A 232,204-nucleotide genomic window follows, 5' to 3' on the forward strand; every position below is an offset into this window, starting at 1 on the left:
CAAAGGACTCACGAATTAACAATGAACAGTTGGGGAGTCCAAATCTCAGACGAAGGGCAATAGACGTGGGCCACATCCGGGTACTTGGCCTTTGACCATCTCAGCCTGTCATCCACCCATTTCTGAAGGAAATTATTTCTTGTTTTTAATTGTGTGTAATAAGAAGCAACCGAAGTAGTAATAACAGGATATTGAAATAGCAATAACACCTGTCACATGGTCAAAACAGTTCATTCTTATGTTCATACATTCAATACAAATAATCTTTTCCATAAAAAAGACCACATTTTGTAAATATAAGCAAAAAACCTTTAATGATAGTTTTCCTAATTATTCATTGCTTTAAAAGCTAAAATCTTCTCTATTTTTTGTTTTTAAAAATGTTTTCGGTGTTTTAAAATGCTTTCTATTCATAAAAATTACTCTCCATAAATCAAATCCACAAAGACCTTAATGCAGTCTCCTTAATCTCCTTAAGTATAGGATTATTGATCATTTTTTTGTTATCCCTTTTAAAATTGAATACTGATATACATGTACTTCCTAATACAATAGTATTTAATATATGATAAAGAATTGTTAAGTTATATTTTACGATTGTGAGCCAGCCAGTTGTTGAAAACCGTTGTGTCTTTACGTCCTGCAAAAAAAAACCCAGTTTCCATTTAGGTTCATTTTGTACAATTTCTTGATTGAAGGATAAAGCGTTGATGTTTTATAAGTAGTCCCCTGGCGTAATAATTCATTGTTAAATATGGTAATTAATATCAATCTCACTCCCTTACACAGAAATTAATGATCAGTTAAATAATTAACAGTTGCATTTTGTTTGACACAAGTGGCAATTACTAGCTTAAGATACCCAACTTTATCTTTTGTTTACTGGAAGAAGTATATAGAACCGTTTTAACAAGAGCTTGGAGTTTCGGTGGGATGTTTCTGTCTAGATTGCTCATCAACCATGCTGTCAAATATTGGCCTCCTTTCTTTTATTTCGTTAGATTAAGCTCATTAATATTCATAGACTGTCAAAACTTGAAAAGCTGTTTGCCAAGATCCTATTTGAACATATTTAAACAATAAAATGCTTTCTATTCGGGATATGAAGGTAGCGACATTGCATTGGTCCTGTCACTTTCTTTTCAGTTTCAGCCGCTGTAGATTTCGACCAATCAATAAACGGGGCGTGTAGATTTCAATCTGGCTGTTTCTATAGAGCTATGAATTAACTATGTTTCCGTAAGAAATAGAGGGAATAATACTTGGTCGATGTAAATATTTTATTATGCAAATATACATTTACATAAATGGATTAGGCAAAATGCAATGGCTATGTAAGCCTTCTCCATAGAGAGATCTCTGCTCTGCTGTGTGAGATCGACGCTGAAATATACATCCCTTGTGAAGACGGAGTGTGTCATTGCGTTCAATGTATTGAAATCTATTAGACAGTGACTAGAGGCTTAACCATGAATAGAGCCCCACCTTCATCAAATCGAAATTTGTCATGTGCTGTCCAAGCTCTTTTTTAAACGGTTCTTAAGGAGGCTGGGGGTCAAAATATAATATAATATAAAACCATCAGATTTATTTGAAAATTTTATATGCGATTTCTGAAGCTATCAACTACTTTTTGGTACAGAAAAATTTCATATATTTTCATATGAAATTTTATCATTTTCTATATTTTTTATATGGAGCTCTTCTTTTGAAGGAGATAAATATTGTCTAAAATGGCAGCCACCCCCCAGCTCCCTTAATTCAATTTATCAAGTCGCTGAAGAAGTGTATCGTATGAATAATAAATTTCGTCGTTGTCCTTGAATACTGTTGTGATTTTAACTACTTATATTGGTGAGATACATAAATTACATGTACTAACTTGTCGATTTAAACAAAGTAACAATTCAATTTGCCATAAACATTCTATTGTATAAATAATTGTTATTTCACATACAACACTGAAATGAATGTTGCCTAAAAGATGTCTCATAAAATGACACTTATTCAACTTCTTTCTTGTTGTTTGTTGAAGTTAATGTAATATTTATTAACTAGTTGACAGTAAGATTAAGTGAATCTGTAATAATAACTTGTTGACTAAAACAATAACATTTGTTTTACTTACTTTTTCGTTGACAGTAATCTAGTGTTATCTTACTTATTCGTTGGTCAATACAGTAATATCCATTCCATTAACCAAGTTCCACTAACTTGATGGCCATGTGTCATTAAATCATCATAATTTCCACTAACTAATTTGTTGCCCGTATTACGTGATATCAGTTTTTTTTATTAGCCCATGCAATCAATAATTTCAACTAACTAACCTGTACCCCGAATTACGTGATATCAGTTCTTTTTACTAGCCCATGCAATCAATTATTTCCACTAACTAACTAGTTGTCCGTTTAAAGTGATATCAGTTCTTCTAACTAGTTCATGCAATCGGTCATATAGTTTCCACTTACTAGCTCGTTGATAGTAAGAAGACTGAGGGACACGTTGACCGTTGTCCTCCGAGATGGTCGGACATATGGATGTGAGGAGGACAGTATGGTTCTCCTGACCTCCTGGGCATCGCTCGTGTTCCATGCTGCGGAGGCTCCCGATGTTACTTTAAACAGACAAGGACATGAACGAGTATAAGAATTGCATCATGGTTTCAAAAGGCATAATTTGATAAAACTAAGCAGTTATTTGTAAGAAATGATGAATGAGAGTAATTCATCTAAGGAAGAGTATCTTTTTGCAAATATGTATTTAACCTTAATATGTTTATGTGTAGGTTAAACACATATCATAGGTAACATATGTCTAAATGAAAAAAATAACAATAACAAACTGTCAACCATCTCAAAAATCCATAAGGCGAAATACAAAGTCAAAGAAGAGCAACGTGGACCTCTAAAAAGATAGAGGTAGGATCAGGTACCTGGGAGGAGTAAGCATCCCCTGCCGACTGGTCGCACCCACCGTGTGCTCATTATCAACGTCATGAGAAACGGAAGAAATCGTAGTTAGTCCGGTGTATAAATAATGATCTAACAAGTATGAAAAACGTTAGTCAGCATGTGTGGCATAATGAAACATGGTACTTGCTGACAGGGTCATCGTATCGACCATAGAAACTTGCATAAAGATGATTTTAGTCAAGGTTCTTGATATTCTTGTTCCAACAACTTGTTCGTTAGTAGATTGCCTCGTTTAAGAATGTGTTGGTATGTAGAGCATGCTCTTGCATAACGAATTGGCTGAGAGACATAAACCCCATAAGCAGGTGATGATGGTATATTGTTACATAAGTATAGGAAGTTGACGTAGAAAAATTAAAACCATCACGTGTATCATATAGTTTTGTTGTTAAGTTACCATAAAGGTCTTTTTCTATTAAAATATCCAAATATGAAACACAGACTTTGTGGTATATTTTATTTTAAGCTCACTGTGATATACTGAGTTAACAAAAGAGTGACAGTAACTGTTGTTTATGGATAAAACATCATTAGTATATATATCCAAATGTCGACTTAAAGGCCACAGCAAGTGTTTAATTTTTTTTGATTTCACAAGATTTTGAAAAAAATTCTAGATCTGCTTCATATGAAAATAGAAATAAGTCTTAATCAATGTAAAGATTGCATCACGTGTTCGTTATAACCGGTAGTATACAATCAGATACCATTAGTACCTGTCAAGACTTGATGCAAAAACATTGTTTTAAAGCCTACATTACAGGTAAAAGTTAATTAGTAGAAATAATGCATTAATCAATTTTTGTCAAATATGCCGGTTTACAAAGTTTAAATTATTATTTAACAATGTCTTCAAACTCTTGCTGCTCAACTTTGTTGATTTCTTTTTTGATCAAAAGTAAAGCTTACTAAAAGCATTGACTGACTTCAGACTCCAAGAAGACTGTAATTATCATGGCAACTTTCACATGTGTGAAAAATTAGCTGTTCTTTCTATTTGACTTTTTAATCCTGCACGGATACATGGGAGATGTTTGGACTGACTATTCCGTGAAATTTGCAAGGAGGACATTGACAAGTAAACTTCTAATAAATAGATGGACAACGAATACTTTTGGGAAACACGGACAGCATTAGAAAAAAGCAGTTATTCTAGCCCCCCCCCCCCCTACCCCAACCCGCCCCACAATCTTGCCACACACTTAACCAAACATACATACATCCACATTTTGGCTAGCAACATTTTTTACTTCCAAGAAAGATATAAAAATATTTTTACCTTGAAGAAAAATTTTCAACTCAAAAGGGTTTTTTGGGGGAAGGGGGGGGGGGGGTTACAGGGAAAGAGTGGACCTCCACTCCACCCCTAAAAAATTCTTGGATCCGCGCTTGGCGATATTCATATACATTGCAGCTCATATACAACAAAATACTTACAAAGTAGGCAAAGAAGTAATTGAAGTACTCCTGATCCGTAAATACATGTATATCTAGGCATTGTCAGCGTTCAGACAATAAATGTACACGCCATGTAAGGTCAAAGACATGTACACGCGATGTAAGGTCAACGTGGTCCGTCATATCCCTCCCGTCTTTAATAATTATATTTCGGAAATCCTGTTATCACATACTTGTGTTAATGAAATTGTATGTATAATCAAGTTGTGCTAAGAGCTATTAAAATTTCCGATCATGGAAGAGTTAATCGAAGCTAATGATAAAAAAAAATTACTCAATTTCAACGTGTGTGAAATTAAAAGTTTACCAAATTCAATGAGTACTGAATAATGGTTGATTCATAACCGTGCTTAAAGTAATCTTTCTGCCATGTTCGAAACAGAAACTGTTTTTCACACATCCAAATGTATGATTTCTAATTCATTTCTCTTTGTAAGAGTTATATTCTACGAAAGCCTAGTGAGGTCAAATATGAATGTTAAAAAAAATAATAAAATGTCGTTATAACGAGATAAAAGTCGTTATAACGAGATAAAAAGTCGTTATAACGAGTTAAAAAGTCGTTATAACGAGATAAAAAGTCGTTATTACGACTTTTTAAAGTCGTTATAACGAGATAAAAAGTCGTATTAACGAGATAAAAAGTCGTTATTACGACTTTTTTAAGTCGTTTTAACGAGATAAAAAGTCGTTATAACGAGATAAAAGGTCGTTATAACGAGATAAAAAGTCGTTATTACGACTTTTTTAAGTCGTTATTACGAGATAAAAAGTCGTTATAACGAGATAAAAAGTCGTTATTACGACTTTTAAAAGTCGTTATAACGAGTTTAAAAGTCGTTATAACGAGATAAAAAGTCGTTATTACGACTTTTTTAAGTCGTTATAACGAGATAAAAAGTCGTTATAACGAGATAAAATGTCGTTATAACGAGATAAAAAGTCATTATTACGAGATAAAAAGTCGTTATAACGAGATAAAAAATGTCGTTATAACGAGATAAAAAGTCGTTATTACGACTTTTAAAAGTCGTTATAACGAGTTTAAAAGTCGTTATAACGAGATAAAAAGTCGTTATTACGACTTTTTTAAGTCGTTATAACGAGATAAAAAGTCGTTATAACGAGATAAAATGTCGTTATAACGAGATAAAAAGTCATTATTACGAGATAAAAAGTCGTTATAACGAGATAAAAAGTCGTTATTACGACTTTTAAAAGTCGTTTTAACGAGATAAAAGTCGTTATTACGACTTTTAAAAGTCGTATTAACGAGATAAAAAGTCGTTATTACGAGAAATTGCTATATATATACCGTTATACATCTTTAAGGTAAAGGAAATACCAATGGAATATTAAAGGTGTGATAATGGAAACTGAAGAACTAGTAAAACGGTATTTTTACCTTGGTTTGTCAAATGCGGAAATTCTAGCCTTTCTTGCCTTAACTCATCATATTGTCATTAGCGTTTCAACCTTAAAGCGCATCCTACGGCGTTTAAATATGAGAAGAAGAAAAGATTATAGTGATCTATTGGATGTTGCGATATTCATTGCCCAGCAGCAGCAGACTGCTGGAAAACTACATGGTTACCGTTGGATGCATCTCAAATGCTTGCAAAATAATCTACGTGTTCCAAGAGACAGTGTATATGAAATAATGAAGTTACTAGACCCGGGCGGGATGGCAGCTCGAAGAAGGCAACGTTTAAAAAGACGCCAATACGTTAGTAAGGGACCAGACTTTGTATGGCACATTGATTCATATGACAAATTAAAGCCATATGGCATAGCTATTAACGGATGCATCGACGGATTTTCGCGAAATATAATGTGGCTAGAAGCTAGTACAACAAACAGTGATCCTAAAGTAATCGCTTACTACTTTATTCAAGCAGTTCGACGGAAGAAAGGTGTTCCAAAACGAATTCGAACAGACATGGGAACAGAAAACACCCATGTTGAACAGATGCAAGTTTTTCTTAGACGTAACCATCAGGATGAATTATCAGGACAAAAAAGCTTTCTTTATGGAAAAAGCACACATAATCAGAGAATAGAGTGGTTTTGGGGATGTTTGAGAAAAAAAGTAGGACAATTTTGGATGGATCTTTTCCAAAACCTATCCAGTGATAATGAAAGTACGTCATTTTGTGGTACCTTTCTCGACAAAAGCTTAATACAGTTCTGTTTCATCAAGCTAATTCAGGTAAAATTTAAATATCTCTCTTTTCCTCTCTCTCTCTCTCTCTCTCTCTCTCTCTCTCTCTCTCTCTCTCTCTCTCTCTGAGTGTTTGTTGAATTATTAAGTTATACAACTAAAAGGGATCAAACTCGTAAGTGGGCGGTTAGTTTCTGAGTTTTGTAGGCCTAGGCTAGCACTTCTTAATTTTTTTTTGACAGAAAGACCTGGACGAGTTGGCAGCAATGTGGAATACCCACACTATTTCGTCGAGTGTTAACAGGCTTCGCGAAGGAAATCGTCCACTGATGATGTATACTTTGCCTGAGCTGTTCGGTTGTGAGAACTAACTTTGCCCTGTTAATACACACGAAGTTAACTTGTGTGAAGAAGAAACAACCCCAAAACCAGAACACCCATGTGATGACACTGTTAAAGAACTCTGTTTCGATATAATGGAGGAAACTGGAGATGTCATGCCAGACAATGCATTTAGTGCCAAAGAGTTGTACTTAAGTCTTAGAGATGCGATTCTTGAACAGCTATGAACTATTGTGACTTAATGATTGTCTATTACAATGACAAACGGAATTTACTTTACTGGCTCGATAGAACTATTTAGAATGACATAATTGCAGAATATGAGGAGTTTATATAAAACATTTAAATAAAATGGCTGACAATTCACATATTTCAATTGCCTAATGAATTTCATATTAACGTAAAACTTTTTTGTCTGTAAAGGTTTGGGTATTGTTAACATATAATTTTTCTTTAATATATTAAATTCATATAGTATGGCGTTTTAAAGCTAATTAAGAAATGAACTCAATTTCTACCCAAGTTATACGAGTATTTACGCTTTATAATCCGCGAAGCGGATAATAAAAAAGCGTAAATTGCTCCAACCCAGGTAAACTCGTATAACTTGGGTAGATAATGAGTTCATTCCTTATAATTTAATTTTCTGTAATTAATTATACGAATTGAGTGCGTTTTACTTTTTAAAATGATAATTACCTCTTCAAAATTCAAACGTAACGTCAAGCGGATTAGTACGTTTTTGACGTTGGTACATTGTGACGTGTCTTGTGACAAGCAAACCAGGTTATACAAATTTAACAAAAATTTTCTATCCAATCAAATGCTTCGTTACAACCAGAATTTATATATATATTAATTCTAGTTGTAACGCGCTTTCTGATTGGCTAAACACACAGAAAAAAAATAATTTATTTTGTATAACCTGGTTAGCTATGTAGCCACCCCTCTTGACAACCCCATTTTCACGCGCGTGTTACAGTTTTTATTTAAATTCAAATTTTAAATAATTTCTATCTTTTACAATTAATATTTTTTTAATCTATTCGCGGATTATAAAAAAGCGTGCACTGCCTCAAACCAGGTTATATCGGATAATCTGGGCAAAAATTAAAATTATTCCTTAAATAATTGTTACTTTGACTGTTGCTGTAATAATAACTGGTATATAGCACCCCCCCCCCCCGCCCCATTTTCTATAACGATTATCACGTTGTTCTATACTTTTGATTTTTTTTCCTTTTTCAGCATTGTCAAAATGATATATTCACTCCTTTTTGCACATTGATATTTAGTTGATATTATGCATGCCCTCTCTGTAAGGAGGAACAAAATATTGAATGAGAAATTCGAAAACTGGTCATACACATTTTGTTCTGTAATTTACATACATGTATAATATATGAATTATAAAATAAGCACACAAGAACAATCTTTTACATTTTGCTTTAATGAACAAACCAATACAAAATATCATCAGCTTCCCGACAAAGATATTTGAATGTTAAAGAACATCAAACAACACATAATCAATGTGAAAGGTTCTGATGTACACTTATTATGAAATGACATCATAATCTACGTACTAGTAGTTTTTAAGTGTGTCTTATAATTTGCAAACTTTAGATCTATTAATAATTATTGGCTGTATTTCTTATATCAATACACAATTCCCCTGTTCCCTACTTATATACATGTACACATGTACAAGAAAAATATAGAATTACATTTTTATGAAATTAATGCTGATATCATAAAAAATCTAAACAAAAACTTTGTTACAAAAAGAATTTAAAAAGAAACAAAACTGAAATTAAGGCTTCTTAAAACTGAGCATACAAGTATTTCCTTTCATGCTTCTTTTCATAAAACACATAAAAAATTAAAGATCAAAGTTAAAAGATTTACGATCTGTTTCGCTTTTAGCAACACATATTCGCCAGTGTAAATATGTACTGCGCATGTATTGAGGCATTTCAAATAATGTCCATTACCCATACATTTGCATTTAGAACTGCCAAAAATTCCGTCCTAAAACCTGGAAAATTTTCGTATGTTTTCGGAATTTCAAGCAAACACGAGCAAGTATGAGCAACAGGGCGGCGCGCCAAACCTTGAACGTTCACAAATGACACTTCAATTTTGTCTTTAAGCAGCAAGTCAGACCCGGTGCAGAATCTCATGAATTTTTTCAAGGTAAAAATGTCAAGCTCTCTGACAAATCGACGTACATGATTTGACACAATTATTTCCTCCTGAGACATGGTTTCGGGGAACTTCAACAACGCTAAAACTTTCCTGGTTGTTGGAAAAAGACTTTCGTACATTGATTTCAGCTTATCTTCTGGAATGCCAAGTTTCTTAAGATAAGGACTGATACAGTCTATGACAAACATAGAAGATTGAATCAGTTCTTTATGTGCAATTTCTTCCAAAATCTTGAGAATGGTATCTTGTTTAGGAACTCTTTTTATTTCGTGTTGATCTAAAATTTCAAGAAACTCATCCATATCAACTGATTCAATGTCTTCTAAGGCAGATTTAAGACACTGCGCATCACTTTCCGGAATAAACTTTAAAAATTCATCAAGTATGTTGCTTTTAACTGTGTTATATAGACATTGCTCTAAAAAAGCAATCGAAAGCTGTATAGGGAAGTGTCCAACACTCTTCCATCCAAAAACAATAATTTTCCCTACGGAATGCCACTCAGACTCTCCAAAATCATGTCTCAGGCATGGTACTTTGAATGCGCTTCCTAAAGTACACTCTTCAAAAAATGAGTTCCAGAACTCGCAAAGGATGTCCCTAGTAACACCCCCTCCATCTTCGGCAGTTTCGGACATCCCATTAGGAAGTATCACGTCCAGAGTACAGAGATCTTTAAAAGGGTCAACATCCTTAAACTCCTGGATCATTTCTTTCAGAACATGTCCTCTATGTACTGTTATTTTCCGTTCCGTAAGCGTTTTCGGAGGAGGGGTTTCATCTAAAACATTGTCATCTATTTCCTCATCTATTCCCGCCAGCTGTATTGCTTGCTTCAAAATGTCATGTTCCGGAGATGCTGTTCTCCTGTGACGTAAGGTTACGTGTAGATCAGGAAGTTCGTCTTCGTCGTCTGACTTATTATCATCTTGCGATATTTCATTTGCGTCCATCTCATTGTTTTCATCCTTTTCAGCATTTTTGAGTTCATTTTTTTCCTTTGTTGTAAAATAGAAACGCAATAGGGAAAGTTTTGTTTCATCATATATTTCTTTAACAGTCATCTCATTTCGAACACTCCTACCACTGAAATCTCTCAGGTCAGTCACAAAGTCTGTAATTGGTCCTTTTGGTGATTCTCCATTAGGAAAATCAATCTTATTCCTTCTTTTATTAAGTCATCTTTTGTTGCATTTTTTTTAATACTAACTTTTCTGGTACCTCCCCCCTTTTTGAGTCTTACTTGGACTCCTCCATGCATCCACCCTAACTCAATTTTTCTGGTTTGTTTTTCTGCGTTTTTGTTTCCTATCTGCCTAGGTCGCATATCTTCAAGTTGCTGCTCTTCTTCTTCTTCAGACAAATCATTAAATTTGCGCTTTTGTCGCGGGTCTTCAATTTTTTTTCTTAACACCGCAAGAAGATTCTCTCTTTTCGAATTCTGTTTTTGTTTCTTTTGTCTTTGTTCTAAAAAGCGCTTGACTCTTATTCTATCTCCATGCAAAGGGATGTATACTGAGAGCTCCTGATCGCTCATTGACGTTATAAGTTCAGGGTCTATCTAAATAACAAAGAGATCGAACATTATACTTAAGAGGACCTCAAATTATTGATTGTTTCTTAAATTCAACATAAGTACACTTTTACCAATATGCACTAACAGGTATTATTATAGTTTTAAAAAAGAAGAAACCAGAAGAGAGCAATTTAAAATAATCCAAATATTAGTACACTTAAAGGAAAAATCCGAAATTTTAATAAGTAAAAACGTAACTTTGCAAATATTAGTACACTTAAAGGAAAAATCCGAAATTTTAGTAAGTACAAACGTAACTTTGCAAGGACTTTTATAATTCTTGACACATTGCAATTGGGTAAATGCAATTTTATATAAAAATGTGAGGTATAATATTTAAATATATTTTCTGATTCTTTTAATAGCTTTTCTATATGTCAAAAATGGCAAAAGCATTTGTACTGATTTTCATTTTGCTGTGATGTTATTTTATTGTTAACCTTTTGCATAACAAGTAAAGAAGTTGAAATCAGGCAAGCTAAGGCGGAGGGGGGGGGGGGGGTGTGTGCCAAAAAATTAAATTTTAATTAACCATTCGATTTTCATGTACCTGAATATTTTTAGAAATGATTATTGAAGCTATCTACAATTATTTGGTAAAGAAAAAAATCATATATTTTGACTTAAATTTTTATCATTTTTTATATCTTTATATGGAGTTTTTCTTTTCAAGGAGGCCAAACTGATATAAAAGGACATCGACCCAAGCCCTCTTAACACACACACACACACACACACACACACACACACACAGAGAGAGAGAGAGAGAGAGCACGTTAAATAATGAATGCAGATCACTTTTTCTTGAAATTGAATGGTTTACATTACCACTAAATTTGCATAGCCCTGACTTTTTACCTCAGAATTTAAAGGGTTCATACTTCTAAAATATTTATGATCTATATTAATGAAGATTGCATGTATAGTATCAGGCATTTGGCGAAATCTACTTTTTGCGCACACATTAAGCCTCGCACTATTAACTATGTAAACTATGCAGTGACAGCTTCGTGAAAATTAATTTCATATTTTGATGCATTTTACTTGATATTTAAACTTTTATACAGTGACATAATTATTCAATCATCTATTTATATACGGTCACATACTTATTCAATCATACTTAAATGCTTAAAAAAATTTTAATCGGGAAGTACTCTAGCCTCGCCTACTATAAAAGTAAAGTTAATTAAGCTACATGTGTATTCGGAAAACAACAAAACATCGCGATTTATGTTATTTGATGCATGTTGTAGTTTCGGCATAACATTAACTTATTCCATGATACTGACAGTTCATATCACATGCCGATCATTTTTTTTTTAAAGGAATACTTTGTTTCTGTACTGTTTACCGACAACTTTACAATTACTTATGTGTACATATGGCATGGAATCCCGATCCCGATTCAGATTAACGTGTGCTACCCTGGTTCCCTGAGCTACCCATTACGCACAAGAACCATGCTAGCTCATGCGCAAGCTGAATTTTCCCCATAGCATCCGGTTTAACCTCGCTTATATATTTTCTGCGTGGACCTCAGGGTCCACGCAATTAGCAGATCAGATACGAATGGGAATCAAGTGAATTGTTCAAACATGTATTAACAATGTTTGTTTTATAAACATGAATGAAATAGGTGTTAAAAATGTCCGCGGCGAGGCAAGAGAAAATTGCTGAATTTAATAATATGATTTTGAGTTCAGATACGGTCGGTTAAAAAATAAACTGTTGATTTGTATTAAAAGTGTTTGTTTTCTAAATATACGGTATTCATGTAAATAGTTAGTGTTATTATTGTGAAAATGTCAGCGATAAGGTTTTACCACGTAATGACGTTTTCCAACAATTTTAAAAAAATTATAAACAATTGCATGCACAATGCATTGTTATGTGTTCGTACTTATTTGTAAATATAATAGATACTATAAAAACACCAAATCAATTACTTTATCTATCATTTTGAAACATTATGCTAAATATCAAGTATATAATTAAAATAAAATCCAATAATTGTTTTAATAAGGTATTTGATGTTGGCAAATTCATAAGTCTCTATTCAAAGGTCACCTCTGTTAAGAGGTCACTTTGGGTGCCTCCCGCAGGTGACTGCTTAATACAAGTTTGACTGTATATACCTTTTCATCTTTCATTTTTCTCACACATTCTACCGGAATGCAATCCCAAATATCTTCCATCGCGATCGATACTTTATAAAGAGGATAAAATACACAAATTGTCATATTATATACAAAAAAAGTCGTTATTACGACTTTTTAACTCGTTATTACGACTTTTCAAAGTCGTAATAACGACTTTTAATCTTGTTATAACGACATTTTATCTCGTTATAACGACTTTTTATCTCGTTATAACGACTTTTTATCTCGTAATAACGACTTTTTAACTCGTTATAACGACTTTTAAAAGTCGTAATAACGACTTTTTATCTCGTTAATACGACTTTTTATCTCGTTATAACGACTTTTTATCTCGTTATAACGACTTAAAAAAAGTCGTAATAACGACTTTTTATCTCGTTAATACGACTTTTTATCTCGTTATAACGATTTTAAAAAGTCGTAATAACGACTTTTTATCTCGTTATAACGACTTTTTATCTCGTAATAACGACTTTTTAACTCGTTATAACGACTTTTAAAAGTCGTAATAACGACTTTTTATCTCGTTAATACGACTTTTTATCTCGTTATAACGACTTAAAAAAGTCGTAATAACGACTTTTTATCTCGTTATAACGACTTTTTATCTCGTTATAACGACATTTTATCTCGTAATAACGACTTTTTATCTCGTTATAACGACTTTTTATCTCGTTATAACGACATTTTATTATTTTTTTTAACATTCATATTTGACCTCACTAGGCTTTCTAATATTCTACAATGCCTTTGTCACAGTAATTCTTCACTTAAAAGATCAATAAAATTTAATTATTAAATACAAACACCTCATTGTTTGCCCCGTATTAGCAAGATATTGCTTGTTACTTTTCATTAATTCAATAAAAAGAAATGAATTTTATGTATAAAAGAAATAATTAATTACAAGTAATACAAGAATTAGTTCGTCACGCATATTTCAAGCAAAGATTGTTTGTCAGAGGGTAATGCATGTATATAGTAGAAGAACTCTAATGTATTTTTACAGTCTCAACTTTAATTAATTTTAAGTAATCTATACTTATGAATGAAGACATTTTGCCAGTAAATATTGGATGCTGTACCAGACCAACTGCTTACACCTTTGATGTTTCAACTCGTGTAAGATAATGTCTCTAAACTATAATTGAATTTTACCTGATCAGTAATTGAAACTGAACTTTTTTTTATTTATAACGATTGATAAGCAAGGTCTTAAACTTATATTAATATCTCTCGTTGTCACGCATGTTAGCGCGAGGGGGCCATTGGTGTGGGAGGACGCCGGAGTACCCGGAGAGAACCCACGTGTCCAAGCGGGCGACCACCATACCCTATCACATATCACATATCAGTAATTATCGTGATGTTAATCCAAAACCGACGTTTTAATAAGCTACTCCGAAATACAATGTAGCAAAATAAAAGTAAGTTGATTGACAAGCTTTGGCGAATATAAGTCAGCAGGAGTTTTTATCAAAATATATATTTGCTTTGATATCATATTAAGTAATAACGTAAAAAGGGTGAATATATTTACAAACTTAAGTTGCAGTCGAGATTCGTCATCCAATTATACCAAACATTGATCATCCAGAATAGGTATCCTTTCATATAAGAACCAATGCCAAAATATGGCTTTATTTTAATTATTTTCAGAAAGTTAAAAATAATGACATATTAGATAAAAAAAAGAATTTAATGCGCAAAATTCTTGGATATTTTTATGGTCATGATTTGTTATGCTGTACTGGTTTAGTAATGTTTGTTAAGCACAAAATGTTCCAAACCAGGGGAGGGACGCTTTCTTTGCATGTTCCTCTAAATGTTACGTATACACATATTTGTACGCCCCTTTGGTCTCCAGTCTTATCTTTAAAATGTATATCAGAAATAGTGTTGTTCACTGTCTGACAAAATATAAATTGTCTGCAATTGAACAAGGTCGTTATAACCAAACTGTACATTCGCACTGCATTTGTAGATTTTGTGTCTTTAATAGGATTGAAGATGAATATCACTTCATCCTAGAATGTCCAAAGTACAGTCATTTTCAAAAATTAAAACTGATCAAAGCCTTCTTGTTTCAAGCTTATTCAGTTGCTTACCGTATTTTAAGAAATAAGAAACAAAAACTAGTAAATAAACTATGTATTTTTCTTCAGAAAGCAATTGAGTATAAAGATAATTTGTTTTAATTAAATTAGAGATGTGATAACGATACAAAGAGAATTTGTAATGTTTAGTCCAATACATTTCATCAGTCACTATTGAGTGGTGGTGAGATTGGTGTACAGAAGAGAACAAGAAAAATTAATTACTGGTTTAGATTGATAAGAAGTGAAGTAATGAAATTCTATATGATACTCCAATGAGGGATTAATTTAATAATCTGCATTATTATTAATTTATTTTAACCATTGATTCAATAAAAAAGTATTATTAAGTCATCTGTATTAATAGAATATTTAATAAATATAAATTTAATAACTGATTTCTTTTTCGCAAATCTTTAAATAAATCTGAAAGGCCAAAGAAATGTGTATTATCCATTTCAAACTTATTTCAATGACAATCTATCGATGTAGAATTGATATCTAAATCAATTGAATAAATCAAACCTAAACAGTCTGTCAAAGTTATTGTTTTTTAACATGAACATATACTGATGAAATTTCTGCAGAAAAGTCATCTTCTTGTTCGCTATTATCAACAATATTGGTTTTGTATAATATATAAAGATTGAGTAAGTACTTGTGCCTTAACTTGATAGAATAAAATATGTAAAGCGTTTACAAAAAGAAAAGTAGAGGAGTGGGTTTTTTTTAAAAAGAGATTACTAAGTATTTCTAAGTTTACGATATAGTAGACTGTAGCATTGGGCATATATAACGGACATAAGTTATAATTTAACCTAGTAACTGGAATCAAAAATGTATCTCTATTACCTCTATTATATTTTATTACACTAAGTATTACTCGTAAATATTCTAGTACAATCCTTAATACCGGTAATAAATTGACAACTGCATTGGAAGACCAGTTACTAGCCTATAAACGGTCGATTTCAATTCGAATATTTAAATATTGAACAGCCCCACAAACAACTGAAGCGTATTTAAAGTGTAGTTCCAAAATTGTTTAAAATTAAGGAAGAATTGTCCTTTTTCCCCCTTTTCAACATAATTTGGTATCTTCTACATTTTTTACACGACTGAAGTACAGTTTAAAAATGTTTTCGTGTCGTTTCTGTTTAATACAACTTTAATGCAAAATACGGCCTGGAAAAAAGTATCTTCATTTTATTTATTCATATTATGCGTTAAAATAATTTTTACAATAACAGGTAAGACCACGTAAGCCTATAAAAAAAACTTTACACAGGTGACCACTCAGGTATGAAATTAACAACGTTCGCTAGATGGTTTAATTTAGCGGAGTTATGGGCAACAGGGAAAACACCATATAATTATCAATTTTGATTGAACGTTATTAAAGAGTTATATTAATATCTAAGTCAAACTTTCATTATAATTGTACTTTTAACTTATAAAATATGTATTGATCAAACTGCGAAATGATATGCTTTTCCCAAACACTTTAATCGCTTATAAATTATTTTTGTGTCTTGAAGTTTGCTTGTCTGGCTACATGTATCTGCATCTAACATCCTTTATGAGTCACCAACACTAATGGCTTTGAATGCTTTGTTGTTTAATTGTTTTCATTATGTTTCTGGCTTATGCTGGGTAGTACATTCCTATGGTGTTCCGATGGGGCCACTTCGACCTTCGCACTTTCGCCTTTAGTTCGAGGTGTGAGAGTGCGAAGTTGCGAAGGCGAAAGTGCGAAGGTGCGACGGCGAAGGAGCGAAAGTGCGAAGATGCGACAGCCAAGCGCGAAGATGCGAAGGCGAAAGTGCGAAGTTGCGAAGGCGAAGAAGCGATACTACTATCGCACCTTCGCCATCGCAACTTCGCACTCTCGCCTTCGCGTCTTCGCACTTTCGCCTTCGCCTTTTTATAATTGTGGAGCTCTCTATCGTTTAAAGACAATTTTAGCTGTATAAAAGGACATCTGAGGCAGACAAAACTTTTTAGAATTTATTTTCAACAGCCTGCGCAGATCCATAACTTTTTATTTTTTTTGGGGGGGGGGAGGGGTGGGGGTGGATGGATAATTATATTTGTCGGGGGTGGGGGAGGGTTCCGAGACAAGTTTTGGAGATTTTATTATTAATGAGATCCGGACCCTCCCTCCCCCTTTACTGCATGTGTGAAGTTTTAATGTTGAATTTTCCGGGGGGATGCCCTCTTCCCCTCTAGATCCATACATGAGCAAGGAGTGTCGCATTATGAAATTAGAATGTTACTCAGTTTGATCCACGGTAAACAGACAGCTGGTAAGTGACAGGAGCCTGGAAGTGCATATGTATACATTATGGCGGACATTACATTTTATATGGAGTATATAATGATTAGACATAGCCAGCACTGGTAAATATATATGTCACTGTTGTCACATATACACATTAAAATATTTATAAACATTCATAGTAAGCACAATGGCCTAGCGCATGCGTACCAATGATATCATGGATTAATCGGTACGGTGCCTGCATCAAATTCTATGTAATCGACCGAGACTTTCTGAATGCTATCAAAAAAGGCGAAGGCGAAAGTGCGAAGTTGCGAAGGCGAGAGTGCGAAGTTGCACTTTCGCCACCGCATCCTCGCGCTTCGCCGTCGCATCTTCGCACTTTCGCTCCTTCGCCGTCGCACTCTCGCACTTTCGCCTTCGCAACTTCGCACTCTCGCATCTTCGACCTAAAGGCGAAATGCGAAGGTCGAAGTGGCCCCATCGGAACACCATACATTCCTGCATTGAGATGTCTATCATCGGATGTATTTCGGGTGCCAATTTTTGACATCCTGAAACTGTGTCTACAGTTTTGATGTGTTCTCCGTGGTATGCGGCCTCTGCGCAGTGGCGTGTTTGGTAATGTTTCGGTGTCAATTCCAAAATGACGCTTGTTCTGTCTCCTCACCATGCAACATGTTTGCCATTTCTTACCTGTGTATGACAATGAAACTCATAAAGGTCTCCGTCTATATTTGCACTGATTGTGTAGAGAATCTAATATTCAACGTGCATTGTTTTATAGTATCCAAAGGGGAAACGTATTAGAAACAAAATCATGGAATTTCCCTTTACCAAATCAGGGTTTTTATATACCAAACGTCTTTTTGTGGCAACATATTTCATAAACACGAATAAGAAGATTGGTGAATTAGATAGCGCAAATGCCTTGGCCCATTTGGTTTGGTCGTAATATACAATTTCCAAATTTATTCATTTTTTGATATTTGAAAAAAAAAGATAAGAAAAATAAAAATAAAAATTGGTGGTATCGAAGCTTTATAGTCGTTTAAGATTACTTAACGTCTCTAACCACTGAGCCATTTCAGTTACAACATAGAGTGTTGTTTAAATGCTATATGCGATTTTGGTTAAAATTTACGGACTTTTTATCGTTTTTCTAAAATGTTCAATTGTTGAGATACAAAATTATATTTTAAATATATGGTGAGTCATTTTTCCAAGTATTTGTTGATTGTTTTCCATTAGACCTTATTTAGACAATGACAAAAAATATGGAGCACATACCTACTTTATGAAAGAAAAGACATTAAAAAAATACACTGTTTAGATACGCATATGGCAGTTTAAATCATCATATTCCAAATATTTAACGTCTTTAAGAGCTAAAAATCGATGTTGTGTTAAATTTACATTGTTTTGAATGATTTATCAAAAATGATCAGATTTGTTATTTCAATTTTACATTATTTTATCCGTCCTTTTATAGCCTAGGCATTTTACACGCCTAATCCACCCATCTTTTTACAAAGTTGTCTAAATTTCAAAACATGAATCAATCATAACATAGTTATCATGAATAAATACAGTATATGAAAAAAGATAATGTATAATATAACATCACAAACTAATGCATTGAATTTGCCTCCCTATACAGATCATAGGCATATCACATAAGCGCCAATAAATAACAACAACTGGCCAGTCAGAGGTCTACTAACAGCATCACACACATGCCGATTACAGTCAGGACAAACACGTAGTTGCTTAACATCAAAGCACTGGCTCCGCTATCTCCTCCACTTCCCGGCGCAGTACTTGCAGTAACAACCGTCGTACTAGAAGGAGCAATCGACGCACTAGTCGACTCAGCCGGTGCACTGGTAGATATAATAGGCGAACTAGAGGCTACCGTTAGACTGCTAGTGGTAGCAACTGGTTCACTCGTTGTAATAACTGGCATTCTGGTGGTAGCAACTGGCGCACTCGTGGTAATAACTGGCATACCGGTGGTAGCAACTGGTTCACTCGTTGTAATAACTGGCATTCTGGTGGTAGCAACTGGCGCACTCGTGGTAATAACTGGCATACCGGTGGTAGCAACTGGTTCACTCGTTGTAATAACTGGCATTCTGGTGGTAGCAACTGGTGCACTCGTGGTAATAACCGGCATACCGGTGGTGGCAACTGATGCACTCGTGAAAATAACTGGCATACTTGTGGTGGCAACTGGTGCACTCGTAAAAATATCTGGCATACTTGTGGTGGCAACTGGTGCACTCGTGAAAATATCTGGCATACTTGTGGTGGCAACTGGTGCACTCGTGAAAATAGCTGGCATACTGGTGGTAGCAACAGGTGCACTCGTGAAAATAAATGGCATACTGGTGGTAGCAACTAGTGAACTAGTGGAAATGATCGGCGAACTGGAGGCAGCAACTGGAGTGCTTGTTGTTGAAACTGGTGCACTCATAATAACAGTTGATCCAACAGAACTTAAACTCAAAGAAGAATCTGTAGAAGAGTTTGTCAAACAACGATAATTAATATCTTATTAACATTCACGAAAACAGGCTTTTGCGAATAACATATTTACCGTAAATATGATTTACTAAAAATTATGATAGATACATGTATCGAAGGCTTCGGTTGTCTTTGTCAAATTAACTTAATTTTTATTTAATTAGAATTTGGAAATAAAAAATCTTATTCATGTTATGTTTTTGTCATGAAAAATATCTATGATTTTTACCTTGCGCATTGACAATTGCCAGCAAAATGAAAGAAACGTACACATTCATCTGAAAATATATAAAGAACCATGAAATATAACCGTTATTGAAATATAATGATTTTGAAATGATTTGTTGCACTTTTAGTTTATTTTGATCTTGTTTTATTATTTCATGATTTTGAACCGGAGCTGTTACCAATTACTGTCACGTATATGTGTTAAGAAATTTATGATTTGTCAAAATAGCGTCGAAATTATTTAGCCAGTAATTAAAACGCCATTTTTCGTTTAACCTTGTATAAGTCCGCAAATCCATTCATAGAAACTATTTAAAAAAAATCGCCCGTCAACAAGGTTATATGCCCTAAATGCCCCCTCCCCCTTTGAAGAGGAAAACCTACGAAGATAACGTGGCATGTTTGCGTCATGTCTCATCCTACCGTTATCAATCTTTATATTTGCAGTCAAAATAGCTGATATCTTGACAAACAAAATCAACGAAATGTGGATGGTTTCATAACTTTCTCATTTTTGTCAAAAACTTATTTGACATTACTTGTATACTTACACTAGTTTGTTTCATTGTATGCAGAGTGTGAATGGTGTTATTTTTTATTTCAAAATTTAACATTTGAATTTGAATATGCTTTGAAAGCGAAGTAGTTCAGAATATGAAATTCCTCTGGAAAAAAAAGAAATTAAACTAATACTAGTAACTAGGATTATATTTATACAATGACGGATCGAACAATTACCATAGAATTTAATGACAGTGGCTCGGACATGAAGTTGATTCAAGGAAATAGTGAAAATAAATCATAACTATTTCAGGTATCGTTGTCGTGAATATTGCGGAACAAAGAAATTAAATAAAACGCAGCTCATTGAACCTTTAAAAGCAATAACCATAAGCAGGAACGTATATACTAACGGAATAGACAACTTCTACATTCGCCATGTTTACTTCCCATGCTATCACGCGAGCCTTGACAAGTTTGTAGAACTATGTTCAATCCCTGTAAAATATATAGGTTTTTTAAGCGATCTGGTTATACCATCGTTGGTGAGGCACTGTACTCAAGAACTTGTGTCTCAACTTGTTAAAAGCACCGAATGTTTTACCAAAGATCACACGTGTTTTCTTTTAAAGTTTATATTTACAAGCACTGTGATTGGATCGACTACTCGCAGCTGCAGCCAATCATTAAACGGAGCGTGTCACCAAGTTTTCGTAATGAAATCCGCCAAGGGTTTATGGGGAGCAAAGTGGACCGAAAACCCTTGGCTAGCGAAGATGAAGATTTCTTTGCATGAAAAAAAACAAGTTTAATATAGTGCAAAAATCCATATTAAAATAAATCTTAAGCGTATCCATATCCACTTGACATCTTTTCCAACAAATTGAAATGTGCTACTTAACAAATTCTGAAAGTTTTTATTGCAAGAAATATTCAGAATCTATAGCAGCATGCATAGATGCACATGTGATTTTAATCGGCTTTGTTACCTTGTATTGTCGGTGTTCAAAGAACTCTTTTTAGTAAAGGGTTGGAATAACTTATGGGTGTCATCATATGCATGATGTTGTTTTTTCCTTATATATACCATTTTCAGAACATTAAAAGTTTGAACTTGAGATAAAAAAAATTTCATATCTTTTAATACTAGTATTTTCGATAAAAAAATGTTCATAAATGGGTTTAAACTGTCTAACTGGATAGTTTCAGTTAAACCTGTGAAAATCCAATCAGCCAACGGCATGTCAATACGAAGTTTGGTAGAGGTTTATCAAATACATAAAATATTGAAAGAGTATGGGGGAATAAGATTGCGTAAATGCACATTCGGTTTAGTCGTAAAATACAATTTTGAATTTATTTTTTACCCAATTAAATCTATTCAAATATATTATAATACATGTTTGCAAAAGCACACTAAAGTCTTTCTAAATATATTCAGTTTTTAATATATTTAACAAAAGATAAGAATTCAAATATAGCCTGAAATTTTGGTGGTATCGAACCCATAACATAAAAAACCCTAGATATATAAGGTTAGCTTATGTCAGGTACTCTAACCACTGAGCCATTTTAGACACTACAACGTAGGCTGTTTAAATATTTTTGTGACTTTGGCCACGAATTTACGGACTTGTATTATATTTTTCAAAACGTTCAATTGTTGGATACAAAATGATATTTTTAATATATAGTGGGTCATCTCTCCATGTTTTTGTTGATTGAAATTGGCTTGTTTTCCATTAGACCTTATTTAGACTATAAAAAAATATGGAGTACAGACCCACTCAATAAAAGAAAATGCCTAGAAATAAAAAAAATGACAGTATTTGCAGGTTTTGATACGTATAGGCATGCTTGAGTCAACATGTTCCAAGTATTGATCATATTTATAGATTAAAAATCAATGGTATGTTTAATATATATTATTTTGAATGATTTTTTAAAACAATATCAGATTTATTGATATTTTATTTTTTCAGTAGCTTGTCCGACCGTGTATGGGCATTTTACACGCCTAATCGACCTAATCTTCTTTGAATACTTCTAAGCAGATTTATAATTTTATATACAAAAATGAGTGAGATTTTTTTAAATGTAACACATTGTGTCTGTATTCTGTTTAACGTTAAACTGTCTCCGCTCTATTAATGTTATCGTTTCGTGCCTTGTATAGATGAATAAGAGCGGAGAAGTTAAGAAAAACTCAAATTCAAATCAACGCTTAATTGTTGAGTAATGAATTTCCGCCAAATACCGCGTATGCATGCACTAAATATAAAACGTAATTTAAAGAACTTAATGATGCAAACAAAAATTCGATAAAATTGGAATCCCTTTAAAATATTAATGTACTAATTTCAAATTCCCCCACGGACACATTTTAAAAAAAAATCACCGATCATAAATGAAGTTTAATTCAAAACTAGGTAACTGATTACCTTTACCTATTTTGCATAACCTGTTTACAATTTATTTCTTCTTTGTAAATGATCAATTTATAGCAACAGGTGCCAAATGTTGAGAATGAAGAAGTTTTCATGCGAAACCAACACGAGATGAGAGTTTGGAGTGTTTCCATATGCTTGTATGTTTCATGAATAAATCAAAATTGGTAGTAGCAACAAAAGTTGTTATCTTGTCACTACATGTAGGTAAGGGAACACTTCAATTTTCCCTTAGACTCGTTACCTAGTTTGCATAAAATGCAATAACGTGCCATGTAGCAACCTCTAATGATACACCGTCCACTAATGATATAATGTTGCATTAGTGGTCAGGATGTTGACCACAAATTATATGATTTTATCCCGGTCAATTTTCAACCCGAGTCATCATTCTTTGTTACACCGACATGATCACTATTGTTTATGTAGTTTTAATTCAACGAACTTTAATTGATATTCTTTGTTGTTCTAATCTATAATTAACAAACCCACATATTCAACAACAGATAAGTGATTCAGTTGTACTACAGACCACAATAGCAAATAATCTTATCCATTGGACTTTTTGTGTTTAAAAATAATTTTTTCAATATCGTAAAATTGCTTTTCTTCAAATTTTTCATCAACTAAAAATATCTAGCACAACTCATTTTTTGTTTAATGATGATTAATTTGTAAACAAACGAAGTCATAAATTGTATGTATTTTGTCTGTATGCGACTATTAATTTCATTTCAAGTAAAACGGTAAAATGTCAGGGGCAATGTCAGAATGGTGTATATTACAATATATATATGATCAAATAACTGCCCCCCCCCCTAAATTTAACCAATTCTTTTGCAGTATCGTATCAAAATCAAATCTTTATCCAACATTATACACAGGTTGTCTAACATATTAAACTCAACATTAGTCACCATTGTCCATGACCTGTCCATCTATATATGACGTCACTTAAGTAGATTTTGTTTGCAAATGTAAATGTCGTCATTTTTTCCTTCATAGTATAGAGCGCAGGTATATTATATTATATCATATCATATCAATTATCATTAAAGGTTGCAAATCCATCCACTAATGCAATTGAAAATGTGTGCAAATGTATATCATAAGTGGTCAAGGTAGTACTTATTTTACCATTTTTTTTTCATATAATTAGAGGTTACGATTTTTGACTGCCAATGATATAAATCTAAAATTATATCATTAGCGGACAGTTAGGTTGTTTGTTCATGATAAAATCATATCATTAGTTGTCAACATCCTGACCACTAATGCAACATTATATCATTAGTGGACGGTGTATCATTAAAGGTTGCTACAGTGCCATTTTGGGTTAAACGTATACAGATTTACTACGTTTTGAAGCCAAAGTTATTATTCCTATTCTTATTCCCCAGATACCACTACTGCTGGTGAAACCACATGTTTTCCTAAATCTTACCTTAGCCTTTACTTTCATATTTTATTTTTTAAATTATTTTATTCATATAATATATACCATGTTGATGGTTTCATCACTTAAGCATCTTAAGTGTTATCCCTCCAGGTTTATCAAGGTTTATGATGCAATGAATAACTTGTCAACATTAGAATTTAAATGAAAAAAAATTATTTCCGATTCAAACTAACATATCTTGGTAATAGGTTTATGGCTTATACTCATTACTTGGATAATGTAACTATATGTTGTTATAATTGTAACTATATTTTTTTCTCAAACCGACCGTATTAGACTGGAATTAGATTTGGTTGCATCAATGTTATATACACGGATATAGTTCCACGGTTTTTCATTCTAGTAGCGGTAAGGTTGTCTATGTTTTGAAGTACGAAAAAATATGCCGCTGCAATCTTATCGTGCTAAAATAAATTAAAAAAAATACTTACGATGTTTGTATATGTAATAATCAACTGTTGCTCTTTGGATTTTTACTCCTTTTGTTGCTTTAAAATAAAATATGTAAAATAGCTATATCTAGAATTGTCAGTCAGATTTGAACTATTTATACTAAATTGGAATCATTTTTTTTAGGTGCGCGATATATCTGCGCAAAGTAAATTAAGCCGTCGTCCTTAACATTCAGTAATAATAATCATTCAAATTTACAGTATTTTAATTTATGATCAGACCTGTATGCTTCAGTGACGGAATTTAAATTGATGATTTATCCTTGGTCTACAATTTTAATCGACAGTTGTATCTGGAAATACGGTGATGTTCACAGTCAAGAATTGTAAAGTCTTTCCAACTTCTGGCAACAGTTCACTTGTCACTTAAGATGATTTGGTCCCCTCTGTTTATCATATTATTTTCATAGCATGTTCTAATTTTTTCTACTGCTAGATGTTATGTAACAGGAATAAGTTTAGTTTTGGTTAGGTCAGGTTTAGTGATTGAAGTGGTTTTTCTTCTTATTTTTCCCCTTTTTCAGGAATGGAAGACAGTGATAATACCTCGAAAGATTTTTTTCCATTTATTAAAAAAAAAAAACCGTCGTCCGTTTCCTATCCCGCGAAGAAAAGCTTGACACCTCGAGATCTCAGAAACGATAAAGACTTTAACGTCTAAACTTCGTGGGATGATACACCTAAAGTTGTAGATGTGTTCACATTATTTTTTGTTCAGTGTTTCTTCTAATCGTCACTGGAAGTACTTAAAAACTATTTTAAAGGTATTTAATGTAATTTACATCTAATGAATTTATACGTATGAATCCTAACATACATCATATATGCAATGCTAAATAAACAAACAAAGTTTACTTCTTAATTATCTCAGGTAGCTTTTTAAAAGAAATATTGAACCCGCAAGATCTCAGAAACTGTAAGCACTTCTGGTGATGACCAGAAGTTACGACAAATAAAAAAAAATAATTTAACACATGTGCATACACAGGTAAAAAAATTAGTGTAACACATGTACATGCACAGGTCAATTATCCCTCAAAGTTTGGATGTTCAACTCTTTAGCGTTTTTTAGGGACAGAAAAAGAACAAACGGAAGTCATCAATGAAAATAAACGTTTGTATTTCTTGAAAATTTTCCTATCGTATATTATTGTTGGTCTAGCTAACTAATCCTGTCAGAGAAAAACATTTAAATTCATAAACAGCTCGATTTGTTTGAACCTTTTTGGTTACGACCGGAAGTGACTGTCGACAAAATTCTGAACCCACGAGATATCAGACACGGTATGTGATTAAGGCCTGTAAATTACACGGATGATAGATATTAATTGAAGATGTGTTTAACTGATTTTATTTTATCGGAAGGTTTCAAATAAATCATGTTTCTAAAAAGTTTTACTTATTTTTTGGGCTGTTTCATTTAACCTGATAAAGAGTAGTGTACACTAGGCAAATGTACAAGAAATACCGGCTTTTATTTTCACAAAGTACATGTACTTCTGTTTCCGGTGTTATATAGTGCCTTTTCCCCCTAGCCATCTTTCCCCCCGGAAAAATGGCTATATAGCAGTTCTTCCCCCCGGAAAAATGGCTATATAGCAGTTTTCCCCCCACGGAAAGCTGACTATATAGTGGGCTTTCCCCCTTTTTATAGCCAGATTACCCCCAAGGAAAACCTACTATGTAGTGGATTTTCCCCCATTTTTACTTCCCGGCCATGTTTATTGCGGACCACTCGTGACAATAATTTGCAATAACTGATATGATATTAATTTCTCACAAAAAAGGATAATTATGGCATTTATTAATACATAGAATAAAATACATGGTTTTTCAACCCCAAATATGAACTAAGGCATGCGCCTTCATAACATGCATGTGTCATCATCGTTTATTTCACCTGTTCTCACCCCTTTTTGGAACACCTTTTACACGGATTTCGGAATACCTCGAATCTTTTTTCATCTAATCGATGCTTATCCACAGTTTTGACTTCGACGTTTATGAATACGCTAGTTTGGAAATTTAATTTTCCAATGTATTACCATCAATGTATAAGCTTCTCCCAGGGAACTAACTGACCAATCTTGACTTAATTTTGTAGAGGAAGGGAATAAAAAGTGGAAATGTATTACTCCCTTCGTCCAAAAGGTTATCAATTTTAAATTAATACCGTTAGAATTGACGATCTTAAAAACAAATATATATTTCTTCTGCTAAATATCAAACGGGAGACAGGATGCAATGATATGATGAGAAACTGAAATGTTTTAGTTTTACCTTGATTGATGGGGTTCTAAATCATGGGTAAGGGGTATTTTAATTATGTATTAAAGGCATATGTGAAGTTAGTGTTTACCATTTCGTTTTAAAGTTACGCATATTCATATTTTAAAGCACATTTCTACTAAACGCGAGATATGATTTAAACATTTTAAAAAACAATGAAATGTCTTCACAACCAGAACAATGTCGGTATCTTTGCTGGTTACTTTGGAAAATGTGAAATGGAGCCTGAACTAACTTTCTGTTTATATTGTCACTCACTATTTGCTAATTTTTTCACTTTTAAGTTTGCAACGTGATTTATAAATATACAATTTTGAAAACGATGCCACATAAATCAAGATGTACGATTCCATTACCTAAAAATTTATACTATTTGTTTCATATTTTTGCAATAAAGATTTACTTGTGTACCATATTATTTCTTCGAACAATTAAACAAGGGTAATTAAAAATACAAAACAAAAAAAACCCTCAAAAAACAACCAACACATATATTGTGATGGGCTGATTTTTTTAAAATATAAGCTTGTTTTTCTAATCAACTAACAAGTAAAAAAGTCATATATGCGCCTAGGTTATTTATTTTTGATTTTCGGTTTCTTCTTTTATGAATAAATGTTCATTGATTTATATCATTAGTCATCTTATGAATTGATTAAATGTTTTGAAGAATAATGAATTTTACCCACGTACCTTTTTAAAAAATTTTGTTTGTAAATTTAAAAAGAAAGCAGCAAGATTAAAGTAATTTTCAATCATTTTGATAAAGAAATATATGAGTGGTTGTGTATTTTTAAATGATGGTTTTACTTTTAAATGACCGTAAAAATATGTTCATGTGATCATCTATAGTTTTTGAGATATGGGGCCCTAAAAATACATATTCTTTATAATTGGATTTCAAACATCGGGCTCGAAAACAACAAAGGCTCCTACCCTGCATGGGGGCTTAAATTTTTGGTGTCATCTACTAGTGGTATACCACTATCACTGTGAAAATATGGTTAATTGGTCATCTCTAGAATTTGAGATTCGGGTCACCACTCATAGAACACTATTCAATCATTATAATGGGGTTTTAAACATCGGGCCCTGAAACATTAAGGGCCCCTACCCTGAGGGCTGAAATTTTCAGAGTCATCTTCAAGTGATAAACATTTGCCACTATAAAAAATATGGTGATATGGTCATCTCTAGTTTATGAGACATTGGACCCTAAAGAATATGCACTATAAATATTATAATAGGATTTTAAAAATCGGGCTCTGAAACATCAGAAACAAAATTTCTCTAAAACAGAGGTTTAGCCTGGATGAAATTTTCACAAACAGTCTGATCGATTTATCAAGAAATTCTTAAAACATTCTCGTTTAATACAATTTCAGAACACAGAATTATGAATATAAGTGTTTAACTTGTAAAACTTTTTTCAATAAATTACCTAAATTAAGTTTTATGTGTAATTCCATTACACACATGTTCAACTTTCAGCATCGTCTATAAAGATAATAAATCGACAAAACGAAACTTAACTTGTACAGATGAATGCAGATATACATGTATGCAACATGGGAGTGTAGAAACATTGATTTTAATCCTTACTGGATTTCCATAAATATTTTTTATAAAATCTGAACCAAAAACGTGCGGGAGAAATCCTACTATGGGGGAAAAGCTACTATATAGTAGCTTTCCCCCCCGGGGGGAAAGGCTACTATATAGTAGGTTTTCCGGGGGGAAAAGCTACTATGGGGGAAAAACTGCTATACAACACCGGTCCCGAGACAAAAACATTTTCTCACCGAAATCTCAGATTCTGCAGAGACATGAACAACCAAACTCTAATAATGAAAGATAGACATCTTTTTTTTAGAAATGTTTAACATATATTGTTTGAATTGGCATAACTTCCTTTCGTCACAGAAAGTACTTCAAAAATTGAATCTTTTTTTGTTTTACATGGAAGTCTGGAAACTTCATTCACAGAAATTCATTTTTCAACGTGAAAGAAGCAATGTCTTACAATTAAATCCATACATGTAAGAATGGAATACCTTTTTATTGCTCTTATTTTACAAGAGTTTAGTTAACGTTGTTTGAATCTTTGCTGCAGAGGTTCGTTCCTCTGTTTTTATAAAACCAATTTATTTCACCCCTAGTCTAAATATTCTGAATCATGTATTAATTCTCAACTCATATATTTATATTCTAGATTGTATTCGGTCCTACATTCATCAGTTATACAATTATGATCTAGTCAAGAGGGTTACAAAAAACCGATAGTTTAAATGGCGATGTAAGGTAAGAAAGAATAATCAGATAATAAAAGGCTTCTAGGACGTAAACAACCACAACGCAATTTAATAGCAGATCCAGTTCTAAAACCTCGTTTCCTTCAAGTTTTGAATGACATTAAAATAATTTCATAAAATATTTAATCATCCACTTATTTGAAAAAAGTATTTACATTTCAAAATTAACATAACGTTCGCCTACATTACTAATTTTAATTTGATTTTTCAACATTTAAATGCCAATTAAATTTTTTTATAAAACTTTGAAGATACTCTTTTTGGTAAAAAAAATTATCTACATTTAATAAAATGAACATTATACGCACTCATTACTGAGAAAACTTACTTTTAATTCCATGGTTCACAAAGTGTACAGGCGTTTTAAGCAATCAAAATAAATCTAATGTTAGCAACGAAATTCGGTGGCCTTGCATAGTCACCGATTTTCCTCATACTTTGCATATTGATCAATTTTGATCAGTAAAAAAATCCTAGCACCATTTATTTGTTACGATGTGGCCATTTTAATATGGTAACATAGGGTAAACATGTCAGAATGGCCTTAAAGCTTATTTGACAATATCATGTGACAAATGGCAACAATTTGGGGTTTCCAAGGAAAAAAGTTCTCATTTTTCAATAGGAAGAAAAATTATGGAAAATGCAAAATGTTAAAGTGTTTCCAGTAATCACTGAACAGAAATTTCGCAAATTGATATCTTCATTTTATTTAAAATTAAACTACCAATCATGAATATTTGACACACAATCATAAATAAAAATGCTGTGGTAGCGAGTTGAAAAGAAATGAAACAAATTTTTTAGCATTTTTGAATTAGTATCAATCATATGTAAAATATGAATTTTATATTATGAAGAAAAATATCCCGTAGGTCCTGAACATCTTTATTTTGCTAAAAACAATTGCCATTGCTATGGACTTCAAAAAGTAGGATTTTCTGTGTGATTTTCTATTCAAATTTAATTTCCATAGCATCAACATCTTTGTTGCCTTTTGTGGTATATTTAATAGATGAATGCAGATTTCAACAAGTACATACATGTAGCAATAGGTATCCTGAGTGACTCAGGTGGCCTTAAAACCCATACACTAATGGTGGTAATAAAAAACCCATTAATGTTTATTTTCTTTGCATACATCAAGCACGTAACATCGTCTTAAAAAGTGGGGGGCCAGACTCATCCAAAAAAATCTTGACAAGCAAAAAAAAAAACATTCCAAAATCTTCAAAATCCTAATCATTGGGGGCGGGAGCTGGCGTAGTATCTATAACTTCAATTTCACTCTTCATTTCCCTATTTTCAATCCATTTTTACTACTCCTAAAAAAGTGTGGGGGGGGGGGGGGGGTGCAACTCCATGATAATTTAATTTCTTATATGTAAATTTTAGAAAACTTGTTGCTGTGAGAAAAAGTGAGGGGGCCAGCCCCCCCCCCCCCTCTTTCATGCTACGTGCCTGTACCTCCTTTATTGCAAGTACTCTTGTGTCATCCTTTAAGTCTCGATTTCGGAGTTTTTTCAACCGCGCGGGTTTGTTAGATTTTACGCATTATCTTGTCATCTCTACGAAAGCCGAGAAGGATCATTCGAGATTCGAGATTCAAAATACGAGATTCAAGATTCGAAATTCGAGATTCAATATCTAAATTAACCAACCAAATCAAGGATCTGAAAATATGTATCCTAGCGACATCAAACTGTTCTAAATAAAAATCATCCGTACATGCTCTTATATACAAATAAATGCTATGTTCACTTCTCCCTACCTAACTAAATAATTATTTGTATTTACTTTTACACAGAATATCTAAGTAGACTAGTAATAATGCAGTGTGCTTCGCGGATCTAAGTGATTTTGTTTGCCCTGGTGCATTTCCACCTGATGCGTTTGAACCCTGGGGTATTTCACCAACAGTAATAGTTTAAAACCCGGGTTTATTCACCCCTTTTGTGTAAAAATGCGGTTATGGTAGAGAAATTCATAAGCGTAGCTAATTTTTTCTGTAGGGGGTCCTAGGCCAATTTTAAATAATTTTACTATGTAAATTTAATAAGCTCCAATTTTCCCGAGCAGGGGGTCCAGATCCCCTGACCCCCTCCTTTCTAGATCCGCGCATGAAGAGTAGTACATGTATCTAAATAATCTAAATATAAATAATCAGTCCGGTTTCACCAATAAATATAAGCATTACTTATCGTTTTTATGTATGCATACAGTCATACACTAGTACTATGATTATAAACAAATCATTGAGATATTATCACATCATACGGAATTATTAATTAATACAATTTTTTTCCTTTTCCTCAGTAAACAACTTATTATGAGTCTTACTTTTGGAATTGTTTTCAATATAGAAGGATATCTACTCTCTACAATTAAAGGTAGGGATGATAGGGTGCCAATTTGTTCACATTGCCGATTTCTTGTGCAGAGAACAATAAAACTTTTTAAAAAGTTGATTGTGCATGAATATTTCAAAATTAATTGTTGTACATGTTTTTGTTATAATTCATTCATTGATATACCAACAAGAAAGAAAAGAAGGTATAGACAGGCATATGTATCACAGCCAAGTTAAGTTTCTCTGTAGTTTCCTACCCACCCACCCCCCACCCCGCACCAAAATTGGCAATAATTACATATAAATCATAAAAATGTTTACTTCGTAAGTAAATCTCTAAAGGTGTAAATAAGCACTGCAAACAAAGATGTGTGTATTTAATATACTACTACATTACACGTAGCCAGATAAAATGTAATCAGGGCGAAGCTACAAGGGGCGAGTGGTGCAAATTTACCAATTTGTCGCCATACACAGAACACCAAATAAAGAAACTGTGAGTGGTGTGTGGAATGAATAAAATATGGCGGCAAATTATCTCAAATAATCAGTGCAAAAACCAACAAATAGGCCGTTATTTGTTACCCATCCTGCAAAAACATTGATAAAAAATGTTATCGTCACATAACATAGCCGATTAAGTTAATGTGTACATATGGTTAACGTACATGTAATTCTAATATACAAGAAGGCGGACGTATCAGGCGGGATCCAGAAAATTAAATTTCAAAAATGATCGGTTGCTTTGAAAAGTGTTTTAAACTATTGCACGGGTCAAAATGCATGATAGAAGCTATGTACATTGTAATTGGAAACTTTCATCTTATATCAATATGTAGTATTACCTATTATAACAAATGAGAGTATAGCACAACTGCCACAAGCAATATATGTCCTTTACCGGTGTTATATAGTGCATTTTCCCCCTAGCCATCTTTCCCCCCGGAAAAATGGCTATATAGCAGTTTTCCCCCCACGGAAAGCTGACTATATAGTGGGCTTTCCCCCTTTTTATAGCCAGATTACCCCCACGGAAAACCTACTATATAGTAGATTTTCCCCCATTTTTACTTTCCGGCCATGTTTATTGGGGACCATTCGTGACAATAATTTGCAATAACTGATATGATATTAATTTCTCACAAAAAAGGATAATTATGGCATTTATTAATACATAGAATAAAATACATGGTTTTTCAACCCCAAATATGAACTAAGGCATGCGCCTTCATAACATGCATGTGTCATCATCGTTTATTTCACCTGTTCTCACCCCTTTTTGGAACACCGTTTACACGGATTTCGGAATACCTCGAATCTTTTTCATCTAATCGATGCTTATCTACAGTTTTGACTTCGACGTTATGAACACGGGAGAACGCATTTGAGTGAAAATTCGCCGGTTTGGAAATTTAATTTTCCAATGTATTACCATCAATGTATAAGATTCTCCCAGGGAACTAACTGACCAATCTTGACTTAATTTTGTAGAGGAAGGGAATAAAAAGTGGAAATGTATTTCTCCCTTCGTCCAAAAGGCTTTCAATTTTAAATTAATACTGTTAGAAATGACGATCTTAAAAACAATTATATATTTCTTCTTCTAAATATCAAACGGGAGATAGGGTGCAATGATATGATGAGAAACTGAAATGTTTTAGTTTTACTTTGATTGATGGGGTTCTAATTCATGGTTAAGGGGTACTAACTTTAGGTTTATATTGTCACTCACTATTTGCTAATTTTTCCACTTTTAAGTTTGCAACGTGATTTATAAATATACAATTTGGAAAAAAAAATGCTATATAAATCAAGATATACGATTCAATTACCTTTAACCAATTACCTAAAACATTTATACTATTTGTTTCATATTTTTGTAATAAAGACTTACTTCCCAATGTGTACCATATTATTTCTTCGAACAATTAAACAAGGGTAATTAAAAAAACAAAACAAAAACAAAAAACAACCAACACATATATTGTGATGAGCTGACTTTTTTTTAAATACAAGCTAATCTTCTAATCAACTAACAAGTGAAAAAGTCGTATATGCGCTTAGGTTGGTTATTATTATTTTTTTCGGTTTCTCCTTTTATGAATAAAAGTTCATTGATTTATTTATCTTATTATTTATTATATCATTAGTCATCTTATGAATTGATTAAATGTTTGGAAGAATAATGAATTTTACCCGCGTACCTTTTTAAAAAATTTTGTTCGTAAACTAAAAAAAAAAGCAGCAGAATTAAACGCAATTTTCAATCATTTTGATAAAGAAATATATGAGTGATTGTGTATTTTTAAATAATGTTTTACTTTTAAATGACCGTAAAAATATGTTCATGTGTTCATCTATAGTTTTTTAGATATGGGGCCCTAAAAATACATATTCTTTATAATTGGATTTCAAACATCGGCCTCGAAAACAACTAAGGCTCCTACCCTGCATGGGGGCTTAAATTTTCGGTGTCATCTACTAGCGGTGTACCTCTAGCACTGTGAAAATATGGTTAATTGGTCATCTCTAGAATTTGAGATTCGGGTCCCCACCTGGTAAACCACTGCCACTATAAAAATATGGTGATATGGTCATCTCTAGTTTATGAGACATTGGACCCTAAAGAATATGCACTATAATTATTATGATAGGATTTTAAAAATTGGGCACTGAAACGTCGGAAACAAAATTTCTCTAAAACAGAGGTTTAGCCTTGATGAAGTTTTCAAAAACAGACAAACAGTCTAATAAATTTATCAAGAAATTCTTAAAACATTCTCGTTTGATACAATTTCAGAACACATAATTATGCATATAAGTGTATAGCTTGTAAAACTTTTATTACTTTTCTTAAATTACCTAAATTAAGTTCTATGTGTAATTCCATTACACACATGTTCAACTTTCAGCATTGTCTATAAAAATAATAAATGGGCAAAACGAAACTTAACCTGTACAGATGAATGCAGATATACATGGTTTATTCCCACTTAGCCAACATTCTGAAATTCTCAATTCCCACTTGGCCAACATTTTGATTTTTCACACCTGAGTGATCAGGAGGCTATAGTCAGTTTTCACATGTTAATGTATTTGTTATCAATTACCTGAGAATAATTTGTTGAAACCAAATTAAAAAAAAGCATTTAATTTTGCCTATAACATGATAATCAGAATAAATAAATAAAAATCAACACATTTATTTTTGAATATAGATAAGCAATTTTCTGCAAAATCATTGCACTAAACATTTTATATGTTGAAACCAATATGGGCACTTGCATCATTAAAAGGTTTATGTAAATAATTTTATAAACTGTTTAAATATTAGATGTATATAATATATATACATATAAGATTGATCAGCCGTTTTTAAAGAATAGACTAGAAACATGTGTTACTATGTTGTAATATAATGTTATATTTAATAAGACCATTGACATTACAATTTCATGCAAATAACACAATTTTGTACCTCATGTTCATGTGTATTTTAATGGTTTGAGAGAATAAACAAATTGAAATTGAAAAGCATTATTATGGCCATTAATTTACAGAACCGAAAGCATGAAAATCATGAGTTTTTAATTGTTTTCAACTGCTAGTTGAAAGACATAAATAACCAAAATGCATAATCTTTAGGTGCAGATCAACTTTATAGAAAATGACAACGGAGGATTTTATCTTCATAACTATTATTGATCATCATACAATGAATCTTATTAAATGTGAAGTATACACCATTAAAAATATAAGCTCTTTACTCTAGCGTTTTTGTGTTTTGTTAATTTCATATTCTATAGATTGGAATTAATCAAAATAAACCAAAGAAAATTGAAAAAAAATTGAAATATGACCCATATGATGTATAGTTAAAATTTCAAACGTGATTCTTAAAATTACATTATTTTTTCAATGCCAAGTTTAAGTTAAATCAGCTTATATAATTACAAACTATGATATTTGTACCCTAATTAAGGGCATGAATTATTGGGGAATATGTAACAGTTCATTTTCAAAAATTACATTTTTATCTGAATTTATCAAATGAAATAAAGTACTGGGACAGAAGCTCAATTTATATGTATTTTTCTGTAGGCTAACAAATATATATTATTTCTTCTACTTTCATCTGAAAACAGACTATAGCTTACCTGTAATTAAATCCTTTTGTTCTCCATCTGCACCCCATTCCCACTTAGCCAACACAAATTTACCTGTATTTTCCTGTATTTTTTCAAAATGTTGGCTAAGTGGGAAGACACCCTATACATGTATGCAACCTGGGAGTGTAGAAACATTGATTTTAATTCTTACTGGATTTCCATAATTTTTTTTTTATAAAATCTGAACCAAAAACGTGAGGGAGAAACCCTACTATGGGGGAAAAGCTACTATATAGTAGCTTTTCCCCCCAGGGGGAAAGGCTACTATATAGTAGGTTTTCCGGGGGGGAAAGCTACTATGGGGGAAAAACTGCTATACAACACCGGCACCACCTCCCTCCCAATAAAAAATGAAACAATTGTCGTTTTTTATTTGCTAAAATCTGTGTGGTTCAAGATATTTCTAAAGGACATACCCGATTAGAATTGAAAAAAGAGTCGTACGTTTAAAACTAATTTTGTCAAAATTTTTAGATTCATTTGGTTATATTTTGGTCCATTTGGGTAAATAGATGCACCAGCGCAGCTCTAATTTATATATAATCAGGCCATAAATTCTAAATATTTTCAAATATAATAGCTTTAAATCCAGTGGATAAATCAAAGGCCGGAACGGCCACAAAGGCGTCGAACTGACTTTTTCTTTTATATAGAATGATATCAATAATTTGAATTTCTGTTAATTTAATAGTTGTATATCAAATAATTTTAGACATAGAATAGAGAAGTATATGAATTATGTTTTGTGCTGCTTTAAAAACAAAAATAAGTTTATTTTCTTATAAAATAGGTATTGGTGCTTTTACAATTCAATAACTCATTATGGTTACAAAATTTGAAGAAATGTCAAAGTTTAAAAATAAATTATTTTCTTTAAACAATTTTCACAGGTTCGTGATTTGAATACATTAACAGTATGTCCCTAATTATAATAATAAAACATACTTTTATTTATTTCAATTCCCGTTTGAAACAAGTCTCCCTATGGTACTGTTGTTTACAAACAAATCCACAACACGTGCTATCTAAAATGCTCGACCAGATCAACTGCATTATCGTGTTTATTTTTATCAACAAAATCACTAGATACGTTTATCGCTTACATTTATTTTGGAGACCGTGCCCGATAACAAATAAATTTACATCGCAAATTTTATTTCTTTCGGGCACGCTCTCCAATTAAAATGTAAGCGATAAACTAAAAAAATATTTAGTGAATGTTTACACCTGATTGTATTCATCCGCCATTTCTTGATTAAGCAAATTTATACTTATGTCAATAACCAGGTAGGCAAAGTTTGTTTTTTGTACACAATTTAGTTTAATAAATGGAATAAAAATCTTGTAATACGTTTAATACTTTAAGGAACTTATTTCTTATGCGCATTTTAAAAGAGGTGCAGTGCATGAATTTGGACGATTGCCAATCCAGACGATCGCTAGAAAGCTGTCGAGCATTAGCTCGACGCCTTAAAAATGGAAAGCAAGTCGAACTCGATGAGTGCTAATACCTGTGTTGAATGAATGGTACATTAGGATATGCGCAAAAAAGTCCCGTCTACTCTTTCCTATCCTATATATATTGGAATATTAAATCCGATTATAAGAGTCAAATTAAAAATCAAGTACGGATATGTACCTGTTTATCAAAAGTAAAACTACTCATAATTTATCTACAGTGCATCGTTATGGAGCTACACAGAAAGTTTTATATTAATTTGCCAAGCCAAATAAAAAAACCCTGGAAAACGAAGAGGAAACAAAGTGGGGACAGAATAACTGAAAAATTAATTAGGACTATATAGCCCCCCCCCCCCCTATTGAAATGTATATACTGAAAACAGATTATTGAGTATAAATCCGCACACAATTTAAAGAAAATTTCATGTTTTTTCTATCATTTTCGCTAGCTAATGTAATACATCACAAATACCCCAAACCCCCTCACGGAAAAGGAAATGCTAGGTGATGAGAGAGAGAGAGAATGAGAGAGAGAGAGAGTCGATGTAAATCACAGGTGCGCTAACACCGTTAAAATTATTAAAGCCTGCTAGTTTGTCTGCCCTACCCTACCTACCTCCTCTCTTTTCTCCTTTTAGAGGCTTAATTATTGTCTATATATGCTCGTATAAAATCAAATCAATTTCAAATTCTAATTTTAAAATCAAAATTGAATTTGACACTACAAATTAAAACTCTCTCTCTCTCTCTTTCTCTCTTTCTCTCTCTCTCTCTCTCTCTCTCTCTCTCTCTCTCTCTCTCTCTCTCTCTCTCTCTCTCTCTCATATCGACAATGGCATCGATACTCTACAATACACAATTCTTATCTGGATTATTGTCGTTGAGGTTGTAAATCATGATATCATCTGTGGTTTAAAATTTTATCATAACCTATATTTTGACATGTCGATTATTTCATTGAGTTTCGTTTCATAGCTAAAACCACACTCAGTTTTAATTATTTAGACTAAACAGATCTTTCTTCGCGAGCCGATTTTTAAACAGTTGGGGCGAATACACTTCGGGTTAAAATTGTTCGGGGGGGGGGGGGGGGGGGGGGGAAATACATACAGGGCAAACAAAACCACTTAGATTCGCAAAACCAACAGTGTTATCACTAATTTAATTGTTTATACTGTGTGGGGTTAATTCATCAATGTTAATTTAACCATTTTATTACCACTATATAAGAGCTATTAAGACATTTATTGGTAGGAAAGAGCATGTACGAATGATCTTTATTTAGAACAGTTTGATGTTGCTAGGATACAGGTTTCAGATCCATGATTTGATTGGTTAATTTAGATATTGAATCTCGAATTTCGAATCTTGAATCTCGTATATCGAATCTCGTATTTTGAATCTCGAATCTCAAATGATCCTTCTCGGCTTTCGTACATCTCTGTCCATACGCAATAGCACATTTTTCTGAAATGATATGTTACGTAATTTTTAATGTTTAAGGGAAAGAAAATGTTTTCATTAAGTACGTATATGTGTAATATGATCAAGGTATTTTAATATGATATTAACGTCATGGTAATTTTCAGTTTTGCTTTGATCTTCAAAGAAACATGTAAAACAGTTGAATTGAATTGAATTGAACATATTTTATTGAATAAATCAAAAGGATAAGACACAAGTTCTAAAACTTAGATAGTCCTCTCCTAGTAATGAAATTTTATAAATATTGTCATACATTGAATATATTGAAATACTGAATATATTGAATACACATAAATATACATGAATAAACAATCTACTGCATACATAATATCACCTTATAATTTAAACATGTTTTGAAAAACGACCACATTCACTCAAAAAAATTTGTACTGTCTTGAAAATTTCAGTGTTTTGTATATTTGTCAACGAATCATCCCCCCATAATAATAAATGTGCATCTATAATGTGTACGTAACTTAATGTCAATAGCTTATTCATTAGAGAATTCCGAGCTCTTGTATACTTTTTACAGACAAAAAACAAATGGTATGTATGGAACGCTATAGCTGCCTTATGTGCCTATTTCATGTGAAGATGGTGCTTTATTATATTATGCTGTGGTTATATCATGTGAAGATGGTGCTTTATTATATGAAGGTGGTGCTTTATTATATGAAGATGGTGCTTTATTATATGAAGATGATGCTTTATTATATGAAGATGGTGCTTTATTATATGAAGGTGGTGCTTTATTATATGAAGGTGGTGCTTTTCTATATGAAGATGGTGCTTTATTATATGAAGGTGGAGCTTTATTATATGAAGATGGTGCTTTATTATATGAAGATGGTGCTTTTTTATGTGATGATGCTTTTTTATGTGAAGGTGCTTTTTTATGTGAAGATGGTGCTTTATTATATGATGGTGCTTTTTTATATGATGGTGCTTTTTAATGTGAAGGTGGTCACTCGGAACTCCTCTTATTTTTGAATACTGAGTTAACCATTTATGTATTCCTATGCCAGAGTTCAATATAGTATCGTTCAACTCGACGCTCGGCTGTCTCCGTAAATCTCCGACAAGCAGAGAGTCGGAGATTTACGGTGTCAGCCGAGCGTTTGGTTGAACGAGACTATGGAGTTCAATATTGCTTGGATCCATACAATTTTCGAGAAATATTTCTATTACTGATACATAGTTTGATTAAATTAATTTTATCTTTAAATATTATTTAAGATGATTCATATGGGGGTTTCTCGACATTCTTGTCGAAAAAGTCCAAAAATTCATATGATAAAAATGTGCGTAATTCAAATACAAATTAGAAACTATATGTACTTGTCATGCAAAATAACATATCATTGATTTTAAAATAAATAAACATCGACAAAATCAACTCCCGTCAGTTTTTCAGTACTTTGATTTTGTTATTGTCATCGCCCAGTCGGTCTTCGTCATTGATGACCGTTCCTCTTTAACCTAAGTGGTGAGTTTGAGGAAGAGCTCACATTCTGAGTGTTTCAAAACAAAACATCATAAAAAACCAAAAACAAATAAAGGAACGGATTGCGGATCTGATTTTAAACAGACTGATGCCCTAGCTATAGGATTTGACTTGAAGAGAAAGTAAGGGAAATTAAGTCACAGGGAAAGGTCTACTATAATATAATATAGCTCAAAGAAAGCCCTTTTATAAGTGGTAAAGGCAAAAGTAAAATGTCAAGAAATACTGACAAAATATTGTATTATTCAATTAATCATATTTGTCAATTCAGTTGAGATTAAGTCGTACAGTTCATCTCGTAACATAAATACTTATTATGCTAAAAAAGAGAAACTAGCAATTGTGTATTAAATGGATTTTAACTGTATCAATTTTGTTCTAGTTTCAAAATTTCGAGATAATAAATGTTTAACTCAGTTTTAAAAATAAAGTTCCGAGTGACCATCTTCACATTAAAAAGCACCATCACATAAAAAAACACCATCTTCATATAATAAAGCACCATCTTCATATAACAAAGCACCATCATCACATAAAAAAGCACCATCTTCATATAATAAGGCACCACCTTCATATAATAAAGCACCATCTTCATATAATAAAGCACCATCTTCACATAAAAAAGCACCATCTTCATATAATAAAGCACCATCTTCATATAATAAAGCACCATCTTCACATGAAATAACCACAGCATAATATAATAAAACACCATCTACATATAAAATAGCCACATAAGTCAGCTATGGCGTTCCATAGGTATGCATCTTCTGATAAGCCACACGAACAGTTTGGACTGGCTATTAAGTTACAGTGGAATAAGTCAGAATTTAAAATACAGTTGTGTCTCAAACGTGTATGTGTTTTGTTTAAAAATCTTTTTCCAAATGAAAGATGTTTCTGAGGCTTTACCGTATCATTGTACATAAACATTTTTTGAATATTTTAATAGAGGTTGCCTCCCTTGTATTAAGACTTGGGGCATTCCATCTTCTGACAGTATCAGGAATAAATGATTTATCAAATAGTTCTAATCTAAATTTTGGAACAGAATAATCAAGAGAGTTTCTAGTTGTGTACCTTGAAACACTGCCTCTTGTATATGGTACAATGTTTTGTATGTAAGTAGGTACTAAGTTATTGTGCATTTTGTACATAGTTATTAATTTAGCTCTATTTCTTCTGTGTTCCAAAGGTTCCCAACCTGTTTCAAAATAAATTGAGTTTCTTGAAGCAAAACTTGTGAGCCCAGTTACTATTCTTGCGGCATTTAATTGAACCTTTTCCAATTGTTCTATGTCCATCTGTGTGCAACCAGCCCAAACTTCGGCAGCATATTCCAATTGTGGTCTAATAAAAGATACATACATTTGTGATAGAATATCCCTTGAAACAGAAAATTTTAGCTTTTTAAGTAACCCCAGTTTTTTGTAAGCTTTTTAAACAATGTTATCAATATGTTCTGACCAACTTAAGTTTGAAGATAACTGTATACCAAGATGTTTGTGTTCAGTAACATATTCCAACTGACAATTTTCAAAAAATAAATTAGGAAAATGATGTACATTTTTCAAATGGAAAAATACAGCTTTGGTTTTCTGTGGATTGAATTTCAACAACCATTTTTTTGACCATTCATCTAATATTCTGAGGTCATGATCAAGATTTTGTTCAATAACATTAATATTATCTGAACATTGTTGTAAAGAGTTGTCATCAGCATATAATCTACATACAGATATCATATTTTCAGCTACATCATTTACATACAATAAAAATAATAATGGCCCAAGTACTGAGCCCTGAGGAATACCAGCTTTAACATGGCCTACGGAAGAAAAAATATTTCTATACATAACTTTTTGTGTTCTGTTGCTTAAATAACTCTTAAACCAATCCAGCATGTTTCCACTAATTCCATACATATTTAATTTGTAAATTAGACCTTTGTGCCATACTCGATCAAACGCTTTTGAAAGATCACAAAACACCATACAACAAAATTTGCCTTCATCAATACTTTTAACAATCGAGTGGTATATTTCTAATAGTTGATACATTGTAGAATGACCTGGTAAAAAACCTGCTTGATATTTGTAAAAGAGATTCTGTGAATGTAAATGATTGTATACATAATAATTCTTTCAAAAATTTTGCTTATACAGTGTAAAACAGTTCACAAACCTGTAATGATTTTTAGATATCTACATTTCGATGCATGTATCCGATGAGCTATTTGAACTATACGAGTTATGTAGTATGATTTATATTTAAAAATGACGGATCATGATGTGGACGTGAATGTACCCACTTTACATTACGGGGCTGGTGAGGGTGTTGAAGATTCAGCAAGTTAACAACAGCCAATAACAATGGTAATATGTCCGGAAAATTGTGTGCATTGTTTCCGCGGAAAAAAACATTATACAATTTAAATTAAAGAAATGTATGAATCACTAATACATGTATGTTCAAATGACAAGATCTACCTTTATATTATTTATTTAATGCATATAAAATCTACTATTAGTGTAAAGTAATTGCAACAATTCAATATAATGCTTAAATAAGGAAGTATGGTTAAAGTGCTGCATGAAAGGATGGCCATTAAAGCAGAGCGGTGTAACAGTGATTTCTAAGTAAATTGGGGACATTTTAAGAAACACTTTATGCTAGTCTATTCAAAATTCATTAATGCTTAAGGATGCGTAAGTAGATACTTAAGCAGAACAATATAGATGACCAGAAAACAATTGTTTATATCAAAGAGTTGTCTTGTTATATAGACAAAGTTTAAATCTACATCACATTTTTAAAAAAGGACACAGAGGTGATGATACGCGTTAGGATGTCGCCTGTTGTGTTTAATTTACATTTGTTCTACTTAAACGTTTTGTATTTATTCTCTGGGAATATACTGGTATTAAATGCCTATGGTAAGTTCAACAATGTTTAGGATTCCTTGAACCCGATTATCTATTTTTCGACGTTATACGACAAAATAATTTTCTAACAAGTAAAACACAATAAAACAAAGTGAGTCTTGCACACTTTTATATACCATTTGCACGACATACATTCGTATATATTATTGATAAGAACAGTTTGTATTTTTAAAAAAGATTTGATTATAATGAGCATTGTCTAAACATATTCATTTTTTGTAATCTATATCTATAATTGAAATTTATTTAATTGGTTTGATCATTAGAGAAAAGCATTATCGCGCGTGTTTGTAATTTCTAACATTTGGCATCTCTCTCCTCGACACACACTGACAATGTATGCTATTTGCTCACTTTTATTATCTGTTACATGGTCGGACCTTATACTGGTGTCCCTTTGGTTTTGTTATGCTTACTCCCGCGGTGTCTTTTTCTGTAAATTAATATTATTGAGCTTTCCCTAATTTTTTCCACTGTCTTTAAACTTGTTTCATCAGTTCATCTATTTACATTGTAGAATTGAAAATTGTAAATGTTATTGAAATTCGTTCAAAAACTGTTCAAATACTTTTTTTTTTCTTTCTTTTTTTTTTTTTTTTACAAAATTAAAGACCTTCTTTGATATTTAAAATTCCTCTTTTCTCGATTTTTCTAACGAAACCTATAGAACATTACTAGTATACCATATGCTACATAAATGTGAAATTTTGAATAAAAAGTTAAAAACTATGCCGTTAAAACCAATCAGTTCATTATCATAAACATAAATGAAATTGTTAATGATTTTTAAAAAAACCCGTTAATTTAAATCGCAACATGAATTTTCTTTTGGGCCGTGGACACACACACAATCAATGATATATCCCCTTCGCAACAAGTATCAAGAGGGGATAGTAAATTAACCGATATACACTATGTGAATTTTTAAAAACTGTTTTATCAACAGTCAATATCGCACTCAACAAGCCAGCACACCAACTGTATCCTATACTGGGTAACGACACGTTCGACGCCAGTAACGCTGTAGACGGCCGGAAGTCTGACCTGTTGTATAATGGAGGTCAGTGTGCAGTATCACATAACAATGAAGCCGCCACCTGGTGGGTAGACCTGAACGATGTATACAGTATCCATCACATCACCATCTACTTCAAGACGGACAATGTACGATGGGGTATGTTTCGCTTTATTTGTACGCTGCGTATTTAATTAAACGTACTGCTCCTGATAATTGACCGTAGTTTTATTCATGATAAGTTTTATTTCGCCGAAAAAATGATTAATCGCGAACACTGTGAAATTAAAACTACCGTGATTATTTCCCAATCTTTAGTAAATAAGAAGTTTTCTTCAAAACTATACGGGTTTGTTCGGCACTTTTAAATCATCAGATGGAGAAACAGCCTGCCATTTTATCATATTTCTTTTGCGTACTACATGTAGTATTTTGTAAATGGTTTATTAAAATTAATCATGCACATGTAAAGTGGGATTCAAAAGCAAAATGATATTTTTACAAATTATTTTCCTGACCCTTGTAAACTACTGATGTTAATGACAGGGTACCATGTTGCCGTACACTTGTATAACATTAATAAGAGACTAAATTGTTTACAGATTCCTATCACGAAAAAGTTGGCTATCTTGGATTCTTTCTATATGTCTCCAATACAACAGACAGGCTACAAGGAACACTGTGTTACAAGGACGACAACTTTACACTAGACACCATACCTGCTGTCTTCACCACCACCTGTCGTGTACATGGACAATACGTCATCTACTACAACGAGAGACTACCAGGAGTTACCTACCCTAACTATTACTCTAATGACGTTCACAGTGATCTTTGTGAAGTTGAGGTGTATGGTGAGTGATTTTTAAAGCTAAATTTGTTGTTTGGTTTTTTTTTATTGAATTAAAAATATATATAAATGTTATTTTTATTTTTTTAAACCAATATGTTGGATTTTAAAAAACATTATTAATTTGTTTCTTAGGTAATGTAATTGATGAGATTAATGTATATGTTATTCAACAAATATTGAATATTTATATGTGCGTTAAATTCAACTTTTATAATACTCGCACTTAATCAATTTTATGAATTTCTTATTACCAACATTAATTCAAAAACATGGATACATTTATTTTCCAAAAATTATTATTAAAGTGTTATGCTTATGATTTAATCGTCAAATAAAAAATCTGGTTATTTTTTTAATTTATAATATTTAAATAAAAAGTTAGGCGACATATCTTTAACGAAATTACAAAACTGCAAATGCTACTTATTCTTAAAAAAAAGTATAAAAACTTAATTATGAGGAAAATACAAGTGCATATGCTTTGAAAAAAACACAAAAATTGATAATGCGTCGTATGTAAATAGCAATTTGTTTCGTCAAATTGCGAAATACGCAAAACCAAATATTATCAATGAGGAATTTATGAGTAGTTGATGCTTATTTCAACGTGTATGTTAGAATTCCACACAGTAAGTTATTAAAGCGGATGTTTTGTATAAAGTTACACCGATTTCTTTCCTATTATACTTACATCCAGGGTGTCCAACATCGGGTTATTATAACGGGTCAGACTGTTGTCCTGATGTCAACTGTCAATACTGTCACATAGAGACGGGCACCTGTCAGGGGTGTGGGCCGGGCTACAGAGGACGTCGATGTGAGCTAGGTATCACAAAAGCCTTACGTATTGGTACCTGTAACATTTTTACTGTATGTGTTGGGTTAGTACATTTTATTCTGTGTTGAACGTACTTTATATGGCATGTTTTACATTTTTACCACCGAAACATTTTAAAATATTGAATAAATTTGCAGTTAATAAATGTATGAATCAAATAACCCAATGCTCAAAATAATTTTACAACTGCGTGGTAAGAAAGCGTCTTGAGCCAGGTTCATTTACTTGTGATGTTCATATAACAAAAACAGACTGACAAATACATGGAAACAATGCAAGTTGCAGTTACCCGAGGTTGTGAAAACATTAAGTATGTTTTATTACAGAATGCGAGCAAGGTCTTTATGGTATTGGATGCAGTGAAACATGTGGACATTGTCGTGACGTAGACCAGTGTTTCCATGTCAACGGGACGTGTTTAACTGGATGTGATACTGGTTACCAGGACGATGCATGTAAAACACGTGAGTGCTGTTCGGTGTTCTCAGCTTTAGAGATTAAGTAAGAATGTCTTTAATGTGATTAAATTCTGATATACATGTAAGTGTTCGATAATGCAATGACTTTTCTCGTGGTTTGAACGTTAAATCCATTTTTTAAGGAACCGTTGTTTTTGTTTTTATTTTTAAAGCTTGCGACAGAGGGCTATATGGTATGGGCTGCATCAATACCTGTGGACATTGCCTTGACGTATACCTGTGCTCGTATATTGATGGGACGTGTCTAACGGGGTGTGCTGTAGATTATCAGGGAGAACTGTGTAATACAGGTAACTGATAGAAAAGTATCCAGGGCCAAAGTCGGTCATTATGTATATTATTAATATGTGGTAACATAATTTTATATGTTTATATAACTGTAAATTTAAAAAAAGCAGTTTTCCATGTTCATGAAATGTATTCATATTTCATAAATGTCAGATTACTATAGTATTATTGTAGTCATCAAAACATCACATATATATATATATATATATATATATATATATATATATATATATATATATATATATATATATATATATATATATATATATATATATATAACGCATGATAATCTATTTATATTACATCTAAACGTGTACTTTCTTTCACATTGAAAGACAAGTATCAAAATACTGATTGACTGAAATATGATCTCTTTGTTCTCATTACATAATTAACAAACATAAGAAATTAAATAAATTGTCCAAAATAAGAGTAGAAATAAAAAATAAGTATTAAAGAGCAGAAAACCCGAAAAAAACCAGAGTACGCGATATGTCACGTAACTGTTTTAAAGCGAAGTTGAGAGGACAGTGAAACAGGACTGTACATGTAAGTATGTATTTACTGAGGCTTTGTTGTATTAATCACGATTACTTTAGTTTTTAGTTACGTGTAGAAAAGATTTCACTTTTCAAGTTGTTGTACGATCATATTCACAACATGTACAGAATGCATTTTACATCATCACATGTGTTGCAGTCAAAATGGTGGCACCACCGAAATTGAAATCTTCCTTCATAAAAACATGCTGCTCAGATAGATCTAATTAACTTGTTTTAAAGTATAAAAATATCTATTTAGAATTTATCTTAACTTCACTTTTAAGCTTTGTGTCTCCCATTTGTTTTCCAGGTAGATGGTATATAAATTTGAATCTGTGCGGATTTGACAAAGTCTACTTATGGAGTGCAGCAGGCTATCTTATTAAACTTTCAAACTTGCTGTGATCAAGCCACCTTTTGAGGAAATGTTTGCAACTTTTTAAGTATTATATAAAAACTATTTTTTTTTATAGTATGATAAAGTGTCCTTATAGAGGGCTAAAGTTTATGATTTTTAAACTGTTATTAGGGTGAAACTGGAAACAGTTTCGATAATATATGTGCATTATATGTTTTGTAATTTTGCGAGTTATTTATACTCAAATACATTAAAATATAGTGCTTATATTTATTTTATCTTACATGTTTTTTTCACACCCGTCTATAGATTCTTTCAAAAGCATGACATGCGACATAATTTGATATTTCAAACTTGGAAACAAAAACGAAAAATAAAAACCCTTTTTGGGTTTACCAATTTTATGAAGAAAACTGACGTTTTATTTCACTAGTAACTTTAAGTTTTTTTTATAGATCTAGTGAGGTTTAACGTGATGTTGTGATTATTCCGGTAGGGTGCCACTCGGATTTCTACTTAGATACTACCCAACTTTCAGGAAACGTATCATGTATTTGATTTGTATTGGTAACTGTAAATTGTTATGTAAAAGTTCCTAAATATCCACATGGTGATTTCAGGGGGAAAGTTCAATTTGTTACAATTGCTCGAGTTTACGCTGAATAAAAATTCCAAATAAAACAAAAGTTTAGCAAGTTGTGAAATAACGGTACATTTGTTAACGTTCAAAATAGTTGGTAAATGGTCTACGTTTTGAGTAAAACGCCAACTAGTATTTTTTTGAAAAATTAAAAAAAAATCCTTTAAAATTTTACACTATGATCGAGATTTCCTTAATTGTGAAAATATTACGGATTATTATTATTAAAAAGTATTCAAGTTTTTAAAATTTGAAATACTGTTTATGAACATTGGGTTTTCAGTAACATTTTAAATCAAAAGAAAGACAAAATTCATGTTGCGTTTTTCCACTAAGTTACAAAAGTTACTCACTTTCTGCAAATTATACAGATTAAATCAAAGAAATTTAAAAATAATGAAATATAGATTCTAATTTATTTATTTATGACCGGATCAGTCAGTATATGCCCAACTTTGAAATATTCATAAGCACGTGATGTGACAAGCTAATTTTAGAACCTATACAAGATGTCGATGCGAAAACGCGGTCGGTCCGTTGTCGGTGCAATAACGCGTTCCAAGAGAAAAAGAAAGATGAAACAGTTTGACAGAGAACGTTGTAAAATGGGAATCTATATTGGAGACCACTTTGAGCGGTGAGCACGTGGTAGAAACTTCATGTTTAACTATGGGCTGGTCGGCTTCATGCTATAGACAGGTGGGTACACAGCGGTGTGTTTTCTTTGTTAATTGCGTGGACCTTGAGGTCCACGCAGAAAATATATAAGCGAGGTTAAACCGGATGCTATGGGGAAAAATTAGCCTGCGCATGAGCTAGCCTGGTTCCTGTGCGTAATGGGTAGCTCAGGGAACCAGGCTAGCACACGTTTATCTGAATCGGGATCGGGATTCCATGCCATATGCACGGCGCTGTATACTCTGTCCCGAGTTTTTGCTTCCACCACTTTTTGCTTGATATTTCAATAATAGTAAATACCTTTGTGCTCAAACTACGTTCATCCACTAATATAAAAAATGTCCAGATTATCTGTTTTGAAACGCCCCCTCTACCGCTTCAGGTTTCAATACACATCCCGAAATTGAAAGTCAACGGAGATTTTGCATTGCAACAGCCATTAATAAGCCCGGATGATAATGTTAAAAAATTGCGCGATGTATTCCGAGTGTATTCCGAATGGAGAAAAGATGTAAACATTCCCCATTATAAATCTCCGTAAGGAATCTGTTTTCGTTCCTGTGAATTTTTCTAAGTGGAAAGGGATAATTGTTCAATGAAGATATGTTGGATATATTCCCTTTTAATGATTTCAACTGTATTTCTTTCACAGGTATATGTAATTTTATTAAAAATCATCAAAAAGCGATGGAAGCAATAACTTGGGACAGACTATAATTGTAAAGTTGTCGGTAAACAGTACAGAAACAAAGTATTCCTTTTAAAGTGATATGAACTATCAGTATTATGAAATAAGTTTATGTTATGCCGAAACTACAACATGCATCAAATAGAATAATTTGCAATGTTTTGTTGTTTTCCGAATACACATGTAACTTAACTTTACTTTGATATAGTAGGCAAGGCTAGAGAACTTCCCGATTAAATTTTTTTAGGCATTTAAGTATGATTGAATAATAATGTCACTGTATAAAAGTTTAAATCTCAAGAAAAATGCATCAAAATATGAAATTTTTAATTTACACAAAACTGTCACTGCATAACGTTAGTTAACAAAGTAGTGCGAATCTTAATGTGTGCGCAAATAGTAGAATTCACCGAGTGCCTGATACTATACATGTATGCAAACTTCATTCATAGATAGATCATAATTATTTTAGAAGTATGAACCCTTTAAATTCTGAGATAAAAAGTCAGGGCTATACATACATGTATACGTAATATAACGTACAAATTTAGTGGTTAAAAGTAGAGGGCTAGAGTCGGTGGAATCTCTGATAATCTTAAGGCTTTCACGTTTTCGTTGGAAACACATGCAAATGGTCCACGTATTGTAGTCCTTTTTTAAAGGACAGCAACTTGTATTTACTCATAAAGGAAAAAAATCTAATGTGTATGGTACGATATCCATTTTCTGAATATGATAAAACTTGTATAGCTGAGGGGACCTAGAAGGATAATTATGACGTTCTATTTTAAAATTATTAGATGATATCCCGCGCAAGCGCGGGAATTAACACTTTACACATTGATATGATTACAAACTTTTTTAACTATTCTTTAGAATTGAAATAAAAAAGCTAACTGGAATTCAATATTCCAAAAATGCCTTTAAAAACACCATATATGCCTTTAAGGTCAATCATTACACAGATATACAGCCAATTATTTTTTTAAAGCAAGTGTTGCTTTTGACCTGGGTGTTAAACCTCTCTGCCAAGCTCTCATCCTCCTCCTGGGGTGGACCACTATAGACGGGATCGAGGTAAGAACTTTTAGATGTCTCACCCCAGTGAGGAGGGGACAATTATTTAATAAGGAATTAGAAAGCGGCCATGTACATGTAGTTTTGCTTTATACATAATTAAATGCTACATGATGGACTATTGTTGTTATTATAATCAAAGGTGACCTATGCATGTAGGTCCAATTGACCGTGTGCCTAATATGAACGTACAATTAATCGATTGAATTTTTTATTGTACATATTGTTCACTTATCACTATAATGAATAATTAATTTATTTACGAATACTTGTAACTTACACGTATATAGTGGAATGCTCAGTGTAATTAAATTTCCAATCCGGATTAGCTGATAACATCAAAGAAATTGACAGGTGAAAAATCAAAAGTTTACCAAAATCAATGAGTAAAAATGTTAATGTTCACATTTACACAAGGTTTGAGATTTCAAATTTTAATATTTTTACAAAGTTCAATACCTGAAGTCAATCTGGTGTGTATTTGAGGAATATGCGATATGACAAAGGTATAGAATTATTCTGAAACAGAGAAAATCTGGACTAAATTTTATATTTGTTTTTTGTTTTGTCGCATCGTTTTACTTACTTACTAGTATTTCATGATTGTATAATCTTGTGTAAAATTTCAGATTGCTGACTGGCACCTAATAGAAAAATCCAAAATGCATAAAATCACTTCAAGGTACTTGTAGCATATCTCAAAAACTTGATCATCTGCCTTTTTTTTTTTAATTTCAATACCAACAAATATAGACTTTAAAAGTAATTTACGGTCAAAATTCAAATATCACTAACATGAAAAGTAGGTCTTTTTGATCTAGTTATTTGAATTTAAAATTTAGTACTAATATAGTAGAACTACAAAGTACAAGTAGTTGTTTTTTCGTTCCTATCTGTGTGTATCCGCCCCTGAGTAAACGCGATCCTTATTTAATTTTCTTTTCTATAATTTTCGCAACATTAACTCCCCTCTGAATATTTTTCACCCATTTTCTAATTTATTCTTCCCTTTATTTTGTGAGAGTTTAAAAATCCTACTATGCCTTTGTCACAGTAACACTTAATGTTAAAAGATCAATAAAACTTTACTAAAACAGAATCTTAATTATTTACTGTTTAATAAATACAGTCTCAATTTTAATCTATTTGATAATAATTTGATACGAATACATTAAATAAGAAACAGCAATTCATATATCATATCTATGACTCAGTTCATGGTAATATTTAAACAATAAAATGCTCAAGCGGGTTATGTATTTTTTTTCTGTAATGATCGTTACCTTCATAAACCTGCATGAATCATTACAGAAAGCTATTTATTGTTTGTATTTACATCTTTCTTCAAACCAATTGATAAATTGATTATGAATAGTTAAATTCACTAATTACTGTAAATGTACATAAGTACGTTAGCTAAAAGAAACAGCCAACTTATCTCCTGTGAGACTTTGAGTCTGACATCATCATGATTATTTCGTGCAGTCCGTGATTTCTGGTCGCTGTAGGTTTGGATAAATCGATAAATGGGGCATATAGATTTCAGTCTGGCTGTTTCTATAGAGCTATGAATTAATTATAAGTTTCCGTAAGAAATAGAGGGAATAATACTTGGTATATGTAAATATTAGTTTATTAATCACTTTGTGTGGTTTTTTATACACTGATTGGACAGTCGTTTGCAGTACGCATCTCCCTGCGCAATGACAACAATATCCATATAAGGTTGTTTCCTCCGACCTGTTAAAGCATAAGTGTAGCTAATGAATAAATAAACTGCTCCTACAAATTCATATAATCAGCGCCATGCTCATCCTAACGTTAAGATGATACGCTTCTCTAGATTTTTTAAATAAATATTCTGGTAATAACTAAAAAAAAATGAAATCGAAAGACAAGTTAAACTATCATGCATAACATGTACTTACATTAGTACACCCACCTTATATACGTTATAAATGTAAATACACCAACAAATAATAATAAATCGCAAATCCTTAAAACAATTAACAGGCAAATATTTTGAGGAAAAGATTAACGACGGTCATCCTAATTGTATTTTTTATCAAATCATTTTGTAAATTAATGAGTTGCAATAATGAATAGTTTAACCATAAAATCAACGAACAATTTAGGCACACACGATTGAAATTGCATTTCAAATACAAATGTCCCCCGATAATTATCATATCCTGTACGAGATCAATGTTTTCTTGCCATGTACATGTTCTATTTCGAATTCCTGAGGTAATTACATGTAAATACATGTATATAATTTCTTCTCTTTCTTTTCTTTTTTCTTTTTGGAAGGTTTGTGGCGGAAATGGGGAGGGTTTATTATCTTCTTGATCAACAAGAGCCTGAAATTGTACAATTTTCCTAAAATATATAACCTTCTTGACCTAGCTATATACAAAAGAGAAACCAATGAATAAAAAAACCCAGAAAATGAATCCTGCACTAATTGATTATTTTTTATAAGAAAGTAAATTTGTGCCATGTTACATTTAATTGTGTCAGTCTCGCTAACTGTTACGTTTATTGTGCATAATGGTGTTTAGTAAGAACGAACAGACTGTCTCAGCAATGTCAAGATTGTAAACAATTTGTTTTTCAGCATTAAAAAAATTATTATGGCTAGTTTTCTTTTGGATGAGTGAAATAAATTACCAGTGTCCGTTGAATGTTGGTGTTGGATTTGACCAGGGGCTAGCGAGGCCAACGAAAAAAACATGTCCGTAACAAGTAGGCGCCTGTCATTCTGCTCCGGACGCGAGAGAAGGGGGGTGGGGTGGCAGCTTAACACACCGTGGCGAAATCTCTGAAGCGTGTCAGCAGCAAGAAAAATGTGTATCTACGGCAGAATGTCATATAGGAGGTGTTAGAAAACCCATGAACATGTAACTTCATTATAGGACCTGGCTCGAGACGTTTTCATTCGGTGCTTGGACAAAGATGAGACTGTACCTTCTCCTTGGAATAGTGATGGCAGGCTATATTGTAAAATTGAATGGTAAGAGTTTTCTTAATTATGTTTTACTTAACAGAACGCTGATTAAGTTTTGTTTTGTGAACTTCGTCTTTTCATTATTTATTTATTTATTTTTATTATTTTTTTTTTTTTTTTGGCGTGCTGAAAGTTTTCCCTCTAAGATAGATAATATAAACATCACTATAAATTGTGAATCTCTGTGAAGTTTGTCAAAATGTTTTATATTAGATAGGTTTGCGACTTCTTGATGACATGAAATTTAGCGATATAGTATCGATGTATTGTGATGCCGAGGAGGTCGATATAACACATCGATTCATAAAATAAAGAATCGGTAACTTTGATAATTTCCGAAAGATTATAATGCGCGTGATTTGAGTTAATAATTGGGGGTTTAGATACTGAACAACGTTAAGAGTATTTTTGTAAAATTAAATATGTATCTTAATATAGCTTGATTTCCGCTGGACTTTAACATGTGTGGGGAAAATGCTCTAATAATTTACTCTAGCACTTGCACTTTGCATGTAAATCAAAACTCGAAATATAATAATGGAAAATGTATTCAATATAAAAACTTCATATATAGATCATGATATATCAATATTTTTTTTAATGAATATCGTAATGTATCGCCTCGTTTTCTCGTGGCGATACACAGTTCTAGTGTTCATTCTATTTTGAAATGATCATATTAATGTTGAACGCACAAACTGATTGTACATACTTGTGCATTGTACTATATATATAACACCATTCTTTTAAATTGTTTCTCTATTTTTTGACATTTAATAAATGGGATTCAAAATTGCGTCTTTGGAAATATCACGAAACGAATAACTCACTAAAAATGCCAGAACAGTATAAGAATAGATCTTCTATTGAACCGATATAGCAAGATGTCATTAAGTCACTTATATTTAAATGTGTAATTGTGTATTTAAAGACAATACATGTACAACCATTTACATGTAATTCCTTAGTTAAAATCATGGAAAATTGGAACATCTTTATTTTGTAGCGAACTTTCGTTTTCATAACTCAAATTTAACGATTTTATCCCCCCCCCCAAAAAAAGTGTTGTTAAATAAAAACATAGTTCCTTAAAACATTCATTATTTAATGCGTCAGTTGAATATCCGTATTCGGCAAGTCGAGTCAGAGACTTCCAAGGTATTAAACACTTTCTCATTTTTATTTTTGAAAAACAAAATGAATTGTATTACTTTACGGCCAAATCCTAGTTTGTTAGTTTATTAAAAAGTAATTGTTACATTAAAAGTTTTGGATTCAAACTGTAATTCATAAATTTATATCGATAAACTTTACGCTTTGCATGTAATCTATAAAGACTGTACACGATGTAACGTCATCGCTATAGTAACGTAATAAACTGTGTTACAGGTGAGAGATGCTCGGACTGCGTGCACCTGGACTACACGATGAGGGGCCTCCGGACCATCTCTCGCTCCCTGCTGGATTCCCTCCTACTAGTGCGCAACCTGAACTGTCTCCAGGACAGTCCGGATACACAGATCACGTGTCCTCAGGACAACTCGGGTATGGTGGTCAAGTGCAAGAAGACCCATGTTGTGGTCCAGGCTCACGGAATCTTGGGAGTAGAACCTGGTAATTATAACGCTCATTACTGCCTTATCACAATGTAGGATAGCGTAAATACATAGTTCGAGAGTACTAGTATTTACATTTCAAGCTCTTCTTTTCAAAATAATCTTCGTTACATTGTCTCATAGTAATACATGAAGATGTGCTTCAAGCTGAAACAAAAGACAATTCTCTTTGTATCTACTAATATTTAGAGCATGCAATAATGACATTTCAATGTGCATCGCTTCAACAGCAAATTATGACACGGATTGTTTATATCTCCAAACAGACGCCGAGGTCATTTTATTGGCGGTAGAACGTCGCTGCGCCCTGGTGGATCCCGCACACGGTAACAAGTGCATCAGCCACATGGAGGATACGTCAGTGTCCTCGTATATCTCCAAGACTCTCACCCATCTGACAAACACATGGAGCACCGTCAATTATACTGGCGCCAACTGCTACTTTGATCCTCATTATGACGTCACAACACATGCAAGAGAGGAAATGACAAACGTTGAAACATCGACGCAAGCAGTGACAAAAATATCTCCGCAAGCTGTATCAGTCGCAGACAATTCAACAGACCTCGTTGCTGAATCCAATGCGCTTGAAAATAGTCTGAATATCAATACTACTTCAGAGCTTGCTACCAATACATCTGAGCCCTCAAGTTTAACCAGAAAGACTGAATTAGTAGAGAGGAAAGAACTGAGGGAGAAAGTGAGAAAGTTTGTTCATTTGATCAGGAATTACAATGATGCCACCAATGTCAAATTGAGTGCGCTAGTAGTAATAATGTCCTTTGTTACTCTCTACTTGTTGAAAACACACCTCACATGTTGAACTATGTCTGAAGGACAATTTCATCCATCATAAACATCATCAGGCAACTGTTGGTTTTTATCCATTAGGAGTTTAATTTGTTGACACAATCATGCTTTTGTTTGATAATGATTCTTCATTTTGTTTTATATCATTTTTTAATAAAAAATATGAACTAAAAAACTTATTAGAATCATTTATCAATTTTAGTAAGGCCTTGATTTCTACTAATATTCTACACCTCCGCTCCGTATGGTTAACTAGCTATGTAGTATCACATATTTGTCATTGTACACGTAAAAGCAAGCTGCGCGTGGACATGTACCTGTGTTTTCCTGCACAGGTAGAGTGTACCTGTTTTTCACCTGGACATTGCCTCCTGTGGGGGTCCGGTTGATTTAGTGGTCTATGTTGATGGGGATAATGGACATCCCATACTCTCGTCGCCAACAGCTCTATAAAACACGTCACCAATGAAACCTTTAGCAGTCCCGGCCAAGTGTTAACGAGTCTCCTGTCATTGGTCATAACACAACAACCGTCCAAACAGGCGCACCGAACAAAACGGAGTTTCAAATTCTTAATTAGAAAAGCTCTGTCCAAACTCGAACTTATGATTATTATATTTAAGTGGACTGCACTTGGAACTCCTTGAAATATCAATTTTAATAAAATCGTATTCGAAATATAGTCACCTTTTTAAAAATTTCACTTGGCACAATGTTTGACCAGGAATGTACACCACGATATATGTCCCTGGTATGACTATAAAATGATTTAAAAAATTTTGTCAGGGTAAAAATGTGAATCAAAACCAAATAAGTTTTCGAACTCATTTTTTTGAAACTATAGAGACTGATAATATCAATATCATGCTTGAGCCACTATGGTACAATAATAAAGTAAAGATTCAAAATAAATATGTATTTTGTAAGATTTCTTTATGAGAAAGGATTTCATATTGTTCATGATTTATTTGATACTCAAGGTGAATTCATTAGTTATGAGTAATAATCAAACCATACCAACCTGAATCTATCAAAATACTTTGCTTGTGTAAAAAAGGAGCACGGAATATCTATGATCACTTGATGGTAAAATCTAATCATAAACCTATTTGTGAAAACAAATGGGCCTTCAATTTAAATTTACCTCTAGATTTTAACTGGAAACAGGCTTATTAAAGCCCTAGATCTGCCACAAAAGATTCAGGACTGATATGGTTTAACTATAGAATTATCCACAGAATATTAGGTACTAACAAAATACTACACATGTGTAAAATTAAAAATTCCCCACTATGTTCAATATGTTTTTTAGAACCAGAAACAATTACACATCTCTTCTTTTACTGTCCATCTATTTTTCGGATATGGTTATTAATGTCTGATTGGATTTTTAGAAAGTCTGGTGAAAGAATTGTATTTGATGCCAAAACAGTTATTTTTGGTGTTCCAGAAAAGAAATACTTAGCTAAAAACCTAATTATCATGTTAGTTAAGAGACATATCTTTAGTCAATCCAGAAAATCTGCTAATATTGCATTTGAGAATATTGTGAAATATTTACAAAATTACTATTTTTTAGAGAAACTAATGTTGGAAAATAGATTTTACCAAAAGAAATGGTCAAGATGGGTATGCCTCTTTGACGTGGCATAATGTGTAGTAAGACCCTATCATTATTGTATTATTATTATTTTTATATTTACTTTCCCAATCTGTGTGGGAGTGGTGTGGTGTGAATGATGGTATAGATGTATTTGTATTGAAAATGAATAAAAAAAAAAAAAAAAAAATAAATTTTCGAACTCATGATTTGAAGATCCGAAGCTTTCACCTCATGCGCTACGCTGTTAGACATCATTATAGTGCCATGTTGTAAATCCGACAATAGAGAAAGATGTACAAATTGTTTGTTAAAAAATTATTCGAAATAAAGTACCTCTTATTATGGAGAAGTCCATGACACCATTAATTAAGAAACGCTGTCATCAGAAAGAAGCATGATAATTTCTAATTTTATTTCTCCTTTAATATGGAATATGATTGGTCAATGCAAGATATATTAAAATTGTACACAATGATAAAGCCAACCCATTTTAACATTCTTGTTTTATGAGTATTATAGATTTAACAGTTTCTGTATGATTTCTTTTGTCATAAACCAATAAAAGTAAAGATAATTTTATAATATTTTGCTTTAAGATTTGAATAATTGCTTGCTATATAAACCCCAATACAAAAGCGGCTCACTCTTTTAAAGCTGACATGAATTCATAAAAGCATTTGGTCGCCATATTAGTTTCGAACGCTCCTCTACTGCCACTGGGGTATATATACCGGTTCAGAAAGTTACGGTCGGTTGCTTTCCGATCGAGGCATTCAGGTTGCACGGACTTCTAAATGCATGAATTACATATCGTAGTAAAATGGTTGTAGCAAAGAATAAAGAAAACAACAATCAATGAAATACAAAATATATTTATTCTGTGAATAGATTTCCCAGATATCTTAATCATTTTGCACAGACAGTGCTGCCTTACTTCGCATTCACATCGAACACGTGTGGCGTTCATACAGAGTGAATATCGTCTGCGTCTTTTTGAAAACCCCGGCGGCACTACATCCAACACAGTCAATAAATGATAGTAAATCCAAGAAAGTAACAACGTAACATCGTTTCCATCCGTTCCTACAAAAACGCTCCGTTTCTAAAAACCCATGCGATCATTGACATTACTCGATCTGCAACAGTGTGTTGTTTGCGTATGTGCGATGTTGGAACATACACTGGAAAACGGTCCACTATTATCGAGGAATTTTATAAGTATCTGCGCCTGGATTTCAGTCTGTCTTGTTTCGTCTTTTATTTGATATATCTTGCCAGTGCAGTGGTTGTCATTTTATTTTTCTTCAAAACGCGTTTCTACACGTCTTTTCGTCCAAGGTAACGTGTTCGGGTGTATGAAATTCCTGAACGCGGTGAAGCATGAATAGTGCTCTCGGTCTTAAATAGGGGTGTGTATCCATGAGCAGAACAATATAAATCGACAACTAATATGGCGGTAGTCGAAGATAAAAGGGAAATAATGCGTATTTATGAATTCATGTCATCTTTAAGGAAATTAATAATTACAATAATCTAAAGCGGCAACAAAAATCTAAAGCGGGAACAACAATCCAGAAGTCACATTCATTAATTATAATATTTACAAAGTTCTAGTGATTTATTTAAACAATAAAATGCTTTCCTTGGCGATTCATCCGGAATATGAAGGTAGCGACATTGCAGGAAAAATACATAACCCGCTACGGGTTATGTTAATTTTTCCTGCAATGATCGCTACCTTCATAACCCGCATGAATCATCAACGAAAGCATTTTATTGTTTATATTAACATCTTTCTTTAACTATTTAATAATAAAATTGATTATGAAAAGTTAGTAAAATTCACTAAATTACTGTTAATGTACATAGTACGTTAGCTAAAAGAAACAGCCAAATCGTCTCTTGTGAGACTTTGAGTCTGGCATCATCATGTTTATTTCATTCAGTCCGTGAGCTGTAGATTCAGACCAATCGATAAACAGGGCGCGTCAATTTCAGCCCTCTTAGTTTCAGTCGATGTAGATTTCCACCAATCGATAAATGGGGCGAGTAAATTTCAGTTTAGCTGTTTCTATAGAGCTATGAATTGACTTTATTGTTCCGTAAGAAAAAGAGGAAATTATACATGGTAGATGTAAATATAGTTTTGTTTAGAATTGTCCTAAATTCTTGAATTTCATATAAATTGAAAAACTCCATAAAGATTAAAAAGTAAACTTTATTAACAATATTGTACAAATATAACATGGAAAATGGCGATTTCTTGAACACAAACTGTTTTGATCATTGTTGAGTACACGAGTATATGATATCTAATAACATTCTAAAAGCGAATACAAAATCAAAGGCTTACAAACAGCCAATCAAACAAAATAACTCTGGAATTATTCATGATGGTGGGACATCTTGTAAAGTTTGTATGACATATATTTCTGTTTTTCCCCAATCTCTCCATAAAACAACTAACAGACGGGGTAAAACACGAGAACACAATAACAATGCCTCAGTCATCAACAACAACAATGTGGCACTCTTTAACATTGTAAAACACTTTTTAAAAACCCAATAATAAAGCATATTCGCAAGCCAATGGTTTTCGGTCCACTTTGCTTCCCATTGGCATATATGGGAATTATAGAAAGCAGGGTGGACCGTAAACCTTTGGCTTGCGAGGATGTTAAAATTAAGTTCTTGTAATTATTCTTTTAAAATTCGTTGTTTACGAGGGTTTGACAATACCGATAGTGAAGTTTTTATTTTCTACACAATCTAGACAGCAGTGTGTAGTCAACAGTTATAAGAGGATAAATCTAAAATATGCCATATAAAATATAAGATATATATGAAATATGGTAATATATGAAATACATGAATATATGTACAGAATGATATCTTCCATGAATTATGTATGGCTCATCGAATCTAATGAAGCTTAACCTTCTTTAAATCTAGGTTTCCGACAAACATTAAAAAACACTTGTAACCAAAATACCAAAAATTACTTCTTAAGAAATTAGTAGAATGTACAGAGAATTCATATATATTGACTTTAAAATGTTTTACTAACACAGTGTAATATAGATACACTTTGCTTATAAGTACATACAGTCATATAATTCCGAAACGTATATCATGCAAGATATAAAGAGCGCTAAAAAGGTTACGTACAGGTAAGTCTACCGGTGTCAACTACATAATGGTTGTTCAACAAGGAATAACTGTTAAAACTCAACAGTTCAGCACCATCAGTCTATAGGCTATGTTCGCACAAACCTGAGCTCAGATACCAGTTCTTGATTAAGCACCGTTTACTATATACCCACTCTATTGCACAACTTACATTTCATTCAGACAAATCTAGGACAACTAAAACTTTATCAAGTTGTGTTAAAAACAAGACTTTTAGACTTTTCATTCACACAGTCCTTGCCATTCAATGTTTAATATTTCGTCCTGTCACATTTCTGTCCGACCATTTTCTGTAATAGAACGTTTTCTACTCTAGACTACTAATCAACTACTGTAATGTTAGTACATGCATAAAATATATATACATTTCCTGTATATATAACTGTCCTTGTCAGTATATCAATGATTACGCAATACTTTGTTACATGTTAAGGGAAGTAATAACTTGTCACATTCCCGCCTTAATTGTTTATATGTATAAGAAGACATTTCACAAACATTCTCATAAACCATGTAAGAGGCACTCATTGTAAAAATAAAAACACCTGGATTACTTGGCATCACTGGCATGTAGTAATTAACAAACATGTCTATTCTAACAAATGATTAACTTTGGTCAAAACCTTCTGTGAACACATTCCTCAATGGGCCAGTCATCTTCACAAGCCATGGTGTAGAGTACAGGCTTGCAAAGATGCGGACCAGTAAACAATTATACATTACAACCTCTTACACTTAAAAGATAAACCCATAAAGACATTACAAATCATGTTACATACATGACTGTTCTTTGTTCAACCCTCAAGACTCTAGGGGATTATTAATTGACTGTGTTAGCCTTACTGAGCTAACATAACATGTTTGAAACAGGACTTTCCTCCAAATACATTTTCACTCTCAGTTCTACAACTAAACCTTGAAACAATGTGAGGGTGTTCTGTTATTAACAAACAATTATAAAAACATCTCTTTAGTTCAAAACCCCCAATACATACGTAAACAATTCTAGATATTTATCATTTGTCATGTACCAGTCACAAAAAATTAATACATCACCACATAGAGAAGAAAAAGAAAGATGGTGTCCATCAAAAAATTTAACACCTTAATAAATTGTAATTACGCTCTGGCATAAAAAGACACTCGTTCTATATGACAAACTCTGGGCCAATATTCATGACAGAGTCTTTATTCAGACTATTTTTTTTTACCTTAGGTCTCACATGTAAAATTTCCAGTATTCCTCCACATAAAATATTATATCTTTGTTAATTGATTGCTATGAATGACAAATCTTGGTTGGTACAAGGTAGTGCAGCAGTAAGTACAGCACCAGCTGCAGTTCTTTATCTCTCTGTGTGAAAAAATTTGGTTTGATAACCAATCTAAACTTTTATGCCCAGATCCTACAGAGCAGCTAATACAACACTCCCTTGTGAACAAGGGCAGTAAAAATGCATGTATGTATATGCAAAGACAAAGCCATCAAAGAGAATGCAATACATACAACTATTTATTGCCAAATGCATCTTGTGTGTCGAATATTTATATAAAGCCTTTAACTTTTATCTTTTATAGATAAAAAAAGTTCTTTTTTTTTCAAGAGTCCCAGCTTTTCTGCCATATATGCCATCAGGAAGAAGGTACATAGGGTAATTTACAAGGTAACACCAGGAGGACAAAAATGATGTAATGCTATATATACATGTACATTATAATCTACACATACATCACAATCATTAAATGTTTTAAAAACTTCTCCAATTGGGTAAATGTGAAAAAGTCTTCTTGACTTTCTTTTAAAACTCTTCTAAAAATGCTGTTTAAAACATAAAATATGAATCACAAGAAAGTAGACCCTATAAGTTATATAAATACCAGGTACATGTATTTTTGTTTTACTATTAATAATATAATTTAGCTCATAACATCTAAAACCTAGTGCCAAACAGAATTTTAAAAGAGCTTTTAAAAGTTTAAAACCATTATTATAAACAATGAAAAGAAATATAATTATGCTGACATACAATCGATTTCAAACAGGTGGTAAAATTTCTCTTCTGGATGAAAAGGTTTACGCCTGTCATTGAACAATAGCATTGCAAAAGGTAATGCCCACCGATCCCGAAGAAAGCAAAACCGATTGACTGTATACACCCACTTGAACGTGTTCAATACACAAACTCCTGTAATACATTTTCACACACACACACACACACACACACACACACACACACACACACACACACACGCACGCATGTGCGTTCATCTGTGTGTGTTAAAGACAATTCTCAAAAACATGAACAAGTGCAAGTTTTCGAAGTTAATGAATAAATTGATAATAACAAGTACAAATAAACAATTCTTAGGTTTCATTTTTATTTTCAGTGCACTTTTATGAAAAATATTGATATACATGTACCGATATACCTGACTGTACATGTACACGAATTACACAATCAAATTGCATTGTCATACATTGAGATATCCTGTTTGGCGGTAAAACTGCCTGATATCATTCGATGAAATTTCCTTCAAGGCTTGTGTTATGGCAAATTATAGATTTAAGTGTAAATATGGTAAATATATTTCTTGCGATAATATTTTTTTAAGTTTAAGAAAACAATTTTCAACTGGGTTAAAATCAGGCGAATATACAGGTAGAAATCCGTACTGCACACCCTGCATTCCGAAATAAAGACGAAGAACTCTTTCTGAATTGTTTCTGTGTATCGGACAATTATCGACGACAACAAAATCTCCTGGAATGAGAACTGCTCTGCCATACTCGTCTTGATTCTGAGCCGCTTCTTCCCAAAAATTTGAATATGTATACATATTTGAAGAGCCACCGACAAAATTGTAATAAAGCACGCAGTCTTTCCCTATTGATAAATTTAGCGTTAAGTTTCTGTCTTTTACAAACCTGCCTATTTCAACACACGCCCCCCCCCCCTCCGAGAGTGACCGTATGTGCGATTTGCGTTTGTAAGTTTGAAACCACTTTCGTACATAAATTTAATTTGTTTTGTGTTTTTTGTTTGGCAAAAGTCAATGTAAGCTTGACTATAAATCATGTTATCATTTGTAAACCTTTCACTGCGAGAGTACTTTAGCCTTTTGTATGTGAATTTTAGGTTTTTCAATATACAACGGTTAATAGTTGGTAGAGATACCTCTCCAGACACGGGGGAATATCTTCTTAGTTTTTCTTGAATTTCTTTGCATGACATGGACGGAGTTTCTCGCTTTAAACATTCAATAAATCTATGTCTGGTTCCGTAAGTTTACGTGGTCCGCTTATGTTTCGCATTTTTTCGGTGCATGTTCCGTGCTCAACAAAACTTTGCCAGATTTTATTTACCGTTTTCACCGAAACTTTAATTTTTTTTTTTATACACTGAGTGGACTAGAAGACGTCATCAGTTCCTTATACGTTCCAGTGGGTGAATCGTTTTTGCTTTCTTCGGGATCGGTGGGCGTTACCTTTTGCAATGCTATTGTTCAATGACAGGCGTAAAACTTTTCATCCAGAAGAGAAATTTTACCACCTGTTTGAAATCGATTGTAAAAAAGAAATTTTACTTTAATAATTAGTATACTAATGTAGTAAAAATAATAGCATACATGTACATACTATCATTTATTCACTTTATATCTTGTAACTATTGTGAAAACATTAAAATATTAAATAATTCTTACCAGTATTTTTTTTTTAAGTAAAAAAGAAACCCATCAGAGAGGATAACAGTATAACACAGACTAATGAAGCTCAGAGGGACTATTGAAATATTTTTAAATATCAAAACTCTTGACTCTGACTTCATTTAAAAAAAACGTTCTATATTTGATGACATCCTGTTTTTGACTGTTTAAAAGTATGTGAACTTTTATACATCAACATAACAATATTTTAAAATTTTCCCAACAGGACTACATCGACATTCAGCTCTTTCTTTAAATCTCTTAAAAATCACAATCTTCTTTATTGTTTAGCTGCAAAATCTGGATGCTTCTGTGAAATCACCTTCGGAGATATTACTTCAAAGTCTTCCTCAGTGAATCAAGGCCTCGTCCCCGCCCAAGTTTAACTGCAAGATATATTACATTGCTCTAGCTTAAAAATTTAGCACAGCATTAGTTATCCCCTTCATAAAATGTACACACTTGACATAATTCCATTGAAATTAAAAGTCAATGCTAAATACATGTACATATTAGGTGGAACTTTTAATATGTTGATATTCAAAGAAAACCCCTACCTGTCTCCGAGTTCCTCTGGCATTCTTCAAATGACACACCTTTAGGAAGGTGTTTCTGAGGTGCATCTATTTTTGCATGAAGACAGAGTTGATTCTCAACAGGCAGTTCCCATTTCTTGCCATTGCATGATCTAAACATATCATTCAAGCACAATTGTTTGGTGTTCACTCCTTGCTTTTTACCGTTACAAGACACAAACAACTCTGAAAGATCAAGTCTTTGAAAAGCCTCCAACTCTGGATTTCTGGAAGTCTTGGATGTCCCATCATCTGGGGGAGACCTTGTGTAGTTTTGAAGACTGGTAACACAGGAATCAGAGATACTCTTGTGAAAAACTGGACGCCGAATGGAGGTACTGGTTTGAACATCTCTACTCTCTTGGTTGACAGAAATCTCTGAGGAATCTGTTTTTGAGACAAAGTCATTAATAGGTGGTGCTGAATTAACATGATGATTAGGGACATTTGGTGGGGACAGTTCATGCTTTTCATTCAACAAAACTGAGGTGGATGATTCATCTTCATACAAGGGATTGATGAGTGGTGATGAACTGGTGACGGGTGATGTATCTACATAAAACGACTCAGTGATTGGTGACGAGATGGCATTGGGTAATCTGTCTACAATAGGCTCAACGATAGGTATGGATTTTGGACGACAAGTAACTAATGTATTGTTGCTGCATTGAACACCTGAGTATGGCTTAGATGGTTTGGAATGAAGAGCTGAAGAAATGATTGAAAGGTCTGGTGCTACAGGAGACAATGGTCTGTAGTAATTGGACCTTTGTAACTTTGTGCTTTGAGATGAGCCTGTGGAAGATGACAAGCCACTGACTGAAGACACAGCGTTTTCTTCTTCAACTCGAATATCTGCTTGTTTCACCATAGGAGTATCTGTGTCCAATACATCATAAGGTTTGTTTGCTTTTTCCTTTTTCAGAATACTGTCAGCTCTTAATTGTACACCATGCAATTCTGGGTTTACCATTTCTTTCACTTTTTCAATACTATTCTGCTTCATTGGTATAAGTTCTACCAGTGATTTAAATGTCTTCTGTTCTGGTTCTTCCAGCACCCAGTCAGATCTTCTTTCTCCTGACTTCTGTGTATCATCTTCAAATTGTTTAAGATCTTCCATGCTTTCAGGTTCAGAGGATGAACATTTACTGCTCTGGGATTGGATAATCTCCTTTTGAAGATGTGGACTAGATTTTGGGCCTTCCTGATTGGGAGATGTTAGATTATCAAATACTGGACACAGCTCTGATTCCGAGCTCTCTGGTTCTCTGGGCTTGGTTTCTAGCTCAGACTCAAATCCAGAGTCCCTGTACGCCTTCCTCTGGCTGTGTGATGAACTACTCCCACTGGAAGACTCCTCTTCATACTTCTCCTCTTCTTCCTCCTCTTCATTCTGCTCCTCCCTGTTGCACAGGTCAAACATTTCCCCAGCTTCAGAAGACAGCAGTTCATGGTCCTTCAGAAAAGAAGCCACATTTCCCATCACCACTCTCAGTGCTGACAGGAACTGATTCGATCTCTGCATCCCAAATGCTGGATCCATGTCATCACTGAAACATTGAATTTATTTACCAAATATTTTACAAAACTTTTAGAGAAATAATCATTAAGTAGTTCATTTCATAAATATTAACAATTGTATAATGAACTAGCTGTACCAGTCAACGTAGAATGACTAAAATAACTCGGCATATTAACGTAAACATATCACTATCCAAGTAGATTACTGGACAGTCACTCCATAAAATGTTACCTATTGAGCAGTGCCTGATACACAGAGTCTGGGGTGACATCACTGTGAATTTTTCCCTCATAACAATCTGATTTTATTCCATTACTCTGCTCAACATCCTCCATGAAAGTCTCTATGTCCGTGACACTTAATGACTTGTGGCCAGAAACTACAAAGTACAATGACAAAATGGAATCATCTCCTGAATCGAGAATTACGGCATATTCACATACATGCATAACTTGTACAAATTCTTGAGACCTTTTTTTGGCAAAGAAATAAATGGTTATTGAAATGGCCGTAGCGAATTGTCTGTAAATGTGGATTTTTCCCCCCTATTTCTTATCGATTACACAATTCTAGGTTAATGAAAAAATTCTAAGTAATAAATCTTGGATATAAAATGTCTTTGCAAAGACAATTGAAACTTTCAATGTTAGCGGTGTCTGACTATGCATTGCATTTCTAGATTAAAATGAAATGATACTGCAATCTTATTGGTAAATAAATATGGGGTACCCCAAAGGGAAATTAACAATGTACAGAGAAACCCCACTAATTGGAATGCTCCGCAAATTTTGTACATAAAATAATTTAACGTACCGGTACCATTAAATGTTAAGAAGTAATAAATCTTGTATTTAAAACTTTCAATGTTAACGGTGTCTGAATATGCATTGCATTTCTAGATTAAAATGAAATGATACATCAGACTTACAGGCCCCAGTATGCTGTTTTGCTTCCACTGACAAGGAGGCATAAGTTTCCTTGAGTCTCCCTAACTGTACGACATCCTGGATAATGCTGGACTTGGTCCCCGTGTAAAGACGATCCCTCACCAGAGGGGCACTCAGTGATGAACTCGATGACAACTTGTCTATATTAATTTTAACTTCCCCTTCTGCAAAAAGGAGAGAGTAAAGTAAAAGTAAATTAAAGGATAAAATGAAATAGTACCAGATATACCATAAAAATATGGTTCATGACATATGTATTTAAAAGTCTGGTAAATGCAATATTCAATCAATGTTCATTTATAGTAAATATATTTGTAGAAAGTAGAGTCAGTTTGGTGATATTATATTGTCATTCTTCTGATTTGTTTGCATACACTGCATCTAAAAAGATTATTTATTAAGTCTTTTCAAAATGAAATATTCCACTCCATCTCAAAGTAAGACCAATTATGAATATCTCACCTTTCTTTATTCCTTCTTCCGTATCTTTATCGATATATTTACAATACCTCACCTTTTTTTATTTTGTCTCCTGTATCTTTAGCAATATCCACCACAAGTTTAACTCCCTTCAGAGGCCATCTGTGTAGAGTTTTCACTGCTTTGTAGACAGACTCAACTTCCCTAAAGCGTACAAACCTGCAGCAAAAAAGAGCATTTTCTGAAACCCTTATAAAAGGCAAAGGCTCGCCTACAGTACTGAACATATCTCTCAAAGAGCAAGGATTCTTAGATCAATACGAAAAACACATTCCCATTGTAAAAGCTCACCAATATTCATACACTGTCAAAATTGAAAAGTTTTTTCGAAATCTGCTCTATCAACTGAAATTGACCGTGTTTTAATTAACAGTAAAATGTACTGCTCTGACCAAAAACAGTCGGACAAGAGTCAATGTGTTTAATGTTTTCATATTTATTGGCCAATGACTGGACAGTTAACAATGAGTAGACCCCACCTTCATCAAATTTAACTTTGACACGTACTGCCCAAAGTCTGTGCATGCTCTAGATAAATGGCTCTAAAAGGGTAGTACAGTACAGAGCTATACACAAATCTGTAAGTTGTTTCAATCTGTACATTAATGAGGCTGGGTCTAATTTTTTCTGCTCTAGATTTTTGAATAAAATTTTTTACATCAATTTCTACTGATATAATTATATTTTAAGATAAACTAGAACTGTCCTAATGGGACTAATACCCCCGCTAGGCTAATTTCAAATGGGACAAATAATTGAATTGAATAATAATTAAGGTTTGGAACACATACAAAAAAAAAATTCTAGAATTGTAAAAAAAAAAAAAATAGTTAACAAAGAAAAATTAAAATCAAAATTGTCAGAATTTCACTGTAAATACATATCTATAACAGTAATACATTTACAAATGTATGTATTTGATGATATATTTTTTTAATTTAATTAATTTAAAGAAAAACCAACAAAATGACAATAACCCCTCCCTTTGCAGTGAATAGAAATACTGGTAGCCAAGCAATGCTCTTCTGTTGATAAAACTTTCAATATCTTTTTAATAAGAGTCTTGACAGATGCAATTAGTTGTTTCAAATTTTCCTCACTTTCTCCTATGGCACAATTGAACTCCATATCAGAAAACTGATCCCATAGGACTATGATTTTCTTTGATGAGCTTGTTAAATTTAATAAACTCCCAAAACATTACCATAATTACCATACTATGTAAAAATATGTAAAAAAGAAAATTTAATATTACAAACAATTTTAAAATTGCCAAAACACTACAATCATATCAGTAATTTTGAATTTCATTTAAATTAATGCCCAATAGGGTCACTTCATCAAATTACTTGACAAATAAATTTAAACAACCTCTAAAAATAGTTTAACTTCTTTATTAATAATTATAGTATTTATTTCCTTATAATGATAGACCTTTTGGTTTACATGAAACAGTTTTAAAATAGCCCCAAAACCATCACCCATTTTACAGATTATCAATTTCCCCATAACACATGCTCCATCTGAGCCATGGCTCAGATAATGGCTCCCTTGGGACAAATGAATTCAGCCACACTTGTCTTTGATGTTCTCATTAGCTCCTAAGAATTTATCATTGACAAACAAAAACTTTGCATTGTCAGTTGATAGAATACTTATAAAAAATAATTTTTTTTTATTAATTAAGACATAAAGACAAAAAACTCCATCTGGATGTATTTATATAAATATATTTTAGAGTGTTTTCTATTAATTAATTAATAAAATCTGTAAGGATTACCTCCCTTACTTTTCAACATTAGTGTACAATATATAGAATAAGGAAAATGAATACTGTCATAAAATCATTAAATCTTGTCTGATCTTGAAAAAAAATGGCAGGTGCACATCTTCAGATGGTGTTCAACATATGTACAAATTTTCAAACTGTTCCATGCAGTAATAAAAAATTCTATAGGGGGGACAAAGTTGCGTCTACAGACAGACGGACAGGGTGAAACCAATATACCCCCCTAAACTTCGTTTGCGGGGGTATAAAAATAAAGACATTTACCACACCGTTTGTTTAAGGGGTAATCTCAAAGTTTGTTAATTTTTAACATAGGACCCCATGGGATTTTGCTTGAAATGTATCAATTTTTTAAATTTTTTTTAAACTCCTGCCCTAGGGATTTCATATATTAAAGTTATTGCTAAAAGGCATCAAATGGTCAAATAAAAAAACCCTTTTACCTCCTGGTTTGTTCCAGGGGTCTTTTCAAAGTTGTTTTTGTATGCCCGATTTGTCAGATAATGGCTATTTTTTATTTGACAAAGACGGAAATGATGATCTTTATAGTAGTATTAAAACATTCAGACATATTTAAGTAATAAATAAATATATAACATCACATATTAAGGGTCATTAATATAAAATACATAGTTACTGTCTTGAAATATATGAATTAAGCTATATTTAGGCGGGTTAAGAAAACGTGAGAGGGCTAGGCTTGCTGAACCCTCTTCATTTTTTCGACACGAGCCCAAATATAGCTTATACTTTGAGATACTTATGTTTATTCTACAATATAAAATCAATTTTACGCATCAAACAAGCTATTTTCAACAAATTTTGCTGAATATCTGCAGTTGAAACTATCACGCCATGTCGTCAACAATGCAAAAAGATGACGTCACAATACAAATGAAACAATGCGCAAAAGTGTGCGTACTCGTTCTGTACTCGGCCTCGTTAAATTCACTCACCTGTAAGAGTACACTGAATTCACTCATCCGTAAGAGTACATTGAATTCACTCACCCGTAAGAGTACTGTGATGAGCCACTGTCACCTATAAAAACATCCTCTACTTCTCCACACCCAGAGAAGAGCTCGAACAACTCGGCCTGTAAAACATACTCATTTTAGTACATTGTACTGATATAACTGTACCATCATCTCAACATATTTCTATCCTAATCAGTCACTTAGAATTTATGTTCTAGTATACTGAAGCCAAAGTAAATACTGTACAGAGGCAAATTTTTATCCCTGATTTCAATCCCATCACTGACAACTGGGCAAAGTGGGCAAAATTTAAAACAAGGCTAAAGGAAACCTATAAATTACTTTACTATGCTGGAGCAAACTCAAACAGCCTTAATACATTGGAGTGTATTCACTTACTTATTCAGAATTTTACAGTAAAATTCATCGAGTGGGGGGTGTTAAGAATCATGGAAATTGGGTGTGCTCAATAGCGAGTACAGAATACATCCTCATTTGATAGGATAAGAAGAAAACTAAGCATATTTTCAAATATATATTTTTTAATTCTGGTATATTCATTTTTTTAAATGTCAAACAAGTTTTTAAAAAATTGTATACCTCAACCCACCTTTCATTTCCTGGAAACCAGCTTTATAAATTATTTTCATACAATTTATACAAACTAAAGATACCTGAGGAATGTGATTTTTAGATTAAATAATGAAATTAAGTTATCAATTATGTGTGTATATTTCAATCTACATTTTGACAGGTATGTAAATATACATTTAGTTCGTCTACTTCAGATTGAAACACTGGCTTGCATAGGTATACACAAGGGCAAAATAAAGGGACATGTACATGAATATATAGATAAGCAGTAATACCAGGTAGGGAAATGGTAAGTTAATTCATATAGTTACATATATAATTTAACTTTATTTATATTACACATCACATACCGGGTATACCATTATAGACATGCAGCAAATAATCAGGTTAGATAGTATTAATTTTATGGAGCAACTTGTTATGTTAAGTAATGTTTCAAAGATTTTATGTTTCCTTGGTTCTAAAAGGTGTGGTGATACTGAAACATGGTACATGTATAAAGACAATAAAGCCTTGATGAGTTTTGTAAAATAGGATTTCAGGCAAAAACTGATTAAATCTGAAATCCTGAAAAATTTGTATAAATATTCAATTTTATGGGTATGTCTCCCTCTTTGATTAATTTCTCTCTCTCCCATCCATCCATATTCAGACCAGGAGTTATTGTCCTGCAGCTAGTTCTAAACTTAACAATGGTTCATTTATAATGAAAATTGATGTAATAAATATATAAACTCATTAAAATCATTTGTTGGCTCAGTAATCTAATACTGGTAGCAAAAAAGGATAATCTTTATGTAAATACATCTACTATTAATCTGGTAACCATGCTAGCTTTTTTTCTTTCCTAATTTCATCAAAGTACAGAAGTATGCTGAAGCCCTTAGCTAGCTTTTGCATTTTCAAAGCTAGCAATTTTTATTTATGTAAAATGTTAAGCATCACACCTATAAATTACATAAGGAATGTACAAATACAATAAAACAAAATACTGAAAAAACCTTACATGTGTACATAGATATAGACTTACCTTTGACACTGACATAGACAGATGTCCCACAAAAACTGAATATAGGTTATAGGCCTCTCTTCTGGGCATCATGGAGTAGCTTTGTCACTTTCTGTGTTTCAACATTTACCCTGCAAAATGCAACAGTACAAGTCATTCTTTTGTTTCAATCCAAGATCAATAACCTTTATCATTGAGTTGTTTGCATACATAAGATGAAATTACCAATATAATTATCTATAAAGTTGTAACTTAAAGCCCAGAGGGAATAATAGGTAAGTTCAATCAGCCTTTATTTCCCCTTGCAGAAATTTCATGTCACATATACAAATTACATATAATTAGAAAGCATAAGCTGTTCAAAGAACATAGAACTACACGCAAAAGTAAGCAAAAGATATATATATATATATACATGTAGCAATAGGCGTAAGTTATATAAACTTTTTTTTTCATTAGGGCCCCCCTCTGCAGGTGCCCTATGGACTGCAGGCACCCTATAGTTATCAGAGTGGCCATCAATCCATTCTTCCATCCGTCCTTCCATTAGAGATCACTTGTCATAAATTTCATGTCACATATACAAATTACATATAATTAGAAAGCATAAGCTGTTCAAAGAACATAGAACTACACGCAAAAGTAAGCAAAAGATAAATATATCAAGGACTAACCTAGGGGGCGACTTGGGCGAAATAGTCGCTTTTTGATCGGTAACTTCGCCGGAATTTCCTCCGAAAGAGAAGTTGAAGTCGCCCTGTATTATGAGTTCACAATCGTGTAAATTAACCCCAAAGGCAATAAAATGATAATTAACTAATTCTAAAGACATTTTCACAGTCTCAGTTAACCCCTGTTGTGATTTATTACTCAAGGCTGTCTTATCTTTATAGGGGGTTATAAATACGGGTGATGCAACCACATACTGTGCAACCGATGTTTATTTCTTTTAGTGTTGATGTTACAATTAGTTGGTAACTTGTAATTAGTTAATAACTCTGCCAAAGTAATGCTAAAACAATCATAAAACCGTTTGTTTACAGTTATCTTTAAAAATAAGATCATCTACATAACGGTTGTAATTGGGTCAAAGGGTTAGACTAATACCTCCAAAATACACAGAAATACAGAGACTGATTTTATTTGTCATTTAGCTAACACAATTACAACACATTTCATCTATAAAATGTATGAATACATCAAATAAATTAAATTTAATAAATTGGATAATTTTTTTTTAATTTTTAGAAGTTGTTTTATTTTTTATTGACTTCTAATCTAATTTAATTAAATTATTAAAAGTTGAGTCATAAGCATTATGCTGTTGTCAAGTAATGGAAGTCTCCCTGATTTCTCAAACTTCTCTCTATTTTTCTGTTAGGGAGAAGTGAAGTCTCCCTAAAATTTTGCTCTAGGTTGGTCCCTGTATATATATATACATGTAGCAATAGGCGTAAGTTATATAAACTTTTTTTTTCATTAGGGCCCCCCTCTGCAGGTGCCCTATGGACTGCAGGCACCCTATAGTTATCAGAGTGGCCATCAATCCATTCTTCCATCCGTCCTTCCATTAGAGATCACTTGTCCTGGGCATATCTTCTCTCCCTTTGGCCTAATCTGCCTCATATCTAACCTACTGACTGCCTTTGAATTAAGGGTGTACAGTGACCTTGAACCAATTTCTAGGTCTAAGATTAAGGTCATAGCAGAATTATCTGAAAAATCCTTGCCTGAATCATATTTTTTTCTCCATCTTTTCTCCCCTTGGCCACATTTAGCTCACACTTCACCTACAGAGTGCCTTTGGGTAAAAGGTGTGCAGTGACCTTGAACCAAGTTTCTAGGTCTAAGGTTAAGGTCATAACAGAATTATCTGCAAAATCTTTTTCCGGATCATATGTTCTCTCCCATTGGTCCAATCTGGCTAATATTTCATCCACAGAGTGCTTTTGATCAAAATGTGTGCAGTGATCTTGAATTACCTCCCTAGGTCAAGGGTCAAGGTCATATCAGATCATGCCAAAAAAAATTTCAGATCATATTTTATCTTCCCTTAGACGTATCTGGCTCATACTTCACACAAAGAGCTTTTGGGTAAAGAATGTGCAGTGACCTTAAATAAAGTTTCAAGTTTAAATGTGAAGGTCATAGCCAATCTCTTTAGTTTTAGACCACAAATTATTTCCCATTGGCTTAATCTTGGCAGTTGCTCATATTAAACCCCAAATAGCCTGGCAGTAAGGTCAATGAGCTTGACTGGAGTTCTATGCCAACCTGGAAATTTCTAAGTCATAGGTCAATGCAATGTCAAAACAAAAGAAGAAGATTTTTGAAAAATACCAACAAATTTTCAATATATCTTAATCATCTCCCCTTGAAAGAGGGTGTGGCCCTTCATTTGAACAAACTTGAATCCCCTTCACCTAGTGATGCTTTGTGCCAAGTTTGGTTGAAATCTGCCCAGTGGTTCTTGATCAGAAGATGAAAATGTGAAAAGTTTACAACCACACCAACTGACAACGCGGACAAATTTTGATCAGAAAAGCTCACTTGATCTTTCAGCTCAGGTGAGCTAAAAAGTAGATGGGCACCCAAACACAGCATTCTGAAACTGATTGAAAGAGTTTTTAGGTTTGCTCATATGCTAGACATGCTCAAGTCTATACGTTAATGTCAAACATAGAGACTTGTAATCCTTGCAAAATCACCCAAGATTACTGTTGGTAAGGGGGTCATATTACAGCTCTGCAGTGTTGTGCTGCATAATCGTTGATAAGTTGACAGTATGACTAAGGGAATTTTCAAACTATTAAAAAGTTGAACAATTAATTTAAACATAGAAAAGTAATAGAAGCTTATTTAATATATTTAATATTTAATATAATTAATAATATTTCATATTTAATAATAATGTAAAAGCATTCCGAATTTGGAGACAATTTCTTTATAATTTATTCATTCTAGGGTATACATTGTGATTTAATATGTACCATAACCCAAATATAAGTTAATAATTGATACACCATGTATAACGCGTGATGAACTATAATTGTTAATATTACCAAGGTGACTTATAGGCCCAATGGGCCGGGTGCCCAATATTCATGTACAAGTAGTTGTTATAAAATTTGTATCATACAGCACAATTGTACATAATATGCACATGTCACTATAATAAATAATTTACTTACTTACTTAATACAGAAATATGATGTTTTTTAAATTTTCTATTTTTTGTTCACTTTAAGTGGAAGTGGTAGACCCTGGCTTTTTTTGTTCCAAGCATTACATTCAAACCATAAAAAAAACAGTGTGCTGGTCATTTCCCCGATTGAACTCTGTTATAATTAAGACTGAGTAAAATTTAAACATGACAAAAAGGATTTTTTTTAGTGAATAACAAGACTTTTCTGATGCAACAGTTATCTTTGCAAGTCCAGAAACCATCTTAGGAACTCCAAAAAAAGCGACAAATGATCGAGCAAAAAAAAAAAGATAGGAATTTTAATGAGGTAAGAGAATGGATACACTAGGAAGGAGGCAATTTTATTCGGGGAAAGTCATAAAACCTACGTCAGGGGGATGCATGATGACAGAATTAATTAGGAGGTTGATAAGCCCTGTGCAGGGTTTACAAGTCACTCAAAATTTGCTTGATAACATTTATGCCCAATTTACACATGCAATTTTTCAAATCTGACTTTGCCACATCCTGTGTATAAGAAAATATAGACAGATATGAACAGATGGAATACTCATACGCTCTATTCTGTCTGGCAAGTCAGAAGGTTTTGACCAATCATTAACAAGGTCAGAAAGATCATCTAATTACAGTACAATTAAAGTGTGGACATTTCCCAAACCTTTGCAACTGATTAATTTAGATGGGGAAAATGTGTAACTTTTTAATTTCTTTCAGACATTTCTTGTGATTTTTAATGTTTCTTATAGCAAAAAATACTGGATAAAATTTCTGTGTATTGATTATTTTGCAATGTAAAAGTGGACATGAAACAATTAAGCGAAAAATAGATCATCACAAAAATTGCTAGATATATGATAAGATATCAATAGCATTCTTCTGATGTTATATTGTAAACAACAAAACATTGGAGGGAAATATTTATGAATTACATGTCTGGCAAATCATATCCTGTAAATGAAACACTGAAATCAAATGTGAAATCTAATCTGATTAAAATTTGAACTTCGTATAAGATCTCTTCTATTTAGTATTCTCTTTCGTATCGTAAAACCAGGGACCAGGAAACAAGTTCTAATTTTAATTTGATTGATGTGAAATGATGTATGAAGGCAGATCTATAAAATCGCATCGTGTAAACTAAGAGCAGATATTAAAATTTCTGAAACACAGAATAATTTGCAAGAAAATATAAAAACATCAAAACAACAGAGAGGTTTGAGCAAGTCTAAGAGGAAACTAGCTGTAATTAACTTATGACACTTTACACTCCTAAGATAATTGCATGAATTGCACATATTATTTCACAAATTTCCACCAATTTTTAACATTAAGAGACATATTAAAATTGACTATATCCAACAGGGAAATTGAACACAAGGGAAATAACTCAATACGCTGCATCTATAAGTACAGGCCATACATCTGGATACATGCAGTCAATTATCTATAGACATTAGACACAACTGTTCCGTTCAATCTGTTAAAGCTTTCCAATACAATTTCAGATGCACAATCTAGAGCATTTCAAATACTGACGAAGCTACACAACAATGTCATTATGATACCGTAAACATTTGACATGCATCGTGCACCATACTGTGTAAACAGTATGGACGCTTTTCCCGCGATTGTCTACTGGACAAGCGTGGGCTTACTTACGTATTGCAACTAACACTGGTGAAATCGAATTATAATACTCACATAAAATCCTGTTTGTTGTAAATGCACTTTTTACCAACTTATTAGGGCATACCATTTACCATGTTTACCGTGACGGACATTCATTATTACCGATCTCATGCTTTTTTCACGCGAAAATATCAACTTCGGAACAACTCGTGGCTCGTGTTGTCGAAACACAAGTAGACGTTCGGAATCTTATTCGCAGAGTTACTCTTCTTTGAACATAATAAAAAACAGAAAAACATTTTGCAAAATGACCATACAAAAAAAAAAAATGAAAAAAAAAAATGGTTTTAAATTTCAATCAGAGAAATTTTATCAGTGAAATTCACTGATTTGAAAACTAGCCTGAGTTAGGTCTGTGGTAGGTCTTTGGACGAAGTACGTACTTTGCTATGTATAGTATTGAGTAGGACCCCCTTTGTTTATGGAACGCCAAATTAACATATATTCAAATATTTGTACCTATCTTCAAATAATTGTACTTATCTTCAATTAATTGTACCTATCTTCAAATCATTTATAGATAGGTACAATTGAATTAAAGATAGGTACAATTATTTGAAGAAAGGTACAATTGAATTAAAGATAGGTGTAAATAATTATACCTATCTCTAAATAATTATACCCAGGTACAAATGAATTATACCTAGGTACAAATGAATTATACCTATCTTTAATTCAATTAAAGATAGGTTCAATTGAATTATACCTATCTCTAATTTATTTGAAGATAGGTAAAATTCATTTAAAGATAGGTACAATTGATTTGAAGATAGGTTCAATTCAGACATATCTACAAAGGATTTGAAGATAGGTACAATTCAATTATACCTAGGTTCAATTCGTTTTGTGTATTGTTGAAAATAATGAACGCTCCCTTGAAGACATTTCAACAGGGAGGGAAACGAGGGAATTGCTGAAGGAATTTATGTACAGAGGAAAAGAGTTCATGAGACCCTTTCATCTTTAACAGATAGAATCGAAAAGAAGAAATCCATATCCAGAATATTAATGGTATACAAAGTACCAACTCCCAATAGTTTATGGCACATGGATGGTCATATGAACTTGGCCAGGTAGATACATGATGATAATGTATTGTGCAAACATTTTACTCCCATGTCAAATCTCTTAAAATAGGTCGATCTTTCCAGTAAATTTAAATCAGAAATTGACAAAAAAGGTGAGATTAATATTACTGAAAAAGTTTGTCAAAAAAATAAAAATCAAAGTACAAATAGTATGTTACATTTTTAGGTGTAATTTCGTTTCGAGCTTTATTGGGTTTGACCACGCCCCGACCAAAATAATCAACTCATGATATTCGATCAAAGAATGATTCCTTATTTGTTAAATAATCAATTTCTGATCAATTATATACTTATACATTTGTATACCATTTAATCAGAGGAAAAAACATGCTTGTCTAAAGAAATGAACTTAGTCATCCAGTTTTAGTTCCCTTCGAACATGTGGAAGCATGGTTTCATCACATTTATAAAAATGTCGAACAGGAAGGAATTCATCGTCTGTACATTATGTTCTTTTTACCTGACTTAAAATACATCTTTTGCATGCTGTGTAATTGAATGACCCAATATTTTTTTAAAAAGATGTATCTTCGGTTGCACACCGATAAAATGCAAATTGCTCTCTTTATGTCTAAAATATCAAAAATGCTATAACTTTAAATCATTCAAACCGTACCATTTGCACAATTTATATACTTTAGCATCCAAACCGGAATAATTTATTCATCCAAACCGTACTACTTCTTTAGCAGGTGCATGAAGTTATTGCTATTTTTATACATATTAATGTATTTAAAAAAATCGGTTTGATTTTATTTGGTTAACTTAATGTTTTAAATAAATTTTGGCTGCTTCAGATTTTTAGTATGTGTTATATTATCTACGTAATCTAGAAATAGTTCTTGGTTATAGCGTTAAAATGACACGTTAACGATTGATTTTTCTACAAATAAGTCGTTTTTATTAACGATGAACAAAAATAACGCACACTCTTTTCAACTGCAAAACCTTCAGAAAAATATAAACGACTATTACGATATTTTAATTAATATTTACCTCATTGACGATAGAAAAAAGGATACAACACTCATTGTTTTTGCAATGGATACGCCATTTCCACGTTATCCAAACATGTCACTACCGGCGCGGATACACGACAGTGATAAGACGACCTTAAATTCAACGTCCATTGGATAACAAGGGTGTATAAAAATGTGGTGGGCTCAGTGGGGAGGGGATAAGAATAGTCTGTACTTGACGTTAAACTTTACAGAATAAGAAAAATAACTCCAGGCAGGGGGTTCCTTCATCTTCTCAAAGAAGACTTCGTTTTAGCATTTGAACCCGATAGACCATAAATAATAGCTCCGTAAAAAATAATAATAAAGATAATAAAGATAGAAAAAAGATCTCTGTTTTTATAGACCCGAATAAGTATATATTGCCCGATGTTGATGTTCTTTCATCATGTCTATATATAAACATGCACATGCGTCGGAACCGGGGGGAGGGGGCTAGGCTTAATTAGCACCCCCCCCCCCACTTACTTGGAAATAACTGTTCATAGCCATAAGCCTTTTTTTCAATTTGCTCCCGACGCCACTGACATGTATTGACCGATATCAAGAGGCTATAATTTTTTTATTATTATAAGTCAAAAAATATTCTTTTCAAGACTTTTTAGCATTTGAATATTTAAATAATATGTTTTACGGAGCTACCGTTGTGGCGAGCGCAGCAAGAATTACTAAAACCTTGCATCAATGTCAACTAAGTATTACACGTATGAATATTTTTATAAACTAGATCTAAATGAACTGGTTCGCGGCGACTAATTTCCGCGACTTAACCTTATCCACGCCTGTTTCTTTTATTACAACTATATGGTAAATACTGGTCCGCAGCGAGAAACATTCGCGACAATGATGCCCCCGCGAACCTCGCGAAAATTTCTCGCACGCGAATAAAAGTTGGTTTACAGTATATTGCTGAAAATTAAAAAATAATTTTTTTTTTTAAAAACGCCAAACAGAGATAAGTATTAGTATCTCAGTAAGGGGAGTTAACCTACGCAACGGCTGTTCTTATTTAGAGCAATAGTACGCTTTATTGATATCGATCAGCGTTTAAATTATGCAGGATATAGAAAAGGATTAAAATTGGAAATTACACACCTTCAAACAGGGACCGGGGACATGGATATAACGTATCATTTAGAATACAAAAATAAACATACTTTTTAAAAATCATGAGCCAGGAAAAAAAAATACTAGTAATAAATAAAAGTCATATAACAACAAGATACGAAAGAAAAATAATATTCATCCTTTACACTTTTGATCAAATAAAACACAATTTGCATTTTACAGAATGATCAATTCTCCTAAAAAGTAAAGATTGGTTTTAGGGGGAAGCAAAAATTATTTGATGTTAGTTGATAACCAAATGTAATGCTTTATATCATTTATTACTTATTCTATCTTAATTTCACAAACTAGCCCTTATATAAACAGAGGTTCATGTATTTGGGAATTTACAATTTTAAATTTGGGAGCAATACACCCCCTTGAAGATGGGTCCGAAGATGGACTAAGACAGAGAAATGTCGCCGGTAGAGGGCGATACAGCACTAGCTTCCGGTTGCTGTCTCATCTAGTCCAAAACACATGTACCAGGGCTGGTAAACTACTAGGTATATGATATAAAGCATATGGGATGCTGCTAATTTTCTTTAGTTTATCTCGTTCTTTTTCCCGCGCACTGGTTTTTAAGAGAAATTGAGAGACGTGGTAAAAATATCATGGTTAGAGTCTTTGTAGAAACAGAAAAGCCGTATGGAGACGTTCGGATTATAGACTATTATATACACACTATGCATATAAAACTTTTGACAAAGTATTAGTACATGTTTAATGAATTCAGTAAGTTTAATTTGCTTTGGCTTAAGGTATGTATGTACCTCACTACATCAAGACCTATACTTTTTTTTAGACACCTCGTCACAAGATGGCAATTTGAATGTTTTGTTAAACTATTTGTACATGTATCAATCAATTTATTTAAATACATGCATCTTCATAGTTCAGTGGTTAAAGTATCGGGTTTGTGAGCAACAGGCATTGGGCTTTTGTTAATATTTTCTGACTAAAAATCAGTTTTGAAATCCAAAATAGCATTTTTTTTGCCCTTTTTAACTTTTAAAAATCATGCTCTCTATCATAATCAAGTACTTAACTGTCTTCTGATTTGAAAAACTATTACAAGATGTAGTTAACAACCTTAATCAAAACTGCTCTAAAGAGAACTAGTAGTGAGATACGATATTAAATCGTCAAAATGAGAGCTCTCGCCATTCATAAACGGGCGATGTTCAAGCGCTCAACTTGATCTGGTGTTAGTAGTAGCCTAATTACATGTATATTCAACGAAATTATAATAGTTATTAGAGTCTGAAAATACGATTACATATACTCTATACACCAGTCGTAAAGGAAAACGATTACTGGCATGGAGACACACATATATCTATGAGATAAAATTTAGTATACATTGATTATTACGTTAATGAGTGCCATTGTCTCATAAATCAACTTAAAACTTAGAAAGATAAAAGTAAAATGATTGAGAGGCTGAAAATAATTGAATTGAAATTCTATATTAAAGAAAATACATCACGGAGCTTGCTTAATGAAGTTTTGTCTTTTCAAGTCTCTACATTTTTTGAGTCAAACAAAGCACATCGCCTTTCAAATTACGTTTTGGGTCACCATTCAGGGCGGCCGCTAATTTTTGGAAATTCAATAAAGCCCATTTTAAATGAATAGACATTTTAAAAACATCTAATCATATAACCAATACAGTGCATGTACGTATGTATGTCTTGCAGTAAAATATTATTTCAGTATTACAATACACGCATATACCGGCGCATTTCTCCGTGGTATACATCTAGCTAAAGGACATATGGTCACGTTTTTTGTCGAAGATTAGTTTTCTTATTTTAATGTTTACAATGCTTCAGTAAGGCATTGTTAATTTTCAGCCAAAATTTGAGTGTCAGTAGTCAAGTTATAGTAAGTAAATAATTTATTATAGTGACATGTGTATATAGCATCATTGCAAAATTCCTTTTACAAATATAACATCAATACACCCGGCCCAACGGACCTATAAGTCACTTTCAAACTGTTACAATGTGAATAAATTTTTTATGTTCTAGGAGCAAGATAGCTTTGTCAAGTGTTTCTGTCTTAAATTGTATAATTTATTAATAAAATAAGATTTGGCATGTACATGTTATATGCGAGATACAAACTTCACAATTATTTGTTTTGTAAACAAAGATCTTGTTTACATTTTGACTGTTGATAAGAACATTCCGGGTTTAGACCTAAAATGAATGTGACAAACGCTAGGAGCTATGTTTTTGTTTAAAACGAATTCGCAGATAGAAAAAAAAATCCGCTTGAAGAAGTGATTTTACCGGTATATTGAACCAATGTAAATAAAAACATGGCACCAGCCTTGTTTACATAACAAAGAATTGTGAGCTCAGTATATTGCTTATAACTGGGTATACTAGTAGTCCACTATAATGCATTTTCCATAGGCGGTAATGTTAACGGGCAAATTAAACGTTATGGTACATAGCTCCGGCCCTAATTTTCGTTCAGCAACGAGGGACCTCTTGAATGAAAGCTCATCAAATTGTATCTTTCCTGTTAAAATTTCGTGGTGTGAAGTCAGATTCGTTTTCCGGCAAAATGCGTCTGTATTGGAAAACTCTGAAAGTAAAAGTAGGGAATTTCACAGTTTGGGAAAGGGTGTACATCAAACAATTTCAATTCTTTTCTTCAAATGATAATTCAATTTTGACACTTGCTTTTAAAATTGCAAATCCTCTTTTCTGACATGTGTCAAGCATTTTGATTTAAAATGTCCCAATAAATGTATATACACTCTGCAAGTATAGGAACTATTTTACTTAAAGGCACTACTTTGTTGTCCTACCGATTCAATAAATAGTTAGAGGGTCCTACCGATTCTAAAAATAGTTAGAGGGATATACCCTACTCTATGACTGGCATATGGCAACGCACTTTCAAAAAAAAAAAAAAAATTACGCACTTAAAAAAAATTCAAAGTGCGTTAAATTTGGGACCAAGTTAACGCACTTTGAAAAAGATTGGAATTGAATTTCTAAACTGTTGATTGTGTAATGATTTGTTAACACTTGTGAATCTCATTTACTGTTTTTGAGAATGGGGACGGTATAGGGGTTTATCAATGATACAGGTCAATTTCCAGTACATCATTTAGTTGATTGCAGGAAGAAGATTCCCTACCCCTCATCTTTCCTTCCAAAACATGATATTCAGCAACTTGGAGATACATGTAACTTTTAAGAATGGACGATGAAATACGCTTTCTTGTAAATTAAATACAGTGATATTGAAAAAAACCCTGACAAAACAATTGCAATATTTTTCTAATGGTATGTTAAAGAATCTGTAAGTGTTTCAACATGAACCCTCCTTTCAAATTCTAATCAAATAAATCACTGCATAATTAAAATAAAGATACATTGAAAAACATTGAATTATCAACTAAAAATAAGCATAAGGGTATAGTTTTTTTTTCTTGCACTGATATTCTAAAAGATCATATTGTTTTTGATAAACCTAACTAACGTACGCTTTTTTCATACCTTGTTTGTTTATAAGCAATTGAAATATGTTATATGCATTGATCTCAGAAATTAATATAGGCCTTTATCAATCGTTTTCATTTCTGGCATAGCACAATATACCAGATAAGAAGTAAATTTGATGCATACACAAGAAGGGAAGAGGCATTTACAAAGCGACACAGTTTATGTCATATTTGGATAATTCAAATCTCCCGAGTTGTTTTTATGTGTAAATTGTCAAACTACGTAAGCTTATGGGAAAAGAAAAAAAATCTAATCGAAAAACTGTTTATCATGTTAGCTGAGGATGCATTGAGTTCTTTTTTAAATATACCACATTGAGCTAAACAAGTTGAGACAATCATTGACTGTATATAAAAGTATTAGATATTTAGACCAAATCATGAACAATTGTTTTTCAAAGTGAGTTGAACTGGTCCCAAAATTAACGCACTTTGGAAAAAAATTTCAAAGTGCGACGTAACACTGGCGCTCAAATTTTGATAGTTCATTAGAAATGCATTACTAAAGCATTTTAGACAATAAAAATAGAAATATAAAATTTGACCAAAACCATGACCATGTCCCTTAAATTAACTTTGTAGTTTAAGACTGATTCAAGCCAGTGCATGTTTTTAAAAAAAAAAGCTTACAAAGTCGGTCACCGTTTGAGAGTGAGTTAATTTTCCAATCACGTGGGCTTTTATATAGTAAATAGTTTTGCACATGTATAAGTAATTGCTTACGACGAGAATGATTTTGATGGAACCCAGTTTACTCTGACTGCAATCGGGTTCTTCGAAATATCAATTTAACTTTCATTCACTGCTTCCATGGGAATGGTTGATTAATTTTTAATTTCTTATGAATTGTATATTGCGCCGTGTGCATCTTTTTCGATCAACCATAGATTAAGGAGTGATGTTCATGTACCATCTCGGCGAAGAAGCGAATGTTGGCGGAATTTTCACCAGTTGATTTCTACATACTTCACGAATCACAGGAATATTTTGTGATAAGCTAATACATAATACAACACTCGGGACCGTCACATATTTCCAAGATCTTATCTCAAATTTTACCAAGCTTGACTTGGTATTATTATTTCACTCTCGTGTTTGTTTTTTATTTGCTTCATTCGTTAATTAAAACAGAAACAACTGTCTTGCAAATTCATGTATGCTTTTTTTTAACTGTGAAATTTTACTTTAATATGTATATACATGTACAGGTATATCATATCTGCTAAAATGGTATCCATAATATGAAATAAGCGCTTGTTCTTGTAGGGTCTGTTTACGTATATAAGCATTTTGCAATAATAAGATACTCTGACATGGTTCCTTTCATAAACAGGCTGGACTGTATATATGTCCATTCGATACACATATTTACATTATACCTTTAAAATATTTTCTTAGATAATCCTACTGGCGAACAAATATGTTCATTCTCGAGGGTCAAGAGGCAATCATCTTGTCGCATCATTGACGTTGTTTAGATCCTTTTGGAGAATAAACATCAGACTGGTTTACTGTAAATTTGGAGTAAAACAGGGTTGTTAGATGTCAGGATTCTTATTCATACTGGTACCGGTGATCGAGAGGATCATGAAAAGTACAACAAGATACAGAAAATATTATAGTGGGTCTTTACATCAGAAATTGTATGACATTTGTCATGATGTAAATTTTGTATCTACACCCACCCATTGTTTTTTTTATAACACGACACATTGATTACATACAATGTGGATGATATTGTCATCATAATTGTCAAATTGAAATAGTCGAACTGATATATTCAGATGATATTGTCAAGTTGTGAAAACCATACACAACAACAACAACAAAAGCTAGAGCGTTTAGTACTATACACGTATCTAGATCAACAGGAATGAACATTGACTCGGCTGTATAAAATGAAGATGGTGAGGTCAGCAACATAAAGAACTCCGAAATAATGATCGAGCAATAGAAAAGGAATCGGAGTAGTTGACACTGTTGTTTTCTAGGTGCGGCTTTGATAAAAGAAGGATCAGAAGGAGTTACAATTTTGTTTCCTTGTGAACGTTATTTGATGTATTCGATCATTTTATAACACTATTGTAAGATCGGGGGACTGCAAATGATTTCGACGTGAATAAAATAGAATAGTGTTTGCTCTAAGGTAAGCGGGTTTTACTGTTCCAAGAACTGTAAAGTCATGCTCATAAACTTTCGAAGAGTATCCGAATTTGAAGAAATTCCAGTTGGAAATTATCAAGAATATGAATCAAACGCAATGTATGTTTTTGTCTAAGGTTTCTCACCCACCCATCAATGTGGTTGTATCAAGAAGTTACTGAGAAGCATATCACTGAAATCTATAGAAAAAACATAATTTTAAAATACAAAGAAAAAGAGGGAGAAGGGTCGGATTTAGGGCGAGTTTTATTTCTTCTTCATGTATTTAAAATGCCGATTCTATTCTGACTCTATTTGATGCCTGCATTTTTAACTACGAGGAATAATTACATGTACACCAAATACTGTTTTAAATTATGCACAGCGATCAGGTTAAACATGGTGAATAAGAAAAAAATTGTATAAAGCTGCATGATTTTTAACATTACCTTCTAATATATAATAAAAGCATTCTGAACATTATCAAGATTTTGATGAATCTAATACAGTTTGACCATAGATATGTTCTCAATATTTAACTTAATAACACACCATGTGTGATTTTTTAGATAAAGGAATTCAATGGTAAACGTCTTGCAAAATGTGGCGGAAGAAATTTTATATATATATTTCCATGCATTTACGTTGATAGTCTATCAAACTCTTAAAAGTTATTTCTAAATGTAAAAAAAGGCCTACAGAATATATTTCAAACATGCAAAGGATATTAACTGTTTGGTGCCAGTTTGAATCTTTTGAGAAATCCTTGGGGCTTTACAAATTTTATTACGTGACAAAACAAATCTTTAATGCATATTGATAGCCATGAGTCATAACAAATTTTAAAAAAAGAATTTTTAAAAGTTTCTAGGTAGGATGTTGTATAAATTTTACATATTCGAACGACCGCGGTTTCTGAGGAACATTAAATTGTTTATAGCAAAGATCTGTGCGTCTAGGCATACACTCTTCTATAATTGTGATTTATGTTTTGAGAAGTAATTTAAATTGTATTGCATTGTGTTATTACCTAAGCCTGTACAAATACTTTTTTTGCTATAAAACCACAAATACTAGATTAGATTTTCAGTTTAGGGTGCATGGTTTAATCTTCTTCTTTTTTTACTACAGGATTGTTTTGCCCATGGCAATAAGAGGATCAGAAGTGTGTTAGCAATACTAGAAAAGAAAAGGCTAGAAATTCGAATCTTATAACCCAAGACGGTTTCTCAAAAATCAATTCTAATTTTGTATCTGTCAAATCTACTCACAGATATCATTCTGTAGCAATTTATCGCCAAATGTAACATTAATAACAGTCTTTGTCGACCGAATCCCACTTGGGTCAGACTAAATGCCGCGAACACTCAAATTACCGTCAAAGAAAACAATAAAATCTAATTAATCCCGAATCAGAATCCGCGTTATGAAGGTTGGCTGTCGTTAATCTGGTTACAAAAACTGAGTAATCAACAGTGTCTTTTGCTCAGTGGTCACCTGATTTGTGAATACAGACACATCTTGGTCGTCACCTGTTTGCCATGTACTGTAAATACAACTTGGTTTTACTCCCTGGTGCCGCATTCATATGCTTCTGATTAATTGATATTGAAATTTGAAACTGAATTTCAGAAATATTTTCCCAAAATTTATATTTTATGTTGTAAAATTGTAATGACGATAAATATCAAATCACATCGTAATTTTCAACGAGAAAATTGTAAATGTCATCAATAAGCGCATGTATTTGCCATCGGTAATTTCATTGAAAAATATACATGTTCCCAAAAACTGAAAAGTTACATGCAGTAAATATGCTATAAAGGTGTTAAAATTTTCATTGCATAAACTAACAAATCTATTTTCGATATTTTCAATTCTGCATGCTTGCAACAAAATGTTCAATGAATTAGTAGAATGTAAAAAAAAGAAGATCTGATTAATTATTTGGCGAATTTTCCTTTGACATGGATTTTTCTTTTAACAGGACACAATTTTCAGACAGACTTTTCCCTGTTTGTTGTATACAGATCTGGAAGTCCCCTTTCTGTGGTATCAGGTGGCATCTTGAGGCTCTCATCAATGTACTCACCGCTTCTTTCATGATGTCTGACAAACCGCTGTTGGGAGTACAATCAGAATGTTTTCCGAATGTGATTGATTAAAAGAAATATTTGTTAGTTTCTTTATCTATGCATAAAGCCTGTACATTAATATATGATATCATTGTCGACTTATCTAGTTAACCTTGGGATGCCGATTCAGCCTGCAATCAATCATGGCGCGATTTCATTAGCCGAAAGCAACATTAGTCAACGGATTGATCGCCCGCCTTGTTCTACCATCAAATCGATGGCCCAGGTTTCCCCAGGAACAAACGGCTCCTGCAACATGCATTTCCACCCAATTTTGACAAAGTCATGCATGTCCCTAAAACTATTTGGTAATAAAACAAATGATTTATGTATAAGACGGAATCCCCATGCATCACTTTCCCGTGAACCAAATCGTTGTTTGAATCATTTAGAGCATAGTGATTTTATCAGAGTCAATTGTGATTTTAATGGGTGTCTGCAACAAATTTTTCTAAAAAGAAATGGTATTGATTTTTAATCGAAGTTCTATATAAGGTAATTTTCAGGAACATATTATCGAAGTCCTGTCCAAAAAAAAAATCAAATAATTTTATCAATGATATTAAATCGTGTAATTCTTAATTTTTTTAAACTGTCAATGTGATTTACTGCAACACTTCAATGTGAAATAACTGGTATTGTTGTTGTTTTGTTATGTTGTTTGTTTTGTTTATAGTGTGCAAGGTGTTCAAAGCTATAGATATGTGTGAATCCATGTCGTGCTAACGCCTACATTGTACTGAGCTCAACACAAGGCAGCGGTCACTCTGGTCTAGTTTGTTGCGGCCTAGACTCGAACCTGTACATTAGACTACATATAAGCATTGGTATTCAACCACGTACAGAAGTGAACACGATGTAAACTGAAATCAGAGCAACAATCCTATTGGAGATCGAGATTTTATACAATATAACTATTACATGTATTTATTATAAATTAAACTGCTTGAATTTTGAAAATTCATATTTGACACAATTTAAAAAACATTTTTTTCGATGAAGGAGGTTAAAAATTATTAAATGAAAACTGATGAAAATATTGACTTAAAATTGTGTCTCTCTACACATTTTAACCAATACATAATGATGATATTTTTGGTGTTCGTTTGATTTTGTTTTTTTGCTTTAATATTGCGTGAAATCTGCGTTATCAAAATAAAAAAAAAGATAGATGGAATAAAGTTTGCACATTACATGGATTATGTTTTATGAGCATATACTGGAAACAGAAAATGATGGATAAAACTGTATCCAAAAACAAACGTTATCACTTGTTAAAAACTCAATTTGTATCTATAATAACAAACAGCAATTTTTCTTTGAAGGAACGTGTTTCAATTAAAAAGGTATTTCGTCTTACTTTAGACGCTTGGAAAAGAATATTACATTCGTTGTGGAGTGCTCTTTCATGAGTAATCTCTTTGACCATTCCAGAAACGTGCGGAATCAGACTCAGGAAAGGAAGAAGTACATTTGTCCCCTGAAATTCTTTACTCTGGAAGTACAAATAAAAAGTTGATAATAATACCAAGTGTCAGTTTCTGACGTGGTTTCCATTTCTTTCGGACGCGAAGACGTTCTCATTTCCGCTTCTCGTAATGTATCTTTGTTTTTCCTATGATCTTCTCAACCAATTAGAAGCTGTTAGAACCCTTCGGTGGTTTCCGGAGCCAAGACCTTATTGTTAGTCGAAAAAGCGGGTGACGATCGCGCCTCAGTCTTCTAGGAAGACAGCGGTACTTAAATGTCGGCTCTGGTTTAGGAGTCAGGAAAAAGCATTTATACGCGACGTTAAAATCATAATTAAAAGAAGCCATACTTTCTCCAGTGTCAATTAAAGCAAGGAATCTGGAAACATCCTTGATAAGGTCTTATGTGCTCGGAAAATATCCGCTGTCATTTCATTGAGACGGGCCGCCAGTGTGTAAATATTTCTAATCAATCATACATGCCCCTCTACTTCAGAGAACATTCTTTTACTCATAGAGTAGAAAAATATATCAACAAAACACAAATTACATTGGCTTGTTTCTTGAATGTGATTCCCATTTTGATGCTTTGTAATTGAAAATATATAACGGGCCTCAGATTTTTTTGTGGCAGCAATTGTATCAATGGGAAACCCAACTGATTTAAATAACACTACATGTATGTCAGAAAAGCAACTTCCCAGCTGATTAAGATAACACCATGCCAGAAATGCTAGTTTGTTTCTTCTAGACTTACACTTTGCCACCTTTAGTTAGAATTTTCCTTGAACGCGCAGGCGTTTAGTAAAGCGAATATTTAGTTAAGTAACGCGTCATAGAAACGTAATTCCAGTTAACTCCCATTTCAGTTTTGAGTTCTTAACATTTATTTTACAAAAATTGACATTCTTTAATTCTGCATTTGTTAGCTCTAAACATACATGTATCTACTACTGTGCTATTTTATCAGAATCCTCTGATACTGAGTAGTAGATCAATGCACTCATTTCAAATGTTATGATATGAAAAAATGAAATCGATTTGTTAATGTTTGAGAAAAAAAAGAACCCCCGGTTGCAAAATACCCTGTAATATCCTAGTTTATTAGGATTCAGTCTGTGATATTGTTTACTTTGGTGAAATTTAATTACGAGTGATTAAAGGTATTGTGCTGCTTTGTGCTGCTCACCCAAAGCGGTTCCCATCTGTTCGCTCCCAAACCTTTCGAAATTAATTACCGACTAATTTTAATCTATTATCTTTAACAAGGGGAAAAAGCTTCACACTCGTGACAGGTTCGAGGGAAGAATATATCATTTTTGTTGAAATTTGAACCGATATGCCAATAACTAAATTAAAATAAAGGCGACGATTAGAAAGTGTGTTGTTTAAATAGAGTGAGATTACAGTTGCCGGCATTCGGTGTTCCCCATTGATTCCGTCTGGAAACAATGCCTGTCAGTAGGGTTGTCATCGCAGTGCACGGTCTAGGACATAGAAACAACAATAGTTTACAGCCTAGGCTTGGCAATTAATGCAATATGGTTATATTAAGTGTAAGCAATAGTGCTAACAAAATAGCCCTGTCGCCAGAGATCGGGAACATTAGTCATCTTACAGCCAGTCAATAGTGTTCAATTTCAAAAGCCAATGCGTAGAACGGCATGTATGCTAGCTGGACAATTTTGTTCTTGCATTGCTTTCATACTGAGTGTAGAAATAAGTTATCAAGTACAAGTCGTGGAAGTCTTTTTAAAAGGCCAGTTGTCTATCTATTTAGTTTATAATACAGAACACCTATTATTGACATCAGAACAAGAGTTTTGCAGTGATTACGAGTGTTTTGTTGTTTTTCCTGTTTTGGTCTAAGGATTGACGGAAAATACACCATTTCAACCATATTTTCGAACTATACAATCAGATATTCAAATTGAAAAATGGAAATTTGTGAAAAATTCATAAACCAAAAACATTCTTTATTAAATTCCACAATATGCTGGGTTAAAAAAAAAGAATTTAGATACATTTGCACATTTTAAAAAATACATGTACTTGTAAATGTACATGTACTAAGTTCAATAAATAATTGACAAACGGAGGAATAGACCACCCAGCAGCAGTTTATCCACGCTATAGCTGTACCTGCTTCAGGCGTACCAGTTAAAAGAACTGATAATAGTGACAATAATCAAGATAAGGTCAGGCTTAATTTACATCTTTTCATTAATTACACGTATTTTTGAGATATCCATTTTACCAAAGAATACTGAGATCAGCGTACTGGTACGTCATTCTGATGTTTAACGCGATCAAATCCTTCCCTCGTACTAGTTAAAAATTGGAGTAAAATTGATTAAATTGTAGATTTGAAATTATCTTGAACCATAACTGTGCTTACTATAAAATCTGAAGTTAATAAAACAGAGAGTGTCGAACTGAATTATACTGTAAGTCTGAAATCTATATTCTCGTTAGCTCACGGTAACACTAAACGTGTCCCTGACGTTTTAGCGTCATCACCTCGGCAACCATTAGGTGTCATTAGCCAGCAGTGATGTATGAGTCCATTGCAATACCTTCCTCCATATATCTGGTGTCCGTCATGGAATTTCCCTTCGAGCTCAGAAGCCAGCTACATGCTAGTGTGACAGTAGGGGTGAGAGCGGAATATCATGGCCGCGAAACCAGCCGAACCATTAGTGGCAGGAACCGGCGGATGCAAATGAAGCAAGAATCACAGCAACAGACACAGATCGGGGTAAATTGGAGTGATCGAAGTTTGTCATCGTAGAAGTATGTTAATAAACAGTGGACTCTCATTTTACCGAGTCTGCACCTCAAACTATTGTACATGAATCCTTGTTTACAGAACTCTTAAATTTAAATTTTCAGTATATCAAATACTGATTACAATGTTATTGCATTTGTTTGTTGTATTTATTTTTAATGCATACAACTTTCGCGAATTGGCTGACTTTTACAATAAGAGTTCATTATTTGAGGACTTTCATTTTGCAAGTGGCGAGTATAGCAAAACATTGTCTAATTTGTCTGATATTGCATTTCGATAGTAACTGACAGATATTTTCATACAAAATAATCACTGGTTATAAATAAAAACAAAAAACCAATAAAAACAGTTTCATTACGAAATAATAATTTAAAAATAGGATGATATGAAATGGAAAAATCTGGGCGATGCATCAGATGAAAATATCATTGCAAAAACTTCACACCCTTATAGAATTGAGAATCGACGAGGAAATTCACTTGTTTGTTTTTAGTCACTCTCTATTACTTTTTTCTTCATTTCAATCCAATAATTTTTGATGGAAACCAGGGTTTGGCGGATCTGACACTGTAATTAAATTTCATGTTTGAAAAATGGATTTTAATCACGACTTTACATCATCAAAGACGCGAGAAATGAGAGGGAAGTTAATTTCACCACTACATGTGATTTTGAAATAGGCTTTAAATTACTCTTCGAAAAAAAAAAGTAAAGATAATATTGATTGATAGGCAATGAGGTTCCACTATCAAATTATAGGAAGTCGAAAATCAATTCCGAAGATGAAAACAAGAAGAAGGTCATTTGGAAGGGTGTGAGCACGTTGACAGGAGTAAATCATTGTTACCATAGAGTGTCTACGGCTGAAAATGGTTTAAACGCAAAATAAAAATTATCTCGCTGTAAATAAACCAGTTGGTGGGCTGTTTTACACAAATAGCTATGGCGAATAAACATTGCACTCTTTATTAAAAAGGGGTTTCCGTATACCCAAAAACTGAGATACTCAACTGTTACTTGATAATGATACGTGATATAACACATGAACTTTTATAGTCATTTTCAACAATCGGTATTATAAAAAAAATGCCCTTCATCGTTTAAAACAATGTGGATGGAACATTTGTAACACTTGAATCCGCTTCCTGAAATAGCATTACCTGGGAAGAAGATTATGAACCATGGTCACGTACACTTAATAGATTAGCTTCAAACCCTAGGCGAACTATTATCATTCAGTTCTTGATCTATAATTATTGAATGTAAATGTCATGTTAAGGTCACACAACCCCCGGGTTTTGGCGTGCGAGTTCCTAATGTATAAGTAGGATTACACATTTTAATACGTAATAAAAATTATTAACAATTGTTTTCGATTTTTTCTATCTTAGAAAAAAATTCGACCGATTGTTTCTGGAGGTGTACAACCTTAAGCATTAAGTTTATATACATGCAGTTGTCAAATACAGTGTGGACGAAGGCCAACGCTATCATTCATGTCTCTTCTCAGTACATTATCTTTTGTTGCAGACATCCAAATGATACGAGGCAATAAGGGAACAGTGTTTAATATATATGTCATAGCATAAAGACATGAATATTGTTGTCATAAAAATTATCATTATCCCCCTGATTGTAAAATCAAGATTCCATTTAGTTTTAGACAGAAAAAATCTCTTATCACGACGAATAATGTTCACCATAATGTAAAACACTTAGAAACTACAATACTGCAATAACTTACAAACTAAAAACTGAAGGATATCAAACTCGAATGCAGCAAAGCAGAGGTTTTTGTGCCATATTTCGATAATTTAACGCAAAAAACTATCTTTAGTCAAGGCACATGGCAATTATAAAAAGCATATAAAATTGATAATATCTGATACATTAAACTTTCATTCCGAAATGGATGAAAAAAAAAACTTTAAAAAAGAAGAATCAATGATAGCTGTAATCTTCAATGTTTACGACAGGTTTAAAGCATTTCCAAATGATGTTACATATTTTCAACTTTTTACTCGGGCGAAATAAACCCCGCCCCCTGAGTTATTCAACATCGACCCCGAAAGTAGGACTATAAAGGCTCACTTTGATGAAGCCTTCACTTCAGTCGATCTTTCTCCCGTAAGCTCTGCTGACGTAAAAGTATCCGAAAAAGCACGCGACACCAAATATACAGACACATGTGACCGGAACTGACCGGGTGTAAATAGTATCTGAACCTCACTGGAAATGTAAAGTTTATCGACAGAAGATATGCGTTTGACGTGCAACTACTAATCAACCTGGGACAAGACAGAAATAATTCATTATATATTCATTGTTTAAAAATTAATGCCTAAATTCCCTTCCAGTAATTATCAGCTTCCTAACAGAGAACAGAAAGGGGACGTTTGTCAAACCGCTGTCTAAGAAGTGGATTAACTTCACCTTAAGCACGAACAGAGTTCCAAATGCATTTACTCTAATGTCTTAAGGATAACAGTTCTGATAAACTGATTGTGACGATACCATGTATAGCCATATAGTGTGTGCCTTACTCTGTCTCCTACCGAATATAACGGGTATGTACACATTTATCTATTTCATGTTTCACAAAAGTAAAAAAAAGAACTCCTTTTTTAAAAGAAAAAAAATTTAGAAGACAAATAATTTTTATTTGTCATTGAATGGACCTTATATACCATCCAATGTTTTGGTTGTCGTTGGCTCTATAACAGTGCATGTCTTGTTAATAGGTCGTCATTCAATAAGTAGTATTGGCGGCTATGTAAAGATTTGTGTTGTAACACAATAGAAACACCTTCGTCTTCCACCTCTTTGGCAAACCATCTTTTTAGAAATGTTAGATTCACACTGTGAGCCGCCAGAATAGAACTTGTAAAACACCTCTACTTAACAATGGCTCAATGGCTCTATAACTTAAAAGCTTTTAACTTAAGTGATATTTGTTAACCTCATCCCATGTTAAAAGAGGAAAAAAACCCAGACATTAGCAGTTTTTATGCTCTTAAAACTGCTGAGCTTTAAATTTACAAAGATTTTCATTCCATTGAAATTGAATGCATATCTGCTGCAACAAATGCACTTCTCCTGTTGGCGGGACTTTGTGGTTTGTGGTCATTGTCTTCTTTTTCATCAGTCGCATTCACACAAGAACGTTTTTCCAATTTTAAAACACTGATTGAATAGCTAGACCGCGCCTTGATTGTCGGCACAGTACTAGATTGTCGGTGTCTGAGATTTTTTTATTTTGTGCTACGAGATCAATTCTTAATAAAAATCCGTTATAACTCACATAGGTCCACCTCACCAATGCCAACAACCATCTGTTTCAGGGCGACTCGAGTTTCCTCTGATTATCAGCGTCAGTTTGTGTTTTACAGGGTCAATAACACGGTAATTAGGACATTGTGTTACCATTGATCGCTCGTCTTGATTTCAGATGAACTTATGTTACACCATCCTTCTACATTTTCTAATTCAATAGAAGAAACTGTTCTGGTCTAGAGCGGAGACACATAAACAAGAAGTCGGGTTTATTACAATCAAGAATATGCCAAACTAGTATCGTTTTGTGACAATTAATATAAATTTATTCTCCCAATTGACTTGTTGATGTATATCGCGTACAGGAAGACTTTGTTAAAAATGATTTTTTTCGGCATCGATAGATATTTTGTAAGGTAATTCTGGCATCTCCTCCGTGATTATCTCTGCGAGCCAAATAAAAAGAAAACGAGAAAATTGTATACTAGTAAATGAAATGTCATTCATTGAAGATATAAATTCTTAACACAACTCGTGAAACAGATAGCATTCCCTTTTATTAATACCATTTTGAAGATGGGCATCATTTTTGGAAATCTCGTTGGTTGGAAATGGTCAAGAAGATTTAAAAGAAGGTGATTTTTGGAAAAAAAAGAAGAAAAAGAATATTTATTTTTAATCAGAAAAGCTGTTCAAAAGATTTGTTGGGATTTTTGATTTTGTTAAAATGTTGATTTTGTTACTTAACACGACTGTAATTTGTCTCTGTGTCACTAGTGCCACATTTATACACCGGTTACTTACACCATCCAATTAAGTCTACATCTGATCATTATCATTTGTTAAATAAATAGTACTCCAAAGCCTCATTCCGGTGTAGCGATCTTGTTCATAATGGGTCGTCCATTACGGATTAGGATATGAAGAAATCTCGCGGGAAATTCGCCGTACTGTCGGCGCATTGCTCGAGACGACAGCGCCATCAAAGAGACCTTTTACTGGATTGGTCAGCAAAAGTGTTGATGACGGGGAGCATACACTGTTACTCTGCGAGAGTTTAGCATGACGAGGTGATATTAAAAAAGATGCCCCAAAACCTTTGTAACCCAAATCAAGGGGTAGAATAAATTTTATTACTTGTTCTTTGGGCTGTATGAGCACGAAATCAAAATCTGATCAATTATTCAGTAATTCTTGCGTCTTATCGAGAAGATAACGTTTTAATTTATTTTCTATCACCCTGACGCTATTTTGAAATTGATCTGTTTTATCTCGCACAAGGGATTTTGGTCATATCTCAAGACGGGTTATTGATGGAATATTTTGTTTAAAAAAAACCAATGAATTATTACTAACGCGATGAAATCAAATTCACCGCCGGGCTACAAAACCCGGAAAACCCAGATTAATGAAGCGAGGTATGATCAAACGTGAATAGTTTTAAACTTCTAATCGTCATACTCATGTCCATTCGAATGTGTTTTTTCATCTACTAATGGTCTTGCTCTCTTTAATATAACACTTGGCTGTGTATATTACCGTTTTATTTTGCTTATTATCAAAAATGCAATTCAGACTTGCGCCATAAAATATTTTGCGATGTATTGTACCAAAGTGACAGTATCTTTAAAAAAAATAATGATTTAGATTTCCAATTTACGCTGACGTATGCAATGCCGCATTTCATCAAATAAACACCGAATATGTCGGCACATTTATGATTCGCGCGATTGTTATATGCATTTAACGTGGTCAGCAAGAACATCTACTTTAATCACGGGAATAGCTACCAATGGACATTAAAGGACAAATTGCAACCAGGCTTGTTCTAACGAACAGAAACCAATTCTTTGAAGTCAAGACTATCGAAAGCAAGGCATCGGTCTGCTACCTTTAATTGGGACCAATTCAAACTAAAACCAAGAAACTGCACGACAATACCACATAAACAAAGGTTTACAGCGCTAGAGTCTGTCATCCTGTGGTCATGGTCCGCCTGTATCGACTTCTGGGGGCCTCTGCCTCCAGGAGCCGTGTAATTGAACCCAGTCCTGCTGCTCTGTTGCCATATTAATGACCACGACGCATGTCGAGCGCCATCGAAATTTTTACAGTTTGAGAATTTGTCTTTACTTAATGACTTGGAAGTTGAGGTATTGACTTTCTAGGCGAAGATGTTGTATTGATATTGTAGGTTAGTGAATTATATAAGTCAGGGTGACAGATGTTCAATTAGTTTGATACACAGTTCTTTACATATCACGCTGTATTCTCAATCCCTATAGATTCACCGTATCGACATCTAGAAAGCTTTGATGTTTGCATCCATTTTTATCTTACATGTACAATGGTATTAAAAGATTGTAAATGTTCGTAAAATTTCAGCAGTCATTCGTCCATTTTCAGGTACAAGAACTTTTTATCTGTATTCGAAGTTTTCTTACATGTTTTATGTACCTCTGGGACTCATCAGTTGTTATCCCTTAACTCAAAACGACTGGAGTGCTGAGGTGTAAAATAAGAGATCCTTTCATTTTTTTCTGTAAAGAACAGAAGAAAAAAAAGTTTGGTCAGTTAAATCCAGAAGGTTCCTGTTTAGCTGTAATAGAGATATTGATTACGGGGAACAACAAAAGGAACAATTAAATAACAACAAAAGACGTAGTTGAGCATGCAGAGATATTTATGGTTAATAAACCTTTGGGCAAATATTTTGTAACTTGTTTCCGATAATCATATGATAAGCAATTAGAGTGAAGTATATGAGCTATTAGAATAGGCAGGTCTTTGAAGAGAAACTGTTTTACAAAATTAGCAAAAATCAATAATGTCGGGTAACTTTTCCTAATTGCTCGAAAGGTTCCACTGCTAATGATTATCAAAGTAATCAATAGAATTTCCTAATTTTTTGCTATATTAAAAGAAAAAGAAATCAGGCATTCAAATGAAGAAATGTACATTTGTAGTTTGTCGTAAATATAACAGGGAAATTTTTAAAATTCTTCACCAAGGGAATTTGTGGGATAAATTTTTGTAGATACTTTTATTTGTTAGTCACTTTGGGACACTTAATTTCGTAGATTCATAATAAAATATAAAAGACTGCAATTTATTAGTCATTTGAGAATGTATATTTTTGGAATAGGCCGGTGTACCCACGAGTTTTGACAAAGTCTGAATTTGGGGAGAATTACAGTTTTGTTTGCCTCTTAAGATCAATCTGACCAGATTCTGTCGCCATCGCGAGATATGACGGGAAAGGAAAAAGCACCATCAAGATAGATTCGTCCCAGGCATGTACATGGATGAAAACAGAGCGCTATGTAAACCAGTATAAGAGTTAGTTTTTGAACAGGGATACATGTTTATAGTAGCATGCAGTAGCTTGAGAGTATGTACAATTACTGAGCGCATTGACCAATCAACTTTTAATACAAAATCTGCAAATGCGCATACCAATTTGCAGTTCATTTTTACTCATTCAAAGTCATCCTAAATTCTCAGTAGATTTAGATTTAATCCGTAATAGATACTTGTAAATAAAGACCTAAAGGGTAACCAAAAATGGGTAGCATCCATACAGCATTAATGAAGTAACTACTGTATTTGTTAAACAACCACTTTATATCATGATTTACATGAAGCTATGAAATAAACTTAGAACACAATTCACTTTTCAATCCAATATCACTGTTAAACGCCGAGATTGTCAGTTTTCCAGAATATTAGCAACAGTCTTAGAATGGTTATCAAAAGGAGAGGATTATTTTGACAATATTGAATACAGTAACGTGATATTGGAGATTTAATAGCTTGAATAATTCTGAATTTTGTTCCAAATGATCAAGTGAGGGGACTACAAATTACATAATCTGTCTAAAGTAATCAAACGCCTACATGTCACGTGACTCTGTTCTTCACCATCACGCTATCATTAATGAATTCAGTCCCATCGTTACGAAAAAGTGCATAAAAACAAAGCTCGGCTGTTAAATATATACATTGTTTGTAAGGATATGGCTTACAGACTTATTCTTTTGTCTTTTAAACTTTTCTCAACAACAAAAAAGATGTTTTTATACTTTGCTTAACATAAAATTAAAACATGCTATATAGTTTGAAATTAAACATGGATATTGTTTCCTTATAGAAATTGAAGTCTAGAAGTAACAAAGTATGGATTTTGTATGAAGTAGTTTTGGTGTGCACGTCACATATTTACTCGTGTATCATGACAAATCGAACGATTGTCTAGAAAAAACTCATTTTCTTGCTTGAGTTAACCAAAATGAGACATTAAAGTGTGAAAAACCGATTTTACGTCAATTTATCGAGGTATGTTATTGTTCAACCACAACGAAGCGCAAGAATATACATAATCCTTGTGGATTACATAATTGATAGTAAACATGAAAATAAAAATGGATGGACTTTGTCTTTTCATTTGGTACTACAAATAAAACTATTGATCCATGAGAAAGGGAAAATTGACAAAAAGCAAAATTACTTTCTGGGCAATTAAACGTGCATTTACTTTGATCGTTCGATTCTCAATTTGTTGAAAATTTACGTAATAAGAACGACTTGCAGCGTTCGATTAAACATTTAATGTCTTTCAAAGAACGTTTTCATTGCATTTTGGATTAGCCGAAAACTGCAAGAGTAGTCGATTGCACATAAACATTATCCGGTGTAGAAAGATGTTTGGAAAGAATAAGTGGCGGAGCTTTAAGCCAGCAGTCTGCTCCCTCTTCTGTCGTGATAGCTCTTAATACCCGCTGTTAATACGTCGTTAGTGATTGATGGATGAAACTATCAATTAATGTTGACCGCTCTTGAGAACGAATTCTGACCCAGTTAATTAAAATTTACATTTTGGGGTTAATTTCTCAATTGAAATTCAATTCTCCTTATTCTCAAAACCATATCAATGGTACAAGATGAATAAAAGATACATAAAAGACACAGAGGCATGCGTATATAAATAGGAAGCACAGGAATAAAAGTTTATATGAATAGAAAGGTGATGGTTGGATATAATTCACTAAGTTAATTAGCAATTCAAGCATATCGAAGTGATCCCATATATAATTACCAATATAAATATGTACAACCTTATACATATAACAATATTAAAATTAAGCCAAAGAAATACAAGATATAGTTCCTTTTGTAAGGCAATCTAAAGGACCTTTGTAATCCCTTTTGTTATAGAATCTGTTATTATGAACAAACGAGTTTATTCGATTTTGGTCTGATGACCAAGGTCTGTGTAATTGCTTGTACGTGTACAATGTTACTCTGGCCACTGTGACATCTTAAATGTAGATATGAATTGTATTCATTCAATATATGATGAAAGCTATCATGTGTGAGGCTACACGAATGTGAACACAAATTCTATGAACTTAAAAGACATAAGTTGAATCAGTTGAAAGACTCAATTGTGATATATGATTATACCCCAGGCATTTATAACTCATCATTCGGGAGAACTATTTTTTTGTGTTTCTCTGTGACTACCAATCAACACCAAACACCAAACTGTGTTATCTTGTTTAAGCATACTTTATTCTGCAATCAGAACTTAATACATGTAGATCCATTAATGTTCAAAACGTTTGAAATATGACACATTTATACCATGATAACTTGTGCTAAGCATGGAGTATATTGATATATGTATAAGTTTACGAAATCCGATGCAATCGTGAAATCTTAACCGAGCCTTCGATTTGGTTAAGTGCAGAAAGTTGTTACCTTCGGCTATCTTTGCAAAAGGTCCTGGTGTTAAACTTCCAGATAAAAGCCATGAAAAATATTTCTATTATCAATGCATTTAGGCGAGCTATGTCGGCGATCAGCACAATGTAATAAATTGTTTTACAACTTTCCGATTACGTTCGTGTTCGATATATGTTACGACGCTTGAATTTCTTCTTTCTGTTTAATTCCTCTTTATCGTTTCTCGATTCCGAAGAGTAAAATATGATTATATTAATGAAACAAGAGACCACAGCTAAGAGATACAACATCGACCCTCAGCTTATTGAAGTGAAGGGGACGGTGGCGTCAACAGAGTCTCCATATAAACTTAACTTGTTCTGAATTACTTGTAGTTTTTAGAACATGTTTTTGAGTGTCACGACGAATTTTTATCATTACGTCAACACGTTTCTTTAAATTAGATATTTTAAGTACTCTTTTGTCGACACAGAGTAAAGAAAAACAATTCCAAAGACAAAACGTACAGTGTAGTTCAGTTTTATTTGCAGTTGCAAAATTTTGTCCATCAAAACTCATTTAAAATTCCCAGAGAAGTCATATTGATATCTCTTATAAAGCTTTATCACCCCACAATATTTGATTTATTGTCAGTATCTTACAATCGGATTAAGGCGCTTTTGTTTCGACACATACCCTTCATATTTTCGAAATAATAAACCCATCATGCTCTTTCTAATCACCATTTTTTTCTGTCTCATTGTAGTCATCCTTTCCATGTGGGATGAATGGTGGACGTATGATGGTATTTCTGGTGAGTATTTTTTACTTTGCCATAGCTGAAGGCCATCGAACTCTATTAAACAAGTGTGTACACAGTCTGCCTTCGACACCCTCGCTTCGTCTGATGGTCGGCTGTTACTGTCATCACATAACCCCTCTCCTCCCGTATTCCCTTTGAAGGTGAAAAATTGAAGATAATTGACCTGCGATAATAGAATGGATCACTACTGTATTTATGGGCCTTTTTTCTTCGCCGCAGGACACAAGCTTTCCTAATTAATTCGGTTCATGTCAGGAATTTCGAAAACCCTTTTTTTCACCGTTACCTTCACCTGCGTAATTTGCAGAAAAAACGTTTAACATCGAATATTTATCTCGATGACTTGCAAATCACTTCGGATTATTTGATGAATCACGAACTTAGACTAAAGCAGTGGCATTACGTGTTGAATAAACTCGATAGCGGTAAAAAAATGTCAAAAAGTTTTTTTTAATGATGGTGGCTTTTTTGAAGACTTGAAGAATTGTTTAAAGGATTTTACTCGTAAAACTGTTCATAGAGTGGAAACTGTCCTTCAATGAAGTTTTGCAAAGCTGTAATATTTTTGCCAATATCGAAGACCTTTGCTATCCTTAGAGGTCACTTGATTATAGGGTATATGAGGTGCACACGTTAGTTCTACGTTAATGTCAATTTCTTCATTTCTTATTTATACGACTATTTTTGTGGAGATGTATTTCTGGGTTTGTTGTTTTATACAAATGGACGTAACTGTCTTGATTCTTAGTCTGAGAAATTGAGTTGATTTTTATTTGTCCAATTTATTTGATGTTGTGGTGACTTTGATTGAGGAGAGGTCCCTTAGTTCATTTTATTTTAACCGAAAAATTTGGCAATATTAATATCCGTAAGCGGTTTTTATCATTACTGTATCAATGTTTCTTATAATGAATCCCCGGTTCACGAAGTTCGGATATCCCATGGGTCTGTAATACATCCAGCACTTTGCAATTGTTTTACGACAAAAATAATCTTCCTGCTGAAGTTTTTAATTTCTATATTATTTCAAATCCAGGAAAAAACAGGGTTTTTTTTCCAACAGCATATCATCGTTACGTTAAGTTTTGTAGCTATGCTAAATCAAAATTGTTAAACATCTTTAACGCAAACTAAAAACTCTTGTTTGAGCAATTCCGAATTCCAAATACAAGTGAAATTAAGATGAAAAAAGAATAAATATCACGTCTCCGGCACTGTTTCGGACGTAAATAACTTGAACTTTTACGAAATCGGTAACTTTGGTAAGCTGTCATTTTCTGCAATATCTAGATAAATTCTTGCATCCAGTACCTATAGTATATCTGTCGAGAACCTATAAAATTGAAACTGTTGGTCTCGTGTGGGACATGAAGAATGCCAACAGTTCCTGATTTACTGTGTCTGAGAAAAGATTCTATGATCCAAAGCGGACTGGATCCTGACAATCCTGATTGCTGCTTCCAAAATCGAATGTCCAATTTTCAAGAGAACTTTGTGATGTATGATCAGCTCAAGAGAAGTTGTCTTCAGATTTTTTTTATCTTTCAGTCGATCCTGAAATAAAAATTTCCTTTTCAAATTGGTCCGTAAAACTGTTACAAAATGGTGGGTGACGGTGGTTAAATATTTATGTTTGCACAGCAGACTCTTAATCTTACCAGATTTCCTAGAACTATTTCTAGTGGAGACGTTTGCTTAAGCTTGTGTAGTTGCACCTGTCAGAATAAGGTTAATTTTTTCTTTGTATGTGTCCCATGGGCAAACGCACTGTCGACATAATTACAATGTATGGTGACGAAAAGTCGAAGAAAATCAGTACGAAGGAGGATCCCAATTCGTAAATACTGGATGGGTCTTGCACACAAGGAACCTACTTAATCGTCACTGGCCCGTCAGATACTTCTATAGTTATCATAGCGATGCTAGAAGCTAACAGACGCGTGCCTTGATGGGCTATCTCTGTAATATTAGGAGACAATTAGGTAAAGCAATTGATTTTGGTAATGAGATTGTCTCCCTTGACCTGCTAGGAGAGAGTAGAGAGGCGAGTAATGATCAATATAAACTTATACTTCCAATGATTCTGCTTACAGAGACGGAAAACGGATTTGGTTCCGTGTAATAGAGTTGTTCTTTTGATGCGGAAAATAGACAGCTATGAGCTATGTTGACTGATGATAGCAAAATAAGTCTTGTTAAATGTCTTCAAGGAAGATCATCACAAGTTGTATATGATAATTCGGAGAAAGCACAAAATGCTGAGATTTTTAAATGTCAATTACTAGCTCTTAGATTTTACAGTATTGTTGCATCAGAATACGACATGGGTCACGATTAATAACACATGTATGCCTAATTAGAACTGTTCAAAAGTATAATGGGGTTGGAGAATACCCCAGCTGATTGTTGAGCACGAATAAAAGGATCAAAGTTGAATAAAGGGGAGAAATTCAGATTTAATTAGCTGCTTGAGTTGTATTAATTGATAGATTATTATTTGCATTCATAATAATAAATTTAGACTTATTTACTACACATAATATATGTGTGTGTAATTCTGTTTTGTACATTTGATTATAATTGCAGCCATTGACGACTATTCGAGAGTAGAATCGCATGAATGTACATTTAATCAATGGAATCAATTGCATCTGAAAGTGCATCAAATAAACGCGGGAACAGAGAACACTCGTGTCTTTCCCTAACCATTTGGTTAGCTGGTTCTTTGTTGTGGTTAAAGGTACACGTGTTTGTCACGTGTGTAAACAATATGGTTCGCGGTACAAACAGTTCTAAATTAGTCAGTTGTCAGATCCCCGATTTGACAGAAATGTTTCGATATCTGATATCCTTCAAGAGTTATATAATTGACAGATATAACAGGCGATAATATAATCTACTCTTTACGATTTTATCTTCCAAATTATATAATGATTTCCGACATTCATTTTTTAACTGATTTGAATTGATACAGTCTTAGTTCAATGCAGATTGATCATATAATAAGTTTGTTAATCAGTATGTGAATTTTCTGTTTTCAATCCAATTAGGTTATTTAACATAAATCTGAAGGGATTCAGTCTGAGCCATGATATACAATGTAATTGCATTAAAACAGAACCCACTTACGACGATGTATTTTTTTAATTCATGTTCTTAAAATACATGTTTATTTAAATTCTCATTCTCTCTCTGTCTGTCTGTCTGTCTCTCTCGTTCTCTCTCTCTCTCTCTCTCTCTTTCTCTCTCTCTCATGAATCTCTACTCTCAGTTTGTTAAAACTATTTCCAAAGTCTGCAGACAGCATGAGATAAGGAACAAAACCAAGGGACAACATAATTGAATTTTCGGTGTGCAATAAGATCAGCAAAATGAAAAGGATACTATTGGAGGTTGATGGTTAGGTTTTGACTGACTATTGGAGAGCACAAAAGTCAATACAATCACCACTGTCTGATCTTGTCAACAGGAGTAGTTTGTTGATAGAATCAAGTCTTTAGGATAGTTTCATTTCATTCATTGCTCTACATGAAACTTCGTATTTACAGTCATCCAGAATAGTTTCATTAATAGAATTGGTTTTTCAACTGAGGAAGAGTAATCTTTTTGTTATTATAATTTTTTATTTTTTTGCTTTGCTTACAGAATATATAAGATTGAATCTTGTCTTTGATTGTTCAATTAGAAAATAGAAATTTTCCTTCAAATGTTTGTGGCAGGTAGTTCATTTTATATTTTATTGATTTGGTTTGTTGAACTGCTTTATAATGGAAAAATTACTAGCATAAAATACTTAAAGGCCACTGAAAGAACTTTGTTATCTAGAAACTAAGTGAAATGAAATCGGTAAACACAGTCGGTAAGTATGTAGATATCTCATTGGCGTTGGACTCACACCGGCACGGTAGTACTTTGAAGAAAAAAATGATAGGATGCCTAACTTGTCTGCATCATTAGAATTCGTCAATTTTTGTGGATAAGTATAATTGTATATATCTGGCCGAGTGGTAAGCGCGGTGGCCGCTTACTGCTAGGAGAGTTGGTTCAACAGGTCGTGAGTTCAAGACCCGGCCGGGGCGTAGGGGTAGCTCCAATATAGTGAATTTCCTCGTGCTATTTGTATATCTATATCCTTCTACATGGGCAGGTATATGTCAAATTGATATATATATATATATATATATATATATATATATAATATATATATATATATATATATATATATATATATATATATATATATATATATATATATATATATATATATCTATCTCTCAGACCATACCTTATTGAGCTATACACTGTAAAATATCTTATAAGCCAGTGTATTTGGTATATATATTCTATCATCTTAATAATAAATTTCTTCAAATTATTAGTCTTTGAGATCGATATAATCGGAATCGGTTCATCACAGTCGCTTGACGCACGATAAATCAATTCCAGTGATATTATGATAGATCATTGATATCTGTATCGGATAATATTATGAAATACGAATCATTATATCTGATACGTACAAGTCTATCAATTTATTCCATAAATGATGCCATTTATCGTAAGCGAATTTCCCGCTAATTACACCTTTCAGTTGAACGTTATACTTGGGAATGGGGTGATTATTACAAGAACTGTGATACCGTCTTAATACAAGTTGCTCACGGAACACTTTATCAGTAATTTGGAACCATTTGTTGAAGTGATAGGATCATTTTTCACAGGAAGTTTAGTTATAGATATTGTAATTAAATGACTTCATTGCTGGTTTGAATGTGAAAATTATAACGGGTTTCATGACAAAATGAGCTGAAATTAGCCATTTTTATTCTAATATTATGTTATGTAAGCAGAGGCGATCGCCAAACTTTGAATACAAATAGATCATTTTTTTTTCATAATGATTGCATACAGTATGACTCAAGGCTATGCCGTCAACTTGTTCTCTTCTTGATAGTTTGTGAATGAGTGTTAAACTCAATTTATATTACAAATGAACTGTAACTGAATGTCGCAAAATGCATAATTATCCTTCCTGAGCTTTTGTACAGGAAGGAGTTAACATGTTTATCTAATATTACATGCATAATAATATTCTTTTACTTAAAGATACAATTCTTTAAAATATTCTCTGCAATAACCATTTATATGACTGAACTGATTTTCAATCTTAACGTTAAAAAAGAACAATTCAGTTATAATTTAGAAATATCTAATTCAAAATTGAACGTGATTAATGTCTTAGACATATTATCATTATAGTAAGTTATATATTAAATTCTCTTGGTAAAAACAAACTTTAATTTAGAATTGTTTTTATATCTGCCATTAGCAGGAATGAGATGGTCGATAAATGGGAAAAGGTATTAAGTCTGAAGTCAAATCTCGAACCATTGCATATCTTTGTTTCCCTGTGAAATATCTTTATTGCACCGACACATTAAACTGCAATAAAGATCAATTCACACTGTTTTGGGTATCATCGGCTTCACACAAGGACTGTGAAAACCAAGTCCTATTTGATAACTTCATTTATTGGATGGGTCGGTAACAAGCGATAACAACTCGACACTCTAGAAGTATTCGAGTGTGCTCCATCGATTACACCTCAAACAAACTACGCAGCAATGGGGTAATATGATAGTGGGATCAAAATCGTAAAGAATATCACATCCTTTATGGTTTTCATAGGTTACTTTTCAATGACCATGACAAACGCTGAGCAAAAAACAAAGACAAATTAATGTGTAAAGTCTGAGGGTCAATATCGTTAAAACGACACTGTCAGGTTCCTTTTAATAATGGCTTCTCCGTAATTTGTAACGTTTGTACTCTGTATTCTGACGATTTAGTTCATTTGATGTATGGATTTCAACTTTATTAAAACATTCCTGGAAAGTACATTTAATTTATTTTCATCATAAACACAAGATAGATCAATGTATTTTACGGGAGTAAATCTTCCCATTAGCACGTAATATTCAATTCTTTTCTATTGTTAATATCATAAAAAACTTAGATGAAAAATGCATGTCGATGATTTTTTTTTTATCAAACACGTAAAATGATTGAATGATAAAAACCATAACTTATTCCAACATTGGTAAAGTGATTTGAATAAAATGAAAACAAATCAATTTTAGTGATGTCTTTTCTCTCTCCATGTTATCCTATGCATCAAAATGATGCGTGGGATGAAAACCATGAACTATTTAAATATATAATGCTTTAAAAGAAAAAAAAATCTATTTATGATGTGATGATGAAAGATATGCATGTATTTTTCTCCGTGTAAATCAGAAATTAATAAAGATTCAATACTGAGAGTTGTGCTACTCATGTTGGTACCTTTTAACTATAAAGGATGATGGTTACTGCCTCGTTTAATTCTAGTGGAAAATTAGTTTTGTTGGAAAACTACGACTTTGTCAGTTTCATTTTGTGTGTTCTAATCAATTCATAATTTTATTGTAAGTATGTGATTACTTCATTAACTTCACGATATTGTTTATTTACTTTATCAATTTATCAAAGAAACTTATTCTTTGATTTTCAAAAAATAAATACTCATAAAACCACACGACGTCGACGCATTATACAAATTTATGATAAATAGTTGGTTAAAAAGACCTTTCTAAACGGTTTTTGTTTAATTAACATGTCTGTATGTTAATGGATATTTGAAAATTCGTCTCCACTAATGATCCGACCATAATTCCAAAGAAGTTCAATAATTTGTGTTTAGTTAGTTGTCGTGACATTTCATCACTGTAATGGTTTCTCTTTCTGCTGTCTCTGATTACAGGTCCGTCACGCTGGGGGTCCTACAACACGGAGTGGGAGCTGTGCGACAAAGGGCGATTCCAGTCCCCCATAGACATTAACCCGGCCAGGATGATATTTGATCCGAACCTGCAACCCTTGAACATTACAAACGAAAAGGTAAATACGCCATCATAGAGAGCTAGCAAACATTTGGTTTTACTCAGGGTTGTACTGAAATATTACTGCATTTTAAGTTCAGTTCAAAACCTTTAATTAATCATTTAGCAAAACGATTTTTTAAATTGATAATGCAATTAGAAAAATAACACATACACATAGAAAAAAGCTATAGCTTCAAAGTAAGCGAATGATAGGCATGAAATGCAAATATTTAATGTTGGTTTTATTTAACCCAAGACAAATAATCGTATGATTTTTTAATGGCAAAAATTGATTGTTTTTAGCATTGAAAATGTTCAATCCTATTGTTTTATTTCAAAATAAGGTTATTTTGCATGTAGATTGATGGAGTCTTGATGAACACAGGCCATGATATAAGGATTTCATTGAATAAATCCCACGGATCTCAAATAAATATCACCGGTGGACCCCTGTCTTATAAATATACAATTTATCAAATAAAGCTTCATCTGGGAACAGAAAACGACAAAGGATCGGAGCACAAAGTCGCGGGAAAAGCTTTCCCTGCGGAGGTAAGGTAATATCTTTTATATGACGTCATCTTTGGAGCAGTCCATTATTATATTTTCTCTGATTTTCTAACTGTTTGTGTGTTTTGTAGATCCAGCTGTTAGCCTATAATTCAGAACTTTATGCAAACGTTACACATGCCAAAAAGTCACCCTACGGGATTGCAGTCGTGGCCATTCTAGCGGCGGTGGGTATACCATCCAACTTTCATTCAAAAGCTGTGTTAATTTGTGGACGCAGATAGAGGTTTTTATTGCATGGCAGCGCCCTGTTTAATTTTCAGTGTCATTTTAATTCCCAAAACGCTCGTAATGCTATACATACCTTCTAATTTAACTGCTTTGGGATATAAAGAAAAGCAAAGATTGCTAAACACTTGAATTAAACACTTATTCGAAATGAAAATCACTTTGGGTATATATAAACCCTCAATATTTCACATTCAAAATTTTTATCTATAACATATCTTGCTGTTTTACAAAGGAAAGCGATAAAAACATAGATAAAAGATTTCAATAAGCCGACACCTTAGAAACCAAGTTTAGTGTATCATTCTTATCACTGATAATATTTTTGTATAAATCTTTTTGAAAGGGTAAGCTAGTTATAAAGTGAATTGAGTTCACCTGTCAAATGCTAATTTGGACTTTAATTTATTTTGTTTTAGCTTAAAGATCTAGGAAACCAGCATTTTAGTGTTCTAGTTAGAGCTGCAGAAAAGTTAAAAGAAAAAGGTAGGTCACAATTCAGTCCATGTTAAAGGACACTGGCATTATTTTTTTTCTTTTTTTTATACTCAGAAAAAAACTGAAATGAATAATGTTTGAATTGAAAAATTGATAAATAATAAAAAAAAAAATTAGAAAAATTCAATCATAATACACAAATTTAAAAATTATTTTCAAATTAAAAATTAATGAAAACTTCAAAATTATAAAATGACTTCTTTTTTCATTATATCAAATGAGGAGGATTAATAAGAAGATGGGGGAATAAGATGGCGCAAATGCCCATTCGGTTTAGCAATGAAATACAATTTTGAATTCTTTTTACCCAATTAAATCTATTTTTGATACATTATAATACAAGTTTGCAAAAGCACAATTTCTAACTATATTCAGTTTTTGAAATAGTTAACAAAAGATAAGAAAAAAATGTTGGTGGAATCGAACCCATAACATAAAAACCCTAAATACATAAGGTTAGCTTGTGTCAGGTACCCTAACCACTAAGCCATTTAGACACAACAAAGTAGGCTGTTTAAACCTTATGGGTGACTTTGACCACGAATTTACGGACTTGTATTATTTTTTCAAAACGTTCAACTGTTGGGATACAAAATGATATATTTTTAATGTATAGTGGGTCATCTCTCCACGTTTTTGTTGATTGAAATCCGTTTGTTTTCCAATAGACCTTATTTAGACTATGAGAAAAATATGTAGCACAGGCCCACTTTATAAAAGAAATGCCTAAGTTCTAAAAAATGGCAGTATTTGCAGGTTTTGATACGTATACGCCTGTTTGAGTCAACATATTCCAAGTATTGAACATATTTATAGGTTTAAAATCAATGATATATTAAATATACATTGTTTTGAATGATTTTTGTTTTAAAAAATCAGATTTATCTATCTTATTTTTTCAGTACCTTGTCCGACCGTGTATGGGCATTTTACACGCCGTATCCACCCATCTTCTTTTATCAAATTTTACGACATTTTAACAATGCAAAAACAAATGAATGAAGAATATATCCACTAATAACCAATCATTTGTTTATTTTTTGCAGGACTCTTTACAGACCTATATAAGTTTTCTTTGTCCGAAATTTTACCCACAACCTTATCTTACATCACCTATGAAGGTTCGCTGACACAGCCAGGTTGCCAAGAGACTGCCACGTGGGTCATACTGAACAGACCAATGTATATATCAAATTACCAGGTATCCAATTGTTCAGACTCAGTTATAATTGCGCAGTCGTTAAATTGAACAATTTGTATTTTGTGTCAAAATGTCATGGGGGGGGGGGGGATTCGGGAAATTGCTCTATAAGTTTACATATTATGTAAACATGAATGATAATTTGTATTGGTATGAAACACAGCTAGTTTAAAATGTTGAACTTTTACAAAACTATTATACTATATCGCTGTATTTTTTCATAAAGAACAATAAACAGTGTTCTAATTGAGAAATGCATCGAACTAGTTCTTAATGATACCATACGTAAAATGAATATTGTTTTCCTGTACATTGGCTTAAATATTTTGAATCTTGATTTAAATAATGGCTAAGTAAACAGATTTAAAAGTATAACTAAAAATAATGTAAATGTTCCGCATGTGTACATTTCTTTTAAATATTTTTATTTATTGTTACGTGACGTTAAATGTTTTCTTTCTGTATGAATGAATGAATACAAATATTGACCTACATGCACTCTTACATACTTGACCCCGAAAAGTTTTTTATGCGGTCATTCATCTCGTATACAAATATCTAAAAGTGCAAATAGAACATGATTTAATATCAATCGTCAAATGATATACGAGTATTAAAAACATTTAAAATAAAGATAAACAGAATTTTCAAGGATTGTGGATTTTCATTTATGTAATTGTAAAATATGTGGTTTTTATTTTGACATGAACTTGGTGGTTTTTTTTATGAAGTTAATTACGTTGAAATTGTTTTCTAAATGAATAGTTGGAGAAACTTCGGGGTCTGACTAGAGGAAATGGAATAGGAGATCCTCTGATGGAAAACAATTTCAGGCCGGTTCAGCCGGACAACAGGCGATTAGTGAGGACCAACATTCCAGTGAAAGAGGTGGGCTTTGGTTAAAATACCATAATCAGTAACTTGAACCTTCATAATAAAAAAACGCCCGAATGTCGTATAACTATATCTCAAGTGATTAATCATTTTATTGTATGCCTCGTTCGTTGTTCATTTCAGGAACCAGATTGTGATATCAAGAAAACAACTAGTTATACTGGTAGGTGATCTTTAATATTCAAGTCCTTGATTTTATATCTGATAGACTAAACACACAATAATACAAGCTGATGTGCTATTCATAATGTTGTTCTTTTACTTTCAGTAAATAATAAGTTAAAGCCAAGTTAATAATCAATGTAAGTATAAATCATTGTCATTGCTCTTTCTCTTAACCAATTATTACTTTTAATACTTTGGTTTTCATCAATGTTTAAGAAACTTGTATAACCGTGTAAAAAGCAGTCGGAAAATGGGTGAATAACTGTTACTAAAGAAATACGTCCTCTTTACAACCATCTTTTGATATTTAATTTTACGTTTCAGTAGTTTAATTTCCATACATTAAATCCAAATCTATATATTCTTAAGGAAAAAAAATAAATAAAGATTTGAGATTAATACATTTAAAAATAGTTGCTTAAATGTATTAAGATCAATGTACATTAGAATTTCAAATTAATGTGATACAATGATTAAAGCGAAATGGCTTTCATAGTTTCGAACGGTTTGAACACCGAAATTGTGTCTGTAGTTTATATTTTTATTTTTTGTTTTCAGAGGTGTGCTGCTACAATTGACGGGCTTCCATATATATATATTTGTATTATTCTTATTACATTAGCTAGTCTTCCAGAGTATTTATGTGCTTCAAAGTGTCGTCTATGCCATCAGCTCGAGAAATCATATTGATTTTAATGCGAGTCCGAGAGGTTTGTCACTTTTCCTGGTAATGGCCAGGCTGTACACTTCAACCAAGGACTCTCCATGAACCAGACCATCATTTTTCCTGCATGGATGAAACAAAGCTTTAGCCGTATTTGTTTTGTTTGTGTGTGCCATCTTGACATAATAAAGTCATATCCCTTGTGTGGTGTTTTTATTCAATGATATTCTTTATTATATCGTGTATTGGAAGCATCGGGTTCAGATCTTTGCAGTGACTGGGTTTTACGATCTCTGATCCTCAGTAATGTCTGATAACTCTAAATTATCCGGATTTATTTTATTCGTTCCATATAGACAAATTTATAAATTTGGTCTTCTAATGGAAATAGCTTGAATAGTTACTTGAATAGTTACGAGGGTTGTTCGAAAATTATTGAGACAATACGGATATTTCCCTTCCTAAGTGACGAATTAGGTTGAAAATTGGCATGAACATTTAAGAAACCTTAACAAATAATTAAACAAAAATATTTTTAATATGTTCAATATTTTGTTTACATCGGTAGATAAACAAATCGGTGGTCGGGGTACCCGGCGCAAGAATAAACTCGGAGAATAATAAAACTAAAACATTGTCTATCTAAGTGTCCGCAAAGTAACAGTTTATAATAAAAGAAATCAGATTTTATATGTTCATTTTGCTATTTATTGTGACGAACTTTTGATCAATTTTCACTTCTGTTCGAGTTGAAATACGGATATGGTACAGATATATTTACCAAGCAATAGAAATCTGACAACGACGGTATTTTGACGTCAAGGCGGCGCAGCAAATATACATCAAATTGGTGGAGATTTCGGAAAAACCTTTTCAGGGCACCCAATTGCTTTAACAAAAAATAAACGATGGTAAGGGATAGAGGGCTTCAGTTTATCGTCTTCTTTTACTAATTGTTTAGCTATAATTCAGACACAAAGTAACTAAATTTCAAGTACTTTTTGCACACTAAATGATGTCAACAGTTCTAAAATATGTACACAGAATGACTGTAGGAGACATTTCACAATTATTTGACTTTCTGTTAGAAATAACCCGATTTTTTCCCAAAAATCAAGAATGGAGAGAATATCTTGTAATGTAAACAAAAGATGAGAAATGAAGAATTAATTCTAATTTCCCTTTGTTTGTTTGGTGTTTAAAACATAGGATCAATGAGAGGCGTTAAAATGACGTTGCGGTAAGTTTGCGGTTGCGCCAGGTCAATGGACGAAGGCAAGATGGTCCGTTTACCAGGAATGATCTAATCATGCTATGGACACGAAACTTATCACATTGATAAACTCTATCCTGGTGTACGTTTTTGGTGAAATTTCAAGGGTTTCTTTTTTTACCCAAGGAAATAAGATTAAATGTCTCAATAATTTCCGAACAACCCTCGTATTCAACGAAATATTTGGCTCGGTGGGACCACGGAAATATATAGCTTGTAACTACTTAAGGTAAAGGGGTTCGTGCACTGATGCACCTGTATAAACATTTTTTAAAAAATTTGATCTCAGCCTGTATGTTTATTCCATTATTCATTAAGGGCAAACATGTAATAAAACTGTTTAATGCATGGACACCATCAATAAAATTCTTTTTATTTCATTTCGTTTATAAATTTTGAAGGACATATACCATTTTCAAGAAGAAAAAATATTTTGACGCAATACTCGGTAACAAGCCGTAGAATGAGCACGGAACATGGACATTGCTTAGAATTCCATTCTGTTTAGAATTGATTGTTCATAATAACAATCTTCCTGTTAACACAGAGGGTTCACCAAAACGTCTCGTGTTTGGAAATCCATATTTGGAAATATACACAACATTTTATTTATCTATCTAATAATTAAACTTACTGGTATCTACATATCTTTCCTTTTCAAATAATCTGAAGTCCTGGTATCGTTTCTTTCATTAAGATTCATCAATGAAAGATACATGATTGTTTAGCAGATATGAGAATAAAAAGATAAACAATAATTTCATAATCTTTGAATTAGTCAAAAAATTAAATAGATTATCAAACTCTTACGGGAGGGAGGGGTGCAGACCAAACTCTGTTGGTAAAAACAAGAAAGATAACCGTTTGTAAGTTGTAGTTTATTCATCATGTCATTGTACAAATAAATTTCAGACAGTTTATTTAAAAATAGTTACCAGAAAGAATCCATATGAGAATCCTTTTGAAGAAATGATCACCAAGCTCCCTAAAACAAATGCAATTATAATTAGTGTTTTTTCTAAAAAAAAAAAAAAAAATCCCTACATGCAATGCTTGAAAGTAGACCTTATAAGATTACAACCTCGAAACAATTTGATATCAACATTATAAAAACACTTCTATGTAACACAATAAAACACTATCAATTTGCTTAGGAATATTAAAAATGTCATCTAATTTTGTCATCTACGATGAAGCGAATTTAATCACTTTTAACATTTGAAACTAAATGTCTGGGCTAGAAAAAGTCTTTCACTTGTCTTTTTCAACCCTTTAGCAGAGAAAAACAGTATTACAAACAAAAGAAGTGAAAATTGTTTTAATTTGTCAATAGATTTTGTCGTTACAATTCAAGAAACGTCAAGTCCAATGACTCTCAAAAAATGTGATTTAAAAAAATGCTCTCCATAATTTCTTTTTAAAATTTAGTCAAAGCATTCATAAAAAAGTGAATTCTCCATAATCATTTTAATTACAAACGTTATCTTGAAGCGTGTTTTGCTTTAAAAAAATAAAATGCTAATCAACGAAATAAAAAATGCTGATTTTCGTGATGAAAAAGCGATATTTTAATTTTTTTATAAAAAGGAAAAAAGAAAGAATGAACAAAGAAATGTTGATAACACAGGTCAAATTATACATAAATTTTCCATTTTAATACAAAGGAATTGTATAGTTTTTGTCAAATAATTGATAGATACGAAGAATTTTAGTGAGGTTTTATCTATGTTGAGACATACAAAAATACAAAGAATAGTTTTTTTTTATTTCCTCAATTTAGATTTTAAAAAACAAGTTCCCAAGCATATATTAATTGATGTATACATGTATATTTGCAAATTGATACGATTTCATTAAAATGTCACAATGATAGTAAAACTTTAAAAACTTATTGACATCACATGATTGTATATGTAATTAAAATCCAAATACAATAACATAACTCATTTGGATTAAAGGGGCATGGTCACGATTTTACTTAAATTCTATTTTTCTGGTTTTATTACTTACAATGCTTTAGGAATGCATTTCTAATGATCAATGAAATTTGAGAGTCAGTTTCAGAGTTATAAGCAAGATACAGGGGCACATAATTCTTTCTCATGTAAACAAGGATCGTGTCCTGTTGTTGTTATCATAGTTTCAATATACCAGTAGTAAAAATCTTGTTCAAGCTGATTTGTCATTTTCTTATTTTAAGCATAAATAAACAATACTTAACGTTTAAACATTCATTTGAGGTTAAACTGGAATTGAACATTCAAAATGTAAACAAAATCATTGTTTACATAGCAAAGAATTGTAAGCCCTGTAACTCGCTTATAACTCAACAAATGACACTAAAATCTTGATTGCCTATTAAAAATGCCTTACTGAAGCAATGTGAACATTAAAATCGGGAAATTTTTTTTTACCAAAATCGTGATCATGCCTTTTTAAAAATAGATTAACAAAATTCTTTGTAGAAACATGAAGCGGTATTCAAGGTCTTTCTGTTTAAAACAAAGTAAAAATCATAGCAATATTTATGTAGTTATTAGTATTAAACAGTATTATTATTATCATTAGAATTTATAAATTGCACAAATTTATAAATAAAATGTTATCAATGGCGCTGAAACAGTAAGGTATGATTTGTTGAAAGTTTTAAAAATACTAATTCTGGTAGGTATTACTGTATATTAAATATATAATTGATTATTCGGGCTATCTAAAATAAATCTCTATTTGTCTTTACAAAGACTGAAGATTGTTTTCACTTAACCACACTTTACTCTGCAGATACCATTTTATTATTTTGCAAAACTTTCCACATCTCTTTTCTTATCTTATAACATAACAAGGTTTAATGTTCGTCTGTTGTCAACATTTAAGATGCAGATCGGTTGAGATTTATAAAAGATGAACTTTCATTGATTTTAAAAACAATATTAACATTAAACGTATGAAATACATAAAATATACAAATTCATTATTTTATCAATGTGATATTTATAATATTTTGATGACATACCTCATGATATTTTGCAATACCATTACTTTGCACAATGTTCTTCCTGTGTGTCTTTACACTCTGAATCAAAGATACTGCAAAGGATAGGAGAGCGTCATATTTAAGAAAAAAAAAACCATGAATATTTACCTTGATATTGGCTTAATAATTATGCAACAATTTTTTGGGGAAAAACACTTTAAAAAGGTTGGAGAAAAAAATATCTTCATTTATGTTAAGAACATCAGAAGAAAAAGAATCCTTATCATTGTTTTTAAATGCAATGCAACTTTTTGTTTATGTTTATGTATTTATCTTATATATAAAACAATTCAGCTAAAGAAAATAATTTTATTAGAAGACAATAATCTTAAAAACAATTATTAAAAGCACAGTCTCAAATCGCTATTGCAAATTTACACGTGCAAGAAGGATTTGGTTTTTGCTAGTTGTAGGAAAAGTCTTTTGTGTCTCCCTAAGATATTTTGTATAAATACATGTATACATTAGGACTTTATTCACTACCGATGCTTAACGGAGCTTTCAAATTGAGGAGACAATTTCAATTGCCCAATCCTCCAGCTGATTTCAATACCAAAGACATAGAGGCTGTCATCTTTGATTCAATCCAAAGAAACATTCTAGTGATTAGGAATTTCCTTTTTTTTTTGGCAGCTCACCTTAGTTGAACGGTCAAGTGAGCTTCTCTGATTACTTTCTGTCCGTAGTCCGTTTGTTAGTTTTATACTACGTAGGTTATCACAACTTCTGGTTCAAAATCATACTCTTCAAAGAAGAGATGATTAGGGGGGAAAAGTGTGACTGTGTTTAAAACGTCCATAAAAGGAACAGAACGAAAAAAATATTTTAATGATGAAAATGAAGAAACTAGCTATTTACAAGATCTCAAAACTTAACTCTCATTATTACAAATAGTTATGGGGGTTGGGTTGAAGTGGGGATGAAGGTCAGCATTTGCCTCATGGTCCCTTTTTTTGTGTACACTGCTTATTGAGGTGTTTTTAAAGCTCTGTTAAAATTTGAACTTTAGTTGTCTACATGCAGTACTCACATATTTTAGATCTGTATAGGTCTTGTGCCAAGTTTCTGTTTGCAAACATTGGTATTATATACTGAAAAAAAAGGTTTATATAAAGTAGAGTTTCATCTTGTATGTACTGATAATATATTGCTCATAACATGCACGTATGGTATATACAAAGTGATATGTCCTTCACACTAAATTAAACATTTCAAAGCCTAACAACTCATTTTAGATATATGTGAAATAAATGTACCTATATATTGGTGAACTCATCCTTATAATTCATAGTTTCATACTGTATACAAGGCTACAAAATTATAACCCCTTTTCGTCTCAAATTAAGGAAGTTTGCACCTGAAATACTAGTAATGTCAATCATCCAAAAACCATTTGGATATAAAGATGGGGACTCAAAATGTTTATTTATTTTATTTGTGACCATGTCACATGCCATGTTTTGGAAAATAATATGGGGTCCAAAACAGAAATGATAATTTTCCTGAAATTTTTGCTAAAAGTTGGCATGGAAATTGATTATTTAAAAATCAAACAAATATTTTAAGTTTTAACTACTAGTATTACTGAATTATGATTTTAATACAGTATGAAGTAAAACACATGTAATGACTTTAAAAGTAATATCTAAGTCAAAGCTTAAAAAATGACAGTACATAATTAACACAACAACAGACATTAAGATTGTTGCAAAATTTTAGAGTAATCAAATTATAATTCAAATAAGAAAAACATACGTTTAATGTTTCATGTAAAAGTAAAAAAAAGTAGGGGTCACATATCAAATATTTGATATATAGCATGAAATAAGCTAATTTTAGGTCAAAATTGGAGTTATTTTTTTATTAATTTCTCTGAAATATAAGTTAAATATAAGCTAAAATATATTGATAGAAATATCAAAATATTGTTTAAATATGTCTTTCAGAATATAATGAATATATCGTAATACAAAAACTATCTAGCAGTTTGGTCTGCGATGAACATTATGAAGCTTAAGTTACAGTACTCCAAAACTGTTCATTTTCTTCTTGAAAACCTTCCGCCACAAAATGTAGTTCCTTATTAAACTCTGTAAAAATTTATTTTTTTAAAACAATTTATTCATTAAAGTCTATTTGGCATTGTAAAATATAAATATACTACTAGAATTGATATGTGGTGCAAAATTTCAGACAAGAGGTGACCCAAAGTGGCTACCTAAACCTGAGGAGCGAACCTCTTAAAGGGATAGATTAAGCAATGTGCTGTATCCCATTTGTGTCCATAGTGATTATAGACATCGTGATGCAATGTCATTATTGTTAAAAAAAACTCTTTTTCTACATTCATTTTGGCTTTTTTCTGATAAAAAAGATGGTAAGCAATTATAGTTTATTTTGCTATTGATATGTATTATTGATGACACAATAATTAGAGGGGGAAGAAGGTGCATAAAAATAACGTTTATGATTGGCTGAAAAAAAAAATAACCTATGAAAAAAAAATAGATAGGTTTAAACCAGTTTAATGCCTAGTGTGCACTGAAATTGTTTTTCAGTAACATATCAATGACATGATCGGTTGTTTGGGTTAACTAGAAATAAATATTCCTTTTTAGTAAAGATACCCTGACAATTATTTCATATTCACTTAATTTTACTTTCCATTTGCATGGACAAGTTTAACCATATTTCAAATTCTCTTAATCCTCACACACAATTACATTTATGTTTCATTACACTAAGCAAACTTTGTTGTTTTTTAAGCAATTAATTCTAGGATTTTGGGGTAAAACGTTCACATATTTAAAAAAAAAACAACCGTTTAAACAGGATTGCAAAAGCAAACCCCGATAACAATATACAACAACTCTATTATCATTTTAGTTATATCTTCCAGTCCACCAAATATGAAATGAAATGTGATGATAACGAACAGTTTTTAGCCGTTCAGAATCAAAAGTCTCAAGGAAAAATACAAAACAAGAGTGGAGCAAACATGGACCCTACTAAAATTAGAGGTAGGATCAGGTGCCATGGAGGAGTGATCACTGCAATTCTTTAACTTTAAAAGTCAGCTGATTGCCATGGTCAATTGATTACTGTTTGCATCTGGTCAGTTTCCTAGAGTTACATTAAGTGCATACAAGAAGACAATTTTAGATCGTAGAATTTGTGAATTCAAAACAGGATATTTATCCGTAAATGCTAGGTTAATTGTTCAGTGAAGAACAATCCTTTCAAATATTGGACTTTGTTTTCGTCATAACAAATCATATTACTAAATTAACATGTTCCACTAGACTTCTCTTAATTTTGCTGGTAAATAACAATTGACATTTAGTAAATTATCATCTATTTTCAAGAAAAATAAACATAATTTCGTTCAGAAAAATAAAACATTTTTGAAAGCATTTACTTCGTTTCTACCGGAAGTCCTTGTCACACAGAAGGAGAGAGCTACGCCATATTTGCTGGCAAAGAAGCATCGATTACAGCCTGGTTTTGTTGATGTTTCTCACACTGAGACAAGAAAATACAAACAGAAGTCATCATATCAGGTGTTTTTGGTTAAATCTGGTATTATTAGCTTATATAGATATATAGTTATTGACATATTTCAATGCTGACCTTGTTGTTGTCATTGATGATGCTTGCAAACGTCTTTTATAATTGTCTCTTTGTACATGTACTCTATAATTAAATGAAAATGCACAGCATTCATTCACTTTGTAAGATTAATATGTCTTAATTGTGAAGACATCCTGCAGTTGCAGAAACAATAAACTTTTTGTTACTTTATGTCATATTGTTATTTTTTTTTAAAATCTGGGTGGATGTAAATATACAAAACATACTATAACATATGGCAGTATAAGTATATCCAACCACCCAAAAAATTAAAAAAAAAAATACAATATCACATAGAACACTGTTTTGTGATAAAGTAAATGCCTTCCTGTTGAGTTTTGCATAGATTGTGAAAGCACCAGTGGGTTCCTGTGAAGATTCCATGTAGAAATGGTACGCCTACAGCCAGAAGAAGCGAAAGATGAGAAAACTGCGTATGTATGAACTCTTATAACTTTAATGCACTAACTATAAAACAACAACGCACTTTCCATTTATGGAGACGTAGAAATGTTGTCAATGTCGTAATCGATACCGTGGTAAACTCACTGCCATGTCACCTCTTCATCTCAACATATTAACTTAATGTCATCAAACACAAATGGTTTGATATGAAGAATTACTTCAACGTTAAAAATTTCTCAATCACTTATGTGATATTGGGTATTGGTGTGTAAACTGGATAAATTATAAGCAAAGATTGATCAATTTATTTGAAAACTGCACCAATAATGAAGTTTTCAAATAATAAAGATATGTTTACAAAGTGAACGGTTTGCCTAAGAAAGTGTTTAGTAATATACTTATAATCTAACTATAAATGTTTATTCATTTAACAATACGGGGAGGGGGTGGGGGTTTGCGTTTGTGCACTGCCCTTCCACAAAAATTTATGCTTTAAATAGTTTTTTATCTCTAGCTTAAATCCTTATTGTTGTGTGTAACCTATTGCTTTGTTTGGTGGGTTTCCGTTCCCCTCGATTGTCAAATTAATGCGTATATTCCGTATCAGCGGTCAAGTAAATTAAACGGTATAAACAACGCAGTCATGCATATCAATTTGAAAAAACAAAACAAAACAAAGCCCAAAATTAAATAAGCCCCCCCCCCCCAAAAAAAAAAAACCCCAAAAAAACAACAAAAACAAAACAAAAAACAAAATCAACCCCTTGTTTAATATTTTAGAGCATTAATTTTATAAAATAATGAGCCCATTTTTAACTACTACTGAAGGATACACTCATTAAAATCTTTTTAAAAGGACCTTTATTCTGTAATCTTACCTATAGATCTAGAAATAATATTCCTGTTTTCCGAAAAAAAAAGTTATGTCTGTATCAGAACTAGCATATAGTTTACACGATTGAACCAGCTAGTGCAGCTCCACGTTTTTGAACATTATAAACTACTCTCATTAAATGAGACTGATTTTGTACTACGACTTGTGACATTACTACGCATCGAGAAAAATTGTATTGTTCCTTAACAATTTTTTTCATCGCATCAATTTTTTGTTCTGCGTCTTTACTCTTATTTCGATTCGCAGAAGTGGTCATGGAAAGAGCTAGAAAGTACATGAACAATCGTTAAAAGTTCTATAAAAATTTAGAAAAATCACGGTCCTCAATGAATCTATAAATGTATTTTATCTGAACATTCTGATTGACAGTTCATTGACTGACTTATATTTCACTGAGTGAAATTGAAACATCGCATCACTTATTTATAACCGACCTCGGCATAATAGATTGTGTAAATTTCTTTACTACTGTACATATATTTTACGACTATTGAGTTTAAAAGTGTTGAACATCGTCAAAAACTCCCTATATCAGATTGATGTTAAGTGATCAACTTGTGACAGAATATTTTATTTTGCGTCACATTATAATTGTCTGAATTGTCAATCTGATTAAAATCAGATCCTTTGATCCGCTCCCGAAGATCGCTACATTACTAATATAGCGATCTTCGGGAGCGGATCAAAGAATCTGATTTTAATCAGATTGTCTGAATACTAAAGGGGTGAGGTTACACAAAGCAAGAACATAAAAAAAAAACCCAAAATAGATATTCCTAACTATTGAATAATTAAGATAACAGATATTCTTACCTATTGAAATGCAACTCTATTTTCCGATAACACTAATTTTATCCACATTATGAATAACATGGATTTTTCACGACTGCATCACCTCTACTGTATATACCGAGACTAAAATTCGAAGTCCATGGTAGAATTTTTTAAACTACTGCTTAAATATAAAATACGTTGTTTTGTTGTTATTTTTATTTATTTATCTTTTTTTTATTTTCTACTCTTTTTAGCAACTTGTGATATTGCTACGCATCTAGGAAATAGTATTGTTCCTTATATATTTTATCCTATCGCATCACGTTATAATTCGCATATGATTGAAAGAACGTAGAAAAACTAAAAAGATTATGATCCGATTTGTAATAGTCGGTTCTAGAAAGTTCTGGAAATTTCGCGAATTTCAATTACACTGAAAAATTACGTAGCTGATTAAAAACAAAGTTACAAACCATGCGTCACTTATTCATACCCGTCCTTGTTATTTTAATTACCAGTTATTGCAAATTAATATAACTTAACCATTGTTAACCATGATATTGACAAAAATGTTCAGTATATGTAATGTGTAATTTTTGATGATTACGAGGTTATCTATCTTTGACTATCTAAAAATATATATTGTGTTACTTACAAAAAAAATTGTTGAATTCACTCATAAAGGAACAATTGAAAAAAGAATCTCGGTTTATAGTTACTTTTATTAAAGTACAACGTATTCAGCTCACAAAAAAATGAAATTAAAAAAAATAGAAAAAAATAAAAATAGGATAGGATAGGAATAAGATGAGTTTCGTGTGGTATCGGTTTAAAAAGAAATCGTGCGTCGACCAATTCATGTAATACATGTATATTAAGCGATAATTTAGAAGAAAAAAACAGTGAGTCAGAGTGACAGCTAGGTTCTAATTTTTTGCAAACCAGGTTCGCAAAGAAGTACTGATTGGCAAAAGGGTTATCTTTTCATCCTTGTATATTATGGAGGGTAATCGTGTTCAAAAATCCAGACATGTAAACTTGTAAATCCGAATATGCAATCGTGTTGATGTGTGAGCCTGAGCATGAATATGTGTAATTCTGATCGTGTAACCTATAAAACTCGGGCATAAACACGTGTAAGATTTGACTCAGTTCCGAAGTTCCTTCGCATGATGCACATTTTGCAACTTTATTGTTTACATTATAGTTAATTAAACCTTCAACTTTGCACACTTTCAATCCGTAGTTTCTGCGTTTGTAACTTCAGGCTCGGCAATAGCACATCTGACATGATACAAATTGTCAAATGTAAAGTCTACAAGTTTGTCGAATTTTGACATGACCTTATATGGCAACTGCTTTGCTGCGGGAAAAGGCATGCCGTAACCGCCGGACCGGAATGAACGAAAAATAAACATAATATTCAGCTAAACTGTTGCAATAAGCTTTTAATGAACGACACCTTTTCTATCGGAAACACCAGTATTATTTTTAGAAAAAAAATTGAGGTATGATTGAAACTGGACCAAACAGGAAGAGGTTCATGTAGAAAAAAAAATCGTTGCCGATGTGACGAATGCGCTAATTTCCGTAATATAATTCTCATGGTATTATAAAAGGAAATGCTTAATATCTTATATCTCTAAAAATAATTTGACATGTAATTTAAACTGGAATATAAGTAAATGCGTACTCTTTTCTAGAAATGAGACGGATCAAGAAGGTAAATATATTTTGAGCGGCATGGGGTTCGAAGACCGCCGTGAGGTCCCATGTAACTCCATTGCTTCTGAATTCTAAGAATTTTGAAAGTGAATTTTTAACCGGGTTTCCGATTATTGAAATAGTAAAAATTGCAGACGGGCGGGTGGCTGTCAAAAAGGTACCCTTATTGTACCGATAACTCCTCGAACAGTTTTCAAGATAGGAAGTTGTTCTTTTGCAGATCATTTATACATATATATCAGAAGTATGCAAATTGCTAGGATTTTGATTTATAAAAATATCAGCTGTTGAACTTAGTCATTTTTGGGCAAAAACATTGCATATAGAGTACCCCATTTTTACTCTTGTTATTTTTCTGAATTGGTTAGAATAAACGACCTGCAAGGATTTGGTAATTTTTCGCGGAAATATTATGTTACTTCACATGTATTTATACTTTTTGTTGTTGTGTAAGTGAAAGATAAATAATAACACAATCTTCAATAATAATTAAAAAAAAACTAGCGCATATTTTTTGTGCGCCGTAAATTGAAGTTTTACTATGAGAGGCACTGTAGTTTTTAGACAGGGAGCTACAGACCTGCAGCTTGTTCACAAGTGGCTGTAAAGCTGTATTATTTTAGCTCTCCAGAAAATTTTTATCAGCCAACTACACAAAGTGAGTCTGTATTGAACCGACATTCAGGACGTCATACTCAATCCCGTAATAATTGCTTAAAATAATTTTTAAAAAATGTCAATTTTTATCTGCATGATAGGCTTTTTTCCCTATATATTGCCGACAATGCAAAGAAACATTTCTTAAAATAATTTATACACATTTTAATTTTACGACAGTTAACCTTATCTTTGGAATTTTTATTCATTTGTTTTAAAGAGGGTGTCGCTTCTTATGTCTCAAACTATCGGGTAATCACAATCTCAAAACCAATGTCTTTAAATAGTTTGTTTTTCTTATCGATAACTTTGCAACTCAGCTGACGGACCCCGTGTAATTTTTCGCGTGGGGGGGGGGGGGGGGGGGATCTTGTCACAACTATGTGGTAGCGATAAGGATGCATTTGGAGATATTTTCTTAATTCAGCCGAGGCCTATACTTTAACAATTTGTTGCATGTACTCTAATAACAGTGGCGTCGGAAGCAAATTGAAAGAGGGGGCTAAACTAATCATGAAAAATATTGACAAGAATTCCCATAATCATGAAAATTCTAATCCGTGGGGAGGGTATACCAATAATTCCAAACCTGCCCAATTTGTCCCCCCAAATCATGAAATTCCTAATCCGTGGTGGTGGGGGGGGGGGTGCTAGTTCATTCTCTTTAAGGTCTTTTAAGGAACAATTTTGTTTGTTGCGAGGAAAAAGTAAGGGGGTGGGGGTTGAATCCTCCCTGTTGCTATGTTCCTAATGGTTAGGTCTAACTTAGCAAAAAAGTGGGGGGGGGGGGGGCTAAGTCCCCCCCCAGCCCCCCTCCCGGTTCAGACGCCTATGAATAAAAATGCGTATATATCTTTATACATGTGTATTCAAACAAAGTCATTAAATGCAATTTTTTTCAGTTCTAAGAGGATATCTGAAGCCGATCGAATTCTTTACTCGCATCTTTTATACATTCTCTTGATAAAATGTACACCAATCTCATAATTTAATATTCCGAAAAATAATACTCTATGAAATGTTGTTATCCAGAGATAATATGATTATAGGCTTACCTAATTTTTTTTTTATTTATTCCGTCCCTATTCCGGCGATTACGGCATGCCTTTACCTGCAGCTAGCCTTTTTCTATCAGTGACGTCAATGTTTCCATATAAGGTCATGTCAAAATTCGACAAACTTGTAGACTTTACATTTGTCAATTTGTATCATGTCAGATGTGCTATTGCCGTGCCTGAAGTTACAAACGCAGAAACTACGGATTGAAAGTGTGCAAAGTTGAAGGTTTAATTAACTAATGTAAGCAATAAAGTTGCAAAATGTACATCATGTGAAGGAACTGAGTCAAATCTTACACGTGTTTATGCCCGAGTTTTATAGGTTACACGTATTCATGCTCAGGCTCACACATCAACACGATTGCATATTCGTATTTACAAGTTTACATGTCTGGATTTTTGAACACGATTACCCTCCATAGTATATATAATATATGACATCATTTGTTGTCAGCCTTTGTCAAAGCGTCCTTATCAAATGGCGTGTATGGGTTGGGGGCTCTTACTCAATCGCTTTCCTTCAGCGCGAACCTTCACGCCGCTTTTCCGCCTTTTTCAAATATGCGGCTTCGCGCAGTTTTAGTAATAAGCTAGTGCCCAAGTTCTCGCAACCAGTCCATTCTCGCGAGACTGTTAATGTTGGTTTCGTAAAAATGTCTTCAGAAACTCCTATGGACGTTGAAAGTCCACATGTTGAGAATACACACACAGAATTGTTGTAAGTAATAAGGCTACCATGCGACCGACTTTAATTTTTTGGGTGGATTTTCATTGAACTTAAGGTGACTGCATGGCGTTTAAAGTTACATGATATTTTCTGAGCTAGATTTAACTCTGGGATTTCCCTTTCACATGCGTTCTAATCGTCGCTTATTATAATCACAATTTCTCGGGAAAACTGGAGTTTTCATGATTAGATCGATAGTCAAAATTAGCGATATGTATGTGTGATGATGAAAATTATTATTCATACGCATTAAAAAATTCTATTTGGAAAACAGGATGTCCATGGATTCCATGGAAACTTCTGGAATATGACAGATTCATTTTTACGCCCCTAGAAATTGACAATATGTAACATCAAAACTTTTTCTGTTTATATGTAGTGACCTTAAGAATTTATTTTAATCAGTATTTTAAGCAGTACTGTATCATTCATTGACATGAAAACAAGGTTTTTCCACTGGCCACCCCCCTTTTATACACAATTTTAGTCAAGATAAATGTATTTTTATATAGAATAAGTAAATCAAAATTGAAAATTATAGAGAATCATCACTAATTTTTTTTTATCAATTTAAACATACTTCAATTTTATACAGTGGAATGAGTATGGATCATCTGACATTATGAATGTCAAAGAGAAACTTACAGTAAGGTTATCTGCCCTTGATATGAATTAGCTACACTTTCTTGAATATTCTGCCTGATTCTGGCAGAGATTGATATCATATACTATTGTTGTATATGGTGAAATGGAACAAAGATAATTTTATCAGAGTATATACTGTGTTGTAGATTTTAGTATTTATAATAATAAATAATATTAATCATTGTAGAACCTAAAATGCTTACAAAACCTATCTAGATGAATGAGTGCATTGTTTTATTTCAATTTTGAAATGAACTTTCTTGCCTAAAATTCTGCATTCAGTTTTGCATAAGACATGGTGGTATTGTATAATGATTTTTAAATAAATGGGATTCTTAACAAATCATCTTCGCTAGCCAAGGGTTTTCAGTCCACTTTGCTCCCCATAAACCCTTGGCGGATTTCATTACGAAAACTCGGTGACAAGCTCCGTTTTATGATTGGCTGCAGCTGCGAGTACCTGGTCCAATCGCAGTGCTAGTAAATATAAACATTAAAAGAAATCACATGTGTGATCTTTGGTAAAACATTCGGTGCTTTTAACAAGTTGAGACACAAGTTCTCGAGTACAGTGCCTCCCCAACGATAGTTCTACAAACTTGTCAAGGCTTGCGTGATAGCATGGGAAGTAAAACATGGCGAATGTAGAAGTTGCCTATCCCGTTAGTATATACGTTCCTGCTTATGGTTATTGCTTTTAAAGGTTCAGTGAGCTCTGTTTTATTTAATTTCTTTGGTCCGCAATATTCACAAAAACGATACCTGATTTCATGGCTTGAAAGCTTTCATATAAATCGGAGACTTTTTCACTCCCGGTACAGGTCCTTACAAAACACTATGAATAAAACATTCCGTGCTTTCCCTAGGTTATAACTTAATTCGTATTTAATAGCATCGTTAATTATGTTCCGATATTCGGTAGTCAACATGTTTTCAAGTTGTATTAATGCCGTAGTGTGTATATAACCTGTTGTTTAATTCAATTAAAATGTAAATATGCAAGGGGCACAACTCAGGTTGCTCGCTAGATAGAGCCACCACCTTACCGAGTTTTCGTGATGGTTTATGGGGAGCAAAGTGGACCGAAAACCCTTGGCTAGCGAAGATGTAACAAATTTAAAACTTGATATTAAAAACCATGCTTACGTGTAAATGCTGAATGAATTTAATACAAGTTATTTTATTATGAAGGGTTATAAAGATGCAAGCTTAAGCAACTTATTAAAAAGCACCTATTTGTGCTTAGGACAAAATTTTACCATTTAATGGGCATTAAATTTTTTTGTATGCAGCTTGAAATTGGGTTATGAAACATATAGGTTAACAAGCTTAGTCTAAAGTTCCGTATACTCTGTTAAAACTAGGGGTTGAAGGATAAACATGAGGTCACAATGTGTATAGATGTCACTCAAAGAAAATCATTGTCACAATTTGATATATATATAGATCAAATAGCAAAAAAGAGTGTTTATGAACAAAGTAAAATTAATGTTTGAAAAAAAGGTTCCTTAGGATAAATATTACTTACCCAGGTTAAATCAAGGGCGTAAATGGACCTGGATACCTAATATATCATCAATTAATTGTGTACATAGATATTTTGATTTCTTTTGAATCTGATTAGGAATTTATTTAATCATGACATTGGGAAAAATCTGTTGTTGACATAAGGCATGTGTCTTCTTAGTTTCAAATTTTTGGTGAATGATGTCTTACATAATAAGGTTTGGATAAAAGGTAAAATAAGTTTAATTATATGAATATATTAAGTATTTATCTAAACATGAATATTTTAAGGAAAACTAACATTGATGCAGAGAAAAAGAAGGCAGAAGGGAATACATTCTACACGAATAAACAATACAAAGAGGCAATAGAATGTTACACAGAAGCTATTGGTAAGGATGAATTTTAAAAAAAACAAAACATTTATTTTATTTATGAAATGAATGATTTGTTGGTGCTTACACAATTCAAGATGGCTGCACAATGCACATTCAATTTGTTAAAATGTGGAAATGTTTACATTGAGGAAAGGGGTTAGAGGGAGTTAAGGTGGAAAGTACATCTGTTGATATTAAGTGGATTAAAGTACATTACAATAAGAATACTTTCACCAGTTTAGAATTTTCAAATTTTACATTATTTAACCAAAAAGTTACTTTTGAGAATATTTGGAGCGGTAAAAAATGTAAAAGCCCCAGCGGAATTCAAACTCATGACTTAAGATTCGTAGTAAACCCTCCAACCCACTGTGCTACGCTGTTAGGTGACAATATCGGGAAAGAAACCACTTGTATAATTACATTTCATTTTATTGTTCATTTCAATAAGCAATACGTCTTAACATGGAAGTGTCCCATACCACCTGAATAAGGCCTTCTATGAATTTGAAGTGAAGAGATGAATTCTTTATTTAAAGAGGCTTTTTTGAAAAGATTATATTGACATTGCAAAATTTGAAGCAGCCAATTCAAATCATCCAAATAGAAAGAATTTGTTTCCTGTTTTATCTTATTGAAATTCTGGGGTTAATTTTGTGGCTTTTATTATCATGCCAAAACATAAAGATTTGCCAAATTTATCACCTTGCCAACAGATTAGAAAAAAGATACTGTAAAACACTTTGTGAGTTCTCCTTTTTTCAAAAAATAACAACCTCCTTGTGAATGCTTAGTTACATGGAGACTGCAACATTTTATATTGTAAAAATTCAGGGTTCGACATTAACCTTAGTCCGTTAGTCACAGACTAATTGATTTTGAGTCGGACTAACAAAATTTCTGTCTAATCAGTCCGGTTGGACTAATAAAAAAACCTGCTTAAAAAAATGTGTAAATTATCGATGTTGCAAAGCCACGGCAATATTGTCGACAACTTCCTGGAAAACGCTGAGTTTATTTTTTACAGTAATTACAGTAAATTGATATATGATACATTTTGGTGATTATAGAGTTACCGAGTGAAAACAACAGAGGTATGCAGGATGTTATGGGTGATTTGATAATTTTTTTGCCCTAAGGGTAGGTAACGAGCACACATGTTCACAACAACCCTGGCTTCGATAGAGACGCTTAGGTGTTTAATATAGCATTGAATGATTTATTTTTGACGTCGTCGTGTCAATAACTGCCGTCAGGTGAGCAGACAAATTGAATAACGCGCGTTAGCGCGTTATGATAATTTGTCTACTCACCTGACGGCAGTTATTGACACGACGACGTCAAAAATAAATCATTTAATGCTTATATTTACATTCCCGTACTGAAGAAATCAATTGTTTACTTAAATAAATCGATATAAAGTGCAGATCACGGAGGGAGTGAATAAGTAACAGCAAGAACAGCTGTTTTGTAAAACCGGTTTAAACTGGTTTTCACATAGACTGTTGAGATGAGATCGACGAGCATGAAAATATAATCCATGATAAATAACTCTTGAAATGTTGCTTTTAACAATAAAGTCCACTTTTTGTTTAATAAATATAAAACATGGTGTTTTGACAACGTTCATGAAATACATTTTTTAACTGATAACATAGAAATCACGGTTTAAGAACTATTTATGTATATTACTCGTAAATTCATACGCAGTGAATAGGTGTTGCATTTAGAGGCATTTAAACATCACGGAATTTAATGGGAAAACACAGTAGAATGTAAATATAAAAAAATAAACTGAAAGGTGAAAGGAAATTTCTTGTTGTTTAATTTAAATGAATTGTGTTTAAATCATTTGTCTTAAATTGCTTATTATTTATACCTGATTTTTAAAGAACTTAAATAACAAAAAGAACATGGTAGCTCAAGGCCCTGATCTATTGCACAGATCTATTTTTAACATCTGTAATGGCGGCTTCTACCATGTACACGGAGATAGTGAATACGCAGCTTCTTGCTATGTACTGAATAGTACAATACAACTAAGCCAGTGATTAACCTGTAAGAAAAAAACATCAAAAAATTCCTTGTGATGTATGATACCCACCCCTTCTTACAAATTCTAATAAAAACTGTTTTTTATTAGACAAAATACGGTAATGCATTTCATTTATTTTTGACGGACTAATAAAATTGCCTGCGGACTAGTTAAAGTTAACAGACACTAGTCCGGCAGGACTAATGCATAAAAAAGTTAGTGTCGACCCCTGAAAAAGGTCAATGAAGTATACTGTAGAAGCACATATTTTCAATGGGTCAAAATATTATGTTTTTAACTCTTTTCCCCCTGATGCCACCTTTTGACGCATCTCTCATTTCCCTAAAGGCTTTTCTAGGCCTCCCCCTAGAGGTTTTTAGCTCATTTGAAAGAAAACAAGGAGTGTTTTGAAAACATCTTTATTAAACTAAATCATCATCAAAACATAACATATGATACATCATGAGAACCGGGAAAGATTGAACTTTAACACTAGTATGTCATATTGCAGAAACATTTTCATATAAATTGTTTATTCAGGTAAATTTACCTGTGCACTATTAGAAATACAAAGTATAGATTAATTCATGGATAAAATCTGTTCTGTTCATGAAATAATAAATAAATAACAATCAATTAAGCATTTTCCTTCAATATAATATAAAAAAGTCAGGTATTTTACCTGAAAACTGAGATCAATACACTGAACGGAAATTACTATGTATAAAGATGCAACAATAAATAAATTTTGAAAAGCTTTGAACTATAACATGTAATATATCATTGAATTCAGAATTCTTAGATGTTTTCATTTCTAGACTTTATTATTACATTAACAGCACCTGCAAAACATAATGCAGGTATATCCAGGTAAATTTACCTGTGCATCAAATATAATTCATAGTACCAATTACATTGGTTTTTTATAACACTATTGTTGAAAATAAATAAATAAATAAATAAATAAGTAAATATCTATCTAAAAACATGCAAAAATAAAACTATCACATTGTTATTTACCTGAGTAAAAGTTGAAATATAAAATACGTAAACAGAGAACTGAACAATGAACAAAGACATAATAAATGTGGCTTTATGAGACTAGAGAAATGACTCATGATCAGTTAACAGTTTGTTATTGTCAAATAAGTATTACAATTGTCTCACATATATATCACAAGATCAGGTACAGTATATTAATCAGGTATTACAGGTAAAAATAGCTTATCACAATCACAATCACAATTTTATCACACTTGAGGAATCAATCACATTTGGACTTCTGATTTCGACTAGTTTTTTGACTCAGTGCCTTGCAAGGTAGCAGTTCTTACAGAGGTGAATGTTACAGGTAGGACAACCCGTCACAACTTCCTTGCGGATATTCGACACATGGCATCCTTTGCATCTGCGGCGTTTTCCATCCAGGCGAAGAAACACATGGTTAACTCGGTTGTTCTCGACGAACATAGGAGCCAAGGATTCTCGTACACACACTCTTTTCCTGGAGGTAAAGTTCCCAATCATGGCACGTCCAAGTTCAATAACGAAATCCAGGTGGGTGTAACGCTTCTTTCGGATGGTCCTCGATGATGCCTCCTTGTACACGAGGTACGCGTTCACACGACAGCAGTCCAAGATAAACCAGAGAATGTATTTCCAGTACTTCTTGCTTGGTCGACCACAGGCATACTTTTTCCTCAGTTGATCATGGAGGTCTACACCGTTCATGAACTGGTTGTAGTCTGCTATGGCCTTGGGCTGAGGAACCATTACACGCTGTCGACCAACCTGACGTTCACATCGGACAGGATCACTGGTGCTGTTGTTGTGCACGATCATCACAATGTTGTTGTCATTCCATGCGGTCACACTGAGATTGTCTTTGATGTAAGACACCGAATCTCCTCGGTTAGGCAATTGACGCTTCAGGACTGACTTCTTCTGTCTTAGGGGTGGTGGCAAGTCCTTTCGGTTTGGATTCACTGTTCCACAGGTGTAGATGTCTTCTTCAAACAGATCATTTGCAAGTTGAACACCGGTGAAAAACCTGTCATGGTACAAGTGATGATTGAGGCCCACTAAGTCTCTTGTTAGGTGATGAACAACACTGTATCCCAGTCCAAATCTCTGTTGAATTGGTGTTCTGTCTCGTTTACCTGTGTAAAGCACATAATCACTCATAAAGGATGTCCTCCCATCACAACGTGCCCAGAATTTGATCCCGAATTTCTCCGGTTTGGCTGGCATGTACTGTCTTAGTTGTGTCCGCCCTTTATACCCTTTCATGGCCTCATCAATTGAGATTTCTGTGGAATGTTGATAGTACAGTTTGAAGTTGGCTTTCGTCACATCGTACAACGGCTTCACTTTGTTGATGGGGTGATACTGGGGGTCATCTCTTGGAACGCGGGCGGCAGCACAATTCACATGAAGGTACTGTGTTAGTTTAGCATACCTGTCCCTAGTCATCACAGTTTTAAACCCGGCACATCCTAGGAAGTCATCGTCCCTCCAATAGTCCTCGTATTGATGTCGTGGTGAGGCGCCCATAACGATGTTAAGTCCCAGGTATGCACGAATTTCCTCGCCGGAAGTCTCGGACCACGCAGAGTCTCTTTCGTTCTTCTCTCGTTGGCAAAGTTCTGCATAAGCATTTGTTTCCCTCGCTATGCGATCGTACATGTCATCAGGGACAAACACACTGAAATAATCAAAAGGTCCAGCGGTGTCTTTGTTGAAGTCATCTGGCAACTTTGGACCGGGACGTAAAGCACATGTAGGAACGTCGCCATTGTTGTTATCGTCAAGGTGTTGAGGATTTTCGCGGTTATTCGGCTGCCAATCTGCCGGATTCCTGTCGTCTTCTTCATCAGAACTTGATGCCACATCGTCACTATCGAATCCAGAAAACTCAGAGCCAGAGGAATCGTTTAAAATGTCAAAAACACGGTCCAAATCGGAATCATACTCGTCGGACGACGCCATTTTTTTTACTTCATTACAGGTGTTTGTATCACGTGATAGCCAGTTCCACGAATCATTACCATATATGGAATGATTACGTATGCATTGTTTATTCCCTCCTGCGTAAGGTGGTACCAATTTTAAATAAGATATGTGAAATAAACAAGGATTAAAAGGGCAATGTGTATAGTCGTCATAAGTCGTCATTAGGGAAATGGCCAGACGCGTCATATCGTGGCATTAGGGGGTAAGGGATAATCACTATAGGGGGAATAGAGTTAAACCAAGTAAAATTTCCTTGGCATTTAATTTCGTCATACCTTAATCTTTAAAATGTATCACGTATCAACTCTGTATTTATTACTACCTGGGTTAAAAATTTGTCATGGATTAAATTTCGTTGATTTATACTGCCAACGAAAATACATGCAATGAAATTAAATCCCCAACGAATATTTCTGCTTTTACAGTACATGTATTTAATAAATGTCCTTTCTGAATGATTAAATTTGATTAAGGATTAAATTGGCTACTGTTGACAGAAATATCTCCAACATGTGCGGCATATTATGGGAATCGTGCTGCTGCCTACATGATGCTGAACCGATACAAAGAGGCTTTGTCAGACATCAGGGAGTCCCTCAAGATTGACAAGTCATTCGTCAAGGTCAGTTCAATTTACCTGGAAGCTTACTTGTAATTAGAGAGAAATTTCTACTGACAGACATTTTTTGATCAAAAAGCACATCAAGGTCTAGTCTCATGAAAAATCTGATCTATGACAGCTATGTTCAGGTGGTTTGTTGAAGTAAAAACAGAATATTCTCAATCTTTCAGGGATATCTCCGAGAAGGAAAGTGCCAGCTGGCTCTAGGGGAAGCTCAAGCTGCCACCTGTAGTTTCAAGAAAGTCTTGGATTTGGACCCTGATAATGCATCAGCTAAGACAGATGTAAGAAATTATTGTTCTTAACATATGCTGAATTAAAATATTAATTTGGCAGAATATAGAGACATTTTTAAAAATCATATGCTGTGATCCTTTTAATATACATGCTTTTATTAAGTGCACAACACATCCCTTATAGAGAAGTCGAATGCATAAAATAAAGGTTTTATACATATACTTGTGTGTTTATCAAAGATGAATTTTACAACAGATTGCTATTGCAAATGGTGTAATGAAGTTTGAAGACATGGCAGAAGAAGACATGCAGAAGGGAGACTATAGAAAGGTAGGGTTTTTTTCTGTGGGTCCTTTTTTAGTAGTTTTGAAAGGGATTGTCAAATACTATGGAATCATTAGATTTTGTGGTAGCTCAATTTTTGTGGAATTCGTGGGTACCTCTTATCCTCGAATTAACATCCTCCAGGAATTAATGAATTAAGGTGGCACGGGACAGTTTTTTTAATACAATTCATCGTAGCCAAAGGATGCATGTCTTCGGAACTCTTTAACTAGAATTTCCTCAGTTTCCATTCAGCTTAAATACCTTTAATTCACTCTTTATAAGGCCAATCACCAATTTCTGAAGAAAATTACTAGTCAAAACCTGTAAAATTCTCTACATACTGGTTTTTATGAGATTTTGACCCTTTCATATTTTGCTAAGTTTTCATGATTTTTCAGCTTTTTAGACCTCCCCCAGCTAATTCCCTCCAGAGGGTTGACCTTCCGTACCGCATGCATGTTGCACTATCACATGTCAGAAACACTTACCAGTGTATAGTTTACAATGTCCCATCCACTTACTTTTCGTGTTATTTGACCTCCCGTCTGTAACTTGCAATTTCACTGTGTAAAGTCAACACAATAGTCATAGCCACAGGTTTCGCATTTTACTTCTGATTCTCATGTACCTAACATATGGGGCCTACATATTGCATATCAATTTCAACAAGAGACACCCCTCTAACTAATGATAATCATTAAAAATCATTTCATGAATTTTAGCAACACTCGTAAACCTTCAAGTACAGCAACTCTCAATTTTACAAAAATATTGACGGGTCCTTTATCCGAAACTGTCCCTTGCTACCTTTAAGGCAATTAAGTCATATTTCCTTTTGTAGGTACAAGAGAATACACGAAATTACGTCCCCCACGAAACTGTAAAATTAAAGCAATCCATTATAATTGTCCCCCACGAATTTTAATGATTCCACAGTATATGGTGTTGAATGGAGATTCAACCCAAAATTTTATATCTTTTGATAGAACTGTAAAAAATACTATGACATTTTGATGAACGAATTAGATAAACAAAATTAAAATATTGTTAGACTTACCTGTATGTACATGAATTTGACAAAATAAATTTCTGTCACTATTATTAGATGTAAATGTATGTTCCTCTTATTTTCACTCTTGATTCTGTATTAAATAAAAACATCAGCTTGTTATTGTCACTCATCACTCGCTAGATAAATTCCAGTTTTTCACAGTTGAAAATGTTTTTAAATGATTCTTGTGAAATCTTGACGAGTCTAATACAGATATTAACACTTACACATAGAAAAGTGTGTTATTTGAAGTATATCAATTATCATTCGGAGCTCCCGTAGGTTCTTAAATGATTTGTAAACATGTGTCTGACTTTATTATGAACAGACGTGTTAATGCTGTGACTTAAAAATAGTAAATTGACTATTGAGTGCAGGTACACATTTCCGAGTGATTTATTTATTTCATATAATGGTAAAGAGCCTTTAATGTTAATTTCAGGCTGTATTCTGCATGGACCAGTGTTTGCAAAAATGTCCAGCATGTATTAAGTTTAAACTGAAAAAAGCAGAGGCTTTGGGACTATTAGGCAGATACCAGGAAGCTCAAGAAATTGCCAAGTAAGATATATCTGAGGTCAAGAACGTGCCATTTTCTTAAACAAGTTAATAAAGCAAAAGAGAAAATTAATATTTAGATTCTCAAGCCAAAATTCTAAAAATATGATGCAGGCAGCAGGTTTTCTTTTTTTGATGAAAGATTTGAGAAGGTTTGATTTTCAAACTTTAAAAAACTTATTTGTTCCTCTTTTTAAACTATAAGAAAATTAATAAATTCAGAAATATTTAAGCTGATGTGATGGTGCTTTAGAATCTTAACATTTTATGACCTTAGAAATTACCAGTATTGTACTGTGTTGAATGTGTTTGAGGAATATACATGTATGTTAGTGAAGACGTATATGTTTTTGTTCATTTTGTAGTGATATCTTACAACGTGAGGATTCCATGAACTCTGATGCTTTGTATGTAAGGGGTCTCTGTCTATATTATGAAGATATGGTGGATAAAGCTTTCCAGCATTTTCAACAAGTATTGAGATTAGCTCCTGACCACAGCAAAGCCAAAGAAATATATAAGGTAAATGTTCCTCAAGCTTGAAAATCTCAATTAAGCATGATAAGTTGTACATTATGCAAGTTTATGTAAAAAATTTAGATTTTGGTTGATTTAAAAAAATAAATCTAATATTCAAGGCCATAAAAATTTTAATCTCTTGGTTCTCATGCCAACATTTTCAAAAACAGATGCTGTTGGGCGGTGATAATTTTTTCTTTTTATTCCATAAAAAAAAGATGTGGTATTTTTCTTTTGTGCAGTTCGTATTTAAATCCTGAAAAGGTGATGTTTTAAAGTAAATAAAAAGTTACCTTGAAATGAATGTATCTGATTTATTAGATCAAACTAAATGAAATTAATAAGTCATCACATTCTTCGAGAAACACCACAACTACAAGGCTTGAGAAAACCATTTGTATAAGCACAATGGGATATTTAGTATAGTACATGCTGAAGGAACTCTCCTCCTATATGCATTTGAGGTTAAAGATGTTCCTCTTCATATACCAAAACTAAAATCATTGCTGTTACGATCTTAACATACACACAGCATCTTGTAACTAGATTCAATGGCCTTTAATAGCTATTGTTAATATTAAATCTGAATCATGGCAATGTTTGCATTTATTTAATGTTCTTTATTAAATCAAGCGTTTTACTGACTTGGGTATCTAAAATGTGGTCATAAATCCGGAATTTTTTTCCAGAATAAGCAAGCGGAAATTATAATGGAAATTTTTATTTATTCATTTAATGATAAAAATAGGTAATGCGCAATGTTAAATCAGATGCGTGCGGGCCTGAGGAGCAAGGAATTGATTTTTGATAGCCTAATACTAGAGAATTACTTGAAAAAAGTTTGTATTTCATCCACTTTGTTTCCTTGAGGAGGAAAAGTGTCTTAATTTTTGCTTCCATTTAGTTTTTTGTCCCACATTTTTGTTGGAAATGAATTAAGAAAATTGCAAATTGTTTGTAGAAAGCAAAGGCCTTGAAAGCAAAGAAGGAAGAAGGGAACACAGAATTCCGCTTGGGAAATGTACAGAAAGCACATGATCTGTATACAGAGGCACTCGAAATAGATCCTCTCAACAAATTCACAAACTCCAAGTTATATTTTAACAGAGCAACAGTATCATCAAAGGTATTTTTTTTTTTACCCTTTAGGGCCTGCCAGTATTTAAATCAAAATGCATTTCTAAAAACTGATGTACGTAAAATTAAAAATTACCTGTTTGATAATGGTTAAAAATTGCCCAGAAATATTTGTAAGGTACATAATGTTAATGCTTTTCACATTTCAATTTTTTGAATTAAGCAGCTTAGTTTTCAAAATGCATTGTAATTGTGTTTTTGTCTATGATTCAGTTAAACCGAATGGATGATGCCATAAGTGATTGCTCGAATGCAATAGAACTTGACGACACCTATATCAAGGCATATTTAAGGAGGGCAAAATGGTAAGTACTTGCTTTTATGGAAGAGTGTATACATACTAGTTTACAATATTGATATATTTACAGTTAAAGATACATGTATAAGCTTTTCTTGTGAACACCTATTATTTTTAATGCATTACAATGTAGTTACATGGATACTGAACAATACGAGGAGGCGGTCAGAGATTATGAAAAGATCTTTAAAACTGACAAGTCAAGAGGTAAAAATCAGTCAAAGTTGTCATTTAAGCTCAATTCTGTATCCAGTATTACCTAATACTGGTAGAAGTACATTACTTCATACATATTAACATGAATTGACATTTTTATTTTATTTAGAACATAAAAGACTCTTACAAGAAGCAAAACTGGAATTAAAAAAGAGCAAGAGAAAGGATTATTATAAAATTCTCGGTGTCAACAAATCGGCCTCAATGGAAGAAATAAAGAAGGCGTACAGGAAGCGGGCATTAATTCATCATCCAGGTAATACAAATCAGATATTTAATTATTCCATCTTTAAATGCGGAAAAATGTTTGCAATGAGTAAACAATCAAACTCTGGTTATTTTAGATCGACACAGTCACGACACACCAGATAAACAGAAGGAGGAGGAGCGTAAATTTAAGGAGGTGGGGGAGGCATACGCTGTGCTGTCAGACACGCGGAAGAAGGACCGATATGACAGTGGTGCTGACTTAGATGATTTAGAAGGACCCGGTGGATTCGGTAAGATACAATTCAGAGATATTGTAATTATGTTTGCCAGCAATACTAACAGTTTTGAAATAATTTAGTATATTTTTTTTTAAAAAATCTCTCTTGATATGTTATACATGTACTTCTTAAACCGGAAACAATTTTCTGGAAGTTATATAATAAATAATATATAATTTACATGTATAACTTGATCACATATACATGTGTACATGTTCAATGTTTTTTGTTTCCATTTAAATAACTCCAATTTCATTGTTTTACAGATCATGTAGATCCCAATGTGATATTCCAGACATTCTTTGGGGGTGGCGGTGGTGGGGGGTTCCCTGGGGGATTCCCGGGTGGTTTCTCCTTCCAGTTTGGATGACCTTACTTTGAGTCAGAAAGGTATTATGTGTATGTAAAAAGAAAACCCATGGACAGTCATTCACCTGTACGGAACTTCAGATGAACTAGGACAACAAGAATGAAGACTGTGAATAAGTTATCCGTTTCACTTGTAACCGAGTTGATTGATTGTAAATGTATGGACATCAGTAATTGTTTATCATATGAGAAACCTTGATCCATTTAACCAAGACAAGTGATGTCTGAGAACTTACTCATCACACATGATTCTTTTTGCTCATATTGAAAGGCTGTCTCCAAATCACTCATCTTATGCTTAACATTGAGGACACATGCATTGCTCATATTTTTATCGATCAGTTTTTGATTAGACAGTGATGCTTTGTAAGAAAAGTTCTCGTTTGTTACATGCTTTATTCCTTTTGCCTGATGAATTGCACTGTGAATTGTGCGCGAGATGACAAATACCCCATCTTTAATATCTAAAGAATTCTGTTTACAATGAATCGGCATTGATGTTTCACTCAGCAGGTGCGTGCGTTTGTTGTGTGATATATATTTTAATGAGTTTGGTTTTATTTTTATTCTCATATCAGACTTGTTTTTCTGTAAGCCATGCAGCTATTACAAGGTATGTATTACAAGACCTGTGGACGACTACCATGTACCATGTTTATTATGATCAGATTAATGCAATGGTTGTTACTACAATCTGTTGTTTTTGTTTATGTGATGATACTGAGAAAACGGAAGTGAAAGTAGAGTATATAAGTATATGTATTTCTGTTGTCATGAGGTCATTAGGTGAATACTGTGATTCGTTTATATACATGTCTTGTAAATAAAGATCTCCTGTCTGACTTACTGGCTCCAGAATGAATGAATAAATAGAAAGTGACAATGATGTACGCTGCAAAAATCATTTATTGACAATCTCTATTGATGATTCACTTCCTCTTAGGATAAAAGTTAACCAGGGAGTCCAGGAGTTTTCCCTCAATCTAAAATGATGAAATAAAATGTGTCAATAACTGATTATTGCTTTTTTCCATATATGTAAGAAAATTTGAATTTATTTTTTCTCTGAGAGTTATGCCCCCTTTGAACTTTTAGTTAATGTCCCTGTCCTACTAATATGCAGGTGCCACTACAGTATTAAATTTATTATACTGTATATTCTTACCAAAATTGCGCAAAATTTAGAAACAGATAAAAAAAATAATAACGAACATCAGGGGAAAATCCTCTTGACATTTTTTTAACAATACTTCATTTACAAGTAGTAGTAAAAAAAAAAAAAACACGCGTGCATCCAGCAAGGTATTGAGACTTTGTTTACGTCGAAGTTACACGTCCTCTGGAAACAACACGCATCAAGAATACAAATGACCTCGCATTGTTACAAAACTGGAATAGTCAGACATCTTGCACATTGTTTTTCGTCTAATAAGAAATCAGCTCCTGTCCAGGGCAAAAACACCCCAAGTTCAAAGCGGAATTTGGGAATTATTCAGCCTTCAGCCATGGTTTGACGAGAATCTTTATGGAATAACTGCAGTGACACCTAGTGTACGTACTCCTCTAAAACTTCAAAACCTTTGTACTTAACAAGGTTTCCATACCCTAGCTGTAGCTTTAATTATTTGTATGAAATTATTGTTTGAGTTTTACTCCTTTAGAACCGTTAAGTTTGTCATCCGTCCTGTTTTCGTCAGCGAAACTCCTCTGAAATCCCTCAACATGATAATAGTTCATAACGAAATATTGTGTAAATTTGCTCATTTCACAGGAAATTTTTACTAGTAGATTCATGCCGGTTTATTGTTTTATTTTATGAATACATTTGCAATTATTTTGTGTAGCAGCATTGTCTAGAACTAGCTATACCTATATTATACAAATAAAACTATGTTTTACCTCCTGGAAATCTCGACAAAATGTACCGTGGACCTCAAAGAATTTTCGAAACTGGTTAATGATGAAATGTCTCTGCCTGGAATACAAATATATTTTAAAATTAAACGTCAAGTAGATTAGATGCCTAAACACTCTAAAGAAACTATTTTTAAATGTATTTTACACGATTGGTGTGGGTATTAAACTTGCACAGGAACATTTATGCAAGTATATAGAGTTGTAATGTGTTAGTGATGATGAGGACATCATGCTGGGTGACTCACGTTTTACACAGCTCGTTGACGTCCACCTCCAGCTTCCTCCTCATCTCTTTCAGTTCTCGCTCCTTCTGTGTGCTCATCCTCGCAAACTGTCATCGGTATTTAATGAAGATTTTAGATAACAGAATATTTTACGATTTTTAAAAATTATAGGGTACCAATTTTGTTTTAATTGAGCGAAAAAACAACATTTTTTCAAATTCGTGTGTTTTGAAAAATATGATCAAATTAAAAGTGCTATAGATAAGTCCAATGTAGTACTAGAATTTTGAATACATACCTCGTCTCTCTCGTTTTGGGATTTCTGCTTATTTTTCTTCATTTTCTATGTTAAAAAATGGAAAAAGATTAAGCTAAACAATAACTATATTATTAAAATTAGCATTTCTTACACCAATGCCTTTTTCCGAAGTTATAAATGTATCATCTCCAAAGAAATTAGTTGTAAAATGACGCATGTACACTAAAGGGATTAGCAGGTTCTTCACTGCCAAATTTACATATACTACAGAAAATATCATGCACGTTTTGAAAAAATATCGCAAATTTTGCGTTATCCTCCCACATTATAAGGACCACATCGCGTAAAACATCCGTACCAACGAGAAACATCAATAGAAGAACATGCTTGTCAATCGTTGTTAAATAAATAAGTTCATAAAAAATGTAAAAACGTTGCTTCTGATTAAAGCAAATGAATGTTTTCTACTTGTTGATATGGATCTGTTTCATAAATTTTGAATTATTATGTTCAAAACTGAATGAGATGAAAGGCAATTAAATACCCGATTTTAACATCATTGTGATCAACACGGCATAATCATCGTAATTATGATGCTATACTTGAATGAAGTAAAATAATACATTCCTTATTTTTAAAAGGATACTAGTTTTGTGTGAATGTTTTCAGTAGAATAAAAAAATCGATGCATAAAACGACCTTCGAAATCGCGTCTTGCGATATTTTGATAGTTGCTTATGTGTCCATAGTTGTATATAAACGCATATACTCGTAAATACATGTATCATACTAAAAACAGTATTAAACTGAAAATAAAATTTAAAGATAAAAAAGTAAAAAAAAGCGTTCATAACTCATACTGCTCGGACAAACGGTGATTTTTTTTTCAATTCCTATACATTATGAGAACTAGAACCTAAGAGTTAACTGTGTATGGCATCTAGAAGTGGAACGGAAATCCCAAAACTTTTTGTAAAACATAGAGAGTGTTTTTTGCATAATGCATGATCCTCTGTGTAACACATAACCACTGCATGTTTGGTGTAAGAGAGCTTGTTTTTGTTTTATCTGCAATACCCTATAGGCCAATTCATTTGTTATATACAAGTGATCCTTTTCGGTTTAGAATAGTTCATACAGTTATATTTGACAAAATAAATGATTATAAGCCTGAAAAGTGAATGTTTACCTCAGCTTCCCGCCGATAATGACGCAATGCCTGAGTTCCTTCTTCGATCTTCACACGTAAATCCTACACCACACACAATTATACACCAGATGATTGAATATGTATTATACTGTCTGTGTTAGCTTATAAAGAGATTAAAGCATCATAATTTAACTGAGTATCCTAGAAGAACATATAGGCTCACCAAGATGACATAGAACTTGTCTGCGAAATCCTGGAACCCATCACCAAGTTTGCTGACATCTTTCTCCAATAAATCCCAAGAGTCGTCCAGATCCTGAAAGTAAAAAATGTATAAACGTATATATAACGCTGAAATGAACATGTACAATCACGTGCAAAAGTACGTCAATTGATTCTTCTTTTTTTCCCTATATATATTTCATTGAAATAAAACCATTTTATAAAAATGTTTTCTAATGTAATTTTTTTAAAGATTTTAAATCTTATATTGATTAAAGCAGATTCGACTTGCATTCTTTGCCATACATTAAAATACATGTAGTTTTGAAACACGTGTTACACGGTAATGAGAATTATTATAATTGGAAATATCTATTTAAAAAAGAAAACTCTCAAAAACAAAGTCTTATACAGTAACATAGTTATATTTTCAAACTGTCTTTTAAATAATATATATCGAGTATACATGCACCAGTCTTGTGTAGCTTTATTATTATAACAAGCTTATCTTTTAAAAAAGATTGGTGAGCTAGCGCTGTAGCCATCATAAAACTTAGAAGCAGATTTCTAAAACATTAGTTTAAATTTCTGACACGATTAATTAACAATAGGAAGGCACAGGGATGTATTAGAATTGTGCCGGGCTGGAGTGGGGTTCTGAATCTATAGTGGGCTTCACATCGGCAATGGCATAGCTCATTGACTGTGCCTTAATCATTATGTATCTACTGTAATTTCAATTTCAAGGTGAACATTTTCAAGAACCATTGCATTGGTGCTGTTTTATAACAATCGTATCTTCTATGGCCTTTCCGACATGCTCGGAAAACATATATCCGAGGTTGTTTTCCGAGCCTGCCGGAAATTTAAGATAAAACTAGCTATTTATTATGATATATTTAGAATAACTTTGCATTATAATACCTAAGATAATGTTACTTTTTGACATTTACAATAAACAAAAAACTTTATGTGAAGATGATAAAATGAAATTCAAATGGTACAGTTTATCTACAATAGTATTCCCAGAATCCCCTACTATGGAGTCGAGCATGCGTATTCCAGTGAAAAAGACTAACGTAGTTGCTAGCGCTCGAGAGCGCTAGCAAAAAATATAATCAAAGTGCGTTAAATTTCGACCCAAATCAACGCACTTTAAAAATAAAGTGAGCTATGAGTGTACATCAACATTTTTTTAAATCATGGAAACAATGTATTTTGATATATTATTCAAATTGATTACCTGAAAAATTTGGTCCCTAGCACATACGATATCTTGGTCCCTATAGCATATCATATCTTCTTACACATATCAAAGCAATTTCCATTAACTATTGGCAAACTGTAGAGTGAACTTAAATGAACCGAAAAAGGGCAATAGTTTTTGCTGTAAATAAAGTAAACGCCAGTCCTTATGAAATAAAATATATATGAAATAAAGAACTGGCCAAACAAAAGTTTCTCCCAAAGTACAGATGATGCCCAAAACTGCAGGTGTTCAAGCAGAAATCCTTTTCTCAAATTCTAACCAAATGAATCATTTATTATAAGAAGTAATAATTACATAAACAGCTACAAAGTTTCGTCAACTAAAATTAGCACTCGGACATGCACATTACATTAATATGGAAATACATCATATTGTATATGTCATATATAATTTAAGTATATTCATCATGTTTATCTATAACTTTATGATAAAGAAGTTAATTGATATGTAAGCCAGAAATTGCACGATCTTCCTAGCATAAAATCTAATCATTTTTGTTTCTGGTATATATGGCCCAATGTTTTGAACCATGTGAAAGATCAGTAAATTTGGTGCAAACATACAGAGTAAAAATACTAAAAAATTGATGTGCAGTTGACGACTAAGCGATGCAGTGGATATCTTAAAAATTAGGCCTATTTTAATAACTACATATCAGTAAATTCTTTATATGTAAATTGTAAAAATACATTAGCTTATGAGAAAACTTTTTTCATCGAAAAACTGCCTCTCAAGTTGGCTAAAAATACAATTGGATCTGTGTTCAATGTCACATTGAGCTGAACTAAGTTACATAAAATAGTTATTTATCATATTCGAAAGTCTCAAGAATTTCGACCGAACCATGTCAAGATTCAAACGGCGTTAATATCGAAAATATCGATGCGCTTTAATATTTTTTCCCAAATTGTGTAGACTTTGTTCCATATTTAACGCACTAAGTTTTTTTTCTCCAAATTATGTGATTTTTTTTAAAGTGTGTTGTAACAGGACAAACATACTGTGCTCATGCATATTATAAAACTGCAAATAAAAAGTATTAAAAATTTCTGTGAAGTAGTATTCCTGACTTTTAGAAGAGACTTGAAATGGTCCATTCCCGGCCATTCTGTGCCACAAAACAGCAACAGGGCGTTAGTTACTCCGGACATCCCCCTCTTCATGGCAATAATGGTTGATAGGTACGCATCCATTTTCTTTGCCAAAACTTGGAAGGCGTTCTTTTGAAAAAAAATTAAAAAACAACATCAAAAGTAATGGGTTTCCAAGAATAATCATTATTCAATGTTCATATATTATCTTAACGAAATGAATATATAAAAAAAAATATAGGTCTAAGTAAGCATGTAAACTTTTATAATAATTTACCACTTGGGTGTAGAACTCTACAACCATATCTTCTGGGGAAATGTTTTCTTTATCCATCTTATGAAAGTTTGACTACTATGATAGCTTGTGACGTCATAGACAAAGTACGTCACAGTGTTCGGAATTTCAAAGTTCATTTCATGCTCGTCTTTTACGTTCACACAGCGTTTAATTTATCCGGTTTTGTGAAAGTGTCAAATTTTTATCAAACGCTTTCTCAAATGAACATTTCAAGAAGTACTATAGTTGGTTCATAAATAAACAATTAATGGAGTTTATTTTCAGCAGAGGCCTATTTAGAAAGGTTTCTTGAATAGTTTCTTCTGGACTTTGAAGGAAACGTTAGTCATCGTCTGCTTTTCACACCTGTCGCATTTAATCGATGGCCAGCCAATCACATAGCGCTAACATATTCCAATGCGGGACTGTCTCGGGCTATTTTTATCATACATACCTTTACGGTAGCACAAGTTCGATAACTAGAATTTTTTTTAATTCTACCTGGACCGGTTTGTGGATAAAGTAAGTACACGATTCTTTTATCTGTTGATTTCATTGATCTGTTTCCAATATATTCTGTCGAGTTTATTGTATATTACATGCACTATTGTCCACAAGACCTGTAGAAATGGGAAATCAAAGGACCGCTGCGCGTTGTTTACACATAAGCGATGCACTGTGCTTGTGTCACGCCTGTGTCCATTCTGCCCTCTATATGATCAGAGTCAATTATACATTTTCTGCAGCATCAGTGGCGTGTATCTATACATTTGATTAAAGTACTGATTGTAGTCTATAAGAAGTGAAACTACAGTTCTTTCGTCTTCCCAAGCTGTACTGGCCACTTCTTCACACCCAGTAACAAAAGTATTTTGAATTTAAAGTAGCCGGTATACCTGTGAGAATATTTCAAAATACCATTTCTGGAGGAGGTTATGTTCATTTGTTGCATGATAATTGGTCAGCATATAATGTATTTCCTCACATTGTTTTGTGTGATTATATTGCAATATGCTTTCATAAAAAATGTATGTAATAATTTTAAATTTACAAAACTGCATGGACTTTTGATTGAAAACATCCACACACAATTTGTAAAGTATGTTGTCTCTAGTTAAATATCTATAAAATTGTCTGTTATTTCAAATAATATCAATAAATTTCAGATTGATTCACTAATATAACAATACTGTACAAATATAAACAAGGCAATGTCAACCATAGAAAATGAAGCATATGCCTTGTATAGATTTTTTTGGTACTATTCTTCCATGAGGATGATGAGTGCATTTTTGCACAGCCCTTTAGTACCCCTTCTTCTAATTAATGTACTGGAATTGCAATAGATATCTACTGTCATTTTCCAAGTTCTACGTTTATTTTTTTTTTTGTATTAAAGAGAATGTGAAGGCGTATTGTAGGTATAGTGAAACATGTAAGTTATCTATTTTCTGTGTATGTCTTTGGAGAAACATGATATACACCAGTGCCTTATTAGACATGAAAAAAACAAGACAAAAGATGACTCAATCCGATACCTTGTTAGTTGTAACTGTTAATCTGTAGAGAGCTCAGGCCCACTGACAAAATTATAATAATGGTCAGTGTTGAATGACTTATGTATTTGATATATACGTGTAACTATATATACATTTCACTTCTGTATGAAAATGTAATGTCATTCTGTTTGACTTTATGGTCAAAGATCATGAAATTCCTATTTCCTGTTTCAATTTCATCACTAGAATAACTGTATTTAGTCAAAGCAGAATTTATGAAAATACATGTACTGGTATGTTACTAGCTTAAGTCTATTATGCTCGCTGATAAATGCATTTGAGTGATTAGATTACGAGTTACCGGTAAACACTATTGGAATTCGTCCATCTTTGTAAACCGGTATTTTGTTTTGTATTTTCTGTGGGTAGGAGTGGCTTTGGAGTTTGGAGACTTACCTGTAAAGAATCAATCATCAGACTGCATGCATGATTGGTTTTAGGAATGCGTAGTAAAAATACTATTGTAGGGCCATCATTGTAATTAATGATTGTACATGTATTGAAGGAGTTAAAATGATTAGATTGAAAAGAAAAATAATTGTATGGAAAAAAAAGACACTGTAGAAGCATCTCTGCCAAAATCTGAATGTAGCTATTTGATGTGCTTTTGACATAGATTTGAAGTCTCAAGGACGTGTGTGAAACTGCTGACATTTAAATATATTCAACCTCAAGAGAAGTTTGTCAACCATCATATACATTTTTAAATGTTGGTTGCATAGATATAGTGATAATGGATTCACTTCAAAATTGAAGTATTTGACATAGAACAAGGAAAATATTTTAGGTACATGTTGATTTTCCCTGAGATTTTGTTGTAATCCAGCTATAAACTTATGGTAGATTGATCTGCCTATTTCACATATTGATAAAAAGCATAGCCCTAGGAGGAATTAAATGAATTGGAGTGATTTGCTATTTGATAAACGGCATGTATTCTTACTAAATGAGATTTCTAGTGTGCTACAACGAATAATTGACTGTACATCAGCCATAAAGTGCCCCCACAAAACTGTCAGAAGTGACAGAACATGAATGGAGTTCCTTATGTTGGGTAGAAGGTTGGCCAGATTTATAGAAGATTGACAAGATGACTAAAACCAAAAACTTTCTCTTTCCTCAATATCACTTGTTTGTCAAGTTATGGCTGTATATCACCTTATAAGGCAAGTCAATGCATTTACTGGCTGTTGAAATACAAGAAGTAAGATATCATTCAGGTTGCTTGTAAATTGAGTTAAATTAAAATTCTGTGTGCAATGAATGCAGATGTTTAAAGAAAAGATGTGAAGAACTGGACTGTGTCGATGAATGGAAAGCATGAATAGTTGTTGACTAAAATTTCTCAAATTCAGTGATTAATGTTTGTTATTGTGAATCCATGATTAAAATCTTTCAGAAGTGTGAATATTGAAGTATTTTCATATTTTACTTTTTCAAATGCTTAAAATAACTAAAGAATGTTTAAAAAAACTGCCAGTTTGGGGGAAGATTGGATTGGGTTTCTTAAAATCGTACAATACAGTAAGCCCATTTCTCTGAAAGTATTGGGCTTTAAAAACATTCAACCTACTTACAGTTGTTTAGTGTTATGACAAGTAACTAGTGTGTTTATATAAGCTTTTGAATGCTAGTGTTTGTCATTTTTTGAGACAGTTATTTCATTCTCTGCAATGGTCTGGTCCCATTACGCCTGAGCCATACCTCTGTTACAGTAGCTCATTGTAATATATACACCTTAATTGTAAAAATTGTAGCAAGCAGTCTAAAGAAGTACTAGGGTTATTTTTTACTGCATTATACTATGGTAGATTTAATGGTCTATAAACAACAGATTACTCTACATAAATTTACATAATGAATATGTACATTAATCGTTACAAATGAAACATTGATTTTAAAGAATGTGCATACATGAAGAAACTATAAAGATGAATATACACAACTTTGTTCAATGAGTAACCATGAATAAGAGATCAATAGATCTGTTTGTTTATGATCCAAACCCACCCAAATTGTCCCATAGGCCAAAATCACTCATGTGTATCAATAGACAGGAAAATCAGACCCTAGCTTTTAAATCCTGACACCCTCGTACAAGATGAGATGACGAGGAATGCAGTGTAGGACAGTTATGTCAGGGCAGTGACAGGTCTATTATTGATGGTTAATCATGTCATGATGTTATAGTAACGGCTCTTAAACACCGTCAACCAGGGGACCATGGCCAGATCCCGGTGAGAGGATTAAAAAAACAACCAACAAGCACTTTTCTGTTCTACATAGGGAGGGGATTCAAGTTGTTGGTCATGAAAAGCAATGGCAGAATATATCGGGAGTTTACAAATCATTGATGGACATGAGCTACTAGATTTAGTTACACCCCCCCCCCCCCCCCAAAAAACAAAAAACAAAAACAAAACAAAACAAACAAACAAACAAAAAAACCAAAAGAAACTAAAAAAGTCTGGAAGAAAATCCTACTGTAGATTCCTTATTTTACACGTGTACATTGTTCTTAATTCCGCGATTCAATGGTTTTCCATCAAATCGCGAGAACATAAGATCACGAATTTCAAAACTTTATCATAGTTTCTTGTAGTTAACATATGTTCGAAAATTAAAAGCGAGATTTTAAAATTCGCGAGACAGGCTTCTCCTGATTTTACGCAGATATTAATTCCTCATGTTTAATTAGGAATTTACAGTATTTAAATGTTCATACTTGACACAAGTTATTTAAAAAGGATGAAGATGTAACATGATAATTGTTTTGTTGAAATTCTGAGGTTATTCACTGACATTATCTTTTTACAAGTCTGAAAACATATATAATAGAATGAGACTTGATTAGAACGTCTTTTTAGTGCTACAGTGTATAAGAGATAGGATTACATTATCAACATAATGGTTGAGGGTTCATATAAACTGGGGATTACTACAGTACCATATTTTTGGTATTTAATGCCTTTTTCTGCCATTGGTTTATCAGGTAAAGTTGGAACCTGTACACAATGAACGTGGATCCAGCATTTCGAAGTGTCCAGAAAGGCAGGTCTGGGTTCTACATATGGAGGATAGAAGTATGTCATCACTGCTTATAATTGTATTCATTTTGTACAATGCTTTATAAGCACTTTATTCTTGATATCTGATATTTAGTAGGAAAATTATTGAATATCTGTAATTTCTTTGGTAAAATGATTTAAGAATTACGGTACATATATTATGCTATGATTTCAGGACATGAAAGTAGTGGCTGTTCCACGGGAGCAGTACGGCAGTTTCTACAAAGGTGACTCCTACATCATCCTCTCTGTAAGTTGGACATTTTTTTTAGTTTTCCTCTATGTATTTGAGCAAATTTAATTATTTTGGTCAGTAATAGCAAAAACATGGTCAATATGCAACAATTTTTGATTGCTGTTGTATATAGAATTACAGTAAGAATATATCTATTATGTTATTTTAATGTTCATATCTATTCTTAAACTTGTTTAAAGGTACATTTATATCTTAAATCTACATCAAGGTTTTCTCCTCTTTTTCTTTAACTTTTGTTGGTTTGAGATAAAATCTTTAGTGCATGTGCCAATTATTTTCAAGACTTTTCATTGTATTACATGTATGTCAGTATTTAGTAGTAGATTGTAAATTAGCTGTTGCATTGAGATACAATAAATTTACATTGTTATACAAACCAGTTATCAGAAGAGGGAGACCTGAAGGGTGTTAACATCAAGGTATATCAGTCAAGCCTAGTGTTATGTAGCCTCACTAAGGCCAAAGCTTGTACCCCTATTGCAGGGGGCCAAACCTCACTATAAAGCTTAACCCCTGAATGAGAACTGAATCTCAGGTCACTCGGGTGAATTCAGGCTCGCCGATTTGAGCATGCTTCTGAGTGGATATGTAGAATGTACAGGATGTTGTGACTGGCTGCTGCAGTGTGAATTGCATGCTTATGTTAATTTCCTTTTAAATGCATGCATCTTTTGCTGTGATTGATGGTTGTGCAATGGCAGAATAATTTTTTGATATATACCGGTGAATTCTTGTATCTGTCTGCATACCCAAGCAGGAAGTAAATCAAATATAATGTTCCAGTCTGATGCAAGCTGTTGAGTTCATTTACAGAATTTGCTTAGTACCTATTTTTTAGACTTCCTTGGGTTCTTAAATGAAATCTGTACTTCAGAGCACATTCTTCATTTTATTTTGACTATACACGCAATCAGCAATAAGTGAGACAATCAGCAATAGTGAGACGCCTCATATTTTGTTGATGTTCAGATATCAAATAATGACTTTTTAGTGCTTTGTTTTATTTGCTAAAGGTAGATTAGTTGTATTTGAATAAGATCAAAATGCTTTATATCTTGGTTTCACAAACACATTTATATTTACTTGAGGGCAACTTCTGTTGAGTAGAAATAGAGCACACTCTTGCTTTGACTTGCTGCTTTAAGACCTTTCCATGGACTGGATGGGTGTTGTCCAATTGTAAAGTGCTTGTTTGAACTTTTCAGTTTTGACTTGTAGCACAGGAAATATTTAAACATTGCGAGAAACAAATGACACATTTAATTCTACCTGTTGCATGAGAATGCTTTAGACTGTGTGTTTTGTATAGAATCTATTCTTTGTGCAATCTTTATATTACATTTTGCTTAAATGTTTTTGCCTCAGTTATATTAGTGAAATACAGTAATCTTGTATGTTGGTTCTCTATTTTTAAATCGTCTGGACTTCTATGAGCACTGGTTCTCAAAATTCTTAAAATGGTACATGGGATAAAAGTGACTGTAATTTTTGAAATGCCTAGCTTTGTTTGATTTCAGATTAAGGAAATTAAGGGTAGCCTAGATGCTAACATTCACTTCTGGCTGGGATCCGAGACAACACAGGTATGATTTACATCTTATCAGAGTTTGTTTTACCTGAGGTTGTGTCAGGCTAACTCATTAATGATATCCGACCCTCCCTAAGAACTTGGACATGTCTCTGTAACCCTAGAAAACTGCAAAAGTGTAACAAGATTACATAGAACAATGACCTATTCCAGGTGTATAAATAGCGTTCATTACTGGAACAGATAGTGAGGATGTGATGAGAATAATAAACAATGCACAAGGTTAAATGCTTGAACATGCATGACTTCTAGGCAAAATTCTCCTAATCCTTTTGAACATTTATTTCAGAATAAAAAAAAAAGAGATTGATTAAAGCTTTGTTTATCCTCCCCCCCCACCTGTACTTACTGTATTACTACATATAAGAATAACATAGTGTATAATTCTTTAAACTACCGGGTATTTAGTTTGAAATGTAGATGTATATATTGCTGTTTGTATGTAAAAGGATGAAGCCGGTGTGGCAGCATACAAGACTGTAGAACTGGATGATTACCTGGGAGGGGCACCTGTTCAACACCGAGAGGTCGAAGGTCATGAATCCAAAGGCTTCCTCAATTACTTCAAGTCTAAAGGAGGAGTCAGGTATTCACAATAATTATGAGTATTTTTTTTTTCATTTGAAAATCAGTTAATATGAGTGAGAAGCAAACATTTTAACAATTAGATATGTAAATTGTCATACATAGAGTAGATGACATGAATGGCAGAGCCTTAAGGTGGAGTCGTATTTTGTGATTATAAGTTTTTGGTGTTTTGTAGGTATGCTGATGGAGGCCACAAGTCCGGGTTTAACCATGTGGAACACACATTTAAGCAGAGGCTTTTACATGTCAAAGGAAAACACCATGTCAGAGTATCAGAGGTGAAGAAAATCACACAACCATAGCACTTTACTGGTGCATATAATAATCCAGCATTGTTGATGGGAATATTTGAGCAATAACCATTCAAGATTTACAACACTTGTAGATTTTTTTATATTTTCAATTTATTCACATTAGAGTAACCAGATCCCAATTTATTAATTACACATACATAATAACTACATGTGTATTGTCCATTTATACGCAATATTTTTATGTTTGAAAATTCTGGCTATTTGACATAATTTGTGAAAACAACTGAATTCTGAAATGGAGATTGTTATTTTTAGACACAAATTGGCTGGTCCTCCATGAACCATGGCGATGCATTCATCTTGGACACAGGGGTGGTTCTGTTTGTGTGGGTCGGCAAGGAAGCTAGCCGTACGGAGAGAATCAAGGTCAGAAATTGTCGGCATTTTCCTCAGGAAAAATATCATTTGGAATAGAAATAAAAAGACTATGATATTCTAGCTTTACAAGAAGCTGTAGAATAATGTTGAACTTTTTTCAGGCGCTGGAACATGCCCGTCAGTTGAGAGATGAGAGAGGAAAAGCCAATATTGTTGTAGTAGAGGATGAACAAGAGAAAGAAATGACAAAAGAAGAATTTGAGGTAACATCATTGCCAATCTAACATTTATTAAAGATAAATGTATAAAAAGATACATTAATCCTAATACATGTACATGCATATTCAATCCGTAAACATATTTTTCTTCTTCTTTTTTTGGCCCTTTTTTCAACGAATGAGTCTCATAGAATACATTTACCTTTTAAATGATATAATGATTGAGATCAAAATACCGGTAAAAGTCTGTAAGCATGAATATTTTTAATGTGAGATACTTGTCTTGTTCCAGGAATTTGACAAACACTTGCCTTTGAGTTCCAAAGATCAGATTAAATCCAAAGAGGAGGGTGGAGCTGATGAGGTTGCTGAGAGGAAGAGCAGCAGTGAGCTCAAACTCTACGTGTAAGTCTGTCACGTTGCTCTCTTGGGGTGTTTGAAGTTATATTTTTTTGATTGTGTGATTTATTGATTAACCTTTGATCTTTGACCTTTCAGTTGTTCTGAAGATGAGGGCACCCTGAAGGTCTCAGAGGTCAAGGGAGGACCTTTGTTGAAGGCTGATCTGGATTCATCAGTAAGTCTCAGTCCAAATACTTACCAGTGATCTAGATTCACAAAGCCCTACCAGTATACAACATAGTTACAAAGTTTGTTTGATTCTGGAGGTAAAACATATACTGGTATGTTTGGAATTTTTTTAGGAATCTTACATCATTGACAATGGCAGCGCTGGTATTTGGGCGTGGATTGGGAAAAAATCATCCAAAAAGGAAAGATCTGAGGCAATGAGAAATGCCCTGGTGAGTATGAATGATGGTGGAGCTGACAAAAACGGTAAAACTTGATCTGATCTGATATCTTTCATTTGGCTGGACCACTTTTTCCTTTGCAGGGCTTCATTAAGAAGAAGAACCTGCCCACCAGCACCAGTGTGACGCGGGTAGTGGAGGGAGGGGAGCCCTCAGATTTCAAATGTCTCTTCAGAGACTGGCCTCAGCCCCCCATCACTGGCAAAGTCTACAGCAGAAACAGAGTCGGTAAGCTTCATTTGTCTACTAAGTCTTCTAATCAGCTATTCATCTGTCCACAATTTGAGACATCTTTAATAATGGTGATACACAACAGTGTTGATAATTTGTTTGTTTACTTTTGATTACTGTCTTTACTGGCTTTCCACCTGTCAACATTTGGAGACATCTTTTTTAATGTTGATACATGTTGTTTTTGTGTTGTTTTGGTGGTTTTTTTTTTACATTTGCTTACTATGTGTTCTTTCAGCCAAAACTATTCAGACTAAGTTTGATGCCTCTACTCTTCACTCTAACCAACAACTGGCTGCCGAGACCCAGATGTTTGATGATGGATCCGGTCGCGTTGAGGTTTGTACAACTTTTATTGGAGATTATTTTAATGGATTTAATTTTCAGAAAAAAACCAGAATCTAAAGTTGTGAGTACAAATATTTTGGTCTTTTGTTAGATAAATAAACTAGATCTTGGAAAGTTAATTGCTTTTCCTATGTATTACATGTGGATCTTTTGAGTGAAGGACTATATATAGATCTAATGTTTTGAGTTTGTAAGTCTCTGATATTCACTGTGAAAGCTATTGCTGTGTACCTGTAGGTCTGGCGAGTGAAGGACTTTGATCTGGAGCCCATCCATTCCCAGTACATGGGCCAGTTCTTTGCTGGTGACTGCTACGTCATTCAGTATACGTACAAGGTGGCAGGGAAGGACAACCATGTGATCTACTACTGGCAGGGCCTCAAGTCCACCACCGACGAGAAAGGAACCTCCGCCCTGAAGGCCGTGGAACTGGACGATAAGCTGGGAGGGGCTGCAGTTCAGGTACATAACTACCGAACAGATAGATACATTGTTTTTCAGTTATTTGTGCTCAAACACTGGTCAAGGAGTTACATGTACTTATACATATAAATAAATTCAAAAATACTGGTACTTAGGGTACTTATATATATTACATACATTTGCAGGTTCGAGTTGTCCAAGGCAAAGAGCCAGCCCACTTCATGTCTATGTTTGATGGAAAAATGATCATTTTCTCCGTAAGTTTATAATGCACTTGTTTTTTCTAATTATAAATTTTATCTTGTTCAAAATCTAGGACATACAAATTGTTTAATGCAGTACATGTAGTACATTTATCATAGTTGTCACGATGACAAAAAAAATGATTATATCTATTGGATACAATAAGATATTCAGGTTTTGCTGATTAAAGGTTGAAAAATGTGTTGCATTTCTTCTTTATACCACTGATTTGTTTATATCAGGGTGGACATGCTGGCTGGGGAGGCCAGAACAACTCGGATGGACCAGGAGACAGCTACATGCTGCAGGTCAGAGGGACCAACCAACTCAACACCAAGGCTGTTCAGGTGAGCACCTACCTTGAATTGAATTAAATCTAGGGCTACACAAGTCATGTACAGTGTATATGTGAAAGCATTCTCTGATGGCATTGAATCTTTTATTTTGTAGGTTGAAATGGACGCTTCCTCTCTGAATACTAATGATGTATTTGTTATTTTCACCAAAACTCAAGTGTTCATCTGGTGTGGAAAGGTAAATGCACATAACAGCTATCATACTATTTGTTGGGTTGGATTGTTTATAGCAAATTTTACTGGTAAAATGTACTTAAACATGTGTATGAAAAAATGTTTTGTTCTTTAACACTGGTTAATGGGTCTTGCCTTTGTATTGTAGGGCAGCACAGGGGATGAAAGAGAAATGGCCAAGAAGGTCACAAGCAGATCCCCAAGGTAAATCAGAAAAAAGATAATGATAACATATGATAAGAATGTTACATACTTGTGTAGAGACTTCAATTGCATGTAGTCTATTATATCAAGTAATTGCATGTGCAGTGGTGCAATACCATTTAACAATAACTATTTTGTATCACAGGGAACCAGTCATGGTGTTTGAAGGTCAAGAGAAGGAAAACTTCTGGAATGTTCTTGGAGGCAAGAAAGAGTATGTCAATGACAAGCGCCTACAGGTCAGTGCCAGGATGTTAGTGATGGGTAGAATTGAACCTACAGAGAGTATTAGACTATAAAACTCATTCATAATCTACAAAATTCTCAAAAATGCACAAGTAGTATTGAAAATTGGGATATCACTTGGTCATTTATACCGTAAAAATCATGAAAAAAGTTTGGCATAACTTATTGACTAGTTTATGAAGTGAACAGAAACAAACAATCCTCCCGTACATCTGACATTAAGAATTATGATTAGCTATAATATACATGTAACTCATTGACTCATTATAGGAAGTGGAAACGAACCACCCAGCTCGCCTGTTCCAGATGTCCAATGCCTCTGGGCGGTTCACGGTGGACGAGATCCCGGATTTCACCCAGCAGGACCTGGTCAGTGATGACGTGATGATTCTGGACGTCTGGGACACTGTCTACGTCTGGATCGGAGAGGGCGCCAACAAGCAGGAGAGAGACGAGGCCGAACGACTGGCCATTGTATGTACATGTACATTTATCTGAACACCATTGTATGTAACCATGACAACCCATGTGGTTGTGTGTGCAGAAAAAGAGAGATTGGTCAATATGTTGAAGTGCATTTACAAATAAGTACATTTTGTAAATATAATCAGGGAATGATTTTGATAAAATTATCCTCAAGTTAAATATCTCATCTTAATGTCATCTGGGTTTCTAATTTTTGTAACATGTTACAATTTGAATGAAGTGAGACAGTTTAGCAAAACTGCATTCAATAATTTTTTATCTGTAAATGAATTGTAGGAGTATGTGAAAACAGACCCTGCAGGCCGGGACCCTGATACCCCTGTATACAAAGTCAAACAAGGCTACGAACCTCCCACCTTCACAGGCTTCTTTGGAATGTGGGACAGAGATCTCTGGAGTGTGAGTACACAATTCCGTATATCCTGGGTTTTTTTCGTATGTCACAAAATTTGCAAAAATGGGGAAAATCTGTAACAATTTTAATCTGCCTAAGTCTTTTTATGCCATTTAAAAAGTTTCTTATTGAGAATGATACAGGATATAATTTCTGCGTATTCAATTATTTCCAATTTTAAGGAGATCGCGAAAAAAGCAAAATTAGATCATCGTGAAAATTACCGGATATACAGTATAAAAACCATGTTATGGTTTAAAAGTCAATGTATATATACATGTACATGAAGATTTTTGTCATTCACATCTAGTTCTGACTTTGATTTTTTTTGTTTGTAGAAAGGAAAATCATTTGAAGAGCTGAAGAAAGAGCTTGGAGAAGGAAACGAGGCTATGTCTCTTGTCAAGAAGGTCTGTAATAAATAAAAGCAACCAATGGTGTACAAATGAAACTAAGATTTTAAGTAAGTCGTATTGTTAGGAACCATCTGTCATTCACAAATTGAACACTTATTAAAAGTTAAAGGTCTTACCTGAAAACTGTGAATGTAATATGTATAAGGAATTCTCACATAAAGGACATGTAGACATTCTTATTTCAAATCTTCTTACTGGGTACTTTGATAAAAAATACTACAGAGCATGTCAGTGTAAAAAAAACTGGCACATGATATGGATGAATATTTAAATCCAGGCATTGAACAAGTGATATTTTTGACTACAGGTAGCCGAGAATGGCTCCATGGATTTCCAGGATGTGGCCAAGTACAGCTATGATGAACTGACTGTTCCTGCCGAGGAACTGCCAGCAGGGGTTGATCCATCGTGTAGGGAGGTAGGTCAGGGGTCACAAGAGGGGAAAACGTGTACATGTGTACTGCGTATGCATACATGTAAAAATTCAAGGGTTCATGGTAGAGTGTGAATCCTTTGTCGAATCTTGGTTTCTTATGTGTGGAAAATTCAGCAATTGTGTGCATTTATGAATACTGTACATGTATTTGCTTATATCAGAGTAATTCTTTCTGATCAAAGATTTATCTAAAAGATTTAATTGAGCTTCATGTGTAACTGTTATTGATTGGTTTGATGTCTATTTACAGATCCATCTAAGCAATGAAGACTTTGAAAAGGTTTTCAAGATGAAATACTCAGATTTTATCACCAAAGCACCTTGGAAACAGCAAGAGTTGAAGAAGAAGCACCGATTGTTCTAGCTGAATTTTATAGTTATAGTCAACTTATCCCATTGCTCATTATGTACGTAGTCTGTTGGCATTACGCACCAGTTACTGTACCAAACGTTCAGATGAAACAAATCTGACACAGATTATTATCAAAACCGTTTCTGTGTATGCTTTTGTGGTGTTGCTGCAATGTGTAAAGTGTATGCACATGTACTTGAAAAAAAAAAGACACTTTGATTATAATTAAATCCACATTCACAATTTCTTAATTTAAACTAAATTAAATCCACCATATGCATATTCCAACTAGTTTAGGTTTTATGGAAACAAGTGATCAATGAACATGGTTGTCCAACTGTTATTTACAATTTTTTCGTACAATTGTTAAGATTTTAAAATAAATTTTTGGTATTTATCACTTTATATTTCATATCAAGGATTGGGTTGTGATTAATTATTTACATATTTTGTGTGACCAAATAACTTCAGAACTTTAAGATCTTGTTTGTTTATTTTTTTTCCTGTTAGTATATGGATCTGCTTGTTAGTTTATTTTTGATATATCTTTAATATGTTATTTACTTTAATATTCCTTTTTTAAAAGTTGATTATATTTTGTATCCATTATTGGATGCCTTTTCTCTTCATTATCATGTTTGTTTGTTTACATTTTTCTAAAGTTTATTCATATTTCACAATACATAATAAGTAATAATCATAATATCGGGGTATTTGTTGTATATTTTAATCAAGAGTATTATATTATAGGTACAAGATATGATAATTAAAAAAAATATGCATTGTTACTGTTATAGACAACTATTAAAATATTTACAGAAAAAACCTGAGGAGGATTCTTTTGAGAAAGACTGTTATATGTACATGAATATTGTTAGTGTTCAGGGTAAAATTTACTGAGTACAATACATCAAATGCCTCTCTACATATTCAATAGTGCGATTGTCTCATTGGTCTAAATCTAGCATGTTGCTTGTGTATGGATCTGCCAAGTGTCTTCCAGAAATGTAATCCATTCATATCTTGTTTAATAAAGCATTCCATATACATGTACATGCAAATTATACATGTAAATTACAATGCCTGCAAATGTTTTCCCATCTACATTCCTTGTAATGAATGAAGTGACAACTTCCCATTATATTTTGTTTCCATACCTGTTGGTAGGAGATGAGTGCTGCATAGAAAGCAATACATTCCTTTTGATATACACCTGTATGTAGTCTGTGCAATTCATTTTCTTAGATCTTTTAGAGTGCAATGTAAGCTATTTTAGGGGTTCCATTCCAAATAATATATATGAAGATTGTAGCCATCAAATTGTGGGGTTGGTAGATTTCTGATCAATATCTTTATAACCAGATTTTTTTTTGTACTAGATCTGTATATGTAGTTTCACTTTGTCTCTGTCATTTTACAGACAATTATGTGTTGAACTTCTTATATAAATGTCTATTACCTATGGCTCCTTTGTGTTTTTTATGTGAATCTGCAAAAGTCTGGAGTCATCACACAACTTGTCCTGTCTGTTACAGTGTTGGTTTCCCAAGGAAAATCCATGTTGTATAATAGTGCCATAACCTTGTCAGCTCCTTTAAGGACTTGTCAGTAATTAAACTCAAATATCACCATACATAGTTTGGGGGGAGGGGGGGGGTGTCATTTGTCATGCATAATGTTGATATAAATGCTTCTGAACCATGCTTTTAGGTTACTAAGGCCCTGATTTGTGGGACCCCATTGTGATCAGTTTGTCTGTTTTTATGTTTTGGGCATAGACACTTCATACTTTTTTTTTTATTTGCATTTTTCAAATTCAAACATACATAATTTCTATTAAATTGGTGTCAACTTCTTTTTTAAATATTATAATCACTCTTTCATACCACTTTCATTCATACACTCATTCAAAAATCAGAAGTAAATGAACCTGAGGTTGTATATTAAATGGCTAAAAAAATAAAAATAAATAAATGAAATAATAATATTCATAGCAAATTCCACTTCTGTATAATATAGTTATACAATTACAAACAAAAGAAATCTTCCCACTGTGACCAGCATTTTTCAAATTTCCTAAGTTGAAATTTTTGAACTGATGCATATTTCTCTATCTTGTGTTTAAAACTCAAATAATATAATAGATCAACATAGTTTGGAATCTTATTCTGCTTCAGACATATAAATATGAATTGTTTTGTATATAAAATTATGACACTTCATACTTTACATTAAGATACTTGTGGGTAAATGTGTGCAGTGATCTTGCACCAAGTTTCTAGGTCAGAGGTTAAGATCATAGCTGACCTCTGTAAAATCTGTGACCAGATCCTTTACAATGTTGGCCAAATCTGGCTCAAGCTTCACCAAGAGTGCCTTTCAGTAAAAGGTATGCAGTGACCATGACACAAATTTCTAGTGAAGTTCATTGTGGACATCTTTGTAAAATCATTGTTAAGACATTGTCTCTTTCCTTTGATTACCTGCCTTATATGTCACCTATTGAGTGCTTGTTGTATAATGAATTGCAACAATCTTGAAGTAAATTAAGTCTGGGGTCAAAGCAATGATATGGGATGCTTAAAGATGATCACTATAACAAAGATTTAATTCTTCAGTCACATTTCTCTGCATTCAATCATGCTTACCAGTAAAAGATATTTTAGTTGTTTTAAATACTGGTTATGTCAACACTTTAATGGCAATCTTGAGAATAACCTTGTTACATGTAAATAATACATAAAAAGGTTCATTATTTCAAGAATAAATAATATACCAGTTAGTATAATATAAATTATCTGAAGGGTTAAAAATGTTATCCAAGATAATTCTTGATCTACATTGGCGGATCCAGGGGGGGGGGGGGGGGGCTTGAAGACGTTTAATGCCTATTTAAAGGCAGTTTTTCCAATTTATAATAGAAATACTGTAATTATCTCAAATAAATGCTTTTAAAATTGCTTATTTAAAGAACTTCGTATACTGCGTACCATAATTTTGTTCTTTTATGAAAAAACCCCATCGATTTTTTATCGAAATAAAGTACATTGTACTCCCCTTCAGCATCCGGTGTTTACTACACTGAGTAAACATGTGGAACATTATAGAAAAATACTTAAAATTAAGCAGTATCGCTAAAAACACAGATTTATAATAACATCTACAATGTATTTTCTACTCTATTTCTATTTATTTAAAATTAATTATAGTTCATACAGTTTTGAACTGACAAGCCATCGAGTAAAACGACGTTCAAGTACGAGTACATGCATTCGTTTTACTTTAAAAACCTCTTTCAAATGTATTGTTTAGTTAATTAACTAAAGTAATTATAATAGATGGTTTTTACTTCGTTTCATACGAAAAATACAAAGAAAGTTACATGTCCCGCTTATGCAGGTTATGCTATTTTTCTGGACGCTAGCTTCCAAGAATCGGAAATTCTGTTACAAAAATACCGTGTAAAAGGTTTATATGTAAACCATTATGAAAATACCCAACTTTCCAAAACTTTTCTTGATATGATCGCATCTGTACTAGTACCGGATGATGTGGCGCACCCATTACAGAGGTTACATCAAGTTTACCATTGTATAACACACGTACCATCTATTCAGCAGATAAATTATCCCCATTCTTTTGTCATATCCTATCATTTATACCTTTATTTAAAAAGGCAGTCGATAGAAATCAAAATCGATAAATAGTTCAGAATTTAAAGACATCAAAGACATAAAAAATTAGCAAAACATCCATTTTCATAATAGTTTGTCGTAATTAGTCTGAGTTATTTTTTGTTTCTTAGTGCTTCTTTTGTATCAAGCATAGACGCACTTTCTCATTGCTGGAGACTTGGGTTTCTTGAGGCTATATATTATGCAAATCTTTCTTACCTAAACCAAAACGGCAAAACGCTCAATAATGCAGTGCACTCTGCTGTTGAAATAGATGTGAAATAGATAGTGATGGGATGAATGTTTATTTACGCACGGAAAACGTTCAAAAAGTCCTTGTTTATTGACAAATGATGAATTTTGCACATATTGGTTTTCATCAAATGGAACCCCCCCCCCTTTCCAAATTGCTGGATCCGCCTCTGATCTATTGCATAAAAATTTGGAAAAACAAAATTTTACCTAAAGGAACCAAAGGCGCAGAATTTAAAAAGAAAAGTCCAATATGATTCGAATACCTTCCTTCCAAGAGGTATTGTTTAAAATCCTCCACCTATCACACTGAGCTAGGTTGACACTTAACAATCCGAGTGAATCACTTTTATAATTTGACAATTATAAATGATTTTTTGAAGTTTTTAGTGAAAACATGAATTATAAATGATTTTTTGAAGTTTTTTGTGAAAACATGAATTTTGACCCATAATAGGTCTAGACTACACTTTAATACATCAATAATAAGAAAGAATGAAAACTTTGATCAAAGTACTTTTAGGATGGAGTCTAAACCCATTCACACCAAAAAAATGGCAATTTAGCACAGTAAAATGGTCAAAATTTAGGCGCCAAACGTCATGTGGCTAAATTGGCAACCTATGTCTCTTGTTTTTGTGGAATGAAAACACGCAATTAACATGCATCGTGAAATCTATAGTAAAAACAATGTACATACAAGCCAAGAATACATATCCTACTAACATTTGAACAAGTTCTTTTTTATTGCTCCAAGTGGGGATATATAACGCGTTGTACGCCCCTGTCCTTTCCTGTACATTCTTGCCTACACTTGAACCTTGACATTATTCACAACCAACGGAAATTATAGTTAAAAATTTTGTGTACATTCATCGCCCAGGCAAGTGGCTATTATAACTGTCTGAAATCTATAATACATGTAGGTGAACAACATAAAATACCGAACAACAACAAATGGTGATTTTATTTATTTCTGGGCACAGAATAAAAGCAATCACAGACAATAGTCATTCAAATAAGAGCATTGATTCACTGGCAGCCAATTCAACTTTTAACGATAACAACCCTTGAAACATCCCCATCTCCTCTATTTCTATAATAGAAGCAATTCAAACATTCATCAGACAACTGTCTGATCAAAGTACATCCAAACCCTTGCCTATACAATGTATCAAAATCCTGCATATTAGTTTGCTTACCCAAGTATCAACATCTTCACTAATTTATATCTTAAACAGAGTTGTTTGAAAAAACCATTCCTCGTTATGAAAATTTCTTTACAATAAAAAATTAATCTTTAAAGGGAAACGAAAACATAAAATTTCATCTCTTGTTATGTACATGTATATATAGACACAAAATATCATTGACTATTTTGTCAAAAAGAGGAAAATTCATAATACATAACAAAGAACATGCATATTAATTGTGAATAAACTACATCATATCACAGAAAAAAAGTCTCTCAGAAATGGCACACTCCTGACTTACATGTTATGATACAAGTCTTCCACCAGATGGGAGTGAGTCTTAGCACATGAAATGGAGAGGGGAAACGTAGACATCTAGAATTGTCACTCTAATTAGAGACAAATATGATCATAAACAATCATTGGGATAACCTACCTATTTTAATAGGCCTATTTGCAAATCACAAGAAAACATTGATGATAAATTACTGAGGAGGCAGGGAGTGTTCACAATGTGGAGGGAAAATACACATACAGTTGAAGGAAATAACAATATCAGGAAATGAGCTCTTTAAAAATAACATTCTGCTTTTTTAAATGACAATAATATGCCAAAAAATTATTCCAAGTAAGTCTAAATATTCTGAATCTAGGCTCATAAACACAATTTATCATATAATAATATTACAATTGAAACAAAAATGCAACAATATACACAATGAAAAAAAAACAAGACCAGCTGTTCAAGCTATATTTACAGACACTGAAACTTTCTTTAATTGTTCATTCAACACAACAGGGACAGCTTAGTGCCGGTTGTTCATCCAATCATTTTCCCCCTCTCTCAGAAGCTCGGCTAGAACTCGATCCAGGTCTGAGTTGTGTTTGGTGAGGAGCTCCTGGTTCTTCTTGCGGTTACAGAAGCCCATCTCAATGAGTTTCTTCATTGGTCCAGAGTCCATGGACTTGGGCTCCCACTTCTCCTCTTTTGGTTTCCATTTGTCACCTTTAGGTTTCCAGGTTGACCTCGGCGGTTTGAACTCATCCTTATCCTGGGGAGTAGCATTCTACGAAAAAAAAAAATTAAATCCAGTTTAGAAATGTTACTTTTAAACCTTGGCAAGCAGTTATCTTTTGCGGTATCCAATCTTATACATTGAAATTGCAGTGAAAATACTAAAAAGTGTATCATACTCCTTCACTTTATCAATGCATGTATAAAACAAATTCATACATTTTTTGTTTGTAACTTAACACTGCAATATGCTCATTTGACAATTTGTCAAGTTCTGAAAACATGTACCTGGTAGGTCCTTGCCTGCCAGGTGTAGAAGACTTCTTTACAGGTTGTGTAGGCATTGGAAGCCGCCCGCTCAGCCGCCTTAACCGCAGTAGACACCATCTGGTTCACCATCTCTCCAGCCACTGGCCTATTAACATGGATAAAACAATTATTGTAGATTCCCAATTAAACACGAGGAATTAAAAAATCTGCTGAAAATCAAGAGGAGCACATCTCACAGATTATATTAAAATCTTGTTTTTATTTTCGGACAGATGTAAACTAAATAAAACTATGATAAAAATTTGGCATTCATGATTTTATATTTTCACAATTTGATGCAAAACCAATGAATCATGGAATTAAATATTCCTATAAAATAAGGAATCTACAGTACTGCAGCATGTTATTCATAAGTGAACTTGTACATTTTTATCCTTCACACTACAAGAACAATTATAAATAACACTTTCTATTTATAACTTACACTTCATATCCAGCGGCTTTATCCCCATTGTCATGCTCCCCATGGTGAGCCCCACCAGTGCAGACATCTCCCTGTGGGAGGGCCTCTTTAACTTCAGTTGTTTCCAGTAATTGTTCTGCCTCCTCGTTAGGCCTGGTATTAGTTGCTTCCCCTGTTTCCATGGACTGGTCCATTGATGGTGCATTAGTAGCACTGGTGTGTTCAATCACTGTAGTATTTGTGGCACTGACTTCACCAGTTTCAGTGTTTGTTGAAGGAACATCAAGATTACCTGATAACAACAAGCAAATTTTGTATAACATACTGTGATGCATATAAATTTCAGACACAGTAATATTCAATATGTATGAGCTAAAGATGCATTTAAAACTATATCATCTAAAACTTAATAGAACTGAAAAATTGCCATCAAGGGAATCAGAGGCTTGGATTTAGAATATATCTATGATATTTATTAAGATATCAATATTTAGGCTTGTACCAAAGTCCAATGCTTCTATTAACATTTTGTTATTTTTACTAACAAAAAAAGGTCATAACACTCCAATGTATTTAACAATGTGCCACATTTTAACAGAACATAATACAGAAGTCTATAGACCTGATGCCCCAATATCTCTTTGGGTCTCTGTTTCCTCTCTCAGTTCTCCGTGGGCGGGTGTAACAGGACCACAGTTCACTGGGATCTCAAACTTCATGGAAAAAGCTGGAACTGGAGGGGGAATCTGGGGGGAGACGAGCGGATCCAAGGGGGGTGTGGACACGGAGTTAGTGGTGGTCAATAAGTCGTCCACGCTAGGCGGAGGATCTGCATGCAAAATATCAAAAGCACTGCAAACCAATCCATGCTGTTATCAATTTATTTATCCATACCAAGCTATACTAATCAGAATAATCAAATCCAGGGCCCAAATGTTATAGTGTAGTGGGTATAGATAATTAGCAATATTTGTTATTGTCAAAGAAAAAAAATTGGATTACATTTGAAGTGTTCCAAAGTGATCACATGTTTTAAAGTGTTGCACACAATGACAGTTCTTAATTAAATGAATAAAGATAATCACCAGATATGTTATCATCAAGATATGTAAACGAAATAAATAATAATATTTAACATCCAATGCAACCAAATACCAGGTAAACCAAAATCTTCATGTAAATGATCAAAAAGAAGTTTATGAATTCGAACATCAATATTAGTGACTAACAGTCAGACTGTTTAACACATGCCTTTCACCATGCCCAATCTGTATACTGATACACACACATAGTGTACGATAGACACTGACTGACAACTTACTGGTAACAATGGTGTTGTGGTTGTCATCCAGCAAGTTATGATTGTTGTCCGTTGTTTCGTTGTCCGAAGAACTCTCAGACACCTGGGGTTTGATGACGGGCTTGCTGAAGTCGAAACAGGCTGGCATTGGGACGATCAGGAAATCATCATCTTCACTCAGACTCTCGTACTCCTCAGAAGAGTAGTGAACCTCTGTAAAAATAAAACCTGGACTACTGATGGCTGTATACAGAACACTTCAAGCAAATGGAAATTAGGAATTAATTTATCAATTATCAACATGTATAAACTGTTCAAGCAATTTTGGGCCAAAATTAAGTAAAATGTATGATAACTATTACATATGTATGCACTGTACAAGTACTGCTCAGATATAGTTTCTCTTTCATATGCTGATTTATTTAAATTAAAATTTCAACATTTCTTTCTGGAGATTTATTAACACTGAGTTCGAACCTGGAGGAGGGATGGGCAAACTGCTCAAGTAATTTTCCACAAACTCATTATCAATGACCTCAGTTTTCTCTTCGTAGTGTTCAGGGTTCAAAAGTTCCACACTACTGGTACGGGACAAACTGCCCTCTTCTGGCAGAGGAGACTTGGGAGGAGATACAACTGTAAAAGCACAAAACCCATCAAATTCAATCTTTCATAACTATTTTATACTTTACATTTTTTTTAAAGTACACACTCAATATCATTAATGAAATGTATAACAATTACTGGTAATCATAAATGACTTAAAAATGTTGAACTGATTATATCATATACCTAGTGGTGTGTTGTTCGGAGTGGCTGTCTGGGACATCTTGTTGGATCCTCGGGGCGACATGTCCAGCATCTCAAAAGACATGAGATCCTGGCCTGTCTCTCCAGACACAGTGGGCTTTGACTGACCCTCCAACTGTAACTGGGCCATAGCAGCAGCGGCACTGCTCAGTTCTTGCTCCAGTTTCTGGACAGTCTCATTGCTGATGCGCTCGGGTGTCGGTTCCTCTGATTTCTTCTCAAACTGAATTGGGCTTTTCTCAATCACAAACTCTGTATCATTTGTCTCCTTTACTTCCTCAGTATCTTCCTCCAGTTGATCTGTCAAAGTTGCTACTTCCTGTTCAAATTTGCAATTAAAAAAAGTTTTCATTTGTAAATCATATAAAGAGATGTATGATGGGGAGAAAAGATAAAGGAAAGCCATGTATTTGGTGAACAACTTTTACACAATGTACCTAGTCTCTAGGTTTTACCTGTTTGTCTTCCTTTGATTCTTCATTCACTATTTTGAGTGTATCCTCAGACTTGCTTGGTTCGAGAACCAGTTTAGGTTCCACATGGACAAGGCACCAGACTCTGTGTCCAAACTGATGACCAGAATCCATCATCTTCCAGTGGCTCTGATATTTTCCTGATTACAATACATAACACAGGGTAAAAGCTTCTGTATTAAAGCATTTCTAATAAAATTTAAAAATAAATTACTGGTAAAAATCTAAATCCTTTTAAATTGCTTTTTGTAGGCTATATATGTACAGGTATCGTTGGACAGTGGTTAACTCCTGAACTACATACCTGGTTTCTCGGGAGCGTAAAATGTGACGGAAATGTCGGCAATTTCCCCTGGGGCCAAGAGGGGGACATCGACATCATTGAAAGATGTAGGCAGGTTTCCAGAGATGTTGTGAAGCTGAAATTCAACATGTTACCATTTAAATCAGTGTTTACATTAATTATCTGAGCTCCTTGCTTCTGTTACTGATTAAGTTTCATAGTCAACTTCTAAATATCCTCGAAAGTTCATCCAAACAGTCAGTGCTTTAGATATATGTATATCAAACAACTTGCAGAATCAATAATTACTACAAAAAGGAAATGGGTTATCACTTTTGACTTAAATGCTTTTTTAAATTAATGAGGGGTGTTCATTACATGTACCTTGGTGCTTTCTCTCCAGGAGATGTTCCCAGAGTTCTTGATTTTCCAGGTCTTGACAAACTTGGTCCCTGGCTGTACTTTTGTTCCATCAGGAATGGTTAGATCTCCCATAAAATGAGCCTTCATATCCTTCACAACATCCCTGAAAATGTCACATCTAACATCTGTAAAACGATTCTACTGTACCAGTATTAAAGAGACCAAAATTGTTTGATTGTGAAACCCTTTTGTCTCATACATTTTACTACACACATCATCTAACTCTACAATAGACTACTTTTGCAATTACTGTTAAAGTATTGTTTATAAAATCATTTCAACTATCTGTTTTCATTTTATGCTACATTGCCTATGATGCTTACAATTTCATTTTCAACTTTTCTATTGCCTTCTCTTGCTTTTGTTTAATTTTTTCTTGCTTTGCGGCAGCTTTTGCTTGCAATCTACAAACAAAATAAACAGTCACCATCTCAAAGAATTAAAAACAAGAGAAGATTCAGAGTATTAGATAGGAGATAGGTTAGAGATGGGAGTAGTTAGAAAGGGTGGCACAAAATGATTTCACAATCTAATGTTATCACTACATTATGACAGTCTATCATACTTCTCAATCCTGGCCAGTATTTTGCCCTTCTTTCCCTCATCCAGAACCATTGGAGCAGCAGCTGCAGTCTCCTCACCATCTTCCTTATCTTGACTGTCCGTGCTTTCTTCCGGGGAAGTCGGCAGTCGATAAGGTTTATACAGAATCTGCTTCATTAGTGGGCCCCTCTGTCTGAATTTGATTGGTCTGCGGAGTTTGATAAAGACGTGGGTGTGGTCGTGGATTCCATTGATGTTCTCGCACTCCTCACACAAGTCGTAGTCCACACAGTTACTGAAGCCAAAATTCCACACGTCATACTTAATTTCTATCTCATTAAAAATTACAAAGTAAATGTATATGCTGAGGACTGGATTTCTATAGAAATTACTTACCAACACTTGTATCTGGCTCCAACAATCACTTTGTTACAGTTATCACACAAAACTCCACAGTGATAGTATATCGCTACAACAGTTTAAAATAAAATTGTGAATTTCAGAAATCTGAGATAGGTTGGCAATTTCTTTTCAAAAGTTAAAAATACAACTCTACAAGAGGACACCTGATTACTTACGATGATGGCTGCTGCTCTCAGCATTCCTCTCTGTCTCCTCAGCTGGGGTAGCACTGACCCCTTTGGGCTGTGTATCTATTGCCTCTCCCCCCTTGTAGCTCTGTAGAACAGCTCCATCCAGTCCTCTTAACACATGCTTCACCGTCTTTCTGGTCACATCCTTTACTATCTCTGAATGCAACTCCTTTTTTAGCTGTAAAACATAAAAGAACACATAAACAAATGAAACTAAATTTACTGTAACTACATGCATCTACTGTTAATTAAACTCTGGTTTATACAGGAAAATCAAAAGATTTAGACATCCTGTGTTAAGGAAGCTGAATTCCTTGTCACTTTAATACTGACCTCCCTCATGTACTTGATGAAGGCTGGGTAGGGTATGGCCTCCTCCGACTTGACCTCGCCCTGTAGATCCTCCCTCTGTCGGTGATAACCACTCTTCTTCCTGTCCAGGTCCCTCAGGTGCCTCTTCTTTGATTTTTTTACAGGCTGTGGTCAAAAATGATGTTGTTAAATGACAAGTTTTGGAAATATGAATTATCTAAAATGTTTGTATTTCTTAGCTCAATAGCATATGAGACTTACATAGAGTGGCAGAGCTTCTGACTGACTGTCCAAATCATCAGGTTTCTCTCTCTTCTCCTGTCTATGTTAAAACAAAAAGATCACAGCTCACAAAATATGACATAAAAATGTCAAAGAATTTATTTTATTAAAACTTCATTTCCTTGAACCTACTATGAGCCATTTATGTAATTATTAAAAATGGAATTTAATTTTTTTTTAGTTCTTTTAAATCATGTGGCAGTGTATTCCTTTTTACAGATATGATAATCACACTAAATGGTCGGTTCGTACCTAGGATATGCTCTCTCTTGGCCACTTGCACCCCTCTGTTCTGGATTGACCTGAGGGACAGGGTTCTCTGCTTCTTCATTGTCCAGTTTCTTGTGGGTCTCTGGGATAATGGTGGCCAGCTTCAGCTCTGTATTTTCAGTCTTAGTGGCTTCCTCCTCATCAGGTTTTGGTGGAGAGGATCCAAAGTTTCTGACTCGCATGTATAAGGTGTTGTGGCATTGGTCTGCTACCTGAGACAAGTACAATCAGTGAACAATAAGTCTTTAATTTAGTATTTAAAAGTGTGTGAGAGAATGATATTGCTTTTCAGTATTATGTAAGTTCAACTGACATTGATATGGAATATGATCCGTGTAAATTTGACTTACTTTGAAAGCCTCCACTAATTCTTCTTGACTGCTCAATGAAATCTGAAACAACACAAATTAAAGCATGATCACCAGGGTAAACATTTTTTGCTTAATCCAAACTCACAATGGTTAAGGTTAAAATGATTTCATTTATTTTTATGAAAATTTAAGAAAAAATACTCACATAATCTCCCTCGGAATCCACATAGTACACCTCCATATTCTCACAGTCAAACTGAGCCTTCAACTACAAATAAACAACTGACTGGTACAGTTTTATCCTTGAAACTATTCGAAAGGGAAGTAATTCAGCATAAACTGTATATTTATTAATGTTAGTTGACTTAACCACCAAGTTACACATTAAAAACACAAGGACTATACATGCTATACTACCGGTACATGGATTATTGATTAACTGAAAATCATTCCTATCTGTGAACTTTACACATAAACCATCAACTGAGGGTATAACACAACCTAGCCATTTCACAAATGGTCATACTGTGATCCCCTGTATAAAGGCCAACTTATTGCCAACATGTATATACCTTGTCAATTTTAGTAGCAGGTGGCATAATATCAGAAGAGGAGAATTTACAGATATTTTACACATAAAAATATGGAATTATTAATATTATGGCAATATGCCGGGGTCATAGTTACAACTCCATACTGATTCAGCTATTTTTATATTTTACGTAATCAAGTATTAACTATATCAAAGGAGAAATATTTCGTAATCTAATTGAAGTAATCGCATTCCTTATAGTATGTCATAGATTGAGTTTTAACATCACATCAAATCACGATTCGTTGAATTTTATTATTTGATGGAATTTTGTTATAAACTTCCTTGAGATATTTGACGTGAACAGTGGCCTCCATTTTGTTTCATCTTATTTTGTTCAAAACACGAACCTATTTCACAACTTAACACACATGACCGTTTATGACAGTTGAATAGTTTTCAAAAACACATATCTGAAATCGAGTTCCATTTGATAAGATACGCGAGAATTACACAATCTAACGATTTAACTGTAAATGAAGCTCAAGTTCATTTCCCCTTACCATAGCCTCCAAATCAACCCATCGGGTCTGGCGATGTAGTTTATATATTTCCGACACCTCGTTGTCCCCTTCTAGACTTATGTTTATCACGACTATACCTGCCATCGTCACGTTAGAATTAACACTGTAAATATTGTCTAAGAAATCTTAGATTATGGACGAAATTGCGTGATAATTTTCCACCAGCTGAAAATAGCCATTACTTTGTTGACACATGAACCTTCTGATTACCAACAACATAAAATTCCCCTCCACAAGAAAATATAGTCCATGGTTATATACCGAATAGCAAGCATCAGAATAAGCTATTTCATCTTAATTCCAGATGTACAAAAGAAAATATAATTTGATTGATATGGCGAGTCTTAGGATTATCATAGCAGAACGTATATATTTTGTTGAAAAGAAAATCAACGCGGATTGTTTTTATACTAAAAATAGAATGACGTCAATACGAGTTGTTCCACTTTCATCATCAATATGTCATAAGGTTTTTACACATCGCGGGTGGGGGCATCGGGTTTCTGATCCGCATAGCTTCTCAGTTTGTGAGAAGCTATGCGAATCAGAAACCCTTGACTTGGGAAGATGGGGTGGGGTTGGATCATTTAATTAAGACATATCAAAAGAATCAGATTAATGTATAATAATTCAATGTGATATGTATCAGAGACACACTATTTTCCTGGTTTAAGATTTTCATATGTAAAAAAATTATATTTTAATGAAAATTTCACAATATAACGCGAAATCTTTGCTACAATAAAAGCCAAACTCTCGCGGATTAACGACAACCTATCGCAGATTAACGGATTTTATTATTTTATGTAAGGCTCAGTCACTTAATTGACCGTCAATACCTTCGGGCCTTTTGTTGTTGGTTTTTTTTTTTTTGGGGGGGGGGGGGGGGGTAATTATTCATTTATTTATAAATAAGATTCCATTAGATTTTACATCAACTATTATTAAGTAATTTTTAAACATTCAACTTTAATAAGGTAGAGATCAAATTGTTTTTCCTTTTGTTATCCTTTTTTTTGCCGACCCCTGTGTTCGAACCAAACATATAACGCGGAGAAATACGGGGGCGTTTAGGGGCGTGCACTAGTTGTGTCTAAACATTTTTAGGGCGTTAGATGGTCGTGACCATTAAGACTCCAATAAATTTTTAATGTTTAGAATGGTTCATATTGGTACTTTAAATGCTTTATCAAAATTTGAAATTTAAGTAAGATATTTATTATAAGCAAGACACAGAGTTTGAAAATCTTTGTTTTGTAAACAAAGCTCGAGCTTTGTTATGGTTTACATATGTGTTTTATTGGTATAAGTCTCAATCAAATGTTGCTTTTTCTGTTTATCATATTATCTATGAACACATTGAATCAGTTTACCCTGTTTGCCACGAGTTACTAGTATTTGGTCAAAGAAATGGTAATTCCTTACTTTACATTATTTGTAAATAAATATAAGACTCGAGCTTTGTTTACATAACAATGACTATTTTACCACTGTATTTCTCTTTAAACATGACCTCTAACATTCAAATTTTGGCCAATCATTCAAAATGAGCCAGAAAACCATTTTAAACATAAAATAAGAAAAAGAAAATTTTGATCAAAAACCGTGTCCAAGTCTCTTTAAAAGAAGATATTTGTGTAAAAATATATAAAAAAAATATTCAAATTCAAATCCTAAATATTAGGACTTTTTCGTTACAAAAGGATAACTCATAGCTAGCTGAAGAAATCATGTCCAAAAATTTAAGTTAGTTTTAGTGGTAGTGCACGGTCCAGTCCACAAGCACCTGTGTTTAATAGTTGAAGAGTTTATCCATAATTTTTGTAAGCATGCTTTACTGGGAATAGAGGGGTCTTTTAACGACACAAAAAACTTTTAAGAAACAAATCAATAGATTCAATAGATTTTGAGTACAGTCACGAAGAAAGAATGTTATCTTTCTACGTTAAGTTTTCCTAGAAAGATAAGCATCGTGTATATGGTCTAAAGTTCTAAGCTCATACTACAGTAAACTGAGGGCAACTGGGTTTTAGGAACATGAAGAGGTCAAAAGGTTAGGTAAGTACTCCACTTTTAATATTTAGTGTCAGAACTAGACTAACGTAAAAAGAAATCATTTAATTCATATTTTTATATTAAAACGGGAAATGTATGAGGAATTATTTCCATCCATACTTATAACATACAATGCACGTCTTTTACATATAAATTTAGCGCTCTTTAAATACGAGTACGTGCCTGCACGTCTGTTGATACATTGCTGTACAAGATTAAGGAAACTGACATGGCCAACGGCAATCTTATTTAAATAAGTCCATCGCTTTACCAACGACTCTTTTCACATAAAATAGTTTTTGGGTTTCTTTTTCATAACTAATTTAAGCTATGAGAGATTCGTTTTTTACACTGCACACGTGGCTAGACTGAGACTTTTACCCCTTAGACCCCGTATCTACATGACCAAGAGACCACTCATTGCAGATTATCCGACAAAAAGTTGACTTTTCATAATTTTTGCTTAATATACAGAGACGAATGTATAACATCCTCCCACATCCTTTATAAAAAAGTTACCGGCGATCATTTGATTTGTATAAGTGACTCCTCAATCAGTCGTAGAAACCCCGGGGGTAATCAGTTTTACATTGGAAAGATATTAGATAGTGACCATCGTTGTAAAATGGCTCTTGTTTCAACATTTTAATGGGATAATCAATATCAAGATATGGGTAAAAAAATCACCTGCATTTAAATTATTTTATCTATTTCAATGTGTTCTCAGCGTACGCGATTGACACGTCAAAGTTGTTATTTAGGATATTCTGTTACCACTGTGTAATAACGGACTGCTGTATGGCAAAATCTTTGATCTACATTGCTAGCCTATTGATTTATATTCTATCATAAGTATTTAATTCATTTTACGTTAATTTGTTAATCAGTAATAAATTCTAAATGAATAAAAGCGTTTCATTGTTTTTATTGAAAAAGCAGAAATAGGTAAATGTATGGAAAAGTTGAACTTCTTAATCAATTTAAATTGATGTCGTGACCAAAGTCTTATATGATTGCGCCCATAGGAAACGGGCCCTTATGGCATTTTTTCCACAATCCAAAGTTTTTATGGATTTTTATTTGTATTTGTTAGAAGGTTAAAGTTATGAAGTTTCGTGATGATCAAATATATTTATAAATAACTTTATTTGGCACGGACATGTGGATTTGTTTTGCCTATGACGTTGTTCACCTTGCGACGTTACGTAACGATATAATCGTCATTTTTATGTGTGGTACAGTATATAGCATCATTGTTTTATTTGTTAATCATGATATAATTTTTGCTTTTAAGGATATCATTGACATTTTTTTAAAATTACTTAAGAAAACATAAATACATTATATATCATTACATATACATAATTATTCTTTTTTCATAAAATCCGTGCTCGTTGCAAATATAACTGTTACGAAAACTATGGAGTCTTATGAAGTTACAATGGATGATGATAATGATGGTGATGATGTAGATGATGAAATATAAATAATGTATGAATGTAATTATCATGATATAATTCACCATATTACAAAAAAACAAAAAACAAAAAACAAAACAAAACCAACCCCCCAACCCCCCAAAAAAACATGGATACGTAGGATATCCAAGTAGTTACTCCGAGATCCCTCTAAAGCTTTTAAAAACTCGAACGCAAGCGTAAGGAGAGTAACGGATTACCTTTGTTTAAGAGTAAAATGCAATTTTTAAAATTTGTTTGTCTTACACAAAAAAGGAATATACAATTCTAGTATATTCAATGCATATTCATTATATTGTATTGTTTATTTGTCAACAGCTGTACAGCTCATAGACATACATACTTAACAAGACAAATTATAATATGATATGCACATGTTAATATACATATAAACGAGTCCCTTAGAAAAAGGCAAGATTTTACATGAAATTTTCTGATGAAAAAAAAAATCTTAATATATTTACTTAAACTGCACAAGTCTTTTACATTTTGTGTTGACAGTATAGTTAAATCAATTTTTAAAAAGACAGAGATTCTTAAATAGTAAAACTTCAAAAGTTATGAATTTTTCTCTTATATTACAATAAAAAACACATTTCAATATAAAATGATACTCATCTTCTATCTCTGACGCACATAAAGGACATACACGTCTTTCTAATCGAATATTGTTTTATCTACCTCTTTTGACGGTAAGACAGTGAGATGATAATCTTTATTTACATATAAATTTCTTATATTTGACTGCAAAGTAAAATGACCAATTTAATATATCTATAGAATGCACTTTTAGTAGAATTTTTTAAAGTCATCAAAAATACGTTGTTTGGCAGTTGTTAAAATAAGTTAATTAAATTACTTCTGTATAGTTGGATTTTCAAGTTATCAATCATTTATAAATGAGTTTGTGCGGACGTAATTACGTGGATATAAACAACCAGTAAATCAAAAACTAAAGAGCATAGTAAAATCTACAATACAATAAAAGTCATGTACTTGAATCCTATTATATCCATTGTCTACAAATACTCTGTATAGAATTTATCGGCGAGTTCATCACGCGGGGGTGTTAAGGAAGCATATGAAATCTGAGTTGCATGTAATTCTGTGAAATCACAAATCTTAGTTCTTATGTACATATTAAAATATCTAAGAAACAAAACGTAGATCAAAAACAAATAAAAAATACTGAAGACAATTTTTTTTCCAGAAATTAGTTTGTGTTACGTAGATTTACACATTGATGACGTCATGACTAAAAGTTGAATGTCGTGTGAATTTGATCGGAAAGCATTGTAAACATATTCAAAATATAACTGATCTAAGACCTCTAATAAAGTACTGTGGTGTGATTTATTGAGAATTGAACATAAGGATACTGGGGGAGATGTTAGGTTTATCAATCATTCGCTATAAGGTATGTAAATTTGCTTTTATTTCTCGGCCAGGCTTTCCTCTGTCGTTGTTTACGATGTAAAAATCCGACTAGAACAACACTACCCCGTATATATTGAACTTGAAATTTTATACGTATCGTTAGTTTAATCAATGCTTAAATTGAAATGTGCTGCTAGAATCCCATGCTGTGTGTTGTTTTGATGCAATTTGTCGTTTTCCGTGCAAACTATATAAAAGTTGGGAAGGTTTAATTAGAACCGGATAAATAACTTTTTAATAAGGACAAACATAGGATTCTAGCAGCGGTTTTGATTAAACTGAGATGTTTTGCTTACACTTGGTATGCTTATTTTATTTTGGAAACCGCGGGGTAGTGTTGTTCTATCTCATTTTATGTTAAGGAATATACGTAAGCTATTTATAGTTGTCACGTGATAATGCACCAATGTGGCAGTAATGTACTACCCGATTTTATTGCACTGACATCTATTTTAAAGGATAATACTAAGTTTTTGATCTTATTCAAAATAATTATTTAATTTCACGATTTTGAATATAACAGTCAAAATAAGACGCTTAATTGCCCATATGCTTCCTTAACACCCCCGCGCAGGTCGAAACCATGCACTCGAGGTTATGTACGCATATATATACTTATAGTATCTACACTCCAGCTCTCGGTTCGTGATAAATTTATAGATATTTCCTTCTGATGTAGGCCCTCTAACTAATAAATACATATTTAAGTGACTCTCGTTTGGACGCAAGGGCATCAAAGCGGAATGGAAAATGCCCTATATATCTGTAATATGCCCCGAGTTGTTGTTAACAGTCGACTTTCGATTGTCACTCATGAAGACAAATTAATGTTCAAGCCTTGCTTATTGGCAATAAATATTCCGAAAAAACACATTTTGCAAACAAATTATAGGTCCAAAAATGATATATAATAGTAACTTTTGACTTGTTATGAGTTCAAACGCCACGCCTATACTATAACAGTTTCTGCTAGGTTGACAGTATAATTTTAGACAACAGCATGGAACTCTCTCGAGTACAGCCTCTGTCAACCGGTTTTGTGGAATTTAAACCGCAAAATAGTATCTGTAAATGATATCTGTCCATGCCGACGCCCAATAAAATTCTTTGTATTGGGAAACTATGTATCACTTGTTCTCATGCCACCGATATCCGTATTGGACAGGCATTACTTCCGTTCTACAGAGTAGTGGCGGACGGAAGTGATTTCACGCTTGCACGCAGCAGTAGCTTTAACAGTCGGCAAACCATAAATACAAGTACCGCCAGGAAACTTAAAAATGATGTAGAAAAAATATTGCTTTTGGTATGTTTTCATCGGTATACCCCATACATAAACATGTGGCTATTTCATTTCTAAAAGATTCTTTACAAAAAAATAAGAGAAGACACATGGGAAAATAAAATATATAAGACGTTTTCTAACATATATAAAACATTCAATGCATACCGATCTTTCGGAATAACCGATTCGGCGGTGGACATTCCTTTTTGTGTATGATGATTGTGATTGGCGTTCAGAAGTAATGGACATGACGTATTCACCATTTCAACATAAACAGTTTTACCCACACCCTTTGTTTTGTGTTACATTATGAAAAGTACAGCTATTATAAATCGAACATTGTCTACAATGGCAATGTAAAGTATCTCAATAGAAACATTCAGCAATATCTGGCAATTAGTAACAATACATTATTCATTTAGTGTATTGAAATAGATATTTAAAGGTCTCAATAGGGCGTGGTCTATTGTCTGAGAGATAAAACTTCTCAGATTATTCAGGTCAAATTGATCTTTCAGAAAAATTCCATGGATTATTAAAGATTTTTTTTTAAGCCTTGCGGGGCTTTGGATACGAAATAGTTCTAAAAGACGCTGTGCCCTGTAGGTAGATAAAAGTCATTTCAGAGAAGTAAGGCGAGCCTCGGAAAACGCAGGTGATCGTATGCCTCTTTGAATGTAATATTCCAGGAATCCGAGAGGATTGTACAGCGTAACTTGAAAGTAAAAAAAGAACAAAGAAAACTCGTACCGTATAGGTTTTAATTAAAACTTTATTTTTTCTGAGAATACCAGGAAGACATATTTTATATTGTTCTCGGTGGTACAAAACACATGTGTCAAACAACGTAGATTTATTACGAAGCATAAACGGGTCTTATTGTCCTTTATGATCACATAAATAATATTCAAAATTTGTACATTAAATTTGCAAAGGACATTAAGTTTGACAGTTGAAGCGCGTTAACAATATGTTGCGACGAGACATTTGATATACTGTTCATCAAATATCGTCAAATAAAGTTATTATTAGAAAAACGTTTCAAAAATAAAAAAAGAAATATTAAATATCGGATATAATGTGAAAAGGCATATTTTTTTTAAAATGCATGCTCTCGTAGAGTAACTGCAATATTGTCAAGAAGGTAAGAAAGACCGTTTACACATGCACATATTTTTTTTTTTTTTTTGCTTTCATTATTAATAATTCTATAATTATTTAGACAATGAGATTTCTTTTGAGATAGTAATATTTTGGTAGATACATGTACTTTACGATGATTCATAAAACAGAAATCCTTGGAATTATTCCTTAGTTTAAAATGAAGTATTCCCCGTGGGTACTAGCTATTCCCTAGGGGGGGCATATACCAGTAGATTTGTACTGATACGTACTCCAGCGTTAGCCATTTGTGATGAGTATGAAGATACTGCCCGGGTACGACTGTCAGCGTGAACGGATCTGTATCCACTATAACTTCGGACTGTCACCTTCTTGTGCTAATAAAGTGAGAACCCGATTGCTGCCAAATGCAATGGCTCAGCTGAATAGTTGGTTTCATATTAATTTCGCACTCTGTATTTTATCAATTATTCAGAACTGAGCATTCCACACTCGATAATTCAATGAGTAGAAAGTCAAGGAAAGACGAATAATGATTTGGTCTACTGTATTAATGTAATAGCTATCATTGCTTGGGAAATTATCAGAACGGTAAAAAAGCCGTCTGGAGGCTGGCTTGACGACTTTTCTACATGGACAGAGCTTGCCGAGTGTTTGATTAACTATCCGCGCTGCGTGTATCACTATTCAATCCGTAGGAGATCCGAGATGACGATTAAGGAAAACACATCCGGTACCGGTGAGTGTTAACTACTGAAATTTACTTGGAGCGGATACTGATATGTACTTGAACATATACACTTACACCACATTATATAGTGTTGCCCCATTCCATGATTAAATTCAGTGTTTAACTGGTCTTTCATGTATAATCGGAATATTGTGTTCCCTGCGAGTGGCTGGGAAAGAATTCCCCTCTTGGGACTTACTTTTGAAAAAAAACAAGCCTCACCTTTACCGATATTTTGAAAATAACCGATCCATCCAGTCAAATGCGGATCAATAAATTAATAAATTGACTGAACAATTTGCTGTTTTAGAGTAATTCAAACTACTTTAAAGAATGTCATGGGGGAATTTTTGGAAACGGATGTAAAAAGAAAATATTCTCTTTTACTATAGAGAAATATCGTAAAAAATATTATTGATTTTCATTAAAAGTGAAAACAATTAATAAAAAACGAAAACAATTTCAGAACGAATTGCATGGATTACGCAGAGAAACCGAATATCGCCACCTCGGAAATGATTTATCTCGTGATTTTGAGGAAAAGGTCTCGGATATTAAAGAATAATATATCACCGAAAATTTTGTTAACGACCTAGAATTACACTTGCTAAGGAAATTGAAGGCAGCCTTAAAAAATGAACAATCAATCCCATTGAAAAACTGAGCTGATTATGATAATGGAAAAAAATTATCAACCATGCAGTCCAATTTCAACTTTTGGTTGCGATTTGTAAAATATTATTAAGAAGTTTTATCTATAATTCATTTACAAAATGAAATTTGTCAATATTTAATCATTTTTCCATTATGTATAAAACGTGGCCTAGCAAGATTCTGAGCTTCAAATTATAAACTACATAATCAAATTGAATGACGGAATAAAACAGAAAGAGAAGAAAAGAAAGATTATGTAATTTAGGCATTGGGAACAAATTTAATAACAACCCTAATGCCAGTTATGTATAATAAAGATCTCTAAAGAGGATACTTAAACACCAACTCGCATATTGTGTATTCAGATTTATATATTTAAAACAAATGACATTAACAGACGTTTATAAAAGAAATACACGACCACATACATATTTGTTTTAGCATTTGCCTATTGGAATAAGGAAAACGTGTTCTGGGGATGGAATATGGAATTTCAAGTTCAAGGGGTCTTGAAAGATCTGTACAAATCTGAATAGCTAAAACATTAAAAAGGACCGGGATAAATTTCATCAACAGTTTGAGAAAAAGTCATTTCAACCCCCTTTAAAAAAAAAACAACAAACAGAACCAAATTTCAATGTACATGTACGTGTGTTTTTTTTATGTCAGTTGTCCGAAACTGTAAAGTAAAATGAAAGTACTTCTTTAAAAAGGATCAAATATAAGTATCTGTTTGTCATATGTACAATGACCTGTATACTTATTTTAACCCGACGTCAAATGCTGGTGTTTATTTTTAAAAACGTCTTTCTGTGACGTCTTTCTGTGACGTTTCCAGACGTTGAATGGCCAATATCCTTCTGTATGCCGTAACTAAAACAAAATAACATGCAACAACACATAACAAAAGAGAGTTACCTTTTACTACGAATTGGGAATTGCTTAATTTCAATTTGCCTTGGTCTTCGTTAAGCAGGGGACATTTCTTCAGAGATAGGAAACAGTTGTATGTAACTGACTCTAATTTGGATGAATGCTCACATTTTTTTTATTCTATATATTTACGGCCGGTAATTTCCAAAAATTCTTCATTAGCAAAAGAAATTTTTTTTCTCTCAAAATCAGGAAAATTCTAACCCGGGGTGAGGAATGGGAAGTGCGTAATATGCCTTTAGCTCTTTAGCTGCTCAATGGTATCCATTTATTACAAGCTGGGGGGGGGGGGGCTCCTTATTCCTTATATGATCAGCAAGTTTTTTTTTATACGTAAATAAAAAAAAAAAAATGATTAATTTTTTAAAAAGTGTAGGGGGGGGGGGGGGGGCAACTCTATGGTAAGTCAATTTTTCATATGCAAGTTTAAGAAAAATGTCTGCTGCAAAAAGAGGAAATAAACTGTAATGAACATTATGCTAAAATCTTTTTTATTCAACAACGATGTATCTGAGATAAATTCTAAATAAATAAAAAATCATATATTATGAATGACAAAAAATTACTGAAAAAAATAGGTACGTTTTATTTCATTTTGCTCGCTCCAACGGTCGCACCGTAAAACATATTAGCTTTTATTAGTGATATTGTAACAAACAATGTAATTTTTGTTTGTATGATGTACTTTAACTTTCTAATCAGTAATCACGCATCAAAACAAGTTGAATTTGATACTGGCCTCCAGTGAAAAATACACTTACATCTACTGATACTGGCCTCCAGTGAAATATACACTTACATCTATTAAACTCAGTACACAGTCGACAAATGGTGTTGATTTCTATTTGCCAAAGACTGAACAATTGTCAATGCAATTGACATGCATATTCAAATTGGTTTTTGACACATTGGAGCCAATTTGATATCTTGTTTAAATGGTCCCGTTTGATGACGTAATCATATTTATTTGAAATAACACTGTATTTGTTCTTCAACATATAGGGAGAGGGCGAGTTAAGCTTTTATAACTTATTCCCAATCCCATTGTAATAGATAATGCAATAAAATATGTTCATATCAAATCATTTTTTTTCGTGCTCCAGAGTGAGAAAACCCAACCACATTATTAATATAAAGTATGTAACGTCATGCATTTATAGTAATAAGCAGGCATACCACATATCTAACATAACAATATATCGACGCATAGTTTTAAATCCAAGTAAGGTAAATCCGATGAAAAAATTTTGCTTTTAACTGACAATATAATAATGATGAAACATGTTACAAACACATAATTTGTCCTGATCAGAAAACGATCGCTGTATATTCGTTATCTCTTAACTCAAAAAGAGATGAGTTCAATAAACTGTCTCCTCATAATGGATCTATAGCACCAAAACGACAATCTATGCCTTGATCTTATTGACATACTAGTACACCCAATGTTGTTAAATTGACCGCTTATCATGGCTATAGTGTATAGGTCTATATTATTATATAGATACTCTGATACCGAGCTATAAAAGATGTCGCTGATCTGCAAGTTCACCAAATGAAAATGTGACTTTGTTCAATACTATGCATAGAAAACCATTAAATTCGTTCACAAGATCAGAATATGAGCCCCTAAAAAGTCTGGTGTAGAACATGGTATCAAAGTTGTCATTCCGCCATCTTCAGCACACATTTAACGTCACAATATTAACGACGAGTTTGTTAACAGTAACTATATTATCTATACTTTTTGGATCGAAAATAGTAAAAGTGTTGTTTCAACGTTGTAGTAATGTTGTAAAATCAACGTTGAAACCATGATGCGTGTTTTTTGCATCGAAGTCGTATGATACGGTATCAAAGTTGTATCATCGTTGAAAGAGCGTTGTGTGCCCGCTGTGTTTTTTTTTTATCAATTAGCCCGCCTAAAGATGAACTTATTTTAATATAGGATAATGATTGCTGAACAGGTTAAAAAATTATGATCGAAAGAGTCATCTTCGGACATTGAAAACAATATTGTGATTAAAGTATCCTACTTCCGCAACAAATATTTGTTGATTGTTATTTGTTTATTGATGAATATGAAAAAACCTACCTGACCCTATCATTTTACTTTTTGTTCGAAAAACTTGATGTATTGAAAATCTTTTCCCTGGATAACTGTTTGGATCATATATATTTTTCCCTGGATAACTGTTTGGATCATATATATGTTTCCCTGGATAACTGTTTGGATCATATATATGTTTCCCTGGATAACTGTTTGGATCATATATATGTTTCCCTGGATAACTGTTTGGATCATATATATGTTTCGAGGGTGTAACTTACCCCTTGGCCATTTACAAGGTTTAGATCTTTTCCTGAAGAAAAAAAATCCTTTATGGATATCTTGTGAATGCTGTTCTTTTGTCCAGAGACCAAGTGAGACGTATGTCTGCATGCTAAATAACAATAAAGCGGCGACGTTTTACTTTATAGTTTTTCCGTGTTTGAAACTCAAAACGACTTGCTTTTGACCAAAGGCTAAAATCTACGGCAACAATCGCTCGACACGAAAATATGGCAACCATTTTACTTTGGTGGTTTTTTTGTACAAAGAGGAGAAGCAGTAATTGATATTAACTTGGTCCATGCCATGCATCACTTCGCTCTATGGTAATTAATTCAAGACAGCATCATGGAGAAACAAATGCAATAGCTCAAATGAAGTGTACGCCGTGGTTAAAGTGCCATCTATCAAATACTAGTAAGCTTCATTTGTGCTTATAACATGCATTCACAGGAATCACCGGAATATGCCAATCATTTCCTTGAAAATCCCAATTTAAAAAGGTTATAAAGATGTAATATTGACGTCAACATAATGTGTTATAAGCATGTTTAAATGGCAACTGTTTTGAAATTTTAGTTCCATTTTCAATCCTGATTATTTTAATATTTGATTAGCATTCTACTAATCGAAGAGTACTAATTACCGAACAATGGAAAACTGAAGACCCCTGTTAACGTCAGGAGAACATAACAACAAGTTTGTCTCCATTCTATACTGTATTTGCAATTCAATTTGAATTTTCAATTTTACCGAACGCATAAATCGTTGGTGTTTTTCAATAAGCATAATTAAAGTGTCTTGTTGAGCATTGCAATCACATAACAACGCTTTCAGTCGTCTCAAATCACGGGTTTTAAGAGTCAATTGTTCGGCCTATTGGTCGATGATCACGGAGATTTAGTTCTACTTCTGAATCACCCGCGGACGATTTTTCCGGTGAGAGTGAGTGACATGTTTTCGCATTTTCGAGTATCTAACTCCACTCGCAGGATATTAAGGGCTGCAGATCCTCACCGAGGTTAACCCATCTAGGTTAAGATTACGCAATGTCATATTCTTTTGCATTATTTACATTTATGTACCAGTGATCTCTACTGGATATAATCTTATATTTACATCCACTGAATATTTCTCCGAAATCCTATTAAGTTCATATACTGCTGAAGACAAAACCGAATCATGATTTTGGCAGTGTTGAATTGTCTGTGTATCACAGCGAGCACCTCTATGCAAAAAATCCACTCAAATGTATCATTGATGAAAAACACGAATAAAGCTAACAATTATGGTAATGATAATTGCCAGGTTGTGTTTTATTTACTCTCAAATTGAGAGTCTCAATCAATGTACATATGACTATATAATTACGATAAAAAAAAAGTTTATGCAAACGGTGGTAATATTGTCTACTGGTACAGTGGATGTACGGAGTATATCATAATAATGCAACATTTTTTGCCTGTGATAACACTACGTATCGATTTTGTACTATACAGTCCAATTATTTATATTAAAATGTTTATCGTACAATTGCTGAAAATTATATAAATCATTCTTTGAATAACATGAGGTGATGAGCCCTTCAGGCTTTATTAGATTTGATCACGCCCCGACCAAAACTATCACCTTATAATACTTAAAGAATGATTCCTTTTTCTTCCAAAAATGCAACATTTTCTCACGAAATATGTGGTAAACTGTAATAACATGGGTTTACGTAAAGTTGGCAATGTAATAATGCAAGAATACATTTAAAATATGTAAAGTGTATCAACATGATCTCACGAATAGGGTTGTGATTCAAATTACAATACTGAAAATTGACAAACACGGTGGTCAACGATCTTCGATCCACAGCAATATTCGATAACTCTAAATTATCCGAATTTTTTTATCCGTACCATAAGATTAGTCTTGGGTGTTAATATCACTCTAAGTCATTCAATGAACTGCTTGGCTTAGTTGCTCCACGGAAACCTACAACCGAAAGGTAAAGGGGCTCGAGCAACCGTTGCACCAATACAACCTTTTTTCTAATTCGATCGCAACGTGTATACGTTATTTATTCCGTTAATTCACCGTAACCAAAATTGCAATTACTTCATAAATTGCATAAATACATGAATACTCTGCTGATGATCGAAGAACCTAAATACAACTGCAATAATACAACATAAGGTGATAAAGTAAATAACAATTAAGTAATAAGTTGATGGTTACACTGGAAATGTAAAAAAAAAAAACCAAAAAAACCCCCCAAAAAACAAAAAAAACAACAACAACTCACCCCCCAAAGACAATTCAGAGAGAAAGTGAATTACACTAATACAATCTTACGGATTGATGTTAAATAAATTTCAATACTTGCACAAGTAATAGATTTCCAAAAAGCTTGCCAGACTAAACTGGTAGCTCCCATTGCCTGCACTGTTTCAGAGAATGCAAGTTTCAAACCTTAGATATGACTGACTGACGCAATGATGATGTCAGACAAGAAGCTGACGGATAAGGTAGCAAAATAAAAGCACAGCCCGTTTTTCTGAAATAAAGATCTATAGATAAATGTTTTTGTTATGGAGCCTGAGATCATTTAAGTATTGTTTTTATATTTTGGGATATCGCAGGTCTTTTATTGATATGACAGGTCCTGTGTTAATTGTACAACATGCACTCAAGTGTCCGTCGAACAAGCACTGTCGTCTGGACATCAGGCTTCAAGATGGATATTAGAATTCGTCGGTTGTATAGCAAAGCACTAAAACAAATGAATTGAAATAAAAAGCAATATCAAAAGTATTAAATGCATAGGCATCAATACTGTTGATTTCAAGATGATTTATACGAAATGGAAATTACATGTAATAAAATTTGTTGTCCAAAATAAAAGGGAGATAGCTGACAACATGTGATTGATTTTTGTGCAAATTCAATGACAAGAATATCAAACATTTGCGTGATTACTACCACTTTTTATATTAAGATTTTAATTATGTTCAACATTTTAGCGAGTCTGTAATAACAAATATTAATATTGAAATATCTGACAAGATTAAAGACCGAGTAGACGAGAGTGCATTGTTTTGATTGAATATGATAAAGAAAGAACATGATGAGTGGGCACTGGGATTTATAAGTTAAGTAGTAGGGATACTTAGGTTACAGCGGAGGAAAAAAAGGTTTAAAGAGTTCGTGCTCTTAAAACTATTCCATTTCCCATAGAGATACCAAATGTTATTTTGGAATTGCTATCTATTCATCATTTAGATGTAATGGATTTTTTTTATTATCTGGGCGCTCCTTGTTGAAATAGAAAGTACGTCTAGAGTTTTGGAAACCCCCATTTTTATGAGTTAACCAGGTTAGATATACCTTTTTACCTCAACACAAATAAAGAGTTATTATATGATTATGTACAAATTTGCGCCTCCAACTGTTGGCTGTAATATAGTGAGCATACCAGCCAGAAAGATTAACTTCCAGGTCTCTGCTGGCGTATGTCACAATACATGTAGGTGCTAGCACGATAAAGGTCCATAATAATTTTGACTTGGTCTCCAACGGCAGCATTGACTACCTATATGAGTGGAGTACCTTTAAATGATGCTGTACAACTATAAATAAATAAATAAATCGTGTAAATTGAGTGAAGTTCTGTAGTCATAGATCACAACTGAACGTATGCATCTTACGTCAAGAATTGTTCTTCTGAAAACGTCAAGAATATTGATGTTTGTATTTCAACGAAAAATGTACATTCATTACACACTCAGATTCTTTGCAATAAATGTTATTCTGTGTGCATTCCATCCCGTCTTTTCTACCCACTGACATTTTTCCACCTCTGAGAGAGAGAGAGAGAGAGAGAGAGAGAGATTTTATACAAAGAAAACAAGTCTGCACTGGCTCCAGGATATAAATGTACCAATTATAATGAATATTTCATTAGATGCCTCACCTTCTTCTTCCGTGGATTACTAAGTAGGAAGTACAATAAACTGTGTAAAAGAGATTCCAATAATCACCTCATGTAATATAAATTAAAGAACAAAAGACCTCGGAAAAGCAGTGCTTTAATGTGTATTTATGAGATTTTTAAACATTGCGGTTATGCCTGGCTGAACACTCGTGAACTCACTAATGAACGTTATAGACAATCATTGAAAACACAATGAAAATCTATGCCATCGTAACTCCCACCCACAGAGAATTTACGTAGAATCAACGAGTACTCTCTGCTGCAATCAGGACAATTGTACGATTTGCCAAAGTAACTTTGACTGAAGTTAATCAGTGCTTCTTATTTTATTAGAAATTGAGTTATGAGATACATCACTGTATTTTAGAGTTATTCTTGGTTTCATCCGTATAATTGGACTTAACCTAAGTGCAGTCTTTGTAGTGCGATTGGGGCATGACACAAATTTGGCAACGAAAACTATACGAGTAAAAAAAGACAAACGTCAATTATAATTGTGTTACTGGGTATAAAACTAGTATCATGCACTTGTAACACAATTTCATTTTATGCTCACGTTTTCAGCAATAATCAGGTGATCTTTATTTCGGTACAATAATAATAGATTCGATATTAAGTACAAATTTTAGTGTTTCTACAACGTATGTTGATGTCAGTGATAGTTTTTGTGCCCCGTTTAAGTTTCTCTTTACTTTTCAACTGATCGTGCAAGTAGCCAATAAGCCTGGAGATAAAAGACTATACTAATGATGCTTGTGTACGGCGTCCAATTCCTGGCTCTAGAATATAGCATGATGGAATGTTACAGAGTTATATTGCCAAACCAGCAATGTTAATTTTATTTTGTTTTATATACAATGCATAGGCGTCGGAACCGGGGGGGCTAGGGGGGGCTTAGCCCCCCCACTTTTTTTGCAAAGTTATACCAAACCATTAGAAACATAGCATGATAGAGGGTTCAGCCCCCCCACTTTTTCTCGCAGGAGAGATTATTGTTCCTAAATTTACCTTGAAAGATTGAAAAGTTAGATTCAGAAGCATACTAGCCCCCCCCCCCCCCCCCCCCCCCCCCACGGATTAGGAATTTCATGATTTTGGGAAAAAAATTTGGTAAGTAATTTTTTTTTTGGAAGTATAGGTACGCCCCCCCCCCCCCCCCCCCCCCCCCCCCACGGATTAGGATTTCCATGATTTTGGGAAATACTTTTTTCTCAATATTTCTGAGGATTAGTCTAGCCCCCCCACTTTCAATTTGCTTCCGACGCCTATGCAATGCATTCTGTGCTGTAGGGTATTGTTCCACATTCTTTCGACAATAACTGTTCCGCTATAAACGCCATCATTCTGAATTTTGACCGTTTGTTAGAAATTAACACATACAGTTGTGATAAACGTTAGATTCTAAAACGATAATTTATTAACTAGTTGTAATTACCGTTTCTTATCATAGAAGTTATCGTTATTTTTTTAATATATACAAGAAGCAGTCTTGTGACACACATTTTTTAATGAATAACATCGAAAAAAACTTTGTAAGCAAACGACTTAGCGAACATGATTGATGTACAATATACCCAAATACTAGGTGCTTGAGGTATACATGATAAATTATCGCGTTTTTCATCCTGATATATGCTCACGATGAATCGACATTGTGTGTGATATATTATATATATTGCCTGTCGCTGGATTATTGCATTCACTTCGGAGGTGAAATAATGGAAGCGCCATACTTTTAATACCAACGGACATAGAATTGTCAATTCCTCGGTGTATATGAAATAATATATCATGGTTTTTATAATATCGGATCTCGGATGCCTGTCGTCTGCTTTGTTCAGATCGAGACATTACAATTTTTGTGAGGAGTAGTGTAGAGAAAAGAACTAATTATCTTTTTTTCCCGTAGAACGTTTAACCTTTGGGAGCGAAGCCCGCCAGGAAGACATCAGTCGTTTGATCTAGTTAGATCGTAAAACGACATTACAGATGGGTAAAAAGTCGGAGAACGTACAGTCATGTAATATGAACAGATCTGATATCTGACTTTTTTGTTGCATTACATGATTACAGAACAAAGTAATTTGGACAATTTAGGGAAATGTTTAGGGTTCCTAGAAGTAAAAGTCGCCCGTAGAGCAATAAAGGCATGTAATGTTTTTCTTTAGTATATTTTATACCTAACTCTTCTTTTTCATCGGTATTCTGGTCACATTTTTGGTCGCCTTTTTGAAGAAATGTTATACTCATTAATGCAAATTATTTTCTGCATTTTTTGTTTTGACATATTTGATGAAATATATATTTTTTAAAAATAAGGTTGACAACCTTTCGGTTAAAATAGATATCATTAATAAACATCAACCTTTTCAGAGCTTTTTTATGATATCTTTCGCGGAATGAAACAAAAGCTTGCTTTTGATTGTTAAAATCACTTTGGAAATTTAGGGTTATTTTCGTATTTAAATCTATCCAAACTTGCATGAGCAATTTAAGATGCGACTTAATGAACATTTCTTTGAAAGATGTTGATATTCAATGAAATATAAAGTGAAAAAGAAATATCTTTTGGCTTTTGAGGTATTTACATTTTATTGAGGTTAATATTAAAAAGTTAACAGCATACATGTCGGTATTGATCAAGTCAAATAGTAAATACTTAAAATTTGCTCTAATTCATAAAATATGATCTATACGTTTCTAACTACTTTGTAAGGAGTATTCTCAAGCGACCATACTTATGTATGGAGTGTTTGAAAACAGCAACACCCTCTCATTTACCTGCATTATACATGTTGCTATCATATCCTACGTTGTAATGAGAACGATCAGAGAGCCAAACAATTAAACGTTGTATCTGAGACGAGTTTGCTTTTCTTCCGATTAACATCTCGGTATATGATTTCAACTCAAGAGCGTCTAGAAGAAAAGCTTAACCCAACGTATATGCGCTTAATCGTATAAGTTTTAATCCCTGCGCCAGATCCTTTGAATAGTATTATTACCACATGAAAGGCTTAAGAATCTGTATTTCTTTACTTTAATAGCTCAGTGGATAGGGGTAAATTCCTTATCTTTTTGTTCTTTTTAAAAAATTTTTGTAAAAAGAAAGTAGAATTGAGTAAACAGCGCCCCTGTAGTCGTGGAGAGACGAGTTACAGCTGCACTGTTACTGTGCATCGTTTCTGCTGAAAAAAATAACACAAGCTGATGTTTTGTACCCAGAAAAAGTAGAGGTATGTTAACTAACATGAACTCGAAACTAATCCTTTGAAGCCTTCATAAACAACTTTGTCTGTTCAAAGTTGGTTCATTTTGTAATTTACGTCATCCACGAGCGTAGTCAGCGTACGTGAAGGAGAAATTGTCGTTTCATTGAAAATAAACCTCCAGACCCATCCCAATTTCTAATATTATCTTTTCTTGTTTGGTTAAACTGCAATCTGTAGAAGTAGAAAATTTATGTACATGTATTTAGAGCACATGTTTGGATAAATACCGTATGGGATACCCATTAGAGTTGTCTTTATAACCGAGAAGACAAATAATCACTATATCTTTCATTTATCACTCTCTGTAAATAAATGAAAAATCACTTTTGTTCCAATCTCATCTCGTCGAATTTTGAAGATTAAAGGTGACGTTCAACTTAGTATTATCTTTGGAGAGCCTTAGTTTAAGTCAAGTTTCTGTAACTGCACCTTTAATATTCAATTATATATAGAAGATATATCTTTTCTAAAAAGTGGGAGCAGGGGCGGGAGGGTTCCAAAAGTTATTAAACTGGCATCACATGTTTATCGTGCATTAGATCAATAAACACATGCTAGCTAGATAATGTGCATTCGTTCGAGTAAAGACCACATGACATGGGTGTTACAGATCGAACGTGATTTTATCGCAGAATATAACCGAATACTTGAGCAGGAGGGGGATAAGTAGGACACGCAAAATCCAACTGGATTGACAAAGAAAGATTTTTTGACAAATTATCAGGGTTTACCGCTATGCCTTGAAACATAGATTACTACAGCAATATATTTCTTGTTCATTCAATAATCAAATCAAATTGCGATTAATATTAGAGAAATAGAGTAAAACAAGATTGATACATTGGTGAGTTTTGAAAGAGCCCTCACTGGGCTTATCAATGAAGCTTTACTTTGAGGAGGTACAAGTTCAGTGTTATTTTAATAACCCCATCTTCACATATTGCACTTCAGCGGAGAAAAAAACTGCATAATCGTAAGTGCATGCAGGCACGTAGCATCGTTTTTGAAATGGGGGGGGGGGGGGGGCAGACTCACCGAAAAAAATATGAATAAAGTGAGGGGACCATTCAGGATGAATGAGGGGATAATTCAATATTTTTAATGTAAATATAAAAAAAAAATCTTTGCTGTCAGAAAAAGACGCTACGGATGCTACGTCCCTGCCATGGTAGACAGCCCTCTAATCAATGCTACGTCCCTGCCATGGTAGACAGCCCGCTAATCAATGCTACGTCCCTGCCATGGTAGACAGCCCGCTAATCAATGCTACGTCCCTGCCATGGTAGACAGCCCGCTAATCAATGCTACGTCCCTGCCATGGTAGACAGCCCGCTAATCAATGCTACGTCCCTGCCATGGTAGACAGCCCGCTAATCAATGCTACGCATTCATTTAGAAGTGTGCTTTTTTAAAAATTCTACGAATATAATATATTGACAATTTTATCGGTGTTTTGTCAGTGTAGATGTTTGGCCTTTTTTTTTAAAAGGTGGCTTTCTTTCTAGTAGACGAATTGAAGTTTCTGTATACCCCATCCCTACATAAAAGGCAGGTCACAGCAGAATATTTATTATATGTAATGAAATTCATAATCATATAGGTACCAGCTAAAAAAGCTGCGTCATTTTAATATTAATATTAGCATACACAACCTAATGATGTTAAATTTGTTACAGCGCTTACCCACCTTTATTATTCAATTATTACATTTAATCCGACAGAAATGGAGTAAAAAAATTATCCACATGAAATTTGAACACTTCCTGTATTTTTATTATTCGTCACAATGCACCAACGTCAAAGACGCACTAATCTGCTTGACGTTACTTTAGAATTTTGAACAGATTAATATTATTTCTAAAAGTAAAACGCACTCAGTTTGTACAGTAAATACCAGAAAATTAAATTATAAGGAATGAACTCAATATCTACCGAAGTAATATTGTTTAACCTGGATTGAAGCAATTTACGCTTCGCGGATTATAAAGCGTAAACTGCCCCAGCCCAGATTATACTCGTATAACTTGGGTAGTCATTATTTCGACAGAACAAAATAATAGAAAACGTGTTGGCAGTTTCTGTCATGGCTTTATTATTTATTGTACATAAATAAAACTATGATCAAGTCAATGATAATGTTTACAAGTCAATGATAATGTTTATAAGTCAATGATAGTGTTTATAAGTCAATGATAATGTTTATAAGTCAATGATAGTGTTTATAAGACAATGATAAATGATATTGAACCGATGTTGTTTATGATAAAATTTTACCAGGAATAAAACTGTATTATATTAAATGACAATGATAAATGGCAATGAACTACATCGACTTCACACGAGTATATGATGTAGCAAATTAAATTAAAAATGTCAGGAGCCCATATCTGTCTAATTAAGTTCATTTCTTAAGTATTCAATTATTATAAAGGAAATTTTTGTTATAAAACAGTTAGGCGAGAGGAGGAAGGTTTGCAAGATTTATTAATATTGCACAACTCAGAACATATAACATATATTTATCTTGCTTTATATGAATAAACACATGCTAGATATGGTGCATTCATTGAGTAAAGAACACGTGATTTTGATGTTACAAAATGTGATTTATAGCTGAATATAACGAAAGAAGATGGGTGGATAAGGCGTTTAAAATGCCCAGGCACAGTCGGACAAGCTACTGAAAAATTAAATTATCAATAAATTTGATATTTTTAAAAAAAAATAATTTAAAACAATATACATTTTACATATCATTGATTTTTAACCTATAAACATTTCCAATACCTGGCATATGTTGACTCAAACAGGCGCATACATATAAAAACCTGCAAATACTGTCATTTTTTAGAACTTCAAGGCATTTTCTTTTATAGAGTGGGTCTGTGCTCCGTATTTTTCTCAAAGTCTAAATAAGGTCTATTTGAAAACAAATCGATTTCAACCAACAAAAACGTGGAGAGATGACCCACTATACATTAAAACCATCATTTTGTATCCCAACAATCGAACATTTTGAAAAAAATAATACAAGTCCGTAAATCCGTGGTCAAAGTCAGACATAGTATTTAAACAGCCTACTTTGTTGTGTCTGAAATGGCTCAGTGGTTAATGTTCTTGACATAAGCTAACCTTAAGTACCTAGGATTTTTATGTGATGGGTTTGATACCGCAAAAAAATTCTGACAATATTTTTTTTCTTATCTTTTGTTAAATATATTAAAAGCTGAATATAGTTAGAAATTGTGATTTTGCAAACTTGTATTATAATATATTTGAATAGATTTAATTGGGGAAAATAAATTCAAAATCGTATTTCACTACTAAACTGAATGGGCATTTGCACCATCTTATTCCCCCATCTTCAAATTTGGGGGGAAAAGGATTAAGCATTGAGTACAACACGCAACATTCCATCGTTAGAAATATATTGACAAGTATAAGAAGCATATTTTGCATAGAATGAGTTTTAGACAGGGTTTATCATTTCGACTTTGAAACATAGATTACTACAGCAATATATTTCGTGTTCATTCAATAATCAAATCAAATTGCGAATAATATTATCGAAAAAGAAGGAAACAAGAGTGGAGCACTGTGTTAATGATTACACTTAAACATAACCCAGTTTGAAAGATCTGGGCGTATCAATGAAGAGTTTGTGCTTTGAGGAGGTGAATGATCCATGTTTAATGTATCACCCAATCCCCACGGTTGCACATATTGCACTTCATTGGAGGAAAAAATTCATAATCATAAAGTGCATGATTTAAAAACAGCTAGTCAATGCTACGTATTATCCAGAACTGCACCTTTTTGACTCTGATTCCTTCATACATATATTGACAATTTTATCTACGTTTTGTCAGTTTATAGATGTTTGGCATTTTTAAATAGGCTCTTTCTCTCCAGTAGATTAATCAATGCCTCTGTATAACCCCCACCTCTAAAAATAGGTAATAGGAAAGACAGTCCACAGTTGAATATTACGTGTAATGAAACTCATTATTGTATACAGTAAGTACCAGATAAGAAAGCTGCGTCATTTTAATAGTACAGGCACACACCGCCTTAATGATGTTAAATTTGTCACACCCCTCATTCGGTATCATACATTTATCACACATCTTTAATCGGACAGAGATAGGTTTCCATTTCCTGGAATCGCCCATTAGCAGGAAAAAAATTTCGTGTTATTTTCTCCAACCTTCATTCCGATAGACAGAAGAACTTGTAACAATTAATCTTTAAGGATGAGATCCTCTCTGTAAGGTATTGTTTTTTTGTACCACTGTGGCGCAGTGCCTGCTTGCATTGCTACTTCTAAAGATCTAACGATTCCATTGAAGTTAGATTCCTATCACCCAGCTCTATTGGAGGCTGAGAGGTTTTGAAACCTTTAGTTTAATACTAAAACTGAATAGAATTTGATAAACATAATAACTGCTGTAATATTTTTTTTCAGGAAGTTGTGGTACATGATAGAGGGATATCGACGGAGAGCAATGTGTTTTCCGCTGTGAGTTTACTGGATCAATGGACGATCTCGTCATCACAGCGCCCATCTGCTAATTACGGCAAAACATATAAAAGACCCGTGTCAATTGGATCGCAACTTACAAAGACGTTACGTTTCTAACCTATCAAGCGTCCCCATCAAAGGATGAAGCCCATGTAATGTGCCCTATTGTGATAAAACTCTACTTAGGAATCTGGTTTATAGAAATGAACAATGCAGATTTTGAGATTGTGTGTCGTCATTTTTAATATTTATTGTGGAACGGTGTAAATTAAAATTAGTCAAATACAATGAAGAACTGGACTTTTCTAAGTATGAACGGGAGTGTGTTGAAGGACAATATAACGGGGGCTTCCTACGACAATTCTACAGAGAACAATGGCACAAGTGAAGTATCAAACAACTTCGCTCTGTGGTTCCATGTAAGTTGAAATTAAAATATTTTTTTTTACTTTAAAACTTAAAAGTAATATTTGGTATGCATGATGCATCTGAAGACAATATTAGCATTGCATGCCACATCTGAATAGCGTATTAAATTTTTGTTTTCTACAATATTTTACACCGGCCTTGTACATGTACCGAGTTTTAGATAAACGTTAGCTGATACATAAACTTGAAATGCTTGTTATTTATGAGTAAATAGCTAAAAAGGCGAGTAATTGCATAATACTATATGACAAGCTAATTATAAATGGACAAGCTTTGAATTTTTACAACTTTTAGAGTATGAGGTGCTCTGTCTGGCGTACACAAACATGTCGTACTTATTAGCTCTGCCAAAAACCAAGTTGAAATTGAATTAAATTGGCTAAATTTCTAACTATATATTAGTATTAAGGTTAGAGAGAAAAGAGATAACACTATTTATTAATTCACTGGTTAGTATTTTCATTAGTATTCATTAATCTGATATCGTTTAATCCAAGCCGTACTAGTAAAATGGAAACAGCTGATTATACTGTCAGCCATACAATTGTAATCACCTTCTTCTAAATTTAGGGAATTTGGTTAAGAGTTGGTGATCCTGTTTATGGCTAATCGTTAGAAATGATAAAAAAAACCATGATAACCGACCAGAGTCCAGCTCATGAATAATCAAGCAAGCAAGTAATCAGAGATTTCATTTGGTCGGAGATAATCCACGATGAATTGAATATTCTGTAAGCGTTGTACCGGAATGGTGATATACATGTACAAGTAACGATAAAAACCCAACACATCGAATATCAACACGTATTCACATTTCTTACCGTGTGGCAGTAAATACAAAATTTACTTGTAAATTTTGTATTTACTGCCAACCGGTAAATTCAAAATTTACAACATGACACATCTTTAAATTGATAAACTTAAATGTGTGGCTAAATATTAAAGCATTTAACACCTACTAACTGGAAAGTACGTGTATTTGAATTACTAGCATGAGTTTGTTTGTCTTTTAATGTATAACTTTTTCAATTATTCCAAGAAAGCACCTCTGAATAGGGTTTAGTAGAAGTATTAAAGTTATCAAAAGCATTGGCTTGAAAACATATTTATCATAATTGTTGTAGTCATCATCACGATTTAAAAAAAAAACCAAGAAGTTCACTGACAAAGGCAAATTGAACTTTATAAATTAAAACTCAAAACATAATTTTCAATATAATAAAGTGATTGAATGATGTTGGTAATAATAAAATCATGAAATAATTTTCGCGATATTCCCAATTCAGTCGTTTTGAATAAAACAGAGAAGGTGTTGAAGCAACCCGATTCAATATGAAACGAGTTTCAATCCCAAACCGTCCGCGTCAATGTAAAAGGCAATCATTATCTTTGACTTATCATAAACTATATTTCCAGCGTTTGAATTTGCCCGAAAGGGGAACAAATTGTTTTGAAATGATGAAAAAAATCTTGGGTATATTGGTTATAAACTTAGAATAATGGCTTTTATTGTCTGCTGATGTCATCTGCAACTTTTTTTACCTTCATGAATGATACCGACCGCCATTAACTGCTATGTAATTTTTGCTATTTGTATTACGTAGTTTCCGGTCTCTAGGTCGCCAACTTCTATTGTTACTCAGTGAAGTGTTGCAAGGATGAAACAAAATGATTTATAACCTTCAACATAAGGTGAAGAAAATAATGGTATTAAATGAAAAACGCATTTAGAATAGATTTTAATCAAAGAAAAAAGAGAATCGGGAACATTCTATATTTTTGAACTCAGCAATAAAATACAACATGAAAACTCTATATCCACGCTCTTGGGATTTTCATACGTAGTTGATTACTAATAAATTAAAATAATTGACATGTGGGTTTTAATCGAGAATTTTTCTTTGACCTAAAATTTTCTGCTGAAATTTTTAAAATTTCTATTAATGTAAAGGTAACTCCGTACCGAAAAATTCATGGGTTCAAAGTTAAAAACTTAACTTTTTTTTTAATTATTGGGCTTGAATTTCATCAAAAAATAAATAAAATATAGGCGTTCAGATCCTTTCCTGTTGCGATTCTGTGAGAGCTTTTCAAACACACCCAAATACCAGTAATTCAAAGATATATATTATTTATAAGATTAACTTATATCTTTACTTATGAATTATGACATTTTGCCAATAAACTAAAAAAAAATAATGCCTGCACGAGAGTAACTGCTTTCACATTTGCTATTTCAACATGCGTAAATTATAATTTAATTTTACAAGATAAGTAATTATTGTAAAATTAATTAAACATACTTTCATTTTCGATAAACTAGCCCGAAATAGCAAAGATGAGAGTAAGGTGGTGAACACACTTTGGCGGATCCAAGTCAGTTGGAGTTTGCATCAAAATGTATACTTACAATGAAATAATATTGAATGATTACGTAACGATTGAATATATTTGTAGGACTTTATGGACAAAACCGATGGTATTACACGCGAAAGTCCGATGGTCTGCGTGCAGTCGCCTAATCCCGATGGTTTAACACGCTAAAGTCCAAAAGGGTTCTTATTAAGCTCTACTATAAAAAAGACTTAGAATTTCTTAAACACCATACAGCCGAGTTTATGAGCGAAAACGGATTAAATGGAAATCATATTTTTAGTGAAAAGAAAACAGTAAAAGATTATACCCCGCCCCCCTCCCCCCCCAAAAAAAATTACGAATAGCCTAATTAATCATAAGTTGAAGAAATAAATAAATAAAACGGAAAGAAATAATGTTTCCAATAAGAAATGGGCAAAATGAAGTCGGTATGTTAAGTGAAATTAAAAAAAAACCCAGCGACCATTGTTAGGTATATGGTGTACTGCATTGCATTTAATCAACAAACACCAACCACAGGAAATGAGTATGTACAGCGAGTTCATTAATTTCCGCATATAAGTTAAATTACTTTAGGATCAAAATACGCGTTGTATCAGCTTGCAGGCAACAACACATCGTTTTTACACCCGATATCGAAAATCATTGAATTGATGTACGGCACACCATGCAAGCTGAAAGGACCGACTGAGAACAATATGAGCTTAAGCACATGTTTACATATAAATGTATCGGCTGATAATGACTAATAAAGCGACTGTTTGGTGGCGAGACTCCAAACGGCAGCTTTTTTGGACATTTCATTGATATATCAATATTAAGGTATAAGGAAAACGTTGTTAAGCAAAACACTCCTGTTTTTTGAATTAAAAAATAACAGAAAACACTTAACACATACTCAGAGAGTAAAATAATGGGTGCATGTATATGCTCCAGAAGTTTACAAATTGTTGCCTTTTTCTTTTATCACAATCATCCTTTTCAGTCTCTTCTCACTCTTTTTAAGACAATTTGAGAAAGAACACTCGATTCCTAGAAATAGACGCTACACGTTACAAAGAACTGCTGTTTAGATTGAAGCTTGCGGTGCAATCGCCAGTTTACATTGGATCATTTAGGAATTCATTATTAAAAGAGTATTTGTAAGAAATGGAGTTTGAATGCTGCCGTTGACATACACATACAAGCTTGTAGATTAGTTGTAAGCATTGCAAATCGTGTTTATGTGGGCATGTTAGTGTACAAACACACGTGGGCTAGGTTGAACCAAAACCAATTAACTTTTGCACCGATGTATTTCTTGAGCATTGTAATAAGTAAATATTCTTTTCATTTGCAAAGTTATTGCAGAGTGTACTCTTAAGACATGTAAATAATGGAGAATACGTAACTCAAATTTGATGTACACGTTAACAATAAAATACAAGAAACAAAAGAGTAAACTTGATTCATTTAATGCATTAAAACATTTTTAGTCGCGAGGGGACGCCCCCTCACACATCGTCGGGAAAAAATTAGGAGGTTTGAACTACATTTTTACAATATGAATTCACACTGGGTTTGTTTTTCACAAAAATGACACTTTTATATAACTTGTGATTTCTCTCTTTCGTAAAAGTGTCCATTTCTGTTCCGTCTATTTGTTTGACTCTCTGTTTCCATTTAATCTTTTCAACTGCCTCGTGAACATGAGCTATGAGCTTAATATATCCAGTTTACAAAAATGCTTAAAGGGGCATGGTCACGATTTTGGTCAAAAATTATTTTTTCGATTTCAATGTTTACAATGCTTCAGTAAGGCATTTATAATAGGCAACCAAAATTTGATTGTAATTTGTTGAGTTATAAGGGAGTTACAGAGCTTACAATTCTTCACTATGTAAACAAAGCTTTTGTTTACATTTTGAATGTTGAAGTGAAATTTCCAGTTTTAGACCTCAAATGAATGTGTTAATCGTTAGTAACTGTTTATTTATGCTTAAAATGAATAAGAAGATAGACAAATTAGCTTGAAAAAGATTTTTTACTGGTATATTGAACCTATGTAAACAAAAACATCGCACGAGCCTTGTTTAAATGACGAAGAATTGTGAGCCCTGTATCTTGCTTAAAACTCATCGACTGGCACCTAAATTTCATTTGATCATTAGAAATGCATTCCTAAAGCATTGTAAATAATAAAAACAGAAAAATAAAATTTGACCAAAATCGTGACCATGCCCCTTTAAAGGTGAAGTTTGTATAAATGGGTTTCCTTTTATACGGTAGTTTTTAGTGTATTTAAACTTTGACGAACCAAGATTAGGACCCGGGGCCATGAAACTAATACAATATCATTGTTGGTCTAAGTCTCACTGTTACATAAGGAATATACAATAGAAAAGTGAGACCGAGGTTAAAAGCGAGCTTGCCTAAGTTTTATGATCCCAGGGTTCGGACAGCATCTTGGGGCTTCAAGTCCATCAATTGATATGAATTGAAGAAATTGTTATCGAGCTTTGAATGGAGTCCATATTTTATGAAATAATTATACATATATGATGTAGAATTTCACATTTTTGAGTCATGTCCCATAGAGGTTAAAAAAAAGCCGTGTATAATTTGTGGCTATTTAGTAATTTGTAGCAAGGTATCGTCAATTTTTAAGTAATTTTTCATGCATACAGGTAGGTAACATTAGACCTTGACTTAAGGGGGCGTGGTCAAGATATTAGTCACATTTTATTTTTGTAGTTGTATTGTTTACAATGTTTTAGAAATTAGAAAATGCATTTCTAATGATCAATTCAAACTTTGGGTGTCGAAGAGTTATAAGTAAGCAAGATACAGAGCTGACAATTCCTTGGTATGTAAACATTGCTTTAATAAACAAGTAAATTTAAGTTCTTTTTCAAGCTGATTTTGTTGTCTGCTTATTCGTTTGAAACATATGTAAACAGTTCCTATCGTTTGTCACAGTCACTTGAGGTCTAAACCTGGTATTTTCTTTTGAACAATCCAAATGTAAACAAAAACATGACCTGCATGAGCTTTGTTTACATAACATAAAATTGTGAGCTCTGACTCGCATATAACTCGACAACTGATACTCAAATTTTGGCTGACTAAGTCAACATTTCATTTTACACATATTGTTTAAAATAATACTGGGTTTTATAACATTTAATTTTGATTTATTTTCAATATTTTTAGACGGAGCAGCAGATAATGATTATTTTCCTGTTACTATTTATCATGGTTGGAAACAGTATAGTTCTTGTGGCGGTAGCGGTCTCAAAGCGGAAATCCCGAATGAATTTCTTCATAAAACAGCTGGCATTTGCAGGTATGAAATCTGTAGAAAGAGGCATTGTGTCATTGCGCAATGTTTTGCGAAGTTTAGTGAAATACAATTAATTTTAATTTTATTTCTCATTTTATCATTTATCAATTAAACACAAATAATAAAAGCACTTTTTTGAATGTCCAGTTTGAATATATTTATTGGTGTAGGGTGAAAAAATTCATGAATTATAAAATAAAATTACATTAATTTTTCATTAATCAAAATGCAAAATTTTGTTATTTCATGTTGATATTTTGGAAACACTGACAGACATTATAATTTTGTGCTCAATACTTATTCAAGTTACTACTATATACGAGATAATAATAAATAGTCTAGTATTCTTCATCACGTTTTACGATTATAGCCAAAACCTTAACTAATGCTTTTAGAGCAATATTTCCTATGTTATTTTACAGTGAGGGCAAGTATAATTTATTATAATCACTAAAATACCTATAATAAAGAAGTACTACATGTATTACAAACTTTATAAGAGGCCATTAGGGTACCAATACTTAAAACACATTATGCATTTTAGCGAGAAAATTTTTAAGCCAAATGATTAAAGTATCAGTATCAATGTAGGCAAAAGGAGCATACTTCATAAAAACCTAATAATGTAGACTGAACATGCAAAAGAGAGCTTCTAATCGCGGCAATATTTTTCCATTGCGTGCCGATTATCCATAATTGTACAATGACAATTAACCACGCAAAAAGAACCCCGCTTTGAAATAGTTCCTTTTCATGTATCAATTGGAATCAACAAATGTGGCTAAAAAGCCCTCTGCAGTTTCAGAGAATAATAAGAAAATTGCATTTTAGGAATTCTGAATTACATAAAGAGAAATTGTTGTACTTAATTGGAGCTTTTATTAACTTTTGAGATTTACGAATTACAATTGGCCGTTTATCATAAAGGAGATCTAAGATAATCACTGTGTCCCGTTTCCATGTGTGGTGACAATTTGCATAACCAAGAATTGTGACCCTGAGAGTGTGTTAAACACATCTACAATTCAGCAATATATAGCGCATGTCTGAAAATTCCGTAAATGGGCCTGGTTTACAATTTGTGCCGTAGATGGAACGGAATTTATGTTACATATACTATAGTATTTGAATGGTGTCATACAATAGTCTAGGACCCCCCCCCCCCCCCCTCCAACAGTTTACGTCTATAAAACATACCGCAACATCGTGAAACCTTGTAAACAACGTCTACATGTACTTGTTAGAGTCACTTCACCAAAATCTAGGACATGTCGTCATCCACTTATTAGATTATTCAATATTATGGTTTTGAAAAAAAAAAAATGAAAAGAATCCTTTTGTATACTTGGTATGTACTCTAGATAAAATCAATTTCACTCAAAACACCTATGATATAAACTTATGTCCTAGATCTTTTGCGATTTTACAGGTTTAGTTGTTTTTACAGATTTGCTAGTTGGAGTTTTCAGCGTACTGCCGGATCTTGTCCAAAGATTTACCATGCATTGGTATGCTGGCGAAGTGATTTGCAAAATTGTCCGATTTGGTATGGTAGGTTATTGACTATACTATACATATATATATATATATATATTAAACGTGGTATTCCTTGACCGCCAGTAACTGTCCTTCATAAGATGTGTTCACTGTAAACTTTCTCCTTCTATGCAATTAATAATTGTATTCCAAATTGCATACCCCAAATGTGCAAAAGAGATAGATTATTTTCTCATGCATGGTATTAATTTAATCTCATATTTGCATAGTTATGTAATTATTATTCACTTACATGAAGATTACTAGTTATCATAAATCTTAACAATGTAAGGTTAAACCATAAGTCTCCCAGCCAAAATTGATAAAAGAATTTATACATATAATGGACCTAAACTTCAAAGGAAGGCTTTGAAAGACCACAGGGAGACAAATGGTCGTTCAAAACATTTAATGTCTGATTTTTGTAACATTTAAAATGAATTTATCATTGCCTCCAGAACAAATGATTTTTAAATTGTGAGGCTGTCATTATATAATGGATAGTACTTCATCTTTCAAAGAAGAACACATTTCAATATGATTAATTTCATAAAAAAATCTTTTTTACAGTGTAGCTTTCATAAAAAAAAATAATGTTGCACATATACCGAAGATCACACAAAGAAAATGATGAGTCTGGGTTTTGTTTGGCCGAAAACTCAATCAGCCGAATAAAGCTAGTTTTGGTTAGCTAGAATCGTTAAGAAATATCAGAACATGTCTAAATATTTGTGTTTTGATAAACGGAACATTTTTGGCTCATCTGAAACGATGGTCAAAGGCGCTTGTCTGATCAAAAGTTGTTCAGCGTTGATCGTATTGGTTGAAGTGGTAGGTGACTTCTATTTATACTGTCATTTCTTCCTTCGTAACAACTTGGTCAATATGAGAGAGGCATGAGGTAAACAGTCCTTTAAGGCTTTTAATGGCTACCGCAATTTTCAAAAGGGCGTAATAAGACAAAGTTGAAATAAGTGTTTTTGTTAAAGTTTTACCCAATATCAAATGACTTGTTGCGTCAAATCTTAATCATAATTTGTCATTTTATATACAGTAGACAAAAGTTTGTTGAAACCCTTATCACCCGGGGTTAGAAAGCGATTAAAATAGCTGATCAACCGTTACGTCCAGCAAAGGAATATCTTCATGGGGGTTTTCAGATTAAGAATATGAGCAGATGCAGTTGAATTTGACAGTACTTTAGTATAATAGACTTTAAAGCATGTGGATTTTAGTTATGTATCAAAGTCTTTAATTATCATTGCACCCACTCAAAAAAGGGTATAAAACAGGGAGAACAATATTTGCGCAACTAAGTATGCATTACTTTTTTTAGTATTTTGGTTCTTCATTAGAATTAATAGGCTGCTTTGATGGAAGATGTGATTTTTGGTGAGCGTTGTGTCCCGTGAGCCTCTTAATAGTAAAGTAATTGTTAAATTCTATTATGCATTGTTGTCAAACTTAAATTGTAATTTAGTTCTCAATACGATTGTAGCCACAAGAATAAAATAAACTTTTCATATACAAGAGATCAAGATTTCTTCCTTTTCGTCTGTCTATTGTAAATGTTACGCTGAGAATTCTCAACTAATGTCAAAGATAAAGACAGAGCCCATGATATTAGGTTTGGCAGCATCCTTTATACACATCTAAGCCTACTAAATGATAATGCACAAAAGAGAAACTTTATTAAATTAATAATTGTCGGTGAAATGGGGATAAAGCTATCCATAGAATTACTTACAGTTTAGCTTCCAAAATTTCAATTTTTCATTTTTGGGGTAAAATTTTGATACGAAAAAATTATATTTTTAACAGTTCTCGAATATTATCTAATAAATAAGATGACAAAAAGATATCTATTGAAGCAACCTAAAGGTGATTTTCTGATTTGGATATTGATGACTTTGGTGTTAACTTACTGCGTATTATATTGATGATAATAACAAACAAGTACACAATTTGTAATGAGGTCTTTTAATAATTCATGATAAGATTTTTTCTACGGTTGGAATATTGAGTGTTAATTTAATTGCCGTGATGTAAAATATTCAATTAATTACTGAAACATTTAATGCATATTGCATTAGAATAATTAGAATATGCTTTTGTCAAAACTACATTAAACTAAATTGATTACATCGACACCTTGTCGTAAAATTACGCTCGCGTAACTACACCACAGGGAAATAGCTACCAAGCTATAACTTGCTCTCGTAAATGTTATGTAATAATAATGTTATCTTTAATGTTATGTAAAAGCTATTAGAGACTCTACCTAATAGAGTATTTAATCAAAATCAATTTTAATTTGTGCCACAACATATATATATATATATATATATATATATATATATATATATATATATATATATATATATATATATATATATATATATATACACACACACATACTTTTTATTCTGATGAGTTGTACATCAAGGACAATGATTTAAAATTGATAAAATACATTAATATTAATTAAATTTAGTTAACCAAATTAATTTAGTTAAAGATTATTAATATAATTTCACATATTTGTGATTTTCTTTAGGCGGCAGTTACGTACGGCTCGACTTTTGTTCTGGTAGCAATGAGTATAGACCGTCTAGATGCAATAGCCAGGCCTCTTGGATTTAGCGACAGTTGTAAGTTTCAAGTTTGAATTTTGGGAAAAAAGTCCTCAGCATTGTAACGTTATTGTCATTTTTTTAACCTCGCTCATTCAGTAAGTTACCAAATTAAAATCGGTGACGTAATATATACTATCTCAGTTACTTTAAAAGCACTTATTTAGTACTCATCACACATTTACAGGTGACGTCTTATTTGCATATTATTAGTATTCAATTTATACTAAAGCTAAGTGACTTAAAAATCCACTTAATCGGTGACGATCTCTGAGTAACTTATTACGCACTAACTTAAAGCGACTGACTTATTCTTTGACCTAAATCGTCACTAACTAACTTTTTAACTTATCACCAACTTTGTCAGTAATACATCTTGCACTCACATTTTGACCTCATACAACTCCTGTATGGTATATCAATTATTTTTTCCTCATCACACTGTAACGAGTTTGACGTTGATATGCGCATGTTCTCAGGAACACGAGTGAGTACAAATTGACTGGTTTGATCTTTACAGGGCGGAGGCCTCGGCTAATGATCGCTGTCAGCTGGACGTTAGCGGGTCTGTGTTCCATTCCTTCGGCCGTTTTGTTCAAAACAGACCACTGTTTTATAGATTTGACTCCGGTACAATGGCAGGTACTCATTTCCATGTATCATTCCATCCAGCTGTATCAAAAAAGTGTCAAAAGTTAATTTTGATCTTCAATTTGGATTTTAAAACGCCAGGAAACGTCGTCCACTTCGCATCTAATACCAACTATTCACTCAGCTTTTCTCATTGAAATATTCTAATTATAGTAAAAAAAAAACCCCAGATTACAACCTCATTATTTTAAAAAAGCCAAGATTTTTGAAGATATCTACAACCAAATCACAAATATAAAGATGTAAATGAAAGAAAATGTGTAAATGAATACGCTAGGCCCAAACATGTTCTTACCCAATTTAGCCTCATAATATCGTTTTATTGTAGATATATCTTACCATTATCTCCTTCATTGTGTTCTTCATCCCTGCTATCATAATTGGTATTTGCTATACTGCTATCATCAACATCATCCTGATAAATGGCCGTGGAGGCCCAAAGTCAAAAGGAGATAAGAAGGGTCACGAAGGAGGAAAACCATTAAAAGCCAAACCAGGTTAGATTTATCACTTTTTGTTTTTTTTAAATCTTAACAGGTCTAAAGGTTAATATGTGATGGGATATTGAAACATGTCAAAGACTAACTATGATGTCGATATCAACGGCGTCATTCATGTACATACATACCGGTAATAGAAATATTGATCATAGAAAAGAGGATACATTGTATTTTGATAATTATTTCAACATAATACTGTATTTCAAATGTACTTTTATGACGAACTGAATGACAAGGCCGCTACTGAAAGCGATGTCTCATTATCTATCGACAAGATGTTCGCACATCTGTGAGGGTTTTAAACTATGAAAACAAACTTGAGCCTGTACCGTAAAATCATTAAATATCACATGGCATTGCATACTGCTAATATATACAACTATGGTTATTGATTAATTATAACTTAACATCGCGAAAGCACATTGCTGACCAAATATTCTAGAATTTGAGGAACTATTTACTACGAATAGGAGTATTTTAGAGAACTCTGTTATCCTAGTAAATCTCGACAGCGCGTCGATGTAATTAAGATTCTTGATTTCTGTTGAAGGGTTTCAGATTGGGAAGAAAACAGCTCCATTCAAAGAGAGTAAATTTATCAGAGGGAGAGAAACCAATATGAGTTCACGGGGGATCATACCACAGGCAAAGATCCGAACCATTAAGATGACATTCGTTATAATATTTGGTGGGTATTTTAACACCCCCCCCCCAAAAAAAAAATAAATAATGAGATAAGAAGAACTACAAACAATATAATCTGGTGAATGGTAATATATTGTCTCTGATAATTATGAGAAGGTACAAGTATTTATTTAATCAAAAACTAAGGAAACATTTTTGCAGAAACACATCACAAAATATTAGATTAGCATCACAACACCTGCTGTTTAATAGCCTTCTTTGGCGTAGCCAACATTTGGATGCGTTAAGATATCGATGATTTATCTCTGGTGTTAATTATACATAACATATTCAGCTTCCAGAAATACTGAAGTAATGTAACGTTAATCTTAAGACATACTAATCTAAAGTAATGTAATTAATGTACTTGGTATTATTTATTGACTAGTTATCGATGCAGTCACTACAAGCTACATTATGTTATTCACTACTAAACTTTCCCTCACAAACAATAATGTTTCATAAGCAATTGATTATTAATATAAATTGTTAAGTTGTAAATATGTGTGTACCTTTTTTTAAATCTACATATCATATGTAAGGATCGTAAGATTGGTTTGATGTACACGGCGTGCTTTCTCTGTTTCTAACAGTGTTCATTTTGTGTTGGAGTCCATACTTTATATTCAATCTGATGGGCGTCTATCATCTCATACCTGTCAACTCATCCACGATGGGCCTCCATTCACTTGTGCAAAGTCTGGCTCCATTAAACTCCGCAGCCAACCCAATCATATACGGTGTCTTCAGCACAAGAATATGTCGGCAGCTCAGGTGGGTAGTTCTTTGTTGTGTGCTGCAGTACTTGATTGAGGTAACTTTTACATCCGCTTCTAGTATGATTTATTTGTTTGGAATTGATGTAGAGACTGGCAGTTTGTTTTGATGTTTTTTCCCGTTTTATTTTATTCAAAGAAACAATGCGCTTCATTCAATACACAAACTCATAACAACAAGAGAAGACTGCAGGAAAAGTGTAAGCAACTGCCATTTGAAGTTCTGCATTGGCTCTCAGCTTATAAACGTGTTTCTTTTAGTTTCTTATTAATATAGACATCTTGAGAGTAAAAGAGCATGATATGTATAAGCGTCTGTTAACGATAATTAACCCAAGGTTTGGAATATCTTGATGCAAATGAAACAACCGTATCAAATTATACAGTAGTTCACTTCCATACAAGCATGTTTGTATACTTTTATTATTTAGAGCATTTATTTGTGTATACTTGACTAGTAACTGCTCAGGGTGGTGAAAAGATATTAAACGTAAATTTCATCATCATCGTCAAAACAAAAACTAATTCAATTGACAGCAACCGCGTATAATTGTATAACATCAATATTTATATTGGTTAATGTACCCATTAATTATGGCATCGTTTTATTGAACATTCACAACATGCCCAGACAGCTATTTGAGATATAGCCCCCACTACTTATGTCGTCTTTTCATTAGCAATGTTCACGATCAGTAGCTCTGTGAGATATCCATCAAACTATCGGACCTGATTAACTATTGAAAGAACTGGATCCGTACAAAATAGCAGCCACTGCCTCAGCGAATCACAGCGTAATGGTTCCTGACTAGCGCTTTTCTGTTATAATCACAGAATTTATTTGAAATCCCTGAGCTGGTTTACAAATATAATTAGAATTTGTAATACAGTTTTTCATTAATCCGTTCCTAGAAGAGTTAAAAGAGTCGATAAAAAATAAAACCTGATGCAGTCATGAATCTACAATTAAGTAATTATATCTTATTTGTTGAAACCAAATCGCTTAATTTTACAAGCACGATTTTTAATATCCAACGTAGGCAGATAATTAATCTTTTGCTTTGCTTTTGAGAAAAAGGATGTTTTTCCCAAAAATTATGAGTTAAATGTTAATTTAATGTTAGATAATACTTGCTGACGAAACTACAAAAATAGGACATAATATTTACATGCATGTTGAGAATGCCTAGATTTTGAATAAATGTTATGTTCTGGTGGTTCGAAAACGATTAAATAGTATGCATAATTATTTATGCTAAGCATGTATACATGCATTTAATCAATAATTTGCATGGTTTGTTAAAACACGTTTGCAAATTAAATCATGATACTGTAATTTCTATTTCACATATATAACTGAAATTCTAAGTCTTCATACTTTTCTAATATTGCTGAATTTTAAATTTGACAACAAATTTTCAGATGACGTTAAAGAGCAATACAAAAACCTCAAAATAAAAAAAAACCGGAAGAATTAAGCGGTCTGTTCAACTTTTACAATTTTATCTTTATAAAGTGCTAAAATGACTTTGTCATCGTCGAAAATACTGTAGGAATTTTAAAAGATGGTTATCAAGTAAATATACTTGAGGATTTGTATTACATTTTTTTCATTTTGCCATTTTCTGATATAATATTAACTAAATAATCTTACTTAAACTGTTTTGCATGACTTTAAGGGTCTTATAGTTACACTCTCACGCTTTACTTTTCCTGTGTTTAGGCGATTCCGACTAATAAGGTGTGTTCTCACGAGATTGGGATGCTGCCTGTCGGATGAAGTGGATCCGCGCAGGCGCCTCTACACAGATCCGCCAACCACCACTTTTACCCAATGCACGTATACAACACATGCCAGAACACACAGAACAGACGGCGACCAGGAGACGGCGCTCAGTAGTGTAGATGAAAGCAAAGACTTGTGTGACTTGGTGCTGAGTACAGCGCCGTCCCAGAATCTATTGTCAACACAGACATGTATCCGCTGACAACCGACGATAGAGTTACGGACGAGCATCCTTTGTCGAGAAAAATGGCGAAAATATGGTTGAAGTCACAGAGTAGAGAACACCACTATATCTAAAAAAAAAACTTGTTTGGGAAAAGATATACTAAGAAAAACTGTGGTAAATTGTTTTGAGTGATACAAGATTATCACTATATTTTCCATAGATATTTAATTTTAAGCTTTTATTCTAAACAACAGATGTTCTGTTTCCTTCACAGTCGAATTTTGTACAGACTGCTTTAGTAGATAATACTCATAGTAATATTCAAGAATATATGGTAGAATTTTTAAAATTAACTTTACTGTAGACACAGACGTCTCAAGATAATTATTTAAAAATGTTTACTATGACTGGTTTTCTTATATCACTTTAAAGGTACATAATGTGCGTAAATATTTTTGTTAGAAACATTTTTCGTGTGTTAACCATCCCCTATTGAAAATTATTTTAAATCTAGCATGTAACCATTTCATGATATCAAAGATGAAAATGTCTGTTAATTTGAACAAAATGTTCTGTAAAAAAATATAAATGGTGCAGATCTTGAAACAAGTTGTCTTGATTCAACAAATGTTTATTATAAGAAGAACAACTCTGTTATAAAATACATAAGACGTGCAAGTATACAAACATGAACTTTATTAATTCATTGCACGCGAAAGAGCCTAAAGTTCATACATACTGATCTCGAATTCTATAGTCTATCATATTCATAGAATTTTACTTGTAATTTGGTAACAAAACCTGCGGATTTTTATGTAAATACGTATATTTTTGTTGAATAAAACGAACGGTTTTGTATACAATGTATTATCAATATATTTTGTTGAATTTAATTTGTTGGTAATTGTTGTAAATTAAAAAATGGAATTGAATTTTATTTGTCTTTATGCTTGAGTGATGTTACGAACTAAATTTAATGAAGGAAAAATCGCAAAGGAGCGAGCTCGATAAAGTTTCGTAGAATTCAAACTTTGATTATCAACACTACATCAATATGATAAATATTCATTTATAAACACCAACAAAATCAATTTATTTACATGTGTGTATAGGTGGATGGGTGGGCGTTGTGATTCATCGTTCGATGTTTTGCGATTTATATGTTATAATAAGTACATCAACTTCCCTTCCACTACACAGAGATGCATGTGATGTTTGCTTCCATCGACTGATCTAAAATAAACACATTTAATTTATCATGACAATGCAAAAACTTTTCATAGTTGAATGTTATGATGGTTTCTATTGAAGGACAATATTAGTAGAAAGAACAATAATTAAAGGCATGTAGCATCGTTTCCAAAAATGGAGGGGCTAGACTCATCCAAAAAATCTTGACAAGCAAAAACAAGGGGGACAGCTTCATGCCAATTGACTTTTTAATATATAAATTTAAGAAAAATGTTTGCTGCGAGAAAAGGTGGAAGGGCAGCTCCCTCCCCCCGGTGATGCGTGCCTGAATAAATAGTATTACATGTATAAGCAACGAAATCGTCTCCTGAAGGTTTGTCTGCATCAAGGTACGTAGGCAAAGGACGGTTACTGTTGAATATATGACGATATACATGAAATATATGACAACAATCTTGTTAGATGAAACACATTTGAGAATGACTAATATTTATTTTCACATAACTGTAAACCATTGTTTTAAGATATAAATATGCGAGGGAAATCATACCACTTTTTAATATTTCAATTAGTAATGTATCTGAATTCACCAAATCTAAAAACCATGGAAACGTATGTAGTTTGTTAATGATTTTTTTGAAGGGGTAATGGCCACGATCTTGGTCAAAAAATATTTTCCGATTTTAATGATTACAATTTTTAGTAAGGGATTTTTAATGGGAAACCAAAATTTGAGTGTCATTCGTTCAGTTATAATAAGCAATTTACAGAGCTTTGCTATGTAAACAAAGCTTACGTTTACATTTTGAATGTTGAAGTGAAAATTCTAGTTTAAGACCTAAAATGAAGGGTTAAACTTTAGGAACGTTTATTTGTGCTTAAAATGAATAAAAAGATAGACAAATTAGCTTGAAAAAGATTTTTTTGCATGTATATTAAACCTATCTTAACAAAAACATGCATCTTGCTTACAAGTCTACGACTGACTCTCAAATTTCATTTGATCATTTGAAATGCACTCCTAAAGTATAGTAAATAATGAAAAATGAAATACAGAATTTGACTAAAATCCATTCCATTTAACGTTCTATTATTGGTTAATGGAGTTTTTGAGAAATTTTGTGTACATAAGATAGTGGTAATAGAAATTGAAAAAAAAGTAATTAAATTAGAATGAATCTAAAGATTTTGTGATTGATAATCATTCATAGCAGATTATCATCCTGTCAGCCAGACAGGCAACCACTTGTTCAGATTGTCAGTATTCAGTAAAGTTTGAAAGATATTGTTTTTATATGCATATTAATCCAATCTTGCAGATCCAAAACATTGATTTGAACTAGAGCCGAGCTCGTTGCAAAGCAACGAGTAGGTCTTCCGTCGCAACTTCGTGTCGTGAAAGGATTGTCCATCAGTCTGATTAAAACACCTCCTTCTCCTGACACTTGTCAGAGCCTGACAGACCCTGTATTGATAAAAGGTCATCTTTACACGACCATTTCTTCTTAATTTAGAGCTTTAGAAAATTGATTGGAACTCTTCAAATGGAGACAAAAAAAAATTAATTCATGCCTGTTTTCTATGTAACCTCTAGATTGAGTATTGCACCACTCATTAAACAGATAAAGGCATATCTTTGCTAAGTAGGTGTTTATTTAGATTGTATGCAAATGTGGAGGTCAAGTGGAGATAGTCTGTTATTGATACAGGTCTATCAGAAACTGGCGAGTGTAAGGAGAAGGGAAATGGTCTTTAATGATACTGGATTATCAATATGATAATAGTAAGTTCAAGAAATCGAAAACGAGACTTAATTTCAAAGTATTATTTTCATACCAGGCAAGTTCTTCTATATAATATTATATCAAAGCTTTTGAGATGTTACATGTAGATATTGAATTTCTATAGATTTCAATTTAAGGTTAGGAAAAACAACACTTTTTATACAGTAAAAAAAACACTAATATAGCTTTATGTACGCGTACACATAAATAAGAAGATGTAGCGAAAGCTATAAAGACTTTATTTCTTCTGTTCTAGACTTTTTCAGAGTTAACAAGCTACAAGTTAACAATCTCCCATTTTGACAAGCTAGATTTAAAATAAAATATTCAGCTGAGTTTTAGGTCACTTAATCTGCATTACAACCTCATACTACACAACTTCGATGATTTTTTTTATCAATGTGCATATAACAATAAGTAAAATCTCCAAGAAAAAATATCTATCGCAATTAAATGCATACGCTATATTATAGTCTGCAAGTCAATTGTTTCAAAGAAATAAGAGACTGTCGACACTTGCAGTACTCTGATGATTTAATGACGATCGACCGACTTTATTGCTTAATGTAGTCGTATATCATTACTTCTAATCCTGAGAACAAATTTTATTTAATCTTTGACTTAAAACTATTAACTTATAAAACCAGAGACATAAATAACTTATTAAGTTATTTATGTCTCTGATAATATATATTTTATTCTGTTCATAACTATAGAAGTTTAGCGTGTTCAACAGGTTAATTTTTTAGCCACATTCTCAGATTACGATATCGCACCTTTAATGTGAGGTTAATTGACATCGAATATTTAGACACTTATTGTCTATTGTTATTAACAATTGACCGCTGCAGTGAAAGCATCCTTCCAAATGTTACTCAATTATTTATCAGTTGCTGATCTGCAGCCCGGGGGCAATATTCTGAGCTATGTGCGCTGACGCGACACAAGATTTTTGGTCGCACGTGGAGCGGATTGACTTAGCATAAATGGCAGGGGATAGTTTCGAAGGAAAGACCCGGTCAAAATTTTGAAATAAAGGGAAAACCTGAGGCTTGGCTGGTTTTTTGAGGGGTATAAATTGCTAGAATATTTATTGCATTCATTTTGTGGATATAGGAGCTCATGTCAATTTAATTGATATATGACACTTTAATAACGGTAGCACTTTTCATCAGATATGGAATGAAAATGCGAAACTGTGGCTAAAATTTTCACTTTTGGTTTTGTGCTTGAAAAGTAGGGTGGGTTCAGAACACGAAATGTCACTCGGAAAGAAGGTGAATGAACCCCCATCAATTGGTGATTATTTGCATGGGTATACAATAAGCTACCAATCTTGTGGTAGTTTATGGCAGTTGCTTGGGACTGAAGCGTGGTGCTGGACCCGTGAAAATGTGAAAAAGGGCAATTTTTCAGAAAATTTTGAGACCGTCCCTGGCTATTCTACATAGTGTTATATGTAAGTTGTACTTGTTTTATTCTGAAATGTTTAAAAATTCTCAAGAGTCGGGACCATGTGTCCCCTGCATGCAAACCAATTTAAGCAAATTTAAAAATCCACTGAAAATTTAAATCACATATATGAGCACTATCTGCCTCGCATATCCTCGACCAAAAAACTATCCCCTGCCACCATAGACTGACCGAATAAACACACGGGTGGGAAAGTGACATACATTGAGGAGAAAAATGTACACATGTTAAGTAGTCGCCAAAAATAGGTCTTCAAAACCACATTTTGAAAAAAAATAAAGCCCTTGCACTTTGATCATGAAACCGATAAAATCTAAACAAATCTTGTTTAAAAACTCATGTGAACATTCTACAAATAATCACTAAATCCCTCAATTCTGGACAATTCTTTTATCGTGTCAGCCTCTACCGCCAATCGCAACTTCTCGGGCCTTTCCGGCAAGCTCGGAAAAACACTTCGAATGTATTACCTAGGCGTCCATGACAACCCCCCTTTTTATAAAACTTGATATAATTACAACACATTTTATGATCTGTTGAGATGCGAGCTATACTTCATTAAAGGTATCAATATACACTAAAATATAACACAGAAACGACATACAAGACTTCTTGCCGATACTTATTTTAATGGGAAGCCACTCCATTTTGTATAAAATTCTAACACCCGGTGATGTTAATACATTCGAGGTGTTTTTCCAAACTTGCCGGAAAGGCCAGAGAAGTTGCAATTGCCTCTACCGCATGTGTTAATTTGATATTTGATTTTTTTTTATCCTGCCTTGAACGCTTGGGGACTGTTTCATTTTCTAAATTCGGCTAAATAATGCTACCAATTTTGAGCGCTCTCTCTCTCTCTCTCTCTCTCTCTCTCTCTCTCTCTCTCATTTTATGTGCAACCTTATGAAGACGTCAACTACTTTCTACGATATCTATGAAACCTCTCAGCAGTATTTAGCGGAAATATTCGTGGGTAAATAAAAAAATCTTAAATTGAAACACAAGTCAATCTTACATGTACCGGTCAAAATCTCGAATAAACAAATAGTTTGAATCGTACAAAATATCAATAAACATGCACGTGTGATAAGGTACATGTAGAAGAACACGAAGCTACCGCGGATCACTTGTCAACTCGCGCGGGATCTCCTTGGCTATGTTCTAGGGGTGATCATCATTTTAAGGTTTAATCTTTGTGGTTTTTCGTTGTTTATCTATAACATTATTAGTACATGTATAAGTTTTTAGAACATTTTAGAATTACAAATTCACTATTGAATTGTGTCTGATGATGTTTCTGATTTGGAATAATATGGCTTTTATCAATTTTTAGAGGGGCTTCTCAATTCACATTCTAATGTTTAATTAAATAAATTGAAGGTGAACAAACTTTAAGAACATAAAATTGAAACAATTCTTGTATATATATCTTGTTGTTAGATAACCGCTGACCTCTAGGTAGTGCAGCCGCGACCGATTTCCTCGGCCGCGGATGAGGGATCGGATAACTTACGTAAAGGTAAAACACACATAGAGAGCTCAGAACCCAGGAAGATTTACAATGTTTGCAGTATGATGACTAAACTCTAATTAATATAAGTTTTTTTTCCCCCTTTAATCCCACAGCTGATCTATCTGTCTGATACTGCTTCAGTTCGAGAATGGCATTGCTTTTATGATTAAGCAGAACGATTTCTTATTGACACTCTATCGTTTAATTCAAATTAAGAAGAGTAAGCTTTAATGTCATTGTGTACGATTCTTGTGTTTGCAGCTAAATAAAATCACATATGACAGACGCGATTCTTGTGAATTAGATAACTGCTGACCGCTAGGTAGTCCAGCCGCGACCTTGGCGATCGATTTTCTCGGCCGCGGGCGAGATGGGTTATGTAATGACACACACAACTAAGAATTTAGGTCGATTTGAAATGCTTGCAGTAAAATGACTCAAATCTATTTCATGGAAGTTATTTTTTTTTAATCTAGGCCTAGTTTATTTATCTCACTAAATAAGAAAAAGAACGTTTATATTTTCTCGTTTTTGTTTTTCTTAACGGTTGTCCACTATAGGACCTAAACAGAGGTGACTCCAAAAAAAGGCTGTAAGAAAAACATGTACACGTATACTTTTTAGACACTTTTTCAAATGAATCAAAGCCTCCCGTATATGCTGGTACACTTTCAGCTGTTAATTTATGTACGTTATGCGCACAAAGACGATTCGCTTACTTGCCAAATGAATACAGGTACATGTTAACAAGACAAGCTTTTTACACTCATATTACGCATTACCGGTACAAAATAATTTTGTAGCGACATTGATAACACAGTAATGAACAACTTTTCTATCGACAGCTATAGCGAAATATTAACCATTTTTGAGTTATAAAGCGAAAACTTTTAAGGGCTCTAGACCCCTAATTTAAGGGGCCAGCCCTTTTTCAATGGTGTCAAGTGAAAGCCCTTGATAATTCGCACATATTTTGTTCTATATGTGTTTAGAGAAAATTTTAAACTAAAGAGCTACATAACAAAAACACAACCAAAAATCAGCATTTTTTGAAACACAAATTTAAATTAATTTTTTGAAACTTTAAAGGAGGAAAATTGTAAAAACAAAACTCGGGGGACAACGTTCAAACTCTCTATTTTTAAGATTTGTGACTTTGTAACACATGCTGTGAGCGGTTTCAGAGCCTTTGCGTGCACAAGAATGCCTATATTTTTGGGGAAAAGGGGAATAACTCGGTACCGGAAGTGTCGATTTCAACGATTTTCCTTATATATTGAGGATTAGTAACTACCAATGGGCTCTGAAAATTTGAATTTCATAGGACAACAAACAAGCAAGATATTTGAGTTTTAAAAAACGTCTAGAAGAAAAAAAAGAATAAAAAGAACTAGATCTCGTTACGAGTAACGAGTAGGTCTTCCGTCCGATTTTGTTTTCATATGATACGATGAAATATCGATATTCTCTGCCAAATCTGCGATCTTGGTGAATCTAGGTTTTTTGTCTCGAGACCGAAAACGGACGAACAAAAGAGGTTTATGAAAATAAAAGCTAGGGTTTTTTATACATATGTTTAGTGTACACTACTGTTAATCATAGCAGATGAAACACCAAAGATAATCAGTTAAACTTGTGAAAAAAATGAATTGTTTGAACTCTTCTGGTGAGTACCGGAAGTGACGGTTGACAAAAGAAAACCCGTTAAATATATCTTCAATCGATTGTCTATCATTTATAAAAGTTTGTGTCTCAATCACTTACAGTGACTAAAATCTCGCTGGTATCAATTTTGTAAAAAAGGCTAAGTACCAAAGATATTTGAAATCTTGCTTGTTTTCAAGTTATCTGTAATATAGTTTACGAGTGTCCTGGCTCCTCATTTAAGGGGCCAGCCCCTTTTTCTTGAGTTCAATCGAAAGTTCTCACGAATACTAACATTTTTTTGTTCTTACATCCATCTAAAATTGTTGTTCATTTTTGAGATACAAATGATTGAATATTTTAGGGGCCAGCCCTATAGATCCTTAATGGGGACAGACTTTGGAGTTTTGATTAGTGGAATTGATTAGAATCATCAATGCAAACATTTTCTTTTCTACATTGCCTAACAAAATATGTCTCCTTCTCTAGATATATTGCATCAAAGTTTAAGTACTTTGGCCCCTTAAAATCCCTAATTACGTCATAAATGGGTGTGAAAATGATTTTACCTGATAAATATTGCTACAATCAACAACTTTGCTTCTATATTGCATTACAAAATTTTGATCGTTTTTAAGTTATTTGCAATAGAGTTTACGAGTGTCTTGGCCCCTAATTTAAGGGGCCAGCCCCTTTTTCTTGAGTTCAATCGAAAGTTCTCACGAATACTAACATTTTTTGTTCTTACACCCATCTAAAATTGTTGTTCATTTTTGAGATACAAATGATTGAATATTTTAGGGGCCAGCCCTATAGATCCTTAATGGGGACAGACTTTGGAGTTTTGATTAGTGGAATTGATTAGAATCATCAATGCAAACATTTTCTTTTCTACATTGCCTAACAAAATATGTCTCCTTCTCTAGATATATTGCATCAAAGTTTAAGTACTTTGGCCCCGTAAAATCCCTAATTACGTCATAAATGGGTGTGAAAATGATTTTACCTGATAAATATTGCTACAATCAACAACTTTGCTTCTGTATTGCATTACAAAATTTTGATCGTTTTTAAGTTATTTGCAATAGAGTTTACGAGTGTCTTGGCCCCTAATTTAAGGGGCCAGCCCCTTTTTCTTGATTTTGTTGGAAAGAACGTTTAATTATCTACTAATTTTGTTATATATGTCTTAACAAAATATCAACTTATAAAAAGATACAGATGAAAACGTATGAAGAATTTGAATGAAAATTCGTACCCAATTTTCGTGCCTAGGCGAGCTCCAAAAAATGGCGCCACTGGCGTAAAACAAAATAATAGTGCACAACTTCAGACTATAGACTACCTATCCTGAAAATTTCATAGTCATATCTTTGATAGTTTCTGAGATCAGCTCTGCACAAAATAGGTCGTAAAAATGTACAAAATGGCCGATAAATCGGTACCGGAAGTGCCGACAGGAAAAATCTCAAAAACGTATGAAGTTTACATCAAGACTCATCTTCTCTGAAAAAATGGTCGAAATCGGTCGAATAGTTTTCGAGAAATCTCGTGCACAAAATTTGTGGAAAAAAATAATAATAACTAGATACGATCTCGTTACGAGTAACGAGTAGGTCTTCCGTTCAATTTTTAAACGATAGCATTAAAATATCAATGAAATTTCAGAATTCCCCTCAACCACTCCCTTTCAGAAAATGTAAACGATTGTCATTATCCTTTAAAATGCTTAACAAAAAGTTTTGCTTTTTCTCATACAGAACATTAAAGATGTAAGATTTTTGTCCCCTAAAATCCCTAATTACGTCATCAATGGGTTTGGAAATGAGTTCTACAAACTGATATTGTTACGATCAATAACTTTGTTCCTACAATGCATTAAAAAATCTGTATCGTTTTTAAGTTATCTGCAATAGAGTTTACGACAGTCTTGGCCCCTAAATAAAGGGGCCAGCCCCTTTTTCTTGAGTTCATTCGAAAGGTCTCACGAATTATAATATTTTTTGTTCTTACACTTATCTAGAATTGTTGTTCATTTTATAATTAAAAATGATAGAATATTTTAGGGGCCAGCCCTCTAGATCCTTAATGGGGACAGACATTGGTGTTTTGATTAATGGAATCGATTAGAATCATCAATACAGATATTTTCTCTTCTACAATGCTTAACAAAATATGTCTTCTCTAGATATATTGCGGCAAAGCTTTAGCACTTTGGCCCCTAAAAATCCCTAATTACGTAATAAATGGACGTGGCAATGATTTTTTCTGATAGATATTGTAACGATCAACAACTTTTCTTCTAAAATGCATTACAAAATCTTTATCGTTTTTTCGTTATCTGTGATAGAGTTTACGAGTTTCTTGGCCCCTAATTTAAGGGGCCAGCCCCTTTTTCTTGAGTTCATTCGCAAGGTCTCACGAATAATAACATTTTTTGTTCTTACACCTATCTAAAATTGTTTTTCATTTTTGAGATACAAATGACTGAATATTTTAGGGGCCAGCCCTATAGATCCTTAATGGGGACAGAGATTGGTGTTTTGATTAGTGGAATTGATTATTATTATTAAGACAGACATTTTCTCTTCTACAACACTTAAGAAAATATGTCTCCTTCTCTAAATATATCGTGACAAAGTTTAAGTACTCTGGCCCCTAAAAAACCCTAAATACGTCATAAATGGGCGTGGCAATGATTTTTTCTGATAGATATTGTAACGATCAACAACTTTGCTTCTATAATGCATTACAAAATCTTTATCATTTTTAAGTTATTTCTAATAGAGTTTACGAGTGTCTTGGCCCCTAATTTAAGGGGCCAGCCCCTTTTTTTTGATTTTGTTGAAAAGAACTTTTGATTTTCTACCACTTTTGTTATATATGTCTTAACAAAATACCAACTGATAAAAAGATACAGATCAAAACGTATAAAAATTTTGGATAAAAATTCGTACCCAATTTTCGTGCCCAGGCGAGCTCCAAGAAAAGGCGCCACTGGCGTAAAACAAAATAATAGTGCACAACTTCAGACTATAGACTACCTATCCTAAAAATGTCATAGTCATATCTCTGATAGTTTCTGAGATCAGCTCTGCACAAAAAAGGTCGTAAAAAACTACAAAATGGCCGATAAATCGGTACCGGAAGTGACGACAACAAAAATTTCAAAAACATATAAAATTCAGATCATGATTCATCATCTGTGAAAAAATGACTGAAATCGGCTGAATAGTTTTTGAGAAATCGCGTGCACAAAATTTGGAAAAAAAAAAATAATAATAACTAGATACGATCTCGTTACGAGTAACGAGTAGGTCTTCCGTTCAATTTTTTAAACGATTCGATTAAGATATCAATGAAATTTCAAAATTCTCCCTCAACCACTTCCTTTTCGATAATGTATACGATTGTCAATATCCTTTAAAATGCTTAACAAAGAGTTTTGCTTTTTAACATACAGCACATTAAAGATTTAAGATTTTAGTCCCCTAAAATCTCTAAATACGTCATCAATGGGTTTGGAAATGAGTTTTACAAACTGATATTGCTGCGATCAACAACTTTGTTTTTATAATGCATAACAAAATCTTGATCATTTTTAACGTATGAGTAATAGAGTTTCGGAGTCTATTGGCCCCTAATTTTAGGGGCCAGCCCCTTTTTCTTGATTTTATACGAAAGGTCTCACGAATACTAACATTTTTGGTTCTTACATCCATCTAAAATTGATGTTTACTTTTGAGATACAAATGATTGAATATTTTAGGGGCCAGCCCTCTAGATCCTTAATGGGGACAGAAATTCGTATTTTGATAAGTAGAATCAATTTAAATCATTTAATCAAACATTTTCTCTTCTTTGATGTCTAACAAAATATGTATACTTCTCTAGTTATTTTTCGTCAAAGTTTTAGTACTTTGGCCCCTAAAAATCCCTAATTACGTAATAAATGGGCGTGGCAATGATTTTTTCGAATAGATATTGGTACGATCAACAACTTTGCTTCTATAATGCATTACAAAATCTTTATCGTTTTTAAGTTATTTGTAATAGAGTTAACGAGTGCCTTGGCCCCTAAAAAAAGGGGCCAGCCCCTTTTTCTTGATCTCTTTGAAAAGGTCTTAAGAATACAAACATTTTTTGTTCTTACACCCATGTATAATTGTTGATCATTTTTGAGATACAAATGATTGAATATTTTAGGGGCCAGCCCTCTAGATCCTTAATGGGGACAGAAATTCGTGTTTTGATCAGTGGAATTAATTTAAATCATTTATTCAAACATTTTCTCTTCTATGATGTCTAACAAAATATGTATACTTCTCTAGTTATTTTTCGTCAAAGTTTAAGTACTTTGGCCCCTAAAAATCCCTAATTACGTAATAAATGGGCGTGGCAATGATTTTTTCGAATAGATATTGGTACGATCAACAACTTTGCTTCAATAATGCATTACAAAATCTTTATCGTTTTTAAGTTATATGTAATAGAGTTTACGAGTGCCTTGGCCACTAAAAAAAGGGGCCAGCCCCTTTTTCTTGATTTTGTTGGAAAGAACTTATGATTATCTACCACTTTTGTTATATATATCTTAACAAAATATCAACTGATAAAAAGATACAGATCAAAACGTTTGAAATTTTTGAATGAAAATTCGTACTCAATTTTCTTGCCAAGGCGAGCTCCAAGAAATGGCGCCACTGGCGTAAAACAAAATAATAGTGCACAACTTCAGACTATAGACTACCTATCCTGAAAATTTCATAGTCATATCTCTGATAGTTTCTGAGATCAGCTCTGCACAAAATAGGTCGTAAAAAACTACAAAATGGTCGATAAATCGGTACCGGAAGTGACGACAACAAAAATTTCAAAAACATATGAAATTCAGATAATGACTCATCATCTGTGAAAAAATGTTGAAAATCGGTCGAATAGTTTTCGAGAAATCGCGTGCACAAAATTTGGAAAAAAAAAAATAATAATAACTAGATACGACCTCGTTACGAGTAACGAGTAGGTCTTCCGTCCGATTTTTTTTTTTTTTTAGATAAAATGATACCATGAGATATCGATACAATTTCAAAATTACCCCCCCCCCCCAAAAAAAAAAAAAAAATTGAAGATAAAGAATAAAAACCCTAATTACGTCTGACATGGGCCTGACGATGACTCTTTCAAACCGATAATGTAGAGATCAACAACTTTGATTTTTATAATGCATAACAAAATATTTATCGTTTTCAAATTATTCGTAATAGAATTTACGAGTCTCTTGGTCCCTAATTAAAGGGGCCAGCCCCTATTTCTTGATTTTATTGGATAGAACTTTTGATTCTCTACTACTTTTGTTCTATATGTCTTGTCAAAATATCAACTGATAAAAAGATACTGATCAAAACATATGGAAATTTTGATTCGAAATCTGTACCCCATTTTTGTGCCTAAGCGAGCTCCAAGGAATAGCGCCACTGGTGCAAAACAACTAAATAGTGCACAACTTCAAACCATGCTCAACCTATCCTGAAAATTTCAAAGTCATATCTCTTATAGTTTCTGAGATCAACTCTGCACAAAATTGGTCGTAAAATATTACAAAATCGACCGTAAATCCGGACCGGAAGTGACGACGACAAAAAATTCAAAAACATATAAAATTCAGATAATTTCCCATCATCTGTGAAAAAATTGTTCAGATCGGTTGAGTAGTTTTCGAGAAATCGCGTGCACAAAATTTGGAAAAAAAAATAATAATAAACAGTACGAAAACAATAAGGTCTTCCGTTGGAAACGGAAGACCTTAATAAGAAACAGTACGAAAACTATAAGGTCTTCCGTTGGAAACGGAAGACCTTAATAATAATAACTAGATACGATCTCGTTACGAGTAACGAGTAGGTCTTCCGTTCAATTTTTTAAACGATTCCATTAAAATATCAAAGAAATTTCAGAATTTCCACTCAACCCCTCCTTTTCAGATAATGTATACGATTGTCAATATCCTTTCAAATGCTTAACAAAGAGTTTTGCTTTATCACATACAGCACATTAAAGATTTAAGATTTTAGTCCCCTAATATCCCTAATGACGTCATCAGTGGGTGTGGCAATGGGTTTTACAAACTAATATTGTTACAATCAACAACTTTACTTCTATAATGGTTTACAAAATCCTAATCGTTTTTAAGGTATTTGTAAGAGTTGTTTTTAAGTTATTTGTAATAGAAATTACGAGTCTCTTGGCCCCTAATTAAAGGGGCTAGCCCCTTTTTCTTGATTTCTGTGAAAAGGTCTTAAGAATACAGACATTTTGTGCTCTTACACCCATCTTAAATTGTTGTTCATTTTTGAGATACAAATGTTTGAATATTTTAGGGGCCAGACCTGTAGATCCCTAATGGGGACAGACATTGGTGTTGTGATAAGTGGAATCGATTTAAATCATAAATGCAAACATTTTCTCTTCTATGATGTCTAACAAAATATGTCTCCTTTTCTAGATATATTGCGTCAACGTTTATGTACTTTGGCCCCTAAAAATCCCTTATTGCGTAATAAAGGGGCGTGGCAATGATTTTTTCTGATAGATATTGGTATTATCAACAACTTTGCTTCTATAATTGATACCAATATCTTTATCGTTTTTAAGTTATTTGTAATAGAATTTACGAGTCTCTTGGCCCCTGATGAAAGGGGTCAGCCCCTTTTTCTTGATTTCTTTGAAAAGGTCTTAAGAATACAAACATTTTTGCTCTTGCACCTATCTTAAATTGTTGTTCATGTTTGAGATACAAATGTTTGAATATTTTAGGGGCCAGCCCTGTAGTTCCCTAATGCGGACAGACATTAGTGTTTTGATAAGCGGAATCGATTTAAATCATTGATGCAAACATTTTCTTCTCTATGATGTCTAACAAAATATGTCTACTTCTCTTGATATATTGCGTCAAAGTTTAAGTACTTTGGCCCCTAAAAATCCCTAATTACGTAATAAATGGGCGTTGCAATGATTTTTTCTAATAGATATTGGTACGATCAACAACTTTGCTTCTATAATGCATTACAAAATCTTTATCATTTTTAAGCTATTTGTTATAGAGTTTACGAGTGTCTTGCCCCTAATTTAAGGGGCCAGCCCCTTTTTCTTAAATTGAATCGAAAGGTCTCATAAATTCTAACATTTTTTGTTCTGATATCTATTTAAAATTGTTCTTCATTTTTGAAATAGAAATGTTTGAATATTTTAGGGGCCAGACCTCTAAATCCTTAATGGGGACGGAAATTCGTGTTTTGATAAGTGGAATCGATTTAAATCATAAATTCAAACATTTTCTCTTCTATGATGTCTAACAAAATATTTCTGCTTCTCTAGTTATATTGCGTCAAAGTTTAAGAACTCTGGCCCCTAAAAATCCCTAATTACGTAATAAATGGGCGTGGCAATGATTTTTTCTAATAGATATTGGTACGATCAACAACTTTGCTTCTATAATGCATTACAAAATCATTATCGTTTTTGAGTTATTTGTAATAGAGTTTATGACTGTATTGGCCCCTAAATAAAGGGGCCAGCCCCTTTTTCTTGATTTCGTTGGAAAGAACTTTTGATTATCTACCACTTTTGTTATACATGTCTTAACAAAATATCAACTAATAAAAAGATATAAATCAAAACGTGTGAAAATTTTGAATGAAAATTCGTACCCAATTTTCGTGCCCAGGCGAGCTCCAAGAAATGGCGCAACAGGCATTAAACAACTACATGTTGCACAACTTCAAACTATCGTCTACCTATCCTGAAAATTTCATATTCATATCTCTTATGGTTTCCGAGTTTATAGCTGCACAAAATGGGTCGTCGAAAATTACAAAATGGCCGATAATTCGGTACCGGAAGTGACTACGAAAAAATTAAGAAAAATGTATTAAGTTTAGATCACGCCAAAACATCTGTGAAAAAATGGTTGAGATCGGTCGAATAGATTTCGAGAAATCTCGTGCACAAAATTTGGAAAAAAAAAATAATAATAACTAGATACGATCTCGTTACGAGTAACGAGTAGGTCTTCCGTTCAATTTTTTAAACGATACCATTAAAATATCAAAGAAATTTCAGAATTTCCCCTCAACCACTCCCTTTCAGATAATGTGTACGATTGTCAATATCCTTTAAAATGATTAACAACGTGTTTTGCTTTTTCACATACAGCACATTGAAGATCTAAGATTAAAGTCCCCTAAAATCCCTAATTACGTCATCAATCGGTGTGGCAATGAGTTTTACAAACTAATATTGTTACCATCAATAACTCTGTTTCTTTAATACATTATAAAATCTTGATCGTTTTCAAGGTATTTGTAAGATACTTTACGAGTGTCTTGGCCCCTAATTTAAGGGGACAGCCCCCTTTTCTTGAGTACATTCAAAAGGTCTTACGAATACAAATATTTTTTGTTCTTACAACCATCTAAAATGGTTATTCATTTTTGAGATACAAATGATTGAATATTTTAGGGGCCAGTCCTCTAGATCCTTAATCAGGACAGACATTGGTGCTTTGATTAAAGAAATCGATTAGAATCATCTATGCAAACATTTTCTTTTCTACAATGCTTAACAAAATATGTCTCCTTCTCTAGATATATAGCGTCCAAGTTTTAAGTACTTTGGCCCCTAAAAAACCTTTATTATGAAAGAAAAGGCGTGGCATTGATTTTTTCTGATACATATTGGTATTCTCAACAATTTTGCTTCTATAATGGATAACAATATCTTTATCGTTTTTAAGTTATCTGTAATAGAGTTTACGAGTGTCTTGGCCCCTAATTAAAGGGGCCAGCCCCTATTTCTTGATTTCTGTGAAAAGGTCTTAAGAATACAAACTTTTTTTGTTCTTACACCCATCACAAATTGTTGTTTATGTTTGAGATACAAATGTTTGAATTTTTTAGGGGCCAGCCCTGTAGATCTCAAATGGGGACAGACATTGGTGTTTTGATTAGTGGAATCGATTTAAATCGTAAATGCAAACATTTTCTCTTCTATGATGTCTAACAAAATATGTCTCCTTTTCTAGATATATTGCGTCAAAGTTTAAATATTTTTGGCCCCTAAAAATCACTTATTACGTAATAAAGGGGCGTGGCAATGAATTTTTCTGATAGATATTGGTATTATCAACAACTTTGCTTCTAAAATGGATAACAATATCTTTATCGTTTTTAAGTTATTTGTAATAGAGTTTACGAGTCTCTTAGCCCCTAATTAAAGGGGCCAGCCCCTTTTTCTTGATTTCTGTGAAAAGGTCTGAAGAATACAAACATTTTTTGTTCTTACACCTATCTTAAATTGTTGTTAATTTTTGAGATACAAATGTTTGAAGATTTTAGGGGCCAGCTCTGTAGATCCCTTATGGGGACATACATTTGTGTTTTGATAACTGGAATCGATTTAAATCATTAATTCAACCATTTTCTCTTCTATGATGTCTAACAAAATATGTCTATTTCTTTAGTTATATTGCGTCAAAGTTTAAGCACTTTGGCCCCTAAAATCCCTAATTACGTAAAAAATGGGTGTGGCAATGGTTTTTTCTAATAGATATCGGTACGATCAACAACTTTGCTTCTATAATGCATTACAAAATCTTTATCGTTTTAAAGTTATTTGTAATACAGTTTACGAGTCTCTTAGCCCCTAAATAAAGGGGCCAGCCCCTTTTTCTGGATTTTGTTGGAAGGAACTTTTGATTCTCTACCACTTTTGTTATATATGTTTTAACAAAATATCAACTGATAAAAAGATATAAATCAAAACGTGTGAAAATTTTGAATGAAAATTCGTACCCAATTTTCGTGCCTAGGCGAGCTCCAAGAAATAGCGCCACTAGCGCAAAAAAACACAATAGTGCACAACTTCAAACTATAGACTACTTATCCTGAAAATTTCATAGTCATATCTCTGATAGTTTCTGAGATCAACTCTGCACAAAAAAGGTCGTAAAAATGTGCAAAATGGCCGATATATCGGTACCGGAAGTGACGACAGGAAAAATCTCAAAAATGTATGAAGTTTATATCAAGTCTCATCTTCTGTGAAAAAATGGTTGAAATCGGTCGAATAGTTTTTGAGAAATCTCGTGCACAAAATTCGTGGAAAAAAATAATAATAATAATAAGAAATCGTACGAAAACTATAAGGTTTTCCGTTGGAAACGGAAGACCTTAATAAGAAACAGTACGAAAACAATAAGGTCTTCCGCTGGAAACGGAAGACCTTAATTACCAACAGAATCAGTACAAGGTCTTCCGTTGAAAACGGAAGACCTTAATAAGTTGATATTAATCTAAATATTTTTTGTCTTTAACAAAAAACTCAACTGGGAGCACGATGAGTTAGATTTTTATTATATCTCATATAAATCCTTTTTGTGTACTATTTGTAACAATTGGTGTTGCTGTAAAAAAAAATAATTCATTGTCCATCTGAATCTAATGTCAGTATATAAGAAGTCATCAGTGTGCATGACAGCTCGTTTTGGGGCTTTTTAAAGGTTTGATCAATAGAGTATAAATTATACACAACTCAGAAGTATTACCAAAAATGATCTTCATATTAATTATAAACTACTAAAAGAAAGATCAAATTACATTTGGATAAAATTCAAGGAGTCTGAGATTAATACGTTTTTAAAACCTGAATACTATGTTAAAAAACTACTGTTTCAGTCTTTACTGATTATGAAAATTGGTAGTTCTTTTAATTGAATTTCAATAAACAAACATGATCAAATACCATACTAAAAAATGAAATTAAAAGATATTTAGGTTATTAGTATTGAGATTACGGTAGACCCCTGATTTTGTGGAACGAAAGAATTTTACAAACATATTTGCTTACAGGTACCAGGATTTCTGGTAATACTTCTTAAATCAAAAAATCCTTTATTAAGTCCAATGAACTTAATTAGGGTTTAAGATCCACCTGTGAAATTCCTGGTTACGTAAAGTCTCTATACATTACCACTTACTATGTGTTGACAAAACAAAATCCTTTCTTTAGAAACAATGATTCCATGTTTTTGATGATTTTTATCGTTTAAAAATCCAACATCTGACATAGTTTTTCCAGCATGAAGTATATAGATCAATGAAAATTTAACAGTACAGGTCACAATTTTTACTCCCATTCATAATTGCGGAGGAAACAGAAATGAGGTTTCTAAGCTAAGAATAACTCTGTTTATGTACTGGGTTCTCAAACTTTTAATAGCGATGAGCAAAAGTTAATGACTTCAGATTTTAGATAAGAGCAATTTAGAAATCCCTATGGTTGAAAGATACAGCGAATGGGCAGTGTGTCGGCTATTACGTCGCACCGAAGGTTTCCGATCTCAGAGGCTTCAGATATGCATATTGAGGTCACGCGTCTTATCAGCTCAGTAATTCAGCAATAGCTGTGAAACAGATGGGAGTAGTAAGGAACATTTTGCAGAAATTGTATCCCACACACAATTCAACTTGTTGGTCAATGTTTTT

General features: G+C 33.1%; 12 protein-coding genes, 1 long non-coding RNA gene and 1 pseudogene across 21 annotated transcripts in view; 7 read left to right on the forward strand and 7 right to left on the reverse strand.

Annotated features, from left to right (window-relative positions):
• Nucleotides 1–122, reverse strand: part of LOC128155748 (neuronal acetylcholine receptor subunit alpha-7-like) — a 2,463-nt gene extending 2,341 nt beyond the window's left edge. The window contains exon 1 of the mRNA XM_052817593.1: nt 13–122. The gene's annotated coding sequence lies outside the window, so the exon portion shown is untranslated. The remainder of the gene's footprint in view (nt 1–12) is intronic.
• A 5,382-nt stretch (nt 123–5,504) lies between these two features.
• LOC128191401 (uncharacterized) lies at nt 5,505–6,965 on the forward strand. Its single transcript, XM_052863462.1, has 2 exons — nt 5,505–6,642; nt 6,837–6,965. Exons 1-2 carry the CDS (start codon nt 5,803–5,805, stop codon nt 6,963–6,965), a joined length of 969 nt encoding a protein of 322 aa, XP_052719422.1. The 5' UTR covers nt 5,505–5,802.
• An 11,115-nt stretch (nt 6,966–18,080) lies between these two features.
• Nucleotides 18,081–24,948, reverse strand: LOC128156018 (uncharacterized). The gene is made up of 3 exons (XM_052817972.1): nt 24,852–24,948; nt 20,015–20,063; nt 18,081–19,776 (listed from the first exon to the last, which is right to left on the reverse strand). The coding sequence occupies exons 2-3, from the start codon at nt 20,061–20,063 to the stop codon at nt 18,968–18,970; spliced, it is 858 nt and encodes a 285-aa protein (XP_052673932.1). The 5' UTR covers nt 24,852–24,948; the 3' UTR covers nt 18,081–18,967.
• Nucleotides 24,949–43,269: 18,321 nt separating this feature from the next.
• LOC128156288 (platelet endothelial aggregation receptor 1-like) lies at nt 43,270–48,196 on the forward strand. The gene is made up of 7 exons (XM_052818359.1): nt 43,270–43,378; nt 44,334–44,561; nt 45,005–45,256; nt 45,953–46,081; nt 46,420–46,557; nt 46,725–46,862; nt 47,713–48,196. The coding sequence occupies exons 1-7, from the start codon at nt 43,276–43,278 to the stop codon at nt 47,805–47,807; spliced, it is 1,083 nt and encodes a 360-aa protein (XP_052674319.1). The 5' UTR covers nt 43,270–43,275; the 3' UTR covers nt 47,808–48,196.
• Nucleotides 48,197–53,600: 5,404 nt separating this feature from the next.
• Nucleotides 53,601–56,467, forward strand: LOC128155882 (uncharacterized). The gene is made up of 3 exons (XM_052817765.1): nt 53,601–53,856; nt 55,240–55,464; nt 55,733–56,467. Exons 1-3 carry the CDS (start codon nt 53,799–53,801, stop codon nt 56,287–56,289), a joined length of 840 nt encoding a protein of 279 aa, XP_052673725.1. The 5' UTR covers nt 53,601–53,798; the 3' UTR covers nt 56,290–56,467.
• Nucleotides 56,468–64,642: 8,175 nt separating this feature from the next.
• On the reverse strand, nt 64,643–77,698 carry LOC128156911 (uncharacterized). Its single transcript, XM_052819243.1, has 8 exons — nt 77,576–77,698; nt 72,691–72,800; nt 71,100–71,185; nt 68,335–68,459; nt 67,802–67,984; nt 67,105–67,252; nt 65,331–66,901; nt 64,643–65,159 (listed from the first exon to the last, which is right to left on the reverse strand). The coding sequence occupies exons 2-8, from the start codon at nt 72,760–72,762 to the stop codon at nt 65,107–65,109; spliced, it is 2,238 nt and encodes a 745-aa protein (XP_052675203.1). The 5' UTR covers nt 72,763–72,800; nt 77,576–77,698; the 3' UTR covers nt 64,643–65,106.
• A 17,244-nt stretch (nt 77,699–94,942) lies between these two features.
• LOC128157207 (carbonic anhydrase-related protein 10-like) lies at nt 94,943–114,006 on the forward strand. The gene is made up of 11 exons (XM_052819654.1): nt 94,943–95,407; nt 102,604–102,651; nt 109,463–109,599; nt 109,944–110,135; nt 110,225–110,320; nt 110,801–110,867; nt 111,926–112,080; nt 112,846–112,968; nt 113,098–113,137; nt 113,243–113,276; nt 113,698–114,006. The coding sequence occupies exons 1-10, from the start codon at nt 95,356–95,358 to the stop codon at nt 113,266–113,268; spliced, it is 936 nt and encodes a 311-aa protein (XP_052675614.1). The 5' UTR covers nt 94,943–95,355; the 3' UTR covers nt 113,269–113,276; nt 113,698–114,006.
• LOC128157209 (uncharacterized) lies at nt 113,789–124,299 on the reverse strand. Of its 2 annotated transcripts, none has more exons than XR_008239803.1 (5): nt 123,854–124,299; nt 119,141–119,201; nt 118,090–118,163; nt 116,012–116,061; nt 113,789–113,926 (listed from the first exon to the last, which is right to left on the reverse strand). It is a non-coding gene; the product is annotated as an uncharacterized LOC128157209 (long non-coding RNA). The 2 variants fall into 2 exon arrangements; XR_008239802.1 differs by lacking the exon at nt 123,854–124,299 and adding an exon at nt 123,024–123,608.
• LOC128157206 (dnaJ homolog subfamily C member 7-like) lies at nt 121,957–142,221 on the forward strand. Of its 2 annotated transcripts, none has more exons than XM_052819653.1 (13): nt 121,957–122,174; nt 130,424–130,524; nt 136,054–136,178; nt 136,349–136,462; nt 136,671–136,745; nt 138,236–138,354; nt 138,717–138,873; nt 139,832–139,996; nt 140,221–140,312; nt 140,439–140,512; nt 140,631–140,777; nt 140,866–141,021; nt 141,276–142,221. In XM_052819653.1, exons 1-13 carry the CDS (start codon nt 122,131–122,133, stop codon nt 141,377–141,379), a joined length of 1,473 nt encoding a protein of 490 aa, XP_052675613.1. In that variant the 5' UTR covers nt 121,957–122,130; the 3' UTR covers nt 141,380–142,221. The 2 variants fall into 2 exon arrangements, with proteins under 2 accessions (XP_052675613.1, XP_052675612.1); XM_052819652.1 differs by lacking the exon at nt 121,957–122,174 and adding an exon at nt 127,816–127,972.
• LOC128157205 (piggyBac transposable element-derived protein 4-like) lies at nt 132,852–135,788 on the reverse strand. Its single transcript, XM_052819651.1, has one exon. The coding sequence runs from the start codon at nt 135,740–135,742 to the stop codon at nt 133,850–133,852; it is 1,893 nt and encodes a 630-aa protein (XP_052675611.1). The 5' UTR covers nt 135,743–135,788; the 3' UTR covers nt 132,852–133,849.
• Nucleotides 141,848–147,946, reverse strand: LOC128157208 (uncharacterized; annotated as a pseudogene).
• A 224-nt stretch (nt 147,947–148,170) lies between these two features.
• LOC128157203 (advillin-like) lies at nt 148,171–162,282 on the forward strand. Of its 2 annotated transcripts, XM_052819649.1 has the most exons (25): nt 148,171–148,310; nt 152,340–152,430; nt 152,591–152,665; nt 153,052–153,090; nt 154,189–154,254; nt 154,709–154,845; nt 155,023–155,125; nt 155,417–155,527; nt 155,641–155,742; nt 155,990–156,102; nt 156,196–156,274; nt 156,402–156,500; nt 156,593–156,737; nt 156,979–157,079; nt 157,326–157,550; nt 157,697–157,768; nt 157,997–158,101; nt 158,205–158,288; nt 158,433–158,488; nt 158,634–158,727; nt 159,005–159,208; nt 159,497–159,619; nt 159,953–160,024; nt 160,338–160,448; nt 160,717–162,282. In XM_052819649.1, exons 2-25 carry the CDS (start codon nt 152,362–152,364, stop codon nt 160,828–160,830), a joined length of 2,499 nt encoding a protein of 832 aa, XP_052675609.1. In that variant the 5' UTR covers nt 148,171–148,310; nt 152,340–152,361; the 3' UTR covers nt 160,831–162,282. The 2 variants fall into 2 exon arrangements, with proteins under 2 accessions (XP_052675609.1, XP_052675610.1); XM_052819650.1 differs by lacking the exon at nt 153,052–153,090.
• Nucleotides 162,283–165,700: 3,418 nt separating this feature from the next.
• Nucleotides 165,701–174,615, reverse strand: LOC128155167 (next to BRCA1 gene 1 protein-like). 3 transcript variants are annotated; one of them, XM_052816747.1, is made up of 20 exons: nt 174,381–174,614; nt 173,491–173,553; nt 173,325–173,366; nt 172,957–173,186; nt 172,684–172,744; nt 172,444–172,587; nt 172,096–172,288; nt 171,914–171,986; nt 171,540–171,812; nt 171,298–171,378; nt 170,936–171,077; nt 170,573–170,687; nt 170,251–170,408; nt 169,778–170,114; nt 169,463–169,621; nt 169,007–169,198; nt 168,308–168,514; nt 167,707–167,977; nt 167,241–167,367; nt 165,701–167,004 (listed from the first exon to the last, which is right to left on the reverse strand). In XM_052816747.1, the coding sequence occupies exons 1-20, from the start codon at nt 174,483–174,485 to the stop codon at nt 166,744–166,746; spliced, it is 3,234 nt and encodes a 1,077-aa protein (XP_052672707.1). In that variant the 5' UTR covers nt 174,486–174,614; the 3' UTR covers nt 165,701–166,743. The 3 variants fall into 3 exon arrangements, with proteins under 3 accessions (XP_052672707.1, XP_052672709.1, XP_052672708.1); XM_052816749.1 differs by lacking the exon at nt 168,308–168,514 and having other exon boundaries at nt 174,381–174,615; XM_052816748.1 differs by lacking the exon at nt 171,298–171,378.
• A 7,553-nt stretch (nt 174,616–182,168) lies between these two features.
• On the forward strand, nt 182,169–213,991 carry LOC128155871 (cardioacceleratory peptide receptor-like). Of its 4 annotated transcripts, XM_052817751.1 has the most exons (11): nt 193,491–193,642; nt 198,144–198,619; nt 204,198–204,330; nt 205,775–205,878; nt 208,421–208,514; nt 209,017–209,138; nt 209,476–209,644; nt 210,198–210,335; nt 210,925–211,105; nt 211,247–211,307; nt 212,831–213,033. In XM_052817751.1, the coding sequence occupies exons 2-11, from the start codon at nt 198,488–198,490 to the stop codon at nt 212,885–212,887; spliced, it is 1,191 nt and encodes a 396-aa protein (XP_052673711.1). In that variant the 5' UTR covers nt 193,491–193,642; nt 198,144–198,487; the 3' UTR covers nt 212,888–213,033. The 4 variants fall into 4 exon arrangements, with proteins under 4 accessions (XP_052673709.1, XP_052673711.1, XP_052673708.1 ...); XM_052817749.1 differs by lacking the exons at nt 193,491–193,642; nt 211,247–211,307 and adding an exon at nt 182,169–182,517 and having other exon boundaries at nt 212,831–213,991; XM_052817748.1 differs by lacking the exon at nt 211,247–211,307 and having other exon boundaries at nt 193,493–193,642; nt 212,831–213,991.
• The last annotated feature ends 18,213 nt before the right edge of the window (nt 213,992–232,204 follow it).

The sequence above is a fragment of the Crassostrea angulata genome, chromosome 7 (assembly GCF_025612915.1).
Source record: "Crassostrea angulata isolate pt1a10 chromosome 7, ASM2561291v2, whole genome shotgun sequence".
NCBI lineage: Eukaryota > Metazoa > Mollusca > Bivalvia > Ostreida > Ostreidae > Magallana > Magallana angulata.

What these genes read in the sequence shown, in the direction of transcription:
- LOC128156288 (XM_052818359.1), top strand. Translation starts at nt 43,276, where the DNA reads ATGATACGCGTTAGGATGTCGCCTGTTGTGTTTAATTTACATTTGTTC. An exon ending in GACGGACAATGTACGATGGG is followed by an intron (nt 44,562 to 45,004) that starts GTATGTTTCGCT and finishes AATTGTTTACAG; the next exon opens with ATTCCTATCACGAAAAAGTT. An exon ending in GGGAGAACTGTGTAATACAG is followed by an intron (nt 46,863 to 47,712) that starts GTAACTGATAGA and finishes TTTGTTTTCCAG; the next exon opens with GTAGATGGTATATAAATTTG.
- LOC128191401 (XM_052863462.1), top strand. Translation starts at nt 5,803, where the DNA reads ATGGAAACTGAAGAACTAGTAAAACGGTATTTTTACCTTGGTTTGTCA. An exon ending in GTTTCATCAAGCTAATTCAG is followed by an intron (nt 6,643 to 6,836) that starts GTAAAATTTAAA and finishes TTTTTTTGACAG; the next exon opens with AAAGACCTGGACGAGTTGGC.
- LOC128157206 (XM_052819652.1), top strand. Translation starts at nt 127,908, where the DNA reads ATGTCTTCAGAAACTCCTATGGACGTTGAAAGTCCACATGTTGAGAAT. An exon ending in AGAAGGGAGACTATAGAAAG is followed by an intron (nt 136,746 to 138,235) that starts GTAGGGTTTTTT and finishes TGTTAATTTCAG; the next exon opens with GCTGTATTCTGCATGGACCA. An exon ending in GAAGCTCAAGAAATTGCCAA is followed by an intron (nt 138,355 to 138,716) that starts GTAAGATATATC and finishes TTCATTTTGTAG; the next exon opens with TGATATCTTACAACGTGAGG.
- LOC128155167 (XM_052816747.1), bottom strand. Translation starts at nt 174,485, where the DNA reads ATGGCAGGTATAGTCGTGATAAACATAAGTCTAGAAGGGGACAACGAG. An exon ending in GAAAAGTTGAAAATGAAATT is followed by an intron (nt 171,078 to 171,297) that starts GTAAGCATCATA and finishes TGACATTTTCAG; the next exon opens with GGATGTTGTGAAGGATATGA. An exon ending in AAAGCCGCTGGATATGAAGT is followed by an intron (nt 167,368 to 167,706) that starts GTAAGTTATAAA and finishes CCATGTTAATAG; the next exon opens with GCCAGTGGCTGGAGAGATGG.
- LOC128155871 (XM_052817749.1), top strand. Translation starts at nt 198,488, where the DNA reads ATGAAGAACTGGACTTTTCTAAGTATGAACGGGAGTGTGTTGAAGGAC. An exon ending in TCTTGGATTTAGCGACAGTT is followed by an intron (nt 208,515 to 209,016) that starts GTAAGTTTCAAG and finishes TGATCTTTACAG; the next exon opens with GGCGGAGGCCTCGGCTAATG. An exon ending in AGAATATGTCGGCAGCTCAG is followed by an intron (nt 211,106 to 212,830) that starts GTGGGTAGTTCT and finishes TCCTGTGTTTAG; the next exon opens with GCGATTCCGACTAATAAGGT.
- LOC128156018 (XM_052817972.1), bottom strand. Translation starts at nt 20,063, where the DNA reads ATGAATGTGTACGTTTCTTTCATTTTGCTGGCAATTGTCAATGCGCAA. An exon ending in GGCAATTGTCAATGCGCAAG is followed by an intron (nt 19,777 to 20,014) that starts GTAAAAATCATA and finishes ACTCTTCTACAG; the next exon opens with ATTCTTCTTTGAGTTTAAGT.
- LOC128156911 (XM_052819243.1), bottom strand. Translation starts at nt 72,762, where the DNA reads ATGATGCCCAGAAGAGAGGCCTATAACCTATATTCAGTTTTTGTGGGA. An exon ending in TCATCACAGTACTCTTACGG is followed by an intron (nt 68,460 to 71,099) that starts GTGAGTGAATTC and finishes TTTTTGCTGCAG; the next exon opens with GTTTGTACGCTTTAGGGAAG. An exon ending in TATCAGGCACTGCTCAATAG is followed by an intron (nt 66,902 to 67,104) that starts GTAACATTTTAT and finishes TCAATGTTTCAG; the next exon opens with TGATGACATGGATCCAGCAT.
- LOC128157203 (XM_052819649.1), top strand. Translation starts at nt 152,362, where the DNA reads ATGAACGTGGATCCAGCATTTCGAAGTGTCCAGAAAGGCAGGTCTGGG. An exon ending in TCTACATATGGAGGATAGAA is followed by an intron (nt 152,431 to 152,590) that starts GTATGTCATCAC and finishes CTATGATTTCAG; the next exon opens with GACATGAAAGTAGTGGCTGT. An exon ending in GTCACAAGCAGATCCCCAAG is followed by an intron (nt 158,489 to 158,633) that starts GTAAATCAGAAA and finishes TTTGTATCACAG; the next exon opens with GGAACCAGTCATGGTGTTTG.
- LOC128157207 (XM_052819654.1), top strand. Translation starts at nt 95,356, where the DNA reads ATGTATAGCCATATAGTGTGTGCCTTACTCTGTCTCCTACCGAATATA. An exon ending in GACGTATGATGGTATTTCTG is followed by an intron (nt 102,652 to 109,462) that starts GTGAGTATTTTT and finishes CTCTGATTACAG; the next exon opens with GTCCGTCACGCTGGGGGTCC. An exon ending in TGTATATATCAAATTACCAG is followed by an intron (nt 112,081 to 112,845) that starts GTATCCAATTGT and finishes CTAAATGAATAG; the next exon opens with TTGGAGAAACTTCGGGGTCT.
- LOC128155882 (XM_052817765.1), top strand. Translation starts at nt 53,799, where the DNA reads ATGAGACTGTACCTTCTCCTTGGAATAGTGATGGCAGGCTATATTGTA. An exon ending in CTATATTGTAAAATTGAATG is followed by an intron (nt 53,857 to 55,239) that starts GTAAGAGTTTTC and finishes ACTGTGTTACAG; the next exon opens with GTGAGAGATGCTCGGACTGC. An exon ending in AATCTTGGGAGTAGAACCTG is followed by an intron (nt 55,465 to 55,732) that starts GTAATTATAACG and finishes ATCTCCAAACAG; the next exon opens with ACGCCGAGGTCATTTTATTG.
- LOC128157205 (XM_052819651.1), bottom strand. Translation starts at nt 135,742, where the DNA reads ATGACGCGTCTGGCCATTTCCCTAATGACGACTTATGACGACTATACA.